Source organism: Schistocerca cancellata, chromosome 3 (genome assembly GCF_023864275.1).
Source record: "Schistocerca cancellata isolate TAMUIC-IGC-003103 chromosome 3, iqSchCanc2.1, whole genome shotgun sequence".
NCBI classification, from domain to species: domain Eukaryota; kingdom Metazoa; phylum Arthropoda; class Insecta; order Orthoptera; family Acrididae; genus Schistocerca; species Schistocerca cancellata.
In genome coordinates, this window is record NC_064628.1 from 450,999,602 (window position 1) to 451,287,959 (window position 288,358).

General features: G+C 42.3%; 1 protein-coding gene across 1 annotated transcript; it reads left to right on the forward strand.

The window, feature by feature from the left end:
* The first annotated feature begins 70,101 nt into the window (after window positions 1-70,101).
* LOC126176363 (regulating synaptic membrane exocytosis protein 2-like) lies at window positions 70,102-235,620 on the forward strand. The gene is made up of 11 exons (XM_049923518.1): window positions 70,102-70,272; window positions 118,094-118,278; window positions 123,492-123,655; window positions 129,718-129,906; window positions 131,259-131,486; window positions 134,359-134,364; window positions 142,776-142,934; window positions 150,628-150,792; window positions 223,464-223,584; window positions 228,536-228,705; window positions 235,319-235,620. Exons 1-11 carry the CDS (start codon window positions 70,102-70,104, stop codon window positions 235,618-235,620), a joined length of 1,860 nt encoding a protein of 619 aa, XP_049779475.1.
* Window positions 235,621-288,358: the final 52,738 nt, after the last annotated feature.

Below are 288,358 nucleotides of genomic sequence, written 5' to 3' on the forward strand. Positions count from 1 at the left end.
CAACAGATGGCGCTGCGGTCTGGGAACCTCTATAGTACGATATTTTCCACATATCCACCATGCGTAGCAATAATATGGCGTAGTCTCTGAATGAAATTACCCGAAACGTTTGACAACGTGTCTGGCGGAATGGCTTCACATGCAGATGAGATGTACTGCTTCAGCTGTTCAATTGTTTCTGGATTCTGGAGGTACACCTGGTCTTTCACGTGTCCCCACAGAAAGAAGTCACAGGGGCTCATGTCTGGCGAATAGGGAGGCCAATCCACGCCACCTCCTGTATGTTTCGGATAGCCCAAAGCAATCACACGATCATCGAAATATTCATTCAGGAAATTAAAGACGTCGGCCGTGCGATGTGGCCGGGCACCATCTTGCATAAACCACGAGGTGTTCGCAGTGTCGTCTAAGGCAGTTTGTACCGCCACAAATTCACGAAGAATGTCCAGATAGCGAGATGCAGTAATCGTTTCGGATCTGAAAAATGGGCCAATGATTCCTTTGGAAGAAATGGCGGCCCAGACCAGTACTTTTTGAGGATGCAGGGACGATGGGACTGCAACATGGGGCTTTTCGGTTCCCCATATGCGCCAGTTCTGTTTATTGACGAAGCCGTCCAGATAAAAATAAGCTTCGTCAGTAAACCAAATGCTGCCCACATGCATATCGCCGTCATCAATCCTGTGCACTATATCGTTAGCGAATGTCTCTCGTGCAGCAATGGTAGCGGCGCTGAGGGGTTGCCGCGTTTGAATTTTGTATGGATAGAGGTGTAAACTCTGGCGCATGAGACGATACGTGGACGTTGGCGTCATTTGGACCGCAGCTGCAACACGGCGAACGGAAACCCGAGGCCGCTGTTGGATCACCTGCTGCACTAGCTGCGCGTTGCCCTCTGTGGTTGCCGTATGTGGTCGCCCTACCTTTCCAGCACGTTCATCTGTCACGTTCCCAGTCCGTTGAAATTTTTCAAACAGATCCTTTATTGTATCGCTTTTCGGTCCTTTGGTTACATTAAACCTCCGTTGAAAACTTCGTTTTGTTGCAACAACACTGTGTTCTAGGCGGTGGAATTCCAACACCAGAAAAATCCTCTGTTCTAAGGAATAAACCATGTTGTCCACAGCACACTTGCACGTTGTGAACAGCACACACTTACAGCAGAAAGACGACGTACAGAATGGCGCACCCACAGACTGCGTTGTCTTCTATATCTTTCACATCACTTGCAGCGCCATCTGTTGTTGAAAATTGTAACTACTGTAATTTCGAAAGTTTGTCCGCCTGAAAATGTACTGTTGTCCCAAGCATATTGCAACAAAAGGTGTATTTCTATCGCTGCTCGTTTAGTTTTTATTGCCGTTTCAAATATACCGGTCATTTTTGAAACACCCTGTACATTTCCCCAGAATGAGCATACCTTTTGCCCATTTAACACCAAATGGTGGCTAGGGATGAGTGATCCTAACGACGTATGGCGACCGAATGACCACAAAGCCTAGATCTCCCTCCACAACTCCCTACTTTCAAAGAAACTCTATATCGTGGGGATGACTCGATGCTGTTGCCAATGCGACGAACAAAAATATCGTTTATTTCATGAAAACATCTGGGAACGCTGCAAAATCTTTCCTCTCTTGGCATACTAAACGCACCTTACCAAATAAGTGGTAGGTACTGAATGGTAGGTACTGAACTGGAGTAGTAGCTACCGATTAGTCGGTTTCTTTGGACCAATCACGGTGGCGAGGTGACTCAATTCGATTGGGTACATTTGGTGAATGTAACATCCCTTCCCACACTGGTTATGCAATGTCTTGTTGTCTCATCTTTAGATGTTCAGACCGAATAGGCAAAGTTTCGTGCTCAGTTATACTATGGGGATGGAAATGGTGGCACAGCGCCTTCTGCTCAGGGTTTGGAGAGCCACCGGTTTTGATGGGGAAAGCATGAGACAGGCCGCAACCTTATTTCTGCGAAAGCTGCCCAGCTCTAGCGGATCTTTGCCTCCTTACTTAATGAGATTCACTGACTGCCTCATGCCGACTAAGCGGACGCCAAGAGAGCATATTAGCAGTAAGAAAAATGCAAAGACTTCTTCCTCCTATCAAATGTTCCAAATACATTCTAGATAAAATTAGCCACTAAATGGTAGGAAAAATGAATCAGCATCATGTAGCGATAAGTGTCAGTCATGTCATAGTGTTAACAGGGTAACTTCTTCGAAATCAGTTCATACACATATTATACATTCTTAGTGCTGACGGAAGGTTATCCTTACGATATCATATCCTGGAATTCTACTCTTTGCTTCGGTCCCCAAGTGGTCTTCTTTACATAAGAGCCTTGAAATGTTTTAGATTCTCTTATGAACTCTATGTTCAGTTGACAGGTTCGGAGATTTTGTGCTATTTCTATTGTCAGATGGTACTTACCTTTATGTAATGTATTTTCCATGTTTATTATTGCTAAGAGATGAACAGATGTTGGTAGGAAGCCAGTTATTGTTGCCATTTAGCACCATCTGGGGAACACAAGTAGGGAAATTTCCTTCCTTCTTGTAACAAAGTTTTCAAACAGAACTGTGATCAGCATGCTCTTCTGTTTATTTTTTGTACTGTGCCTGACTATCTCAATTAAGACCCGTGTTACTACTCTATTCAAAGCTAGCATCATAATTAAATTTGAGTTTGATCTTCCTTATATCCTCTAACAGAATTCATCACGAAATTTGGTAGGAGATCTAATATCTGGTGTGTTCACATCAGAAAAGAATTAGCCCATCAGGTACATAGTTGTTCGCTGATACTTAAATTTCTGAATGAAAGTGGTACGTAAATAAAAAGCAACACATTTGATTCATAACTGGTGTGCGTCAGGTGGTCACCATACTGTTTTCCGTATGATTCTGAGTAGCTGTAATGTACTGCAGTGAAGTTTCTAAATTTCAGAAACATATTTAATTTCATAGTTCATGGTTCATGGTGTGGGTTCCTGTTGTCATGTCCTAGTTCATGAACCACAGGCAACGTATGAGTGGCCAAGTAAGTGGTCCTGACAGTCGGGATACCAGTTACTTTGGAATAAGGCTGGGCATCTCGGACGTATTCTGAGTCGTGGTCACCTTTGTACTCAGACGGCAAAGACTACCAAATCCACCGGTTAGTCCCTCAACCGTTAGGGGTAAAAGTCAATGGGACCCGGGGCAAGTAAGGCTAGCAACCTGCTTCCCTGGTACTTTAAATATGATGCTGGCAACAATCAGAGCAAAATGCCTCGGACGTTTGGAGGTGACGGAGTCCCACCTGTAATTGACGAACCAGGGACTCCTAAGATACGACTCGGCAAACGAATGGTAACGAGATGGGGAGCTATTAATATCAATGGGGGCTACTCTGGGAGGAAGGTAGAGCTGGCAGAAGCTGCAAGTAAGATGGGGTTGGACGTTTTAGCTGTTAGTGACTTTCGGGTAAGGGGAGAGAAAGAAGAGGAAGTGGGAGAATACAAGGTCTACCTGTCAGGAGTCAAAGCAGGAATAGCACCATGGGGTGTAGGGCTTCACATCAGGAAAAAAATGGAATCCAGCGTAGTTGCAATAAGGTATGTAAACGAACGACTGATGTGGATAGATTTGACAGTGTCTAGCAAGAAAATCAGGATTGCGTCAGTATATTCGCATTGTGAAGGGACAGATCAAGATAAGATGGATAGTTTTTACAACGATCTCAGTGATGTCGTTGTTAGAGTAAAGGACAAGGACAGTGTTCTGCTCATGGGTGATTTTAATGCCAGGATTGTAAATCGAACAGAAGGGTATGAAAAGGTTATGGGTAAATTTGGAGAGGATATGGAGGCCAACAGGAACGGGAAACAACTCTTGGATTTCTGTGCCAGTATGGGCTTAGTAATCACAAACTCCTTTTTTGAACATAAGAACATTCACCAGTATACTTGGGAAGGCAGGGGAACCAGATCTGTCATTGGCTAGAGGTATTCAGGGGATTCTTTGATGACACTGATCACTATTTAATCCGCAGTGAAATTGGCATTGTGAGGCCGAAAGTGCAGGAGGTCAGGTCCATATGTAGGAAGATAAGAGTGGAGAAACTTCAGGATCAGGAAATCAGGCACACGTACATAACAGCGATCTCAGAAAGGTACCAGTTAGTTGAATGTAGTCAATTACAGTCATTGGAAAAGTAATGGACAAGGTACAGGGACACAGTACTAGAAGTGGCTAAAGAATGTCTTGGAACAGTAGTGTGTAAAGGTAGGATGAAGCAAACAGCTAGGTGGAATGACACAGTCAAGGCAGCCTGTAAAAGGAAGAAGAAGGCGTATCAAAAATGGCTACATACTAGAACTCAGATAGACAGAGAAAGTTATGTTGAATAAAGAATCAAAGCCAAACAGATAATTGCAGCATCCAAGAAGAAATCTTGGGACGACTTTGGAAACAGGTTGTAGACTTTGGGTCAAGCTGCTGGAAAACCATTCTGGAGTGTAATTAGCAGTCTTCGAAACGGAGGTAAGAAGGAAATGACAAGTATTTTGGACAGGTCAGGGAAACGGATGGTGAATCCTGTTGATGCCTTGTGCAGATGGTGGGAATATTTTGAAGAGTTGCTCAATATAGGTAAAAATACGATCGGTAATGTTTCAGATTTCGATATACAATGGGATAGGAATGTTGATTGAAATAGGATCACATTTGAGGAAGTGGAGAAAATGGTCAATAGATTGCAGTGCAATAAAGCGGCTGGGATGGATGAAATTAAGTCGGAACTCATCAAATACAGTGGAATGTCAGGTCTTAAATGGCTACACAGGATAATTGAAATGGCATGGGTGTCGGGACAGGTTCCATCAGACTGGACGAAAGCAGTAATCACACCAATCTTTAAACATGAAAACAGAAAAGATTGTAACAACTACAGAGGTATCTTTTTAATCAGCATTGTGGGTAAAATATTGTTGAAAGGAAAGTGCGAGTATTAGCTGAGGACAAACTGGATGAAAATCAGTGTGGATTTAGGCCTCTTACAGGTTGTCACGACCAGATCTTTAGCCTACGGCAAATAATGGAGAAGTGTTACGAGTGGAACAGGGAATTGTATCTATGCTTTAGATCTAGAAAAGGCATATGACTGGGCTCCTTGGAGGAAGTTATTGTCTTTTCTACGAGATTATGGAATAGGAGGCAAACTTTTGCAAGCAATTAAAGGTCTTTACATAGATAGTCAAGCAGCAGTTAGAGTTGACTGTAAATTTAGTTCATGGTCCAGAGTAGTTTCAGGGGTAAGACAAGGCTGCAACCTGTCTCCACTGTTGATCGTATTACTTAGGGATCATGTGTTGAAAACAATAGAGTGGATGGGTGAGATTAAGATATGTGAACACAAAATAAGCAGTCTCGCATATGCGGATGACTTAGTTGTGATGGCAGATTCGATTGAAAGTTTGCAAAGTAATATTTCAGAGCTAGATCAGAAATGTAAGGACTATGGTTTGAAGATTAGCATCTCCAAAACGAAAGTAATGTCAGTGGGAAAGAAATATAAACGGATTGAATGCCAAATAGGAGGAACAAAGTTAGAACAGGTGGACGGTTTCAAGTACTTAGGATGCATATTCTCACAGGATGGCAACATAATGAAAGAACTGGAAGCGAGGTGTAGCAAAACTAATGTAGTGAGCGCTCAGCTACGATCTACTCTCTTCTGCAAGAAGGAAGTCAGTACCAAGACTAAGTTATCTGTGCACCGTTCAATCTTTCGACCAACTTTGTTGTATGGGAGCGAAAGCTGGGTGGATTCAGGTTACCTATCAATAAGCTTGAGGTTACGGATATGAAAGTAGCTAGGATGATTGCAGATACTAGTAGATGGGAACAATGGCAGGAGGGTGTCCACAATGAGGAAATCAAAGAAAAACTGGGAATGAACTCTATAGATGTAGTAGTCAGGGCGAACAGGCTTAGATTGTGGGGTCATGTTACATGCATGGGAGAAGCAAGGTTACCCAAGAGACTCATGGGTTCAGCAGTAGAGAGTAGGAGGAGTCGGGGTAGACCAAGGAGAAGGTACCTGGGTTCGGTTAAGAATGATTTTGAAGTAATAGGCTTAACATCAGAAGAGGCACCAATGTTAGCACCGAATAGGGGATCATGGAGGAATTTTATAAGGGGGACTATGCTCCAGACTGAACGCTGAAAGGCGTAATCAGTCTTAAATGATGATGATGATGATGATGATATTTAATTTGCAATAACTTTCTTGCAACAAATTAAGGAAGTAAAACTTTTAAAGACAAAGAAAGTACTTGCCTAGAGAGTAAATTAGCCTTCACACACAACAATACAACTTTCCCATGCAGCGTAAAGAGGACTTTAGTTTCAGATAGCGAATTATCTTATTCTACGATAACATTCTACTTTTACATCCATCCTCTGTAAGATGGTTGGTAGACTGTAGTTTTTACAGTTTCTTTTGTTACGAATTCTTCTTGCGAAAGTCTCGAGTGGATTGTTGGATTTATGTCTGTTTGTATGACCGAGTGAGTCAATATTCGTCTGTTTCTGACTATGACAATGTCTCTCAGTTCAGACTTTCCAGCAAGTCTCTATCAGTCTCCTGCTATTTCAGATTTACAAGGAACTAACATATTTTCGTTTCATGAACAAAACAAATTTTCTAACCTGAAGTTTACAATCTGTCGATTTCGAGCTACTCATACCGTCGCTAGAGTGTGACAGTGCTCCTCCGCCCCTAACCCCCGACCCTTCTGCTTGATGTCTTGGTGTGAGGGCAGACTCATCTGTAGTAGAGCTTCAGATCTAGAAAAGTTGGAAGGGGAAAGTGTGGTTGTAAGTTGGCGAAACCAATGGGTGTGAGTATGATACAACTATTGTGGAAACAGAGTGGATTGCCAAAGTCCAGCATTTAATGTACTATGGATTTTGAAAGCCAAATTTGCAAAGTAAATACAAAACTCCTATATCAGACAAAACCCCAAAGATTATTTTGGTATGTACACCTACATTAGATAACAGGAAAATCCCTGAAGATCATTTTGGTACATACTGTGTACATATTTCGTACATAAATAATAGGTGGTTGAGGGGCACTAATAAATTTTACGCAGGATTTCATCTATCCACACTTCTCCACTCCCCCCCTTCTTGGTAGTTAATGAGGTATATGAACAAAATGTATGCCCATGAACTGTAAATAAAGTTCATACTAAACGCAGCCCCTATGTATTTTACGTACTACCATTAGTAATGCTTTTATTCCTATAGCCTTAATGGCATACACTTATTTGCAGAAGATAACTACACTTACATCATTATGAATGTGCTATAATCATTGGACAAACCATTTCACAATACCCTGTTCAGAAGATAAGGGAAAACTGTCGTCCTCTATCCTGCACACAGACTGTTGTGGGAAGAACTTCCATAGAGGGAGCATGTTTCACAGCCCTTAAGAACTGCAGCCAGAAATGCTTATCAGTCGTAGCTGTATACTGTGAGTTCTGTTTTCTAAAAATCAGGATGAGAGCAAATGAGGACAACCGTGTTGTCGGGGCAGAGCAACCGATTGAGGGCTTACTACTTTCATAAAGTTAACAACACACCTACCTAGTCTTATCACCCTGTTGCTGCAGTGTGTTCTTACCAGAGTCAGAGGTAAAGTCACTTGTGGGAGATCTCCGTCTCCCTGGACAGTCTCGATCTCAAACCTGCTCTCTCCGAGTCTACACAGCCTAAGTGTCCTTCCGGTTTTCCCGAAATTGTGTCCGTCATCTTTCGTCTCGGCTGGTTAAGTCTCAAAATGCAACTATACATGGCCTGGCGGAAGTTCTTCGCGCAATTAAAATTTTTTTACACAAATCACTACAATTATCTCCTATACTTAAAAAAACAATATTTTTGTAATGTTTTCCATCCTCTTCTAACAGTTCTGTAAAACTATTCTCCTAGTCAACTGCATTACCACCACTTTCAATGTAAAAAGTGGGACACTGTACCTACATCTCATGCCATCTACCAAAGCAGTATCGTGCTCTCACCACTGGCTCGATTTCGCCCACCATGGATAAACAAAAGAAAAAAAAAAGAAAACAGCCTGCTCCATTGGCATCGGCTTGGCAGGCTACCAGCCATGTGATAATAAGTGAAACTCTGTGATGTTTTGGCTACTCCGTCTAAACATGTTAGTTACGGCGTGAGGCTATGCTTTTGTAAACACAGAGATGCCAACAGCGTTTCTCTCAAATCACTAACACGACTGGGAAAGTTTTTTCTTATTAGCCTGTGGGCACATGGTACGGCCCAGAAGTTAAGCTGAGAGAATGGGAGAAGGGGGGGGGGCGGCTTGCGTTTTAGCAACGCATCTCTGTGCATTGTCCTTCAACCCTGGCGATCCATGGCCCAGCTCCTGCCAGGTAGTTGCATGGCCGTCTACTACTCAGAGGCACAAGGCATCATTTTTGCGCACTCACCTGACTGTGAGTTTATTGCCCGGCTTGAAAGAACCCCTCCATCAATCGCTCTACAGAGACAGCTTCCAGTCTACCTCTACCCATCATTATTACAACATTACAACAAGCAGGAAATCCAATCATAATATAAAAGCAAAGAGTTAGTACTACCATTGAAATCACAGTCATATCCCTCGTTTGAATTCCAAGTGCAATCGTCGTGTTTAATTGTTATCTCTTATACAGATGAGACGTGGCTAGCTACAATGATTAGCCACCTCTCACGACTCCCTCCTCACAAATCAAATATTACACAGGAGCTTCCATGCTCGGAAATTGCTGATGTATCTCAAATGCCAAATTTCTTAAGGTCCTTGCCTCCTCATCATTCATTGGTATTATCTTCCTATACCAGAATGGTAGAGGATAGGAGAACACTTGTGTGGACCTCCCTTTTTATACAAACTTACGTATGATGCCGTAGACAAACTACTTGATATTGCGAGAGGATTTTGATCTCACAAATATCGATCACAAACTATCTAAATAACAAACGATACTAAATAAAAAACACTGCCAAGCTCTTCGATAAAAACACCCGCACCTTGATGGAAGGAAATATCCATTATTACAATACGTCCATATATTCCCTTTTCTCAAAATTACTGGTGGTTCCTGGTATCAGGATACCTACACCTGTTTCATCATCAATGCACAAAATTACATGGTCAAACACAAAGAGCACAATGTTGTTGTTGTTGCTGCTGCTACTGCTGCTGTGGTCTTCAGTCCTGAAGCTGGTATGATGCAGCTCTCCATGCTACTCTATCCTGTTCAAGCTTATTCGTCTCCAAGTATCTACTGCAACCGACATCCTTCTGAATTTGCTTCGTGTATTCCTCTCTTGGTCTCCCTCTACAACTTTTACTCTCCACGCTTCCTTCCAATACCAAACTGGTGATCAGTTGATGCCTCAGAACGTGTCCTACCAAGCGATCTCTTCTTCTAGTCCAGTTGTGCCACAAACTCCTCTTCTCCACAATTCTATTCAGTACCTCCTCATTACTTACATGATATACGCATCTAATCTTGAGCATTCTTCTGTAGCACCACATTTCGGAAGTTTCTATTTTCTTCTTGTCCAAACTATTTATCGTCCATGTTTCACTTCCATACATGGCTACACTCCATACTAATACTTTCAGAAAAGACGTCCTGGCACTTAAATCTATATTCGATGTTAACAAATTTCTCTCCTTCAGAAACTCTTTTCTTGCCACTGCCAATCTACATTTTATATCCTCTCTACTTCGACCATCATCAGCTACTTTGCTCCCCAAATAGCAAAACTCCTGTACTATTTTAAGTGTATCATTTCCTAATGTAATTCCCTCAGCATCACCTTATTTAATTCGACTACATTCCATTATCCTCGTTTTGCTTTTGTTGATGTTCATCTTACATCCTCCTTTCAAGACAATGTCCATTCCGTTCAACTGCTCTTCCAGGGCCGTTGCTGTCTCTGACAGAATTACAGTGTCATCGGCAAACCTCAAAGTTTTTATTTCTTCTCCTTGGATTTTTATTCCTACTCCGAATTTTTCTTTTGTTTCCATTACTGCTCGCTCAGTATACAGATTGAATAACATCAGGGATAGGCTGCAACCCTGTCTCACTCCCTTCCCGACCACTGCGTGGCTTTCATGCCTCTCGACTCTTATAACTGCCATCTGAGTACAAACTGTAAATAGCCTTTCGCTCCTTGTATTTGACCCCTGCCACCTTCAGAATTTGAAAAAGAGTATTCCAGTCAATACTGTCAAAAGCTTCCTCTATGCCTACAAATGTTAAAAACATAGTTTTGCCTCTCCTTAAACTATTCTCTAAGAGAAGTCGTAGGGTCAATATTGACTCGCGCGTTCCAACATTTCTACAGAATCGAAAGTGATCTTCCCTGAGGTCGGATTCTACCAGTTTTTCCATTCGTCTGTAAAGAATTCGTGTTAGGATTTTGCAGCCGTGGCATATTAAACTGATATTTCGGTAATTTTCACACCTGTTAGCACCAGCTTTCTTCGGGACTGGAATCATTATATTCTTCTTGCAGTCTTAGGGTATTTCGCCTGTCTCATACATCTTGCTCACTAGATGTTAGCGTCGTGTCAGGGCTGGCTCTCCCAAGGCTGTCAGTGTTTCTAATGGAATGTTGTCTACTCCTGGGGCCTTGTTTCGACTTAGGTATTTCAGTGCTCTGTCAAACTCTTCATGCAGTATCATATTTGGTATTTCAGTGCTGTGTCATAGTCATCATGCAGTATCATATCTCTCATTTCATCTTCATCTACGTCCTCTTCCATTTCCATAATATTGACCTCAAGTACGTCGCCCTGTATAGACCGTCTATATAATCTTTCCACCTTTCTGCTTTACCCTCTTTCCTTAGAACTGGTTTTCCATGTGAGCTCTTGATATTCATTCAAGTGGTTCTCTTTTCTCTAAATGTCTCTTTAACTTTCCTGTAGGCAGTGTCTACCTTATCCCTAGTGACATATGCCTCTGCATCCTTACATTTAGCCATCCCTGCTTAGCCATTCTGCACTTCCTGTCGATCTCGTTTTTGAACGTTTGTAGACATTTTTGCCTGCTTCATTTATTGCATTTTTACATTTTCTCCTTTCATCAATTAAATTAAATATCTCTCCTGTTACCCAATATTTTTACTAACGCTCGTCTTTTTACCAATTTTATTTTCTGCTGCCTTTACTATTTCATCACTCAAAGCTACCCATTCTTCTTCTACTGTATATCTTTCCCCCGTTCTTGTCAATCGTTTCGTAATGCTCTCTCTGAAACTCTCTACAACCTCTAGTTCTTTCAGTTTATCCAAGTCCCATCTCCTTAAATTCCCACCTTTCTGCAGTTTCTTCGGTTTTAATCTACTGTTCATAGCCAGTAGATTGTGGTCAGAGTCCACATCTTCGCCTTAAAATGTCTTACAATTTAAAACCTGGTTCCTAAATCTCTGTCTTACCATTATATAATCTATCTGAAACTTTCCAGTGTCTCCAAGCCTCTTCCACGTATACAACATCCTTTCGTGATTCTTGAAACAAGTGTTAGCTATCATTAAGTTATGCTCTGTGTAAAATTGGTTACTAAATCATGCTGTTGCACAAATCATCCTTTGTATACATTCAACTTCATCTTCATGCTTCTCAGGATAGTTTCCCTGCGTATGTACATATTCGTTAATTATTTCTTGTTCAAACAGAGTAGGGAAGATACCTTCACCCAACGGAAGTTACTCATCGTTATCAAATGGTTCAAATGGCTCTGAGCACTATGGGACTCAACGTCTTAGGTCATAAGTCCCCTAGAACTTAGAACTACTTAAACCTAACTAACCTAAGGACACCACACACACCCATGCCCGAGGCAGGATTCGAACCTGCGACCGTAGCAGTCCCGCGGTTCCGGACTGCAGCGCCAGAACCTCTAGACCACCGCGGCCGGCCAAATCGTTATCAAGCTTGGCCTTGCCCTTCTGCATGCTCGTCTCCATACTTCTTTCTCTTTGTGTTCCTATAATTCTTCTGCCATTTCCATGCTCTTTGTCGTACTATGCATGGTACACTGACCTCGTTTTTGCGAACATCTTAAAACACAAAATAACAAAACCAGATATCCTCTTACTTAATCTTATTGCTTTTTACCTTCACATTTCGATGTGGCCATTAATCGAGACAGTACACAAGCTTCTCCCACCTTGATAAGTTCTTTCTTCTCTCTATACTGTGGCTGCTACCACTTCTACCGACAAGTAACAAAAAAAATTATGTGTAAATTTATTTTACATAGACCCTTTATTATTACCAAGTTTGTTCCCTTGGTCAGATGCACATGTGTGCACATTCACTTATCAGTTACTCTATCGCTCCCATCTACTACTTTTAAGGCATAACAGTTGTTCCCTGTCGTCAACAATTACTAATGTGCTCCACATGCACTACAAAACTTCACCCTTTCTTCCTTCAATAGATATAAAGAATACTCTGGTACCGAGCGCCGCGGGTTTTGAATCCGCACCAGACGGCATGGAACACGATGACCACTAGAGGTCTCTGCAGCAGTCGCACCGTAAGCCGTGGCTGCACACGCTCAGGGACAAGAGTCTAACGTGAGGGCGCAACTGTGGAGTACGTGGTACCAGTGGCCAATAGCGACATACCCTGTTGTGTATTTAGGCGGCTGCCTCTCACTCATCGAGGCCCCTTCCAGCGCTCCCACACTCTTTCCCAAATCGCCCTCGCTGCCCATTCCATCTTCCATCTTACCACCTATGCCACATACTCCCACAACCAGGCCCACTTCACCTTCACCCCCCTCACCACCCTCGTCTAACTCTCCCCTCCCATGGTACAACAACCCTACCGTCTCCTGTACCACAACATTCGCTCCCTACCCACCCACAAACTCCTCTTCCTCCACACCCTCCGTCAGCACCGCGTGGATGCTTTCGTCCTAAATGAAACCCTCCTTCAACCCCGTATCTCCATCTCCACGGCTCCTTACACCCTTCACCGCACCGATAACCCGTACCCTCTGGCGAGTGGCGGAGTTGCTATAGGCCACCTCAAGCACCTCCCTGTCCGGCCCCAACCTCTCCTTAACAATCCTGCCGAGCATCTCACCCTCAGCCTCTTCTTCCCCACCCTTACCATCACCCGTGCCACCATTTATGTCCGCCCTCGCACCCCCATCCCATACGATTTCCTGGCCCACATTGACCGCACCTTCTCCACCTACGTGATTGCCGCCGACCTCAATATCCACAGCCGTGATCCTGCCGACCTCCAGCGGTGGCATCAGTTTCTCACCACCCTCCAGGGAGACCTCATTCCCCTGCCTCACCACACCCAACCTGAATCCAACACCACTCCTGATGTGGTCCTTGCCTCTCCCAACCTCCTTGGGCGCATCACCGCAGATGTCCTTGACCTCATTGGCAATGACCATGCTCCTGTTCTCCTCACTATCTCTAATGGTCGCCATCCCCACAACGCTCCTTGCCCTGACGTCCCTCCTAAACTTGTCCATGATTACTCCCATGCCAACTGGGATGCCTACCGGGACTCCATTCACACCCAGGTTGACGGCCACGACCTTCCCCTCCAATCTCCTGATGACATCTCTCGCACTGCTGCCTTCCTGCACCATAGCTTGTCTGACGCCGTCGCCACCCATATCCCCACCAAAGCCATCCACCCTCACCGCCCCGCCCTGCCTCCACAGGCCGTCCTTCTCCTTCGAGAGTCCCGCCGCCTCTACCGCTCTTTTCTCCGCACTCGTGACCGGGATACACTTACCCACCACCGGCAATTACAACGACACATCCGCAACCTGCTTACTGCGAAGAAACGCCGTGCCTGGCGCCAGACATGTACACAACTCAACACCACACTCCCCATAAACTCTTCCAAGTATTGGTCTGCTTTCCACCGCCTTACTGGGAACCGCCCCACCCCCCAGTACCCTCTCCTCCTTAATGACCGTCCCTTTCCTGACAACCTCAGTAAGGCCAACCACTTTGCCTCTCACCTCTCCAAAGTTTTTTCCATCCCAGATGATCCCCACTTTGATTATTCCCTCTTCCCTGACGTCATGGACCGTATGAATACCTCTGTTCCTCCCCTTGCTCCTAGCTTCCAGTACTTGGGCCACACACCACCATCTGAACTTAACACTCCCATCACTACACAGGACATCAGCCTCACACTCTGCACTAAATGCAACACTGCTCCCGGCCACGACTGCATTACCTACCGCCACCTCAAACACTGCCCTCCCTCCTTCCTTTCAATCCTTGCCACCCTCTACAATGTCATCCTTGCCACTGGCTTCTATCCCGACCGGTGGAAACCTCCCGTATCCTGATGTTCTCCAAACCCAACAAGCCTCCATCTGATGCCTCTTCCTATCGCCCTATCTGTCTCACATCGTTGTTCAGCAAGCTCTTGGAATCCATCCTTTCCCAGCGCATCCATCACCACCTCCGCCAAAACCACCTCCTCCCAAACACCCAACGTGGCTTTCGACCTTCCTTCTCTGCTGATGACCAACTCCTCTGCCTCACTCATCTCCTCTCCCTCCAGCTTAACTCCCGTCGCTCCGCCGTTTTTGTCTCTCTTGACCTCAAAAAGGCCTACGACCGTGTCTGAAATCCCGGTCTCCTGTTCAAACACCAAACCTACGCCCTTCCTATCAACTACATCCGTCTGATGGCCTCCTTCCTCTCCCACCGCCCCTCCTATATTACCATCCATAATTCCAATTCCCACACCTTCTACCCCTCTGCAGGTGTGCCCCAGGGCTCTGTCCTCTCCTCTCTCCTCTACCTCCTGTACACGGCAGATATGCCCCAACCCCCCCCCCTCCAGTACACCTCTTGCAATATGCTGATGACACTACATTCCTCGCCCTCGCTCCTACCCTCCAACGGTCCCAACGCCTTCTCCAGAATCACCTTGATCTTTTTGCTGCATGGTGTAACCAGTGGCTCCTGAAACTCAGTCCTTCCAAGACCCAGGCAATCATCGTAGGTCGTACCACTCGCTCCTTCCGGCTCCTGGATTTCTCCCTTACTGTCTGCGCCCGTCCTGTCCGCCTCACCCCCACCCCCACCTACCTTGGCCTCACCATTGACCGTCATCTCACCTGGATCCCTCATCTCCGCTCCATCCAATCCAAAGCCCACAACCGCCTCCCACGCCTCAAACTCCTCTCTGGCCAGACATGTGGGTTGCACCCCTCTACCATCCTCCACACCTACAAATCCTTAATCCGTCCCATCCTCTGTTATGCCAGTCCTGCCTGGATATCTGCCCCCCCCCCCAAATTCTATAATTCCCTCCAGATCCTTGAGCGTCATGCACTCCGCCTCGCCTTCCGTATATGCCTCCCGTCCCCCACGCAGATCCTCTATGATCTCATTCCTTTCCCCCATCTGCTCCTATTCCTCGAACATATCCTCATCCTCTACACCTCCCGCCGCCTTGAACCCCCTCACCCCCTGGTTGCTCCTGTCCTCTCCCATCGCCGCCCCCTGCCACATCTTCACTGTTGTGTCCCCCCTACCCTCCATCTCTACACCCTACATCTCGTTTCCCAAGGTGGTTTCCATCAACTCCCCCTCCCAGATGATGCCCTCTCTCCCTCCATTTATCCCTCCTATCAACTCTGATCCTCACTCCCCCTCCTTTCCTCTGTCCTTTTCCCAGGCTCCCTCTCCCCCCCTTCCATCCTCTTTCTTCCCCACCTCCCCTCTCTTTGCTCCCTTCTCTCCCCCGAGTCCTTTTACAATTCCCTCCTCTGCCTCCTCTCATTCCCTCTCGCGTCTGCCCTTCTCCCCCTTTATTAGTCCTCTCCCTCCTTGGTTCCCCCCCTTTTCGTTTTTTTCCTTCCTCCCTTCTTGTTCTTCCCCCTTCTCCAGGTCCCCCCCCCCCCCCCCCGCCAACTGCCTTTGGCTCAGCAGTGTCATCTTTGTGCCGCCACTTTCGTGCAGTGTTCTACATAGAGTGTTCTACAGTAAGTGTTTTACAGTGAGTGTTCCATGTTGTGTTTTTGGGAAGTGTTGTGAACGGCGATCATACTGTCGCTGGGTGTGCCTTTTATCTCTTGCGAACAGAAACCAGACTGTCGCCGTGTTTCTTTAATTGTGTGTGTACTATGTTACTTGCCTGATTCCTGCGTCTTTTATTAACGTTGCCAACCCCTTTTGCTTTCTGTTTTAACTTTCCGCATGTTTCCGCCATTTTACACTTGACGTCACCGTTTTATCGCCTGTTTTTCTTGTTTCTTTTCTTCTTCCGTTTTTTTTTAAATAAAAGTCTGTAGGCTGTAGAGCAGCGTACTAAGCTGCTGCCAGCCCGCCCCCTTCGGGGGCAATTGGAAATCAATAAAGGAAAAAAAAAAAAACTCATCGAGGCAGTCTGGTATCCGCGTTGAGTCAGTTGATATCTCGCCTACAGACATCGTGTTTACGTTTGTGTTCTTACTTCCTGTTTACGAGTGGTCCCCGTTGCGTAGTACTTTGTTGTTGATCTTGATGTCTTGCTCGGTTGTCCGTCGTCGTGCTTGTCCTTCCATTCCCGTTCGTCCGTCTTGCTTGTTCGCGGGCCGTTCCCGTTCGGTCCCGCCACATTTTCGTTAGCGGCAACCCAGCGACCGTTCCTGTCGCGGTTTCAACAAATACCACACAATATCTAGACAAGTATCATCCTAGACTTATGACCACAGCAGTTGAGTCCCATAGTGCTCAGAGCCATTTGAAGTATCATCCTATTGAACATCATATATCACGTTCTGACGCTCGCTCGGTGTGCACACATACAAAATCACCTACTACTCTCTTCACAACTGCCAAACAATCCAATTTTTCTGGAATTCATGTATATTGCTTTACATTCAAGTACTTCATATATTCTCATAATGTATCTTTGATCCTTCTTTTAGATCACCTTGCAGCATATCCACTTGGTTAAAATTCACCATTCTCATACAGTACTCCCACATTTACCATACATCCGAAGCTACACACCGTATTTGCAAGCTGGTCCTCTCTTTCCACATGTCAACATTTACTCTCACTTATATACGACACAATTCGCCTAACTGACTACTGTTTTCATTTTTACCTATCAAACCCTATGATTTCTTCTTATTTAGGACACCTTACTCCGTTCTTGCATCATTCTCTAAGAGGTTTAATATTTCTAACATGGTATTTTCCTCCATATTTGCCTGTCTTGAGTGACATGTTAGCATGAATAATATGTCAGATCTCTACAGTTCCATAACAAAGTGGGAAGAACCTATGACATATTGTTTTATGTCTGCTTGATAGCCTACATGACCATATCAAACTCTTCTCACCTACTTCACCACTCCAGATCATTGACTTCCTGTCCTTTCTTTCCTCTTTTCTACCATTGCTCTTATTTTCTTCATTCAATGCAGTCACTACTTTGTGTTGTGCTAATGGTGTCTGTTCAGGAACTCAATTTAACTGTGTAATCTTGTCTGCTGACAGCTTGTTCTTCAGTTCTGCCTGATAATCGGTGAGGAACACGTCCCAATATGCATGATGTTTACTGCAATATAATCAGCAGAGGCATCTCAATTCTCTCATGATCCTCTCAGTTGGATCTTACAGGAGATAGAAGCTGATATAAATATCGGACAAATCTTGTACTTCTTCAGAACTCCTTTAATACTTTTCAACTGGAGCTGAAGCCAATTATCAGAGAATCTTTTCCACTCACCCAAGCTGCTTCAGAAATACCTTCGGTAGAGCATTAGAAACCGTTCTGGTTGTTGCTTTTCGTTGTGGGACCAAGGTCATGTATTTTAAGGCTAGGTCTACCGTCACCAAAATATAATTATGTCTCCTCACAGCAAGGTAACCATCCCATTAAATCTGTTGCTGCTAGTTGTTTTAATCTGTTTAGTATGATGGGAAACAGTGGCACGTGGTTTGATGTCTATAGTGGATTTGATTTCTGGTATGGTCTGCTAACCAGTTGATACCTTTTTGATTCCTCTTCCCATACACTTGTTTGTAATTTCAAGTTACATTTCCTCAGCCTGTTATGGACGTGATTCACATGAGTGTACCATATTAGGTTAATTATCATTTCTTCTGGCAAGCATTGTAACCACTCACTCCCATCTAAGTGCTGTCGCTGAAATATTACTCCTTTCTTCACTAAGTAGAAATGTCATATGACTGACTGAACCTTGGCTTTCTACCTCCTTTTCATCTACTTTCACAATTGGGTTGTGGTCCTGTTCCTGCACAACATCTTTCAGACATGCCATAGCAAAACTCTCAAACGCTACCTGCTTCATATTATAGTACAGATTGTACTGCTGCTCTCCTAATTCTTCTTCCTTAGTCGCTATTAATCCTACTGGAGCATGAGATAATGCATCAGCCACAAAATTTATTACAACTGTGAACTGGATCTCTTGTAGGTATAGTACCAATCGAACAAACCTTGCACTTTTGCTGTCATTAAAAATTATAATGCCCTGTGATCTGAGAACACTCGTCTTCTTTCTATATCAAAACATCTAAGATTTTCTGAATTCCCACATAGTGGCGAGGCACTCCAATTCCGTCACTTAAGCACACAACTGGCAAAAGCTGTTATCTTCCGAATTGTCTCGCCTGCTTCTTCACTTTCTTGGAAGATAACCACACCCAAAGCTGCCTTTGTGCTGTCCACAATCATGAGAAAATCTTTGGACAGATGTGGTTGGGATAATATTGTCGCCACTACCATTGCCTTCTTCAGCGCTTGAAACATTTTCTGAGCGTCTGCCTCCAATATCTAACTCATCTTTTCCCCTGGCAGCTCACACAGTTTCAGCATGGCCACATCCTGAAGGTGCATGAAACAGTTATAGAAGTTTACTGTATTAGACCAGGGTGCCCCTGTAGTTGTTGCTTCATTCACAGAGTTCCATAAAATCACACCGCCTCTATCTTCTGTGGATCCAGAGAGAACCCACTAATATCTATTATGTGTCCTGAGAATTAGACTCTGGTAACAAAAAATTGCACTTTCTCAACGTTTGCTGTTACTCAGTTGTGTTTGAATGTTGCGAGCACATGCTTCATTGAATGATTATGGTCTTTGAATAATTATGGCCTTGCCATGAGTATCTAGCTATTAATATGTTGTCTACATAACTCATTATACAGTGACATAGTGAATCATCCAATGTGATGTCTAAGGCTCGATAAATTCGGCTGCTGATGTGTTAAGGCCGAAAGGGATTCGTCTAAACTGATAACAGTGACCAAAAGCTAAGAATGGAGTATATTGTTGACATAATGGTTCCAAATCCATTGGAAGTAACTGTTCCACAAGTTGAATGAACAAAAAACTCATATGCCGTGAAACTTATGCAGCAACTCCTATATTTTCTGGACAATCTGTCATAATTTTCAATTGCTGTATTAATTTGTTTGGCGTCCAATACAAAGCCAAGTGTACCATCCTTTTTGTCCACAACTCCCAAATGTTTCTTCTATGAGAATACCGCCAGTCCGATCAGTCCCTGGCGTAGCATTCTCTGTATTTTGCCAAATATTTGGTTCTTGAACGCCAGTAGGATTGCTCTGAATCTTACAAAAAATTTTGTATGAGGTTTCATTGTAAACTTATACTGGACCTACTTTAGGTGAAAACGCCTCCACATTGTGTTTTAGAGGGTTAACTAACTCTGCTTTGGAACATGGATCCACCTCCTGCATCAAATGCACCTTTTCTGTGATTTATCTGCTAATTTCGTCTTCTGTTTTCCAATGAGTGGGACAAAATTCTCTTCTCTATATTGTTGTCCTCTTCTATATGACACTACCTGCTCCTCACACTCCAAATACAATTTCAGGCAGTTGTATGGTAGCTGTTCTTGTACAGCTTGCTCTTCATAGCATATACGGATTTCTATGTCCTTCTGTAAAATTATCTGGCCTTTACCTAGGTCCATCACCAAATGATATGATTGCATAAAGTCCATTTCTGATATCACTGATATAGATAGATTGGTTACAATTAAGTAATTCCACTCCATGTTGTAGCCCTGACACGTAAACTCCACCTGTACATGGTATTGCTCTGTCCTGCTAACGGATCTTCATTTTTGTCTTGTGCAAACTTAGTACTGGCCAGTCATTTTCTTGTATACATCACTGAAATACATTACCTGATACTGTAGAAATTTGTCTACCGCTGTCCAGGATGGCTTCCAAACCTATTTTTCCTACTAGTATGTTAATATCAGGTGCAAATTTTGCGTCTGGCTTGTCTCTTTCTCCTCTAGTAGTACTTCTCGTAAATTTGCATGTGTGATGTAATTTATGCTTTCTGTTCAAAGTACATTCATGGATCTCGTATGTGCCCATAAAGTTCTCAAGTCAGCGCTGCGATGAGAGCCCTGCAACTGTGTTTCTGCCATGACTCAGGTCTTTGTAATTCAATAATTTGTACCACTTGTCACGGCTGTGTCTGATGATTCCTCTGCTGGCTATAATCCACATCCCTGTTGCTACTGAAGCCGTGTACTCATTCCTTTTTGACCATCCAGATTATTCTATTTTTCATGGTTCTGTTTATAAGGTCTGAATTGGTTTCTGTCATTGGGATGTGCATTATATTTCTCCTCTCGGGATCCGGGTACTGTGGTCCAGTAAGATTATGTCCCTGATCCGCTAGCTGATATGATCGGTCATCGCATAGACAAATAAAATTTCCTGCAGAGAATACATAAATTCATTTTTGTCATGAATGCAGCATTCTATCAGAATATGTTGGTAATGCCTCAGTAATCTTTCGAAACTAAACGGAATCATTTCTTCTGAACTATACGGTATAACCAACAATTCATTCCTTCCCATCATCTCATGGAAGAATTTTACCCAACTCCACAGTCCTGACCCTACGAAGACATGTCCCATAGTAATTTCATTCTTAATTCTCGCTTGATTATGTCTGGACGAGTAACTGGCCAAAATGGCCTCCTCAAAGTTGCGATATGCCCTGCATTTTAATACTTTCAGCTGCATCTTCGCAACACATCCTCCCCTGAATAAACTCCAAATGTATTCAAGTTTGTGTAACAGCATCGATGATGGTGGATTTAAATCGTCAACTATTCTATCCAAGATTTGAGGTTGCCCATGTTACCGCTCTCCTTGAACACATGGCACTTATGCACTGATATGTAATGTTTGTAGTCTAAAAGCTCGAGCCTCCCCAAGTAACTCTGCTCTGCATACACCGTTGTTTCCTCATGACTCTGATCCGTCTGATCTTTCCACACTTTTTTACTCTTCTATCTTGGCTGTCTTCATAATCAGTAACTCTTTTAAGTGGCACACAGTCATTGATATGCTCCATACTACTGCTTCCACCCATACCACACATCCCTCGTTCCTTAAGACCGTTGTACTGTTTCTCTACATGCTCTACTTGTTTCTGCTGTGTCTAGTTAGTAGCTTCTGTCTTCTCTTTGAATCCCAATGGGAACTGCACTTCCAGTCCATCATCTATTGGAACTGGAGGCAACATCTGATTCTTCACGCTCAATCATAATTTTTCTGTTCTCTATTCGCACACTATCCGTTGCCTTACACAACTGCAGCTTGAAATGTTCTTCAGCCTTGCCTACTCAGTATTCGCCGTAATGTCTCTCTTTCTTTTTCCTGGTCCTTTTTTTCTTTATTGGAGTAACCTTCTGATCTGTCATTGGAAGTTGCTCCAAAAGTTTCTCTATCTTACCTTCATGCTTCTTTATTAGCTCCTGCATTTTCTGATGCATTTTCCTATGCTGCTCATTAAGTTTCTTAGCCCTTGCTTCTTCCTGTTATTTTCTTTCCTTATCCCTTTGGTCTAGGTCTACTCCCAATTTATCTTGGGTTTACTCATTCATTGCTTCCATATTTCTTGGAATAAAAGTCATGATTCCCACTTGGTCAATTCGCTTTGCTCGTGTACCTTTCCTGATGAGATGTCTGGTACATTCAATTGAGCCTCCGTCATACTGTCTGCTCTCTCTTCCACACATTGACTATCTCTCGTATTTGGGAAGTAGACGTTGGTTTAAAATGCATCGCAATCCCTACCGTTACCAAGATGTTCGTAAATCAGGTGGTACACTACTCTTAATAATCAGTCTTCAGACACCCAACCTTCAGAAAATTCTGGTGTCGTGCAGCCACCTGTATCAAAAACATTATTTATCTCACTCAACATTTGATGCAGAATCATCCACTGGAAACATTCATAGAGCATATGGCTCACGACCAGTTCTACAAATCCCTCTAAAGTCACTTGAAAACCTTTAATTGATATCATAAAACAAGCTAAAAATATAAGCAACAAGGCATTGTTCTCAATTCGCCTGAACTCTGTTCCCAGTATGGCCATTGCTCATATTTGATTGAAGACGGAGAAAAGTTTCAATCTGACCTAATAATTTCTGCACCATAATACAATTCTCACTGGGATACAATATAAAAACAGATAATTATGCAGGCTATGATCGTCATTAACCACTGACTCTCCTAAATGCATTTTCACCTACTCACTACGATGTAAGCCTAACTATACATGTTAGAGAAAATCGCTGTCTAAATGGCCACACAGCCTGGAAATTCCACAAGTCGTTGTAATGTCTGTTCCGTGTCTGCATATGTGGATATAATCCCCCGTCTAATTCTCTAGTGTTGCCACAAAATTCCCTTAAATCAAGCATGGTACCATCTGATACAAAGTTGATCTTAAATATCGTGTCACCCGACATGTTTCTTAACATACACTTACCCACGCCAACATTTTCAGCAAGCTCTCCTTCCGATAGCATACAAACATATTATTCATCGTTAAAATCACTCCCCTCCAAAATATGGCAACGATGGTCACCGCCGTGATCAAATCGGCACATGGTGATACCACTACAAACTTGCTACCTAATACCATATCCAAAAAAATTTACTATTCACTTTTATTCTTCACTATCTAGAATTTTAGCTAAGCAAATCCTTGCTTGTCTATCCATATTATTTTCTGAAGTCGGACTACAATCGGAACGTAGTGTGTGATATCGAATCCTTAGCATAGACCCCGAAAATCTGAGAACCTACTTTCACCTTGATGATCTGACCAACAAACTTATGGAATCAGTTCGCTCCCCAGGAGCCAGTTCTGATTAATTAAGTTGTGCAGTGAAATTTAAAGAACACTATAAACTACGAGTCCCTGAGCATTGTATCTTGAATGGGTCTCAGTTAAGCTTGGATATGAGTTTCACTAACTTCAAAAAAAGTCAAGAAGTAAAATATGTTCATGATTTCTTCCATAACTGGCATGTTAAATATAGAAGGAATTAAACATTCATTATAAACATTTATGAATCAATTAATTCAAAGTTGATCAAATTAATGAATACAACAAACTATGGACAACGTTCTGAAGTGTACCAGAGAAGTAATTTGATTATGCTGATTTCCTATCAACGTTATCCATCTGCAAAACTAAACAAGCATGCAGTAATTGCAAGGCGACAGGATGAAAGCAAGTGAAAGCAAGCATGCTACTAGGACAGAGAAATCAATCTGGAGTTCACAACACCCATAAAGTTAACGAGTTAAAACGGCTATGCAGTCCTATCATGCTGTTGTTGCAGTATGTGCTTACTACAGTCACAGGTGAATGGTGTCAAACTGTAATGGCTTCACTAAAGGGGGCCCACCGTCTCTCGAGACAGCCTAGGTCTCAAGTCTGCTCCGTACCCATCTACAGAGGCAAAATGTCCTCTCATTCCTCCCTAGACTGAGTCCGTCTTGTTCTGCTTCAGCGGCTGAAACTCAACTATACTTCACCTATGTTTCTCGTGCGCCAGTTTTCTTTTTTTCGACCAATCATTAAATTTTTGTAATTCTTTTCCATCCTCCCTCTAGCGGCTCTGTAAAATTAATCTCCTAATCAGCTGCTCTACCATCCTCCAACCATTCTAAAAAGTGGGTCCCGGGACCCGAATCACATGTCGTATATCAGAGCAGGATCATGCTCTTTCCGCTGTCGCGTTTTCGGCACCATGGGAATCCAAAAAGTGAAAAAAGTTCTCTCTCTTGGTGTCGGCTTGTCTGGCCACTAGCCATGTAATAATAAGTGAAACTTGGTGATATTTTGAGTATTTTTTCGAAAGATGATATCTGTGGCAGGAGCCAATTTTTATGCAAACCCAGAGATGCTGAGAGCCCTTATCTGAAATCCCTCACATCACTGGGAAAGTTTTTCTCGTTAACCTTTGGACAAATGGTATCACCCGAAAATTAGATGGGGGGGGGAAAGTGGGGCTCCATTTTCACATCGTGGTGTCGTCTTTGTGTATTGTCCTCTGGCACTAGCAGTCCGTGACCCAGCCTGGTGGCTACACATCCGTCCACTACTCGGCAGCACATGGCCATGTGTTTTTTGTCCGGCTTGAAAGAACACCGCACTCTACGTCCCAATGAACGACCCCCGATGTGGCCTACCGCATTCTACGTTCCAACGAACGCCCCCTATGTGGCCAGCAACATCCCTCTAACACTTGTTCTCCCCAGGTGGCTTCCAACCCGCCTCTACACATTACTGTTATAATAAGCAGGAAATCCAATCAAAATATAAAAGTACAGTGCCACTGAAATCACTGTCATCCTCGTTTAATTTCCAAGTGCAGTTGTGGAGCTTACTTGTTATCAAAATGCCAGTTCGTCCCATGACGTCGTACACGAATGAGATGTGGTTAGCTGGAATGGTTAGCTACCCTCACAGTGTTGCTGACTCATAATAATGCAGTCTCAGTTTACAATATTCTGTATCGTTGTTAAGCGAGCTTACTGTCACTTAAGAGCCAGGCTAATACCACTTGGTAAATAAAATTAAAGTTCGGTTAGTTAATATTTCGCATATAGAAGTTAATAAATGAATAGAAAATTAAAAATTGCTCAAAATGGTGTGTCTCCAGAGCATGTTTTTAAGCGTAAATGTGCCGGCCGGAGTGGCCGTGCGGTTCTAGGCGCTACAGTCTGGAGCCGAGCGACCGCTGCGGTCGCAGGTTCGAATCCTGCCTCGGGCATGGATGTGTGTGATGTCCTTAGGTTAGTTAGGTTTAATTAGTTCTAAGTTCTAGGCGACTGATGACCTCAGAAGTTAAGTCGCGTAGTGCTCAGAGCCATTTTAAGCGTAAATATTACTTAGTACCATTTCACAAAACTATGTAACTCAAAGTGTAGCGTTTGAGGTTACTACGTATATATACTTAGCAGTCTATTTTTGCGGTGTAGAAAAAAGCTTAAGTGCTCTACGAATTTCGGAATAGAAGACCCTTCGACAAAAACTGTCTGTTGACGAAGAAAGCAGGTCAAAGGTGCTTAGTTCTGATGTATTACAGCGATTCAAACAATGTGGAAGAGAAGCGTTTGGATTATTTCTCTCCAGATAGACTCTGCATGAATGACCAATTAACGCCGCAGTTCTTTAAAGAATCGAACACCCAATTATAAAATAGCTTCAAACTTCTAATTCTTTACAAATGACTTAATGTGTTAAATATTTGACGTTGAGCTTGTAGGCGAAAAAAAGTTTAGAAAGGTTTGAAACTATATTTAAAGTTTGTTGGAAGTCGCTAAGTGCTCTCATTCTCAGATACTGTATGATTGTAGGGCGAGTTACACTGCCTCAAAACATATACACAGTTTCGTAATGTAATACTTATCGCACTATGTTAAACTTGCAACGTAAGACTATACTCCTAATGAGTGGGTTACGACAGCATCTAAAATTTTTAAATTCTGTCAGTAATCATATGAAATATTAAGAATTAGGTTTTTGTTGCTCTCGGGAAGTCATTAGATAGCCAACCTGCAGTTGGGTCTGGGTGCCATGAAATGATTAAGCGTTTAGTCATATACAGGGGTTGGACAAAATGTGGTTCTCCACGAGAAGTGCACGCTTGAATATAAATGCAGGTGCTAGCCATGCCTGTAGCTGGCGCTGTTGTACTCAGCCATGAACAGTACCTGTGCAACTGTACGTTGCAAGTGTGAGCCGTGGGCAGAAAAGTATTCTGCCTAGTTGTGAGTACATCATGTTGGAGCTAACTGAATTCGAGCATGGACAAATTGCGGGTACTTCCGTACTTCGTAGCCAAGGTAGCCGAAGTGTTTGGTGTTTCTAGGGGCAGCATGTCGAAGATTTACACCGCATACAGGAAAAGTGGAAAAAAGTCATCCGCTAAGTCGTAATGCAAACGAAAGTGTTACTTATTATTTGATTTACACGTCTAGTTCCGTAGGACAAAATTGAGGAGCAAACCTCCAATGACGTGGAACGTGTCAGTACATGAAGTTACAACATAAAAGTAATAACAGATAAAATAAAAAGTTTATTAAACCAAAAAAAGGCAAGCCATATGTTTAAGAAAACGCAATCAACAATTTAACACAGGAATCATCTTAATTTTTCAAGGAACTCCTCGACAGAGTGATCGTGACAGACCGTCACCGAAGAGGATTGTGACGTAAAATAGTCACTACAGAATGGAATGTCTCACTGGTAAAGCCTCTCAGCACGAAAACAACACGAATGGAGTTCCAGAAGCAGGAAACTGCAGGTCGAGCTGGAAATTCCAAACCCACAAATCAGCGATGCAAATGCCCTAACGAGAGGACTTGGTTCTGGAGCCCTGAAACTTTGACTTGGGACCATGGAAGACAGTCATTTTGTATGATGAGTCTCGTTTCAAACTGTTTCCAACTTCCGGCCGAGTTTACGTCTAGCGTATGCCGCACGATCCTCCGATGCAGACTGCTTGCTACCAAGAGTGAAACATAGTGGGAGATCGGTGATGATTTTGAAAGCTATATGTTTACTGTGGAAGGACCCGTTAAAGTCAAGGATTATGTGACCATTTTGGCTGATCAGGTCCATCCCCCGGTACAACATTTCTTCCCCAAGGGAGATGCTGTGTTCCAAAACGACAGAGCCCCTGTTCACACACCCCACATCATCCAGGACTTGTTTCCTGAGTACCAGGATAAATCGTCGCATCCCCTCCGGCCACCACAGTCACCAGATCTCAATATTATTGTGCGTCTGTCGTCTACTTTGGAGAGGGCGAATGGTCGGTATCCACCTCCCTCATAGTTTCCTCAACTTGCCATCATTTGGCAGGAAAAATGGTATAAGATTCCTTTGAAATACCATACAGGACTTGTATTTATCCACTCCGAGACAACTGTGAGCTGTTTTGAATGCCTAAGATTTTCCTACACAGTATTAGACGCGGTTATGTCCTGTATTTTTGGTGTTTCCACATTTGTGTCCTTCCCCTGTAGATACGGCGGAGACGAGAAAACGAATACTGAAAGAATTATGAGCAACTGAGGAGAGAGTAAGAGATTTAAAGGCGTAGAAATAAGTTACAATAAGCAAAATAGTGTTGGGAAAAAAGATAAAAAGAAAATGAAACCAAATTTTTCAAAATATTAGTTCACACATACAGATCTATCAGATTGACGAATTAAGAATTTCATTAACTCGGAATGTATTAGTGATGATGCTAATCTTTATCGTGGAGTATTTCGTAAGAGCGTATAATGTAGCGCCGAGTTAAAGACACTGGACAACCTTTCAATGGGAAACGACATTGAAATCAGTGTAATGTTATCATCTAGATTTTCCGTGGTGTCGCACAATTTCCTAAGAGATTTCATCTCTTAACGGTTGTTCAGTCGAGCTAGTGTAGCGTACCACCTCTGACTTTCAAACCTACCAGACATCGAACACTAAATGTCTTTCTTTTTTTTCAGTATGAAACATTTTATGCTAATTCACGCTTCAGTACTCCCTCTAAGCAGATCCTCAATATATACGTAGTACTGGAATAACCTGTAACAGTCCGATAATGACACAACTCAAATAGTGGCTGTACAAATGTTAAACTGCAATGCCCATTTCTTGTATGCCATCAGAAATTTCGACTGTAAAGTCACTGTTTTTGACTTCAGAAACCCTGATTGTAAAAGAAATTTTTATAAGTATCTCATCCGTTTTTCTAAAGTACTAAATAGTGATAAAGGTTTCCAAATAGATGTTGGAATAAACCTCGATGTTGATAAAAACATGAAAGGTAAGCAATAAAGAAAAGAAATACGACGTTCCTAGTGGTGAACATAGTTTATAAAGCGCTTCGGTAGCTCATTTTAATCGAGTTCACTTGCCTGCAGAATTTTTATTTATTCCATCGCGTGAACCCTGATCAGTTTACTCGTTCCTTTCTATCATTCCATAGGTAACATTGTTACATTAATGTTAAATTTTCCTTTGTACACTTACTACAGACGCGTGGTATACAAGAGCTTTATTAAAATTCATTAAAGAAGAAAACCTCCAGCTTTTACCACAAACGATCTTCACTAATAATGGATAAAATAACAAACTTCAATGACAATGTGTAACATAAACGCATTTCGATTTGGCTGAATACTACAGTCGTTATAATCCATACAAGCAATGCGCAACCTCTGTCAGTCGTTATATGCAGAAAGCAATAACGCTAGCAGCATTAATTTGGTAGCACTGATTTAAAAAAAAATAGAACGTGAAATTAGGCAAAATCGTGTTACCGAGTACCGTAGTCATTACGGCTGCCCTCTCAACAATACGATTCAGAATATTCCGAGAAAGTTAAACAAACAGTTCTAAATAAAACTCGACCTCAACTCATTTTTAGATCAAATGTAAAACAGAAGACCTAGCTGAAACAATACTAGAAAACACATAGACTATAGGGTTTACATATGATGCATCTGGGTGCAAAATCGTAGTAAGTGAACTTCAGTATGATAAGGAAGTCTACTAAAATTGAAACAATAATTTGTCCAGAATTTGATCATTTATTTTTATTATAAGAAGCAGGTCTGGGTGGGTTGAGGTTGAGGAGGGGGATGGAGGGTGAAGGGTGCTGGAGGATGGAGGATGGGGGCGGGGCACACACGGGTGATATGGGCTATAATTACTCGTTTGTTTTGACTCTACCATACACAAGTGATTGACCAAGAAATTTCAAAGAGTATTTCGCACGAATGTGTATCAGGAAGCTGTGCTATACAAAATGAACTATGTTTAGTAGTAATCGCAACTTTCCTTTTTTCGACAAATACTTGCAATTAAAAGAAATAATAAAATGTAAATTAAATTTATGAAACTAATTTTGGTACGCTTTTCTTGGTAGCTGTGTGCTGTGCTACAGAATGTATTACATTTTTCACTGAAACCAAGTACACTGTATGCAACTTTCCAGTGTCTATTTCTCAGACGCATCTTAAACTCCTCAAAGAACTTAAAAGTATGGGTATGGAATATGAATTATAATGACTATCTAATATTACCTCATCCTAATTAGAAGTTAAAAACGTTAACAACGTTTCTATTTGTTTCATAAATAACACAAAACCACCGATTGGAGCCTAGTTTATTGTGACTTACCATGAATTTCTACTTCTACAGCACAAGCTTTATACTGGTGCACGCTGTAAAGACAAAGACAACATCTGTTTTAAGATTTGTATTCCTCCTTAATATTTAACAGCAGCTACTCCTTCAACTTCACTTTAAGAGTTGATCTTGTTCTCTTTATGATTATAAATTCTAAAGTAAAATCCTTACTTCCCTTGGGCACAGCGAAACAAAGCAAAGCAACACATCCGCGCTTAACCTAGAAAAATTAATCGCAGCCATACTGCTACACATGACAGATAGGTCGCATGCGGTTCATCAGATTGCTTGGGGATTACGATCAGCAATTGATCGTTGGGTTTGCGCTTAGCACAGATATGTACAGTCTACGAACAGATCGCGCCACTTGGTCATGGATTTCTATATAACGTCGCTCGTGTTGAGGGCCCTTGACATTGTAAAAGTTCATCGCGTGGCATGATCAGATACCTCTGGAGTGGGCTGTTACATTAAGCTGAAATTGTCACGTGATCTGAGGACGATGCTTTTTATTTAGGGCAAGTCACGTTACGTCAAAACATCCCACAATGCATTTCAAATAGCAGCATTCACACAGATCGCCAACGGATCGTCGCGTCACATCACGTGATGTCAATGTTTCTCGGGAAGAGAGTTTTGACGGTATCGTCGGCTGCTTACATCGTAAGTTAACCTGTATTTGTCGCACTCGCTCGTGTTCCAAATGTGGATTTCGTGCTTTTGTGTCTTCGTAATCATTATGATATTGCTTTGTTTTCGTTGCAGACTGCAAATATTCCATGACGACTTGGATATTTTTTTTCATTCACTGTTCTGATAAAAGTGAAGTCAGACATCTGTAAGCAAAAAATTATTTACGTTTGACAATAACAGAACAAAGCTGACGCCCACAATGTATATCAATAAGAAAATAAGTGGACGAAGCAATTTCCATTTCATATCAATTTAACTGAGAAAGTCAGCTTTAATGACGGCGAAAACTATAGTTGTTCATGACGTTATTAGTTACGTAAGAAAAAACATAATGGACAAGGTGAACAGGAACCATTTATTACTTTGATGTTTTGAAATGTTGTTTCATTTCTCAGCATTTCACCAAACAAAACTGATAATAACATACATTATAAAGCTGCTTTGACCATTAATAACCTTTCTCGTTGTTAGTTTCTCAATTCCGATACTATATTCTGCCATTGGATCAGCAAAATGACGAGACATCACTTGGTGGACAAAGTGAGTACAAGCTGACGTGATGGTGCCGCGACTTGATGCCCGTTCATTTTGCTTATCAAAGCTGGTAGCCTAGTTTATTCCAGGTATCGGATGGAACTTCTTATGATGTCTACAAAACACTTATGCCAAATCCACAGAGCTTATGAAGGGACTCTGCCTGTGCTAACGATATGGCGACATTTAAAATTTGTAGACAATTTACAGACAATTCTACAACGTCCTGAGATCATATGACCATGGTAGCAATGTATGTTGACAACAGAAAATCAATTTCGGGCCCCTGAATGCTCACTCCAGAGATATTTCTACTCTATGGGTATAGTGTGTCCATCAGCAAAGCAGCATCAGTGCGCAGATTCTGCTTTCCTTTGTGCATAGTTAATAACGAACGTTGAACAACACTCGCTAATCTTCACAGTTGTTTAACAATTACAACGTTACTGTATTTTTATAATTGAATGTTATTGATGTTTTTGTGCTGACACTATTGATAAAATTAAGCAATCTGGTCAATGGAAAATTAAACAAACGTAAGTACAAAAGACATTTGTCAGCTTGGTTGTTCAAACATATTCTGGGTTTTTGAGCTAGATAAGTAATATTTAAATTTGTTCTAAAATGAAGTTATATTCTGAGATTAATTTGTATAGTATAATTTAACTTCACACCATTACTTTCCAGCTGAATAGTAAAAAATATGAACGCTGTCTGCTGCATTCCGTGAAGCACCATAAAATATGTGCTGTAGAAGGAGGTGTTCATTGAACTAAATGTTCTTTAATTTCGTGGCTTTCTAAACTTTACGCTAAATGAGTAAAGATAACACACATTGCAAGTAAGAGATAATATTTTGTATTTGCCAGTTTTCGTAAAAAAGTGACGAATCTGCATTTTGATTTGCTGTGGCACGGAGACCAAACGCTGAAATTGTTTTTGCGTTTTAAAGAATTAAACAAGCAGACTGGGAAGAATTAATGATAGTTTAACTATAGTAATGTTATGAAAAATGCATATAATAATTATAACTTTGTTTCCTGTAGTGAGAATTAGGCCTAGCGTTCCACTATCCACATAGTAGTTAGATTAATAAACATGGCACATCAGATAACAAAGATTGTTAAGAATGGATACTTCGAGTGTACTTCATCGTGACTTCCAAACTCTGGTTCTGAATTGTTTAACTTCGTGCTGGGTATGTTCTGGGTTTGGTCAGTGCGAATTTCAACTATAGAATAATACTGTGTGCAGTAACGTTGTAGCCCCTATTATTAATGTATGTGGTCCATTTCACAGATATGTAATTTGCAAATGTGGTGTTCCTGCGCACTCGTCCCTTATAGGGTGCCTAAAGGATGCCACTTTCTCGTATAGCTATACAACAATTCAACAAACATTAATGGTTTTTATTAGAATGGAGTAGATTGACAATACTTAACTTTTGTTTACAATGTCGTGTTGCAAGAAATAGGCGACATGCAAATACTCAATGTCTTTCACTATATACAATGCCCATGCAAGTAATGTTTATGGGTCACACGTGTTCATATGGCTCTTTTAGTGCTCTCTTCCAGTGCGGGTCTGCTAGTGTCCGTCTTCTACTGCCCGGCCGAGGCTGGGAGGAGCGGCGCTTATATTCTCTTCGACTAGAGGCCGCTCCTGTCGTGGCGCCGTCCTACTCAGCGTACTATTGGCTGACGTCGTCTCACACCCTTCTCTGATTTTGCGTTCTTCATCTTCGGGTCGGCGCTTGTCGTTACGCCGGAAGATGCCTCGCCCCCCCCCTTTCTTCCCCCCCAAAGCGACGTACCGTCATCGTGTAGGGAGTTCGACCGCGGCGGGCGACGCAGAAGTGTGAGTGCATCGCTGGACCGGTAGCTGTGGCTGCAGGGGACGTCAAGCTTCAAGTCGTACCCCACCATCCGGCCTTCCCTCTGGCGGAAACGTCCCCTGGGAAACGACCAGAGGGGTACGTGTCCACCTCCTGATGCCATGAACCAGGTGAAGAAGGCGTCGACTGCTGCGGTGTGGGCGGGTCCAGCTCCATTGGTAGAACGAGCAGAGGCGGAGAAGGCGAAGGCCCCGTCTCAATGGGGTCGTCCCGCAGTGCCGTAATGACACCCTCTGGCTGCTGCTGTGGTCGCGCTCTTCTCTTGATCCGAGAATCTGCGGGAAGAGACATTGAAAGACCATCGGTGCACATGACACTGGCGAAGCTGATTCTGATGACAGCGCTGCAAACCATCTGGACCTGAAATAAAGTACATTCAAGCGCCAAGTAGACGGACGATCTCGCCTCGCCTTATATACCCAGTCGAACTTGGCTGAAGTCACTCCATCCACCCAGTCTCATATAAGGTTGCTAGTTCCCGGCAGATGTAGAAATTTGATCGCTTGGTGCCAAAACAGCCGACACCACAGAAAATAACTGCACGACGTTCCGTGGCTTATTTCACGGAGAAGATTTTAGACGATGCGACGCTGTCAGTTTTGGGCAAAGGTCTTAATTTTGCACCTGCACCAAGTGCAGTACATCTTATAAGTTTCGTAAGTGGTATTGAACAAACTGTACGTCGCCTTCCTATGGATGCTGCTGAAGAAATAAGAAGGGAAACTGGTCGGGTTCTTCTGAAAGCTGTTCCCCAACGCAGTAATATAACCGCTGAAGAAAGTTCTGCACTATGGGACATTGGAGAAGATCCGGAAATAGTGGTGCTGAAGGCTGATAAAGGTAATTCTACCGTGTTGTTATCTCGTGGGTTGTATTTGGAGAAGGTGTATAGTCTACTTAGTGATACTATGTATAGGAGAATTTATCAAGACCCAACAGCACTTTTGAACTCTTCTTCTTCAGCTCTAGAGACCATCAAGCGGTTAAGACCACTTGGCAGCGTACCACCGAGACTGTATGGTCTTCCTAAAGTGCATTAAAAAGATCTGCCTTTACGGCCTATAGTGAGTAATATAGACGCACCCACATATGATTTAGCCAAACATCTAGCTTCTTTGCTGAGACAATTTGTTGGCAAATGTTCACATCATATACGGAACTCTGCTGATTTTATCAACAGACTGTGGGCTCTCCACTTTAGTAGTTCGGATCTTCTAGTGAGTTTTGATGTAGTTTCCCTTATCATAAAAGTTCCTCTTGCGGATTCCTTGATTCCAATTGTTCAACAGTTTGAATCGGACATCACTTCTTTGTTGCTACATGCTCTTTCCTCGACTTATTTAATGTTTAACCAGGAATATTTTGAACATTCTGACGGTGTCGCCATGGGCAGCCCTCTGTCTCCTCGGGTGGCTAAACTTTTTATGGAGGATTTTGAGGAGAGAGCACTTGAATCAGCGGCATGTAAACCAACTGTTTTTGGAGATACGTCGATGATACTTTCACAGTGTAGCCTCACGGAGAAGAAAAGTTAATGGAAATTTTTCATCATAACTCCATTCATGAGAATATTCGATTTACTATGGAACTAGAGAAAGATGGCTGCCTTCCATTCCTGGATATTTTGGTTAAACAGAAGAGTGACGGCTCGATGTGACATTCTGTTTATCGTAAACCCACTCACACTGATTTGTACTTGCATTCTTAAAGTTGCCATCATCCATCCCAGACCATGAGTGTACTTAAAACCCTTGTACACAGGGCACATACGGTGGCGGATGCAGACAATTTGCCTAAGGAACTTGTACATTTAAGGACGGTGTTCAGAGACAATGGACACTCGACCCGGCAAATTAACAGGACGTTCTCAATTAGAGCCAAGAACCGGGAAGTGGATAAAGAGGAGAACGCGCCAGCCAAGTCCCTAGCTTTTCTTCCCTTCGTTGGAAATATCTCCTTCAAGATAGCGAGAATTCTTAATAATTTTCAAGTGAAAATGGTTTTTCGTCCGCCTTCTAAGATTTTGGTTCAAATGGCTCTAAGCACTAATGGGACTTAACATCTGAGGTCATCAGTCTACGATTTCGGATTTGCTGGGATCGGTGAAGGACGATTTGTTACTGCGGAAGGAGGGAATTTACAAAACACCGTGTAAATGTGGTATGGCCTATATAGGACAGACAACGCGTACAGTGGAAGAGCATTGTACAGAACATCATCGTTGCACTCGCCTACTGCAACCTAGTTAAGTCGGCAGTTGCGGAACATTGTATTTTTCAAGGACAATCAATGGAGTACGACAAAATTTCGATTTTGGTCAAAGCAACAACTTTTTGGGACTCCATTATCAAAGAATCCGTGGAAATACGCATTCCGGGAAATCTAATGAACCGTGGCAGTGGTTACCAATTGAACAAAGCATGGAATCTCGTCATCTCCGAAATTTGCCCGAGACGAAGGCGCCAGAAGACTTCGATAGCTGCGGCCAGCGACAATACCGACGGCAGCTGAGTACTGCAGTTCCACCAGCGAGGGCGCTGCCGCTGGGCGGTGTGGCCCTTCTGCCTTCGCGACTGCAACGCATGCGCGGCAGTACTATCAGCGCATTATACAGGGTGAGTCACCTAACGTTACCGCTGGATATATTTCGTAAACCACATCAAATACTGACGAATCGATTCCACTGACCGAACGTGAGGAGAGGGGCTAGTGTAATTGGTTAATACAAACCATAAAAAAATGCACGGAAGTATGTTTTTTAACACAAACCTACGTTTTTTTTAAATGGAACCCCGTTACTTTTGTTAGCACATCTGAACATATAAACAAATACGTAATCAGTGCCGTTTGTTGAATTGTAAAATGTTAATTACATCCGGAGATATTGTAACCTAAAGTTGACGCTTGAGTACCACTCCTCCGCTGTTCGATCGTGTGTATCGGAGAGCACCGAATTACGTAGGGATCCAAAGGGAACGGTGATGGACCTTAGGTACAGAAGAGACTGGAACAGCACATTACGTCCACATGCTAACACCTTTTTATTAGTCTTTTTCACTGACGCACATGTACATTACCATGAGTGGTGAGGTTCACGTACACACGTGGTTTCCGTTTTCAATTACGGAGTGAAATAGAGTGTGTCCCGAAATGTCAGGCCAATAGATGTTCAATGTGGTGTCCATCATTTGCTGCACACAATTGCAATCTCTGGCGTAATGAATGTCGTACACGCCGCAGTACATTTGGTGTAATGTCACCGCAGGCTGCCACAATACTTTGTTTCATATCCTCTGGGGTTGTAGGCACATCACGGTACACATTCTCCTTTAACGTACCCCACAGAAAGAAGTCCAGAGGTGTAAGATCAGGAGAACGGGCTGGCCAATTTATGCGTCCTCCACGTCCTATGAAACGCCCGTCGAACGTGTACCTCACCCCTCATGGTAATGTACATGTGCGTCAGTGAAAAAGACCAATAAAAAGGTGTTAGCATGTGGACGTAATGTGCTGTTCCAGTCTCTTCTGTACCTAAGGTCCATCACCGTTCCCTTTGGATCCCTACGTAATTCGGTGCTCTCCGATACACACGATCGAACAGCGGAGGAGTGGTACTGAAGCGTCAACTTTAGGTTACAATATCTCCAAATGTAATTAACATTTTACAATTCAACAAACGGCACTGATTACGTATTTGTTTATATGTTCAGATGTGCTAACAAAAGTAACGGGGTTCCATTTAAAAAACGTAGGTTTGTGTTAAAAAACATACTTCCGTGCATTTTTTTATGGTTTGTATTAACCAATTACACTAGCCCCTCTCCTCAAGTTCGGTCTGTGGAATCGATTCGTCAGTATTTGATGTGGTTTACGAAATACATCCAGCGGTAATGTTAGGTGACTCACCCTGTATAAGACGGAGCGGAGAGCGTCTTCGTCAGTCGTCGTTTGGCTCACCTGAACATGGCTGACAGTTGTCCAGCCGAAATATCGTACAATGAGGGTTACGACGACGAAGGTTGAATATCTTCCTCCATCCACCACTAACAACTTCATCAAACTTCGGATCGTTAAAATTGACAAGTTCCTGCAATCACATTTTGTACTATACTGAAGAAAACAGATACGTAGTTCATGAGACGCGGTCTAGGGAAACCCAAAGCTTGTCAACAAAACGTGTCAATAACAAACAAAGCTGGCAATAATTCAACAGACAGTAAAATATTGCAGGATTGGCGCTTTAAGGAGGTTTTGGGGGTTTAGAAGAACTCCGCCGGAAATGACCTTGGTATGTGAGCTCGAAAAATCCTGAAAGACCATACTTCATGAGTTAAGGATTGCAATATTGTGTTTGTTCATCAGTGTGTTAGTAGCCTTCTCACTTTTCTCTGCACTTTCGCAACGATTGAAGGACATTGTATCACGTAAAATAAGCACGCAACACCGAGAGTCAGTGCAAACAAAACGAATCATTTGTTCAAAAGCGGCAGTCAAATGAAACAGAGACACGTCGAAAAAATTAATTAAACTGTTTATTATTTCAAAAGTAATCGTCACAGCTGTTAATACATTTATCCCACTGTGAGACAAGACAGTCAATGGCCAGTAGCCTACGGATCCCTGATAGTACACTGGTGTGCACCTCTTCCAAAGCAAATCGACGGCCACGAATGTCTTTCATCAGCGTTACAAAAATGTGGAAATCCCGTAGAGAAAGATCAGCATTGTATGGAGGACGTGTAAGGGCTTACCAGAGAAACTTCCGCAGCTTACTCTAAACAGTCTTGGCAACATGTGACGAATTTTGTACGCAGGTTGACTTGACAACGCTGCAGATGCCATGATACATTTTTGTTTTGTGAGAGGATTATTTTGCACTGTGAGCCCACTGATTTTGAGGAAGTAAGCAAAATAGAATAGGAAAAGAACAAAGGTCTCTAAGTTTGTACGTAAGTGCCAAATGCATGGAGATGCACTGAGTTGCAGCGTCGCTTTCCTTAGCATTATTCCAAAACTTCGCACATACGTCGGCTGACACTTTTCGGTAGCTTCTCACTACAATTGAGGAGTAAATTCAAAGTTTACGTACAGAATATAACCTGATGAAAGGCTAGCATTGACACTGTTTTTATTAGAAACTTGGAAACATCTGGGTTAGCGATAGTTCTGCTTATCAATATCTACTATGTCTCCGATAGTTTCTAATGTCTGCAGTGACATATGCGAAACACTGCAAATGTTTTACTGAAGTACCTGTATGGGATATAATGTCAATAAAATATGAATATTGAAGTTTGAGAAAACCCACTACATGTGTCATGGGCTACTTGATAAAATCTACTATATAGTTTGTTAGAGGGCAGATACTACGATTGTGGGTAAACTGCATTTATTTATCAACCAAAATCTCTGACATAGATTTAGATGCAACAGCCATGTAACTACAGTTATCGTGAACGTAAGCAACTGAAACGATGGTGTCTTTAATATATTTCAATTTTAGACAGCTTGATAGATATTTATGTGCATTTGTTTACTTTCAAGGAAATTTATTGCGTTTGCCTTGTTAATAAAAAGAAATACACTACTGGCCTATAAAATTGCTACACCACGAATATGATGTACTACAGACGCGAAATTTAACCAACAGGAAGAAAATGCTGTGATATGCAAATGATTAACTTTTCAGAGCATTCACACAAGGTTGGCGCCGGTGGCGACACCTACAATGTGCTGACATGAGGAAAGATTCTGACCGATTTCTCATACACAAGCAGCAGTTGACAGGCGTTACCTGGTGAAACGTTGTTGTGATGCCTCGTGTAAGGAGGAGAAATGCGTACCATCACGTTTCCGACTTGATAAAGGTCGGATTTTAGCCTATCGCGATTGCGGTTTATCGTATCGTGACATTGACACTCGCGTTGGTCGAGATCCAATGACTGTTAGAAGAATATGGAACCGGTGGGTTCAGGAGGGTAATACGGAACGCCGTGCTAGATCCCAACGGCCCCGTATCACTAGCAGTCGAGATGACAGGCATCTAATCTGCATGGTTGTAACGGATCGTGCAGCCACGTCTCGATCCCTGAGTCACCAGATGGGAGCATTTGCAAGACAACAACCGTCTGCACGAACAGTTCGACGACGTTTGCAGCAGCATGGACTATCAGCTCAGAGACCACGGCTGCTGTTACCCTTGACGCTGCATCACAGACAGGAGCGCCTGCGATGGTGTACTCAACGACGAGCCTGGGTGTACGAATGGCAAAACGTCATTTTTTCGGATGAATCCAGGTTCTGTTTACAGCATCACGATGGTCGCATCCGTGTTTGGCGACATAGCGGTGAATGCACATTGGAAGCGTATATTCGTCATCACCATACTGGCATATCACCTAGCGTGATGGTATAGGGTGCCATTGGTTACACGTCTCGATTATCTCTCGTTCGCATTGACGGCACATTGAACAGTGGACGTTACATTTCACATGTGTTACGACCCGTGGCTCTACCCTTCATTCGATCCCTGCGAAACCCTACATTTCAGCAGGATAATGCACGACCGCATGTTGCTGATCCTGAACGGGCCTTTCTGGATACAGAAAATGTTCGACTACTGCCCTGGTCAACACATTCTCCAGATCTCTCACCAATTGAAAACGTCTTGTCAATGGTGGCCGAGTAACTGGCTCGTCGCAGTACACCAGTCACTACTCTTGATGAACTGTGGTATCGTGTTGAAGCTGCACGGGCAGCTGTACCTGTAATTATATGTCAGTTCTAGTATAATATATTTGTCCAATGAATACCCGTTTATCATCTGCATTTCTTCTTGGTGCAGAAATTTTAATGGCCAGTAGTGTATAAAGTCTTATGGGCTCTGATCCCGCCTGATGCAAGCATCTAGTGAATTTATCGTCTTCTCACGTTCCCAGTTGGATCACTTGGTGTTTTTGCAATTTTCTGAGAATCACATTAATTTTTTTCGACTTTTTTTCTGTGGAACTCCTCGGTCCCGAAGCACCTATGAATTTTTATGTCTCCTCCTCAAGCCATTCCAGCAATCATGTAACTAATGTCAACAACAAAAGTAGAGAAGATAGCAAACGAAAGCTTTCTGTACTGCACCGAAACGGAGTGAACGCGAACTTGTTTTGATGGTTGGCTTAAAGACCAACACCACCGAATGCAAACCAAGAAGGCGGAATGCAGTTAGCTTGTGATAGCCTACCGTTTCCACTAGAGAGGATTCTTGTTTTATAATGACCTTTCGCTTGTGTAAACTCCGATGTGAACCAGGCTTACGTGAGGTAGTGCTCTCGAGCTGAGGTCGACTGTTACATTCCGCTGCTATTTGAATTCTTTATTGCAGCATTGTCAGAAAAATGGATGTTGAAATAGGAAGAGAAGTTAAATACTTTGTCACAGGAAAGACAACACCAGAGATATGTATTCTGACGAAAAAAAATCTCAACACCACAAAGGAGTTGTGCGAAATACACGAAAGTTGGTAGGTGTCTTTCTACATGTGAAAAATAATGTATATTCAGATTTTGCACCAGTTGTGTTAGAGTGGCGCCACTACGAGGTGCATTCAAGTCCTAAGGCCTCCGATTTTTTTTTCTAATTAACTACTCACCCGAAATCGATGAAACTGGCGTTACTTCTCGACGCAATCGCCCTGCAGACGTACACATTTTTCACAACGCTGACGCCATGATTCCATGGCAGTGGCGAAGGCTTCTTTAGGAGACTGTTTTGACCACTGGAAAATCGCTGAGGCAATAGCAACACGGCTGGTGAATGTGCGGCCACAGAGAGTGTCTTTCAGTGTTGGAAAAAGCCAAAAGTCACTAGGAGCCGGGTCAGGTGAGTAGGGAGCATGAGGAATCACGTCAAAGTTGTTATCACGAAGAAACTTTTGCGTAACGTTAGCTCGATGTGCGGGTGCGTTGTCTTGGTGAAACAGCTCACGCGCAGCCCTTCCCGGACCTTTTTGTTGCAGTGCAGGAAGGAATTTGTTCTTCAAAACATTTTCGTAGGATGCACCTATTACTGTAGTGCCCTTTGGAACGCAATGGGTACGGATTACGCCCTCACTGTCCCAGAACATGGAAACCATCATTTTTTCAGCACTGGCAGTTAACCGAAATTTTTTTGGTGGCGGTGAATCTGTGTGCTTCCATTGAGCTGACTGGCGCTTTGTTTCTGGATTGAAAAATGGCATCCATGTCTCATCCATTGTCACAACCGACGAAAAGAAAGTCCCATTCATGCTGTCGTTGCGCGTCAACATTGCTCGGCAACATACCACACGGGCAGCCATGTGGTCGTCCGTCAGCATTCGTGGCACCCACCTGGATGACACTTTTCGCATTTTCAGGTCGTCATGCAGGATTGTGTGCACAGAACCCACAGAAACGCCAACTCTGGAGGCGATTTGTTCAACAGTCATTCGGCGATCCCCCAAAACAATTCTCTCCACTTTCTCGATCATTCGTCAGACCGGCTTGTGCAAGCCCGAGCTTGTTTCGGTTTGTTGTCACACTGTCGCACCTACAAACGCACTTTCGACACATCCATAACTCCATCACCACATGTCTCATTCAACTGTCGATGAATTTCAATTGGTTTCACACCACGCAAGTTCAGAAAACGAATGATTGCACGCTGTTCAAGTAAGGAAAACGTCGCCATTGTAAGTATTTAAAACAGTTCTCATTCTCGCCGCTGACGGTAAAATTCCATCTGCCGTACGGTGCTGCCATCTCTGGGACGTATTGACAATGAACGCGGCCTCATTTTAAAACAATGCACATGTTTCTATCTCTTTCCAGTCCAGAGAAAAAAAATCGGATGCCTTAGAACTTGAATGCACCTCGTATAAGGATGCAAATCAGGCTTGCTTTAAACACACGCTGTAACGGTCGAGCGTTAGTTACATTTGACACTGGACGTGGTGAGTTGATGTTAGTCAAGAATTCCTTTCAGGCGACAAAGACGTCATTGTCAACAGCTCACTCAGTTTGAACGAGGTCTTTTAATAGGGCAACAAAAAGCTGGACGTTCCTTCTGCCATACTGCAGAAAGACTTGGCAGGGATGTAGCCACTGTAAATTATCGCCGGCAGGGGTAGTCACGAGAACGTACAGTCGCAAGACGACCAGGCTCCGGACGGTCACGGAGAGACTACCGAGAGGGAAAACCACCGTTCCGGCGTATAGCTCTGGCGATCGTACTGCATCTGCAGCAGCAATCTGAGCAGCAGTTGGCACCGCAGTGACACAACAAATTGTTGAAATCGGTTACTTCGATGACAGCTCCGAGCGGGACGCCTTATAGAGTGCATTCCATCGATTCCAAACCATAGCAATTTGTGAGTTCAGCGTTGCCAGCGAGAGCTCGTTGGAGAGGAAGGTGGAGGTCTGTTGTGTATGCTGATGAACGCAAATCCTTTCTCTGTGCCAGTGATGGCCGTGTATTGGGCCTGTTGAGAGCCTACAACCAGTCTTCTACGTGCTAGACTCACTGGCTCACCTGGAGTTACAACCTGTGGTTCGATTTCGTAAGACAGCAGGACCACCCTCGTGTTTGCCCCGCGCACCCTGACTGCCATTTCACATCAGTCTCGTGATTTGACCTGTTGTGTTGCCTTTCATGAACGTCATTCCACAAGTGTTTTCCAATGGGAAAAGGAGTGTCAACATGTTGGATTGACGTGTTTGATCACTAGATCTGTCCCCAATCGAGCACATATGGAAGATTATCGGGCAACTCCAGCGTCATCCGCAAGCAGTTTTACTGCCCTGTTTTGATCGATAGGTACAACAGGTATGGAAGTCCATCCCACAGACTGACATCTGTCACTTGTACAACACAATGCATACACGTTTGCATGCTTGCTTTCAACATTCTGGCGGTTACAGATTAGATGTTTTAGATTAGATGAATTATTCATTACATAGACCCATAAAAGAGGGTATCCTTCTGGGTTTGGAACATGTCAGATAAATACAGTACAAAAATGTAATCAGAAAAAGTTGATTTACATTAATTTTAATGATCCTCAGTCAATAAGCAGTAAAATTATGTACATGAATTAAAATTAAACTTCTAATATTTACAGGTTTAATACTTACATCTGCTTTCATTAAATCCATCATTGACACAGTAGCTAGTTACTTGGCTATTACAACCAAGTATTATCAAAAATTAAAGTAAATTAATCATTTCAATGATTCTCAGTTAGGAACAGTCAAATTATGTACAAGATTTAAAATTAAACTTCCACTATTTACAGACTTAAGACTTACATTTGCTTTCCATACATCCATCATTCACACAGTAGGCAGTTGCTTGGCTCTTACAACCAAGTATTGTCAAAAATTAAAGTATAATAAATTTTCATTAAACTGGTCTGCTGCTCTTGTTGAGAAATTCATGAACGGAATAGGAGTTGGCCACCAAAAATTCTTTTAAATTATGTTTAAATTGTGTCTTGTCTGAAACTAAACTCTTAATGGTTGCTGGTAACTTATGGAAAATATACGTTGCTGAATACTGGACTCCTTTCTGGGCAAGTGTAAGTGATTTTAAATCCTTGTGTATATTGTTCTTATTTCTAGTATTGATACTTTGTACTAAGCAGTTAGTTGGAAAAAGAGATATATTATTCACAACAAACTTCATTAAGGAATAAATATACTGAGAAGAAGTGGTTAGTATAACCAATTCTTTGAATTGGTTTAGACATGATGTTCTTGGATTTACGCTATATGTTACTCTTAGTATACGCTACTGTACTCTAAAAAAAATTTCTCGGTTTGTGGAGTTACCCCAAAGTATGATACCATATGACATAATGGAGTGAAAATATGCCAGTTTTTTATATTTATATCTCCTGTGCTTGACATCATTCGCATTGCATACACAGACTTGTTTAGGTGCTTTAGCAGTTCGTTAGTATGTCACTCCCAACTGAATTTATTATCAAATTGTAGACTGATGACCATAGCTGTTAAGTCCCATAGTGCTCAGAGCCATTTGAACCATTTTATTATCAAATTGTAATCCCAAAAATTTTACACTCTCAACTTCTCACATTTCCATGTCACCATATTTTATACACACACTAAAGGTAAATCTCTTGGATGTTCTGAACTGCATATAGTGAGTCTTTTCAAAGTTTAATAACAGTGAATTGGCTATGAATCACTTATTAATGTCAGTAAAAATTTTTATTAGCTGCTCTTTCTAAATTTATATTTGATTTTCTATTTTTTTAAATGTTTGTATCATCTGCAAATAAGACAAACTTGGCATCTGGTAATGTAACAGATGACAGTTCATTCATGTACACAATAACAAATAGTGGACCTAGTATGGAACCTTGGGGACCAACACATGTAATTTCTTCCCAGTCAGATGATGTCTGATTGCCTACTGCTGAAGTGTTACGTAATGACACACTTTGTTTCCTATTAGTAAGATATGACTGAAACCACTTTGCAGCACTGCCAGTGACGCCATAATATTTTAATTTACTTAAAAGAATGCTGTGATTCACACAGTCAAAAGCTTTTGACAGGTCACCAGCATTGTACCAGCATTTCACTTATGAAATGTCTTATCTCGCGCTTTCATTAACCTGTGATCTTGCAATGTTAATTTCTTAAATATCTGACCTAGACAAATGCATCCCCAAAATTTGATTACTCTACATTAATTATTTTTTGGAGTTGCGATAGTTTTCTGTCAGCGTATAAAGATCGTACTGCCACAACGAAGGCCTAGAGATAATTGTGTTCAGCAATCAACAAATAATTTGTGGGTCATTAACGAAGTGTGGATCGGGGGAGGGTTTAGGTGAGAGTAAAGCCGTTTTACGGTTTGTGGCTAAGGATTTTATGTATACGATCACTTTTCCATCTTTCCTATTCCAGTCACGAACGGTTCGCATAAAGAACGATTGTTGGTAAGTCACCGTGTTAGCTCAAATCTCTAAATTCACCTTCATGGTGTTCTCACGATCTATATTTTGGATGAAGCAATGTATTGGCTGACGCTTTTAGGAATGTACGCTCTGGGAATTTTAACAGTAAACCGCACCGCGATGCAAAACGCCTCTCATTCGGCATCTGCAACTGGAGTTGGGTGAGGACCTCCGTGACGCTTTCAAGCATACTAATTGACCCTGTAACGCGACGCGCTGCTCGTCTTTGGATCTTTTCGGGTTCCCCTATCAATCCTGTCTGGTATGGATTCCCGACTGACGAGCAATATCAGGTAACGGTTTTATAAGCTATCTCCTTACGGTGGACTACACTTCCTGAGGATTCTCCTAACGAATCTCCCTCTGCATCTGTTTTCCCCGCTATTAATTTTACGTGGTCGTTCTGCTGCAAACGCGTGTGCCTAAATGTGTTACAGATGTGGCTGCTTACAGTAATTGCTGTGCAATTCTTTAGCGATACAATAACAGGTCAGTAATTTAGTTCAGTATAGCGTGAGAAATGAAGAGAAGGCAGGGAGATATCGTAGGGTCCAGTAACCTTTCGATGTAGGCACTCCATTAAGTATGGATTTAATGTGTAGGTTTTCTGTTTCCAGTTTCCCATAATTAAACCTTGAATCAAAAATTTCAGTGATAGTGACTAAATCAGATTCCAATAGGAGTACTGAGATTAAGACAAAATATTAGAAGACAAAACTCTTGCGAGGTCAACCAGCTCAGAATTTTGTCGCTTGCTTACTCAAGTTGCCAGGAGGCGACGGAGAGCAGGGGCCAGAGGTAGCAGTAGCCCCCTCCTGCAATACTGGGTAAAGACTTTTTTTTCGGTTCAAAATTATCGCACACTTCTAGATACGATTTTCTGTGTTTGTACTACAGGAAAGATGTAACGCTGCTGAGTGCGACGGGATCTGTTGTTACTTTATTAGTAAAGTGTTTATTACACTGAAACGCCAAAGAAACTGGTATAGCCATGCGTATTCAAACGGTTCAAATGACTCTGAGCACTATGGGACTTAACATCCGAGGTCATCAGTCCCGTAAAACTTAGAACTACTTAAACCTAACTAACCTAAGGACAGCACACACATCCATTCCCGAGGCAGGATTCGAACCTGCGACCGTAGCGGCTCCAGACTGATGCGACTAGAACGCCTAAAACCGCGGCCGGCCATGCGTATTCAAATACAGATACATGTAAACAGACAGAATACGAAGTTGCTGTCTTCAACGCTCACATAAGACAACAAGTGTCTGGCACAGTTGTTAGATCGGTTACTGCCGCTTCAGATGCAAGTTATCAAAATTTAAGTGAGTTTGAACCTGATGTTATAGTCGGCGCACGAGCGATGGGACACGGCATCTCCGAGGTAGCCATGAAGTGTGGATTTTCGCGTACGACCATTTCACGAGTGTTCCGTGAATATCAGGAATCGGATAAAACATCAAATCCCCAACATCGCTGCGGCCGGAAAAAGATCGTGGAAGAACGGGACCACTGACGCCTGAAGAAAATCGTTCAACGTGACAGAAGTGCAACCCTTCAGTAAACTGCTTCACATTTCAGTGCTGGGCATCAACTCTGTCAGCGTGCGAAACATTCAACGAAGCATCACCGATTTGGAATTTCGGAGTCAAAGGCCCACTCAGATACCCTTGACGGCTGCACGAAACAAAGCTTTTCGCCTCGCCTGGGACTGTCAACACCGACATTGAACTGTTGATGACTGGAAAGATGTTGCCTGATCGGACGAGTCTCGTTTCAAATTGTATTGAGTGGATGCACGTGTACGGGTATGGAGACAACCTCATGAATCCATGGACCTTGCATGTCAGCAGGGGACCGTTCAAGCTGTTGGAGGCTCTATAATGGTGTTGGGCGTGTGTAGTTGTAGTGATATCGGAATCCTGATATGTCTAGATACGAATCTGACAGGTGACACGTACGTGAGCATCCTTCCTGATAACTTGCATCCATTCATGTTCATTTTGTATCCCAACGGACTTGGACAATTCCATCAGGACATTGAGACACACCACACGTCCAGATTTTCTACAGAGTGGCTCCATGAACACTCTTCTGAGTTTAAACACCTCCGCTGGCCACCAAACTCCCCAAACATGAACATTATTGAGCATACCTAGGATGCATTGCAACGTGATGTTCAGAAGAAATCTCCACCCCCCTCGTACTCTTACGGATTTATGGGCAATCCTGCAGGATTCATGGTGTCAGTTCCCTCCAGCTTTACTTCAGATATTTCATGTTGCGGCGCTTCTGCGCGCTCGCGGGTGCCCTACACAATTTCAGGCGGGTGTACTGGTTCCTTTCGCTCTCCAGTGTGTATTACTAGGGTTTCGTTCAACTCTCTAATGGGTAGACACAGCCGTTGAAATTCATGGTAAACTGAATTTGAATAAAACCGCCGGCAAGCAGTAATTTATGATTTATTCACGCGATCGGTTTCTCTGATTTAAAGCAGTATCTTCAGGTGATAACTACTGTCACATTGATTAGCAAACGAAGGCGGGGTTTCATTCAAGTTCAGTTTACCATAACCTGGGTTTGTTTGGTTGTTAGGCTACTCGAGGGTGACAGTACCGTTTCCTTTCCGGGACTGTGCTTTCGGTGCTGTCTGCTATCAAGGCAGATGTGAAGATTTACACACCATTGCCAGAAAGTCCCCAATACATTTTCTACACATTCTTCGTACAGCCCTTATCCAGCTGCAGAAAGTGATATTACCAGCGTCTATTCCTAGCGCAAAATAAATATCATTGCAGTATAAACGCTCAACATCCGTCCCAATTTCCGCAAGGACAACCGCTCCTGCTGCTGCAGAATTAATCGCAACAGTAGTTTACCAATTATCTGTGGCCAAAAAAGGCCCTTCATGACTTGCTGATAGAACATTCAGTTTCATAGTCACGAGCGATTGTAGTAGACTGCGAAAAACAAGGTTCTGAAATACCTTAGATACATGCATTGTAATTTCATTTACTGACCAAAATATGTCAATCGAATGGGGTAATTACCATTTTCTGTGCTAGGAAAGAGCAAAAAATGTACTTTTCATATACTGGTGAATTATGCTTACCTTTTAGGTATGGAAGTAATCTTCCTTAAAAAAATATTGTAGAGAAACTATCGATTGTTTGACACGCAATACGTTCAGTGTACTTCCTGTCAAATTTATTTCTAGGGTACCCGTTCTCAAACTTACCGAATCAGTTATATAGAAATGACAATTTTGAACTCTTTACGCCTCTTGGACAAATTTCTGCGACATCCATGCATGTTGCCCTGTATTGACATTGCAAGGGCTGGGAGAAATGGGGCCGGGGACCGCCTACACACACGTCCGCTTGACTGCTATTCATGTACGTAATTGGGAAGAATGTTGCTTTTAATTATAGGCCCTGCCGTACAAACGTAGCAGGCCCGGTACTACGCACATTCAACTTATTCATTAAAATCAATTAAGAAGACAACGTTAGTATTTATCTTTTAACGAAAGAGCTGAGGTGAAACTAACTCACTTGAAAAGCCAGCCAATGTTGCCTTTCTGTGCTAGTACTGACACCGGCTGAAAGCAATTTTTCCCAAGGGCATGCAGCTCTACTTTATGGTTAAATGATGATAGCACCCTCTTGGGTAAAATATTCAAGAGGTAAAATAGCGTCCCATTCGGATCTCCAGGAAGGGACTAATCAGGAGGACGTCACCAAGAAAAACTAAACTGTGAATCTACTTGGAATGTTAGATCCCTTGATCAGGTATGTAGGTTAGAAAATTTAAAAAGGGAAATGGATAGGTTGAAGTTAGATATAGTGGGAATTAGTGGAGTTCAGTGGCAGGATGAGCAGAACTTCTGGTCAGTTGAGTACAGGATTATAAATACAAATTCAAATTGGGGTAATTCAGGAGTTGGCCTAAAAATCAAGAAGAAAATAGAAATGGAATGAGCTACTGTGACAGCACACTGAACGCATTATCGTAGTCAAAATAGACTTGAAGCCAACACTTACCACAATAATACAAGTTTACATGCCAATGAATTTAATTGCGACGTGGGACTGGACCTCAATTGTAAGAAGAGGAAGAAATGAAAAAATAGTGAGTGAATTTGGGCTTCTGGGAAGGAATGAAAGAGGAAACCACCTGGTAGAATTTTGCACAGAAAATAATTCACCGATAACACTTGGTTTAAAAATCATGAGAGAAGATTGTATACATGGAAGAGACTTGCAGACAGCGGTAGGTTTCAGATTGGTTATATGAAGTAAGACAAAGATGTCGGAACCATATTTTAAACTATAAGACATTCCATGGCAGATGTGGACACTGGCCACAATTTATTGGTTATGAACCTTAGATTAAAACTGAAGAAAGGTAGGAAACTAAGATGGAACCTGGGTAAGTTGAAAGAACCAGAGGTTCTTGACAGTTTCAGAGAGAGCATTGGGCATTGACTGGCTGAAACAGGGGGAAGGAATACAATACAAGATGAATGGACAGTTTTGAGAGATGAGATAGTGAAGGTAGCAGCGGATCACGTGGGTTAAAAGACAAGGCCTAGAAGAAATCTTTGGATATAGCAAGAGATAATAAGTTTAATTCATAAAAGGAGAACATATAAAAATATAGCAAATGAAGCAGACAGAAGGGAATACAATCGTCTAAAAAATGATATTGACAGGAAATGCAAAATGGCTAAGGAGGAATGGCTAGAGGACAATGTAAGGACATAGAAGCTCACATCACTAAGGGAAAGATAGAAACAGCCTATAGGAAGCTTGATGAGATGTTTGGAGAAATGAAAAGTAGCTCTATGAATGTCAAGAATTCAGTTGAAAAACCAAAACTAAGCAAAGTAGGGAAAGCTGAAAGATGGAAGGCTTATATAGAAGGCTGTAAAAGGTAAATTTTCCTGAAATCAATATTATACAAAAAGAAGACAACGTAGATGAAGATAAGATGGGATATATGATACTGTGAGAAAAATTTGACACAGCACTGACAGACTTAATAGGTAACAAGACGACAGGAGTGGACGACATTCCTTCAGAATTACTCCTGAGAGCAATCCACGGTAAACCTGTTCCACCTTATGTGCGAGATGTGAGAGACTGGGGAAATAACCTCAGACTTCAATAAGGCGGTAATAATTCCAAAGAAAGCAGTTGCTGGCAGGTTTGAGTGTTGCCGAACTATCAGTTGAATGAGCCACAGTTTCAAAATACAAAATGTTAACCCTAGTTATTTACAGAAGAATGGAAAACTGGTACAAGCAGACGTCCGAGGAGGTCATTTTGGATTCCGGAGGAATATAGGATGAAGCTAGGCAATACAAGCCCTACGACTTATCTTAGAAAATAGATTAAGGGAAGGCAAACATACGTTTATAGTTTTTGTAGTTTTGGAGAAAGTTTTTGACACTATCTACTGGAATACACTCTGAAGTCTGAAGGTAGAATGGGTAAAATACATGCAGCGAGAGGTTATATACCAGACAGCAGATATAAGAGTCGAAGGGCATGAAAAAAAAAGCAGTGGTTGAGAAGGAAGTAAGTAATGTTATTCAATCTGCACATTGAGCAAGCATTAAGCAAAACTAAAGAAAAATTGGAAGAAGGTTTTAAAGCTCAGGAAGAAGAAATAAAAACTTCGAGGTTTGCTGATGACATTGTAATTCTGTCAGAGATAGCAAAGGCCTTGGAAGACCAGCTGACGGAAGGAACACTGTCTTGAAAGTAGGATATAAATGATCATCAAAAACAGCAAGACAGGTATGGAATATAGTCGAAATAAATCAGGTGAAGCTGAGAGGATTAGGTTACGAAAGGAGACAATAAAAGAAGTAAATGAGTTTCGCTATTTGGACAACAAAATAACTTACGATGGTCGAAGTAGAGAAGATACGAAATGTAGTCCGGCAATGACAAGAAAAGCGTTTCTGAAGAAGAAAAATTTATTAATATCGAATATCTCTTGTGGAACTGTTTGCCTGAACTGTAGCCTTGTATGGAAGTGAAACACAGTTCCGACAAGAAGAGCGTAAAGCTTTTGAAACGTAGTACCACAGAAGAATGCTAAAGATTAGATGGATAAAAATGTAACCACTGACGAGATACTGACTAGAAATGGGTAGAAATGAAATTTGTGGCATAACTTCATTAAAAGAAGGGATCGGTTGACAGGATACGTTCTGAGACATAGAGGAATCATCAACTTAGTATTGGAGGGAAGCGTGGGGGAAGGAGGGGGACGGAGGATTGTAGAGGCAGGCCAAGTGAAGAATACAGTAAGGAGGTTCAGATGGATTTAAGTTGCAGTAGTTACTTAGAGACGAAGAGGTTTGCACAAGATACAGTAGCGTGGAGAGCTGCAACAAACCAGTCTTCAGATTGAAGACCCCAAGAAAAATAAAAACAAAAACATTTATTTGTGTGAATAACGTACACAGAAATATGATTTTAACTCTATATTCATTGACCACAAGAAAACATAATTTTTACAATAACTCATACCAGTCACTCGTGTGTGGGACAGAAGGACACAGATAGTGAAATAATCGTTCCACGCTCAGTCGTCTAACGTAGTTTTCGGAGAAATGATTGATCTTATTGTATTATGAGAATAACTGAAACGTGCAAGAGAAGCAGGGACACAGTACAGGGATTGCTTTGGCTAGTAACTTGCTTATAAGCAAACAAGTGGTTGGATTTAAAAGGGACGCCAATTAAATGGCGTCAACATTACGCGTGAACGATCGGTAATGACATTATAATACTACTGTATGGTAATTCGGAAACAAGAGGAGGATAGTGGTGTACCTATCCAAAAGCCACGCGACATTCATAGGCCTAGCGAACAGCAAGTGTTTTTACCGGCAAAGAAACCTCGATACCGACTAAGAAATTATGCATGCATATAGAATAATATTTGAATATAGAATTTAAACAATTTAAGTATAAAATAACAATGAGGGGACCTGTTAATACCATGAGCTGTATGAAACCCCGCTTGGTTCCTCGTGTTTACAGTCACAAAGAAAAGTTGGTTTAGCTATAAACTTATATAGTAAATGTATTCGCAGTTGTATAAGGGATAGGCAACAATGAAAATTTGTTTTGGACTGGGACACGAACCCGGCTTGGCATCACTTATGACTAATGAAAACTGTATTCACCTTTGTGAAAGTCTGATCGCTCTGCAATCATCCTGTCGGACGGCAGAGCACAGAGCAATGGACTTTATGGATACAGATAAACATACAAATTGTAAAACTGAGTTGTGTGTTTCTTTACATTTGTTGCAGTAAGGCACGTTTATGGGACCTCTTGAGAAGGGCAATAGTTTGCTGCACTGTTGTTTTGGTCTGTTTGATCAGGTTCCACATATAGCGTTGAATACCTCTTCGAAGGATTTCTCCAATGCCACAGAAAAAAATTATATAGTTCGATAAAGACAATACAGTCGGTATCACTTCCAACAGCTGTAAACATTAAAATTTACTTGCCTACGTGTACATAAGAACGTCCGCATTGTTGCCCACTGTGACACAAAAGTAAAATTTCACCTAGCTCGCATGCCAGTTTGACAACAAAACGGTATTACAAGCAAATTTGCTAAGTTAACTGAAGAGCAGTTCAAACGTGGCAGGAATATCAAACGTATTAGTGCCTATATAAAATAAGCAGTGCAAGTCGTAAATGTATGTCGAGTGTGCATAATTCACTTACATAAAATCAGATAAACGCAACATGCTAGTCGTTATCCCCGAACAAGGACACAAGAGATTTTTAATAAGATAATAATGAAGTTACAAAACTTAAAAAATATGCAATTGATAAGTTTAATGCAATGATTAAAAGGACCCTAACAACGTGAAATGATCTTCTCAACGTAAGAGATTAGGGACTGTTTAGTAATGAACCCCAGAACTCCTACCCTTACGGGTGAAGCAAACTTCCACAAGAGTAAAGTTCCAGTTCGTTCAGTCATTAAGTACATTGACAGTCCCACGTATCTAATTAGCAAAAAATGAACAATGTGGTAAAAAGCCTATATAGTTTTAAGACAAATTACTCAGTTAAAAATTCTGTGGACATGACGAATGAAATAAAAAATATATGCATCCCCAGTCGAAGGAAGTTCATCTCATTTTATATTGTAAACTAATATTCTAATTTTCCCATGTTGGAAGTAATTACTATTATAAAAGATAATCTGCTTCATTAGTGAAGGAATAGCGTAACAGAGGTAGACGAAATTGTTGGCTTACAACAACTGATCTTATCATTTAACTACTTTTTTTAACTTTCAGGTGTCTCGACCACAGTTATTATTCCCAAAATCGTCTTACGCATTTCGACGTTCCGTCATTTTCAAAGACTATAAGATACAACACAATGTGTTATGTCAGTCTCAGAAAATCGTTGAATGGACACATTGTATCTCATAAACATTCTTGACCAAGAGACAAGTGCACTCGCCTCATGATTATGAATGTTGACAAGATACATATATCTATTGAATAATTTTCTGTGATGGCATACATTGTTTAGTATTTTATTTTACAGCCTTTAAAAATGACTGAATGTCGGAACGTATAAGGCGATGTTTCAAATAATAAAAAGTGTAGACAAGACATCTGCAAGTTACTCAAGTGCATCCAAATGCCAGCTTCATCTCATATCATTTACATGTAAATTGCAGGTAAGTACCGGTACTTGTTATTTAATGACGAGTTGTATTCTCAACCTGATGGGGTTACCATGGGCAACTGTGTAACAGGCACAATAGCAGATACTTTCGTAAATCACATTCAGAACTGATTTTTTTAATAAATGCACACACACACACACACACAGCAGAACAGATGATTTACTACAGAAGATATGTGAACGACACGAAGCTTATTCAACGAAAGCACAGCTCAAATCGACGTCATGTTGGCTGACCTAAACACTGTACATCCTAAGAAAAAATTTACAATGGAAGTAGAGCAGTAGTCCAGTGTTAATTCCCTTGACACGGCCATCACAAACAATAACACTAACTACTACTTCAGTATTTGTAGAAAACAGCAGACACGGTCATCCACAGCTCCTCATCCCACCCAGAATCACACAGGAAGGATAATTTTAAATTAATGATTGCAGGAAGAGATTACCAAGGTGTTGCTGATTCTGAAAGAAGCTATTGTTGCGGAGGGGTATGAAAGCAATATAATCGACCAACTGGACAAAAAGAAGAAACATGAGCACAAAAAGTTATATTCAGACATAGAAATTACTCCTTGCGGGGAATCTGAGAACAAAGGAAAACCAAAATATGCTGTACTCCCATACTATGGCAAAATATCTGACAGAATAGTTCGTTTGTTAGGAACTCGTTGGGCAAAATAATCCGCCAAGCCACAGAAAAAAATAATCCATTTATACAGTCGGGAGTTTATAAACTAAACTGTGGACAGATCATTTAACATGAGATTCGGGGAATACATTCTTCCTAATGATAGCAACACCTCATCATTAAAATCTCGCATGCATAGTAAGATTCATGTCACTAAAAATGTTAACGACGCTCTGCATACATTGCATAAAGTAGATAAAACAGGTGTCATGAATATTTTAGAAGGGAGCGAGATTTATAACCATTTTATTAAAAACCCAGGAAAGATTTAGACGAACAGACGGAGTTGAGAAATAGACGGTTTTTAGACAATTGTTTTATAACTTTGATAAAGTTACAATTTTATACTGTTTTCCCTTGTGCTTGACATCGCTCTTCCTATGTATAAAAGTGTAGAAGGTGTAACTTTGTATAATCGATCCTGCTGCCATAGGCGACTTTAGGCCAATTATGTGGACTTTCCTGACACGATTAGTGTGTTATTCCCAGACACTTCAGACAGTTTTATTTTATTATACTGTATACATATCTATATCCATTTTAATAATTTATTTGTTATCTCTACTACTGTTTTAAAAGATACCATTCGGCAGGATAACAAGCAGAGGTTGTTTGAAATGATTCCACTGGCTATGACAGTATCGCATGGAATCTCTCGTCGAGCCAGCAGAAGGGTTGGAAAACACACTCCTTTGTTTCATACGTGTATTGTAGCGATTTTATGACGGATCTATGTTCTTGTTTTTATTCTAGTTTGGAAGGCTCTTTGCTCAATAACACTTTTACACTCCTCCCCCCCCCCCCCTCCCCACGTTTCTATGTTGTAAGCATACTTCATTTACGAAATTTTTTGCACAACTTTTAGTTTAGGCATATGCAGTGTAGTGCTTGATCAAGCGTTTATTTCTTTTGTTTAAGTTATTTTCATATCTCTGACGACACAATCGTACAGTTAAATTCGTTGACATGTTTTCCATTTGATTTTTAGACGTTGACCATGTCCTGTGCAGTTTTATTTTAAATGTGAACTAGTGGATTTGGTGTGACTGACGATGTCACAGCGGGAAAAACCTGCATGAAGGTTGCATTTGATCATTTTACACGCGGAATTCACGTCCCTGTAGGTAATTGTAACGTCATTTGACGGTAATATCAAACGTAACTCAAATTATTACGTTTTTCATGTGCGATGTGCTAAGTAGTGATATATGTGCAGGTTGTGTCCGTTATCACAACGTTCATGAGTAACCTTTTTTAGAGGTCCCATTGTATGTGGCTTCCATCACACATAGGCTTGGGAAATAAGATAGTGATTACAGTTTTTCATTGTGATGGAGGTGTGTAAAAAATTCTTATATATATTATGACATTATTTATCTATTCTTGGAGCTACTAAAATTTTTGTCGTTTATTTTGCTCCCAGGTCACTTGAAAATGCCCAAGAGAGCTAAATTAGCTAACAGCGCAAAAGCATGAAATAAAGCATTTATTTCTAAAATAAAAAACAGTCTATGGAGGACAGGTATCCTTTCACCCTTAATTTTAATGCTGCTCCTGACCTTTCTTTTTATTTCCGTCACTGCTTCGTCATTGTATAAGTGGAACAGTAGGGTGGAAGACGGCACCCCTGTCTAACACGTTTTTTTGTTTTTTTTGTTTCTTTTTATCCAAGCACTTCTGTCCTAATCTTCCACTCATTTTTTGCTTGTTGGTTCTGCCACATTCTGTGTTTCCCTACAAGTTTACCCTAACTTATTCTCAAAATTTCGAACTTGTTGCAGCATTTTACATTGTCGGGCCCTTTCTGTACATCGACAAACACTACAAAGATTTCTTTATTAATTTTTTAAATATTTTTCTTCCGTTATCAAATCAATCTTCCATTATCAGCCTTTCCTAAAGTCAAACCGTTCGTCATGTAAGAGAATGTCCATTTTCTTTTCATTCTCCTCTACATTATCTCTGTCCTCTTCATATCAGCTCCATTTTAGTAACAGTATCTCCGCCACACTTACCTGCCGCCACAGGCGGTGGTGTTCCGGCCCACCATCTGAGTGACGTCATCAGGGACGACCTCTGTGAGTGGACAATGAGCGCTTCATCGCTCCTGGTGCCTTATCTCGTCGTCCTGCTCCAGTACGCCAATAATGGCATCACCTGCTGCTTTGTTGTCGTGCTTTACCGCATGAAGGGACGCCATGAAATTGACGTCCCACTTTAATACCATGTGCTCGGTTTCCCAGAGCCTCGTGTTAACTGTCAGTATCTATAAAACATTTGAGGCAATATAATTCTAAACTTAGATTGAGGAAACGGGGATAGTAGTCCATGTAAAGAAAATTATCTACATTTTTCAACAGGATGTCTACGACGAGTAGGTTTAAGTTTCTTTTAATTATTTGTATGCAGAGGAATTTCGTTTCAGTAATAAAATAATAGCAGACGCATAAATAAGATTTCATAGTATATAGGTGCAACAAGAACTAACAGGTGACACAAAAATAACAATATCCTAGAGAACTGATGCTTACCCTCTCATATAAGAATAACATCTCTGTACTCCAGATTGTAGGCGGAGGGAGGGGGATGGGCCGTGCCTATGCTCTCTTGACAGTTACACTTTTACATGGGAGAGATGATAAGAAGCGGAACAGGTAAGCGATTTTTTTTCCAACATTCCCAATCATCTTACTTACTGCATTATTCTGGCAAGATTCATGAATTGCCTCTAAGCTTCAGCCTTCGAGCACCATTCCTCTATTTTCCAAATGTTATATTCACTGTACTGACGCATTATTAAATGAACGTGAAAACAGTACAAGCATACTATTGAAAATGCTCTTACTGGATTTAACAGTCCTATTGTAAAAATGTAAGAGCTGAATGGATCATCATTAGTGAGGAATATACACTTCAAAGTGTACGACAAAAGAATGTTCACAACCAAGGAACAGGTCTGTAGCAAAGACAAATGGTTCAAATAGCTCTGAGCATTATGGGACTTAACTGTTGAGGTCATCAGTCCCCTAGAACTCAGAACTACTTAAACCTAACGAACCTAAGGACATCACACACATCCATGCCCGAGGCAGGATTCGAACATGCGACCGTAGCGGTCTCGCGGTTCCAGACTGAAGCTCCTAGAACCGGTCGGCCACTCTGGCCGGCTAGCAAAGACACAATGCGAACATGTGCCCAGCGAAGGCACTATTCTGAGCAAAGTATCGATGCTCCTCCCATTTCTTCACTGGACCCATTGTATATAAACTCCATACAATCACTGTTACATACCATTCCTAGGAGAAATAATTTCCTTTATTGGCACCTGAGAGGGAAAAAGGATAGTGAGGAGAAATCACGATATCGACATTATATCCAGAATGAATCATTCTCTCTGCAGTGGAGTGTATGACATGGCTACATTTCCTGACATACGAAACCTGTGCACCAGGTTGGGACTGGAACCTATATAGCACGAGTGTCACCTACACTAAGGTTGTTTTGAATCACCTCTACATTCTTGTTTTCCTCTTCATTTCAACATAAATGCGGCAACCACCATCACCGACGGCCTGCGATCCTTTCACTATGCCGTACCTCTAACTGCTACTCAGTAGAGACTCATGTCATTATAAGTGCCCGACCATTCAGCCTCTTCGTTTCATTATCTTTTTTGTTATACGTTTATTCTCATTGACTCTTTGTATGACGTTTGCTTCTTTTTGTATCAATTCTTTTGATCTCTAAGTTTCTTCTGTAAGGCCACATACCAAAGATATCTAATCGTTTCATTTCTGTCTTTCCTACTCTCCACGTATTGCACCCACACAGAATGGTGCTCCAAAATAGCTTCTCATGAATCTTTTTATGCTCTCGTGGTTTATAGTTTTGGATGTTAGTAGCTTTTTCTTTGTATTGAAAGCCGTTGTCTTTCTTGTGCCTTAGTTTTTAATCCACCCCTCTTCTGACATACCAAAATTAGTTCACACTTTCAAGAACCACTGGTTCCAAATTAACATTTAGACTCCAGCATTTGCACCTGCTGCACTCTCCCTTTGTCTTACTTTTCGTGTTGTTCATGGCTGTTACAGCTGTCAACTAGCACGCGTTCCATTCTACAAAGCACCCGATTTAATTCCTGTTCACTTTTGGAGACTACTGCCATCTCATTAGTCAATCGTATCATATAAATATTCTGTCTGTGTCAAACAACTCCCACAGCCAGGTAATCCTTTACTTCTCTCATTGCCTGTTTTATACAGGGTGAAGTTGCTAAATGGGGACAAACGTCAGGAAACGACCCCTAAGAGGATAATGAGCAAAATACGAGGGCTATTCGGAAAGTAAGTTCCCATCGGTCACTAAATGGAAACCACTATGAAAATGAAAAATATTTTATTTGCAATAGTTAGCTACACCTTACAGCTACCTTTCTACGTAGTCACCGCTCCGACTTAGACATTTCTTGCATCATTGTACTCACATTCCAATACCCTCGTGATAGATACACCCGCTTGTGCTTTCCGCCAATTCTCTACGCTCGTCTACGGCTCGTTGTCCATGCCAAAATGTTCTCTTCATTGCCTGAGGTTCATGTGAGCAGAGATAAAACCGAGGACGAGCCAGTTACGGTCTGTGTTAAGAATTATCAAACACTTCCCCCCGAAAACGACGCAGGAGCGTCTTCATAGCCCCTGCAGAGTGCGCCCGAGAATTGGCATGAAAAACGAAACGCATGACAGTTATGTTATGTGGGCTGCACATCATCAGGCGAAATCTCTCACCAGGCTCTCACGCCACGCGGGGGACACTATTTGCGAGGCATTTTTAAGTGCGTACTGTGCACTCCGATTTGAAAAGAGCGACGTGCCGATCGACGGGCACACTAGAGACACTACCCAGCACATCTGTGCAAAACTTCATCGGATTTTCATTGTGGTTTCCATTCCGTGATCGATCGGAATTTACTTTCCGAATAGCCCTCATAGGTCATCTCGGTGTATGGCCAGAAATGCGTATAGCAGCTTGGGAGACAAAATATCTTTGACATTGTAGGTTACCATAATTGAAAGCACACGCGAAAACTCAACAGGCAGATGGGAATGTCATGTCTGTGTTAGTGGTCTATTTCCACACTCAAGAGGGCATCAACTGCAGCAGTATTATGTAGTGACCACATTACCCTTCGTACAACTAAAGGCACATCTTCCAACAGGGGAGGCAGGGTCACCCCCAGAAAGTGCAGATATGCCTCGACAGTGATGCTTTACGAAAGGATGACTGGCCCTATGCCGTCAATAATCCTCGCCCATGTAATGAGGGTGAACTGGTGCCGATGGTCCACCGCCACCGTACCATGGGGTAGACCACAGGTGATTCTTGTGAAGGGTGACGATTCCGCCCCTTGTAAAAGTAGCCTGTTCTGTGAATGAATGTCAGAGATCCCAGCACAGTGGCGGCCTCTGGGACAAACCAGTAACAAAAGCGTCGTCACCGAGGCAATTCTGTAGGTAATAAGGCTTTTACATATTGTAAGTAACACGGATAGTGGCAGAGTTCCACACATTCGTATGGCTTATTCCATGGTAATGGGCCACCTGCCCTGTGCTGATATCTGAGTCACTGTCAAAGATCTTGTATCTTCACCTTCAAGTGAGTGTACCTTGCATGGAGCCCATTTCTGGCCAGATGCCCATATGATATTTTTTGCTTCTTATCTCAGGGATCCATTCCTGCAGTATGTCCCCATGTAGCAAAATCACTTTGTATACGGTGTGTTAACTGTAAGTCAGTCGATTGCCAGAGGGGGTTGCGAGGAGCGGAGGAAGCAAACCCAGCCTCCAAATAGGCCGCCATTGGGTGAGGAGCTGCATAGGGGGAACAAGCACTGCCTGCTTCCCTTAATGTGGACACATTAACCTGTGCTTCATGATTACGCGAAATCAGAAGTCAGGCACACGGGTAAAAATTAGTGAAACCGTAATCGTAATTCAAACTGTACTCGTCTTATGTATTTTCATGTTTAATAAACATCCTAACTGCAAGAGTTACGTACGCTTATCACAAGGAATGCAAACAGAGCAAAGTTCAAAACAGTAACACAACGGCTCTCTCACATAGTATTTGCAGCTAGGTAATGTTGGCTGTAACCAAAAAAATTACAACCGGCCGAAGACATATGACCTCTGGCGATTCCGGATCAGGGAGTTAAGCGCACAGCTTACAGTTAATACGTTGTATTAAGTAAATATTTATGATGACAATGAGCACCTTTGCCACACGTCCTTTCTTATTTTGGACTCTTGTATCATTCTGTCAGTGTTTACCGTTTCACACTACTTCCAAAAAGAATGTAGTTAACTTCCACCGCTGCCCCCCTTCCTACCCCCTCCACCGTCGATATCATATCTTTTAGTATTCCCTTATTTCTGCGCAAGCTGCCCAAACTAGCTAACCCTCCCTTGCTGCTGCATGTTGCACATGTGTGAAAGCTTATGTGACACTGTACGAAAGGTGCCTCTAGATATAGAAGCGTTCACTCACACGTGTGCTTTGAAGCAGTGAAGACGTCCGCAGTATACGCTACACACGCGATGAAATGATCTCGGGAAGGAAGAAAGCAGACTATGGCAGCTTGGTTCAAAGAACAAATGAGTATTTTAATTCAACAAACTGAACTGAAACCGTGTCTTTTGATGTCAGGATTAAAGATTACCACAACAGGATCAAATGTGTTATGGTATTGAACGAAATATGCTGTACGTTAGAAGATTGTGGGCTGCAGAAAATAGTGTACGAAATAAAAAAGAAAATAATAACTCTGTAATCACTGTACTGCCGAGGAAGATGTATCATTTTGACCTCGAATGGAAGTAATTCTCGCAGGCAGGATGTTTACGCACCAAACGTACAGCTGCCTGTGGCTTAGAGTCTTGGAGAAGCCGACAACTTCTCGGAGAAGTAATTGCTTTTCTCGTCACATTGTGCAGCTTTGCTAATTTCTCCTGCACGAAGTCCAGCTAGAATCGGTTATTATTCATTCTCAGTCACTTCCGAAAACTCCTCTAAGGGAAGTCATTTTCGAAAAAAATATAAAGCTTCTCCACTTCTCCCGTCCGCTCATCCAGTTATCATCAATAATGTTCATTTTCTTCTTTTTGTGTTGTCTACAGCCGTGGCATATAATATAGCGGCCGCAGAATGAGCCAGAATTGTTGCTTTCCTTACACCTCTCGATACCATGACAGTTGCACTCTGTGTGCGCAACAGTCAACTGCGCTCTGTGGCTCGGCTAACCGTACACGACTTTCCAATTCGCTTTGACCCTTAATAATTGTAGTCGTTGGTCCAGTGGATCATATTCAAAGTGTAAAAAAATCGCATCGGGAGCCATAGTTGCACCCCCCCCCCCCCAACCAACACCACCTCCCATCTTCAACTCTAAGTACCTCCCGGCAGAAAGCTGAAGACGGCGTTGTGTGAAGGGTGCGTTTCGCTTGCCGCTTCTAATGTCAGTGTCGGTGTACGCGAGGGTCCACTGGACACTCGACTATGTAGACACGTGATTTATTTGTTTTTTTTTTCATTTATTTAGTTTTGCCGTACTATTTCGGTCAAATCTGAATAGAGTTTCTGGAAAAAGATATGACATATTAGGGCAATGGCTGAACGATGAATTATGCAGCAATGAAGACGAAATTGGTGAATATACAATACCTCTAAGTTATCATCTTCCGACAACCAATTCAAAAAATGAGTTTTCGGACAATGACGAATAAGTGTGTGTTAACGAGTGATCATGACTGTACACTTGTGCGCAAATTGCAGGCTGGCCATAAGAATTACTAGTTCTAAACCACTGCACAGTTCCTGCATGTAACATGGCTTCAATTTGACCATTGTCAAAATTTTTATAGATGGAGATTTTAAATTGTTTCTTTGCTGCTTTCAAGAAACACAGTTTAAAATTTTGGAAAAATGTTTAGCTTTTTACCCTTGTTTAGTACTTTATTCGGACTGAATTATGTAAGACTAAATTAGATTAAAAATGAGAGGTTCTATCGTTGATTTTTCTAAATACTACTTTTGCTTACGTTCAACTTCAAAGTTTATACTAAAAATTTTAAAAGCACAGTTTCATTTTTTTACGATTTCCAAATAGATGGGTCCAGGGGACGGTTATAGAAGTGTTATTACTTTTCACGTTTAAAGTTAAGGGCTAAGAAGCGTGCAAATGGGCACAAAGAGTGGAAAAGTTTTTATATCATTTCACATTATCAAAAACTTTGGAGATGAGAGCTTGACGTGTTGAACGACATGGTGATAGCACGTGTCGTAAAAGCATTGCGCAAAAACACGAAGGTCCAGTATATAGTTCTCATGTGCGAGATTCATTCTGGATTTTTCCCTACTACCTATACGTAAATGGAACGTAATAGAAGGTAACGGAGTAAACGATTCATCACTATGGTGTGGTGAACGAAATTTGGAGTCGGATTACAAGCAGGAATACGGGCCGTCAGATAGTTTAGAATCTATGAGCTTAACATAATGAGCCGGCCGGAGTGGCCGAGCGGTCCTAGGCGCTTCAGTCTGGAACCGCGCGACAGCTGCGCTCGCAGCTTCGAATCCTGCCTCGGGTATGGATGTGTGTGATGTCCTTAGGTTAGTTAGGTTTAAGTAGTTCTAAGTTCTAGGGGACTGATGACCACAGCAGTTAAGTCCCATAGTGCTCAGAGCCATTTGAGCCATTTTTTTAACATAATGAGAAGAAAATGTCAGCAGGTGCATTGTTGGTAAAAACTCTTAACCACAATCCGGAACAAATCTTTAGAGAAGCAAACATATCTTTGGTTTCCTCCACATGTTTGAAACACGGAAACAACAAAATTAATTTCAATACGCAAGCTAGCGGTCGTTCGGTCTCGTTGTCTTCATTCTGAGAAAGTACTTCAGCATGGCAGTTACAATTACCTGACTTATTTCGTGGTTAATATCAACAAAAAGAGCGGTGGATTCCCTGAACAAGACAACAGCCGCTTTTGTTTCTCTGAACACAGAGTCTGTCATAAAAAGGGGGAATCCAGAATATAGCTGCAAAGCCGGATTGTGCCGCTGTTATTTTTAATATTTGCAAGCGACTTCTTACACAATACCAACTGAAAAAGTAATATCAAGCTCGTAGAGGCCGTTACTTTCCGAGAAATCGTGTAAGGAAACTGCTCTCTGCTATAGACAGACGCGGAGGACAGCACAATAAGATGTGGTATGTGCTGCTACATTTAAACTTAGTGAAAAAGCAATTTCCTGCTGTAAGCAATACTCTCTTCGTCGTACATTTTGCACGGAACTCAAAATTGCACTAGGTCTCCGTACAAGTTTTTTATTATAACAGTTGAATTCTCCTTCCCACCGAACATAAAGAACGGCTTGTAGAGTAATACAGAAACGTAAAACTATAAGGGTACAGTTATGAGTCAGCCTCAAGCTTCAACACAGCATAGTGGCGAGGCAAACAATAAAATTTCAAATGACATTTAGTCAAATTTGCAAACCAGATTTCTTAATAAACAAACTGTAAAACTCCAGGAATACACTTCGCAGTGTGTCAGCCAGAAAGAACTAGGTTAAACAAGGAAAATTAGCTGCAAAATATAGCTTGCACAAACTTAAGATATTTTATATGCATGAAGTGTGTGTAATATGAGAACGTATTGTATCGCCATATACTGAAAACAGAACATACAATAAATCATAAATATCCCAACTCCTTCCATATCAGAATTCGAGAAATTCACAATTGAAGCTGTCATCTGCCACACTTACGAGGCCGCGCGGGACTAGCCGAGCGGTCTAGGGCGCTGCAGTCATGGACTGTGCGGCTGGTCCCGGCTGACGTTCGAGTCCTCCCTCGGACATGGATGTGTTTGTTTGTCCAGAGGATAATTTAGGTTAAGCAGTGTGTAAGCTTAGGGACTGATGACCTTAGCAGTTAAGTCCCATAAGATTTCACACACATCTGAACATTTTGAACACTGACGAGGCGACAATCAACAACAGCATCCATAAGGCTTTCTCCTCTTCCTTTACGACATGATGTTCTTCATCCCGCTAGTGTTTGACAGTGACATCCTAAAGAGCTTCGTCTATTAATTGCGGTACGTCTGATTACTTGGCCGTTTCATTGTGTCTAACGATAGATCCTCTTCTGTGGCTCCAAATAAACTCTGTAGCCAGGGCCGGGATTTAAGGCCCAAGAGACACAAGCAGCCGAAAGGGTCGGCAAGCTGACAGAGCCGACACAGCGGCTACATCTGTAAGAGTTCTATACAGGGATTCTCACAGTTAGTAGCAGCCGGCTGGGGCACTGACACGGATGAAAGTGCAAGAGGGAAAAGGCGGGTGTGGGGGGTGCCAATGAGAAGTCACTTGTGTGCAAAAATGTTCTCGAACCTTTGAGTATCGTTCAAGTTACAATGGTAAGTTAGTAGCCTAAAAACAGTGTAACCTGTAGTACTGTCATTTCGTCAACAATGTACATGTCCACAACATAGACTTCAACGTGATCTTGCTATTAGAATCTAACTACAGTAGGACCGACATGGACACTGTTTTTCTATCGGTCACTCTATAAAGTCTTGCTTTCCCGATGACTATCGTGACTTGGAGTCCACCTAGACGTTACGGTGCGAAGCATTGTCCATCATTATAAAGATGGAGGGCTCCAATTTAGGATGAACGTCACTGCACCATTTTTTAAGACTTCGTAATTCAGGTCTTCATGACAGTCTCCAATTCCTTTACATTCAAAAATCAAATAGGCACCCTCCACAACACGAACGTTCCTAACTAATCTGTAGTAATCTCGTACCTTTCCCACTCATATTACTTCGCCCTGTAACAGGACTGCAAGAAAAGCAAGTAACTCTATTGCCAGTCCACAGTTTTACCTGTCTTTTCCTGCAGTAACCTAATTCTCAGGTTAATAAAAAACAGTTCTTTTTCCTGAATTCTTTAATGCGATGAAGTATAGCACCTCATCCAGGAAGAAATGTTTCCTCTCTTATTATGCTACTTTGTTTCCTATTTTCGTACTGAAAACAAGCATGTTGTCACTATTTCGATATTACTACACAGTTTAAAAGTCGGCAAGTTGTTATAGTCACTTACCACATGAAATACCTTATTTATTGTACCCGTTTCATTTCCGAAGATAAATGATTGCAACATCGATCACACTTTTTCACAAAATAATCAAATTTTCTAACAAACAAACACACACATACACATACACACACACACACACACACACACACACACACACACACACACACACACAGAAAGTGAAGTGTTGCGCCCCGTTTTTCATCTAGTACATTCGATGCAAAAATACCTGTAATCTCAGATGTTATTTCTACATCTACCGTATTGGCAGCGACTCATTTCTTCCTAAAAATTTCTCTAAAACAATGAGCACAAAAAAATTTCCAGTGTTTTTGAGGGTTTTCCCATTATTACGTTTCACTATGGAACACGTAACAGCCATTTTCATAGCACAGGCGAACGAGCATCAACTGGGGGTGGACAAAAATAGGAAACACTAAAAACACAACAAATTATCACGTCTAATACGTTGTAGGAGAACCATTGTCAATTGAAACAGCTTCCTGTCGTCTCGTAATGTACAAACAAAGGATTGGAAAAGGGCACAGGTCATCCCCGTTTTCAAGAAGGGACGTCGAACAGATGTGCAGAACTATAGACCTATATCTCTAACGTCTATCAATTGTTGAATTTTGGAACACATATTATGTTCGAGTATAATGACTTTTCTGGAGACTAGAAATCTACTCTGTAGGAATCAGCATGGGTTTCGAAAAAGACGATCGTGTGAAACCCAGCTCGCGCTATTCGTCCACGAGACTCAGAGGGCCATAGACACGGGTTCACAGGTAGATGCTGTGTTTCTTGACTTCCGCAAGGCGTTCGATACAGTTCCCCACAGTCGTTTAATGAACAAAGTAAGAGCATATGGACTATCAGACCAATTGTGTGATTGGATTGAAGAGTTCCTAGACAACAGAACGCAGCATGTCATTCTCAATGGAGAGAAGTCTTCCGAAGTAAGAGTGATTTCAGGTGTGCCGCAGGGGAGTGTCGTAGGACGGTTGCTATTCACAATATACATAAATGACCTCGTGGATGACTTTGGAAGTTCGCTGAGGCTTTTTGCGGATGATACTGTGGTATATCGAGAGGTTGTAACAATGGAAAATTGTACTGAAATGCAGGAGGATCTGCAGTGAATAGACGCATGGTGCAGGGAATGGCAATTGAATCTCAATGTAGACAAGTGTAATGTGCTGCGAATACATAGAAAGAAAGATCCCTTATCATTTAGCTACAATATAGCAGGTCAGCAACTGGAAGCAGTTAATTCCATAAATTATCTGGGAGTACTCATTAGGAGTGATTTAAAAAGGAATGATCATATAAAGTTGATCGTCGGTAAAGCAGATGCCAGACTGAGATTCATTGGTAGAATTCTAAGGAAATGCAATCCGAAAACAAAGGAAGTAGGTTACAGTACGCTTGTTCGACCACTACTTGAATACTGCTCAGCAGTGTGGGATCCGTACCAGATGGGATTGATAGAAGAGATAGAGAAGATCCAACGGAGAGAAGCGCGCTTCGTTACAGGATCATTTAGTAATCGCGAAAGCGTTACGGAGATGACAGATAAACTCCGGTGGAAGACTCTGCAGGAGAGACGCTCAGTAGCTCGGTACGGGCTTTTGTTGAAGTTTCGAGAACATACTTCCACCGAGGAGTCAAACAGGTTATTGCTCCTTCCTACGTATATCTCACGAAGAGACCATGAGGATGAAATCAGAGTGATTAGAGCCCACACAGAGGCATACCGACAATCCTTCTTTCCATAAACAATACGAGACTGGAATAGAAGGGAGAACCGATAGAGGTACTCAAGGTACCCTCCGCCACACACCTTCAGGTGGCTTGAGGAGTATGGATGTAAATGTAGATGTAGAACACAGGTCCTGTATTTCACTAAGTTCCGAAATAATATTCTCACAACTACACAAAATACAGTTCTGACCACGACTGAGTGTTGCAATGTATTGATGACATTTCGCAGATGACTTTCATGGTTAAATACGTCGCGCGACTTGCAGGCTTGGTTAACATCTGTATTTACATTCAAGTATGCATTTCTCTCAGTGTTTCTGTATTTTTCCAACCCCTATAAACATGGCATGAAAAGCGGAATCTGTAAAGCGACTATCCAGTAAGATTTTAAACACCTTCATTACTGTAGTTAGCACAAAATATTGAAGAGAATCGCCTTATTGTACTGTTAGCGCTAGAATAACAGAACATCTGATTATATTACGAGGGTGGAATGAAAAGTAAAGCCTCCAGCTTCGTTAATTGAGTTTGTATGGAATATTTTAATAAATCAAACGCAGAAATAATCCTTAGAATGTGATATATAATTGGTTCAAATGGCTCTGAGCACTATGGGACGTAACATCTGAGGTCATCAGTCCCCTAGAACTTAGAACTAATTAAACCTAACTAACCTAAGGACATCACATACATCCATGCTCGAGGCAGGATTCGAACCTGCGACCGTAGCAGTCGCGCGGTTCTGGACTGGAGCGCCTAGAACCACTCGGTCACCGCGTCCGGCTGATCTTTATTTACCAATATTCACTTTTCCACATAATCACCAGACAACTAGATACATTTCTGCCACCGATGAACAAGTTTTCTGAAGCCGTCATGGAAAAAGTCCATACTCTGTTTCCGCAACCACAGTCTCACAGTTCTCGCTTGAAGGATGCCGTACGGCGGTGAGATTCAGTCTCTGAAGTCGCACGTGAAGTGTGTGTTTGGCATTGTCATCCTGCAGGAAAACATTTCCCTTTTCCTTCCGGACCCTTGTCAGGCGTCGTTTCAGGTTTCGTAGCGTTGTGTTGTAATGCTCTGAATTGTTGTTCCACGATCAAGGAAATCAACATGGATAACACCTTCTGCGTCCCAGAACACTGTGGCCATGATTTTTCCAGCTGAGGGCTGCGTCTTGAATTTCTTTTTCTGGGGCGAGTCTTTGCGTCGATATTCCATGGAGTGACGTTTCGTCTCCGGGTCGTAATGGTGTACCTACGTTTCGTTTCCTGTCACAACTGAAACCTTCTTCCCCTTCTTTTCCTTCACATGTAGGGTCCAGGTAAATTTTAAATGTATGTCTATGACCATTAGAATGTACTTGAAATGGCTATTTGATCGTGAATAGTCTCACACATCTACAAGATCAGCCTGACATAAAACATCCAGCCTCGTATTACTACATGAAAGTGCAAAATTATTCTGCACATTAGCCTATGAACCTCGTCAAAACTGTCTCTATAATTACTCGATGATGCGGACGTAGGACCTGTATGCCCTGTGGCAGCTAATGCTGTAAATACAGTAGTTACTGATCTATCATTTCATTTGGTTCAATGTAATGTATGTACTCTAGAGGTAGACAGTTCAGTCTTTTATGCTGAACTTCAGCTCCTTTATCCAAGCTATGTGCAGCTGCTACTGCTGGTTTAATTATATTCTTGCATTTGACAATTTTTTATGCTTTCATTCGTCCTTCTGGGCTCCTGTGTGGATTGGTCAAGCGTAATATATATCATTCGCAGTATACTTCTTGAAATCTTAGATTTTTAAACCTTTAGCTGTACTGAATTAGGCATTCTTTCCAATTCCTCATCACCAACTCTTATTGCATTCTCAGTTAAACTTACTGGGTGTGTATCTAACGTTATGCCTCCATTCTGCTGACCCAATATGTTCTGTCTGTCTCTGCATTACTGTAACGATTAATGAAGTCAGCAATAGCCTTTACTCTATCGTCTTCCGCTTCTTTACTTCCACTTCATCTTTTCTGCTTCCTTCCATAGTGCTTGATAGCCCTTTGAGCCCATCAGTTATGGCTCAAATGTTTCTGAAGGATGTTGATCTCATTGAAACTGCACTAACTTTAACAGTTGCAACTTCCATTGAATAGCGTTCTACATGTCAATAACTTTATGCTTTTTCGACGACATGCTGCTGTATACCAAGAGGTTTTTGAGAGCTTACAACTTATACAAACTTTGAGACTACTGATGATGATGGTAGTCAAATGCCTTAATTATCGCCTTGATATATCCACATATATCTGTTATTTTTGTCTTGACTTCTTCTACATTGATATAGTTCACATTACTGTGATCTAACATTCAACACCTTGACATTTGTAGCAGCCATTTCGGCAAGACTTCCAGGTTCATTGATTTAGTGTTGATTGTCTCGATTTTTCTGTCAAATACATGTATGTAACTCATGCCCTCTAAACAAGTGTGCAATACACATGCAAATTTGCCCATGGTCTACAGTATACTATAAAGCCACGTTTCGATACGTGCCTTTTGTGCAGAATCCCATTAAAGTTTCGCCTCTGTCAGCCCTCTTCCAGTGTCCTAGTTTAATCTATAATGCCCCAGGCACACAATTGTTTCTGATAAAAGTGTGGCGTGCGGTGTGGTCACTTCAGATGCACTGCCTTGTCTTTTATTCTTGGCACCTGACGTGGTCTCCCTTGCAGTGGATAAAGCTCTGGAGCTAATGACATAGGCGTAACTGCTCTGAGTGAGTAAACTCGCCAGTGAGCCATGACACTTAAAATCTCCTTACTTAATTAACTAGACAACTTCTTTTCAAGCTCTAAACAGGCAACAATTTTTTAATCATGTCTGGTTTTAAATTTATCTAGCTGTCGTTCGGTTAAATCAGCTCTTATCTCAATGGTGCATAAGTCGGTATGCCAGAAATAACTGTGCTAGCCTCCCTTGGCTATTCAATCAGTTACTCTAACACTGTTTTCCGAACTCGGGCCATGCAGTGGATCCTCACAGCTGGCATCGACAGTGGTGTCGTCATTAGCAGCAGTGGCTATAGAGATGGTGATGGCAGAGATGAAGGTGCAAGTCCCACAGCTGGGCTACAAGCTGGCAAAGGCTATAATGTTGGCGACTGCGCTATCCCAGCAGTAGTGACATTGTGGATGGTTAGTTGCACGTACACACAGACGTTGTCTCATCGCAGGTAGTGGCACTTACTTCAGCAGAGACTGCCTGGAACCAGAGGAGAGAGGATGCACACCACATGTGTGTCTGGTCTCTCTTTTGCGCTCTTGCTGAGCCACATGCTGTGCTTCGCAATCTGTCCCTCTTGGCCTGCTTTGTTGTAGAAGTTAACGAATGTAAAGGAATTTCCCCATCCAAGGGAAGGCAGTCGAGAATACGGTCGCCACGAACTGAATGTGTCTAGCGTGAAAACAGATCCTGGCCAAGTGAAGCTAACAGTGACTTGAGGTGAATCGTTTCGCTATCATTGTGGGCAACTTGACAGAAGGTCTGCCTCACAGATTTGGAAATGACCGACATATTGTTGCTCCTGTCACGGTCGCCAAGCCCGTAGATATTGTGGTGGTTGAGGGTGGTGCCAAATTAGTTAAAGAATGGCTATTTCAAATGGATCAGTATATATTGTATGTTAAAGTAAGGTAAATGTGTGGTACTCTTGTTACTCCACCCAAAATTCTGCATTACTTGGCACACAGCCGACTTGCCGTAGGACGAGTAAAATAAAAAGGAAACTACAAGAAACAAATCATAACTTGTCCAGTCCACAGTGAGTAGTGCTTGGAGAACTGAGATGAACTCTCGGAGGCGAGAATGAGGATTCAAATGGTTCAAATGGCTCTGAGCACTATGAGACTTAACTTCTGTGGTCATCAGTCCCCTAGAACTTAGACCTACTTAAACCTAACTAACCTAAGGACATCACACACATCCATGCCCGAGGCAGGATTCGAACCTGCGACCGTAGCAGTCGTGCGGTTCCGGACTGAGCGCCTTAACCGCGAGACCACCGCGGCCGGCGAGAATGAGGAAAGAAGGTAGTTAGCCACGAGAAGTTACAGATATAAAGAGAGGGGGTAGCCTGGGGAAGCTTAATGCCTCAGCATCGCTGAATCGTGGTGTCTGCTGCTCACGGTGCAAGTAGCGTAACTCGTAATAACAACGATCGAAGTAGTCGCAAACATTTTGCCATGAAGCACACCAACTAAAACTGACTGATTCCGCACAACACAAGGCTGCTTCCAGAGTGATGAAAGCCAGCACACTATAGTAAACTGGCGGCAACTACTGAACCACAAACACTGACAATGTGATACCGATCAAGAACTGTAAAAGAATGGATCTGAGAAAGTTTTGAAACATGAAACAAATCTAAGTAAAATAAATGATTAGAACAGTAATGACTGTATAGATGTTTTAATTAGGTATGTTGAAAATATTCCAACAGCACAGTGCGTAGAGCTTATTTTCCGAAAATGGTGTTTCTAAAAGCAGCTTTATTACACAGGGATGTGTAATTTACGTTGTAACAAAAGTTTTCGGTTTTCAAAATTAATTAATCGTGCTGGGGTATTTTTAAAAATTTCAGTTTATTACAAAAGTTGATTATACAGTGTTTCAAGAACATTAATTACATACCAACTTTTCTATGATGAACATTTTTTATATATCATCGATTCAAAGATACTCCCTGTAAACCCAAAATGCAAAATTACCTTTAGGGTGTGTCTTGCCCCTGAAAAGTGGAATTGGGCACAAACAAAAAAATACGTATTGCACAATATTGCCCTGTCTACACTCCCGCTAACTTTCATCAAGATCGTTTTTGGCACCTGCGAATGTTCCCTTGTGAGTAAAAAAGATAGCTAGCCAACTTTACTTAGGTGGCAATGAATACAGTTCCTGCAGCTTCTGGCAGGAGGGTGTCTCGTCTTCCTGGCGTTCAAGTTGGGTAGCCTGTTCTGGTGCCAGATCAACGGACATGTTAGAAACTAGTGTTCCTCTGCAATGATGTGTCTGCAACCGAAATTCGAACGCAACGGTCCTGAACTTCTACCGATATTCGCGATCTTGTGGCTTTTCTAAATTAACTGATCAGTGAACGTGAAAATTAATCCAACCATTGTATTCGATAGTCCTCTGTTTGGGCAAGCCTTCGTCGCTTTCCAGTGGCAGCGAAAAACTGATTTTAATCCATAAAATTTTATTGACCTTTTAAATAATCAACCAATAGGCTCGTGATTACTATCGTCGAGGTCTCAGAAAAGTCTCAGGACTACACGTTACTAGTCTGCTGTTCATTAATCCGGACAACGACACAGATTTGTCGTAAGACCAACCTTCTTGGGATAACCATTTATATTTGCGAACGTATTACCCTTCTGGAAATGTGCTAGTATCTCGCGTGCTTCTTAGACACTGATCAATGGAGTAATTGAGTAACTTTCATGCTTCGTTTTCTACACAAAATTAAATAACTTCCAATGCTAATTTAAATTTACTCCATTCTTTGTGCTTTTGAAAGTGTCTCATTTTTGTGTTACGACACTTTATCGCCTGCTTGACCCCATAAAATACATTTTCTACCAAAAAACTGAATACTTCCTTTTCTTTCTACAGGCTCAACTTATTCTTTCTATCTACATTCTCGGTCGTTTGTGGGTAATACCAACATACGATTGATACTCATGACCATGCCGTGAACAATGTTCATGTTACATTTGGTGTTCAGTCTATTTCGCCTACCCATTTCTGCTGTTTAGCTATTACTCGAAATTCGTACGGCTTCGGTTACCATAATTTCTCTCCACTTTCATATGTTTTTCTTTCAATAAATAGTTAAGATATTTCTTCAGTCAGCGCAATTGATCTGAATTTGCAACTTTATATGTACAGCTTAATTTCCAGATCATTTTCTCTTTTCTATGAGTAACTTACTAATCCGGAAAAAGTAAAAAGTGCTCTCTATTCCTTCATCTCTGAGTAGTTCATGGTCATATTATGAGGTGAAGAGGCAGAGAAATAATGTGAGGACACTAAACAGGTAATTCAGTACGTAAAGGGAGATGGGGAAATGGAATGCAATTGCAGGGATAGGAGTAAAAGAGAAGATTATGGGGAAATTATGGACATGGTACCAGGAATGAACAGGAGAAAGACTAACTGAGTTTTGCAATAATACTCAGTTCAAGAATCACAAGAGGAGGCGGCACATTTGGAGAAGACCCAGAGTCAGAGTAGCTTCCAGCTAGATTACATCATGGTCGGACAGACATTTCGAAATCAGATACTGTATTGTAAGGTTTATTCACGTGCAGATGTAGACTCTGATTACAATTTAGTGATGCTGAAGAGAAAATGAAGTTTAAGAGAATCGACCAGAAGAGGCATTGTGGAAGGAAGTGGGACACTGAAGTGCTGTGGAACAGTGAGGCAGGTCTGAAGCTCGCTAAGGATTAGGGTAATGGGATAGTGAATACCAGAGTAGGCAGTTCAACTGAAAAGGAATGGACATCTCTAAAACGGGCAATCACAGACGTTTGACATACAAACGTAAGTACAAGGAAGATAACAGCGAAGAAACCTTGGATAAGAAAATAATACTCAAATTGATGGAAGGAAGAAGGAATACAAAACCCTTCAGGGAAAGAAAGGAAAGATGCAGTATAATTCTCTTAGAAATGAAATAAATAGGAAGTGCAGGGCAGCAAAGTAGAAATGTCTGTACGAAATATGTGAAGAAATCGAAAAAAGTCATAGTCGGGAGGACTGACTCAGCATATAGAAAAGCAAAAATAGCCTTGAGAGAAATTACAATTGAGGGTGGTAACATTAAGAGTGCAACGTGAATTCCACTTTTGAACCCAGTGGCAAGGACAGGTTGGTGGAAAGTTCGCACTTTAGTCCTGTATGAGGTGGAGGACTTGTCTGATAACGTGATAGAGGAAGAAATTCTAGTCGATAGGGGTGCTGTAGGGGATCCAGAATCAGAGTCAGAATTTAAGAGAGCTCTGGAAGACTTGAGATCAATTAAAACAGAATGTATGGATAATATTCAATGGGAATTTCTAAAATAATTGGGAAAAGTGGCAACCAAACGACTGTTCAAATTGTTTATAGAATCTATGAGACTGGCGACGCACCATCAGACTTTCGGGAAAACATCATTGACACAATTCTGAAGTGAGCAAGAGCTGATCAGTGTGAGAACTATCGTACGATCAGCTTAAGAGTTCATGTGTGCAAAATGCTGACAATAATAATATACTGAAGAATGGTAAAAGAAAATCGAGGATCTATTAGATAACGATCAGCTTGGCTTTATGAAAGGTTAAGGCACAAGTGAGGCGATTATGAGATAGTATAGGGTTTGTCGACCTTGAGAAGGCGATCGACAATGGGGGATAGTGCAATGTGTTCGCAGTTCTGAGAAAAGTACGAGTACACTATAGGGAAAGTCAGGTAATATGCAATATGCAAAAGAACCACGAGGGAACAATAAGACTGGAACACGAAGAAGTGATCAGATTAAAAATGGTGTGAGACAGGGATGCATTCTTTCGCCCCTATTATTCAATCTATACATCGAAGAAGCAATGATGGACGTAGAAGAAAGGTTCAAGAATGCGAATAAAATTCAGAGTGGAAAGTTATCAATGACGAGATTCGCTGATGCTATTGATATCCTCAATGAAAGTGAAGTAGAGTTATAGAAAGTGTTGAATAGAACGAACAGTCTAATGGGTACAAAACAGGGACTGAGAGTAAATCGAATTAAGAACAAATTAATGAGAAGAAGTGGAAATGAAAATAGCGAGAAATTGAAGATCATAATTGGTGATCGTGGGGTAGACGAAGTGAAGGAATTGCGGTACCTTTGAAGCAAAATTATTCATGACGGACGCAGCAGGAAGGACGTAAAAAACAGACTAGCACTGACAAAACGGAATTTTTGGCAAGGGAAGACTGCTAGTATCCGACAAAGATCTTAATATGAGGAAGAAATTTTGAGGTTATACATTTGGAGCACACCATTGTATCATAGTGTAACATGGACTGTGCGAAAACCGGAACAGAAGATAATCGAAGCTGCAGATCATTGTTGAAAATTAGATGAACTGATAAAATGAGGCATGAGTAGGTTCTCCACAGAATCGGCGAGGCAAGAAATATACGGAAACCACTGAAGTGAAGGAGGAACAGGATGATATGACATGAGTTATGACACCAGAGGGTAATGTCCATGGTACTAGAGAGACCTGTAATGGGTAAAATCTATAGGGAAAGGCAGAGGTTCAAATCCATGCCAGAAATAATTATAGAGAATGCAGGGTGTAAGTGTTTATTCGAGTTAGCGCAGGAGATGAATTCATGGCGATCCCTATCATACCAGTCAGAAGACTATTAAGGAAAAACAAGACAATCTATCATTACTTCAGTGTTTCCATACTTAGATTTTCTATATTCCCCATAGCCATATTGAAGCGTACTGCTACACTGCGACTAAATATGACTTGCAGTCTTGAACCTTTTTCTGTATTTTGCACCATTTCGGTGACACCGTCAAAAAACTCTTCCTGGAGCTCATGATTTCAACAACGCCTGAGAAAATAAAAAGAAATTTCGTAAGATAATGAAAATACATTTTAATGTTGCAGTGAGGGAAAAGTTTTTTCTTGCACTTCAGTTTTGAATAGATAGCAATAAAAATAGAGACTACTATGTGGTGAACAGCAAATGGGAGTAGCAAAGCATAACAGGTACTGTGCAATTAATTACGCCGAACAAGAAAAGCACGGGCAAATTTGAAGAAAGACTTGGCGTTCTGGTAAATTATTTTGCAAGCGAGACTTTCCTTTCAAAGTAAAACAAGAATAATTTAGACAGCCGCGCTAACTATTGCAGAAGCGCTTCCTCTTTGTAGACGAAATCATTATTTTCTAGTATAATGGGTTCGGGAAGCTAGAGACTTCATTTCTGCAGTTTCTTTTCACTACTTTTTTTTGAGAACACCACATAAAAGTATTTCGAGCAACCCTTTGCAGACTGAGCTAGTGTATGGTGTCTAATGACGGCATTGATAAATTTAAAAAGAAATTAAATACTTAAAAAACGCGTCAGGACGTTTAAATAAATCCGCGTTACCCTCACACACACACACACACACACACACACACACACACACACACAGTCAAGCACGCACTTATATGCGAACTAACGATTACTGAGAAACTTACAAGGGAGTAAGAAACCAGTACATTAGCATAAGATTTGTGTCAACGTTTCGTACAGGGTGTGATTTGCAAAATTTATAAAATTCGTCTGTCTGGAAAACTGACTTGAACTTAGAAATGTAGTTTTACATATTAAATTGAGACAGATACTTAAACATAACCGCAAGCGGTAAACGCTCACTTCAGGTGATTAGCCATGATTTTAGTCCATCATCTTGAATAAAAAGAACGCTACCGCTGCAGCTGTAGGGTAACTTTATTCGAAAACCATGTCCGATTTCACATCATCAGTCATGAAAGATTTTGTGCACAACTGCGTTGTAACTGCGGAAGTTAGTTTCGCAATATATCACATACGAATAATAAGCATATGATATTGGAGTAACAGTGAGTTAATTTCCCTCCTCATCGATATCTAGTGCGCTCAAATGATATCTATCAGTTTTGTTATGCGCTTATTTTTGAATTCATATTCTGAAATTTACTTTTATATGCTAATATATTCATGTATGCTCATTGCTTTTTCGTGTTTTCGTACTTCATGTTTACATAACGAAATGGAATTTTACATTTGCTGTTTCGTTTATTTAATCCCGAATTAATGTTTTCCGACTCGACAATTCGTACCGTACAGTCTTCAGCACTCTAGCGGTAAAACTCGTGGATATCACTGCCGAAACAGAGGTCCATTAACGATTTCCGGATTTTTTTTATCCTACCATCGCTCTTTCACGTTGCGCATCTGATCCGAACACTGTAACTCTTCTATATGAACCCTTTAATCTTTGATGTAATCCCGCAAGATTTATTCTTTTATCTCTTTAACCTAGTTTGGACTCAGTTAAGCTTTGCTATTGATTAAGAAAAGATTTCTACACTCATGGAAATTGAAATAAGAACACCGTGAATTCATTGTCCCAGGAAGGGGAAACTTTATTGACACATTCCTGGGGTCAGATACATCACATGATCACACTGACAGAACCACAGGCACATAGACACAGGCAACAGAGCATGCACAATGTCGGCACTAGTACAGTGTATATCCACCTTTCGCAGCAATGCAGGCTGCTATTCTCCCATGGAGACGATCGTAGAGATGCTGGATGTAGTCCTGTGGAACGGCTTGCCATGCCATTTCCACCTGGCGCCTCAGTTGGACCAGCGTTCGTGCTGGACGTGCAGACCGCGTGAGACGACGCTTCATCCAGTCCCAAACATGCTCAATGGGGGACAGATCCGGAGATCTTGCTGGCCAGGGTAGTTGACTTACACCTTCTAGAGCACGTTGGGTGGCACGGGATACATGCGGACGTGCATTGTCCTGTTGGAACAGCAAGTTCCCTTGCCGGTCTAGGAATGGTAGAACGATGGGTTCGATGACGGTTTGGATGTACCGTGCACTATTCAGTGTCCCCTCGACGATCACCAGTGGTGTACGGCCAGTGTAGGAGATCGCTCCCCACACCATGATGCCGGGTGTTGGCCCTGTGTGCCACGGTCGTATGCAGTCCTGATTGTGGCGCTCACCTGCACGGCGCCAAACACGCATACGACCATCATTGGCACCAAGGCAGAAGCGACTCTCATCGCTGAAGACGACACGTCTCCATTCGTCCCTCCATTCACGCCTGTCGCGACACCACTGGAGGCGGGCTGCACGATGTTGGGGCGTGAGCGGAAGACGGCCTAACGGTGTGCGGAACCGTAGCCCAGCTTCATGGAGACGGTTGCGAATGGTCCTCGCCGATACCCCAGGAGCAACAGTGTCCCTAATTTGCTGGGAAGTGGCGGTGCGGTCCCCTACGGCACTGCGTAGGATCTTACGGTCTTGGCGTGCATCCGTGCGTCGCTGCGGTCCGGTCCCAGGTCGACGGGCACGTGCACCTTCCGCCGACCACTGGCGACAACATCGATGTACTGTGGAGACCTCACGCCCCACGTGTTGAGCAATTCGGCGGTACGTCCACCCGGCCTCCCGCATGCCCACTATACGCCCTCGCTCAAAGTCCGTCAACTGCACATACGGTTCACGTCCACGCTGTCGCGGCATGCTACCAGTGTTAAAGACTGCGATGGAGCTCCGTATGCCACGGCAAACTGGCTGACACTGACGGCGGCGGTGCACAAATGCTGCGACGGCCAACACCGCGGTTCCTGGTGTGTCCGCTGTGCCGTGCGTGTGATCATTGCTTGTACAGCCCTCTCGCAATGTCCGGAGCAAGTATGGTGGGTCTGACACACCGGTGTCAATGTGTTCTTTTTTCCATTTCCAGGAGTGTATTTACTGATTTTAGTATTCTTAAAAGTGGTCCAATCCGTAAATTAAGACTACTTTTTGTATGAAAGAGCCAATAAGGGAGCCATGTAGCTGCATCGCAATGGAAATATGTGCGTATGTAGTTAATTAAAAAGTAGAAGCTGAAATGAACACTTTCCTTCACATCTACACTAACAAAACTCCGTCCGAACAGGCCTTGGAAGGCCCAACGGTACCGACAGGCCGCCGTGCCATCATCACCCACAGCCATCACTGGATGCGGATATGGAGGGGCATGTGGTCAACACACAGCTCTCGTGGCCGTATGTCAGTTTCCGAGACCGGAGCCGCTACTTCTCAATCAACTAAGCGCCTCAATTTGCCTCAAAAAGGCTGAGTGCACCCGCTTGCCAACAGCGCTCGGCATACCGGATGGTCACCCACCCAAGTGCTAGCCTAGCCCGACAGTGCTTGACTTCATTGACTTGACGGGAACCGGTGTTACCTCTGCGGCAAGGCCGTTGGCTCACACTTACACTAGTGTGGCAATTCATTAATACTACCAGCTTAATAGCATAATGGTCCTCATTTGGAACGCAATGTAACAGCGATTCTGTGTGAGATGTATTTGACAAATACTTGATAGATTTCTGGGTTAGATAGCAGCAGATGTCTACACACTTCCTCTATGTTTTGGGCCAGTGGACTGTGGGCGCGATGCTTATGTAGATAAGTTCCATCAGCTTCAGACCAGGCGAATTTGACAGCCAAGTTTTCAACATCAATTCACTGTCATGCTCCTCAAACCATTGTAGACCGATTCTGGACTTGCGCCATGGACGGTTGTCAACCTGAAAGTTGCCATCGCCTTTGGGAAAAACATCGTGCACGGAGGGACGCAGAAGGTCAGCGAAAAATTTTACGTAGTCCACAGCTGTCATGGTGCTTTCGGTTACTAATACAGATCCCATGGGATCCCAGGAAAATGTCCCCCCACAGCATAACACTGGCTCCACTGGCCAGAGTTCGTAGCACAGTGCATTAATGTGAGTCACCTGATCAGATGAAACATTTCCATTAATCCACAATCCTATCTCAGTTATCACTTGCCCACTGCAGTCATAGTTGACGATATCATCGGTTCAAATCGTTCAAATGGCTCTGAGCACTATGGGACTTAACATCTGAGGTCATCAGTCCCCTAGAACTTAGAACTACTTAAACCTAACTAACCTAAGGACATCACACACATCCATGCCCGAGTCCCGATTCGAACCTGCGACCGTAGCGGTCGCGCGGTTCCAGACTGAAGCGCCTAGAACCGCTCGGCCACAACGGCCGGCGATATCATCGGTTATCATGGGAACACGTAGGTGTGATATGCATCAGAGCCCCATATTCAAAAATTTGCACTGAATACTGTGCTATAAAACACTTTGGTCTGCACAAGCGATGTACTCTGTCATCAGATCTGCTACGGATCGCCATCTACGCTGTCATAGTGAAGGAACACAAGACAGCCGGCAACCTGTGTATCGACTCGACATGCTGTCCAGTGTAGTTATGCATGCCTATGCGTGTACACAGCAGTGCTATTCTGTGTAGAACATTACATAAACTCCATTATCTATGTGGGCTTTCTCGCTCTATTTTGAAGAAGCTATTCAGCTAAAAATTTGATTCTTTCGCATATCGTAGGTTTACATTTCAGTTTTGTGGTTAAGTGACTATTATTTCCTTATAGGAAATAGTCTGACAATATTTTGACTTTAAGTAACACACTGGATGAAATTCTAATAGTTTACAGTGAAAAATAGGTGTCATTGTCAGTTAACCATCAGTCTAATAAAAGCCCCGCCTTTCACAGGTTTAATTCATGCTCCAAACTAGTTGCATATGATGGTACAATTCAATTTTGGTCTATTTTCCGGAATTTCAGTAGGCGCCTGCTTTCTGTTTGCCACTTACATCTCAGGTACATGCTAAATGGAAGACTAAATCATAAGCAGCACATCGAAGCGGCTATGCCACATACACAAGTTTTGTTGTAGAGCTAGTAAGATCATATACGTCAATATCAGCCACTCTGAAGTGAATTGCCGAGGGTACTTTTTATTGCACTATCTATTGCACTGTATATATGTGTCACCACAGTGACGTATAGAGACAGCTGTGCATGGGGTATGACTTCCTGTCCTCTGGAAAGAATCGAATGGCGGCTGGCACTGCAATGCCACTAGGAACTCAGCGGCAGCAGCAGCAGCAGGCATGTGTGGCAGGTCAGCATGGCTTGCGGCACAAAGTCCTTTGAAGGAACTAGTGCTGGTGGTAGGTGCCAGGTGCAGCCCAGTCTCGAAATCACAGCTTCTGCTGGCAGTGTCATCTCACTGTCCAGAGTTGTTCTGGCGTCTTAGTGGTGCTGCTGATCCCCAGCAACAACAAGTGATCCCTACCTCAAAATTCAGATATATTTATATGCCACCGATGTGCGTTTGTTTCTGTAAAACCAAGCACATAGTCACGTTGCCAATAACAGGAGACTTGCCCTGGTGTGGCGACGTTATCCCACCTGGTCGCTCTGCGGTGCTGCTGCACTCAGCTATCTTTGCCTCACACACAGCTTCCATGTATGTTATATGTATGTTATTGTGACACACATGTAGGCACACTGGCATCTACCAGCTCGTGGATGCTAAGTAAAACTTCATGGTGGAATCCTCATAACTTGTTATCGCTTTTGCTAAAGACATAATTTTTACTTAAAGTCTGGGTAGGGATACTTTTTTTTTTTTTTTTTGAGTCATCAGTCTTCTGACTGGTTTGATGCAGCCTGCCACGAATTTCTCTCCTGTGCCAACCTTTCTATCTCGGAGCAGCATTTGCAGTCTGTGTCCTCAATTATTTGCTGAATGTATCACAATTTTCCTCTACAGCTCGCTCAATTACCATGGAAATTATTCACTGATGTCTTAACAGATGTCCTGTCACTCTATCTCTTCTTCTTGTCAGTGTTTTCGTTGTAATCCTATGCCCCTCATTCCTTACCTTATCAGTCTACCTAATTTCGATATTCATCTGTGTTACCACATCTCAAATGCTTCGATTCTCTTCTGTTCAGGTTTTCCCATAGTCAATGTGTCACTGCCGTACAGTGCTATACTCAAAACGTACATTCTCAGAAACTTCTTCCTCAAATTAAGAGCTGTTCTTGATACCAGTAGACTTCTACTCGCCAGGAATGCCCTTTTTACCAGGGCTAATCTGCTTTCTGTCTGTCATGGGTTACTTTGCTGCCTAGGTAGCAGAATTCCTTAACTTCATCTACTTCGTGACCACCAATTACGATGTTAAGTTTCTCGTTGTTCTCATTTCCGGTACTTCTCATTACTTTCGTCTTTCTTCGATTCATTCGCAATCCACATTCTGTACTCATTAGACTGTCCCTTCCATTCAACAGATCCTGTAATTCTCTTCACTTTCACTGTGAATATCAATTTTAATCTCACTCTTGAGTCTTTCTTCTATTTTCATCACTGCTTCTTCAACGTACAGATTGAACAGCAGGGTTGAAAGACTACATCCCTGTCGTACACTCTTTTCAATCCGTGCACTTCGTTTTGGTCTTTTACTATTATTGTTCCCTCACAGTTCTTGTACATATTGTATATTACCCGCCTTCCCTACAATTCACTCCTCTTTTTCTCAGGATTTAGAATACCTTGTACCATTTTACATTGTCGAAGTCTTTCTCCAAGTCGACAGATCCTATGGATATGTCTCGATTTTTCTTTTGTTTTGTTTCCATTATCAACCTCAATGTCAGACTACCCCTATCGGGCCTTCACCTTTCCTACATCCAAACTAATCATCGTCTAACAGGTCCTCAATTTTCTTTTACATTCTTCTGTATACTCCTCTTATGATCAGCTTGGATGCCTGAGCTGTTAGGCTAATTGTGAGATAATTTTCGCACTTGTTCGCTCTTGCAGTCTTAGAAATCATGGGGGTGATCTTTTTCCGAAAGTCTGATGGTATATCGCCAGTCTCATACATAGTAAGACCAACGTGAATAATCGTTTTGTTCCAGTTCCCCCTGATTTTAGAGATGCCGATTGCATGTTGTCTAACCCTTCTGCCTTATCTGATTTTAAGTCTTACAAAGCTCTTTTTAATTCTGATTTTAACACTGGATCCCCTATGCATCCCCTATCGCTTCCTGTTGCTTCTTCTATCATATCATTAAGCAAGTCCTCCCTCTCATAGAAACATCCAGTGCACTCCTTCCACTTATCCGCTCTCTCCTCTGTATTTAACAGTGGAACTTCCATTGCACTCTTAATGTTACCGCCCTTGCCTTTAATTTCCTCAAACATTATTTTGACTTTTCTATATGCTGAGTCAGTCTTTTCGACAATCATTTTTTTTCGATTTCTTCACATTTTCCACGTAGCCATTTGGAGCTAGTTTCTCTGCACTTTCTACTTATTTCGTTATTCCTCTATTTCTCTGAACACTTTTGTACTTACTTCTTTCGTCGATCAACTGAAGTATTTCTTCTGATACCCACGGTTTCTTTGCAGTTACCTCTCTTGTACCTACATTTTTCTTTCCAACTTCTGTGACTGCCAAAAGAGCCAAAAGAGAGACACAAATTTTAGGAGACATAAAACCATTGAAGATACTCAAAATATTAGGTGAAACTTGTTTGATTAAAAAGGAACAGAAAATTCATCTGCAAAAGACTAATGACAGCCAATATTATCTACACTGTATTCAGTGTTGAAAGAGCAGCCGAAGACGAACGTTTACAAATATTAACAATATCGAATCAAGTAGTTCATTTCGTGAAGTTACAGCCTTACACTTCCCTACGTTGTGGACTAGTTTCTAGTCTTCACGGCGGACGAATGTTTGCTGACCCATGACCGATTTGGTTTCGTAGGACTCACAGTTGCAAAAAGTGATTTACAATTTCCCTGAGTTTATTCCTCTAGATCTACTGTGATCTGTTGAAGCTGAGCTACCTCTAGTTTTTAAACAGGCTCAATGATCTTGGACATGCCTTAAGTTGTCCCTGGAAGCAGTGAGGACTAAATGCTACCCCATACCTCTGTTTTCGATGTTCGTATCGTGTTTCTCCCAACGTTACGTTCTTCAGACATTTTACAATGCCACGTTTCGTCAATATGTATTTCAGTGACTTACTGCGTCATGAGCACAGATGCTCCGCTAAATAACAAAAATAGCAACTCTGCTCATCACAATCGACGTGAACTTCTAGAATTTATAAAATTTGAAATTTCTAGTTACTTTTCTTGAAAAATTTAGAAAATCCACACTGGTAAAATTTGAAACTTCAAGCGGTGTTATTTAAAAAATTTAGAGCATCTGCAAACTCGTTTTATTTAAATGGAATTTTCAATTCGATAGCTTTGCTCAGTAAACAGTAGAGAAAAATATAGACCAAAATTTTATGAAACGTGGTAAACAGGAGAATGATGAAGACTGGATGGCTGGAATGGGTAATAAATGAAGCGGAAGGTCTCGTGTTCTGTCTGTTCAAACTGGTTTGGTACAGCTCTCCACGCTAGTATATATTGCGCAAGTTTCTTCACCTCTACGTAACTACTGCAACCTATACATATTTGAACCTGATCACTGTAGCCAAGTCTTGTTCTCCCTCTACCACTCCCTTACCCCCCCCTTACCACCCCCCCCCTCACACACACACACACTTCAATGCATCACCAAATTTACGATTTCTTTATGCCTCAGGAGGTGTCGTATCAATCGATTCTTTTTTTTTAGTCAAGTTGTGCCTTAAATTTATTTTCTTCGCAATACGTTTCGGTCCTCTTCATTAATTATCCGAAACACTCATGTAATCTTCAGCATTACTTTATAACATCATATTTTAAAATCTTCTTTCCTCCTCTTGTCTACATTGTTTAGTACCCACGTTTCACTTCTGCACTAGGCTGCGCTCCAGACAAACATCTTCAGAAAATACTTCCAAACACCTAAACTTATATTCGACGTTAATAAATTTCTCTTCTTCAAAAATTTTTCTTTCCATTGCCAATCTACATTTATAGCCTCTCTACTTCGACCATCACCAGCTATTTAAATCCCCAAACAGCAAAACTCATCCACTGCTTTTACCGTCTCATTTCATATTTTGATTTTCTCACTATAACCTCATTTAATTATACTACACTCCATTACACTTTTTTGCTGTTATGTTCATCTAACGTCCTCCTTTAAAGACACTGTCCATTACATGTAGCTGCTCTACTAAGTCCTTTGTCGTCTCTTACAGAACTAATAGTAGCCGTGAAACCTGACCGTTTTATTTCCTTTCCCTGAACTTCCATTAACCCTCCAAATTTCTCCTTGGTTTCCTTTACTGATTTCTCAATCTACAACTTGAATAACATCAGGGAGAAGCTATAACCCTGTCCCATTCGCTTCTCAGACCACAACTTCCTTTTCATGTTCTTCGGTTCTTATTACTGGAATCTGATGTATGTGGAAGTTGTAGATGAGCAGTCGCTCCCTGTACTTTACCGTAAATACTTTCATAGCTTCAAACAGTTTATCCCAGTCAAAACTATCAAAAGCTTTCTCTAAATGTACAAAATACTGTAAATATAGCTTTGGCTTTTTTTCTGTGCTCCACAATAATCCGTAGGGGCAATATTGTAGGTTCCCTCATTCCTCCCGAACGTAAGCTGATCTTTCCCAAAGTTGTCTTATACGAATATCTCCATACTTTGTAAATGTTAACTTAGTGGAAATGAATGTAATTGGGGAGAAAATACTTTAATGGCACAAACTGGCTGAAAGAGAGGATAGTTTCATGAGACACATCCCGATGCATGAAGGAACAATTACCGTGGGAGGTTGCGAGACTTAAAAATGGAGAGGGAGATCAAAACTTGAATACAGCAAGCAAGTTAACTGGGATGTAGAATGAAGTATTTATGCAGATGTGAAGATTCTTGGTCAGTACAGACTCGTGTAAACAGTTGTGTCAAACCAGTATTTCTATTGACGACTACAAGATAAGCCATGTGAAAATGACTCTTTCCGTCTTTTTCAGTCATATTATATCTGCCACATAGTCGAAACTATGACTTATTACGATTTTCGGAGATTATTTTGCTGTAAAATGTTAGCTACAGCTGTGACAACTACCATAATGAAAGTGACAACCATCCGGACGAATGCGGCCAACGGTATTTTTTTTCGCTGGCTGTGTCGTACCGCTCACTTTCTGGCTCGCCCTCGCGCAGCTTTTGTGTCGGCCACTTCGTCTCCAGGCGCGGCGCTGCATTCGCAGGACGACTGCCGCTGGCAGCTACTCCAGCGGTGAGGCGGAAGTGTGCGAGCAGCGCGCCATCCGGCTGTCGCCCGGAAGCGCCGGGAAATAACTCGCCTCACAAAGCCCGCGCGAATATCCGGCAGCAACACTCCTCCGGCTTGCTTGCATTGGAAAAGAGCTCAAATTCCTGAGTAACGATGACATAAATATCACAGTTTGTCACTTGCGTAGGAAAATTCTGCGTCTCAAAATTTCACCAACGAGCCAGAACATTATGACCACGTGTTTGAATGCATGTTGGTCCACATTTGGAACGAAATGAGGCATCGGTTCTGCGTAGCATGGATTCTATAAGTACTGGGTAGGTTTCCATGTATGTGGCAGTACATGTTTGCGCACAGATCACGCAGTGGTCGCCGGCCGCTGTGGCCGAGAGGTTCTAGGCGCTTCAGTCCGGAACCGCGGTGCTGCTAAAGTCACAGGTTCGAATCCTGCCTCGGGCATGGATGTGTGATGTCCTTATGTTAGGTTTAAGTATTCTAACTCTAGCGGACTGATGACCTCAGATGTTAAGTCCCATAGTGCTTGGCGCCATTTGAACGCAGTGGTCGTAAATAACGAACTGGCTATTTGCAAGCTCAGAGATGACACCAGATAGCGTCCCAGCTGTGATTCATGGAGTCCCGAACAGGCAAGTTTGGTGGCCCAGATATCAACGAGACAAGTCATCGTCATGCTGCACAAGCCATTCTAGCGCTATTCTAACCTTGTGACATGGACAGTTATCCTGTTGGAAAATGCTATCGCAGCCAGGGAAGACTGAAGTGTGAAGTGACGTAGATGTTCGCGTTGTCCACAGCTTTCCTGGTGTCATAGATTACCGCCACAATTCTCATGGAAGGCCAGGTGAAAGTCCCCCATAAAATAGTACTGGCGACAGCGCATTGCGCCTCCGTCGTACTATGTACATTTCGAGAAACGGCTCGCCTGGATGATGTATTCAGACACCACTATCGATCTAGTGTAACAAAGAACGTGATTCATTCGACCGGTTTCATGACCACTGCAATCGTCACTGATGATCCGGTGGCTCGACATGCGAACACGTAACGGATGTATGCAGTGGAAATCCATACTCAGGAATATGCGCTGAACGGTGTGCCCCAAAACACTTGTGGCTCCACCAGTGCCGTACTCTGCCGTCAGATCTGCCACAGATCACTACCATTCACGCTTTACGGAGTGCGCAAGCCTCCGACATCCCATTTTCTGCCCTGCGGCATTAACGCCCGGCACCTTCTCGCCTATTCGTGTTTTTACGCTCCTTCATCTTCTTTCCACAGATGCTCACGGCAGAAGCACGCGAACAACCGACCAGCTTCTCCGTTCCCGAGGTGATGATGATGATGTTTGGTTGGTGGGGCGCTCAACTGCGTGGTTATCAGCGCCCGTACAATTACCCAACCTTTGCTCAGTCCAATTTCGCCACTTTCCTGGATGATGATGAAATGATGAGGACAACACCCAGTCATCTCGAGGCAGGTGAAAATCCCTGACCCCGCCGGGAATCGAACCCGGGACCCCGTGCTCGGGAAGCGAGAACGCTACCGCGAGACCACGAGCGGCGGACGCCGTTCCCGAGGTGCTGGCTCCAGACAGCGGGTAGTAACAATCTGTCCTTTCTCGAAGTTCCTTACGTCAGTGGGTTTCCCCGTTTCGCTAGAATTATTCCCAACTTGTCTCTGCTCCTCTTGTAAGCTTTCCCTACAGCGTCAGGTGCCCACTACGCGACGAGGCATTACTTCGGCTCGCGGTGGGTAGTGGTCATAACACTTTGGCACATCAGTGTATGTCTGTAATGAAACGCGTAGAGCTACAAGAATTTCGAATCAAATTCATGTAACAACGTTAAGGCGCTCTCACTGCGACCTCATTTTTTCGATTGTGTGGGAGATTCGAAATATAAATGGCTCTGAGCACTATGGGACTTAACTGCTGAGGTCATCAGTCCCATAGAACTTAGAACTACTTAAACCTAACTAATCTAAGGACATCACACACATCCATACATTTGAACCTGCGACCGCAGCGGTCTTGCGGTTCCAGACTGTAGCGCCTAGAACCGCTCGGCCACCCCGGCCGGCTTCGAAATATAGTCGATACCTGTATTCTGAATAAGAACTGTTTTAGGGACTATCAAAAAGTTTCCGCTTCAAGGCGTCGCTGCAGCGCATATTCAACGTAGCGCGACTTCGATACGGGTGTGCAAGCACCGACATGTAAGCAAGGGATTAGTGTGGCGTCAGTGGGTTTCCCTGTTTCGCTAGAATTATTCCCAACTTGTCTCTGCTCCTCTTGTAAGCTTTCCCTATAGCGTCTGGCGCCCACAACACGACGAGGCATTACTTAATCTCGCGGTGGGTATTGGTTTTCCGACATGCGTACGTTGTATTCGAAAACGTGAAGTAAGACGACGTTATTATCAGATGGATCCAAACAGGATTAATATGTTGTTATTGTTTTCTTGGATACCGAAGGACAAACCCCGGTAGACATCCATCGGAGAATGTAGTCTGCTTACCGGGCAGCATATCTGTCGAAAATCATCGTTGCGGAATGGTGCGCCAAGTTCCGTGCTGGTCGCGATTCGACACAAGACGCCTGTCGATACTGAAGGTCTTTCTCATACAAGAGGAGGCACTCGAGCAACCAGTCATGGTACCTGATTAGCATACCGTTTCCAGACTTACGACATTCGAACGCAAGCTTTTTGCTCTACCCTTTTGTGACTTTACTTGCTTTCACAGTTGCTTAAATACTGACGTTAGCGCTGCCGCATATCTGAAGTTACTTGTCTACGTATCACGTGATTTTCCAAACATTCTGCCGTTAGAGAACACCCATCATACACTGAAAATTGTGCAATAATTGTGCAATTTGAATATGTTTATTGTCTAATGTATAAGATATTCTGGGGCCTGTGACTTGAAGAAGGAATACGCGTCTCCCAAAAAGATCCAGTCGATTTGAAAACACTCTGTCTTCTACACGAAAGACGAAAAAAAGTGAGAAGGGTTCTAGCTTACGCATCGAAACCTAAGGTTTACCTTGGCGTCACTTGTAAGTTGTATGTTCGTGTAGACACAGGTGGGGCTGCGGTAGCAGAGTTCTTCCTGGTGCAGCTGTCTCGCCCTGCCTCGCTCGTTCATGACCCACTGTACGTTGCACTGAGACGGCAAAAACAGAACAACAACAAGTGCCTTTCGTTTCACCAGGTGTAATTCAGTTACAGCTGTGCGGCTTTATTTCCGTCGGGAGTGTGGCGCTGCATCGCCTAGAGCGTAAAGGGCGTACTGATTTCGCATTGCATCACTGGCTACCTAGGACACTGATCTCAACGTATAAGAATTTTTCTTTTTTTTTTTTGTGAGGTTTATGAAAGACGCAGACAACAGGTATACCATACTGGATGTGTCCACTCGCACTGAAGTCCGCCATCTCGTACCAGTTACAACTAACCAACGATGGACTCCAGAACTATTGCAAGTGAAAATTCTCTCATTCTATATACTAATCATATGTCATAAGGCTTTGGCAAATATTTGGTTATCGAAACTGTATTTATATTCAGAAACTCATGGATTCACACCGGCGATTCACGACAAGATGGCCCTATAGAAAATCGTTGAGAATTTATTCAAAAGATGTATCCAAAAGGTTTATCCACTGAGTTTTCACTTGCAGAGAAGGTCAAATCTCGTACATTTGCGCTATTTTTTTCAAATTAATTTTCATACGCTCTTCTTTGGTTGTAAGTATCATTCCTTTACACTTTTATAACTCTCATCCATCTGGGCAACATTATCGATGAAATGAGTTGCTAGTCTAGCAAGATATGCAGGAGAGATTCTCCGAAGTTTGGAACGTGGGAGACAAGTACTTGCAGAAATAGTTCAGTGCTCGACTCCCGGACCGATATAGCGTCTTAATGTGCAAGGAAGTTTAGTAATATCACTCATTCCAGTGCAGAATAAAATATTCATTCTGGAATACTGTCAGTGTCGGCCCTGTGTGCATGGTTCCCTGTTTTCTAATTCTCGATCTGTTTTTTAAGATTCTTGAACTCACTGTAGCCTAGTTCCATGGATCTGTCATCTGGAAACTAATTGTCTCTAGTTTGGTTACAATTTCCAATCGTCGATATGGGAGCTGCTTTTTGTCCTTTTAATCTGTCGGAAGCAATGGAGAAGTTGCCTCCAGAAGTTTCCAAAAGAGTACTGAGACGGTTCATACCAACGCGGAACCATGGACAGTAATACTGTCTTCTAAAAATATTCCTCATCCGATCCTTTGGCTGTATTTTTATTTTCTTTCAAGGTATATTTTAGTTTTCAATGTCTCGTGAGAAATTTTGTTATAATTGGATGAACTCTCTTTCTGCCCCATCTTCTCAGTAGCTATGAATATGTTACGCTTTCAAAGTCCGTTTTGTAATCGACATAAGCTACGTAAAGATTTCCTCTGTTTCTCTTGCTCCGTTTCAGGACAGCAGAGTCAATAGTCAGTTATTCTTCACATCCTCTTCTGCTCTTTTTGTTATTCATCAAGTTTATTGCAGGTTGTGAAGTGAGGCTTAATATTCTTATCAGTTTTTAGGAATTTGGTAGGTAAGGAAATTACCTTTATTTTGATGAGCAGCTAGGGAATGTTCTTCGAATAATGAGATGTGTAGTACATGAACAGGAAAAGAAACACAGATTCTATGCACCAATTTTATTTAATCTGGAGACGTCCAAATTTGGTACGCCGCATTATTTGACGAATATTTTTTTTTTTATGTAGAGCCACAGATCATAAGAAAGGCGTCTTCGTTAGTCAATTGTCTTCGAACCAAATAATATCCCGGAAGTCTCCAAAATCTGCGGAATCGGGGATGTTTTTGTCAGAAAATTATTATTATTATCTTAAGGATTGGATGTGAATTATTATTATTATTTTCTTCATTGTCTTATTAATGAGTTTTTTTATATATTTCGAGCTTATTGGCTACTGCCATCTGCTTCTGCTTCAGAATGTCAAGAACGTTGTTGAAGATTTCTTTGTTGACTTCGTATTTGGTGCGTTTTATTTACATTTCCTCAGTGTACGTTTCACATTTGATTTTGTTAATGAAGAGTTCCCTTACAATCTTTCCGTTTCTTTTTCTGTCTGGATTATTTATTTTCTAGTTTTACGTTTTAGTCGAAGGAATAAATTTCTTACTTTAGCAAAAGCTATTTTTAACGTAAATATAATTTCTGTTTTTGTTTGTTCTACTGTCAGAATCAAAAGAGCGAATTAAAAATCAGACGATTAATTGAATAACAATTGCTTAAGTAACCAATTAATTATATTTAACGATGTTCATGTATAGTTGGAGATTTCCTTGAGTTTCTTCCATCAAGTCACGGTCTGAGCTCCAGCAGCAGAAGCCCAAAACGTACTGTTAGGAACAGCTGAAGATCTTCATAGTGGTCTAGGTAGTGAGTGAGAAATTGGTAATTATCCTATTTTATTTTGCCGTATGGTTTGATGGTTCAAATGACTCTGAGCACTATGGGACTCCACAGCTGAGGTCATCAGTCCCCTAGAACTTTGAACTACTTAAACCTAACTAACCTAAGGACATCACACACATCCATGCCCGAGGCAGGATTCGAACCTGCGACCGTAGCAGTCGCGCGGTTCCGGACTGAACCGCCTAGAATCCCTCAGCCACCTATAGTTTGATGGAGCACTTCAGTTTAAAACTGCTGGATTGATAATTTCGGGCATTTCTCGCTTGAATATGTACATCGTTCAAGTACAGATCAAAAACTTATGACCAGAGAATGTGCTACACACTGGATTCGTCTTCGGGAGAACGGGGGTTCAAAACCCGCCCAGCCATCCAGATTTAGGTGTCCCGTGGTTTCCATAAATCGCTTGCCGCAAATTGCTGCATGTTCCCTTGATAGGACGTGGCCGAATTTCTTCTCCATCCTTCCCCTTTACAAGATCAGCGCTGTACGGTGAAACATGATATTTTCTGCTTTGAAGGGATTTGCTGTGATGGTCAGCCAGACGTAATTCTTATGATAGACATTGTAGGTTGTTCTCACTATCGCTTTAGTTTTCCTGTTGGCCATGTCTTATTTCAGTGTGGAGTTATGATATTTGCATTACTTCATTTTCTGTGCATGTGCCTGGAGAAGATTCTTTACAATTTATATTTGGTCAGAAAGTATCTATTCCATTTGATTGACAACATGTTCTTTTTGATTGCAGAAAAAACAAAAATCTGTATTTTGGCCGCGATATTGGTTTCCGGTCGATTACTGTTACGGTCAGACATAAGGATGTATTCATATTTTTGCTCCGTATCATGGGGAATCGTGGTCTCCGGGGTTGGGTTGGGTTGTTTGGGGAAGGAGACCAGACAGCGAGGTCATCGGTCTCGTCGGATTGGGGAAGGATGGGTAAGGAAGTCGGCCATGCCCTTTCAAAGGACCCATCCCGGCTTTTGCCTGGAGCGATTTAGGGAAATCACGGATAACCTAAATCAGGATGGCCGGACGCGGGATTGAACCTCGTGCTCCCGAATGCGAGTCCAGTGGCTAACCACTGCACCACCCCGCTCGGTCGTGGTCTCCCTGGTGGATTAGTAGTAGCAAAGAAAGACACTTTTAGTTTACTTTCATTTAGTAAGAAGATGCTGTTGCTTAAAAAGTGACATCAGGCTGGAGGATTACCATCAAGTGCAGATTGCTCTACAGACTATCCCCGTTAAATGTTATGAAAGATCAAACTTCCTGGTGGATTCAAATTGTGTGCCGGACCGAGACTCGAACTCGGAACCTTTGCCTTTCCCGGGCACGTGCTCTACCGGCGGAGCTACCTACGGACGACACACGACCCGTCCTCACAGCTTCACTTCCGCCACTACCTCATCTCCTATCTTCCAAACTTTCACGTGAAAGGCAAAAGTCCCGAGTCGAGGCTCTGTCCGTCACACAGTTTTAATCCGCCAGGAAGTTTCATATCAGCGCACACCCCACTGCAGAGTGAAAATTTCATTCTGCTTATGAGACATGTCACGAATACAATAACAATTTTATAAAATTACCGTAATTTTCGACACAAGTAGAAAGTGATGTTTGGTCCATGGAAGAAGGACGCCGTACTACTACAGTAAGGCTACTTAACAATAGGAGGAGGAGGGAGGAGGATATTAGTGTTTAACGTCCCGTCGACAACGAGGTCATTAGAGACGGAGCGCAAGCTCGGGTGAGGAAAGGATGGGGAAGGAAATCGGCCGAGCCCTTTCAAAGGAACCATCCCGGCATTTGCCTGAAGCGATTTAGGGAAATCACGGAAAACCTAAATCAGGATGGCCGGAGACGGGATTGAACCGTCGTCCTCCCGAATGCGAGTCCAGTGTGCTAACCACTGCGCCACCTCGCTCGGTTTTAACAATAGGGCGTATGTGCAGTATAGACATTCATCTCCTGATAGCAACTGCATATACATTGGGTTTTGATATTTGTTTTCGTGTTTATTCCTCTAGAAACGCTGAGATGTGCTTGAGTTGGACTGACTCGTGAAGGCTGTGGCTTTTCACAACGCAGATATGTCTTGGGCATCTATATCATCTTTCAATTTGCCCATGAAAGCGACGTGGCACAGTATCCATTGTGCCAGATTCTAACTCTTTTAGCCTTATAGCCCCTGTCAGTCTTACTGTTCTTATCGTTTCTTTCATCGTTATGTTCATACTTTTGTGTTGTATTAGCTACGAATGTGTTATGATGTGCCCTATGAAACTGCGTCACTTAAACAGATTTTCAGTTGATTACAAATTAGTTAATTAACTAGATGTAAGTATGTATCACAACTAAATTACTTTTTCAGTATTTTGTCCACTAGCGTTGAGAACTTCACGACTGCATAGGAATACTGCATAACAAAGACAAAAAACTGCTGACAGGCCAGATATCATCCAATGAAGAATTTATTTAATAGATATTTAATTTTTTCGGAAAAGAATGTTAACATACTGGTGTAAATTTCTTCTGTCTTCGTACATGTACTTCCTACAATATTCTAAAAGAATAAAAACGGTGAATATTGTTTTAAAAAGTAACATGCAGTTATGCTTTCTTCCCGTGAGACCCACAACACCTTGATAAATATATGTTTGTACATTTTGCTGTACATTTCTTCTGTAGCTGTACAGCTACCTCCTACAACATTTTAAATAAATAAAAACGAGCAATATTTTATTAAACAACTTAACGATATGTGTTCTTCGCGTGAGCCCCGCAACATTACCATCTGTGTGAACAAGCTAGCAAAGGGTCCCGCTAAGACACCCCTTGTTTGGCAACGCCGTCGGTGACAGCCACGCGCCTCCGTTGAGCACTTTAAAAGTGTACCTGTCGGAAAATCCGACACCAATTTAGTCTCACGGCTGCTCTAGCGCCTAATGGTAGGCAGACCCGACGTAAGGGCCGCTGAAGGGGTTGCCTAGACCTCAGGCGGTAGAGCCGCTGTGGGACTGCATAGATGTCGAAGTTCGTGAGGGGTACATTTTTAAGATACTAAACAAAGGTACGTGGGTAGTACTAACGGTGTTGCCGATCTGGGAGTCTTAGAGCGACCGTTAGTCATTTTATTCAAGCATATGCTAATACAGCACCCACCCTCCCCCACGACAGGCCACTGGAGGGCTTGAAACACAACGCTGAAAAACATATAAAACTCCTTTGCTGTTTTTAACGGTCGTTAGTGTTTCTACCTTGTATACCAGACCAAAAATTGCGATCGCACTACACTACTGTCAATGGGGCTGCAGCCCCATGATGACTTTAGAATAGGGTTGAAAGGCCCAGAGGGTGGCAGCAATGTCGAACATTGTAATGTACGTCGTCCTATTGCTTATCGCACTACAAACTGTCGTTTTCGAAAGCGAAATGTGTGGAAATCAGTGCCCAAGGGAAGGGATGGACCACATATACCACTCCTGAGGCCTTTTTGTGTCGATTCTGTGCGTCTGAAGTGTTTCCCTCGGCTATTCATAAGAAAGCTGCGTGATTTCACAGATGGGTGTCGCGGTTCTGACCGCCATCGCAGAGGCTGTAAAAGAAGAGGTGAGTGTGGGCAAGAGGGGTGTAACGACCTTCCCATCGCATGTCTCGGCCGCGGTGGCATCGTGCGGAATTTTAGTGAAATTCAATGCCAATGCGACAACATTAACCCACCTTAAAGCTAACATGACCTTCTGAGCTGTGGCCTTTTTTCCGCATTTGTCGACACCTTGCTGTTTGAAGCGTCGTTGAACCAAGGGTGGCGCTACAGATCGCCACACGTTTGCACCATTACTAAGTAAGGTTGTAGGCACCTTTCAGACAGATTTCAAACTTAAGCGTTGCAATGGGAAACAATTACAGTATTTTGTTGTGAAGTGTATTATCTAGCAGAGCTGTAGTATTACTTGCTTCAAAACTGCCTATCAAAAGCGTAAATATTGGCGGCTGTATGTATCTTTATTTTTAAACGCATATTAATTAAACAATTGTTTCGAAACACATTTTCAATGTCTTCGAGGCAAGTCAGTGGTTGAACATCATGTAGTCCTGTCATCTGTCTAATGTTTCGCAGCCAGACGTCCTCTTTCTTCCATTTCCTCTTCTACATTGAATTTTTTCTCCAGTCTTCAGCTGCAAAAATGAGTATTTATCGGACATTTTTGTAAATCTAATTCTGAGCAGGTACTCCACATATCACAGTACCATGCATGGCAAAGGTTGAATTCATATTAGGTCCTACTGGACATGTAATGGAAAGGAAACAGAAGAATCTTCGATCGGAATTTGCCTTCTGATTAAGGGAAACCGTGTAGAACTAAACTTGAGTATCAGCTGGCATAAAGTATGGTTTAAAGAAGTATGAGTTGTTAGCCTGAAAGTACTTCGTCTGAATTCATAAACTTTGTAGGCTTCGACTACAGGAGCCAGTCTCAATACATTATCAATACATTCTCTCCCAGATGAAGGTAGTTTGTAATAGTTACGTCATCGTGGGATTATTTTAAATCATGACTCGATTACACATGCAAAATTGTTTTATTTTAATTGTGCAAATTACGGTATCTTCTGCTGGTTATATTTAATTGTGTTGTTGACGACTTATTTTAAGAAATGAGGTTTAGAACCATGAATTGTGGAATTACTTTATTGAAAACATGTATGATCACTGTTACATGTTTTCCTGCTCATGGTGCGCCTCCTACAAAGATTGTTTCAGGAAGAACAGTATATATTTTAGGAAATGGAAGTGTAGACCAGTTCGAATAAAACACTGCATGCAATATGTAAGCAATTTTTATTGGTTACAGAGATACAGCTAGCAGACTGTAACACAAATAAATATTCATAGAAAGTGTCAAAAGGGCTAAAAATTAGGTTCAAACATACTTTCGTAGTCTCTTGGTAAGTCACATTCTGGCGTCATTTAAGTGTTCTTTTATGAGAACGTCACCAGTCATAGTCCGAACGATCGGAATATCGTCCGGAGACCTGCGTGGCTACTTCTGCCGATCCATCTTTTAGGGAAATTTAGGTTCAAATGATGCATCACCTGACGACTGGCATCTCCAAGGGCCCTCTCTCGCAGGAAGAACATACCCACTCTTGAGCCACAGCAACCACTTCTAATGATGCTGGATGCTCGTTTTCAAGAAAATCTAGACAGTGAGGCCCAGTAATACGATGCAATTACACAACAGACCCAGTCAAATCATTGCCTCTCACAAAGTTACAGAATATGGTTCCGGAAAATGCGTGTTCCAAATGCACGAGGGCTTTCGTTAGACCATCGACATGAGCTAAGAGTGCCGTTGCTACCGTCGAGAGTGAAAGTGACTCATTCGGCTAACAGTACTTATGGTATTACTCGGCGAGACTATATTAAAACCTTCTAGAATATTTACTGTCCTTCCTAAAACGCACTGTATAGTCAATCATCGTTATAAGAAAACACGTTAAAAATGGGGTTAAACCAACATGCTAACTGGCTTTTAATTAGTCGGCCCATTTATCATGTGCTTATAGCTTTAACTGCTAGATTAAGATCTCTCTCGTCTCAAGCTGTAACTTTTAACACGTAGACTGTACTTAGTAGTGGTAAAATGTTAAAATTGATAGTCACATAAATAGATATTTTCTTTAAACGTTCCGGGATATGATCACTGTGCTGGTGACCTCGTTAGTAATCTATTTATCTCAGAAACTATAGAAGATGCTTGAATAATACGTGGCCATTACATGTTATACTTCGGCGCGAACTGCACTGCAGACCTTCGAAAGTATTTCAGTTCATTAACAAAGGCGAAAACGGACGCAGAACGATGCCTGTCGAGCTGATTCCTCCTAGTCGTCAATTTTGTGATAAGCGTGCCAAAAGTGCTACACACTCGTAGTTTCCAGTCTCACGCTGCTTTCCGAGTAATTCTACTGCCCTGCCTGCTGTAGGACAAAAAGCGCGACCGGGCAGGCAGCAGTGTCTGTGAGCAGGGAGCGGAAGCGGACCGCTTGCCAACTACTCCCACGGAGCGTGCAGCCGTGTCGGTCGTCGCTCTGCGTGCGGTGCGTGACGCTCCTGGTGCGTCAGAGCGCGCCGCCGGAACGACGACACGCCCTGTTCGCCGTCCGCTCCACACCTAATGGAAATCCCGTATGCAGGCAGCAAACCCACGTCTCCAAATTAAATACGCTCACGGGGTTTCGTAAGTCCCCACGGGCTCCTGAATGTAGAATATTAAAGCCAAACTCACACCAAAATATGTTAGCCTTTGGGGTTTCTGTACGCAGTTAAGTTAGTTTTTGAAAACTGGGTTCTACGCCTGACGTCACTAACAATCGCCATACACTTGGAAGGGTAGCAAGAAGTAACTGAATTTTACTCATTGCTCTTGTATGCACATAGCAGAAATAGGTCATGATTTATTTCTTAGCTCATTTGGGTGCATCGCTCCTTACACACAGAATACAGATAACGTTACTCATACTTGAGTTTTTCAGGTGCGCTGAAATGCTAATCATTTGCAAATAAACGCATTTAGTACACTTGGTGGCGTTTCGACGTCTGTCGCATGCCATCTTCACGGTGTTGCAGTTTCAACAGATGACAGTGTACACCAGGAGCAGCCAAGATTAAGGCTCACAGGCTGTGCGTTGGCACGAGTGCAAAAGCGTTCACCCTCGCTTCACCATATCCCCACGGCCAACACACACTGTTTGATCGCGAGGAGGGAAGAAGGGAAACTGCAAACGTTCCGCAATTCAGTGGCACTGCAGTCGCACTGCATACCACTTGGTCACATATTTCACATTCCTCAAAAATACAGGCCACAAAGAGCTAATTTCCAGTATCATTTAATTATTTTTGGCACGCTGGTGACATAATATCATTTTTATCTGGTACAAACTGTCAGCATTCGGACAGACACAGATCATTTCACATACTTTCGCATTCAAGTTGCCTTTTAATCATGACATTTATTTTCATAACTGAACAAAGATATTTTACACAAATATATCGATCGAAACATTGCAGCACTTTTGCAGCCTCAGTATGGAGACTTGGAAACTCTACCTGAGGAAAGCAACGCAGACGTCCTGGACAGTTTTAAAGCAAAAAATTTGTCATTACAACTGGAATTAACTTGTAGGTCACGCCCAGTTAGATCTGCACATGCACAGGGGCGCTTTCAACTGAAGCGGCAAATGGTCTCGAAAACAGCTCGGAAACAGAAAAAATGGTTCAAATGGCTCTGAGCACTATGGGACTTAACATCTATGATCATCAGTCCCCTAGAACTTAGAACTACTTAAACCTAACTAACCTAAGGACAGCACACAACACCCAGTCATCACGAGGCATCGGAAACAGAAGTAAGATTGACAATGTCTTCAAAATCTCTATAAAACTATCCTTGTAATTCTTTCAAGGGCACAACGAATTCTTCAGAGTTCGCGTTTACTTTAACGCCAATGAACTTAGGGGACTGGATTGTCGTTATCAGAATGTGTCCCTTCTAGAACGCGATTTTCTTTTTAAATGCGTCCGTCTCAAATCAGATAGGAGTTACCTTGCAATGTCTTACTGTGGGCAGCGTGCAGTCAGGCCCACTTAAAATGCAAAGTACGCCCTTCATTCTGGATGCTTTAATTTTCGTTCCTGAACTGTTTTTTCCTGCACAAATTCAGCAATAGACAGTTTTAAATCGAAAGAGTTTTGAATCGAAAAATCGTTCCGGGCATGCCCCTTGATTTGACCGAAGTACTTTGCAATAATATATGAAATCGCAATTCTCTTCATTCAATTCCGTTGACAATTATTGCAACTGACAATGCAATAATGCATGGCACTTCAGAAATTTTACTATTCGCACTCTCAATTTCTTCACGCCTGCAAATTAAGCACAGAGTGCTTTTTAATGTATAGAACAATGAATCCTTTCTGTCGATAACGGTAATTTTTTGCTCTTTCACTGTCAACTAAATCTTTAAATTCTTTCTGTATGGTGTTGTATTGTCGTTTCATAGCAAATATGCAGTACGTGTCGCGTATGCTAACTTAGAGTGCTAATCCCCCTCTTCTGTCATTCCTATTCATTTCAAAAGATTGCGGTAATAGATCACTGGACTGCCTTTTTTTTTTTGTGCAAACAATTACTGGACCTGTGAACGGCCTTCATACCACGAACAAATAGCGAAGGTTAAACAGCGCTGACAGCACGACAGACAGTTTCGCCGACCGAAAAATGCCGCACCGCAATGCTAAATGAAATGTCGCGCTGTTCCGTGTACTTCCAATAAGGACCGAGCAAAGCCAGTTGACAGCCCGGGCCCTGGCCAGCCAGCACACCCTGCACGCGTGGTGTTTGACACGCCGTGGCTGGCCCTGGTGCACACGGTGACACTCGATGATGCAGCGCAGTGATGCGGCCCTTCACTCGTATACGGGATGACAGGAATCCAAAATCCCATCCTATTCTGGTTTTCCGTGATTGCCTAAAGTCGCTTGACCCAAATGTCGAAATGGTTCGTTTGAAAAAGCATACGCGATACCCGACGGTTTGCCACACTGGGCGCCACTTATCACGGTATAAGTGTATATGTGTGTGTGTGTCCACTTTATCAGGGGATAGTTGTATATTTTTATTTTTATAATTATATTTTGTGATTTTGGTTGGGGTGGCTTTAAATATTGTGGGCTAGCATGAGACTTTTAATTAACTTATGCCGCGATAACACTCGTACGGACATCGGCTGCCCCGAAGTACATACGATATAATATTTTTTAAACACAACGCGCGACTCACCGCCTTCTAATAAATAGTTTGCGTGAGCGCTGCTATTTAGAAAATAAAATATTCGTATTATTACGCAAACTGCAATTATTAATGTGGGTCTCAGGGGCTACTGGTTGTTTATGTACCAAATTGCACAAAGATTAACTGAGATATTGCGGAGCTTATTGGGTGTAACGATTTTCAATATTTTTTGTTCATTATTTGCAAGACAAAACTGGAGACAATCTCGTCTGCCGTTAGGCGGCCAAAATGAAACATACTGAAGTCATTCAGTGCTGTGGATTTTTTAAAATGAAATTTATTACTACGCTTTTTAACTTTGAAATTCATGAAAGATCAAAATGGAGAAGTCTCTCGCATTTACATTAAATATTATGACATGAAATTATAATTAAATAATACAGTCAGCGTAATGGCCGACTAAATCCTGCTAGGGGAGATGAGCTCCCTGCACTACGAAGTTCTGTAAAAACTTGGTTAATGAGAATTAATGGTTGCGACCAAGAGAGGTGACAACTAAGTCAGTAATACACACTTTCTAATAACAATTTCTATTATATTTTGCAAAAATACAGAAAAACTTACATTCATTATTATCCTGCTCTTCAATGGCGGCCTACCTATTAATTATTATCCAGTTCTACAATGGCGGCCTACCTTTAGATGAAACAAAACAGGAGCACTTTCAATAAAGCAATAGTCTCTGATCATATTCATTTTCATTACACAGATAAAAAGAATGTTCTTCAAATGGTTCAAATGGCTCTGAGCACTATGGGAGTTAATACCTGTGGTCATCAGTCCCCTAGAACTTAGAACTACTTAAACCTAACTATCCTAAGGACATCACACACATCCATGGCCGAGGCAAGATTCGAATCTGCGACCGTAGCAGTCGCGCGGTTCCGGACTGAGCGCCTAGAACCGCTCGGCCACCGTGGCCGGCAAAAGAATGTTCTCTTTTTTTATATATATCACATCGCTGTTTGTGGTTTTTGGTGGTATTATTTAACTTTTTTAACCTTTGTTATACATCGCGCACACGTACACAGACTTGAAATAATTTATAATTCACACGTGACACAAGCAAACATCTTTTTTCCTTTTCTGCAAATGTCCATTTATGTGACGTACCGTCACACCGATTTCCTCCCCAAACACACCCTAATTCGATCTTGTGTTCGTGCGACGTAATCAGCCGCGAATGTTGAAGTCTAATCTTTCTTCATTTCATAATAGTGATAGCCCACTATTCTGATCAACACGTTCTGGGAAGAGGACAGAAATGAATTGCATTTTTTCTTTGAGTTATTCAAATCAAACCGATATATTGTGGTAATAAAATGCTATAGTGCCGCTGAAACCAAAAAGGTATCTATTTTCGTTAGTTCCCATATCCAAAGTTAATCTTTTTCCACTTCGTAGTTACGTCATTCCATTTACTTTTCAACTTTGTATTCAGTGCCCAGATAAACAATAGTACTTAGGTGTTAGTTGTAATGCTGTACAACGGAACTAAATAAGTGGAGGAGAGTATGTCGTAGTTTTATCGCTGCCCTGTCACGGATAAATATTGTATGCGTTTTCGTTCATCGCTGCAATAGGCTTTAGACTGCAGTGTTTGTAGTGTTTATTAAAATATATCCGAATTGAGAGTTGCATGTGCAATCTTGAGGTAGCCCCCAAAATTTTACTCAGAAATAATGTACTAGTAAATCATAAATTTAGGCAAAATAATTCTCACTCCCCAAATAAATAATTCCGAGCGAGATGTTGCAATGGTTAAGGCACTGATTTCGCATTCGACAGAAGTGGAATTCAATTACGCATCCAACCATCCGTAATGAGATTTTCTGTAGTTTTCCTAAATCAAATAAGGTTAATTCCGGGACAGTTCCTTAGAAATGGTACTAATGATTTATTACAACTTCCCTGCCCAATCCCAAATCGTTCCTGTATTCGATTGTCACCCGGCGATCAAGTACTAATCTTCCGAGCTTTACTTTTCGATAAATATTTGTTGTTTTTTTATATTCACGGATTATTCCGTCACTTATTGATAACAGCTTCATACTTAAGGTTGAAAAACAAACAAATTGTTTTTTGTTGTATTAGTATTTGTTTATGCAAGTTATATATTTTTAGTAATGTGTTTTGGATATGTCCTGTGTTTGATACATCCGTATTGAAAAATGTAATTTAATACTGGAATTTAACATGCTTGGTGCATAACAGAGTGATGAACGGTTGGTTCAATATTTCTCACCTAATGTCACGACCAAAGGTTGTATACGCGTTGAAAATATCTTTGTTTCCAATTTTGTGTTCCCTACACGATAGCGTCTCTTGTGGACGCAAGTCCGTCGTTTCTTAACGAAGCCTCAATAAGCCGAAAAGTCGGTTCGAAATAAACAAGAACTGGCAGAACAGAAATTCAGTTTTTTTTTCAACAGTAAATTTGTCGATTTCCTTCATTTATTGTTTTCCTCGGAGCAATCGCTCAAGAAAACGAGGTTTCAACCATTGACGAAATTAACATGGTGACATGAACCACTTCCAAAAATTTTCATTGGTGGGGCGGTTCTGAACATACATTGTTCATTCGTTCCTTTCACAAAAAGTTCTGATATTGTGAGGAGTCGTTTGAGCTGTTTTGCATACCCCCATTGTGCTGCAATTCCGATCTCCAGTGACCTACAAGGAAGGGATGGTCTCCATAACACCAAAAAGAATTTAAGATTAACTATCACGCAACGAAAATTTTTTTATTGAAGGAGAACAAATAGGAATGCCCCACTTAAGGATGAAAGTGCTGGCACCACACCACACAAGTATAAATTAATTAAGAGGCTCATCTCAGTACAAAAGAGACTACAATTACATTTGTTATTTAAAAACATCAAAGAAATGAATTACCCCATGAATTAAGTATGTAAACATTTAATAAGTGGCTGGCTCTGAGCACTATGGGACTTAACATCTATGGTCATCAGTCCCCTAGAACTTAGAACTACTTAAACCTAACTAACCTAAGGACATCACACAACACCCAGTCATCACGAGGCAGAGAAAATCCCTCACCCCGCCGGGAATCGAATCCGGGAACCCGGGCGCGGGAAGCGAGAACGCTACCACACGACCACGAGCTGCGGACATTTAATAAGTAGACAAAAGAATCGTAATCATGAAATATAGCCTTGGCACAGATGGGTGTACACATGAAAGCATAACATCAAACTATATCGTGGACAGCCCGCCCGGCTAGCCGCACGATCTAACGCGCTACTTCCCGAGCGGGAAGGCGTGCCAGTCCCTGGCACGAATCCGCCTGGCGGATTAATGTCGAGGTCCGGTGTGCCGGTCAGCCTGTGGATGGTTTTTAAGGCGGTTTTCCATCTAACTCGGCGAATGCAGGCTGGTTTCCCTTATTCCGCCTCAGTTACACTACGTCGGCGATTGCTGTGCAAACACTGTCTCCACATACTCGTGCACCATAATTACTCTACCACGAAAACATTTGAGGTACACTCGTCTGTTATGAGACGTTCCAGGAGGGGGGGAGGTCCACTGGGGACCGAGCCGCGGAATAACCCTGTGTTCGGGTGTGGGGTGGCGGTGGGGTGGGTGGACTGCTGTGGCCTGTTGTGGAGTTGTGAACCAACAGGGGCTGCGGCGGGATGAAGCCTATCCGTCGGTTCTAGGTTCCCGGTTTAATACACAAGACACAGTATCGTGGACACGATCAATGACTGTGAAAGTGGTTGGTAGTTTAAAGGCAAATGGTTCAAATGGCTCTGAGCACTATGGGACTTAACATCTGTGGTCATCAGTCCCCTAGAACTTAGAATTACTTAAACCTAACTAACCTAAGGACATCACACATATCCATGCCCGAGACAGGATTCGAACCTGCGACCGTAGCGGTCACGCGGTTCCAGACTGAAGCGCCTAGAACCGCACGGCCACACCGGCCGGCTAGTTTAAAGGAAGAATAGGGAAAATCAAGTACGAAAAGCAGTAAAATCGCCAAAGTGCATTATGGAAGCAACTAGTTGACTGCGAACATTAAAATTGCCAATAAAAACCTGATGTAATTTAAGTTGCCACACGTCCGCCTCTCTTCAGTGACTGCATTGCCGGATCGTTCTTACCACTCTTAATATGTTGTTAATGCGGACGACGACCGCAGTAACGGCTGGAAATTCTGAGTCCAGCTCCCCTCTGTACTCTGCCTTAAGATGGAGACATCCCTCTCTGCAATACCTTAGCCGCAGATCTCTACTCCTAGACCCCTCGACAGCAAGTATCTACTCTTAGCTGCCCCGGCAGCGAGTGTCCTATCATTTAACGCTCCGAAACTCAGCAGGTTCTGCCAGCGTACGAATCTCGCCGACCAGCTGCAGCAGACCTTCAGCAGAAGTTTGAACCAATAATAAAATTATAAATAAGTTTTACAAATTGCTGCTGTTCTCTTTGATTTTGTCTGGTTAACCAATGATGGCCTGATGCGGGAAGGAAGACAGAATATCTCCCTCTCTCCATGACAGATTGCTAAAGCAGGGCAATCAAAGGATTTTCACAAAGACACACACGGAGAAAAGGCACCTTCTATAGAAATAATTATTGTTAGCCGATCGTAGTCCCTGTTGCATGGATTTAAATGAACATTCTTTCGTGGCATAGCCGTAGAAAAACGATCGATCCCACACTTCCCGGTTATGAGTGCAACACCTGACTTCCGATGTTATCTTTCCAAAAAGGATTCCATCTAGTGTCTCGTACGATATAGTCTTATTGCGCGCAAGTCCCCACAACACGCCTGCTTTGCGCAGATGGGGCGTAGTGAATTCTTTGTCCTCTACCTTCCTGAGAGGGCTGCTTTCAGGAACGAACAAGTTTATGACTCTAAGGTCCTTTTAAGTTAACTTCTACATGTCTCAAGCCAGCTAGAAAGAGCTCGCAAGGCTGCAAAAAATTACTAGATCTCGCTCACCGTAATAAGAGGAAAGGAAGAGAAGAAGTAATTAGCTGTGCAGTTATTGGCAGTAGTGAATATCATCTGCAGTTGTCATGCAGCGATAAATGATTGACATATTGAGTGTTGTAATGTACATATAACAATATAAAGCTGGTCTTGTGATTGTTTGGGGATAAACTGTCATGTAACATTAGCTCCTCATCGTCTTCAAAATGGATGCTGATGAAATTGCGCTGAAATTAATCTGTAGCATCAAAGACATTTTTGCTGGGCTGCGGGCGTTATTCTTATTTTTTGCTTTACATGCTTATCAGCTGAGGAGTTTCAGGCCGTAGGTCGTGAAGATTAGCCTGGTGCCAAGATGACTAGGTGAAAATACACAAGTACACTTATTCACAAGTAGCTTGTCCGAGTAACTGATGGACTACTCCATCGTAGTTAATGGTCAGGGTAGCATAAAAGTTCAGGCCCCCAGCCCGTTGGTGACAACAATAAAAATATTCTGTGTCCATTATAATAAAGTTCACTAGCTTCCTGCTCTAATGTCTGACCGGTCTTCAGTTAGTGACCAACAGTGAAAGATTATGCCATTGACTCACAAAGAATCTGACGTTGTGGAGAGTGTCATTCTGTCACACAATTAACGAAGAAATACGACGTTTTCTTCAATTTCGTCACGACTGCGTCTGAATCAACCGACTTACAGTTAATTGGAAAACCAACCAAGAGCTCATAGCATGTCCTAGTGGGCAAAACAACAATGAGTTCACAGTCAGTTCCTTGTGCAGACGTCCCATACAGGTTCACTAATGATGCATGTTGATTTACTATCCTCCTGATAATTAATGCCGTAGATGTGGATTAGAAGTACTCAGCAGCTCTGATCCGTGATCAGATTGTCGTTGACATCACGGCTTCTCAAACCGGTCAGCAGACCATAATCTCCTGTGGCGGCGTCAGTCAGTGAGTGGTGTGGGGATGCCCATGGCTAGGAACCCGTCAGGCATGGGTACTCCGCTGGCCTGGATAGGCAGCGTGCACAGGTATACGCTCCCCGAAAGTAGGTTCCAGCCGGGGGGGGATAGAGGCTGGCGCCTCATCGGCAGGAATCACTCTTTGGAAGCCGCCTCTTCATCTCAGCAGTGTGTCAAGGTCTCATCGCTTCCACAGACAGAGGTCTCTGTAGTCAGGTGTCCGCCTCACTATTCTGTGCAGCTTGTATTAGTCATGTCAATCGCATTGCCCCTAAACAGCGTTAATGTTAGCCATAAGGAAGCAATATTGACGTAAGAGCTGTTACATGCAATATCCTTGTTTAATACAACTACTATTAACACATGTGCCGTCAAGATTTATGGCTAACTGACCTTAGGTAGTGAGTAGGCAACAGAGTGTTGTGGTCCTTTGGCTTTCAAGAAACTAAAAAGTAAATCCATAAGATAAACTCATTAATTTACAAATGTGCCTGGGTTCCAAGGACCCTAGAAAATGAAAATACTAAGCTCAGGCTACAGGGCCTCTTAACAAATGAACGTTAATTTAATAATTATCGTGTTAAGAACGCTTTTCAGATGATAAAGACGTATCACAATTCCTCATTTCTAATCACTGGAACACAGTCGACAAATTAGTACTTGTCAGCTGGTTAATAGTTAGTGGGCATGCCGTTAATATAGATCACATGCGACTCTGGTTATCATTTCTTGAGATGTCCACAGATGCTGAATGGAATCCTCTCTGCTGAGTGAAGCATTCACATTGTTTTGTTTATTGGCGCGCCTTACAGTTCACTACTGCGCCGGTAGCGTGTGCTAACATGCTCCTTTATGGCTATCAAGATGGGTTTTCTCCCCTCTTTCAGATACATCCTCCTCTTTACAATCCTCAAATCGTGAAAACAATTAGTCATTCTGCAGCTCAGATTACTATTCTGTCGAGCATAACATATGGCTGACAGCGTAAGAAAACACAAAACATTCTATCATGGTGTTCATTACAACAGCAAAATATTTACGTAGCCTAGTTTCCGTACCTGGATTTGTGATCTCACATTTCTTCTATTTTTAAGTTAGAATACTCCTCACCCAATCATTACATTCATGGGTGATATTTGTCTTGCTGTAAAATATTTTTAACATCACAGTAACGGACTTTTCCCGGATGACAGTCGCATTTCCTGTGAACAGTATATACAAAATTCGCAAACAAATCCTACGTCTTTGGTTGATCGGACTCAAATATCAGCACTTGACGTGGCTTGTTCTTAATATATCCTTTTCTGTATCACGCTCAGTGCCTCACACCACGACATACTTAAACAGAATTTTAAAAAATCCTCATAGGCTCGGTACTCCATCAGCCTTACGGCAAAACATAAGAGGCTCGGTGCTCAATCATTACCCACAATTACCGCTCAGTGCTTGTCGCTACTCGCATCTAATATCTAAAGTATAACTAGCAAATGACTCTTATAACGTAAACGTCTCCAACATTTCATCCAATGCTTTCATCATTTTCATCTTCCAGTACCATCTCAATGGTTTAAACCTTACCTGGACGGCGTCCAATGCAATTTATAACAGCTCCCCCAAACCTTTCTCTTATACACACGACTGCGGCTGCGAGACTGGTTATTTGTTCACTCACACGGCATATTCAATGAATTGCTTGAGACATGACGTGTGTCGCCAGCCTTTCGATTTGTGACTCCTGAGGGCTCAATCTCAACAACGTTATTGTGTATTATTTTTCTCATTCTGTATGGTCCACAATAGATGTAATGAATTTATGACTTGTAAATTTACTCCTGTGTGATATCCTTCTTTTCTTTATGATAATTTCATTGTCTTCAAGAAACCTGCTTCATCTCATAGCGCTGTGCGGGTTTCAAGACGTCTTATTATTCAATACAATTCATGCGGTTATCCTGTGCACACATGCATGTCCAAGTTCCTGTTACTCGTAATTAATCTTATCGTATTTCCAGTGCCTAAAACACCTCGTGCCTACTTAATTCGTGGAACTAATATAACTACAGTTTAAGTAAGACTTTCAATGTACAACTAAGGCTACTAGAGTTGAATTCCATCTCACGGCAAAGTCAGAGTCTTGGCCACTGTCTTCGCTCACCTCATATTTACCCCTTCGCCCTTTTCACGCAGATTCCTACGTAAATCTGGATCGCATGTTTATATGACATTGGCTGTCTCTCATCTGTAAACACCACGTCCTCCATAATTTCGCCTCTCGTCTGTTCGATATGGAGGCGCCCATGAACCATGAGGATTGTCCCTTTTCCATCTGTTGCCATTTTTGAGCGGTGTTTGCTTCTTTCTCCAGTTCACTATAGATGATCTGTGTGATGACCCTTAGTGTGTTTGCACAATGTGCACTGGTTCTCTACATCTACATCGATACTCTGCAAATCACACTTAAGTGCCTGGCAGAGAGTTCGTCGAACCACTTTCACAATAATTCTCTGTTATTCCATCTCCAACAGAGCCAGGAAAATCAGCTTGACGTTCATAACCAAGCTCGAAAAAGCAAATACAAAGATGGATCTGCATTTTTCATACCACGATCAGCGAACGTAATCCATTTCTGAATCCTGTTAAGTAATTTTGTTTTGCAGATCCATATTAACTCTTGGCCACCTGGTACCACTAACGTTGCTTCAACCCATGTAACAACGCCGAACCCGTAGAAGAAAGCAAAAGGCAGCAGAAGATGAAGTACCAATTAGCATATCTAGCTAGCTATTTAGTTATTCAACTGTTTCCAAACCAATCACACTTCGTTCCTTACCGGTGCCTTATGGTAGCATCATGTCATCTAGGAAAGCATTGTTTTCAAATGAGTTTCCTAACTAGGAATGATTTTTATATCCACGTTAAATCATTTTATGTCTTTCAAATAAATAGGATCGCACCACTAAACGACAACACGTCTTTCTATCCCCCAGTACGTGGGAATACAACGGCCAGAATCTTTCCTGTTGATTAATCATGTATCACAATAATATCTATACACCACAGCCATTGTAAAATTAGTTTCTGTCATAACAAAAGGCCCTGACCCAAATGTGATTGATATACGTAAATAGAATACCAGTGATCGTAGGTGGCTGTAACGATGCTCCCCCAAGCCCTAAATACAGAATCACTAATCGAGAGGGTGCCCTTCAAAAGCGCGCAGGTGCTATTAAGAAGTGCCAATATTTGAATCCCAGCCAACAGAGACGGGTCCCTAGGTAATTATTCGCGTTTACTTCCATACTTATGTAAACTCTGATAAAACTGTCTAAAGCCCTCGCTAAATAGGTTCATTTGTGGTAATCTCCGTGGGTTTTAAGGCTAGTGACTGCCCTTGTATATAGCCTCCAACGTATGAATACTCAGAAAATCTTCTGAGTCACAGGTTCTTGATGTGGCAGCGTTTATTCTCCTCATACACTGCACCCCAAGATAAACGAATAGAACAAGAGCCGAGGCAGGGGGGTGAGGGGTGGTGGGAGGTGAAAAATTTGTTATCTGAAAACTCTTTTTAAATAACAAAAACATTATTAACATCCTACATCTTTATTCCTCGTGTCTGCATATTTATTTCTCAGAATACCTGACGAAGAACACATTTCTCCCAAAGAGAGACCAATTTGTTGATACCGTCATTGTACAAGGTTTGGGTTTATTGCCAGTAGCACAACTCACTTGCAGCTCTTCATCGCTACCAAAGTGAAATTCTCGAAGATTTGGAAACAGATGAAAATCGAATGGGCCACGTGAAGACTTTATGGATGAAGATTGATGACAGTGAACCCAAGACGTCGGATCGTTGCAGAAGTCGCAGCGCCCGTCTGTGGTTTAACATTGCAATGGTGAAGGAGAGGGTACTCCAAGTACGAACGAGATCTTTCCGTCTCTTATAATAACGTTGTCGGCAGGACGTTAAAGACTGTTCTCTTCTTCCCTCCCTGACGAGCTCTTCGAACTCGAAACTCGATTACAGCCCGCTTTCTCACATACTGACGTAGCTACGTTACACACCGTCATGTTAATCGCTATAGTTCGTAGCCCTCTGGCGGTAAAGGGATGCAGATAGGTACACATGAGGGATAAAGATGTAGAATGCTAACAACGTGTTTTATTTAGGAAGCTTTATGAGTTCTCAAATCATTCGGAGACATTTCTTTTCAGTGCGTCCTCGTTAATGCCAAGGATACACTCTACATATAAATTTTACATTCAACGCTCCTAGCACCTCCCTCTGCTTGTCACCCCAGGCGGTTGCTGTTAACTGTGATACATCCAACACAGAAATCTTACAGGTGTGGCACCTTTGAGCTTGGTGCCTCAGATGGCTCTGAGCACTATGGGACTTAACATCTATGGTCATCAGTCCCCTAGAACTTAGAACTACTTAAACCTAACTAACCTAAGGACATCACACAACACCCAGTCATCACGAGGCAGAGAAAATCCCTCACCCCGCCGGGAATCGAACCCGGGAACCCGGGCGTGGGAAGCGAGAACGCTACCGCACGACCACGAGCTGCGTACGTGCCTCAGATGTCAGCCGGCGCCGATCACCAGCTGTAAACTACTCTAACAAAGTTTTCCACTACCTCAAAATCTGTGAATTTGTGTAAACTTTAGACTTTAAGATCGATGGGGTAGATGTTAGGTGTTAGCAGGGAATTAAAGAACAAGCTTCATGCAATTTTAAAAAATGTCGTGAAATAATCAGTAAAAAAAGATAGTCTATCAAAAAGTGCACATCTGTAAAACAAAAATCTGCTCACAAAGGTGCTCGAGACGTAGTTGCTCAAGCCTCTTGGACTCCACGATGGCGGTTTCCTGAGATAATCTGGTTTGTGAGGGGCTTTCCTTCATTGGTGTACTGCAAGTTTAAACCAATCTTGAGCATGCTCAACTAGGCTCATGCCAGCAAGTAAAACAGGCCAGTCACTTCGGATGCTTTTATCTCTTGCGAAACAAAGGACCACCATAAGTTCAGCGCGATTTACTCAAAACATGGTTCAAATAGCTCTGAGTACTATGGGACTTAACTTCTAAGGTCATCAGTCCCCTAGAACTTAGAACTACTTAAACCTAACTAACCTAAGGACATCACACACATCCATGCCCGAGGCAGAATTCGAACCTGCGACCGTAGCGGTCGCGCGGTTCCGGACTGTAGCGCCTAGAACCGCTCGGCCATCCCGGCCGGAGTGATTTACTCGCATATTATCATCTTGTAAGACGAATCCATTGTCCAAATGTTGAATATGGGGTTGCACTGTATGCTGGAGAATACTGTCCCAATACTGCATAGCGACGATATTCGCCCACACCCTTACATAATAGCACCCAAAAATTAACCAACCCACTACATTACAGTACCTACTGGAATCCATGCCAGAGCAGATAACTGGAATATGACCTCCACCAAATTCTTCTACAATGGTCGTCAGATGTCCAATAAGTCCTGCACTCATCAGTGAGGGGTTCCTTTCCAGGTATTCACTCGCTCATCTTCTTCATTCCAAATCATGCTGAGGGCAGGGTCTATATTGTTGTTCACATTGGATGCTAAGGGGCCAGATTGATCACGTGAAGACCATTGCTCGCTGAAACTTCCTGGCATATTAAAACTGTGTGCTGGACCGAGACCCGAACTCGGGACCTTTGCCTTTCATCGGCTATCCTCACAGCTTCACTATGGCCAGTACCTCGTCTCCTGCCTTCCAAACTTCACATAATCTCTCATGCAAAACTTTCAGAGTGAAAATTTCATTCTGAAAACATCCCCCAGACTGTGGCTAAGATATGTCTCTGGAATATCCTTTCTTCCAGGGGTACTAGTCTCACAAGGTTCGCAGCAGAATTTCTGTGAAGTTTGGAAGGAAGGACATGAGATATTGGCGGAAGTGAAGCTGTGAGGAGGAGTCGTGAGTCATATTAGGGTATCTCAGTCAGTAGATCACTTGCAAGCGAAAGACAAAGGTTTCGAGCTCGAGTCTCGGTCCAGAACACGTTTTTAATAAGCCAGGAATTTTCATATCAGCGCACACTCCGCTGCAGAGAGAAAGTTTAATTCTGGAATCGTTTGTTACTGCCTCAGCTGATAACTCTTCTTCTTGCCTTCGAAAGGGCAGCGGCCCAATTTGCAGGTTCCAGTCATCAGCTGATGCTGCTGTCTGTAGATGGGCACTATGGGATAGACCTTTAATACATTGTCTTCCATGGTAGCGGCTGTTTTTGTTAGAATGACTTCGTTGTGGTGTACAGTATTTCGACTGCTGACAACTGTTCTCGCCATCAAGTGGCAAAGTACACAAGGCCTAAGGTTGAGGTGACCTGTCAAGGCATGTATACACACTAACAGTGCACAATATAGACACAGCACACACTGATGAATCACACTGAGAATGCTGGCACTCTTATCGCCATTGCACAGGTATTAAAAGTATTGAGAAAGAGGTTTTCAGTACAAAAAAAAATCTGTTGTATGTATGTCCAAGATCTCGTCCAAAATCCCTGTGTAGATTTCAACCAGGGACTCATGAGTATCAGCACTCTGTGTTTTATAACGTTCTAGCTCCAATAGGAGTGGAGATGCAGGCAAAAATGTGTTTTTTCTAGTCTTCAACAACAGGCATGTTGTGTAGGAAAAGTATCAGCTTGCCAAATCAACCTCCCTTGCAGGGCTACCCTTGGGGGTAGCATCGGCATGCTTTATTGTAGGGGATACATTTGCCGATGGACATGGCTGGGGACAGGTGGAGATGGATAGAGAAATGGATAGCCAGAGTGAAGGGAAGGAGGAAATGAACAGAGAAAGGGGAGTAGGAGATTCAGGAGGCAGGTGAATAATGGGGAGAGTGGTGGAAGGAAGAAAGGTTGAGTTTAACATACTGTCAACATCGAGATCATTAGAGACAGAGCACAAACTTGGATTGTGTCAAGGATGGGGAAGGAAATTGGTCATTTCCTTTCAAAGGAACCATCCTAGCATTTGCCTGGGGAGATTTAAAGAAATCACAGGAAACCTTAATGTGGATGGCAGGACACAAATTTGAACCGCTCTCCACCCTAATGCAAGTGCAGTGTACTAGCTACTGCACCATCTCTCTTAGTGAGGGGTGGTGGGCAGGTGGAAAAGGCAGAGGGCAAGGTGGAGACGGAAAGAGACAGTAGGAGGAAGATATGGTCAGAGGTTGGGGGAGGAACGTTTGGTCAGAGAGAGGGGTTAGAAAAAATGGACAAAGAGGGAAGGAGGAGCAGATAAGAGGAGTAGGGAGGAGGAGATAGATAGATGTGGGAGGGTGAATCGACAGACAGACAGGAAGGAAGAGGTGGACACAGATAGGGGGAGGAGGAAGAGTGTCCAATATATGTGTCAAACACAAACGTGGGTGAAGGTGCAGGGAAAGGCTAGTAAACGTATACAAGTCGTGAGGATGGTGCAAAATTATTTTTGAACACCTTACCTCTTTCTGGGCTGAACACTAAAAGTGTCGAAAATAACGTGGAAATAGTAGTTCGTTATATCATTTAGCTTAATTTTATTTCCATTCCAGAGCTTCAGTATCAAGTGACTGTTATCATAGCCATTTCCCATATAAGAATACAGAAATCCCTCTCTGAAATCAGTTCCCATTCCTCCAGGATAAACTACACCTCTCAGTCACGCTCCACGCGTGCTCCATGCGACTGAGATCGAAAAATTTCACTCGTTCCACAATGACAGTCATATGCAGGATATCCCTACTGACACCCACTAAATGCTCTTTTGAAAGATAAACACCTGCGTTGAAGCCCCCCCCCCCCTCCCATATGGTCTAACACCACATGGCTGAGGATCTCCCCTACTGTAGGATAACCACTATCAACGGCAAGCTTTGTATGTTCCTTAGTAATAATGCCGCGCCAACGGCCTTGCCTCGTTGAGTACATTGGTTCTCGTCAGGTCACCAAAGTCAGGCAAAATCGTGCGTGGCCATTACCTGGATGGGAGACTGCCCAGGTACACTACGTGATGATGACTGTTCTCCCTTTGCCTTTACACAAAGGGCAAGAAGGGTGGTGGTCTGACCGTCAGACTGTGCCAAACCTCTTCGCAGTGTCTAATGAAGTAAGGGCAATTGCCAGTGTTGATAGTGATCTGTCCATCGTATGAGGACTTTAAGCTTGGCGGCCGCCTTGGTGTTACTCCAGAGAAGTAGGCTATGCGCTGACACCAGGTTTCATCCTATCCCTTTTCGTCACACCACACTACACACATCCGTTACGCTCACCTACACTTATCAGGTTCACCTAAAACACACAACTCACACACACCGCGAAGGAAAGGTACAATTCTGCCCCAAGGACAGAAAAACCTTGCCAATTAGGGATTGAACCTGTCCTTCGGGTCTCCCAACCAACAATGCCACACAACTTTACTTTTAATAATAACGCCATTTTATAACTAGTACTTCTCCGGCATTCGCCGTACAAAGCCGTAACGCTATTATGAAGTAAATAAAAGGCAGAAAAGGAATATTGACACACTCGTGGTCTCAGAAACAAAGAATATTATCCACAGAACAAAACTACGCCAGCCTGTGTCTAATATCATTTACTGAAAGAACTCATTACGTTATCTTCAACCAATCTCAGAATATTAAAGCATGAATGTTTCCGGTGATGCATCCTGTGTACATATAGAAAATTCTGGTATTTCTAACGCCGACAGCTGCTAATAAATATTTCTTTATTTGCAACCGTTTTCGCTCATCACATAATTTTCGGGTATTTTAAAGCTATACCTCAAGATGATGTGAAGATCAATGCCAGTAATGAATAAAGAATTATTTATCAGCCACTGTTTCTGTTTAAAACATAACGTTTTTCATATGTGAGCTGTAGAGGTCCACCTCCACAAAATACACTGGGGTGACAAAAGTCATGATATACCTTTTAATACCGTGTAGGATCTCCCTCTGCCCGGTGTTGTGCTGCAGCTCGACGAGGCATGCACTCAACAAGTCGTTAGGAGTCCCTCGGAGAATATTGAGCCACGCTGCCTCAATAGGCATCCATAATAGTGAAAGTGCTGCCGGTGCAGGATTTTATGCACGAACTGACCCCACGATTATGTCTCATAAATGATTGCTAGGATTCATGTCCGGGGATCTGGGTGGCCAAATCATTCGCTCGCATTATCCAGACTGTTCTTAAAACGAACGGCGGACAATTGTAGCCCGGTGACATGGCGCATTGTCTCTGATGAAATGAAGTCCATGAAAGGCTGCAATTGGTCTCCAAGCAGCCGAAAATTGCGATTTCCGGTCATAATCGGTCCAGTTGAACCAGAGGACCCAGTGCATTTCATGTAAACACAGCTCACATTATTATCGAGCCACCCCCAGCTTGCACAATACCTTCTTGACAATTTGGGTCCATGACTTCGTGAGCCCTGCGCCAAATTCGAATCCTGTCATCAGCTCTTATCAACAGAAAACGGGACTCATCTGATTACGACACGGTTTTCCGGTTTTCAAGGGTCCAACCGCGCCCAGGAGCGGCGCTGCAGGCGATATCCCGCTGTTTGCAAAGGCACTCGCGTCAGTCGTCTGCTGCCATAGCCCATTAACACCAAATTTCGCCGCACTGTCCTAGCGGATACGTTCGTCGTACGTCTAACATTGATATCTGCTGTTATTTCACGCAGTGTTGCTTGTCCTGTAGCACTGACAACTCTACGCTATCGCCGCTGCTCTGGTCGTTAGGCGAAGGCCATCGGTCACTACGTTGTCCGTAGTGCGAGGTAATGCCTGAAATTTGGTATTCCTGGCACACTGTTGATACTGAATTCCCTAACGACTGCCGAAATGGAATGTCCCATATTTCTAGATACAATTACTATTGTGCTTTCAGAGTCTGTTAATTCCCGTCGTGCAGCCATAATCACCTCGGCCACCTTTTCGCATGAATCGCCTGATTACAAACGACAGCTCCGCCAATACCACTGCCGTCTGTGTGTGTGCACTACTCGCCCTTAAAATTGCTACACCACGAAGATGACGTGCTACAGACGCGAAATTTAACCGGCAGGAAGAAGATGCTGTGATATGCAATTGATTAGCCTTTCAGACCATTCACACAAGGTTGGCGCCGGTGGGGACACTTCACCATGCTGACATGAGTCAAGTTTCCAACCGATTTCTCATACACAAATAGCAGTTGACCGGCGTTTCCTGGTGAAACGCTGTTGTGATGTCTCGTGTAAGGAGGAGAAATGCGTACCATCACGTTTCCGACTTTGATAAAGGTCGGATTGTAGCCTATCGCGATTGCGGTTTATCGTATCACGACATTGCTGCTTGCGTTGGTCGAGATCCAATGACTGTTAGCAGATAGGGAATCGGTGGGTACAGGAGGGTAATACGAATCGCCGTGCTGGATCCCAATGGCCTCGTATCACTAGCAGTCGAGATGACAGGCATCTTATCCACATGGCTGTAACGGATCGTGCAGCCACGTCTCGATCCATGAGTCAACAGATGAGGACGTTTGCAAGACAACAACCATATGCTCGAACAATTCAACGACGTTTGCAGCAGCATGGACTATCAGCTCGGAGACCATGGCTGCGGTTACCCTTGACGCTGCATCAGAGACAGGAACGCCTGCGATAGTGTACTCAACGACGAACCTGGGTGCACGAATGGCAAAACGTCATTTTTTTCGGATGAATCCAGGGTCTGTTTACAGCATCATGATGCTCGCATCCGTGTTTTGAGACATCGCGGTGAACGCACATTGGAAGCGTGTATTCGTCATCGCCATACTGGCATAACATCTGGTGTGATGGTACGGGGTGCCATTGGTTACACGTCTCGGTCACCTCTTGTTCGCATTGACGGCACTTTGAACAGTGGACGTTGCATTTCACTTGTGTTACGACTCGTGGGTCTACCCTTAATTTGATCCAGGCGAAACCCTACATTTCAGCAGGATAATGCACCACCGCATGTTGCAGGTCCTGTACGGGCCTTTCTGGATACTAAAAAGGTTCGACTGCTGCCCTGGCCAGCACATTCTCCAGATCTCTCACCAATTGAAAACGTCTGGTCAATGTTGGCCGAGCAACTGGCTGGTCGCAATACGCCAGTCAGTACTCTTGATGAAGTGTGTTATCGTGTTGAAGCTGCATGGGCAGCTGTACCTGTACACGCCATCCAAGCTCTGTTTGACTCAACGCCCAGGCGTATCACGGCCGTTATTACGGCTAGAGTTGGTTGTTCTGGGTACTGATTTCTCAGGATCTAGGCACTCTAATTGCGTTAAAATGTAATCACATGTCAGTTCTAGTATAAAATATTTGTCCAATGAATACCGGTTTATCATCTGCATATCTTCTTTGTGTAGCAATTTTAATGGCCAGTAGTGTACATGTCGCTGTCCCACGACTTTTGTCACCTCAGTGTATACCGAATGAAGTGAAGATTACCAGCTGCGCAACTAGTAAGCAAGACATGCATATTTCACACAATCGAACTGGATCATCTGTTACTTGCATGTGTTAATTTCACATAGAACTATTAGAACAAAAAATACTTTTTTTTTATCAGAGCCAACGATTTTTTTTCGTTTTCGTAGCTTTCCCCTAAACGAAAGAGTTGAGGCGGGTGTGCGCGTGCTGCAGGAGCAGATGGCGCGGGAGAAGCTGGTGGCGGCGGCGGCGGCGGTGGCCACGGCGGGCCCCGCTGGCGGGACGGCCGCCTCGCAGCCGTCGGCGCCGCAGCAGCCTCTGGCGCCCGTGTCGGGCCGCGTCCAGCTGCAGGTCTTCTACCACGACGAGCGCCGCGAGCTGGTCGTGTCCGTGCTCGCCGCAGACGACCTGCCCCCGCGCGACGACACCGGGTTCGGCACGCTGCCCGAGGCCTTCCTCAAGCTGCGCCTGCTGCCCGCCACGTGAGTACTCTCCACGCGCTCTGGCTACCCCCTCCCCCTCCCCCCCCCACCACCTCCTTCAGCCCCTATATTCATTATGAGCTCACGTGGAGAACACGACAAGTGCCATCACCTGATTTCCCAGGAACTTCACACGCTGGAAGAGGAGTCAAAATAAGCGAACACATGCCTCGGCTTATCGGTGAATACTCACTCGTTTCTGAAAAAACGGCGGTCAGAGTTTTCGAGGTATATTCCACGTACTTCATGCGCCTTTCACCGCGCGATGTTCTTAGACGAAATGGTGGCTCAGAGCTTTGTTGCCAGGACGACGAAAGCGGCAATCTCCTGTTGGATTCTCCTGTATCCCGATTCAAACTTCTTTCCCAGAACGCAGAACAATACGATTACGTGGCTTACCGAGCATTATGTCATTGCGTAATGGGGTGCGGGTGTGAACCGGACACTTCGGCAAATTGGCCATGCAAAGGCTGCCACGCTATCGTGAGCTCTTTGTGAATGTGTCGTACCTGGCATTTAATCGTCAAGGAGTAGGATGAAGTGCAGAATTCCTTTTCGGATGTTTCATCCTTATTACCTCGCTTTTGCTAACTTTAAAACAAATTTTAAAAAAACACAAAAAAGTAGTTGAGTTAACTGGTCCTCTTGGTATTTTCCTCATGGTCCCTTTTCAGGTTTATTGCTAGAGAATTATTTCTTTTCTGTGGCCCTGTTTGTCTTTTTTGTTTAATGAATAAAAATAAACAAAAATTGCTGTGGACCACGACTGGAAATGTTTTTTTTTTTTCGTTTAGTGACATAAACCACATAGAAGTAAGTCTGCTTTTGTTTCTTTCTTATTTGAAAAAAAAAACTGTTTAGCGTCTCGGCTTCTTAATTTTGCACCCCTTATTCGGAACCCGATAACAGTTTTTATTTACTTTTATTTTTAATGCTTTCATTTATCTACTCATGTCCGTGGAAGATTACTATACGATTGTCTCTTATCAAATTAGGGGATACAAGTGTATTATATTAATTGCGAAATTACAACTGAATTTCACAATAAGTGTCACAGATGTGTAACATAATATATGCGTTTCTATGGTATGTTAATGAGTTGCTATCTTTTTAAAATTTTCATATTGTGATATTTCATTCTCATATCAATTAATTCTCATATTTCACCCATATATTTATTCTCCAGGAAGATTTGGTGAATACCTTTGCATGATGCCGGTCGTAGAAAAACTGGAAACACTGATATTCCGAACACCACGAGCATCGTGCCAGGGCAGGTTTGCCACAGTGACATTTCTTCGTAAAAATCTCACTCGGGAAAGAAACATCATTAATATTCGTGATGATTCCGAGCGTTTGCAGTTATTTCGCGCCAAACCATGTATGACGGATCACTTTTCCGAAAACTGGTTCTTGCAGTTGATCATGAACCAAGATACACTGCAAGAACTTCACCAAAAACACTTTTCAAATAATTTTCTCATTTTTTAATTCATTCATCTGACATACAGTTAGTAGATGAATAAGGACAACGTTTTATCAGTATACACTGGAAAATTTTCGTGCAATAATGTTCTGCAGACATGGGTATACAAATGAAAACCAAAAATAAAAGTAATAATCGGGTTTCGAACACGGGGCGCAAAATTGAAAACGCCATGGTGCTGACCACTATGTACATAAAGTACCTGGAAAACACCTCGAAAACCGTGATCGTCGTTTGTTTCAGAAACGGTCGAGTATCTGAGAATAAGCCGAGACACGTGTATAGACTATCTTGTGGTGGGGCAACCACAGCTGTGAGTATTCATCTTGGGTATTAACAACCGCTTCAGCTGTATTTAGTCCTTTGTTACTGGATCACTACCGGTTTCGTGGCATTAGAAGTCACGTCTTCAGGTGAACATCTGTACGAAAATAAATCCAGAAGGAATAACCCTGAGACATACACTGGTATAGTAAATTATTTTAAGATTTTAAAAAAATTAAATATTAAAAACTTTTACATGAGGATATCAAAATGTTACTATTCACATGACTAAAGCATTACAGCGGAAGAACTCGGAATCTTTTTATCCGACACTCGTTGTCCGTCAAAACAAAACACCGCTAAAAGACGATGTGTCACAGAACAAAAACAGCCAAATTCCAATGTAGTAGATGGCTCCTACACAAAATGGTTCAAATGGCTCTGGGCACTATGGGACTTAACATCTGAGATCGTCAGTCCCCTAGATTTAGAACTACTTAAACCTAACTAACCTAAGGACATCACACACATCCATGTCCGAGGCAGGATTCGAATCTGCGACCGTAGCACCAGCGCGGTTCCAGGCTGAAGCGCCTAGAACCGCTTGGCCACAGCGGCCAGCGGTTCCTACACAAATGGTGAATGAAAACAGGAATATTGGGATAAAAAGTACAAAACCTTTTTTGAAAAACAGTCTGTAGAATATCAACGTGATAGTGACAGCTGACATTTTTCGTTAATAACGAAAGTTATGCTCAAACTAGAGCTTAAAAGAGGAACATCATGTGCGTATATCTGGGCAACGAAACATATGTGCCGGCAGAGTTCATTGAATAAACCTTAAAACTTTAATACATTAAATTTCTAAAAATTATTCTTTAGTAAAAATTCTTCAAATAATTCTTCACTTTGAATCCAAGACTGTAGTGAATTTTGATACTTATTAACAGTAGATAAAATTTAAGGAAATTTACAAAAACTTTAAAAACACACTTGCAACGAAGAGGTGGAAAACCTAAGATAACAAGACGGATGCATAGGAAGTAGGGAAGCAAGGTGAGGAAAATCGAAAAGCCGAGGAGTAAAAAAGAAGGACTGGGTGAAGAAAGTGTAGAATATTATGTCCACTCACTTAAGGCAATGGAAATTTGGCAAAATGCTACGATGTCTCAACTCCGTTTGTCCATTCAGGATTTGGTGTGGAAAACGACTAATGGATCTCATAATTTCTAACTCCTCCAGGACACTTCAAGTGTGGCCCTTAGTTATGGTGAGATCGGTGACGAAATGCCTCTGCTGACGAAGGTGGGTACTCAAGGCAGATTTTGAGCTAGAAACCCTAAGATGTTCTTCGAAGCTGGTGCTAAATCTCCTGCCTGTTTGTCCGATATACCGCATGGGGCAATCATTGCAAGTGATGCAATACACCCCGGTTGCATTATATTGTATTTGGAACAAGCGGAATGTTCTTGTGCCTATACTTTGTGCCAACGTTATTTGGAATGAAGAAAGCCGGTTCAATACTTTTAAATCTCAACTGTCTGCCGATCCTTTCGGAACTGTTGTCGACATATATAATTTTATGATACGTAATACCACCTGTCTTTCGACTACCGGAATAATATTTTTCTGTTGCCGAATTATAAATGCAATATAAGTTTAAATGACAAAAATATATTTTTGATACGATATAATTACAGTTTAATTTTTTTTTCTCTTTACTTGTACTGTGAAACATTGCCTCCTGCCAAATTTCATGATTGTGGGGCCCTGCAGCGTACGCTATATTTTTTAATGAGCGAGTTTACAACTATCAAAATATATGACATAAATGACTAAATATGTCATTATTTCCTTGGCTTAGAAGCTTAAACGTTTTACACTGCCTACGGACCATAGACCTTAGTAAGAGAGATAAATTTTAACTTTGCACGTCTGCCGGTTTTTGACAGGAAATGGCATTAACAGACAGACAGACAGATAAGAAATTATCAAAGGAATTTTCGATTGAAATAATTACAAATAAACAATTTTCGTATTTTTTTCTTTTACTTCTACCGTGAAACCCTGCTTCTTAGCAAATTTCGTGATTCTAGGTCAACGACGAATACCCTGTGGCGTGCTTGTGAGTATAAAAACTTTTTTGGTCTCATTGACTTAGAAGCTTAAACGTTTTACATAGTCAAGCTACCGTATGCCTTGGTACGTGAGATACGTTTCAACTTGATACGTCTACTTGTTCCTGAGAAAAAGGGGTCTTAACAGAGGGACATACAGACGGATAACAAAATGATTTTGTAAGCATTCTGTTTTAAAGGAATAAGGAACCCAAAATCTAACGGGAACACTGATTGTTCTGATCATACGTGGAGATGACTGAAATAAATAGGAGTCCTACCATTCATACGATCACAGATCTGTGTTCACAAAGGTAGTACTGAGTTAAATACCAATGATGAAATAACGCTACCATTTTGTATCACGTCAATTTTCTTGAAAACCGGAAAAGAAAAGATTCAAACAGTTTGAGAAGATGTGATATATAAATATGTTGAAAATTAGGTAGACATAAGAAATGAGGAGGTTCTCTGCATAATCGGCGAGAACAACATGTGGAAAACAATTAGAAGAAGAAGAGACAGAATAATACGATAAATATTAAGACATCAAGTAATAACTTTCATGGTACTTAAGGAACCTGTAGAGGGTAAAAACAATAGGGGAAGACAGAAATTCCAATATGTTTCGAAAATACTTGACGAAGTAGGTTGCGGGTGAGGCACAGCAGAGGAAATGTGGCTTGCAGCACCAAATGTCAGAGACTGTCGACACAAAGAAATATTACACTAGAGCGACGAACAAAGTATTAATGAACACAATTATAACTATTAGAGTAAAGCATTTTATATATGTTTCTATGAGAATCAGTCGCATTAATGTGACCACCGCCTAAGTTCGACGTCAACGTGCAATAACCACTCATAGACGGCAGGTGGCAGCACCACGTATGAATGCAGCCATTGTTTTACTTTGGTGCACATACGAAATGGAACGAGTATATGACCTTCATTACCATCTCACTAGCAATTAACAATCAGTCCCATGGTGAAGCCACTAATGCGATTGAAGATGTGAAACAAAGAAATTCACTCATTGATTACCGTGAATGTAGCTCTCGGAATATTTAGTGGATACAGTAAAGTGCTGTTGGCACAGGATGTTGTTTTATTTGTGCATTGTTATATGAATTAAAATCTTCGTACACAAGTCGTAAAGGGTTGAAAACCATTCATATTTTGGGAAATAGATAAGGCACGATATGTTCTCACACACATCTATCCGACTTCTGTAGAAGTTGTAAGCCGTTAAAATAAAACAACTATGCTGTGAGATCAAGAAACGTCGACCAACAATAGCAAATTTCCTCACCTCATCTGCGGATAAAACGGTATTTGATTTTCAGGAACGAGCAACACGTCGTCAAGTCGAGCGTGGCAGAGCCGACGCAAAACCCAATCTGGAACGCAACCTTCGACTTTCCCAACGTGCCGGGTGAGGACCTGATGGAGCGCAGTCTGGAGGTCACCCTCTGGGACTTCTGCCCCGACCGTGACAGCGTCTTCCTCGGTGAGTGCTGTGCTGCATTGCCGTCATATATGACTCTTTCGACATGTACCAACTTGTAGATGGAGTATTTTATAGTTGGCCAATTATAAAAAAAAGTTTCTCATTTTCCAATTTTCCATAGTCAGTATAGTGTTCTCACTGTCTTTGCAATAAAGAAATAACATTAAAACACACCGAGGAGTAAACACCAAAGCTGCTGTTGTATACATTCCCAGTTCGTTTTACACTTAGCTGCTCGTGTGACATACAAAGTTTTCGAGACTGATTCCACATAGTGTGGAGGTATTTTTGTGCTACTACATTGTAGGCGAATGCAGTCAGATAGCGCTACTTACCGAATCGTAGTTTTACAAACGGGATCGAGTTAACTATACGACGTAAAGCGTTGACTACGACGGATGACATGATCAACACAGCAGCTTTGACATAACAATTTTCCTGCGCGTTTAGAAACATAACATATCCCAGATTCCTGAAATGCTGAAAAATTCTGATTTATTTTTCATAGAATAATTAATGTGTCGCGCCTTTCTTTCACGGGTCCGCAGCTCGTGGTCTCGAGGTCACTTTTTCCATTTCCGAGCAAATTTCCAATTTCCGGGTTCGATTACCGGCGGAGTCAGGGGCTCTGAGCACTATGGGACTTAACATCTATGGTCATCAGTCCCCTAGAACTTAGGACTACTTAAACCTGGCTAACCTAATGACATCACACAACACCCAGTCATCACGAGGCAGAGAAAATCCCTGACCCCGCCGGGAATCGAACCCGGGAACCCGGGCGTGGGAAGCGCGCGGAGTCAGGGATTTTCACCTGCCTCGAGATGATTGGGTGTTTGTGTTGGACTCATCATTTCATCATCCTTCATGCAAGTGGGGAGACTGGAATGAACAAAGCTTGGGAATTTGTACGGGTGCTGATAACCTCGCAGTTGAGCTCCCCACAATCCAAACATCATCGTCATTTCTTACACGGAAAAAATTCAGTGTAACGATATAAATGACCCGTAATAGGAAATGGAAGTTGTGTTGGCTTAACAGACTTGTCTTTCTGAGTACCTTTGTTTCCGATTTTTTTTTTTGTTTTTTTTTTGTCATCAGTCTACTGACTGGTTTGATGCGGCCCGCCACGAATTCCTTTCGTGTGCTAACCTCTTCATCTCAGAGTAGCACTTGCAACCTACGTCCTCAATTATTTGCTTGACGTATTCCAATGTCCGTCTTCCTCTACAGTTTTTGCCCTCTACAGCTCCCTCTAGTACCATGGAAGTCATTCCCTCATGTCTTAGCAGATGTCCTATCATCCTGTCCCTTCTCCTTATCAGTGTTTTCCACATATTCCTTTCCTCTCCGATTCTGTGTAGAACCTCCTCATTCCTTACCTTATCAGTCCACCTAATTTTCAACATTCGTCTATAGCACCACATCTCAAATGCTTCGATTCTCTTCTGTTCCGGTTTTCCCACAGTCCATGTTTCACTACCATAAAATGCTGTACTCCAGACGTACATCCTCAGAAATTTCTTCCTCAAATTAAGGCCGGTATTTGATATTAGTAGACTTCTCTTGGCCAGAAATGCCTTTTTTGCCATAGCGAGTCTGCTTTTGATGTCCTCCTTGCTCCGTCCGTCATTGGTTATTTTACTGCCTAGGTAGCAGAACTCCTTAGCTTCATTGACTTCGTGACCATCAATCCTGATGTTAAGTTTCTCGCTGTTCTCATTTCTACTACTTCTCATTACCTTCGTCTTTCTCCGATTTACTCTCAAACCATGCTGTGTACTCATTAGACTGTTCATTCCGTTCAGCAGATAATTTAATTCTTCTTCACTTTCACTCAGGATAGCAATGTCATCAGCTAATCGTATCATTGATATCCTTTCACCTTGTATTTTAATTCCACTCCTGAACCTTTCTTTTATTTCCATCATTGCTTCCTCGATGTACAGATTGAAGAGTAGGGGCGAAAGGCTACAGCCTTGTCTTACACCCTTCTTAATACGAGCACTTCGTTCTTGATCGTCCACTCTTATTATTCCCTCTTGGTTGTTGTACATATTGTATATGACCCGTCTCTCCCTATAGCTTACCCCTACTTTTTTCAGAATCTCGAACAGCTTGCACCATTTTATATTGTCGAACGCTTTTTCCAGGTCGACAAATCCTATGAAAGTATCTTGATTTTTCTTTAGCCTTGCTTCCATTATTAGCCGTAACGTCAGAATTGCCTCTCTCGTCCCTTTACTTTTCCTAAAGCCAAACTGATCGTCACCTAGCGCATTCTCAATTTTGTTTTCCAGTCTTCTGTATATTATTCTTGTAAGCAGCTTCGATGCATGAGCTGTTAAGCTGACTGTGCGATAATTCTCGCACTTGCCACCTTTCCGATACGCACCGCATAACGAGGTGGTTGACTAGGATATGATAAGCCCGTCAAATTAATCGTGGCACTATAGCTTATTACATTTGAGGTATATAGTTTGAGTGAAGTTCTCGTTACGTTATGTATATCCCTCATTATTTTTCATTATTTTCTGTTTCGCTACAGTTCGTGAACCTTACGTATCTTCCCGGAGTCTCGAATTTGTTACGGTGGTTCAGCTTCATTGTGATAACGATTTAAGATAACAGGTTGAATCGTATAGCTTATCTTCCACTATAAATTTCGCATTTGATGTGGACAGGTGTACTGAAAAAAGACAGAACATACAACAGCCCGATAAACCACACTACGCCTAACACGTATTTTCGAACTCCGATGTGGACAAATTAATTATGAAGCATAATATGTAGTAAAGAGAGGAGTTATGATACCAAGTCGAGCCCCGATGACACATCAGCTGCGTCTAGTTGTGTTGGAATGCTTTTCACCTGTGAAAGTTGTTTTTATTTATTTATTTGTTGTTTCCATTCCCCGATTTGGGTGGAGGTCCGACTGACAATGCCCATGCTGCCACTCTTCAGTTTTTTAGGTAAACAATAAAAAAACATTAAAAACATTGGTCGGAATGACGAGATCAGACGTGCGGTATTGAAAACTGTAAAGGGTGATGGTACTATCGGCTCCTGGAAACACTTTTTAGATTAGGGATTTCGATGAAGATATGATTCGGTAAAAAGGTGATGTGAGAAGGGATTTAGAATGCCTATTGGAAAGAGTGAAACCAAGGTATGTTGGTGGTACCGGATTAATAGAAACGCAGTTATATAGTGAATGGGTGCATGGTGTCTTAATTTGGTGTGGTAGAAGACGATGGTTGTAGTTAATAGTATGGTTGGATCTGAGGAATAATTTTAGGGTCTATGATGGGATAGCGATTGAAATTAACTTAAATAATAACGTGGAATGTGAGAGATGTAAGGAAATCGGGCTGTGGTGAGACAAGCACAACGGCAGGCAGCGTCCTCAGGCATTGAGAACGTTCTAGGGTATCAGGATTCGATTTTGCAGGAAACATACCCTCAGAAAGGAATCCACATGTCTGACGAGGTATGGCAATTTCATCAGGTGATACTGCGTAATGGTGGGAAAGAGTAAAGGGAATGGAAACTTGGTAGGAGTACATGTCGTTCAAGGATTTGAAGGGACAGGTAGATTTTGAAACAAGTGGAAATCCTTGCAACACTTGCTTAGGTGATGTAGCGGTATATAAAAAAAAATAATAAAAATTTTTATTTGGTGGGTGATAATATTATTTAAAATTGTAATTTCCTGTTTCTGTTGTGGTACTTGATTTAAAGGGAAATGGTCATCATTAGCCTTGGGTTCCGATTTTGGCTAGCATGAGACTGTTAAGCAAACTCAGTACCACCACAAGCACTTACTTTGGATTTACTGAAGTGCGTACGTAACAATTTTTGAAACAGCGCGCTACTCAGCGCCTTCTAGGGTTAAGTTTGCGTGAGTGGCTGCTATTATTAATAAAAATCTACTATATTATACGGAACGTTGTAATAAAAATTAGTTCTCAGGGGCCTGATGGCGACTACTTCAATTTTGTACCAATTTTAAAACGACAATTAATACCCGAGAAATTTTTATTTTCATGAAAGGTAATAAATTACTTTAATTATTTTTCATTAGCAAGACACAGCTAAGGAGCTTCTCATCATCTGTCGTCAAGCGGCTAATCATAATTTTACCGGACTCAATGCAACGAAAATATTAATGATTTAAGTTTTAAATTAATTTTACTGACTTTAGAACACTGAATGAGAAAAACAGAGAACTCTCCTGCATTAACATTTACATTTAATAAATGATTTATTTAGAATAATTGTTTTGCCAGCGTAATGGCCGACCTAAGCTGCTAGAGAAATTGTGGTCCCCTCCGGTGCACACGCTAAAACAAAAAAATTACACAAAATATTGATTCATTCATATGAGAGGTGCGAGCTTTACAAAAGGTACATGTTATTACACGGAAATATTGTTTATAATCTGAATAGTTTTACGGAACTTACACACAATTATATCCAGCGTACAATGGCACCTATCATCTATACAAGAATCGAAGACACGAGAGTGATACAATTTCTTTGGTCTTTTTCGTTGACTAACACAGATAAAATAAGGAAGGTTCTGTATCATTATCTCGGTAAAAATAATTTCTTTTTGTTGCAAATTTTAAGATTCGTTGCACAAAACACAGCACACTTTAGCACTTCTGGCGTCATATGAGGAATTATTCATCAGAATACAAAAAATCTGTTTCTTTTTTTTTTAATAACTATACGTGGCGTTCCGTCACAGTGAGAATCGAACGTGTGCGTTTCTTGATGGTATACATCATAGTCAGAGAATTTATTTGGCATATTCGACTGGTTAAAAATTTCAGAAGTGTTAGTCTAGGGTGGCATTCTTCTGAACGGTTAGCGGGTGAGGGCTCCAAGTCAGCTATTAATCGAATGTTAGCCCAAAGGATTGTATGATTTTGACAAATTTCGCATTCGTGGGCTGTGAGGAAGATATCTCACGTAGAGAAAGCTCAGCCGGCCGCGGTGGTCTAGCGGTTCTAGGCGCTCAGTCCGGAACCGCGCGAGCCGGCCGGTGTGGCCGTGCGGTCTAGGCGCTTCAGTCTGGAACCGCGTGACCGCTCCGGTCGCAGGTTCGAATCCTGCCTCGGGCATGGATGTGTGTGATGTCCTTAGGTTAGTTAGGTTTAAGTAGTTCTAAGTTCTAGGGGACTGATGACCACAGATGTTAAATCCCATAGTGCTCAGGACCATTTGAACCATTTTTTGAAAGCTCAAGTGGTTTGCTCATGTATTTGCTGCCCGACTTTTTGCAAGACTGATGTGACTGTGTAAGACGTGACCTATGTCCTACGGACCATCTGACTAAGTCCCTCGAGTCAGTGGGAAGCGTATGCCTTTCTGGTCACCATAATCGTTAGTAAACCTGAGGGAGGAACGTGATAAGCCATCTCTTTGTGAATAGCGTAAGGTTTTTCAGTGTGTAATCGCATATTAACTGTTTGTGTGCCGCGTTTTTTGAGGAGGAGATTGAAGATAATGTCAGCGTATGCCTAAAGGAGCGTAATAAATTGCCTAAAACCGGCACTCAGACTGGATGGTGTACCGTAGCAATGGACGCTAATGCAGTGTGCGGATTGACTACCGGTCTGGTTCAAATAAGTGTCTGGTAAACTGGCTCTATGCTCATTAAACTAAACGATGAGCTCTAAACTGCTAATTTTAATATCACTGTGTATGAGTCTGTTTTTTCACTGTCTCTGATTCCGAAGAAAATGACGGTACAGTGTTTGCTAGGAAGTCTTTCGCGATGGAGTTCTCGGATAAAAAATTCTCGATTTATTGTGTCAAGTTCAGATAAAATGCTGAGCTTTCAGTTGTTTCCTTCATCACCATTGTCAGACTTAGCTGCTGACGACGACGACAGAGGCAGTCATACAGAGCTCGGGATTTTATCTGACTTACCAAGTAAACCGAGAACTTTTTACCCACGGTACAGTGAGGCACTCATCTGAGAGTAGATAGTTTGCTTCGGCGAGCTGCGAGCCTACAGGAGCAGTGACGGACGCATGGATTGTTGTCGACAGGCGAGTGCTCGGTGGAGCTGCAGAAGGCGTTCCTGGAGGACCGCCCGGTGTGGTACCGCCTGGAGGACCCCCGCAACCTGCGCGCCGCGGGCGGCAAATCGCCGCAGGTGTCGCCACGTGGGTCCCTGGCCGGCGAGCTGGCCCAGCGGCTGCTGCGCCGCACCGACTTCCAGCAGAGGTCCTTCTCTGGTCAGTGCACACCTCCCACATCTCACTTGCCAATATTTCCGCAATGTCTCTAGCAAATATAGATACTTTTCGTGTCTCGGATTTTTGCCTTTTCACAACCACTGGTCCAGGTTTTCTATAGAGTATCTGAATTTCATATTTTTAACTTCCTCTTACCTACTTTCAAAAATCAAGCGGATGCCATGAAATTTGGTGGAAGTGTTACTCCTCTACATGTTCATGCTTAAATGCGACGTGGGTCGCAACGTACTTACTCAGAATCTCATGCTCAGATCAGAGATAATACGGGATTTGAGAGTATCCGTTCCTTGGTATCCAAGCGGCTACGTACTGGAGCGTAACGGCGATGGAGCCAAGCTGAGATTGTTCAGGTCTCTGTGGTTGCAGACGTTGGCCTAAGGAGGTAGATACAACGATGGTAAGAAAATGAGACTCTGGCTTCGCTTACTCGTCCGCTTTTCATTGCTTCTTCAGGGGTTTGCAATTAACATCCATAAGAGCACAGAGACTGGTTTACAACTCAGTAAATGTAAAGCATAGGTAAAGCTTACTGGATTCTCCAGTCAATTACCAGAACAAATGATCACATCGGCCTATAACTTTATTACGAGTCGTGTATACACCAGCGTATGGTACTACAGACCAGTGGAAGTGGCAGATTCTATTGCTCTAATCAAACCCTTACTTCAACTACTCGTCACAGTGATATACATACATATAGTAAGTACATGTAGAAAAATTTACGTTGGAAACCAATAACCTTAGACCAGGGCTATAGACGGGCTTTACTAGTCCTTATTAAAGTACAAGCTAAAATGAATATAAAGCTTAATCACATAGTTTCTACTGTAGGCTGTTGATCATCTGAGACTTGTGAATCTGAAACTCTTCTGCTCGCTGGAATTCTTCTCGGTCTGGAACCCTGCCTTCCTCGATGTTTGAGGGCCTCTATACATGGCATATGTGACTATTTGCTTACAGATCGTACGCGACTGCGTCGCTTTTTGCCTTCAATTCGCAGTCACTGAACGTAAAATCAGCGGTTTCCCCGTGCGTATCACCTCTAAAAGGACTGACGAAAGCAGCAATGCTTGTATCTAATATTCATACTTGGATGAGCTTTCTTTTTTTCTGGTAATCCTGCGAGATACGGTCATCAAACGACATTTTTTCCTACCATTGGACGTGTTGTCGGAGACTTCGGTAGCATTTCCCGAGTGGTGTTATGCAGTAATTTTACAGCCTGTAGTTACCTACTGTTCTTTGCCTTGCCGTGTGTCTGTGGTGCTTACGTACATTGGCTACCTCTTACTGCTGTGACTGCGAGAGGCGGTGCGTGCGTGTGTTCGCAGATGACAAGGAGAGCGACGAGCGGTCCGGGGGCTCCCCCGAGCCGAGCCTGCTGCACCCGGACCACGCGTGGCTGCTGGGCTCGGCGTGCAGCTCGCGGCGCGGCTCCAGCCAGTCCGAGCAGCTCGAGGTCGAGACCTACCAGCTGGGCAGGGACTTCTCGCGCTCGCTGCCCGGCTCCAGGAGGTCGTCCTTCCAGTCGCAGCAGGGCGACGCAGCCAAGGGCAAGTGTTTGCAAAAAAAAAGAAAAAGTCATCTTGTCACGAGACAATTTGACTCTTTCCATTGACGCAATCATATAAATGTTTTATACTGTTAAGCGGTTTCGGCCGTAATTTACCATCGTCTCCAGTCTATTATTGTGACTAAGTGGAGGCATGTTAACCCTATCCCAGTTGCATGTTGTTTATGCAACAGGAAAAATTTTGTTTTCGGTATTTCACATAATTAGTGACCGAATTTAAAAATTTAAGATGCTGCCATAATCCGCTTATTAAAAGATGTAATCAAAATATAGTTTAGCACAATAAGACAAGTGTTACAGTTTGAAACTGTGTATGTATTATGAGGAAACATAATTCATGGCGCGCAGGTACCCCGAATACATTCACCCATTATTTGAGAAGGACAGCACTTAGTAGCTTCCAACAGACTATAAACATAAGTTCAAACAGTTACAAAACTGTGATTCTTCAGTTTCTCCCGGCGTATTTGTTGCTCGAACAGTCCATGGGTATACTGCCGGTTCATAGTGTCCAGCGGGCACAATATTTCGGCGATCAGACATGTCGCCATCGTCAGGTGCGCTGACGAACTGAGCTCCTGAGGGCGGGCGGCTGATTTGAGGCAGCGTTATAAGGGAGGCTATCGAAATTCGCACCAGGGAAGATCTTATCAACCGAGATTGCGGCTACAATCTCAGCAAGGCTTGGGACCCGGCACTGAATGTAATTAAGAAGACTCTCAGCAAGAAGTACGAACTGGCGACCAGGGCGGACGTAGCAAGCACATCGACGCTACGACAGATTCCGACGCCCACGTCTTCGCGACCGCCGGCATGCGGGAGCGGACGGCGAAGAGAGCGGCCCGCGGGGGGAGGGGATTTAAATCGGCCGCCCGCCCTCAGGAGCTCAGTTCGTCAGCGCACCTGACGATGGCGACATGTCTGATCGCCGAAATATTGTGCCCGTTGGACACTATGAATCGGAAGTATACCCGTGGACTGTTCGAGCATTTACAAAACTGTTTTCTCGTTAACACCTCCCAATCGCCCCTACCCCCACCCCCATCCCCATCAAAATAACCAGAAGTGTGAAGCTATTTTGTGCTTGGGAGTTCGATTCTTTAACGAATCGAAGGTTTACTGATCAGAAGAATTGGATCAGCACCAGAATGGCCTTCAAGTAACGCTTTTTTGTAATTTGTGCAGCACTGTGCCGGAGCTGATTATTTCGTCTGGTGCCTGCAGCCTCTCGCGCGCAGATGCCGAATTTGGAGCTTGAAAGATTAGCACCAGTCCACTCTACTCCACTGCTTGTTAGACAAAGCGTTACTTGGAACTAGGGGCGTAAACTCGGTAAAGAGGACGCAAGGCGAGTTCCTAACATGATGACGACATTCCCTCCTGTCCCCAACCCATTCTCAAGACAACAAAAAATCGCGCACACACCGTCTCTCACAGCACATATTTTCGAGAGATAAGTTGTCTTGCTTCGAGAATCGCCGCTTAAGGTTTTCAACATTTCTATTAATCTCTCTCTCTCTCTCTCTCTTCAGTTGCACAGTCCTGTGGCCGTACACACCGCGATTCTCCTATTCAGTTAACTGTTATCTGTGTAGAACGCAAGAATTTTTTTTTTTAAGTTTTCGATGGACATCGTCTTTTCGCCATTAAATGTATTGGAAAATAGATCATTGCTGACAATGGCGGAAAGACGAAGTCCTTCAAGAAATTCATTTTGAGTGTGTACTGCAAGCACCATAAGCTATTTTTTAAAATATTTTTAGCTTGGGAAAATGACAGTGAGCTTTTGCAACAGCTGTAGTTTCTCTTTGATACATCAGGACTGCTGTGAATATGTCAGGGTAGCTCCGTGTCAGATCTGCTTAGTCTTGCTCTCGCTGGTGAATTTTTTTAATTATTCGATGATTACTTTCCGCATGTTCTGCATCAGTAAACAACAAATCGTAACGTGGCGCTGTTCCAACCGATACAGGGATCCCTAGCACACCGTTCCTTAACACCAATTTAAGACGAACGATTAACGGGATTTATGAATGTGCTCGTCCTTAGTCACACAAAATCTGAAGACAACTGTGAAGTAATACAGTAATTGTCTGGTGGAATGTTAGCACTCAGAAGGCAAGCCGTCAACAAGTTCTATAAATCCGTGGCTGCAAAAACGCAGGAATTAAATCGATTGCATCTTCCTCCAGACGAACAGCCTAAATTATCACAAGCGCATACGTGTAATGAATATGCGTATTTTCCACAAGGCAGTTATATTCAGGGTAATATGATGTCGCAAACCAGTCATCTACAATGCTTCTCGCGGCTTGTCTGAAGCAGTCTATCTCGGAGAAGCTTATCTTTTAAAAATTCTCTAAATACAGGAAAAATCGGACTACTACAAATTATCCATTCATCTACGAAATTTCATGCCAAGTGCACTTCTGTATATGCACCTCTAGTTAATTTTGGACCACTGGAGTGTAGCACACTGGCGTCTTCAAACACTCTTTTTCCACGCACGTATCATAAGCAGTAAAAAGTTTTATGAGAATTTCTAACCAATAATATATAGATTTCATACATGAAGATCTACACTGAGGAAACAAAAATCGTAACACCAAGAAGGAGTTGTCAGACACAAACGAACATCGCTAGGCTCGTTTCTACTTCTGAAAAATGTATGTTCAAATTTCGTGACAGTCGAATGCAATTGGTGCTAGTAGCACCACTACAGGATGCATCTACATCTACATCTACATGATTATTCTGAAATTCACATTTAAGTGATTGGCAGAGGGCTCATCGAACGCCGAGTGGGATCAGCCGAGCGGTTTGAGGCGCTTCAGTCATGGACTGTGCGGCTGGTCCAGGCGGAGGTTCGAGTCCTCCCTCGGGCATGGGTGTGTGTGTTTGTCCTTAGGATAATTTAGGTTACGTAGTGTGTAAGCTTAGGGACTGATGACCTTAGCAGTTAAGTCCCATAATATTTCAGACAAATTTTTTGCTCATCGAACCACAATCATACTATCTCCCTACCATTCCACTCCCGAACAGCGCGCGGGAAAAACGAACACCTAAACCTTTCTGTTCGAGCTCTGATTTCTCTTATTTTATTTTGATGATCATTCCTACCTATGTAGGTTGGGCTCAACAAAATATTTTCGCATTCGGAAGAGAAAGTTGGTGACTGAAATTTCGTAAATAGATCTCGCCGCGACGAAAAAGTCTTTGCTTTAATGACTTCCATCCCAACTCGCGTATCATATCTGCCACACTCTCTCCTCTATTACGTGATAATACAAAACGAGCTGCCCTTTTTTGCAGCCTTTCGATGTCCTCCGTCAATCCCACCTGGTAAGAATCCCACACCGCGCAGCAATATTCTATCAGAGGACGAACGAATGTAGTGCAAGCTGTCTCTTTAGTGGCCTTGTTGCATCTTCTAAGTGTCCTGCCAATGAAACGCAACCTTTGGCTCGCCTTCCCCACGATATTATCTATGTGGTCTTTCCAACTGAAGTCGTTCGTAATTTTTACACTCAGGTACTTAGTTGAATTGACAACCTTGAGAACTGTACTATTTATCGAGTAATCGAATTCCAACGGATTTCTTTTGGAACTCATGTGGATCACCTCAGACTTTTCGTTATTTAGCTTCAACTGCCACCTGCCACACCATACAGCAATTTTTCTAAATCGCTTTGCAACTGATACTGTTCTTCGGATGACCTTACTAGGCGGTAAATTACAGCATCATCTGCGAACAACCTAAGAGAGCTGCTCAGATTGTCACCCAGGTCATTTATGTAGATCAGGAACAGCAGAGGTCCCAAGACGCTTCCCTGGGGAACACCTGATATCACTTCAGTTTTACTCGGTGATTTGCCGTCTATTACTACGAACTGCGACCTTCCTGACATGAAATCACGAATCGAGTCGCACAACTGAGACGATACCCCATAGACCCGCAGCTTGATTAGAAGTCGCTTGTGAGGAACGGTGTCAAAAGCTATTCGGAAATCTAGAAATACGGAATCAAATTGAGATCCCTGTCGATAGCGGCCATTACTTCGTGCGAATAAAGAGCTAGCTGCGTTGCACAAGAACGATGTTTTCTGAAACCATGCTGATTACGTATCAATAGATCGTTCCCTTCGAGGTGATTCATAATGTTTGAATACAATATATGCTCCAAAACTCTACTGCAAACCGACGTCAATGATATAGGTCTGTAGTTCGATGGATTACTCCTACTTCCCTTCCTAAACACTGGTGCGACCTGCGCAATTTTCCAATCTGTAGGTACAGATCTGTCGGTGAGCGAGCGGTTGTATATGATTGCTAAGTAAGGAGCTATTGTATTAGCGTAATCTGAAAGGAACCTAATCGGTATACAATCTGGACCTGAAGACTTGCCCGTATAAAGCGATTTTGAGTTGCTTCGCAACCCCTAAGGTATGTACTTCTAAGAAACTCATGCTAGCAGCTGTTCGTGTTGCAAATTCTGGAATATTCCATTCGTCTTCCCTGGTGAAGGAATTTCGGAAAACTGCGTTCAATAACTCCGCTTTAGCGGCACAGTCGTCGGTAACAGTACCATCGGCACTGCGCAGCGAAGGTATTGACTGCGTCTTGCCGCTTGTGTACTTTACATACGACCAGCATCTCTTCGGATTTTCTACCAAATTTCGAGACAATGTTTCGTTGTGGAACCTATTAAAGGCATCTCGCATTGAAGTCCGTGCCAAATTTCGCGCGTCTGTAAATTTTAGCCAACATTCGGGATTTCGCGTTCTTCTGAACTTCGCATGCTTTTTCCGTTGCCTCTGCAACAGCGTTCGGACCTGTCCAATCTATGAGGTGTGAATCTCTCAATTACTGTTGCTACTATATCTTTCAATTTGAGCCACATCTCGTCTACATTTGCATAGTCAGTTCGGAAGGAATGGAGACTGTCTGTTCGGAAGGCTTCTAGGACACTTTATCCGCTTTTTTAAATAAAATTATTTTGCGTTTGTTTCTGGTGGATTTGGAAGAAACGGTACTGAGCCTAGCTACAACGACCTTGCGATCACTAATCCCTGTATCTGTCATGATGCTCTCTATTAGCTCTGTATTGTTTGTGGCTAAGAGGTCAAGTGTGTTTTCGCAACCATTTACAGTTCGCGTGGGTTCATGGACTAACTGCTCGAAATAATTTTCGGAGAAAGCATTTAGGGCAATCTCGGAAGATGTTTTCTGCCTACCACCGGTTTTGAACAAGTATTTTTGCCAACATATCGAGGGAAGGTTGAAGTCCCCACCAACTATAACCGTATGAGTGGGGTATTTATTTGTTACGAGACTCAAATTTTCTCTGAACTGTTCAGCAACTACACTCCTGGAAATTGAAATAAGAACACCGTGAATTCATTGTCCCAGGAAGGGGAAACTTTATTGACACATTCCTGGGGTCAGATACATCACATGATCACACTGACAGAACCAAAGGCACATAGACACAGGCAACAGAGCATGCACAATGTCGGCACTAGTACAGTGTATATCCACCTTTCGCAGCAATGCAGGCTGCTATTCTCCCATGGAGACGATCGTAGAGATGCTGGATGTAGTCCTGTGGAACGGCTTGCCATGCCATTTCCACCTGGCGCCTCAGTTGGACCAGCGTTCGGCTGGACGTGCAGACCGCGTGAGACGACGCTTCATCCAGTCCCAAACATGCTCAATGGGGGACAGATCCGGAGATCTTGCTGGCCAGGGTAGTTGACTTACACCTTCTAGAGCACTTTGGGTGGCACGGGATACATGCGGACGTGCATTGTCCTGTTGGAACAGCAAGTTCCCTTGCCGGTCTAGGAATGGTAGAACGATGGGTTCGATGACGGTTTGGATGTACCGTGCACTATTCAGTGTCTCCTCGACGATCACCAGTGGTGTACGCCCAGTGTAGGAGATCGCTCCCCACACCATGATGCCGGGTGTTGGCCCTGTGTGCCTCGGTCGTATGCAGTCCTGATTGTGGCGCTCACCTGCACGGCGCCAAACACGCATACGACCATCATTGGCACCAAGACAGAAGCGACTCTCATCGCTGAAGACGACACGTCTCCATTCGTCCCTCCATTCACGCCTGTCGCGACACCACTGGAGGCGGGCTGCACGATGTTGGGGCGTGAGCAGAAGACGGCCTAACGGTGTGCGGGACCGTAGCCCAACTTCATGGAGACGGTTGCGAATGGTCCTCGCCGATACCCCAGGAGCAACAGTGTCCCTAATTTGCTGGGAAGTGGCGGTGCGGTCCCCTACGGCACTGCGTAGGATCCTATGGTCTTGGCGTGCATCCGTGCGTCGCTGCGGTCCGGTCCCAGGTCGACGGGCACGTGCACCTTCCGCCGACCACTGGCGACAACATCGATGTACTGTGGAGACCTCACGCCCCACGTGTTGAGCAATTCGGCGGTACGTCCACCCGGCCTCCCGCATGCCCACTATACGCCCTCGCTCAAAGTCCGTCAACTGCACATACGGTTCACGTCCACGCTGTCGCGGCATGCTACCAGTGTTAAAGACTGCGATGGAGCTCCGTATGCCACGGCAAACTGGCTGACACTGACGGCGGCGGTGCACAAATGCTGCGCAGCTAGCGCCATTCGACGGCCAACACCGCGGTTCCTGGTGTGTCCGCTGTGCCGTGCGTGTGATCATTGCTTGTACAGCCCTCTCGCAGTGTCCGGAGCAAGTATGGTGGGTCTGACACACCGGTGTCAATGTGTTCTTTTTTCCATTTCCAGGAGTGTATATCATCGGAGTCTGGGGGTCGGTAGAAGGAGCCAATTATTAACTTAGTTCGGCTGTTAAGTATAACCTCCACCCATACCAATTCGCACGGAGTATCTACTTCGACTTCACTACAAGATAAACCATTACTGACAGACACAAACACTCTACCACCAATTCTGCCTAATCTATCTGTCCTGAACACCGTCTGAGACTTCGTAAAAATTTCTTCAGAAATTATTTCAGGCTTTAGCCAGCTTTCTGTACCTGTAACGATTTCAGCTTCTGTGCTTTCTATTAGCGCTTGAAGCTCAGGGACTTTCCCAGCACAACTACAACAATTTACAACTACAGTTCCGACTGTTCCTTGATCCAAGCACGTCCTGCATTTGCCATGCACCCTTTGAGATTGCAGCCCACCCCGTACTTTCCCGAGGCCTTCTAACCTAAAAAACCGCCCAGTCCACGCCACACAGCCTCCGCTACCCGTGTAGCCGCCAGCTGAGTGTAGTGAACTCCTGACCTATTCAGCGGAACCCGAAACCCCACCACCCTATGGCGCAAGTCAAGGAATCTGCAGCCAACACGGTCGCAAAACCGTCTGAGCCTCTGATTCAGACCCTCCACCCGGCTCTGCACCAAAGGTCCGCAGTCGGTTCTGTCAACGATGCTGCAGATGGTGAGCTCTGCCTTCATCTCGTAAGCAAGACCGGCAGCCTTCACCAAATCAGATTGCCGCTGGAATCCAGAGAGAATTTCCTCAGATCCAAAGTGGCACACGACATTAGTGCCGACATGTGCCACCACCTGCAGCTGGCTGCACCCTGTGCTCTTCATGGCATCCGGAAGGACTCTTTCCACATCAGGAATGACTCCACCCGGGATGCACACGGAGTGCACACTGGATTTCTTCCCCTCCTTAGCCGCCATATCCCTAAGGGGCCCCCTTACGCGCCTAACATTGGAGCTCCTGAAACGTCCCCTTTGAACAATTTATACAAGACTGTGCTTAAACTGACACACAATATTTTTAGCGCAACGCAATCTGACTTTCAAAATTCCCTACAAAAGAATGGCCCTGACTAACATTAATCTATACCTTTCACAAATCACTTACCTCACAAAAATCTTCGTTGCTCGAACTACTGCAATACAGCGAGCGCCACTACTGCCAGCTAAATAAAAGATTCAAACTACGGAAGGCACTAACTACTGATAGGGATAGTTAGCAAATGAAAGATTTTAATAGAGAACAAACAATGTATTTACCTTAATAGTCATAATATATGATATCCAGTATTACAAATTTCAAAACTCCGCCATCTCTCTCTCCACATCCACCACTGCTGGCGGCTCACCTCCAACTGCGCAACGCTACGCGCTGTTCACATGCAGCTGCCGCTGCCCAACACTACAATGGCAGACAACAATGCAAACTAGCCACAGACTGCACACAGCACAGCCAGTGATTTTCATACCGAGCGCTACGTAACGTTGCCGATAAGAAAACATAAACAGCCTACTTACATAAAGAAAACATAAACAGCTTACACTCCCAACTACCAATAAGCCCACCCCCTGCGATTGCCCGGGCCTTGAAGGCTGAGAATCGTCCTCTGAAACAGGGCAGGCAGCTGCATCTGCTCAGCCAGAGAAGAGACAGTACCCGAAACCTGTTTCTCAGACGCACCGGGGAGGCTTTCTGATCAGCCTCTGGGGACGTCTTTCGCTGCCTACCACGCCTTGGAACGACCTCCCAATCAACCACAGGCGAAGGCTCAGCTCCACTGCGGGCAGCAACCGGGGCAACCACAGCGGCAGACCGATCTGGGGACAGACGGGACGAGGTTGCCATCCCCATTATACCCAAGTCCGGCTCACCACAGTGGTGCCCATTGGCAACAGCCTCAAGCTGCGCGACCGAAGTCAGCGTCGCCTGCAGCTGTGAGCGAAGGGATGCCAACTCAGCCCTCATCCGAACACAGCAATCACAGTCCCTGTCCATTCTAATCGATGTTGAACAACAGTTACTGAAACACGAGTCCGTGCCTAGATAACGCAAGAGAAACACGCAAAGAGTGTATGAACTAACCTGTACAAATGCCTAACGACTCCGCTACAATCTGCCTGAATTTACGATTACAGTAACTAAAACTCGAAATTACACCTCCTACACGAAACTATTTAACAAATAAGTGAGCTAGGAGTATAGGACTTGCTGCTGGCAGCTGCTTAACCAACGGCGGCAGGGAGCACACTGGCTGTGACCAACCGACACTGGCCATTCAAAACAAAAACAGAAGACAAACGACTACGCGAATTTACACTATTCAGGTACTAAAACGCGATGCTACAACTCTCAAATACTATAATACGCCCGAAATTTATGAATTAAACAATACAAGTATCAAAAAACAAGCAAAGAAATTAAGAATTAAACTATGTAACAAATAAGTGAGCTAGGAATATACGACTTGCTGCTGGCAGCTGCTTATCCAACGGCGGCAGGTTTGTTTTAAATACACGCTATAACAGTCTTGAACGTTATTTACCTTTGAGATTGGACGTCGTGAGTTGATGTTAGTCAAGAATGCCTTTAAGGCGACAAAAACGCTATTACCAACACCTCGCTGAGTTTGAATGAGGTCGTGCAATAAAACTGGGAGAAGTTGGATGTTTCTTCTGCGATATTGCACCCAAAGATCTGGCAGGAATGTAGCCACTGATGATTGCTGGCAGTCGTGGTCACGACAATGCGCGGTCGCAAGAAGATCTGACTCCGGACAGGGACGTGGCACTACAGAAAGCGAAGAGTATTACGTTCAGACTATGGATCTAGTGAATCGTATTGCGTCTGCAGCAGCAATATGAGCATCAGTTGGCACCACTGTGACGCATCGAACAGTTACAAAACGGTTAATTCAAAGACAGCTCCGAGACAGACGACCAGTAACGTGCATTCCACTGATGCCATACCCCCGCCGTTTGCTACTTCTTATGGGAGGGCAGGGTGTACGTCTGTTGCATTTTCTAATGAAAGCTGCTCTGCCTCTTTGTCAGTGGTGGTCGTGTACTGGTTAGAAAGAGGCCAGTCGAGAGACTGGAACCAACCTGACTGCTTGCTCGACACAATGAACCTGTGTATCTATCTGTGCATATGGTTAAAGAACTGTCTTCTAGTTTTAACCAGTACTTGGAGAAAGCTTTTGACAATGTTGACTGGAATACTCTCTTTCAAATTCTGAAAGTGGCAAGGGTAAAATACAGGGAGCGAAAGGCTATTTACAATTTGTACAGAAACCAGATGGCAGTTATAAAAGTCGAGGGGCATGAAATGGGAAGCAGTGGTTGGGAAGGGAGTGAGACAGGGTTGTAGTCTCTCCCCTATGCTATTCAAGCAGTAAAGGAAACAAAAGAAAAGTTCGGAGTAGGTATTAAAATCCGTGGAGAAGAAATAAAAACTTTGAGGTTCGCCGATGACATTGCAATTCTGTCAGAGACAGCAAAGGACTTGGAAGAGCAGTTGAACGGAATGGACAGTGTTTTGAAAGGATGATATAACATGAACATCAACAAAAGCAAAACGAGGATAATGGAAGGTAGTCGAATTAAGTCGGGTGATGCTGAGGGAATTAGCTTAGGAAATGAGACACTTAAAGTAGTAAAGAAGTTTTGCTATTTGGGGAGCAAAACAACTGATGATGGTCGAAGTAGAGAGGATATAAAATGTAGACTGGCAATGGCAAGGAAAGCGTTTCTGAAGAAGAGAAATTTGTTAACATCGAGTGTAGATTTAAGTGTCAGGAAGTCATTTCTGAAAGTATTTCTATGGAGTGTAGCCATGTATGGATGTGAAACATGGACGGTAAATAGTTTGGACAAGAAGAGAATAGAAGCTTTTGAAATGTGGTGCTACAGAAGAATGCTGAAGATTAGATGGGTAGATCACATAACTAATGAGGAAGTATTGAATAGAATTGGGGAGAAGAGGAGTTTGTGGCACAACTTAACTAGAAGAAGGGATCAGTTGGTAGAACATGTTCTGAGGCATCAAGGGATCACCAGCGTGGAGGGTAAAAATCGTAGAGGGAGACCAAGAGATGAATACACTAAGCAGATTCAGAAGGATGTTGGCTGCAGTGGGTACTGGGAGATGAAGAAGCTTGCACAGGATAGACTAGCATGGAGAGCTGCATCAAACCAGTCTCAGGAGTGAAGATCACAACAACAAAATCTGCTGCAAACGTATTGGACACATTCCTTTCCAGACATCCCCTATAGAACCTTTTCTTGTGTGACTATCGTAAATTGTAGCACATTTTATGAATAAACTGTGGAGTCTTTTTCCCTTCTAGACTATACACCTGTTGGGATACTTGAGGGATTGAAATAACTCCAGATAATGTTGTAATCAATCACCCTCCTTCGCAGCTAGTAGCCTGCGTGCTGAAATGCAGCTGTTTGCCTGTTGTGATGCGCAGTCTGTGGTAACCTGTGGTGACGTTTGCAGACCCGGACATCCCACCCGTTACGTACAACAAAGAGCGGCGCCGCAGCAGCTGCACGCGCCACATGCGCGACCCGGATGAGATCCTGCGGAGCCTCAAGGCCGTCAAGGGCGAGCTGGCGCTCGGACGCGCCATGAGCTTCAGCGAGAAGGCGCGACGCCGTAAGTACAGCAGGAACCTCGCCATTCTGCCCTCCCGCCTCAGGCGAGGCCGTTTCTAGCAGTTACGCAATTCGTCTTGCTTTGAGCATAATGAAACAATACAAATTTATTGGCATTTGTTCACAATCTTTTATTCCGTTTCACTTGAAACCAGATAACAAGACTCTTGTTTACTGATCAGTAGAAGTGTAGAAGCTTGCTAACATTTCACCTGCATTAAAAATGTGAAGTATAATATGAAAAAACATCAATGTTTGTGTCACAGACTAAGCAATGTAAAGGTGTTTTCAAGGCATGGCCCTATTGTAAGTGATATTTTCTGTCCTTCCTCTGACCTTTGAACTACCCAGCCAGTGGACTGCGAGCCACTATGCAACTACAGCTCTTCCATTTATACAAATACTTGGCAGAAATGAAACGCGTGATAAGAGACAGAAAAAAGTCCGAGAACTAAATGGGGAGCGAATCGAGAACGTTTGGAGCTGTGCTGTGACACTCCCGTACTTAGACATCGAGCCACGTGTATAATTCAGTTAATCTTTTAGTAATACATGATTTATGGATGCACAAGGTAACGCCAGGTAAAAATGCAAAGGCCTGGTACTTAACCACGAATTGGCCAAGCCCTCTGGCCATTCTCTGTGCATATGAAAAGAACTTATTTTCACTTCAAGTGTCCACCCCGGCCCCCAATTTCACAAACACACACACACACACACACTGCCATCCATTCCAACGACTACCCGAGAAGAGCCCATTCTCAGGTCGGAGGAAGACAACGGCATATCATGTCTGATAGTGCAATATGTAGTAAAGTATTTTAATGGATAGATCAAAGAATTATATTTTTGTTAATTTATTTTACAACTGCAGTGGCACTTGCCAAATAAACTGAACAAATGTATCTGTTATGTCGAACGTCTAATAGCCAGAAAAGATTACCTGCACACCGGCCTCACGTGCCACATGTACTCTCTGTCTCAAATTCTGCCTTAATTAAAGTTCCGTGATTTAAGAACACAAATGTGTCCACATATATTGGCAACATACTTAAGACTACAAGAAACTTTAATATAAAAAACATCAATCTCAAATTTACACCCAGATAAAAATGTTTCAGTTGATTCACAATTCCAGTTAAATGAAAATGTATCGGCTGCTCAGAATTACTATACTCACTGTGACATCAGTGCAGTATTTTCTGTCCACTGCACCAGTCACATTATAATATTATATTACTCACTAGCCGTAAATTGGTAAAATTATGCAAGCATGAATTTAGAGACGATATCTTCCATTACAAAAAAGTTACTGAAATTTAGCAGATAGTTCGAAAATATATATATTGGTCGTACCAACCCACACGTTTTGTTGAATGATAGCGTCAGAAATAGTATTGCCAGAAGAATTCCCTTTGTGCAGTGTTTTATAGTTCTGTGTATTTCTCATATTTACATGTTTACGATAGTGCCTAAAGGGACCATAAATGCTATCCAAGCAGGCCGTGACAAGAGTCTTTTCCATCTGTGAAACTGAGACTTTTATCTGAAGTTTAATCTAGCTATTCTCAAGCGAAATCGCGACGGCCAGACAACAGTCAATTTGGCCACACCACAATGTAAATCATCACCTACTGATACTTTCTGACAGTAGGGGAAAGTGTTGTCGCTTGAGGGTAGAGCATAAAGGAGCACACAGTGATTCCTGCTCGGTGTTTCAATCCAATGAACGACTTCAGAATCACATGAAGGAATGAGCTCCAAAGATTACCATAAGCGGTTTTCGGCATTGACAACAGTTTCTGTTGTTGTGAGACATGAGGTTGTGTTTCGTACGACATTTATAAATGTGTTCATTTCTACACATTGAAGTGCTGTATAACATATTGAAGATATTGTTAAATCTTCAGTTACAGAATTTTACTTTGAGTGAAATTCTGTATATTTATGAAACTAGTTATATCATAACGTGTAGATAGTTAAGCCATACTTTGCCGGTCTAATATGTGAAATTTACAAATTAACTGAGTTTCTTTAATGTCTTCTTGAAAACGAAAATTTTTGTTAGTTTCCAATAGCCTCTGCTCACAAATGTATTTATCTTGTTACTGTTTTTGATAATACATCCATTTCATTTAATTTCACATATTCATTTTTGCTTGGTATTAGAGTAACAATGTCACAGATAGTCTATTAAATAAAGTACTGATAAGGTTGTCTCGACTATAACACTTATAAATTTCAATTAAATATTTGATCCTAGGTACACGAACATGTTACACCTTGGAGCATTTTTTCACATTAGGAAAAACTTACTTTTCCAGAGAAATTTTTGTAATTTTAGGAAAGAAACTGCAGCACGAAAAGAGTGAATGCTGTAATTTAAAAATGAAATGATAAAATATATTAAACTTCTGTTATAGGCGAAAGTCTGAAAATTATTTCGAGTTATAATACTCTTATTATTTGCACAACTATTTCAACTTCCTCGTAAACAATACATCATTAAATCTCTCCGTTTTCACTGTGCGGAGACATTAATGTCCTTTCCCTGGTCTGCTCAGCATCGGTAACGCTGAATACTGAGTACTGTCTGTTGTTGTCTCCTTAATTGTTTTTTTTTCTACAGATTTTCTTCTTCAAAAATATGAAATTGTACTACGTATTTGCAGACCGGCAAGCTAAATTCACGTCTTTGCTGAAGCACTACCAGTGAGATAAATGACTTCTCCAACATTCTGCACAGAACCCAGCGTTCGTCCTGTTTGTTTCCTTTTCTACCTGCTTACACTATTTGGTTAAAAACTTTGTTTGAGGTACAACATAACCAGATCTCGTTGGAAACTAATTATTAATTTGACATAAAATATCGTTTAATTTATGTACGTTGCGATAGTATCAGAGCATCGATGACTTCCATCAGCGCAAGGTATGTAAGAAATTTTGAACGGCGTTCGGAAGAGTAAACTCTGTACCGTTACGAAGTACTGACTGCCTGCCAGTGCCATCCTGACGACACCGACAGTCACCTGGTAAATTCAGATGAGAGCATGAGAGTTTGCTGTCATCACCACCGTTCTAACTTTTTAAAAGAGGTTCTGAAGTGACGATAACACTCTATGAGTGACTCAATTTGTGTGAAAGCTATCTAAAAATTAAACGTCATTTACCAACTGCTTAAATGGAATATTATTACGACATTGCTATACATGAGGTCACACATAGATATTGAAATGTCACATCTACATACGTTTCGTTATTTGACTCTGTGTGATATAACCCACTGCATCCTATTAAAAACATTGTTTTCCACATCAGTACATGTCGCAAATGGTAAATAAGCAGCCCTCACCGGCTCTAACTTAAAACAGTGCTTTTTGGGAAGTAAAAACGCAATCCATAGTTAACACGACCACTCTGTACACAGAATAGATTCTTCTGAGAGGTACATCACATGATGATTGTGTAGAAAAACAGAGTCTTATAACTAGTATTTCCAAATGGTTACTGCTCTTATCTCTTTAATTGATGTTTTATTGCTGCTAAACATTCAGTTTCATTTCACACACATTCTAGATCACTGCCATAGCAATGAATGTCAGTCCTTTTGCTATACTAATTAAGTGCGGTTCCAAGTAAATTGCAACAGTACTTCTTTTTCACTAGGAAATAAGAGACAAGATATGACATGTAAAGTTTAGTAATTATCACTCCTGTAACAGTCGTAAGAAAAGGTTTTGTAATATATAAACATTTCCTCGTCTCGTATATTTACTGAATTCTGCTGCAGCTTTCTGAAGGCTACTTTCCAACAGTTCGTTATTGTCTGTGACTTCATCCAATGTAACGAAGGTATTGTATTTCTCTTTTGCTTGGAAGGTTAACGATGTTTTGGTTCATCTAATGTACCCCTCTATTGTATTATAAATGTCGCTGTAAATGTACTTAATAGCATGGCATTTACTTGTCTCTGTGTCACTTCTTGCGAGACTGCATCTTCTTGTTTCATTGTTCGGTGAAAACTGTGTTTCTTTTCTTTGTAAAATAGATTATGTGTAAGTTTTCAGCTGACATACGTAGCTGATATGTGTTTTCTACTAAGCATGTCACGATTTTTAAACAACATCTAGTACTGCTGAAGTCTGGTCTAATTTCAGAAATGTATTAGATTTTTTCTTAAGTGTTTTACTTTTGTCTTCCTAGACTCATGTTTGTTATTTACCATGCATACTTTTTGTGCTATGTAAACTTGTTACTTTTTGCATGTGTGTTCTACATGTGTATTTATATTTTGTACATATTTGTTGTGCCTTAGGTATGTCACTGGCTTGGCGTCCAAACGAATATCATAAATCAGAATTATAATTTATTCGTTGTGTTGTGGTAAATGACTTCATGCAATTTTTCATTTCAAAAATAGTTTAATGTTAATCTGATGTGAATGAACATACATGGATGACTTATGCAAGTAGGACACTAAGAAATACTTTTTGAAAAAGAGGAATGTTAATCTGAAAAAAAAATCATTATAAAGCCAAACCATGAGAAACGAACTTGCATGATAGGATTTCCTTCTTTTCTCGAAATGATATATTAATTTGCCTTTATGCCTCATAGCTTGATTCCGTGACACTGATTACTGATCATCCTGAACATTAAACGTAGATTAACAAGATTCCCTGTTTTCCATTAAAGCTTATACGCAGAATGTCCCAAAGCCATAGGATCAATATATGACAGCTGGTAATGGATGATGAACTGAGTATTTTGTCTTGCGGTAAGAGGTCTTGAACGAACAAAGTATGTGTCTGCACACACGACTGGTCATGTTTCATAACACGCAAATGCTTGCTGAATGGCCTTTTGCACAATACGCCAGTTGAAGAGCCCAAAAATCTAAACGAATGTATAGTAAAAAACCTGTAATAGACCTCATATTAGAAATTTATCGCTGTTGACAGAACCTTACGAGCAACTCTATCGCTCGATGGGGAGAGGAGTTGGGACAGCAATTACATCCGCGAAATAAACAACATTTTCTAGCAATGGTGCCTAATGCTTTTGAACTCAGTGAACAGTTCTGTCAGAGGATTACGTTGTAACGCATGTATTGAGACTGTCGGTCGGCATATTGATTTATTACGATGGAATGCAGTTGTTGCTACAAGATCTATATCAATAAAAACATAAACGTTTTCCAACAATTAGTACCGAACTTCAGTCAGTACGGGATCCTATATAACGTGTTTCATTTCAGTCGTTAAGGTATAACCAATTAACCCCCCCCCTCTCCCCACAAAAAAACTATGAATGAGCAAAGTTGTTAATTTTTCATCCCGGTTGTTTCACTGCTCAGGTGGTAATCACAGAGCAACTATCCATAACTGACGTACTAAAATTCATGTGATTTCTCACACATGGAATTCCTAGAATATTCAGGACTTATTGCTGCTCCTGGTACTGCTGTGCTTTGTCGACCTTGACGCTGACTCCACCAGGAGCACCTGTGAAGGTATTCAACGCAGCTCGCGACGAAACGTCAGGAACAGAGAAGTTTCATGGATCACGATCAACCAAACCGGAAAATTCACCAGCAACTAACATGACTGGTCGTGAAAGCCTTCATTGTACAATTCAGAAATTAATTTTGTGGTCATTCACAAGATGTTTGTGTGATGATGAGACAAACTTTCACCGATGATAGAAGAGGAGAAATATATCAATCTGAGATGGACAACCTTTATCCGCGAACGGCAGAGTCGAAAGTTACGAAGCGAAACGTGTTGTGGAGTAGATCTGCCAGTGAAACGCAAGAAATCGCGAATCGTTGTTTGTACGCTGTAATAAACATTGTACTACAGGTTAACCTCAGCAACGTGCAACGACAGTTTGCGGTGCGATATGCAACAAAACTACGTTCTTGACGACCTGCTGACACCTCTGGACGATTCTCTAAGGACATAGTGGGTCTGAAGGCCCATTGAATGCGATCTCATCCCCTTGGATGTGTAACGCGACTGCAGAGTTTGATCTGCTCTTCAGGGTGAAACCACTAGTAACCGTTCAAAACCATTCAGCGAAATTTGAACGTGGTCCGAAGAAGCAAAGAGTGTTTACACTTTTTGAGTCCTACTGTTGTGCACATTCCTGTGGCGCTATTATCAGGACTACACCATTAATACAGACACGAATAAAATGGGAAAGGTCTTTCTAAGACAGTCCGCCGCCCCCTCCCCCACCAATTTTGACAACACCGTCATAGCCACCTGCATTCGTTTCTTGAGCACTTTAAAACTGTACCTCTACAGAGACAATCCTTGACTTGTTCCTAGGGGCCTGTAGGCAGACAAATCCTTCAGAGCCCCTCAGATCCAACATGCCAGCAAACAGCTGCTAGAGTAGGTGCGCAGCGACGCTCGTCTAAGGGTGTGACAGGGGTTGCCTGGCCACAGGTGACGAGGAATCGGTCAAAGGTTGTCTCTGTAGAGGTTCCTTTTAAAGTGCTCAACAGCATGGGTGGCCCAAGGGATGTTGCTGAACTGTGGGGTCTCAGAGGAACTCTTTTCTTTTTTTAATCATACACATTGAAAGTCACACACCACACCACAGGAGGCCACAAAACAGGATGTCCGAAAAAGAGTAAACACAGTTCGTTGCTTCCGGTCACGTTTAAATTGCGCTGAATGGTTTTGAGCGATCCTTAGTAGTTCCGCCTTGTATAACAGAGCAAAAACTTCGGTCGCGCTTCACTCGAAAGGGATCAGATCACTTTCAGTGGGGTTGCAGTCCCACGACATCCTTAGAGAAGGGTTTAGTCATCGGGGGGCTGTGGGGGGGGGGGAGAGGGTAATGATTGTCGACGCTTGTGAAGAATGTCGTTCTGTTGCATATCGCGGTGCAAACCGTCTTTGTCGACTGTGAGATATGTGTAAATGAACACACCAATAGAAGGGATGGTTTCGTTGACGCCCTTTATGTGCCTCCTGAAGCTTTTTCTGAGCGGCGGCGTCCATAAGAAAACTACATGATTTCAACGTGTGGGTGACGTGGTTCTTACAAGGCGTCAATAGGAGGGGTGAGATGTGGGTAAGAGAGAGGGAGGTTGACGACCTTCTCGTCGTGCAACAGGGCCGTAGTGACGTTGAACAGATCTGTGGCGAAATTTGGTACCAATGTGACATCTTTTACACACCTTACAACTCACATGAATTTCTAACGTTAGATCTATTTTCGCATGTGTCGGCTCCTTGTTGTTTGAAGCGTAGCCGATCCCCAGGGTGACGTCGCAGGGCACCGCGCTTTGGCACGATTACAGTGGAGGGTTATAGACACGTTTGAGCCCAATTTCACAGTTGTACATCGCAGTGTGGCAAACTGACTGGCTTTCAAAAAAGTTACCCTCTAATTCTTTCGCGCAGCGTACATCTGCCAGTGACTCTCCATCCAAGATACACTGCCTCGTCCTTACCAACGAATTCTCAGTCTGGTACTAATCTCGTTTGACAGTCATTACAACCGTACTTTGTACAATAAATGTAGAGGTGGTACTGAGGCAACTGATTTTCGGAAGTCAAGAAATACTGCGTCTAACTGCCTGCGCTTTTAACGCAAAGGATTGAAATCCGTGGTCGGCTAACCCAGTGACATACTTAAGGTGGCATTCAGTGCGTGTGGTATAACTCGCTTTTACATAGCGTACGTAGAGTGTGTAGAGGTGGTCGCCAAGTCCGTAGGGATGCCGGCGAGTGGTAAGGCGAGAGTGTTTCTGCCGCCAGGGTGCAGCGTGGACAACGCCTCGTTGTCTAGGCCGCGCGGCGAGCACGCCAGGGCGCAGCTGTACCAGAGGAGCCAGCTCGTCAGTAAGTGCCTCGGCCCTCCACAGCTGCCAGCTTGGCTACACTACACCACAGCCGCGCGCTCCACCGGCAGGACTCTGCCTCGGCGCGATCCAGCCGAAAGCTCTGTCCTACACCGTTTTAACATACGCAGATGGGTAGACTGAAAAGAAGCGCTTAACTGCCTACATTCGAGAATTTCTCTTCTTGGCTTCGTCGTCCAGTAATCTCCAAGGGTGTTAAAAGTTACTACCACGGCTGAGAGAGGGAATAAAAGAAAACACATATTGTCAGCATAGAGATTTCTTAACCTCGGTACCCCAAACGAGACGAACAGCTATTACAGTCCGATTTAAATTAGTTAACACTCGGCATCAAGTAGGCTGAACAGCTCTCGCCAGTAGTGCATCAATGGGATCCCTGTGTTGTATGCTCCAACCTTATTGTCACTTCCGCTGCGCAAATAATTGTGCCCGCAGCCCTCACTCAGCTCAAGTAGGAGATCAGTGTAATAGATGGTTTAGGGCGCCTTATTGGCCTGTGGAAGCACTCGAAACAACACTGAATGTTTGTTTATAAGCTCCAAGTTTTAATGAGTGAACTTATTAAAAAAATTTATCCTTGTAAGGTTTCGTCCCGCATCACCCAGCCTTTTCCATGAACGGGAAGATTTCAGTTAGTTTACTTCATGGTCTGATAGAGATTCTCAATTCAGGTAGTGGATTGCAAGGTGTACGCAGGAGCAGATACAGACTCAAATCACAATGTACACTATGTGATCAAAAGTACCCGGACGCCTGGCTGAAAATGATCTAAAAGTTCGTGATGCCCTCCATCGGTAATGCTGGAATTCAAAATGGTGTTGGCCCACCGTTAGCCTTGATGACAGCTTCCACTCTCGCATTCATACGTTCAATCAGGTGCTGGAAAGTTTCTTGGAGAATGGCAGCCAATTCTTCACAGAGTGCTGCACTGAGGAGAGATATCGATGTCGCTCGGTGAGGACTGGCGCGAAGTCGGCGTTTAAAAACATCCCAAAGGTGTTCTATAGGATTCAGGTCAGGACTCTGTGCAGGCCAGTCCATTACAGCGATGTTATTGTCGTGTAACCACTCCGCCACAGGCCGTGCATTAGGAACAGGTGCTCGATAGTGTTGAAAGATGCAATCATCATCTGTCCGCAGCTCGTGGTCGTGCGATAGCGTTCTCGCTTCCTGCGCCCGGGTTCCCGGGTTCGATTCCCGGCGGGGTCAGGGATTTTCTCTGCCTCGTGATGACTGGGTGTTGTGTGACGTCCTTAAGTTAGTTAGGTTTAAGTAGTTCTAAGTTCTAGGGGACTGATGACCATCGATGTTAAATCCCATAGTGCTCAGAGCCATTTGAACCACTTTTTTTTTTTTTTTTTTTTTTGCAGTCACCATCTCAGAATTGCTCTTCGGCAGTGGGAAGCAAGAAGGTGCTTAAAACATCAATGTAGGCCCGTGCTGTGATAGCGCCACGCACAACAAGAAAAGGTGCATGCCCCTCCACGAAAAACACGACCACACCCTAATACCACCGCCTCCGAATTTTACTGTTGGCACTATACACGCTGGCAGATGACATTCACCGGGCATTCGCCATGCCCACACCCTGCCGTCGGATCGCCACGTTGTGTACCGTGATTCGTCACTCCACACAACTTTTTTCCACTGTTCAGTCGTCCAATTTTTAAGCTCCTTACTCCAAGCGAGGCGTCGTTTGGCATTTACCGCTGTGATGTGTGGCTTATGAGCAGTCGCTCGACGATGTAATCCAAGTTTGCTCACGTCTCGCGTAACTGTCATAGTACTTGCAGTGGACCCTGATGCAGTTTGGAATTCCTGTGTGACGGTCTGGATAGATGTCTACCTATTACACATTGCGATCCTCTTCAACTGTCGGTGGTCTCTGTCAGTCAACAGACGAGGTCGGCCTGTACGCTTTTATGCTGTATGTGTCATTTCATGTTTCCATTTCACTATCACATCGGATACAGTGGACCTAGGGATCTTTAGGAGCGTGGAAATCCCGTGTACAGACGTATGACACTAGTGACACCCAATCACCCCACCATGTTCGAAGTCCGTGAGTTCCGCGGAGCGCCCCATTCTGCTCTCTCACGATGGCTAATGACTACTGAGATCGCTGATATGGAGTACCTTGCAGTAGGTGGCAGCGTAATGCACCTAACATGAAAAACGTATGTTTTTGGGGGTGTCCGGATACTCTTGATCACATAGTGTAGTAGTGATGAAGAGTAGGCTGAAGTTTACGAGATTAGTCAGGAAGAATCAATATGCAAAGAAGGAGGATACGGAAGTAGCTAAGGCTACAGATATAGAAATGAGGAATGACTCAGTAGGCAGTACAGTTGAAGAGGAATGCATATCTCTCTAAGGGGAATCGCAGAAGTTGGGAAGAAAATCATAGACAGAAAGAAAGTAACTGCTAAGAAACCGTGGGCAACAGAAGAAATACTACAACTGATCGATGAAAGAAGTACAAAAATGTTCATGGAAATTCAGGAATACAGAAATACAAGTCGATGAGGAATGAAACAAATAGGAAGTGCAGGGAAGTTAAAACGAAATGGCTGCATGAAAAATGTGAAGAAATCGAGAAATAAATGATCGTCGAAAGGATTGACTCAGCGTATAGGAAAGTCAAAGCAACCTTCGGCGACATATAAAGCAAGGGTGTTAACATTACGAGTGCAACGGTAATTCCACAGTTAAATGCAGAGGAGAGAGCAGTTGCGTGGAAAGAGTACACTGAAGGCCTCTACGAGGGGGAAGATATGTCTTACATGACAGAAGAAGAAACAGGAGTCGATTTCGAAGAGGTAGTGGATCCAGTATTAGAATTTAAGAGAGCTTTGGAGGACTTAAGATCAGACAAGGCAGAAGGGATAGATACCATTCCATCAGAATTTCTAAAATCTTTGGGGGAAGTACCAACAAAACGACTATTCACGTTGGTGTGTAGAATGATGAGTCTGGCAACATACCGTCTGACGCTCGGAAAAATATCGCACAACCTACTTAACAGCTCATGCATACAAGTTGCTGAATAGAAAAATATACAGAAGAATGGAAAAGAAAATTGAGGATGTGCTACATGACCGTCAGTTTGGCTTTAGGAAAGGCAAAGACACCTGAGTGGCAATTCTGACTTTGCGGTGGATAACAGAAGCAAGAGTAAACAAAGATCAAGACATGTTCATAGGATTTATCGACCTTGAAAAAGCGTTCGACAATGTAAAATGGTCCAAATGTTCGAAATTCCAAGAAAAATACGGGTAAGCTATAGGGATAGGCGGGTAATATACAATATATACAAGAGCCAAGGGAGAATAACAAGAGTGGTCGACCAAGAACGAAATGCTCGGAGTAAAAAGTGTGTAAAACAGGGATGTAGTCTACTGTTCAATCAGTACATCTAAGAAGCAATGATGGAAGTAAAAGAGAGTCTCAGGAGTGGAATTAAAATTCAAGGTGAAAGAATATCAATGATACGATTCGCTGATGACATTGTTATCCTGAGTGAAAGTGAAGAATTACATGACCTTCTGAATGGAGTGGACAGTCTAATGAGTAAAGAATATGGATTGAGAGTAAATCGAAGAAAGACGAAAGTAATGAGATGTAGCAGAAATGAGAACAGCGAGAAACTTAAAATCAGGACTGATGGTCACGAAGTAGATGAAATTAAGGAATTCTGCTACCTACGACGGAGCAAGGAGGACATCAAAAGCAGACTAGCACTGGTTAAGAGGGCATTTCTGGCCAAGAGAAGTCTACTGGTATCAAAAATAGGCCTTAATTTGAGGAAGAAATTTCTGAGAATATACGTTTGGAGCACAGCATTGTACAGTAGTGAAACATGGACTATAGAAAAACCGGAACAGAAGAGAATCCAAGCATATGAGATGTGGTGCTACAGGCGAATGTTAAAAATTAGGTGCACTAATAATGTAAGGATAAGGAGGTTCAATGCAGGAAAGAAATATGCGAAAAAACTGACAAGAAGAAGGGTCAGGATGATAGGACATCTGTTAAGACATGAGGGAATGACTTCCATGGTACTAGAGGGAGCTATAGAGGACAAAAGTTCTAGAGGAAGACAGTGATTGGGATGCATCCATCAGATAACTGAGAACGTAGGTTGCAAGTGCTACTCTGAGATGAAGAGGTTGGGACAGGGGAGGAATTCGCGGAGGGCCACATCAAACCAGTCAGAAGACTGATGACTCAAAAAATAAAGTTTTCGACCTCTTTAACCCGATAATGTATTATAAACATTCTTCATTCTTATGTTCCTTTTATCTGACTTACATATCTGATAATAGCAGGAGCCGTAACAACGTTATAAATAAATTAATATACTAAGGAATCTAGACGGTTTCATCCACAGAATATCCATAACGATAGCAGATTCATTCAGAAAATATATTTTCTTTATTAACATAAATCTGGTCCCAATTAAAATTAAAGACAGATTTTTTACACGATTAGAGATACCGTGGAGATCTGTACCGTAAATTTCAGTTTTTTTATGTAGAAGGCAGATTTTAAAGTGGTTTTCTGTCTGCGCTAATAGCGAAGCGCAGTGGCGGTTTCCAGCAGACAGCAGTACTTGTCGCGATGACTTCGCAACTTTGTACTTTAAACGTCAGATGTCAACTAATTTAAATCACACTGTAGTGCAGAGAATCTAATGCTTCTTCCGCCTAAAGGGAACAATGTCAACGAATTCCTTCAATTACCGTCACTTTGCAAAACGACTTTTTCGGCTGTTAACCGTGTGGGGTGATCGGCTCTATGAGAATTAGAAGCGTTTGTTCTTTTAATCTCTTAATGGTAAATTAATAAGGTATTTCCTAAGCCGAAGTTCAAAGTTAGATATGATACTCAAGAGTTGTCTAGTGACGAGGATTTCCTCCAAATGTCTGTTGAATGAAGATTTATGTCTGACTATTCTGGCCTCCACAGTTATTAATATGGCTAATCCAAACTCCAACTACGGAGTTATGGAGGTTGACACGGGTATTTTCTAAGAATTTTGGTATACGGGACTCTTAGTCTATGGCTGGTCGTTACGAACTGCATTTCGTTTGAGTTCTGTAATCATTTATCATTGTATGTGTACTGCAAGGAAAATATCTACACAATATAGCAAATGCTGACGGTATGCACCGTATCTTATCAGCAAAACGGACTTGTTCAATTCACTCGCGATACTTGACGACTAGACTAGACGAAGGTAATGCCGACATTGCTGTTCACTCTCAGCCTTGCATTCAGTACTACTCGTTTTGCAAGCGCGCCTGCTGGATCTGTATGTAACGTAATGTTCGTCACAATTCCTGACAGTCCGACTCCCGTGATGCAGAGGCTCCCACAACCTTTAGTCCTCACTACGTCTGTGTGCGCTACGGAAACGCTATTAAGTGGTTAACTGGAGTAAAATCTTCAATTAAAAGTGGCCGTAATGCTAAGTTGTGATTGCAGGATCAAACTAAAATCAATATTTGTCACAACTTTGATAACTACTAAATCGAAGAGGCGATCCGGTTAAGAGATTTATTAAGTAAGAACAAACACAAAATTCGGGTCACCACGCTTAAGAAGGGGTCTTCGTCGGTCATTAGTGCAAGACTAAATAGGAGTACATTACTACAAAATTAAACTTGAAAAAACTGGGAATTATGACATGAAACTGCAGATGAGGAGGCAAGACCATGGTCGAATTTAAACAAAAGCTCAAGTGCCTTAACTTCTCTCGTACGTGATAACTGCTGACGGAACAATAAGTGAGTACTTGATCCTAAACCGTTTTAGGAATATCAAAAGTAAGTTTATCAGTACAGGCTCGTTTTCTGTTTTCACCTACAGACATTTTTCTGCTGACTGAACCCCATATTAACTACACAGAAATTTAACTATCTCTCTCGACCGACATTCGATGCTTCGCATAGAGTGGCGTCCTTACCATGGCTGAATCTGCGGCAGCGGCAGAAGACGTCATATTGCGACTGCGAGTTGCGCCCGTGGCTGGTCAGCAAGGAATATATTGAAGACGCTTGCTAATGATGACCTCCACACACCGTTGGCGCTGTCGGATGAAATCAGCAGTTCTGCCCTTCAAAAACGGCTATCTGCGCCTCTAAACTTCGTAAGCTATTTCTCACCGAAAATTCTGTCGTGTAAAGGATCGCGTGAACTTTAACTGTTCGCGCCAAGTGTTGATTTTTATAAGTCTGAATCAAAGGAGTAGTCCGAAACAAAAACGCTCGTGACTTTAAAACGCCTAAGTGCGACGATGCGACCCTCCAGTAAGGTCCTCGCACAGATGGCGAAAACACACGGTGGCCCCCTCTTTCCACGGTCGTTACTTTTCTGTCCTTGTGCCAGTCCTCGCTGGACAGCCCACTTAGGAAGGGCTCACATCAGCTCTGCATTTCTTCCAGCAGTAGGGAGCCAGGTTGGTGAGTAAGGCGCTGGATCAAATAAACTGAAAAAGTTTTAGTTAGTTTATTTGACAACAATATCAAACATGAAAAAAACAAGTAGTGTTAGCTCTATTAATACTTCAGTGGGACTCTTTAAAAAAAAGTTATTTGCAACCAATTTACTTTTCCGGTAAATACTCTTAATAATGAGGTCACAAGCAATCAAATATGAAAAAATAATTGCAATTTTCTTTTATTCATCAGTCTTCTGACTGCTTTGATGCGGCCAGTCACGAATTCCTGCCCAGCACTAACCTCTTCATTTTCTTCATTTCAAGAGCGGCACTTGCACCTTACGTACACAATCTTTCATTGGATGTATTCCAACCTTCCCTTACGTTTTTACCTTCTATAGCTCCCTCAGTAAAATTGAGGTTAATCCCTGATATCTTAACACAAATCCTATCATCCTGCCCCTTCTTCTTGTCAGTGTTTTCCATATATTTCTTCCTCGTTGGTTCTACGAAGAAACTCCTCATTTCTTATCAGTCCACCCAGTTCTCAACGTCCTTTCGTAGAACCACAGCTCAAACGCTTCGATTCTCTTCATGTCCAGTTACCGACAATCCTTGATTCAGTATAGTACTGTGCTCCTAACATACATTCTCAGAAATTTCTTCCTCAAACGAGCCCATGTTTTGTACTAGTAAACTTCTCCTGGCCAAGAATGCCCTCTTTGTCTCTGCTCCTCTCTTGTTCCATATCCTCCTTGCTTCCTTTGTCACATGTTATTTTACTTCTAAGGTTATAATACTACCTCACGTAGTCTATTTCGTGATCACTAATTCTGATAAATTTCTAATTATTCTCATTTCCGTTACTCCTCGTTTCTTACACTTCCTTTGTTTATTTTCAATCCGTAGTGTACGCTCATTAGGCTGATCTCTCCATTCAACAGATCCTATAATTCTTCTTCACTTTCCGTATAGCAGTTCCTTCACTTTCACTACCATCGGTGAATCTTATCATTGATATCCTTTCACCTCGAATTTTAATTCCCCTCTTTAACTTCTTTTATTTCCTTCATTGCCTCTTCCATCTATAGATTGAACTGTAGGGGTAAAAGACCCCTGTCTTATACCCTTTTTAATCCCAGCATTTTGTTCTTTATCTCCCACTCTTATTGTTCCCTCTGGGTTCTTGTAGGTATTGTACATTACCCGTCGTTCGCTACAGCGTACCCCTATTTTTCTTAGAATTTCGAACGTTTTGCACCAGTTTACATTGTCGAACGGTTTTTCCAGTTCGACAATCCAACGAACATGTTTTGATTTTTCTTCACTCTTCCTTTCATTATCAACCGTAACGTCAGAAGTGGTTGTCTAATGTCTTTACCCTTTACTTCTCCTAAAGCCAAACTGGTCGTTATCCACTACGTCCTCAATTTTCTTTTCCATTCTTCTTTATATTATTCTTGTCAGCAACTTGGATGCATGAGCTGTTAAGCTGACTGTACGATAATTCTCGTACTTACTGGCTCTTTCTACCTTCGAAATTGTGTGAATGATATTTTTCCCAAAGTCTGATGGTATGTCGTCAGTCTCATAGATTCTACACACCAACTCCCCCCCCCCCTTCCCCCCGCCATCCCTGATTTTAGAAATTCCAGTGGAATTATGTCTATCTCTTCTGCCTCATTTGATGTCAAGTCTTCCAGAGCAATTTTTGCCTTTGCTGCCCAGGACTCCCTACATATTTCATTCCTATGGGATTTATATTGCTGCAGTCCTGTCTTTTCCTGAACATTTTTGTATTTCCTTCTTTCGTCGATCAGTTGGAGTACTTCAATTGTTATCCAATGTGTCTTTGCCTTTACCTTCCTTGTAGCTAGCTTTGACTGTCCAACATATGTGACTGCCATTTTTAGATATGATCACTCTTCTTCAACTGAATTGCCTGCTGAGATTTTCCTTATTACGGTATCCACATCCCTAGAGAATTTCATACGCCTTTCATCATTCCTCAGTACTTCAGTACCCCACTACCTTCCACATTGATTCTTCCTCACGATTCTCTTAAACTTCAGTCTACTCTTCATCTTTACTAAATTGTGATCTGAGTATATATCTGCTCCTGGGTACACCTTACTTTCCAATACCTGATTTCTGAATCTCTGCCTGACCATGATGTAAGCCAGCTGCAATGTTCCCGTGTCTCCAGTTTCTTTTCTAAGTATGCCACCTCCTGTTGTGATATGTAACAGAATATTCACTATTACCATCTGCAGTTTATTGCAGAACTCAGTTACGATCTCTCCTCTCTCGTTCTTACTGCCGCGCCCATATTCGCCCATAACTCTTTCTTTTATTTCTTCACGTACAAACGCGTTCCAATCCCCCATAATTCTTAGATTTTAATTTCCCTTTACATACTGAATTAGCAGTTCGATATCCTCATACACTTTCTCTTTGTCTTCATCTTCTGCTTGCAGCGTCAGCATGTATATCTGAACTATTGTTGTCGGCGCTGGTTCGCTCTCGAATGATGAGAACAACCCTATCACTTAACAATTCACTGTAGCTCACCCTCTGCCCTATATTACTGTTTATAACAAATCCTTCTCCTGTTATACCATTTTTTTCTGCTATTGATGTTATCCTAAATTCGTATCACCAGAAATCCTTATCTTCTTTCCAGTTCACTTCACTGAACCTCACTATATCTCGACTGAATCTTTGTATTTCTCTTTTCAGATTACCTAGCTTTCCTACCACGCTCAAACTTCTGGCATTCCTAGTTCCGAGTCGTAGAATGTTATCCCGTCGTTGGGTACTTCATCACTTTCTCATGGCCACCTCCCCCTTGGCAGTCGCCTCGCAGGGATCCGAATGGGAAACTATAAGGAATCTTTGCAATTATTAGCTGCCTTAAAATGCATTATAATAAAGAAAACACAGTAATTAACTTAGTCCCTTCGTGGCGACCAGTGGTAAAATGCAATTTTAAAACAGTTACAATTAGTAGGTTGCCTTGATTAGCATCAAGATAAGCAAAATTTTTAAACAACAGCTCCTGGTAAATAGCCCTGACTGCTATCAGATTAAATTACAAAAACAAAGAACATCACACGTTAACTATCCGCCTCAGGTGGCCAACTCCGCTTCAAATGAGTTACCGAAACTGAGAAAACAGCTTTTGAACAGAAACGAGGCCCTCCACTGAGCTACCATTTAAGAAGTCTTAAAAATGGTAATATGCATCATCTACAGAAAGTCTGTTCATTGCAATCAACGGACTTCCAATGTCAGAGTGGAGTTTACAGACTGGTTCCTGCAGCAATGTGCAGAAAACCACAGTTTTCCTGGATCTGTGTTGTTTACGGACGAGATCATTTTTATAAGGGAGGTCGTGTTCAACAATACGGATAGTGGTGTGTGAATCCTATTTATTCAAGTTCGCTGTCAATGTACGGGGTAGTACGGTCAAATGTTATGTGATTTTACCTTATGTAAACTGAACGTAATCGTGTACAAAACATCACACGCCGTCCTATAGTGCCTAGAAGACATGCCGCTGAGAATTTGTTAGCGTAGGTGGTTTCAGCATAACAGCATGTCGCAACATTTTGCTTTCGTCATTAGAAACCACGTTGATCTAAATGTTTGGAATGCCTTGGATTGGCCACAGTGGTCCTGTTCCTTGGGTATCTCGATCATCAGATATGACATCAAAAGACGTCTTCTTTTGAGAGCATGTGAAAAGCCTAGTTGACGAGCCTCTAGTCAATAAGCACACGTTCCTGGTTTCTAGGGTTGTCGCACCTGCGGATGTAGTACACCAAACTCCTATGAGTATGGATCGTGAAAGACACTGAATAGTGCGTCACTGTACGCTCTGCTGTGATCATGGTAATCGACATTCTGAGCAATACACCGTACTGCACACTGACACACCAAACTGAACACACTGAACTAAATTTGAACTTGTTTCGTCTGAGATTTGTTGCATTACTCCGTGCTTTGTGATGTATGTTTTGATGATTGCATTTTAGAGCGCTTTGGAGGCATTTTCACAGACACAAATGTAACTAGGGTCACAAACTGATATATTTTAATAAAATTATAATTTTCCGAGCCACCACAAACCACAGGTCCCTTATACCAAAATACTTAGAAAAAATCGCTGAACAACCTCAGAAATTTTGTCGATAAAATTCAATCACTCTGTATTTACGACAGGTATTCTGTTTAAAGCCCACCTGTGTAGCTAAGTGGTCAGCGTATCTGATTCCTATACGGAAGACCCGGATTCAATTCCCGGTAATATGAGGAATTTTTCCTCGGTAGGGAAGACTGGAACTGTACGGTCAGCTTCCTGATGTCAATTTAGGACCTATTTGTGCGATAAGTAGCTGCTCCAAGGTATGGGAAACTCATAATGGCTGGGTGAGCGCTATGTTAGTCCAGAGCGCCTCTATATCGCATCTGACTGACGACATTGGCATCGGATGGCACGGTGGCCGGTTGGTACTGACTAGTCCGTCGGTGTAAGTCTGCGGAACTGGTCCACTCTGTTTAAAACGCTATGGATGGTGGTGCTACACTTTTTTATGTATTTCCTCTACTGTTGGCTCATCACGTCGATTTTGTTATCGCACTAGGTCATTCACTTTCCGACTGATACGTACATTAATATTGTGTCGAAAATTGTGTTCCAATAATCGTTTCCATTCTTTAGTTTGCCATTTATAAAGAAGCCTCCTAACACAATAATTGTGAATATTAAAATGTCTCCCTACTCATATGATAACAGTGACAACATCCTTCTCTGGTGAATTGTTATCGATCGAATTTGTTAGCAACTTCTCATCATTTAGAGACAGAGAGCAACTTTTACTTCACTTATTAAAAACGACACCCGCCCAAGAATGCACATTTTATAGCAGTTCTCTTCATGTCTGTGGCTGAAGACTCCACTCTCAGCTACAGCAATATTACTTCGCCATAAACCAATTACTTTTGTGATATAATCCTCAAGGTTACTCAAAAAGAAAATCTTCCATCCTATCTTCAGAACAATAAATAGCCTCGTAATTGATTAGTTCCTGCAAGGTTGCCTTTTTTTTATAAAACCAACAATAGTTACTCCATAAAATTTTGTCTTCTTCCAGCAGTGTAGCCCTTCTGAAAACAGTAGAATTTTCCGACGTGATTAACCAACGCTGTAGCGCTGAATGAATCTTACTGAAATCCAAATCTAGTACATACCCAAGATGCTGAGGGCTATGTTTTCGTTTTTATCAGGTATAAAATTGAAATAATAGAAGCTGAACAAGTAATTAGACCTGCATGACCAGTCGACGAAGCTCTTTGATTCTCTGATTATCGTTTTCATTTAACTGTTACAGCCCCTTTCGTGAGACATTGTTAGGTGTTTTGTTTTTACGTAGACAAATTCCTGGCGCTAAGACGTAGGGTGGCAACTTTCAACAGCAGTGTGCTGCCACGCCATAGATCCATGCCGCTAGAGAGAGCCGGTCCTCCGTTTCTGAGTTTTCCCTATCCATAATAGAAGCAATGTCTGATAGCTACCTTCTGTCGGACATGTACCTTTACACGACTGTAAACTGTGCATTATACGTATCCGCAAATAGAGTGCGTAACGCAACATTAATATTTATCTGAATGATATACAGGGGTGTCAACCACTCTCCAACTCCTAACAGTAACGACTGAAGCCAAGTAGTTAAATGATATATTCAGCCTGACAAAACGCATTTTGAGAAGCCATAGCGCCTTAGTTTTCACAGAACACACTTCTGTGTTGATAAAATTTTGTTCCTGTCCTTTTCCTCGATCTTCGGACTTTTATCAACAGATCACAAAGATGTTGAAAGATTTCTTGTTCCCAATTGTTTTAAATGCCATGTACAATTGGACCTTTGAAGAGAAGGTAAGATATTTTATTATTGTTTCATACGTTTTATTGGAATGATATATTCTGCTAGCTGTTTAAATATGTTGTTGAGATGTCTGACTGTTGTCTATAATACTATTCTGCATGATATCGTCAAACTTAACTGTTTTTTCTAAATTTCTTGTACAAGAAGTTACAAGTGAATCATTGTAAATATTATTATTTAGAATGAATGGTGTATAACTAATGAAAACTTGGCATGATTCAACATATTTATTTTGAAATTGTTGTCTTCTTCATATACGTAGAGGTTGTGTTAAGTTACTCTAGAACATAGTTTACTTGCCTCTCTACGCCATTTCATATTAAGGCTCCTGTTTCCTCGATGACGATTGCAACGAAATTTCTCGGGATGTGAACTGTACAATACCACTGATCATTTGCTACGTGTACATCAGCTGCCTTCTTGCCATTTTGCCAAAGAACGGTAAGAGACGATGCTCTGACTTTGACTTTATGTCAGTAGCTAAATCTTTACGCAGAAATATTATGGGATCTGTAAAAATTTTAAGTTTCCAAATAATTCATCTTTCTTGTCACCAAGCGCGAGCTTCGATCATTGGATCCAGTTCTCCTTCATACTGACATTCCTTGCCTACTGTAGCAGCTATGAAAAATGTTACTCGACTCAGTTCGAACAGCGCTTGAAATATTAACTAATGAAGTACCAATTGGCTCCTGATTCAATAATAAGTTTATCCTTCCAATGACAAACATTTGCAAGAAGGTATGAATATCCGCATACACAACCCCGTAACCAGTTTACCATGCTTATGGAAATATATGGCAGCCATGTTTATGAGATGAATTACCTTACGCTATTTGTGTCCAACGAATGTTTGGTACAGAAAACCTCTAGAAATTTCAGTGTAAATCGTCGAAAATTACTTACTGAGAACTGGCGAATTTGGAAAATGTTACTGACTTTACTGTTGTAAGCATGCATAGCTAGTTTCATACCCTGAGTAAATGTATCTTTCATTCGGCATGCTGAGGTTCTTGACATGATAATGATGCACCTTATTAGTGAACTATCTCTTACATCTGTATGTTATAATTAAGAAGATAAGCAGATCAGGCCACGGAAAACAGTTTTCAAGAATTTTTACAAAAATTTTTGGATTTTTGTATGAATAATACACAACCGTTCCTTGTAAACTGTAAAAATGCGATGGATCATATACACATAACAAATAAAGAGATATTCTAAGATTTATGACTTGGAGCATCCCTCGTTAAATTAAGATTTTTTTGAATCATAGGCTATTTAATGTGTGGAAACAGAAATTTTTTGTCTTTATTGCACCATGAATGTCTGACAACTGAAAAATATTTAGACACTCGGCAGTAGCTGTTGCCAAATGACGTAAAAGCGATTAAAAGCTGTGGTAATGAATTTTAGTAATTTCATTTCATGATCATTTGACCGGTGTTCAGTGCACCTAAGCTATGCCTACAGGCTACAGACGTTTTATGTTTTACCCAGATTTTAAAAACACCTAGTTAAATTTTAAAAGCAAGTACTTGTCACTCCTCCACTCAGTTATGGATTTAGTCACAACACACATATGTTTGATTGTAAGACTTTTAATTGAAACATTGCTTTTGATGTCTTTAAATTAACTGAGAATCCTTCTATCAACATAGCAGACTGTTCTTGATTTTTTTTAAATATGCTGTGACAGCAGATAACATTGTTCTTAATTGACTACTTAGGATATTGCTTAGTAAAATAAAGTACTTAAAACAATTAACTAATAACTGACTGATGTATTGTACGGAATCACAACAAGCATTAATTAGTATCCTTATTCTATACTGACCTCACTTCCGGAATTTAGTTTACTATGTTGTCTTCTCATGTACACGCCCTCTTCTTGGCGAAAAAGATTTTGTCGTTATTCTCTTACATTGCAGCAATAACAAAATATTCCAAACATCACCCAGCTACACACTCACCTCGTGGTTTCTCTTTTCCTTTTTCCTTCTCTTCCTCTCTCTCCTTTTACTTAACCAGTACCAAAACAAGTAACATATTAATATTTGTTTCTTCCATAGGTCATAACGACAGACTGGTAAACACACAGTAGTTCCGAAACCCATTGTTTCCTGTACTGCTAAGAAAATTCATTGGCAGCAATGAAGTAGGCTATAACAGTGTAAACCACTTGCCGCTTTTTGTACACATCTCCTCTGTCCTTGAACTTGTTGTTGTGGTCTTCAGTCCTGAGGCTGGTTTGAAGCAGCTCTCCATGCTACTCTATCCTGTGCAAGCTTCTTCGTCTCCCAGTACCTACTGCAACCTACACCCTTCTGAATCTGCTTTGTGTATTTATCTCTTGGTCTCCCTCTACGATTTTTACCCTCCACGCTGTCCTCCAATGCTAAATTTTTGATCTCTTGATGCCTCAGAACATGTCCTAACAACCGGTCCCTTCTTCTTGTCAAGTTATGCCACAAACTCCTCTTTTCCCCAATTCTATTCAATACCTCCACATTAGTTATGTGATCTACCCATATAATCTTCAGCATTCTTCTGTAGCACCACATTTCGAAAGCTTCTATTCTCTTCTTGTCCAAACTATTTATCGTCCATGTTTCACTTCCATACATGGCTACGCTCCATACAAATACTTCAAGAAACGACTTCCTGACACTTAAATCTATGCTCGCTGTTAACAAATTTCTCATCTTCAGAAACGCTTTCCTTGCCATTGCCAGTCTACATTTTATATCCTCTCTACTTCGACCATCATCAGTTATTGTGTTCCCCAAATAGAAAAACTCCTTTACTACTTTAAGTGTCTCATTTCCTAATCTAAGTCCCTCAGCATTACCCGACTTAATTCGACTACATTCCATTATCCTCGTTTTGCTTTTGTTGATGTTTATCATATATCTTCCTTTTAAGACATTGTCCATTCCGTTCAACTGCTCTTCCAAGTCCTTTGCTGTCATTACAATGTCATCGGCGAACCTCAAAGCTTTTATTTCTCCTCCATGGATTTTAATACCTCCTCCGAATTTTTCTTTTGTTTCCTTTACTGCTTGCTCAATATACAGATTGAATAACATCGGGGAGAGGCTACAACCCTGTCTCAGTCCCTTCCCAACCGCTGCTTCCCTTTCATGCCCGTCGACTCTTATAACTGCCATCTAGTCTCTGTACAAATTGTAAATAGCCTTTCGCTCCCTGTATTTTACCCCTTCCACCTTTAGAATTTGAAAGAGAATATTCCAGTCAACATTGTCAAAAGCTTTCTCTAAGTCTACATATGCTAGAAACGTAGGTTTCCCTTCCCTTTATCTTTAACTTAGCTCCTCGTAATTCAATACTGTACTGTACTGGTACAATGTTTGAAACAAATTCTGCACAGTATGTATAAATTCCTATTTCTATCATTGAAGGCACATTCGTGCTTTAAATTACTCTCGGAAGCTGAAAATCTTTCCTCGCAGTTTAACCGTTACGACAGAAAGGGGCTCTCTCTCTTTCTCTCTCTCTCTCTCTCTCTCTCTCTCTCTCTCTCTGTCTCTCTCTCTCTCTCTCTCTCTCAGTTGTCCTCTAGTTGCCATCAGAACACCGTTGTCCAAGTGAATGAACTTAAGAACTTGTATTCACATGTACCAACTGAAAACAAAGTATGGGAACTAACTCTGTTGTTACTGCAATGGCACATGTTTTCTCGATAATTCTGCGAAAAATTTATTTCTGTAAAACAAATATTGTACAAAATTCTAAAAGATTAAGTAAATAACCTTACTTTGGTGGTAACATGAGTCAAATGTTCAGTTATGTTCGGACGAACTATGTTGTAAATATACAAAATAGTTATTACGCTGTAAATAACTACAGAACCTAGCATGCTTGTATATTACCCTGCCCTTGCACCATATGTCTAAGTCCGCAAGAAGAAATTTCTAGCACCGTTAGTCTTTTACAAACCAAATTATTTCTTTATGATGCCTAATTTTGCGTAAAGATACCGCTAATGGTATGGTTTTTTACAGTTTAGTAGTTTCAAGAATTACAGTTAACTTCCGATTTCACATTTTTTTGCGAACGCATGAGCCGTAAAGACCTGATCTGCTTTCCTTCGACTTTCTATATTTTCTTTATCTCAAGGGCAAGCGCACACGCATACGAGTCAGCTAGCATTCGTGCCCCTGGCGATTATACGTCAAGTAATACGCGCAGTACTGCATGACTCGATCACAAGATCAAGATCGTTATGAAATACCACTTGTTGCAATCTTGATGCATTCTGTTATCCGGCTGGTGGTTCAGGTCCCAAACCCAGAAGACGATATATGCCACCCGAAATAAATATTTGTGATTGTCTCTGAATACAGCCACAGGCAGTCATTATTTACTTCCGAGGATTTTTTTCTTTTTTTTTTAATTTGGTGCTCACAGTTCCGATCTACTAAATAGATTCATATTTTAGCTTCAGTGACGTTGTAATCCCCCTCGCGAATAAGTTGCCCAGTATTTGATATATCTGGTGACTCTGTTTTAGTGGGCTCGAAAATATCTTCTAGATTTTACGCTGTCATTTTTAATACAAACGTATATCCAAAACGCCTAGAACATGAACTGCATCTCTGAGTCGTAGATTATGTGGAAAAAGTGACTGTGTGTTTAGCTGATGGGACCATGAGTGTACTGTTCATAATAATTAAAATATATGTACTGAGTTGTTTCATGAAATGACTGCGCGGTTTAAGGAAGTGCAAATATTGAATGGCTCCAGAGCTTTACAACTGATTTACTCCTCGTGAGCACATGATGCCGAAATAAAAATAATTACTCTCTCTTGCAAGGGACTTCAGTAACTGACGCTCGTCGATTTCCTTCATACCTGTCAGATTTGAAGTCCAGCGCCCGCAATAAAGCATTTATAGTTTTCTGACACAGACACCGGTAACTAAGTGTCAGTCCGTTCCCGGTCGCCGTAGTGTGCAATGGTTCGCGGTGGCCTTCCGAAAGGAGCGGCCATGATTACAACGAGCTCTCGCATCGCTGCCTTCCTTGATGTAGCTTCGTAATTGCCAGTACAGTGAAAATGTCTTTTTCACAAACAGCTACGTCGAGGTTTTGCCTTTTAGAGGAATAGTGTTCGTCTAGCTCTGCTCTCCGTTTGTAACTGACTGGTAGATGAAATAAAATTGAATTATGCTGAATCGGCGTTCGAAAGGTTAACGTTACAAAAACTGTATTTATGTGGTGTATCAGTGTTAGAGTTTGTGAAAGAATAGTACAACATACGAGTAGTACGGGTAAATTTAAGCACTGTGATGGTTTAGGTTAAGAATCTGTCACAGTTTATAATTTACCCTATGATTTCCATCTGATAAAACTCGAGACAGTTTTTGATTTATGGCACTGCCTACGATGTTGGCGGGATATGTGTTTAGATAACTGAATGTGTAGTAAACTAAATGGATTCAGGATAGTCAGAGTGGATTTACGGAAGTATTGTTATGGCTATCGAATTGTATTAATGTAAAAAGTGGCATGACTGTGAGGAAAGGAAAGAAACTTAATTAAGTATAATATTTAAGATATAGCACAAGACATCAGAAAATGGACAGTGTTCTGTATGAAGTCAGACTAATTGAGAGCCTGCTAATGAAGCGGTGGTGCTGCAATAGCTACGCGAGGTCAACAACCTCGGCAACCATACGGCCAGAATGTTTGAGAACCTTCTAGAACCTTCCTGAAGCATCTCTAGGAAGATCTTCGGAAGAGCCACGGAAAATATCTCTACAGGAAAAACCTCGCACAAAAATCCCTGAAAAATCAGTATACGCGGCGTGTTGGAAAAGTAGCGAGACCGACAACGCTGCGAGCGATCTGGGAACGATGTATTGTTCTACTTGTGTAGACCGGGGTGTTCATCCCTTCCAGATGCTCAGTCCGAGTTTCAGCTTCGTACAGCCCTCATGTTTAAGAGCTCCATCAGTGAAGTTGTGTTTTTGTTGTGTGTTACAAAAATGGAACAGCGGAATTTAGAGCAACGTTATGCCATCAGTGTAGTGTCCTGCGGTCGGTAGGAAAGAACTAACAATCAAATTTGAACACATTTTATTATAACTAAAACGCCTTCTTGGCGTGCACTTATGTCCAAAAGCAAGAACAAGAAGCACAAAAATTATTGTGGTGGCAAAAATCAGATAAGAGTACAAGACAATGAAAAGAAAATAAAAACGAAAATACTACTCTACACAATTGCAAAGATACAACGTTCTACTGAATGCTAGGGAGAGTGTCTACTATGCTAGAGCCGGCGTAGGTATTTGCCGCAGCTGTCCTAGCAGTAGGTACACACTGGCTGTCTGACTCTGCTGGCGTGCTTATAACGCCAATGCGGCGGAGTGCTACACGTAGTCACATTAGTTCGAATTAGTGGATTACTGTCACATGGCTTTTCACGAAATAATTCCGTGTTTATGCAGAAAGTCTTCTGCAGACAGAAGCGAAAAAACACAACGACTAGAATAGAACATACTATCGCGTCTGTAGTTTCCTGCGAGCGGATGAGGATGGGAGCTACACGCTAAATCCAGTAATGATGTGGCTCGTCCAACTCGAAGCCTTGGTGCTGGAAAACAAGCCGGAAATTCTTTGCAGGTAAGGGAACTCGGTGGGATAAAGGATGTATACTTCTGATAAAATAATTGAGACGAAACACGAGGTACGATAAGACAACTGTCGAACCCTAAGAGGCACATACACATTGAATGTAAGTTGTGCACTCTTGCATGTAACCTGTGCAGCTAAGTGCCACGAGAAACTAAGTCCCGCGCCGAGGGCAGAGTAACACTGATGCAGCGTCTGAGACAACTGTCGAAGGCATATCCGAACAACACCAGCGGCCCTGCTTATATAGGCTCGTCTGATGCATCCACCGCGATCACGCGCGTCTCCCGTGTCCTGTCGTCCTTCCAGAACATTCTGCCGTAGCTGGGCATGTAGCTCCAGCGTCCCTTGCTATAAAACGCAGCCTCTCCTGCTTCCCAGTGCCCTCTCTGACGTTAGGTTGCTATCCTACAGGTTCATCTTATGCAATCTTATGCATTTCTAATCACATCCGCGACCCATTCGCGACAATACTATAGAAATTCAGCAATAAATTCATGGAGAGGAAATGACTTACACCAATGATCAAGAACTAAGTGAATCGTCAATAAATATGGAAAAGTAGGGGAAAATTACGGAAACTACGAGCGGGGAAACAAATGATTAACAGGCGAGTAAGTAACGACGAAATTGGAGCAAACAAACAAGACGTTGTAATTCAGTCTGAGGACTGTGAAATGAGACAGCTCCTTGTGACTAGTGATGCAGGAAACAACACATGACAGAACCGAATAGGTAGGATTCATCGGTTGCTACCAGAGAAAGATCCAGAAGCAGACAACGAACAGCGTCATTGCGATAACAAGGAAAGACTCTGAGGAAGGATACTGACATTTCAGTGGTACAAAAAGAAACGTGAGGCTGAAAACAAAGACAAAGTGGACATACTAGTAAAGTTCTCCCAGTACAAAAATAAGACGACGTGGAACAGATAAAAGCCATTAAGGAATACGGATCCTGGGTAGCTCGACCTCCAGACTCATCAGGAGGTCTTTCATTTTTTAATCAATCCCAAAATAAGATGGAATTTAATGGAACAGACCTATAGCATTGTAAAAATAAATGTTAATAAGGAAACAAGTAAATTAAAAATGTCATCACTTGCTGATTTTCGTGATTACTATGCCTTTGACTAAGCACTCTTACAAAAAGATTGTACAGTGGAAATCCAGGTGACGGTCTACGAATCGTATTTGAATATCTCCAGGAATGGTTGTAGCACAACAGGTATACTTGTGAGAGAAGGAATTCCGTTTTCTGAAGTACGGGGGCTACTCGAAAAGTAGGGTCCGATCGGGCGTGAAATGGAAACCACAGTGGAAATCTGATAAAGCTTTGCACAGATGTTGGGTAGTGTCTCTGACAAGCCTATCGATCGCCTCATATCGCTGTTCTTAGTTCCCAGTGCACAATGAGCACGGAAAGATACCTAGAAAATAGTGTCTCGCGGCAAGTATAAGGGCCTAGTGAGAGATTTCGTCTGATGTCATGCATCCCACATGACGTACTGTTGTGAGCATATTTCTTCATGCCTATTCCCGGCCACACTCTGCAGGGATAATAAAGATGCTGTTGCAGTGTTTCGGATGCAAAGTGATCACCCACAATACAGCCCGCAACTGGCTCTCCCTACGTTTCATCTCTGCTCACATGAACCGCTGGCTATGAAGGCAACATTTTAGCGCTGGCTATGAGCTGCAGACCAGGGTAGAGAATTGGCAGCAAGTACAGGCGGTTGCCTTCTGTGACGAGGGTATTGGAAAGCTGGTACAACGCTATGACAGATGTCTACGTCAGAGCGGTGATCGGCGACTACGTAGAGAAGCAGCTGGAAGCTGTAGCTAACTCTTTCATGTAAAACATTTTCGATTTTCACAGCGGTTACTATTGGCGATCGATCGTACCTTACTTTACGAATAGCCCTTGTAGAACAGTTGGATTCACGTCGTGGAATATCAGGACTCCTTTTTGACCACTAATAATGAATGCATATGCCCACTATGGGTTAGGTAATAAAAACAGAGATAGTAAAATTTACTATGACGGAAGTAGTATCCCTGTTGCGTAAGACCCTACAGAAAATTATCTTAAGCTTTGATTTCAACTGCTTATTAAATGTTGTGATCAACATCAAAATTATCTTAAGCTTTGATTTCAACTACTCATTAAATGTTACTGTACTTCCGCAGAACTAAAGACACTTATTACAACCCTTGGTTTCCATGACACCTGGAACCCAATAAAAGCATCACCGCTGATTTACACCTATGTGACGAATGCAACAGCTATTATAACGGATAGAATTTATGAAACAAATCAGTTAAAAACCAATGTAATTAATTCTAAAATAGCTCCTCTCGTCTTCTCTGACTATTTCTGTCATGTGACGAGACGTTACCGAAGAAAATCAAACGCACAAGAGAAATATGGAAGTTGAATGTCATTTGGATAGAGGATTAGAATGAAAATTTAATAGTGTAGAGTCGGCCTGTACAAAATAAGTGCAGAAATATCCTAATGCTTTGGAATGATGGATAAAACTGAAAAAGCCAAAGATTATTAAAGTTTTCACATACGTTTCAAGCTACAAAATAAGGGATTACTAAGACACCTTTATCCTCTAGTGCTCACGTCTCCGTGCATTACATGGCAGACGTATAGACCTAGTGTGTGATAAACAAAGTATTAACAAGGTTAAACCTAAAAATTTTACCTATTAGATGGCAATAGCTGGATGGTCTGAAAGTAAGAGCTAAATAATAAACAAATCGAGCAAGAACAAACATCTTTGTACCAACCTCTAAGACACAACAAAAGGAGAAATCAACAGACAGTAAAGGAAATACAAATGGAGAAAGGTTCACAAATTGTTTCAAAACCCTTGTGGACAGGACGTTACCGATAATAAAGGAGGTCATAATCTGTTGAGACATAGAACAAACAAACAAACTAGGCGTAGATGATAATCGATCACTATGCAGCCTCTTCACTGAGAACGAGATTCTCGAAACGCCAAGAGAAGTAGCGAAAGGAAAGTCAGAAATAGCTTGTTACTAATGTCATGAAATGTATTTGAACAAACGATGCTATTCCGCGAGATTTAAAGGAAGACTAATCATGTAAATCCTAAAAGAGAGGAAGGCAAAAGAATTATCTAAGTTCAGATCCATCTCCCTTTCTAACTCTGATTATAAGGTACTAAATAGGGCACTGAAGTTTAGACTAGAACAAGTGATAAAGAAAACCATATCAACCAGACAGTCACTTGTCCGTACAAATATATGATACAGGCTGTAACATTATGAAACTTGATATGGAGAACGTACTCAACTAAGGAGAGTGCTGCCATATTATCAGTTGAATTCTTGAAACCCTTTGACAAAATGAGTCCCAAGTGCCTTTATAGTGTAATGTCCGCAAAAGGATGTAGTCAAGAAATCATAAACGTTTTTAAAAAATATACAGTAAGCTATATAAGAGAATTTTGATAAATAGTCAAACGATGGATGGATTTAACAAACATAAATCAATCCATTAAACAAGGATGCAGTAGAACACTAAGTTTGAATATTATGTATCTTTGGTGCTGATTTTACATGTAAAAATTATGCAGATGACGCATAGATAGTAATAAAGGATCAAATGGATCTGATGAAAGTTAAGAAAATTCTCCATAATTATAGCGCGGTATCAGGCACTAAAGTTATTATCCACGAAACTAAGATTCTTATCCTAGGGAAGAGTATAAGACTAACCAAAAGCCGTGGATTTCAGGAGACAGAGACCCATAAAATATTAGATGTAGTCATGTGTCATCTGAAACTAATAGGAAAAATATGTTAGGAGTTCCTAGAGGAAAACTGAAGCAAAATGCATACAGAGACATCTCGTTACAACAAAGGAAAGGTCCTTAACAAATACATTTTGGCTACAATATGTTATGTGGCACGGATACTACCCATACCAGAACAAATTGCAGATAGGACTAAACCTGGGATAGGTTGGTTTATTGGACCGCATAATTTCTTCAAGTTTAAAAAGCCAATTCCAGCTTTATCGAAGAGTGAAGCAGGATTAGGACTTCTGGATCATTAACTGGCGACGTGACGCCGTACTTTTGTATAGATCGCGGAAGGAAGCAACACCGTTACAGAAAGGTCTAACAGCTGCGATGCTAAAACGGATGCGACCTTAAAGCCTAAATCCGCCAGAGAATAATTCTCACATCAGTCACGTCCTGGACTGCGTTATACCATAACACATTACTTGTAAAACAGTTATATAATGGATCAAATAAGACACATCATTAAAGTTGAGGCTGTGTTTAAAAAGATGCTCGATAAATCCTAAGTCAGCATGATGCAAATGTGGACAAGAATTGAACCTGCCTTCATGACTGGAAAAAACTCAAGACATATATAGATAACGAAAATTTTAAAACCAAAGAATAAACGTTATGCTCCAACAAAACAAAATGCTATACTGTGGTTACCGGGCCGGGCGGAGTGGCCGAGTGGTTCTAGGCGCTACAGTCTGGAACCGCGCGACCGCTACGGTCGCAGGTTCGAATCCTGCCTCGGGCATGGATGTGTGTGATGTCCTTAGGTTAGTTAGATTTAAGTAGTTCTAAGTTCTAGGGGACTGATGACCTCAGAAGTTAAGTCCCATAGTGCTCAGAGCCATTTGAGCCATTTGTAGTTAGCGGGGAACTTTGTCCATCACATCATAAGTGAATGCGACAAAGCACTGGAGAATTTTGTAACATGTCGACATATCAAAGGCACTTGGAAGTTATCCTACAATAAGAGAAATTTACTACAGTAAAACTGTTTCGAGGCTGCAAAGATTAGCACTTTTCCTTCAGATTTATTTTTTATTACGTTGCATTTCATTGTTGACTTTTTTAATCAAGAAGAAGCACTTAATTTTCTTTTACATCTTTTAATTTCTTTTTCATGAAAAAGATCATCACATCTTACATGTGAATATAAAATTTTAAGTTCTAACATTACGTCAAGAACACTATGTCAAGAATGGCAGCCGACGACAGTCTGGAAAGAAGGAACTTAGATATGGGACAGGGATTTAAAAAAAAGTGCATTGCCTAATAGTCTTCAGATCCTGAAGTTGTTGGTTGAATCTCCCTAGCAACAATTTTCTTGTTGCATTTATGTAAATTCCGTATTCATTAATAAATGGAAACTGAAATGTTAGTTAACAAATGGTTCAAATGGCTCTGAGCACTATGGGACTTAACATCTGAGGTCATCGGTCCCCTAGAACTTAGAACTACTTAAACCTAACTAACCTAAGGACATCACACACATCCATGCCTGAGGCAGGATTCGAACCTGCGACCGTAGCGGTCGCGCGGTTCCAGACTGAAGCGCCTAGAGCCGCTCGGCCATTCCGGCCAGCTTGTTAGTTAACATATACTGAACATTAAATGTTTAGAAAAATAAATATTTTTACTTTTGTTATTCATAGTGAATCATAATCTGGTACAAAAACACGTAACATGAAATAGAAAATAAAATACATTCCTATTTTTTGAGAGTGAACAGTATTATTAATTTAAAAATGTTATTCATTTAAGAATAAGTAATTTCGAATGACTATATCAAATTTTAATCCGTATTGCATGATCAGTAATTGAAAATAGGAATATATTATTATTAAAATATACCGTACTTCAATATTTGCTAATTAATATTGCCATTTGGTAATAAATTTGTAATTTAAATATAAGTAGAAAAAATTGCTGCTAAAAAGAATCGAACCAGCCACTTCGTGATTTCAAAAACTTACAGGTTACACTACGCACACCACTACCAGGATCTGTGTTACTAACATCACAAGGAGAGCTCCTAATCTTTAAATTCAATTTTTTGAGAGATATATATACTCCTGGAAATTGAAATAAGAACACCGTGAATTCATTGTCCCAGGAAGGGGAAACTTTATTGACACATTCCTGGGGTCAGATACATCACATGATCACACTGACAGAACCACAGGCACATAGACACAGGCAACAGAGCATGCACAATGTCGGCACTAGTACAGTGTATATCCACCTTTCGCAGCAATGCAGGCTGCTATTCTCCCATGGAGACGATCGTAGAGATGCTGGATGTAGTCCTGTGGAACGGCTTGCCATGCCATTTCCACCTGGCGCCTCAGTTGGACCAGCGTTCGTGCTGGACGTGCAGACCGCGTGAGACGACGCTTCATCCAGTCCCAAACATGCTCAATGGGGGACAGATCCGGAGATCTTGCTGGCCAGGGTAGTTGACTTACACCTTCTAGAGCACGTTGGGTGGCACGGGATACATGCGGACGTGCATTGTCCTGTTGGAACAGCAAGTTCCCTTGCCGGTCTAGGAATGGTAGAACGATGGGTTCGATGACGGTTTGGATGTACCGTGCACTATTTCAGTGTCCCCTCGACGATCACCAGTGGTGTACGGCCAGTGTAGGAGATCGCTCCCCACACCATGATGCCGGGTGTTGGCCCTGTGTGCCTCGGTCGTATGCAGTCCTGATTGTGGCGCTCACCTGCACGGCGCCAAACACGCATACGACCATCATTGGCACCAAGGCAGAAGCGACTCTCATCGCTGAAGACGACACGTCTCCATTCGTCCCTCCATTCACGCCTGTCGCGACACCACTGGAGGCGGACTGCACGATGTTGGGGCGTGAGCGGAAGACGGCCTAACGGTGTGCGGGACCGTAGCCCAGCTTCATGGAGACGGTTGCGAATGGTCCTCGCCGATACCCCAGGAGCAACAGTGTCCCTAATTTGCTGGGAAGTGGCGGTGCGGTCCCCTACGGCACTGCGTAGGATCCTACGGTCTTGGCGTGCATCCGTGCGTCGCTGCGGTCCGGTCCCAGGTCGACGGGCACGTGCACCTTCCGCCGACCACTGGCGACAACATCGATGTACTGTGGAGACCTCACGCCCCACGTGTTGAGCAATTTGGCGGTACGTCCACCCGGCCTCCCGCATGCCCAATATACGCCCTCGCTCAAAGTCCGTCAACTGCACATACGGTTCACGTCCACGCTATCGCGGCATCCTACGTGTTAAAGACTGCGATGGAGCTCCGTATGCCACGGCAAACTGGCTGACACTGACGGCGGCGGTGCACAAATGCTGCGCAGCTAGCGCCATTCGACGGCCAACACCGCGGTTCCTGGTGTGTCCGCTGTGCCGTGCGTGTGATCATTGCTTGTATAGCCCTCTCGCAGTGTCCGGAGCAAGTATGGTGGGTCTGACACACCGGTGTCAATGTGTTCTTTTTTCCATTTCCAGGAGTGTATGTTTGCGTTGGACTGCTTAAGAAAACTGATGTCAGGACTCTGACCTTCAAATCCTACAAGTATGAAGAAATCAAAGGTCCCATTGTTAGCAGGAAAACTGAATTCGAAGGCAGTGTATCAAATGGAATATTTGACGTTGCATGTATCAATGCATCCACTTAACACTTTAAGAATATCACTATAAAATCTCAATAATATGTTATCTATGTTACTTGTTCGTGGCATCAGGGTTGACTGTGGCACCAGGATTTGTACTAGTATTAGGGTGAGTGGAACAGTTTCGAGAAGCCAAGGAAGAGAAAAGAAATTAGCCAGTGCTCGGAACTTACCCCGTAGATTACAAAGGAAACTGATTACAACACATTAGTTAATTGATCAACAATAGATCAGCAGTAGTACCAAACAATGGAAACAAAAACGGAGTTTGACTGTTCGGATAGCCTTTCCAATCTTCTATAAACGAGTAAATGTGACCAGCTTTTTTGAACATGGCAAATTAAGCATTCCCAACGAGAAAATTTCGTTGCTACCAAGAGCGACAACTATGAATGAAATATGGTGGAAGACATTTACCGAGAACCAAGCGATGTACGTTGCGTTAAGAAAGAGTGAGGTTGCTTCTTTCTCTCGTGAATGAACGAACGTTTTACACAACTGTTTGCGTAAGAGAATGAAGAGAGCCCTTTGCTAAATGCTGAAATTGCCGATCACAATGTTGTCCTAACCATTTTAAATGAAACTAAAATGTCTATGTGAAAGTTTATTGTCTGAATCAGAAGGCATGGGCTACAGCTACATCCTGGAGAAGAAAATAACAGTGGCAGTAGCCGAGTAGTGGAGGTCTGAGCTCAAAGAAGGAGAAATCAACTCTGTCATCTAGCGAATCATGACTGTCAGGGATTATCACACAGTATTTAACGAAAAATGCGAAAGAATGTTTTAACAGCATATCAGTACCAACATAAAAGAAACAAGGAGAAAAAAATCTATCTCTTTGACCTAAAGGAATTTGTAAGTCATCAGGTTTAGGGTGTGGTACCGATATCAGCAGAATTCTACTTCTTTATCTTCAGCAATATATGTTACATGTTATCCTATCTCTTCCTTTTCTCAAATGAGAGCAGAGCACTAGTTAAAAAACAACTATCGTTAGAAAGGACGTCTAATACACTGCTAGCTATTAAAACTGCAACGCCAGGAAGGACAGCAAATAAGGAAATTGTATTTACACTGACGCGACAAAAAATGTGGGATGCATTCTAATATGCTGTCGGACATCCTTTTGCCTGGGTAGAACAGCAACTGGACGTAGCATGGGTTGAATAAGTCGTTGGAAATCCCCTGCAGTAATACTGAACCATGCTCCCTCTATAACCATCCAAAATTGCGAATGTGTAAGCGGTGTAGGATTTTGTGAACGATCTGACCTCTCGATTATGTCACATATATGTTCGATGGGATTCATGTCGGGCGATCTGGGTGGCCAAATCATTCACTCGAACTGTCCAGAATATTCTTCAAACCAAATGCGACCTGGTAACAATTCCATCGTCATTTGGGAACATGACATCTATGAATGGCTGAAAATGGCCTCCAAATAGCCCAAAATAAGCATTTCGAGACAATTGGGCCAGGAGACCCATTACATTCCACGTAAACACAGCCCACACTTTCATGGAGCCACAACCAGCTTTCACAGTGCCTTTTTGTCAACTTGGGTTCATGGCTTCGTGGGGTCTGGGCCACACACGAACTGTACCGTCTGCTCTTACCAACTGAAATTGGGACTCATCAGCCAGGCCACCGTTTTCCATTCGTCTAGAGTTCAACTGATATGGCCATGAGCCCAGGAGAGACGCCGCAGGTGATGTCCTGCTGTTAGCAAACGCACTCGCGTCAGTCGTCTGTAGCAATAGCCTATTAACGACACGTTTCAACTCACTGTCCTGACAGATACGTTCGTCGTGCGGCCCACACTGATATATGTGATTATTTCAAGCAGTGTTGCTTGTCTGTTAGCACCGTCAATTCTATGCAAACACCGCTGCTCTCGGTCGCCAAGTGAAGGCCGTCGGCCACTGCGTTACCCGTGGTGACAGGTAATGCCTGAACTTTGGTATTCTCGGCACACTGTTGACACTTTGGATCTCGGAATATTGAATTCCATAACGGTTTCCGAAATGGACTGTCCCATACGCCTAGCTCCAACTACCATTCCGCGTTCACAGTCTGTTAACCTTTTTACATGAATTGCCTTAATATCAATGATAGCTCCGCCAATAGACGGGCCTTTTACACCTTGTGTACACGATATTACCGCCATCTGTATATGTGCATATCGATGTCGCAGTGGATAGTGCATTTACAGTGCAGTAGGAAAAATTCTTGATCAAATTTGTGTGATTTTGGGGGTGTACATGGCACATTATAAGACACACTTGCCACGTATGGCAGCAACGATGGCTCTAATCATGCTGGACACATAATCAAGCTGAGCTTGGATAGCGGTTACAGGTCGTCATTCCATGTTTCTTCACCTCTTTACCAGATTTCATCAACCTTAGAAGATAAAGAGTTATTCCATTCTGTCAGCAACCTATAACCAGCCCTTTCCAACGGATGTGTCGAACGCCTCCTGAATCACGATAGGTCAGATCAACAGGGACAACGCTCACTCTTGCGTTGTCTTTTTGGAAGACGTCAAAGTAGGGGAACAGCCATCGGCCTGTCGAAATATAAGGCCTGCTGTCCTGCTTTCCACATCACAGATGATCATGTTGTGTACCTGGTGTCACCAGCCCCCTCCCCCGCTCCCGTCCCTCCTCCGACTGTATCATACCGTTAAGAATGTCATCTGGAAATGTCCGTTCTCTTTGGAGCGTCCATGGAAGAATGTGTCTGTCGTCATGATAACTAAGATACCTCAATGAGGCTGTTCGAGAATTATACTTTCATATACAGAGACGTCGCAACGCTAAGAAAATTAAAGTGAAATGCTAGGAGCCATGCAGAGAATCCTCGCGTGGTGCAGGGACCGGCAGTTGATCCTCAATATAAACAGGCGTAATATTCTGGACATAAATATGCAGAAAGACTCATTATTGTATGATTAAACGATTTCAATATTGCAGTGACTCTGTTATTCCAAATTACGATGAAATATTCGTTCGGACATGTGCATGTCTGAAGGAACAGATCCTGCGGCGACTACAACAGTTGTGAAATACCGTATTTTGTGTACTTTCAATTAAAATATCTCTCCTGTATGGAAATATACATAAAGGATGTACGAGTACAGGTTGTTGATTCGTGGTTGTTGACTCATGGAAGTTCGAGTCTGGCCGTGAGTCGTGCTCGGGTAGCCTAGCGGTAAGGCGATCGCCCCCGATATGCGGAAAAACCGGGTTCGAGTCAAAGTCCGGCAAAAATTTTCACTGTCGTCTTTCCATTCTACAGCTGATGGTTATCCATATTTGCTACTGCGAACACATTTCATCATTCCATGAGTACACGATTTCAGTACAATCACTGGAAGCAGTCCAGCCATACAATATCTGCAATTATGCGTAAAGTGCGATTTAAAATGTAATGGCCACATAGAATAATTCGCCGGTGTGGCAAGGGCTAGACTCATATTCATTAGAACAATGCTCAGTGAGTGTAGTCCACACACCAAGGACATAGCTTATAAGATCCTTGCTCAACCAGAACTTGAATATTCTCCGTCAATCTAGGATCCGTATCTCATAGAACAGATAAACAGAGAAGATCCAAAGAAGAGCAGCACTCCTCATTTAGTAAGTGCGAAAGCATCACGGAGATGCTCAGCCAACTGCAGCAGCAGACACTGCAAGACAGGCGTTTGGCATCACGATTGGTTTACTGTTGAACTTCCGAGAGCGTTCGTTCCTGGAAGAGTCAACCAATTTAATGCTTCCTCCTACCTATATTCGCAAAAAGATTATGAAGGTAAAACTAGAAAGATTCGAATTCACGTGTAGGCTTACTAACAATCATTGTTCCCGCGAACCATTCGTGATTGCAACAGGAAAGGCGAAAAGTATCAAAAGTTCATAAAGTACCCTTCGCCAAGCACCATAAGGTGGCTTGAAGAGCACTTATATAGATCACAGTGAAAGTTTCACTCTGCGGTGGAATGTGCAGTGATATGAAACTTCGAGCAGATTAAAACTGTGTCCTGGACCCAGCCTCGAACTCGGGATCTTCGCCTTTCGTGGGCAACTACTCTACCGATCTTTCTTCTTTTTTTTCTAAGCGATACTGAATCGGTTGGAGCTCAGGGGGCAAAGAGGGCAGGGGTCGAAACCCGAGGCCTGGCCAAAGTGTCCCCGTCATCACCACCGAGCGTGTGGAGCACAGGAAAGTGGGAAACACAGGAATCGACAGAAATGGAAGGCGCTATTGTTGTTTATTTATTTGCATTTTGTTTTTGTATTACTCACTATTATTATAACATTATGTGGAACATACATCAGCGACAGAGAAAAAAATGTAAATTCTGGGTAAAGAAAAAGGATATAAAATCGACGCAATCTACGACTCGCTGTCCCATCCTCGGAGGTCGGAGATAGAATCGATCATAGATGGATTAAACTTAGAAACCGCAAGGTGTGGGGAAGTGTAGGTGCCCTCAGCTCCAGGCACCCCCCAACTCAGTGGAGGTATAACAAAGATCCCTCGAAGATAGCAAATAATGTTCGGAAACGTGGCATTTTTTCGAGAACTGCATGGGCTGTTCGTAAATAGATCCAGAAGTCGAGGCGGGATTTAGGTCCCTCATGAAAGAGATAAGCGACCGCCCACCCCTTGACTCATGTAATGGCATGATATCTGGCGGCGAGAAAATGTTTGTCCTTCGGGTACAGAAACATTTGCGGTTCGATTGTGTCTGGTAGCACTCGGAGACAGCAAGCAATGGTTTGCTGCACGATGCGCCAGACATCTTCTGAAGAGGCGCACGTCAGATGACCATCGTCATCAGTGTCGAGTTGCTGGCAAAGGAGACAAAAAGTGGAATTTGACAAACCAATGTTGTACAGTGGCTGTTTCGTGGCAAATTTCCTGTAGACTATGTGACACCACACTGTCCAAACATCCGTAGGGAGGAAGGGCTGGTGGACGGTAGTCCACACTATGGGCCCTGGCTGGAGGGATGTTTGGTTTCCATCACATTCCGGGGAACACGGCGCAATAATAGGCTTGAAATCCTTATTTCTGGGTAGGTGCGTATCTGGGACCAAAAAGGTCGAAATGTGAGACAAATGAGGCACGATGTGGCCGACAGACACTGGTGGTGAAATGGAAGCAGGCAGGAGGACTTCAAGCAATCTGCGTGTTAGAGATGTGTCCTGTCCAGTCCACTGTCCTCTTTTGGTTCTCATATAAAAGGCTGCAGCTCGCATAGGGACACTTACGAGCCCGAGGCTACCATCCTGTGGGGGCAAGGGTAAGTATCTCATAAAGGACGTTAAACTTGGAACCAGCCTTGAGATAATAGTCAAAGGCCGTCTGAAGATAGCGCCCAATTGCCGTCGGCAGTAGGAGAACTTGCGCGATGTGGACCAATTTTGATGCCAGATAACGATTAAGAAACTCAACGCGTTGAAGTGTGTCCTGGCGGCACAGGATATTCTGGCGGACTTCCTTGCGAATGACGTGTAACAGTCGACGAAAATTCGTTGCCGCTGTGAGTGAGACCTGAGGGTAAAGGTAATGCTCAGTACCGAAACGTCCGCACGAGAGGCAGGGGTGCCACTTCACCTTCCTCGAGGCCTCGTCCAATGTACAGTCGTGCTCAAAAGTATCCGAACGACCCGAACTGCATTTCGCCTGATTCACATGCAACCGGCATAACGCGGCTGTCTAGCAGGTCCTCTAATCACTCCTTGGTACAGTCGTTTGACTATTGAAAATGGTGCCAACATGTCACCACTAGAAAACACTGCTCTGTATCGCAGTAACTCAAGACGTAAAGTAATATTACGATGCTACAAACATCAGGGAACACCTTATCTCAGATAAGACTGTCCTTAAGGCTTGTAAGCTCACATTTATTACAGTAAATGACATACCTGAAATGTTAGCACTCTCATTATTACGTCAGATAGGTAATGCGCGTAGTAAGTTCGTCGTATTCATGATTTCCTCTTCAAAGTAACATACAGTACTTATTATTTAACACAAAATGACATTAAAAATTTAAGTTATTCACGAGCAGGAAATTGAGAATATGTATGAACTTCAAATGACACGGCGAACCGTGCTCAAGAGGTATGCAAATGTGGCATTTCATAAATATAGTAATGTATTTCTAGGAACCCAAACTTTCTTGTCAGCAGCGGAAATAGGCGTTACATGTTGTGCAGCATTGTAAGCTTTTCACCATTGCACTATGAGTCGAAAGTATTTTCTTGCGCTTTCCTTATCGATGTTTGATCTGACTGCTTGTAGCTCTTTCATAGAACTGGTAAAAACGTTGAAGCCAGTGAGACTGAAACTGCGAACCACAACAGACGCTTTTTCACAGAACAGCACTTTACCACATAGCTGGCGAAGAGGTATGTCTTAGCTTCCTCTTACGAGGCCAATGGTGGCTAAAACTCATAAACTGCTATTTAAAGGACGAGATTAGTTGCGATTTCCACCTGCAACAACTTTCCTGGGCTGAAAACCGTAAGTTAACAATCTTTTGTTACACCTCAAGCGATAATAACTGAGATTATTCAATGGAAATGACAGGTAAAATCCAGTGAACTTTGAGGCTTTATTCCGTGCACCCAAGGAAGTAACTCGTCGATCACAGAGTTGCCAAACATACCCTGCCTTGTAGAATGAAGGCTTTCACGACCGGTTGACAAGGCTGTTTATATACTTTCCGGGATGCGAGGTCGTGGTCCAAGAACTTTTCTGCTCCTTACGTTTCGTCCAGGACTGCGCTGGACTTCCTCAGAGACTCAACGGAGCAGCGCCTCTGAGGAAGTCCAGCGCAGTCCTGGACGAAACGTAAGGAGCAGAAAAGTTCTTGGACCACGACCTCGCATCCCGGAAAGTATATAAACAGCCATACCCTGCCTTGTTGCCAAATCTCAGTTACAGTACCAGCAGGAAGAAGACGAGCCTATGTGATCGGGCTGGGAAGTGACCATAGCTGGTGTCTCCAAGTCGCAGCTCCTACGGCCTGGAATACGTAATGCGTCTGATTCGCATTTCTATAACTAGGTTTAGGGACTGGAGCGTAGTTACTAAAAATACTCAGAATTGACTGCAAACTAAGCATCATAAATCAGTAACTCTCATAATTGTTTTTATATTTCTTTCGCAAGTGTACTCAAAACTAAGAAACTCTTTCACAGGCGTTTTCGTGCCTCACCTATAGTCGAGCACAACAAACCAACAAACAAATAAAAATAAAGTATGTGTGTGTATGAGTGTGTGTGTGTGTGTGTGGCTGAGAGACAGAGAGAGAGAGAGAGAGAGAGAGAGAGAGAGGGAGAGAGAGAGAGAAATAAAAAAGAATGAGAGTGAGAGAGAGTGTGTGTAAAAACTTGTTGTATAGAAATTGACTCATGGTATGTAAAGAAATCTTTCATTTAAAATGACACATTCCATATCATTACGAAGTGGCGTATTCATGATCTATGGAACAAGAATTAATCTAATCTAATCTAATCACATCAAATTGATGACTAGCCATGAAGAGTCATGAATTACCGAAATTTTTGCCAATACCGGTAACCAAATCTAAACTTGAAAATAAAAGACGACAATTTTTGTAATACACTGGGACTCCTATCAACACCCTTCCGTCCCTGTTAGCTAACCACGAAAGATGTCTGATATACCTCCATTCTGAAGTAACAAAGTGTGCATGCAATTAAAGATGAAGTGCATGATGTGAAGTCCTGTGACGGCGATACAAACCCAACAAGTAATCGGATTGTTAACTAAGCAAAATCAAATATTACGAATCGGTTTTTCTTACGAGCTGCTAGGTGTCTGAATCCAAAATAAGGATACAAACTTTTGTGCCTAAGCGACAGTCGAACTGCACACCTACCGTGCATCCACGAATATAGCTTAAGTATCAGTTGCTTACTCACCAACAGTAAGATGTGTGCGTGGTTGACCAGAAATAACGACACCTATTGCAATTGTTGGCAACACATCAACAGGCATTAAAAATGCACGTTAATTTTCACTAACAGGTGGGTGTGCACTTCATAGGGCTTGAAATGAAATTATGAATATTTTTGTACTGGATCCTTTGGAGGAGACCTGGAGAAGATTGCAGTCTTGGGAAAAGGAACGAAATGATTGAACTATACTGTTCTGAGAGATTCAGATCCTCGAAAGAGGAGATACGAATTCGAATCGCAGTCCAGCACCAAATTTTTCAACGTCTCTTGTTCACACAAGTACAAGTAAAATAAGAGACCTGTTCCTTCAAATGGCTATCGGTTCATCAAATAAAATAAAATTTTCAAATGTAAGTAAGTTTACTGGTGACTGTATTTCTGTTGACCATGACTTCCGCTATGTCATTTCCCAACGTAAACCGGTTCTGCCCAGTTGGTAATGAAGGAACGTGATGTTTAATGTGGATTATGGATTATAACGTCTTTCTCTTGAGGTTACCAGAGGTAAAATAAATCTGTTTCTGCCTCTTAAAAGTAAATTCCTGAACCCACGCAGTGCACCTGTGGTAATTCGTTCCACCTGACCATTGTGGCCACATTTCCCAGCCTCAAGAGTGTGCTGAAACGGATGATGTGCTTAGCTTACAAAATTAGTCACGGTGGAAAAAATGCGAGTCTATTAAATGGTTAAGTAGAAGCAAGCTTCTGACGCGGAGATTATGCTATTCTCATGTCAGCAGGATGTAAAGACTCTTCTAGGCATCATAGGCTCGAAGTAAAGCTATTTTGAATTTTCACAAATTGAGCAAATTTCTTAGTTCGAGAAAATCCACTGTGAAGTGTGAAGTTACCGGATAATTCGATTATTACCGTCATTATTACTATCATTTTATTCATACCGCTGCTGGAACACACGTCCTTGAACATCATTTAATGCCTTTTCGTCAATATAGAAGTAGTTTCCCAAGAACAGGTTCTTTCCCTGTCTACGGAATCTTTTTCATGTTAACATCAATCATCAACAATTACTCGTAGATTGCATTAAAACTAAAGTAATTGATGAAGACGATACTTGATAACAAAAACGCGCTGCCTTTCTTCATTTACTTGGCCTAGAAATGGCTATCGAGTACTACTAAACCAAAAGGCAAGAGATCTTACTGTCTTCCGATATACGTCGCTGTCAGTTCTTCCATACGATTTGGTCGACATGACCTGTTTCAAGTTGTGTATGACAGACAATGTTTTAGAAAATCAATTGTTTTCCTTTGAAATAAGCAGAAAGATTTTCACTCTAAGTTATCCAAGTACAAAATTTTCGCAGTATTAGTTAATTTCGGCTGTTAGTGCAATGGTGAAAAACTTACAATGCTGCACAACAGGTAACGCCTCTTTCCGCTGCTGACAAGAAAGTTTGGGTTTCTAGAAATACGTAACTATATTTATGAAATGCCACATTTGCATACCTCTTGAGTATGACACAGCATACCAATTAAACACAGGCCCAATCAAAATGTAAGTGAGTAGTATTTTACTAATTCTTGCTTGTGTACAGATACTCAGTTTTATTAAAACAGACTTTCGTCGTAAGGTTATCGTGGGTAGTTTTATTTCATTTCTTATAATACAGTGCACAATTCTCGTAAGGTTTCCTTTAGTGTTGTTGAAACAATAGTAAACATGAGAGCGAAATTAATCATCAACGATATATGCGAATTCCCTGATGTTATCTATAACAGTCTGATGATGCACATGCAGTTTATCGATTACATGCATGTAGAAAACTTGTTCTGAGTTAAAGCTGTCAAACAATGTTTGAAGAAGAATAAAATGCCACTACCACACGACAGCTAATGTAGAAAATACTTTTCTGACGTATTTGGGCACGATGCTCTCCCCATACATAATACAAAAGCTTCGAGATGCATCTGCTGCCTCGCTGTCTATTAAACCTGAAAAGAACAAAATGTCACAGAAGTTAGCCCTTTTTCCACATGCGACTATTTTGTGTTGAGAAGTGAAGGGAATTATGTTCAAAGTTCCATTAGATTGGTAACTTCAGTAGACAGCAGAATTGCGTTTTTTAAAAAAAAATAGCAGTAAATGTATTCGAACTCGCGACATCTTATCTATGGTGCACAACACTTACCATTACGCTACTAGCTGACACATAGCTACAACAGCTCCAGAGCTGAACAACAAGTCCTCCAGAACTTCTGCATAGCACAGAGCTGCGAGATAATGCAAATAGCGGGGTCTAGACTTCTGAGAGAAACAGTTACAGCTTTTCTGTTGCGCTGCATGACGTTTTTTACAAACAGATAGCGCAATAGACTAGCTAAAGTGGAAAGGAAGACTTCCTATTTAAATTTCTGCATCCTACACTGTTGGCAGTTCTGTGTAGGTGGCAGTTACGTGATTTTATTTCGGTGATTACAAAATAGAGCCGAATGTATGCACTGGGTAGCCAAGGCAGCTAGTTCAAGGTGATTCGGTCAACCAAGTAAATGAATTTACTGAACATGCTGCAATTTACTACAGGGAGCCTGTGTGTCAGAATTCTCATTCCGTGTGGCGCAATGGCGTTACGATAGAAAAATGAGTCACGGAAAAGAGGGTTTGGTGGTCTGTTGGACTGATTGTAATTTATTATACCTATGGTCTGGGTTCGATTCCCACTTCTGTCAATGATTTTAGGTAGGGAGAGAAAGATTCCATTCTCTTCTGACTACACCAAGTGAAGAAGATATAATGGCAGTGTGGTCTGAAATTCAAATTAAAGATGATATTCCTTCTCTGCCAAGTAGACGTTAGGTTGAACCACAATAAAGTCTGGAGTGGCGACATGTAGAAACTCCATCACCAGTAACCTTTCTTATATTAGTTATTTATTTCTAGTGACGAAACAAACGCTATGTAGGGTCACAGGACACTTATTTTATCTTTTATCTGAGCTTCTGTATGTCGATTAAATTGGTTCTGAACTGAGAATGCAAGTCAGACCGCCCTTAACGCGGAATTTGATCCCTTCGTGTCAATACAGCTCGGCTACAATTTGTTGTTTGTTCAAAACTGCAGAATCCTCAACATCTTCACATATTACGCGTGAATGGGTTCGAATCCTGGCCCGGCACTAAAGATTTCATTATGTATTATCAAGCTCTAGCATGAGAACACCTATCTGCTGGTGGATAATAATTTTGATTTTAAATGTTTTTTCATTCGTTGTCAGCACCAACGATATCTGACGTTTTTGACTCCCAGTGGGACACAGAACTATTTGCGAGATCACTGTAAGTTCAAGATGTTATTCCGAGTTGCTGGTGGAGAAAAATTCGGTAGCTGACGTCCCTTTGGGTGTAGTCAAGAACGATATGAGCGGGGCTCTATTCCCAGTGAGCAGTGAACTCTTCGTCATATTATTTCTAGTTCAAACATGCTCACATGTCGCTGCTGGTGCAACAAACCCGTATTTAACGTTCGTTTTCTCTAGAATATAACAGCGATAGGTGCTGGGTTGGAGTCCTGGGAAGGAAAAAATTAATGTTTCGTCTCGTCATTTCAGTTAAAACATCTAGCTACTGCCAAGGAAATCCGATATGTCACAGTTGGTTGTATTTCGATATCAATCCGATTAGGTTCTGAGTTCGAATCCCTGTCCAACACAAAGCTTTACCTCACGACATTTCAAGTAAGTTACTTGTGAAGAAGCAATATTTAACATCTCTCGTAGATCGTTAACAGGGACAAGAGATGCTGGGGAGGAATTCGCGTCCGTTAAAAATGTTTGCGTTATGAAATTTAAAGTTGATATTTGCTAACTGATACTGTCTAAAATCGAGGTATATCACTCTCTGTATGCCTAATCAGGAATGACTGTTAGTTTGCGTCAGTCTCGAAATCTTTACTTAGTTTGCCTGACCTGGGTTTGAATCCATATGCAGAACGAGACTGTTCGTCGTGTCACTTGAAGTTCATACGTATTCTCAACTAGCTGCTCGTGGATAACTTAAATTTTTAATGTCATTTTGTGTTAAATAATAAGTACTGTATGTTACTTTGAAGAGGAAATCATGAATACGACGAACTTACTACGTGCATTACCTACCTGACGTAATAATGAGAGTGCTAACATTTCAGGTATGTCATTTATTGTAATAAATGTGAGCTTACAAGCCTTAAGGACACCTTATCTGAGATAAGGTGTTCCCTGATATTTGTAGCATCGTGATATTACTTTACGTCTTGAGTTACTGCGATACAGAGCAGTGTTTTCTAGTGGTGACTTGTTGGAACCATTTTCAATAGTCAAACGACTGTACCAAGGAGCGATTAGAGGACCTGCTAGACAGCTGCGTTATGCCGGTTGCATGTGAATCAGGCGAAATGCAATTCAGGTAGTTCGGATACTTTTGAGTATGACTGTACATCGCGGGCGACGAGCTAGCCAACCACGGCAAACGACTGCTTCTCAGAACTTTACTTCCTCCAGTACCTCGTCTCCTATTTTCGAATCTTCGCAGGAGAGTTTCTGTGAAGTTTGTAAGGTAGAAAACGAGGTACTGGCGGAAGTAAAGCTGTGACGGTGGGTTGTGAGTCGTGGGTAGCTTAGTCGGTGGAGAACTTGCCCTTGAAAAGCAAAGGTTCTGAGTTCGAATCTCGGTTTGGTACAGAGTTTTAATCTGCCGGGAAGTTCCATTTTGTAGAAATAAACATAGATGCCGTACTCAGAAGCGGGACACGACTGAAAAGACAACGCTGTGACAGTCCTATCTCTCATGTTGTCACTTGGCGCGCCATTGCCTGCGCGCCTCTCTCACCTGCAGCTTAAGACAAGTCGCAATAACGGTCCCTGTGCTGACGTTCGGTGGGGTTTCAGACGTTGCCGAGCTATCCATATGGTTACTTGTTTTGGAAACAAGCCCATTTTCTGACTCAAGGTTTGTGATTTAGCTGTACGATCCGGCGCGATAGAGAGGACAATATCTCCACTCTCGGGCGCTGTTGACAGGGCCGGCCTTAGCTATCCAGGTGCCCCGGGCGAGTCGTCCAGTTGGCGCCCTTTATTGTATAAATAGCGAACCTGGCAGTGCTTTGCAACACGGTATTTGACTGTTTTCTAGAAATCGTCTTAAGTGGTTAATGGCGTCATCTTATGATCATAACATGGTTTTTTCCATCGTAAATTTGAGTATTTTATTTTTTTAAATGGAAATGAAATCCAAATAATCTGAAAGCCCGCTAAGACGCTCCATGTGAGTCTTGTGTAGCCTGTGACGTCAGTCCAGCATGCTGCTGTCGCTGCCGTAACAGCCAGTATAGCAGTGATATATTGTTCCCATTCACGTTTTGGGAAATAGTCTAAAAATATTGCCTAGTACTGCACTGTACATCTACAAAAACTCCAGAAAATTGTTTTTGCGTGTTCCAAACAAAGAAAAGATGCGTAAAATGTGGTTGAAACAGGCTCGTATATCCCAAATATTTCTTTTCTTTTCTGAAGCACCCCTGTACTAAAGCGAACAAAACAAAACAAAAATTAATCAAATTGGTCAAGCCATTTCTTTGTTTTGGTGAGACTAACACACAACAATTGATTTTTATATATAGGAGGTAATATGTATAACGAAAAAACACTAATTTTGAATTGGGTACCATATTTTTATAGAATTTAATATAACTGTAAGCCATAAACCTATATTTTCTGTCAGTCATCTGAACACAAAACATATTACGCCTAATGAAAAACAATTATAAACAACTAAAATTTTACTTTTCTCGCTTTTCTGTCGGCAAAGTCTCTGATCAGATTAGCAAAGTCCAGGTTTTCTGCAACTTCATTTTCAATGGACAGTGAGGCCAAACTGGTTAGTCTTGTTTGAGATATTGTAGACCGCAAGTACGTTTTTATCAACTTCAGTTTGGAAAAACTGCGATCGCCGCTTGCGACAGTCACTGGTATTGTTAGCAAAATACGTAACGTTATCCAGATGTTGGGATATAACTCTTGAAGATTATGCTTTTTTATGAAGTTTAAGGCTTCAATAGGCGTTGCCTGGCTGTCTTCGAGATAGTGTTGCAGGCCTAAAATTTCGTCGCACAGCAAATTTCTATCAATATCTGACTTCATGTTGACAGTTAACTTTAGAACAGCATTGTATTAGTTCTTCTTTATTTTGAATTTTTTTAATGTCAAACAAGAAACTCCACGTCGCAGAAAATTCTTGCATCTGTTCAAATCTTTCTTTCATGGATATGTGCACGGTGTCCAACAGTGCATTGAAAAACTCTACTTTAAACTTCTTTTTTGGGTCAGTTATTTGATCATCAACAGCCTCTTTACCCGGCCTGCGTTTAATACGTCTTAATCGCATTTGTGGTTTAAATAATGGCGGCGTATCAAGATCCTAAGCCAGTTCAGTTGCTGCTACAATAGCTTGTTCGAAACCTGTTTGTCTATATGTTTCCAAATAAGAGCAACATAATATTTTAGTTTCGCGAAATGTGTGATTGTAAATTGTAATTTTTTTATTTTTTTTTTTTTTTTTACATGCGTTTAGTATGTGGCGCCCCTTGGGCCCCGGCGCCCTGGGCGACCGCCCGGGTCGCCCCACCCTGAAGCCGGCGCTGGCTGTTGATGTGGAGTTGTTGAGATCCATCATAGCTATGTGTACAGCCCCGCAGAAACCATCAATTCCATATTCTTATGAGGCTATGATCCTGCAGGTGTCAAATTCCAACACATGATAGTTGATATTTCCCTTTCTTACTTGAGGCATAACATAATCTTCTCACCAACAAACAGCGTTTGAACGCGATTTCTGAATGAGAAATACGCTGCATAATCTTTTCTTGCATGCATCATGGCGTCATTTTATGTGCTTAGTGTGGTTACGCTAAAATACTGATCATTTGCCTATCCAAGCATGTAGTACATTCACGGTAATTGACCTCTGTTACATGCAGACTTCACGGTGTTGCAGTTTTAATGGCTAGGAGTGTGTATGCTCTACACTGTGGCATGATACAGCAACCAGTGGTAACAGAATGAAACGGCAAACAGATTTTTTTTTATTTTATTGATCCTCCTAAGACGCGTTTCGCCTTATACATACTATCTTCATATTGGCCTACGAGGGCAAATAACCGAAAATAACCTTTCATATAAATGGTATGCCCCGATTTAGCAAAAGTGGACTAGTAAGAAAAATAAAACAACTCACTGGCAAAATATGGTGTAAACACATAGGCTGGCGCTGATACAAATATCCCAGCAGGAAACGGGTGGGATCAGAATTTGAGAAAAACATTGTGTGATATCCTGTAAAATAAGAGTAAAATATATCCTGCGAGACTAAGCCGGTTATTGGTTTTTGAATACTTCTTGGTTTTCCTCGAGGTGACGTGTTTTTAGGACACCAAAACACCACCTTTAAAAAAAACTGACAAAGGCAACTACCTGCTTGGGTTCTCACGTGTTTTAGATGTGGTTTCCCGTATATTTAACATCTTCTATATCAGTAAGTTCTTTCACATATTTTTAAATTTTGCTTGAGTATATTTTGGGCTTTCAGTGTGTTAGACTGTTTACTGGCTTCTGAGCATTTTATGGGACACTATCCAATATATTTAAGTCTTATCGGACACGGCACAATGTTTTTTTTTCTTTTTCTTTTCAAATTCTGAACACAGCAGTTTCCTGTTGGGATATTTTTATGCGCGGCATCCTATGTGGTTAACACCATATTTTGTCAGTAAGTCGTTTTATTCTTTCTTGCTAGTCCAGTTCTAATAACTCGGGGTCATGACATTTATATGAAAGGTTGTACTTTTTTTCTTCGAAGACCAATCTGAAGATGCGTCACTGAAGGCTAAATAAAATAAAAAATCGAGTTCCGAAATGAAGACTGTTTGTTCTTACACAATAATTTAACATTTCATTATCAATGTAGTTATTGCTAGTGCAACCGCTGTGTCGTAAGTGTTTGCTACAGAAACGAGCAGTAGGTGGGCTGATAAGGTAAGGAACGAGGAGTGTCTCCCCAGAATCGGCAAGGAAAGGAATATATGGAAAATATTGACAAGAAGAAGGGATAGGATGTTAGGACATCTGTTAAGACATCAGGGAATGATTTCCATGGCACTAGAGAGAGCTGTAGAGGGTGAAAACTGTAGAGAAAGACAGACACTTGAATAATTCCAGCAAATAATTGAGGAGGTGGCTTGCAAAAGCTTTCCTGGGAGGAAGAGGTTTCCCGTATATTTAACATCTTCTATATCAGTAAGGAGAGGCATTCGCAGTGCGGTAGATCACACCAGCCAGAAGATTAATGACTAAAAAAAAATATGCTAAGCGATAGATATGGGTGGAATATTCGGAATATTGTTCCGCATTCGGAATTTTCAGTGCTTAGAAGAGTTGCCGGTGGGTGCACATGTTTGGGGCTCCAACGAACGTTCAGTACTGCCCGTCGCGCGATCGCCACGTTTGATCGGCCGCTGAAAAACAAAAATGGAAAAGGGCGTCCGACTGCCCGACAGTGGTGTTCGTTTGGGTGGGAGGGGTGGTTGCTACCGGCTAGCAATCCTTCTGTTAGCGGGTGAAGTGACGCGAGAGAGGCGGCGAGTTTAGCGCCTGCCTGTAGTCTCCAGCCAAGTGCAAAGCCGTGTGACGCGGCGCGAGGAGTGGAAAATGCCCGGCCGACGCGTATGTGCGTGCGCGCGCCCGGCCGCCCGGCCGCCGAGCACGTGCTGGAGCTGGCAGCGTGCGTGTGTGTCCAGCGCCGCCCACGCTGTTCGAGGAGCCGGCCGATGCATGCGAGGCCGCTAGCGCGGGCCCCGCCGCCCGCCTGCGCTCGCCACTGGCCTGACGCAAGGCCCTCCGCAAAGGTAAGGCAAGGAGGGAGCTCCCCTGCTCGCATCTCACCGCCACCGGCACCGCCACAGCAGGAGCACTCCACCGCCGCCTGTACACCTGCTCGAGCATTGCAAACAACTACGCTTCACGAGCAACCTTCATTTGCTGTCATTTATTTTCATCACTATTGTCACTGAGATAAAGTCTTTAGAAAATTTCCAACATCTGTGGAGGATATCAGATTACCAGACTGCGGGATGTCTCATTTTTCTTCACCACGTCAAATAACTTCTTGTCCTGAAACAAAATAAAAATCCGGTCGGTCAAAAAGGACATTACAACCTTGGAATGCTGCAGAAATTTATTGAGAAAACTTATCAAACAAACTCACCTTTCATATGAATGTGTGGTGTCTGTTCTTTCAGACATGTCCGAAAGAGCCGACAGCACTTATTCATATTACATCAAAAAAAGTTTTGCATCACTTCGGTTCCGAGAGTTCCGGAACCTTACAAAAAACTGGAATAGAGATTAACATAAACATCATTTCCGTCCTTTTTATTGCTCATGAAACACACACACACTGCATGTTGTACCACCATACAGTGAGACCTTCAGTGGTCCAGATTGCTGTACACACCGGTACCTCTAATACCCAATAGCACGTCCTCTTGCATTGATGCATGCCTGTATTTGCCGTGGCATACTATCCAGAAGTTCATCAAGGCACTGTTGGTCCAGATTGTCCCACTCCTCAACGACGATTCGGTGTAGATCCCTCAGAGTGGCTCGTAGGTCGCATTGTCCATAAACAGCCCTTTTCAATCTATCACAGGCATGTTTGATAGGGTTCATGTCTGGAGAACATGCCGGCTACTCTAATAGAGTGAAGTCGTTATTCTGAAGGAAGTCATTCACAAGATATGCACGATGGGGATGCGAATTGTCGTCCATGAAGACGAATGCCACGCCAATGTGCTATCGGTATGGTTGCAATATCGGTCGGAGGATGGAATTCACTTTCCGTACAGCCGTTACGGCGCCTTCCATGACCACCAGCGGCGAACGTCGACCCCACATAGTGCCACCACAAAATAGCAGGGAACCTCCACCTTGCTGCACTCTCTGGGTAGTGTGTCTAAGGCGTTCAACCTGACCGAGTTACCTCCAAACACGGCTCCGACTATTGTTTGGTTGAAGGCACGTGCAATGCTCATCTCTGAAGATAACATGATGCCAGTCCTGTACGGTCCATTCGCCATGTTGCTGGGCCCATCTGTGCTGACCTGCATAGTGCCGTGGTTGCAAAGATGGAACTCGCCTTGGAGGTCAGGACTGAAGTTGCGCATCATGCAGCCTATCGCGCACAGTTTGAGTCGTCACACGACGTCCTGTGGCTGCACAAAAAGAATTATTCAAAATGGTGGCGTTGCTGTCAGGGTTCCGCCGAGCCATAATTCGTAGGTAGCGGTCCACTGCAGTAGTAGCCCTTAGGCGGCCTGAGCGAGGCATGTCATCGACAGTTCCTGTCTCTCTATATCTCCTCCATGACCGAACAACGTCATTTTGGTTCACTCCAAGAAGCCTGGACACTTCCCTTGTCGAGAGCCCTTCCTGACACAAAGTAACATTGCGGACGCGATCGAACGGCGATATTGACCGTCTACTCATGGTTGATCTACAGACAACACGAGCCGTGTACCTCTTTCCTGGTGCAATGACTGGAGCTGATCGGCTGTCGGACCCCCTCGTCTAACAGGCGCTGTTCATGCATGGTTGTTCACATCTTTGGGCGAGTTTAGTGAGATCTCTGAACAGTCAAAGGGACTGTGACTGTGATATAACATCCACAGCCAACATCTATCGTCAGGAGTTCTGGGAACTGGGATGATTCAAAACTTATTTTGATGCTTGTATAATTGATTAGCCTAGTTGGGCAATGGATTCACCTTCTTCATTGCAGATGCACAAATACATCCGACCGTCTGTGGGAATCTCAGAGTAGTGAACATGGAGGAAATGGACAGGAACTGCGAGTAGGTGGCGCTCGATTGAAATGTATGTGAATATGCTGTGAGGGGTGCCGAGATAGTCCGCACAGTAGAGATAACGCTGTGTCCCGGATGATGCAGTGGTTAACGCACCTACCTAGTAAGCAGGAGATCCCAGTTTGAAGCCTGATCCGATACACAGTTTCACTCGTCGCCGGTGAGTCCACCTCATTTCCCGCTGGGCCGGCCGCTGTGGCCGAGGGGTTCTAGGCGCTTCAGTCCGACACCGTGCTGCTGCTCCGGTCGCAGGTTCGAATCCTGCCTCGAGCATGGATGTGTGTGATGTCCTTTGGTTAGTTAGGTTTAAGTAGTTCTAAGGTTTTGGGACTGATGACCTCAGATGTTAAGTCCCATAGTGCTTAGAGCCATTTGAACCATTTCCCGATGCAGCTGACAGCAGTGGTCCTCTTCCTTTCTTACCTCCCCATCTTTAATTTACATATAAATACCAACTCCGATTCAAGTAGTGTATAAGTATGTCATTCCGCCACCAGGGGCGCCAGCTTAGAGCACAACTAAAATGGCTACTTTCACTGGTACGGCGCATGCTCACTGTGTGTTTTAGGTTCGTGAAACGAACTGTGCAACAACTTTTCGCTGTAAATTACGCACCGAATACGCTAAAGAACCTCCAAGCAGGCCTAAAATTTACTTTGACATAAGAAGTTTGTTGAGACGGGTTGTTCACTGAGGCATGGTAAATGACCAGATCGCCCGCGTGTTGACGATTGCGTCGAACGGGTTATGCAGAGTTTTACCCACAGTCCACAGAAATCAACGCTGTGTGTGTCCCACAAGACTGACATTGCACAATGCGCCTGTTGGCGAGTACTATGTAGATGTTTATACTTGAAACCACACAGACTCACAATGGCACAGCATATTCGTGGTGCAAATAAGGTTGCTCGTGGGAAATTCAGTGCAAAAATGTTGCATCGGATAGAAAACGATGAAACATTCCTGAACACAGTAATCCTCAGTGATGAGTCAACATTTCATATCAGCCGCATGGTGAACACCCACACTGCAGAATATGGAGCAGCGGAAATCCACATGCAACTCTGGAACATGTTCGTGACTGCCTCATAGTTAATGTATTTTGTGCCCTTAGGAAACTGAAAGTGCACAACCTTTCCTCTTCATAGAGAAAACTGTCACTAGTATTGTGTATCTGGATATTCTTGAAAACTTTTTAGTTCCACATATCGATGAATGTGACAGAGTTGGGATGGCTTACTACTAGCAAGATGGTGCACCACCTCATTTCATCCATGGAAGTTCGAGGTTTCCTCGATAATCGCTTCCCAGGTCGATGGACTGGCAGTGAAGAGCCAATCGCCTGGCCACGTCGCTCCCCAGACTTGACACCACTGGATTTTTTCTCTAGGCTTTCATTAAGGACCATGTGTATGTTCCTCCCCTAACAAACAATTTAACAGACTTGCAAAATGGAATCTAAACCGCCATTGCACAAGTTACGCCCGATTTCTTGTAACGAGTTTGATAACAAACTGATTACCGGTGGGATGCTTGCTGCATCATAAATGGTAGTCACATCGAAATAAAATGACACTTGACACTTTTATGTGGAACTTGATGTTGTTTGCTACAAAATGACACCTCTACCGATTCTGTAAGTTACCTCAATAAATTTCTGTATCATTCCAAAGTTGTAAAGTCATTTTCGCCTGTCCCATTTTGCATGTACAAGTGCTAATCGCTTATTAAGTTTCAGTCGGTTGCGTAATGGAAACCACAGTGGAAATCCAATTTTTTTTTATTTTCAATATCTTACACCTTCTAGCTACTTCTCTACATAGTCGCCGCTCCGTCTTAGACACCTGTCGTAGCGTTGGACCAACTTTCCAGTACCCTCGTGATTGAAGGCTTGCCGCCAATTCTCAGTGCTGGTCTGCAGCTCCTTGTCTGTGTCAAAATGGCTAATAGTTCATGTGAGTAGAGATTAAACTCACAAAGAGACAATTCTAGACTGTGATCAAACACTTCCCAACGAATACACTGCAAGAGCGTCTTTATTGCCCCTGTATGAGAGGCCGAGAACTGTAATGAAGAAGGAAATGTATGACACTTACATTAAGTGGGCTGATTGAAATCAGGTGAAACCTTTCAACAGGAAGTCATACTTGGTGGGAGACACTATTTTCTAGGCATTCTTACGTTCCCATTGTGCGCTTTGATCGGAAAATAGTGACGCAATGATAGACGTGCTTGCTAGAGACACTGCCCAACACTTCTGTGCAAAGATTCACAGGATTGTAACTGTGGTTTCCATTTAGCTCCGGATAGGAACTTAATAAACGAGTAGCCCTCGTAGAAAGTCCATTTACGGGATTTGATGAGTGATTTTGCGATTAGCCCAACCCCATCCCTCCCCCCCCCCCCCCCTCCTATCAGAATATGTGACATAAATGATCTTATCTTTCGATTACCTTGAATTAGAAGCTTAAATTTTTTACACCGCCGATGGACTGTAGATCTTAGTATTTGTCAGCAATTTCAACTTGACGTCTCTTCCCGTACCTTAGAGAAAGGGGTCGGACAGGCAACAATGATCATATAATGGTTCCTGTTTAACAGATTAAGGTCGGAAGCTAAAATGTATCAGGCTAATGTCGTTTAACTAATACGTGTACATTAACAAGCAAGACTGCCTTTGTTGTATCTTTGTTCGTTACGAAAATATGAGCAGCAATACGTCTTTTTTTTGCCGGCCGGTGTAGCCGTGCGGTTCTAGGCGCTTCAGTCTGGAACCGCGTAGCCGCTACGGTGGCAGGTTCGAATCCTGCCTTGGACATGGATGTGCGTGATGTCCTTAGTTAGGTTTAAGTAGTTCTAAGTTCTAGGGGACTAATGACCAGAGATGTTAAGCCCCATAGTGCTCAGAGCCATTTGAATACGTCTTCTTTAAATAGCACTCTGTATTTTTTTTTATTTCGGTAATCCACCCCCTCAATATCTGTGTAAAAACCTATCACGTAAACGCAACATTCAATCTGGTAAGTAACAGAAACGAGCATCTTTCATAATGTTTTGTAGAGCTGCGCACAAAAATGGGTAGAATATTGAAATGGTCCTCAAAGTGACGACCAAGGACAGTGATACAATGGACCACGCGTTGGATGAAACAATTCATTTTTGCTTCCAGCGTCGTCTGCCAAAGTGAATTACAAGTATGTACGACATGTTCCGGCATGTTCTCTAGACTTATGGGAATATGCATTCCCAAAGATAACAGCCCAGTCAAGCCAGGAGACGTAGCCGACCAATCCACAGTACCTCCATGACCAGGCCATGTGGTAGGATACCTTCGGTTCAGAACACAGTGGGGTACGCTAGGGGTTAGGTGCTTGACATCCATCGCATTTTTGCCACATAAGCGTTCTGGTTTTTAGCAGTTCTTCATCCAGAAGACGAGGAAGAATTCATGTGAGAAAGTTGACATATGGCCTGTCATTTAATTTATCATTGATGAAATAATGCCCAATAATTTTGGTGCCTACAAGGTGTTATATGATTCTTCAAGCAAAATAGTGGCAAGTTCAGTTAATTATGATGGAATTCGATAGCGATCACGCAGAATTCTCTTCAAAGTAGACCACAAAAGCTCAATAATATTGAGATCTGGTGACTGCAGTGGCCAGGAGAAATGCGACAATTCATCCGTGCTCACAAAACCAGTCCTGGACGACGCAAGCTGTGGAGCAGATGCCCTGTCGTCTTGCAACACAGCATTATCATTGGGGACAAACATTTTAGCATGGGATGGACCTGATAATCCTTGGCAGTACTTACTGCGACCTTGCAGAGTGACCATGGAGTTCATGGAATGCCATGTCCCACCCTGTATTACTCTTGGGACGTAAACTCGGCCAGGAGTTGAAAACAGTGTCAAACAAGCTCGTCCGACCATTGACTTTCTTTCAGGGATCCACAGGCCAGGTTTTATGACCTCGGCATCACGTTTTCCTGTTACGGGCATTTGCGTCACTGATACACTGGTTTTGGGATTCCATCTCGCCCTGCAATTTCCTTCGTGGTGTTTCGATACTGACAGGGTGCTATTTAGAAAAGAGCTATTGCTGTTCAAATCAACACAACGAACAAAATTGAAAGAAAGGCAATCATGCTCGCAGCTAAACAATATTCGCTTGATGTATCTTTTACTTTGCTCCTGGACAAAAAGGTATTTGGAGCAGTTAAGATAAAAGGGACTACTCGTATACTAGTTCCGGAAAATTTTGAAAAAATTTATATACTCTCTTTCTCTTTCGAAAATCCGCAGTCAGTAGTTGAACAACAAATTTCACTGTCCATCTAGACTGCTTATGTTGCTACCGTTACGATCAGTTTCAATCCGATCTATCTTGATACATAATATTTGCTACGATACCAACGTTTCAATTTCTACAAATAAGCGTGCTATGTCACAGAACAATACATCGGCCAGGACTTACTATTAGCAATATGCATACTGCTTCGCGGTAAGCTTATTGCTCATAGAAATTGACGGACTACTCTTGTACAGTACGACGGCGCCGAAATTAGTTGTAACTTTAAAAATACATGGTGAGCTCGCAGTCCACAAATAAAATTCAGGAGGTTGTTCAAGGAAATTTTCGAGAGTATCTCGTTTTAAGAGACAAGTGATTCCGTCGAATCTTTACAGAGTAAAAATGTAGTTATGACTCATTCCGTTTCTTACACCAGTTACCTTCGTTCGTATGAAAACACCTTTGAAATAATGAAAGAGCCTGTAATATTCAGTCACCGAAACATACGACACAAAACGACGAGTAATAACATAGGAACGCAAAGCGACTGTGATCTGGTTGCCATCGCTGCGGGAACAGTTCAGTATAGCGCCGTTGTGACTTTCTTCTATTGTGCGCAGTGAAAAGGTGCGCAAGGTGCATCGTCCGTAATATTTCCAAGTATTACTCTTAACGAACAACTAAATCAGCCGTAAAAACTATCCCGAGACAGAACTGCTGGATGTGATCTTGACGGCGAAGAGTAAAGTGGCCATTACTGTCGAGTACGGTGAGTGAACGGAACAGGTTTCTTCCGAAACAAGGTATAGCGCAGACCGTGTTCTGAACTAATTTTCAGTGCAGTAGAGATACAACGCTAAATGCAATGAAATCAAACGAAATTCCACTGCACAGCATGTGGTCCTTATGCCAAAATACTCAGATAATGTCCATGAACATTCGAAATGTTGTCGGCCGAGTTCCGGTTCAACGTCCAAGTGCAGTCTTGGTTGACAATAAAATTTCTTGTGGGAAAAACTGTCTATGCCGAATATACTCATACACTGATGTCTCGATGACAGTTCTAAGCTGAGGGTGAAAGATTTTAAAACAGCTCGTACACTAAATAATTTGCAACGACATTCTTTCTCCCCTGCTATTTATTCCTTCAGATATAAACTAGTGAGTCATTCAGAGGTACACGGATCTCAGATCTCTGTCCTTTGAGATAGAGATCGAACTGCGTTTTAAGAAAAGATGGTTACTATTTCTACCTACTCTCTAGGACACGTCGAGCAACTCAGCGACTATACTCTGATACATGCTCTGAAAGACACAGAGACACGCAACCGACCTAATTAATTATGTTTGGAGCAATATTGTGTCAACTTCCCTACCACCGAAGAAGGGCTCCGGGAAGTTTTCTTTGTTGTCAGGAAAATGATGGAACTGGCAGGACACTACAAAATATATCGGAAACCAGGAGCCTCGCCCTCTCCATCTAAACTGCGAATTAAATTGGAAAAAAGGTTACACATCAGAAAGTTGACAGTGATACTTAAAAAGAAAATCCTTGACATTAACCATTTTCATACACAATGATTGCTTATACACAGAAGGGCCATTTTTTTGTCTCAGCAATAAATTAGGTATCAAACCTTCAGTTCTGCGGATACACATGTGTAAGTCCCTACTTCGATGCGAACGCCACTGAACCATTCCCAGCTCACTCCGTTTTGACCTAATTATGCCTAATAAGTTGACCAGTTGGGTAAGGTATAAAAACTACAAACAATCGTTAGTCATCACATGAGACTCAATGGCGTTCTTCGAACACATCCTCGAGATTACCTTTTTTAACAGATAGAAAAACGTCTAAATAGACAATGATGATGTTAGCATTGCGTAACATGACAACAGATTTTCTTGTTAGTTTTTTCAACTTCCGCCACGTCAAGCAATGCATATATATTGCAATGTTTAATCCGTATGGGAAGCTCTTGAAAGCATCACAATATCATCCCATGAGCCGTGTTTGATCATGTCTCATGTTTCGAATGTGATTTTTCTCCTGTTAGTCATAGCTTCTTTTTTTACATCGTCTTTCATGAAGTTGTGCCCTAGTGTATCACTTTTTTTCCGTGGTAACATTAAATACAGGTACTGTACGTTGCTGCTTCTTGTTTGAAGTAGAGAAAACTTCCAGTTATATGGTGAACGGATGTTTGTGTAATGAATTATTTACTTTCTGTGAGAAATCTGTGCCTTTTTCCTAGCTTCAAAATATCTCGATAACATTAAATTACCATACGCTTCATTTCAGCACCAAATTTATTAAGTAAGAATCTGAATTAATTGCGTTTTACAAAGTAATGCTATTGACGTGCCCTGAAACTTAAATTGTTTTCCGACGTCCATGTAATCTCACATACAGCAGGTAAGCTACTCATTTAATCTGTACTTCATCTCACCGTTCGTTTCTCTTGACAGTCTCAGCACATTTTTCATAACGCATGAAGATATCTTCGCTCAATTTTTAACATTTTCATACAGCAACATTTTTTACTACCCGCTCCTGCAGTGCTTCCTCCTCCATTTCATACTCGCAGCAGCTATCGTAGGAAACATTCTTTGCTAATTTTAAAGGTAATAAAAACGTAACGTTAGCCACATCTTCTTTTATGGAGATATAAGACACGCTAGAAAGAGGATTACACTTTTTTTTGCTTCAGAATTATTGCTCATGAAAGTAAGTCTGTGACAATTTTTTTGAAGATTTTTAAATGACAAAAGGCAGTCTTTAACATTAAAAGGGACATATATTAACTGTAAACTTCGAAAACAGTGTAACACAGACTGCAGAAGATGGTATTTTCCTAAGAATGTTTCGGTGACGCAGGTGCTCAAAAAGCTACGTGTGTAAAGAGGAAAAGCTTTTTTAGGTATAAATTACTAAACTTTGATCTAAAGGCAAAATGGGAAGAAGTACAAACTAGAACAAATGCATGATTCTTTCTCGAGTATATCATTATGACTTGCAAGCAGCTTCCTTTGGCACAACCTTGAGATGTGTTGTTTCTACGCCTATAACATTCTAAAGTGTCATGCACATGCTTTACAGATTTTCAAAATCCCCCCTTCTCGAATATCCTATCGCAGTGTCGGAATTTGCTGAATAAACACTAATATTTCAGGATTCTTATTTACGCTATATAAATAGAAACAGATGAAATAGGCAATATGTCTACGATGTGTCTGAACAGCCAAGTAAAAACTGAATTAAACTCTTAATACATTTTTTTTATTTAATACATAATCACCTGTAGAACACAGTGACCACTTACAACGCCATACAATCCTTAAAAAACTCAATTGCAGATGAAATCCTTGAGTTTCATTACATGATTAAGTGATGTAGCCATTACAGCGAGTATCACATGCGCAGTAGAAACGGAACGGGGCTGGGGACGTAACTTACATCCAAGCAACATCTTACAAGTTGCGTCATATAGATTCCCTTAAAGAAGAACAATTTCAGGTTAAGTTACAATGGCCTCAAGAAAGTCCATCTCCGTTTCACTTATAGTTAACATGAAAACTCCAAGTCTCATATATCATAAGTTTAGGTGCAAATACGAGGGTCTAGTACTGTAGGGGATTGCTGAATGAGAAAACTTACTGCATATATAAATGCTGCGCAAGTGAATAATATCTAACAATATACATAAAAATCTCCGCAAGTCCCCATTTGCACCGTACATTGTAATATTACGTCAACCACGCAAGGGGATTCAATCATTCCCCGAAACATCTTTTGAGATCAGACTGGTGTTCGTTGGATCCAAAATATCTGTTATTTCATCAGCATTCCACATGTTTCGGCATCCTTCTTTGATGCCGAAGCTATGATTCAAGGCCTCTACAAGAGGAAAGGACTGTCAGTTGACGTGAGAAAGGAAAGAATGGTAGTGGATACGGAAGACATAGGGAATTCAGTATCTGAGTCAAAGTTTTGATGAAATAAGGCGGAAAGCATAGATAACATTACTTCAGAATTCCTACGTAGGTGGCACAAGTGGCACCCATAGTGATATTCATGTTGACTTTTATAATAGTCTGGAGACATACCACCAAATTTTCCGAAAAACATCATCCACACAATCCAGACGATAACAAGGACAAACAAGGGCGTGAGTTATCTCACAATCAATCTAACATCTTATTTATGAAAGTTACTGACAAGAATAATGCAGAGAACAACGGAAACCTAATCTGAAGATAAGTTAGATGGCGATCGTCTTGGGTTTAGGAAAGATAACGGCAGCCGGGAGGTAGTTCTGACGTTGTACTTGATCATCGAAGTACGGCTTGAGAAATATCAAGACACGTTCGTAAGATTTGCCGCCCTAGAGGAAGCATTCGACGACATAAAACAGGGAAAATATTATAAATTGTCAGGAAAGTAGCAGTAAGCTATTAAGAAAGACGGGTAATATACAATATGTACAAGAGCCGAGAGGGAACAATAAGATTAGAGGACCGAGAACAATGTGCTCAGATTAAAAAAAGAGTTCAATGTATACACTGAAGTAGCAATGACAGAAATAAAATAAATGTTCGGGAGTGAGATTGGAAGTCAGCGTAAAAGGATATGATTCTCTGATGACACTGTTGTTCTCCGTGAAAGAGTGGAAAAATTCCAGGATCTGTTGAATGAAATGAACAGTCTAAAGAGCATACTATACGGACTGGGAATAAACCGAAGAGACAAATGTAATAAGGAGCAACAGAAATGAGATTATGGATAAACTTAATTTTAAAATTGCGAACAACGAAGTAGACGGCCAGAAGAAAATTTGCTGCCTTGGAAGTAAAATTACTTGAGACGGACGAAGCAAGGAGGCTATAAGAATTAGACTATCTCAGGGAAAGTGGGCATTCCTACCAAAAATAAGTCTACATGCATCAAAGAAAGAATATGGAAGAAATTTCTGAGAATATGCATTTGAAGTAAAGCAATGTATGGATGTGAATATGGACTGTGGGAGAACAGTAAAGGAAGATAAGCGAGGCGTTGGAGATATTGTCGTACAGATTAATTTTGAAAATTAGGTAGCCTGATAAGATAAGAAATCCTCAGAATTGGCGAAGAAAAATATTAGGTCTACAACTTTGCTTTCGCCGTTTTGCAATAGACGGCAGTAGCGGCAAGTGGGGTTCAGGTGGTTGGTCATAGGTGTAATACAATTAGCTTAGGCATCTGTAAACATAATACCATAAAAATATTAGTCGACTTGTGATTGCATCATTAGGTTATTCTCGGTTAAGTGCGTCAACTTACGTACCCATTCTCACCATTTGCGGGAAGTTTTAATTTTCTGCTTTAACATGAAGAAATCTGCGGCTGTGGCTCTTAAAATTCTGGGTAAGACCAATGGTGAGGGAACTATTAGTAGAAGAACGTACAGAAAATGTTTTCAGCGCCATAAGAACGGTGATTTTGATGTCGAAAACCGGCATGGCGGTGGAAGGCAGAACGTTTTCGTAGCTACTGAAACAGACGAAAACAGTCACAGGACATCATTATCGAAAGCAACTGGTGCGTTCGAGCCCGGCACTGAAACACAAACGGCCACAATACAGCGATAGACACGTAAAGGTAATTTTGCAGCAGGTCAGTGCTCGACGCCATGTCGCAAAACACGTCAAAACATACATGGAATCGTTGAAATGAGAAGTCCTATCCCTCCCGCCGTATTCTCCATACGTTGTACTCTCCCTGACTACCACCTTTTTCGATCAGTGGCATACAGTCTGGCTGACCAGCACTTCCGATCATATGAACAACTGCAAGATTGAATCGATTCATGGATCCCCACAAAAGACGCCCAGTTCTTCCGCCACGGTATTCGTATGCTGTCAGAAAGATGAGAGAATGTAGTGGCCAGTGATGGGCAATACTATGAATCATAATTTTTTGTACGTTTTTCACAATAAAGCCCCGAACTTCGAGAAAAAACGGCAGAAGTAATTTTGTAGACCTAGTACGTTGGGAAAAAACTGAATAGAAGGACTGGATTATAAGGCATGTGTTAAGATGTCAAGAAATAACATTGGTGGTGTTTGAGGGAGCTGTAGAGGAAAGAAACTGTTGCGGAAGGGGGGTATTGGAATACATCCGACAAACAGCTGAGGACGTTAGGTGCGAGTTCTGCTCTGAGATGAGGCACAGGAGAAAACTCATGGGGAAAAAAATACTGCTACGAAGGCTTACGCGAATTGGAGTATGTCCCAAATGATGCTTACGCATCAGAAGACTTCCCTACTGTTGAATATTGCTTCCACGTCACTAAGTCACTGACGTTCTTCTAATTTTGACCGCAGTCGTAAGATGCAGAACATACTTTTCTTATTAGTGTCCACGCCTTCCTGTTAGTGTGTGAGATGTTCAGATTAGATGACAAATCAAACTACCGTTGTATCCTTCTTCCACTTAGTTGCTCTGGTATTCGTTTCCTGTCATTTGTATGAATTATTTTTTGATATACCTATAGCCAGCTGAATCAGCCAACGCTTTGTCTTACTCTCCTTGATATGTATCGTATAGCTGCATCCGTAATAGCTCCCACAAATCTTTTTTAATGTTCTGTTGTTCCTCGCAATTTACTATCCACTTTTCCGGTGCAGCTTCCCTCATGCTCTTCCGCTGTCACATCTAATGACAGGAAGCCGTCCAAACTTGCTTGTATAACTTAGAGAAAATATCTTAGTGTCACTGAGGAAGAACTAAGTACTTTCCTCCTAGAAAAATGTAAGGATTTGGACCGCTTGGCAGTTTAGCTTCGATGTCATTTTCCTCTGTCGGTCCCATTCTTCCTAGTTCGCTGGCTGCTGACTACACGCTACTATACTACATGACGACAGTTAAAATGAAGTAAGTAAATGCAGACGGCGAATCACTTGGGACAATGATATCGTATAGCTTACAATGTAAGACAAACTTAGACTCCTTAACTCTTTCTTGACGACTTCTTCGTCATTTATCTTTTAAAACAGAGCTTCTTAAAATCAGTAACGTCTTTCTTTGAGTCTTTGGTATGGTCTTGCTCATATGGAACAAAATTTCATATGATTTTGTACCTTTAGAGATGCTCCCTAATTTTCGTCAGTGTTTTCATTATTTAAATGTGTATTATAACTTTGACGATGAACTGTCATTAGTTAATTCAGTTAAAAAACAATGTTACTTGATACGTTATCAGTGTTGATTTCTAAAATATGACTACTGCTTACGGTAGTAATTTTGGTTTGCTTTGAAAAGAACCGTTACAAGCATTTCTGGTTGCTCTGTTGCTTTGGATCAGTGACAGCTCTTGTGTTCAGTACGGTGCAGACGTAAAGCGGTCCGGAGTTTGAGATCCGCTGTCCACGCAACAGCATCTTGCAAGTTGAGTCGTACGCTTCACATTAGGCAATTTGTCAAGACACTTGAACGCTAATAACCAGTATTTTCAATAATACACAGACAATACAGATAATTTAGTGCAGCTGAAATACTGGGCGTTACTAGGTGCTTATTTAATGGGGTATGCCAATACTCAGCTGCATACAACCCTCAATAAAATACCGAAGGTATTTTCCTTCAATTAAAAATAAATTTTATTAGCATGTATGACAGAATGGTCCAGGTGCTGAGAATTATATAGCTTCGAATATTAAGCTTTGCGGGTACAAATTCCTTCCTCTGTTTCTCTAAGATATTACCGTTATGGAACCTTAACAGCTTGGGCGCAGATTTTTGTTGTGTTGAACTTTTCAGAAAGCTACTGTTGAAATTTATATGCACCCATGCTTGTGTCTTGACTGAAAAATCACCGGTTTTATAGTAGATTAACTCAGCTGCAAGGATATGTAAGCTTCACTGTTGTATTCTGTTGCACTGTTGTGAGAGTTGGCACAAAAGATGCATGTCAGCACTGCATTTACACATATGTGAAGGTAAGCATCGAATACGTAGTACTTTTGTATCGCTACAACGACTGATGTTTCTTCAGACACGAACACAGTGTGTTGCCTCTTGAACGTAGTTTAATTTGTATTCTAGACCAGTTTCTGCTATGAACTGCATCGGAGCTCACACGCATCAGAACACGAAGCAGACATTCTGTGATGAACAATTGCATTGGCATGGCTTGTCGCGAAAGCAACTTTTGTACACGATTTCATTGCCTGGTACAACATACCACTTCCGTCTCCAGTATCAATGTTACCCAATAAAAGCGGCAGTAATTTTGAAAAAGCACCACTATCTCACAATCAATTCGCGAAAGCAGTTGTCAAATCTAAATTTTTAACTTTCATAGGTGTCAGTGTTTATAGCGTATGTTGCGTTCCTCGATGTGGTTGTCATAGACGTGGACGCACCAATCTAATTTTTAAGTAGTAAACATATTTAACAAAAAATAACTAACATTCCAATGAAATAATAGTGATCCTTTCTTTAAAAGCTTACTTCAGATTTCTGTAACTCTGCATGATATCTTCCCACTTGCAGCCTGCATTCTGTCATACACTCTCTCTGTAAATCTTCCTTCAAATCATCTTCCTTGTATTCTTTACAAAAGTAGATGCAAGAAATGAAAGGCTGTATTCTACAAATAATTCATTTAGCCATTATCTTGTGCTCGCGATGCTAAATTCTACAATAATCAACCTGCTGAACATCAGCCGAAAGCAGGAAATTTCGAAATAAGGATAGTACAATAGACACATAATATGTGGTTTCAACGAATGGTTTTCAGTCTTGTATTGCGAATAACTTCCATTCCTATAACATGAACATTGTTTGGTAGATTATATCTTATTGATTTTTTTTTCCTTTTCTTGTATTGTATTGTAGAAACTGGCCGTGCTGAACTGTACTGCGTCTACAGCTCTAGTGTATGCAATTTTGTTTTGCAAGGAAATTATGGCAGAAGATATGCTCTGAATTTAAATTTGTCTATAAAATTAGCGTATGCATATCTTTCTTTTGCAAGACGAATAACTGCAAGATATTTTAATTGTATTTTTCACATTTCTTTTTTCTCTTCACTTGCCTTCTTGTAATATAATTATTTTTCTTCTTTCCTACACCTTCTGTATCAACAGCGGACAAAGTGTAGCACGTTACCATGGTAAGCTCTTTCTCTCTCTCTGTGTAAGACTTTCCTTACTGTATCTTTCCCATCTGCTTTTCTGTCTGTCTTTCTGTGTGTGCCTGTCTGCCTTCTCTCCTTCTGTCTGTCTCCCTGTTTCCTTAAATATGTCCTTCCTTCTTGGCCTCTGTTTGTGCTCGGTCACCCGCCCTTCCCGTTATCAACTGCGTAGCCAGCATGTACGCCCAACTTTTAATTGGTTAGCAGCGCAACAACTAAGTTGAGTGCCCGCCATAAAACTCTGGTAAAGACCGTCTTGCGAATTTTTAGCTCAATTAATTTTTACCTGAATTAATTAAAGCGCTCTTCACACAAAATATTCTGAATTACTTTATCATCATTCTTCCTTAAAAATCGGGTAAATTAAGTATAAGAATGTAATGTTTGAGGTAAAATATTTAAATTTGATTCCTATTTTGGTCTGTCTGTAGTCTTTATTTTCGAATAGATCGGACTTTGTGGTGGTATATTTGTCCCAGGCATATAACTGTTTTCCAAATAAGAGTTGGGTTTGCATTTTCGTTTTTTAATTTTTGTACATAATTCATTAAATATAATATAAATCATTCTATGTATAATTACTTTTATAAATAATTTCTGCATGATTTTCTTGACTTTTTACAGTAAACATAAAGCATTCATAAGAAATGGATATCAGTTTTGAAAATACCTGCATCAATTTCAAGAAAGCTGTTCCTGTCTCTTTTCATTTAAATGTCTTGTTACGTCAATAGAACTAGCTGATTATTGAAAACGAACAATTCATATCTAAATGCTTGAAAGGAATCCCAACCATTCTGAAAACAACATTTTCATTAGAGATAATACGTGAGAATTCTGTGAGATATTGGATTTACAAATGATGCAAAGTACATGTTCTAGAATCGATTTCTTCTTGGGAGGTTAGTAAGCTCCGGGAATGTAAATTCGTATTTGAGTATCAGCAATTTGTACACTTCAACAGTGAAGCATCAGATCAAATAGTTTATCTGCTTGCAACTATCATTATGGCATGAATCTGTAACTATAGCGTGAATCATTATACAGCTCAGCTCGTGCTAAACGTGATCCTGATCAACAGTGTCGTGGTAAGTCAGTGTCATTGTCTGTTCAATTAGAAACATTTATTTTTAAGTCGTTAAGGATGTGTCATGCTTCCAGTACTTTAATCGAACGTTGATACTAGAAAAATTGAATACTCAAATGAATGACTCTCACTGCCAAGCCTAAGGATGTGTTTTGCCATAAGCGCTCCCAAAATTTCATTTGCACCGACGATAATTAATGAACAAAACGAGTGTACATTGGATTCTCACTGCTAAAACTGTGTTCCAGTTTGTCCAAAAAAGGCAGAACTGTCACTTGGAACCTACTCAATAATTAATCGAAGTATAGCTCAGTAACTGGCTACATATTTTCGTGACAAGTGACGATGAAATCTCCTGGCTGTTCTTTACAAGGTACTGCGCAAGCGCAAGTTGACCTTTTCTGTCAAATCGGCATTCGTTTTTCACATGAATCTCACAAAGTAAGTGAATCCTCTCGTGTAACATACTGGTAATGGCACTAAATTATGTAGAAAGATTCTGATGGAAAGTTAATTGTAGTAGGGTCCGTCGCCGAGGATATAATTTATTTAACATGGACCATACTTAATAAAATACAAAGACCTGAGGCCAGTTCTGCACTTGATTCCTCCTTCATGTCCTCCATTTCAAAAGTTGAGGATAATCTCTTACAGTTTGAGACCAAACACGATAGGCCTATGACGTTTGTGTTGATTATAACCTAACTACGAGTATACTACTTGGCACTAAAAGTTCTCGGGTTTTCCTTGTTTTCTGTCCAAATAACAGCGTATATTTAATGTAAAGAACAACAACACAGAAACGGTACAATGAAGACTTAGTAGGCGCAACCCGGGTACGTTGTAGGACATGGCCGTCAGTAAAAGAATCATACATCAATTGTAATCTTCAGAATGGGCTGAGACTTTGTCGTAAAGAAATATAAGAGACACACTACCGCGGCTAGTAACTTTCACAAGACGGTCTAAGATTAATCCAAACTTAGACCGGCAACGAAGCACGGTTACATGAACAATGGACAGTAAGATTAAGCAAGAGACGTAGATTTCATGATGTGATGATGGTTATGATGTTGGTCAGTCGTGGCCTGCGTTGACAGTGGAGTCTGTCATTCACCGAGCACAGTCTGGTAATACACCCCAGGACAAGGCAACGCTGTCGGAATCGTCATTGTGATGGTCGTGTTTAGTTATACCACACAGTTTTGTTAACATTTATTATTTTCAGAACAGATAGAGAAGAGTGAAGATGGAATCGTAGTAAATGGAGACAAACATTGAAAGTGAGAATGGAAGGACTGACATAATGAACAGGAAGTTTTGCAGAGAAATTTCGCAACGATACTGTACGCCATTTTCCAAAATGCTGTCCGACGAAAATTTCGTTTGGAGGCTGCTAGTAAACAATTTTATCTTATCGTAAGGAATTAGATACTTGCATATATGTACTCTAATAATTGTCCACCTCTGCAGCTGAGTCGCTTTTTTTTCATTTTCTTTACGTAGACGGCAAGGTATCTCAGTGTGTCAGTGTGTTCGGTCAGACAGTTAGCTGCCCTCTGTAATTAAAAGACCTGAGTGAATGGATCAAGTATGAACTTGAACGGGTGCCATGGGACGTCCGTTCCGACCATACGCAACGAACAATTACAAACAAAATGAGATGAAAAAAATTGGTCAGCGAGGATGACTACATTGCAGGAGACCCGGGTTCGATTCCAGCTACTGCTAAGCGTTTTCCCTTGGTTTCAGGACTGGTAAGGGTGCACTCATCTTCTTGAGGCCAACTACGCAGCTACTCGAGCAGTTAACAGCAGTTCCAAGTTCAAGGAATGTAATGTACAGATGCTCCTGCATACTGCATCTGATGAAGCCATTGGCAGATGATGACATGGCGGTAGTAGGGCCCCATTGGCGCGTCTAGGGAACTCTTTTTCTTTTTATTTACTTAGTGATTAGACAGATAAATCCACTCCAGTTAGTCGCGAACGGAAAACACTCCATGCATCATGAACTAAGGTGTCTGTATCTTAGTCCAACAAAACTGGGCCCTCCACCACGGTATTTAAGACTTCAGTGCTCGAAAGTATGTAGATACCAGCACTAAGAGGTCATCCTTAACAAACAACATAAAGCTAGGCCGTGCGGAAACAGGCAAGTGTAGGGAGATTCAGATTATCTGTTAACCTCACAGTATTTCCTGAACGGTTTATAATATTCCAGAGGCACGCGCCATATCTCTGTAGCTGACATGTGTGTTCTGACCAACAGGTACCATAACATCTTTTTCGTTCGGTCTGCTCATTGAAGACTTGTTCCTATTTTCTTCATAGTACTCCAAAAGCAATTTCTTGCACCGTCGTTGAACTTCCATTCTTGTTTGGAATCGACGTTGCACTCTTCTCTTTCCTTCTGTCCTTCTGTATTCTTTGTATCTGAAGTAGCGTATGTAGCCTGTCTTGGTTTATGGAAGACATTAATTTGTTCAGACCAATCAGCGATCAACACAAGTGGACGAACAAACAGAATTAAAGCTACATTTCCTCTACGGCAGAAATTGAGAAAGAAGGAGTTGCCACATTCATCAGGAACTGTCATAAATTTAAGAACATAGACATTCATAAATTTTGTTTAGAACAGCATATGGAAGCATGTGCAACAGAAGCAGAATTTTACAAAAAGTCCTTCATAATATTAAGTGTATATCGAGCATCTGCAGGTAAGTTTAATCTGTTCGTAAACCACCTTGAAGCTGTACTAGCCCATTTAACAACCAAAAACAAAGAAATAGTGGTTGCTGGTGATTTCAATGTAGATTTCCTTAACGACTCTCTCAATAAGAACTTATTTCAGTTAGTAACACTATCATTCAAATTAATTCCCGCTGTGAAGTTCCCCTCTAGGGTAGCCAATTGCTCACAAACAGCCATTAATAATGTCTTAATGGAAAAGTCCAATGAACAAAATTATATTACAAAACCAGTAGTCAATGGCCACTCAGACAATGACATGAAGTTCCTTCTGTTAAATGTTAATACTGAAAAGGATATAAAATCTGTTAAATCTGAGCTCAAGAGGGTAATCAATAAGCCAAAAATTGATTATTTTAGGACAGTCCTCAGAGACATTCATTGGAACGATACTTACAGTGCTCAAGGCGTGAACGAAAAATGTAACACTTTTGCTAATAAAGTGCTTACCTTATTTGAACACTGTTTTCCCCTAAAACTAACCAAGGTTAGAGCAAATTCTACAAAGAAGCCATGGGTTACTCAAGGAATAGGGGTATCTTGTAAAACAAAAACGAAACTGTATTTTCAATCAGAAACAGTTCTGATGTTGATGCTATAGCACATTACAAGAAATACGGCAAAATATTAAAGATTGTAATATAGACATCAAAGCACATATATTACAAGGAAAAGATAGTCATATCAGATAACAAAATAAAGACAATATGGGATATTGTGAAGGAGTAGACTGGTAGAACCAGGCATGAAGAGGGACAAATAGCATTAAGAGTAAATGATACATTGGTGACAAATGTGTGTAGTGTTGCAGAACTTTTTAACAAACATTTTATAACTGTTACTGAAAAGATGGGGTTGTCAGGTTCTGTAGATGATGCTATGGAATACCGCAGACCAGACATTTCAAGTAACTTCCATAATATGAATTTGACCCTCACTACCCCAGCAGAAATAATTTCCATCATACTATCTTTAAAATCAAAAATATCTAGTGGGTATGATGAATATCAACAAAGTTAATTAAAGAGTGTGATTCTTAGTTAAGTAACATATTAAGCTATCTGCGTAACAAGTCGTTTATCAGTGGAATATTTCCTGAATAGTTGAAATATGTTGAAGTTAAGCCACTGTTTAAGAAGGGAGATAAAGAAATGCCATCAAATTTCCGTCCAATTTCACTTTTGCCAGCATTCTCAAAAATTTTAGAAAAAGTAATGCACAATCGGCTTTATAACCATCTTATTTCAGATAACATACTGTCAAAGTCGCAGTTCGGATTTCTAAAGGGTTCTGATACTAAGAAGACTATCTACACTTACAGTGGAAATGTGCTTAATTAATTAAACAAAAAATTGCAGGCAACTGGTATATTTTGTGATCAGTCAAAGGCATTTGACTGTGTAAATCACAATATCCTTTTAAGTAAATTAGAATATTATGGTGTAACAGGAAATGCTGGAAAATGGTCCAAATCTTATATCTCTGATAGGAAACAAAGGGTGTTGTTAGGAAAGAGACATGTATTAAGCTACCAGGCATCATCCAACTGAGAACTAATAAATTACATGTGGGGTCCAACAAGGTTCCATTTTAGGGCTCTTACTTTTTCTTGTGTATATCAATGACTATATCAATGACCTTTCATCAGTAACATTACCAGATGCCAAGTTCGTTTTATTTGGCGATGATACAAACATTGCAATAAATAGCAAATCAAGTGTAGTCTTAGAAAGATTGGCTAATAAAATATTTGTGGACATTAATCACTAGTTCCTAGGCAATTCTTTGTCACTAAACTTTGAAAAAACACACTACATGCAGTTCAGAACTTGTAAGGGGTGTCCCACGAGTGTATGCCTAACATACAATGACAATCAGAAAGAAGAAGTGGACAGTGTTAAATTCTTGGGATTACAGCTTGATAATAAATTCAACTGGGAGAAGCACAACACTGAACTGCTGAAGCGTCTTAACTGATCTCTATTTGCAATGCGAATTGTGTCAGACACAGGGGATATAAAATGAAAAAGCTGGCATACTATGCTTACTTTCAGTCCATAATGTCATATGGGATTACTTTTTGGGGTAATTCATCAAGCCAAGCTAAAGTTTCCTGGGCGCAAAAACGTGCAGTGAGAGTTATATGTGGTGTGAACTCAAGAACATCCTGCAGAAGCCTGTTTAGGGAACTAGGGATACCAGCTACTGCTTCCAAATATATTTATTCCTTAATTAAATTTGTGATTAAAAATATATCACTTTTTCAAACCAACAGCTCAATACATGGAATCAATACTAAAAATAAGAATAATCTTCACAAGGATTTAAAATCACTTACTCTTGTACAAACGGTGTGCATTATTCGGGAACACACATTTTCAATAACTTGCCAGCAGCCATAAAAAGCTTAACAACCTATGAAATTCAGTTTAAGAGAAGACTTCGGCACAATTTCCGTGCGGTAATGTGTTCATTGTAAATAAGTGTGTGTGTGTGTGTGTGTGTGTGTGTGTGTGTGTGTGTAAGTACAATCTAACTTCCGCACCATTTCAGTGCAGTAATGTGTTCATTGTAAATAAGTATTATAGTAGTACTATTACATGTTTATTACCTCATAAATAAAAAAAACTTTTTTCATATTAAATTCAGTGCATTAGTGTTTGTAAAATGATTCTTTCATAAATTGTTCATTAAAAAGAGTGACGCACATTCCACTTGGGACCTGTGGAGGGTACATTAGCTTATTTGTCTCAGTTGTAGATATTTGTCATGTGTTATTGTTTTTCTGACATATTCTACGTCCTGGAGGACCTCCTCACTACGGATCAATTGGAATGAAAGTGAATCTAATCTAATCTAATCTACGGCGCTTTTATACCGGTATCGCGGTGGTGCAGCGCTCTTTTTCCTCCTTTACCGAAGTGATATAGTTTCATAATGGGATATGAAATCACGAACTTGAGCACAAAGTAACAATCGGTTTCGTGTTCAAAACACATAAACTCTGCATTCTGAAAATTGTTATTACTTCGAAACTAGTACTTAGAATTAAGATATTAGCAACAGAAATTACTGTAGTTACACTTGTAAAAGTTGATATCGACATCTCCGTAATTATTACAGCTATGAACTGAGACTATACGTCGTTTAGTGAGAGCTTTCTCACGATCCATCTAACCAGAATATAACTCTTCTGAGTGACTCTGTATGAAGTTTAGTAAATAATTTTATTCTTGCTTGCAGAAGTGCAGATTTTTAACATATATTAGAAATTAGAGACTTCCAGAATGATATGAGTCTACAAAAGTAAAGGCTAAACATTAGCAGAGGAAATTTTACTGCCGCACTGGCATTATTCCTCTGACGACATTAATAGACAAAGTGTAATTATTCGGATTTATCCACCTCATTAACTCAGCCATTTTAATTCTGAGCTTTGGAATTTTTATGGTGACGAGAAATGAATGGGAAACAAAATAAAAACGCACAGCTTTCCGCAGAGTCATACAAGATAATGCGATTCGTGACCATCAGGCAAACTAACTTTAATTGATATACAGAGTTTGGATTACTGAATACTTTCTGATCTATCGAAATAAAGGTTTTGTTGTTTTATTATTTTTTCATATATTTTTCGCCCTACCCCTTTTTATTTCGTTGTGTTTCGGTAGAATGAATGCTGGTGTTTTATGTGGGTACACCAGACACACCTAGAACAGAGGACTCTTTGTTGCCACAATCGTTTCTATATTAATGCAATTCGTTGGTTAACCTGCACGATTGTTCTATATATAGTGCCTGAAAATTCTGTGCATGTTTCATTTAGTTAAAATCTGTTATGCAACTGACAGAGTTTTCTACAAAACTTAATGATAAAAAAGTTGCATTTTTATTCTTGTATATAACTCACTTATCTACTGTTACTATTTCAGAAATTCACTAGAGCTTCATTATGACAACAGATTATTACATCGCGGTGAAGATTTTCACAGTTAATGAAGTATATTAATTATTATAACAATCCACAAGTCAGACATAAGACCATAATGTAAATCTCCGATGAATAATAATGAAGTTTTTGACAACACAATTGGGGCCAATCAGATATTCGCTGTAAGAAGTCAGGAAGTCTGTGGCGCTACCAGATGAAGAAAACTATACTCTCGTAGTCTGTCGCAGAGAGCGAGACATGAGCTCCGTAAAACAGTTGGCTGGACTCACTATTTGCTGGAAATGAGTTGTGGGAGTATAGTGATGTTTACACAATATTTCATGTATGTTAAAGATCAATTCAAGATGACTCCAAATACCTTAGAGCAGCATCGTGTCCCATACTGCACAATGGATTTAAATCTCATACAATTACTGCTAATCTCGTCAACTGGCGGGTCGTGAAAATTTCGAAGATTGCCGGTCCTGAGAAGTGACGATGTACAGTTTCTTCCAGTTTGAATTTGAAACGATGTACATTGACGGGCTCGATCCGTCTTCACTGTTTAGCGAGAGGAATGCAGTTTCTAAAATGGGCCGTTTGAGGTATGAAGTTAAACTGCTGGAGGGCGGCAGCTGTTCGTTCAGACCGTATAGAAACGGAGGACACGGTCGCGATGTCTTACGGTCGACGAAATGTTGCGTGAATTGGAGCAATAATTTGTTGAAAATGGCAGTGAGGATGACGACATCGACGATTCACATGACGATTCTAACTCTGTGCAGGAAAAAGTGTGTCAAATTTCAAGTGAGTATCTCTCGTTTTGACTGCGTAATGCGTTAGTTTAAACATTGCGTTCTTTCCTGATGTTCCCTCATTTTCTGAACCATAAACCATACTTTTCACTTGCTGTAGGTCAACATGAATAGGCTGCAAGAAAATACACTGCATAGCAGTGCAGCGAGTGAGAAATAACCATGTGCAAGAAACCTTGCTAAAAAATTGTCCTATGTGAAAGGAACGTTTAACAATTTATAAGCGTAATCCAGAAGAAGCACAGCAAGTTTCAGGCTTTCATAAAACGTTATTATCGGAGTTAGATGTTGGCTTGTGTTCTTAGTAAAAATATATTGAAAAATGATAAAAATGTACGGGATTCTAAGGAACGGCAAGGCTTACTTAGCCGGCAGTCAAAGTGTTAATCAATTAATAATCTTCTTACGCAAATAACACAACAACGCTTCGGCATCGAGTTACAGTGTCACAACTTCGGAGTAGCTGAGGACAGTAGTAACGAAACAGAAGAGTCGCACAAAGTGTTCTGAATGGTGCTGACTTTTAACGATCAATACTTGCGGACCAGCGGCCAATTTATTGCGCCCGTGCTACATTGCTTCTCCATTGGGGGCTCATAGTGTATTAATTTATGTAGGTTACCAGTTAATAATAAGATCGGTACATACACTACTGGCCGTTAAAATTGCTACACAACGAAGATGACGTGCTACTGACGCGAAATTTAACCGGCAGGAAGAAGATGCTGTGATATGCAAATGATTAGGTTTTCAGAGCATTCACACAAGGTTGGTGCCGGTGGCGACACCTACAACGTGCTGACATGAGGAAAGTTTCCAACCGATTTCTCATACACAAACAGCAGGTGACCGGCGTTGCCTGGTGAAACGTTGTTGTGATGCCTCGTGTAAAGAGGAGAAATGCGTACCATCACGTTTCCGACTCTGATAAAGGTCGGATTGTAGCCTATCACGATTGCGGTTTATCGTATCGCAACATTGCTGCTCGCGTTGGTCGAGATCCAATGACTGCTAGCAGAAAGTGGAATCGGTGGTTTCAGGAGGGTAATACGGAACGCCGTGCTGGATCCCAACGGCCTCGTATCACTAACAGTAGACATGACAGGCATCTTATTCGCATGGCTGTAACGGATCGTGCAGCCACGTCTCGATCCCTGAGTCAACAGATGGGGACGTTTGAAACACAACAACCATCTGCACGAACAGTTCGACGACCTCTGCAGTAGCATGGACTGTCAGCTCGAAGACCATGGCTGAGGTTACCTTTGACGCTGCATCACTGACAGGAGCGCCTGCGATGGTGTACTCAACGACGAACCTGGGTGCACGAATGGCAAAACGTAATTTTTCGGATGAATCCAGGTTCTGTTTACAGCATCGTGATGGTCGCATCCGTTTTTGGCGACATGGCGGTGAACGCACATTGGAAGCGTGTATTCGTCATCGCCATACTGGCGTATCACCCGGCGTGATGGTATGGGGTGCCATTGGTTACACATCTCGGTCACCTCTTGTTCGCATTGACGGCACTTTGAACAGTGGACGTTACATTTCAGATGTGTTACGACCCGTCGCTCCACCCTTCATTCGATCCCTGCGAAACCCCACATTTCAGCAGGATAATGCATGACCGCATGCTGCAGGTCGCGTACGGGCCTTTCTGGATACATAAAATGTTCGACTGATGCCCTGGCCAGCGCATTCTCCAAATCTTGCACCAATTGAAAACGTCTGGTCAATGGTGGTCGAGCAACTGGCTCGTCACAATACGCCAGTCACTTCTCTTGATGAACTGTGGTATCGTGTTGAAGCTGCATGGGCAGCTGTACCTGTACACGCCATCCAAGCTCTGTTTGACTCAATGCCCTGGCGTATCAAGGCCGTTATTACGGCCAGAGGTGGTTGTCTGGGTACTGATGTCTCAGGATCTATGCACCCAAATTGCGTGAAAATGTAATCACATGTCAGTTCTAGTATAATATGTTTGTCCGATGAATACTCGTTTATCATCTGCATTTATACTTTATGTATCAATTTTAATGGCCAGTAGCGTATGCGACCCGATGTGCCGCCTCCCTATGTCAGAACTAGCTCTTTAGAAAAAATTTTTGACGACCACTGGCCTAGAGTAAAGCTCTAATTGGCCTCTCTCTCACAGCACATGGTCAAAGATTTTGTCGCGCGGGGCAGCCGCACGGTCTTGGGGGCGCCTTACCTCAGATCGCGCAGCTCCCCTCGTCGGAGGTTCGAGTCCTCCCCCGGCCATGGGTGTGTCTTTTGTCCTTGGTTTAAGTTGGATTAGGCAGTGTGTAAGCTTAGGGACCAACGGCCTCAGAAGTTTGGTCCCAAAAGACCTTACCACAAATTTGCAATTTCCTCGAAGTTTTCAAGTACAAAATACTGCTTATGATGGAAATTCTAATAAAGATTTATACGTTTCTATTGTTCCAACATAACTTTTACTTAAAAATCACTTTCAGTAGACAATAATAAAATAAGTCAGTGGCGCAAGCCGAGAGCCAGTCTGTTTGCCTGTCTGTAGGCCATCGCCCGGGAATAGCTGGCTGAATGGAATGGGGCCATCCTCGAGGGACTGCAACTAGGAAAAATCCCAGCATCTACCCAGCTTTCAACCTGAGTCTGGTGCTCTACCCGCTAGGCCATCACGGCCACGCATTGTAAAACAGCATACCGAAGTATCTCAGCATTGTTTCTTAAGTTTTCGTGAAATAGTCGGGACGAGATGTTTAGAAATAGAGACTCAATGTTATTCTCAGCGCATTCGATAAAATAGTTTTATGCTTACTGGCATTCAGATCAAATTTTAGTTGCTGAACAAAAAATTAACTGACGCATGTATTAGATACAAAATGATTTTCAACAACGGAAATATAAGGGTGTAACAAAATGATACCGATAAAATTGACAGTGTAGTAGAACGTGTCTTGGGCAACAACAAAAATGTGTGTGAAATCTTACGGGACTTAACTGCTAAGGTCATCAGTCCATAAACTTACACACTACTTAACCCAAATTATCCTAAGGACAAACACACACACCCATGCCCGAGGGAGGACTCGAACCTCCGCCGGGACCAGCCACACAGTGCATGACTGCAGCATCTTAAACCGCTCGGCTAATCCCACGTTGCAGTCTTGGGCAACAAATTGAGGGTAGGAATCTATATTTGGAAATGTCATCCAATGAAACTGCAGAGCGCAAAGTTACAGGAATCAACACCTACCGCAAGCCCACCACTTCTGTAAAGCAAACCTGCGTTTGTACACTGAAGCGACTGCACATCGCAGTCGCCTCTGTGATACGCGCAGCATGGACGGGTTCGCTCTGAATTATGTCAAGCTCATTGGGAGAAGTTTCGTTTGTGTTACGCAAACGTATAAACGTTGTCTGCCGAGGTGGTGGACCAGCGGATTTCGATGCTCTGTACCTTCGTCGGATGACTTCTTTCGGACATGGTTTTTCCTTTAACTTTTTGCAAGACACTCTCTACAATACCTCGAAGTTGTCGGTATCCTTTCGTTATATCCTGCATACGTCGGATGTCTCCAGCGACGCCCACTGGATACGCAGTGCGCCGTTTTATTTGTCGCCACAGCCGGCCAGTGTGGCCGAGTGGTTCTAGGCGCTTTAGTCTGGAACCGCGCGACCGCTACGGTCGCAGGTTCGAATCCTGCCTCGGGCATGGATGTGTGTGATGTCCTTAGGTTAGTTAGGTTTAAGTAGTTCTAAGTACTAGGGGACTGATGACCTCAATTGTTAAGTGCCATAGTGCTCAGAGCCATTTGAACCATTTGTCGCCACAAACAATATGATTTCTAAAATGAAATGTTATGTACAGGGTAATACTGAATTAGACTAGCTCAATGTTGGATTTCATGGTATCTATTAACAAGGAAGTCAAAACACAGCTACAGTAATGTACAATTTCATCAGCGACTGAGTAGCGTTGCTGTCGAGACGGTGCAAGTCAGGTGTGGTAAAGGCATTTTTGCAGATCAGATCCAATGTGATAACTTTAGTGGGTATGTTTCAGTACTGTGTTTGTATGGTTGGTATCGATCAGTTGATAATAACATCACTATCGAAATATCGGTAAAAATTTGAGTGCATGTCTTTCTTTCCCAATATCATTACCTATTTCGAGGACAACCCAAGCACACTGTTTGCAGATGATGCTGTCGTTTGCCATCTATCAATATTATCAGAAAATCAAAACTAATTACAAACTGATTTACACAAAATATTTGCATAGTGCGAATCGTGTCGATTGACTGACCCTGAATACCAAAAAATGTGAGGTCCTCCACATCAGCACTAAAAAATCCATTACGTATGATTATACTATCACACATATTTATATTAGATATATATAGTTGCGATCAACCTAAATAGTTATCATAATACAGAAAATGTTTCACGAAAAGCGGACAAAAGACTGCATTTTATAGGCGGAACGTTTACAAGACGCAACAAATCTGCTAAAAAGACATTCTGCGCTACACTTTTCCACCCTCGCTAGAGTGCTGCCACGTAGTATGAGATCCTTACCAGATAGGATTGACGGGGGGCACCGGATAATTTCAGATGAAGGCAGTTCGTTTTCTGTTATCGTGAAGTAGGGGAGACATTGTCACGGATATCAGAAGCAATATGAGATGAAAATCGTTAAAGCAGAGGCACTTTTTGCTGCAGTGAGATCTTTTCAGGAAATTTAAAGCACCAACTTTCTCCTCTTAATGCCGAAATATTATGTTTACTCCCACGTACACATGGGGAGATGATGGTCGTAATAAAATAAAAGAAGTCGGAGCTCGCAAGGAAATATTTAGGTCTTCAGTTTTACCACGTGCTATTTGAGATTGTTGTACATAAATAGTCCAAAAGTAGTTGTATGAACCGAGAGCCAAACACTTAACTGTGATGTTTCCAGAAAGAAATTTTCACTTTGCAGCTAAGTCTCGGCCCGACTTACAGTTCTGACCCGCCAGGAAGGTTCATTTACATGTGAACTGCAGTGTAATCATGTGGATGTAGACTTAAGTCTACTTCCGATTTGAGTTAAGGATGGCTGATGATCCACCAGACTTAGGCTTGGCAGTGCTGAGAGTATGTTGCCCGCAGTGTGACGTGGACACGTTGCAGACGTTGGTGTGTGTGCCGTTGTAGGGGGCAGCAGGCGGGAGTCGATGGTGGTGGGCGAGCTGCCGGCGTCGCTGCCCCAGGCGTCTGCGGGCAGCCCCTCGGACGAGGAGGACCGCTGGGGGTGAGTCGCTGCTGCCGCCTGTCCGCCCAGCTGCTGGGTTTGCACAACAGCTCGGCATGTTCAGGAGCAAGCGTGTCAATGTGTGCCCACACGCGCTTTTGTATATATACCGGGTGATCAAAAAGTCAGTATAAATTTGAAAACTGAATAAATCACGGAATAGTGTAGATAGAGAGGTACAAATTGACACACATGCTTGGAATGACATGGGGTTTTATTAGAACCAAAAAAATACAAAAGTTCAAAAAATGTCCCACAGATGGCGCTTCATCTGATCAGAATAGCAATAATTAGCATAACAAAGTAAGACAAAGCAAAGATGATGTTCTTTACAGGAAATGCTCAATATGTCCACCATCATTCCTCAACAATAGCTGTAGTCGAGGAATAATGTTGTGAACAGCACTGTAAAGCATTTCCGGAGTTATGGTGAGGCATTGGCGTCGGATGTTGTCTTTCAGCATCCCTAGAGATGTCGGTCGATCACGATACATTTGCGACTTCAGGTAACCCCAAAGCCAATAATTGCACGGACTGAGGTGTGGAGAACTGGGAGGCCAGGCATGACGAAAGTGGCTGCTGAGCACACGATCATCCCCAAACGACGAGTGCAAGAGATCTTTCACGCGTCTAGCAATATGGGGTTCTAATAAAACCCCATGTCATTCCAAGCATGTTAGTCAATTTTTACCTCTCTATCTACATTATTCCATGGTTTACTAACTTTTCAAATTTATACTGACTTTTTGATCACCCGGTATATATATATATATATATATATATATATATATGTGTGTGTGTGTGTGTGTGTGTGTGTGTGTGTGTGTGTGTGTAGCGCGCGCGATTTGCATGTCAGCAATACAAGTAGGAATCATGAAGTTTAAAATGTAATATCGAAAAAATAAAGTTACATAATTTATTTTTTGTTTGCTTGCAGGGACACATTTGCAGTCTTGGTATTATTCGAGAAACTTAACCTTAGATCCAATCGTACCAGGAACGACACGCTCACGTGACTAGGTAGAGTCACGTTACAGTTCAGAGTAGTGCCAGCTCGCAGTTTATGCCACGTAAAGTGACTGCAGAGATACGGGCTCCGCAGGCAAACACGATGGCTCTTACCACCATACGAGTTACTGACAGCGCTAAGGAAATGGCGATGGAGAATGCAAGCAAAATGTTGTGGAAAGATGTACACGATGTTGAACAGAGTGGGATTCAAGTAGTTACGCCAGAGAAGAAGGCATAAATGGCACACAAATAATTTCCTGTCGACGATACTAATAAAGTTTGTATTAGACAGCAATTTCTGCAATATTATGAAAAATACAAATAAATACCTACTAAAGAGGGCTGGAGGTGTGGCCTTCTGCTCTCCTAGCACTGTCAGCCATGAAACAAGATAAGCCTGTATCCGTGAATAATAAATGTATATTCTGATAAAAATGTCTTACTAGCGTCTCCGGACTTTCGACAGATCGTCACTGTCGGCAGGACTGCCAGGATTGCTTGAAGCTGAGCCGCAATAAGGATCTGTCGAAATCCCAGAGGGGCTACTAAGAAATTTTTAACGGAATATTCATTTGTTATTCACGGATACACACTTACCTTGTTTCACGGCTGACAGTGCCAGGCGAGCAGAAGGACGATAGCTACACTGGTATGTGCTGACCTCTGTGTGACTCGCAGTCTCGGCTGCTGAGGCGACGGTGAGCACGACGCACTGGGCAGCTACGTCACAGGAGTCTGCTGACAGAACACAGTGTGGACATTGCCTGGTAGCCAGCAGCTGGGCTAACTGGTTACCAGGGTGCTCTCGTTCACGTCGAACATCGTGTCCCACGAGAGGTATCCAGCAGCTGTGCACAAAGTGGCCATAGTTATCAACAGTTACGTCACGGCCTCTCAACGAGAGAACACCCAGCGACGTCCGTGTTTGTTCATAGATGCAGGCAGGTCGGAGGGCAGGGGGTGTGGGGGGTAGGGGCGGGCGGCAGCTACTACACCTCCCTGTGATGATGGCAGTTTGGCAACTCACCAGGTACCGTCAGCTAGGGCTCCACAGGAATAGTGGTAGGATAAACCCAAGTCTTCTCATCAGCAACCCTTGGCAACCAATTTCTTCAGGGCGGGCCGGCTGTTGCATGGTAACCGAAAACTTCTAGACAGACCGTGGATAGAGTGTCACAGGTCCCACCTCAGGCTTGGTTAGCTGCAAACTGAGAATGAATGACATCCATGACAAGAATGGCAAGAGTGACTGAATGTGGCCCAGTTTTCTAGACCTGCACTGCGCCACAGTGTCACAACTTTTCTCTTCAGGCTTTCAGATTAGCTATTTCTGCAGCGTTGTTAGATGAAAGTCACTCTTATATAGGACTTACGTGTTGTTACTTGCATACAACTTGCATGTTGTTACTTCAGTGCGTGTGGTGATACAGTAACAATCATTGTGAGATCACCCTGCCGCATCAACATCTAGGTCAGCCAGCTTAGATTGTTGGTATACAATATCAATGTTCTTTCTCATTGTCATTCTACTATAAATATTGCGTATTACCCTTCTCTGCCTTCAGCTCTGGTGCTGGTGCTGGTCAGATAACATTTTAAAAGTTTTTCACACCAGCTTGGAATATCATTCTGTGCACAACAAAACTTTGCAAAAATTTCATAGCTTTTGTTACAGTGAACTAGACTGCAGTTTTAAAAAAAAGAGACAGAAAAAAAATCTGTCTGTGGGATTTTAAAAGGTGAAATATAAAAAACATAGTTTCAAAAAAAATTCCAAATTATGTTTTTACGGTAACTTGGTTACAACCTCCTGAGCTCAGGGGTTGTAATATGTCAGAACGCCACAGAGCTGCGGTTTTTGAGAGAGGGATGACTCATGCCGAAGCGTGCAGAGGAACACAGAGAAGTGTATCATTGACTTTATTACACTGAAGATACACAGAGGGCCTTCTACTGAACTCGGCGATGGCGCCGTACACCGTGCTAATGCCGGAATCTGCTGCGTCGGCGCCCCGTCGCCCAGCCTTGCGTACTTAGCGCTCCTATTCACGTCACAGCTACGTAGCCGCCGCGTGCGTTAGCCGCGCCCGATAGCTCGGAACATAGCTGACTGTTCCTCAAGCGCGACTCGTGGATTCTATGTAGAGCGCCGACGCGAAGCAGCCGACCGCCATAATTGTAGTGAGTCTTACCAGCTCCGGCCATCCGCCCAGGCAGCTCGTTCAGTTCCCGCAGACAGCTCTGCACCCGGGAGGCCGCGAGTTCGCGCTCCGGCCCCATCCCTGTGGACGACAGCTTGCAGTCCGCCGGACGATGTCACTCAGAGAGCACAGGCTAGCAGCCCTCTCGCTCCTAGCGCCGGCGTAGCTCCAAGGTGTGACGCGCCCCGCCACAGCAATGACACGTCCGTGCAGCGGAGATTGGAGGCAGCTTCAGGGGGCGGTTGGCAACCGATATCCATCACCTAAAGGTCGTCGTGGTTGGCCTGCAACTTAAATAATCGTCATTCTCTTCAGCTCTAGACCCATATAGAATGGCGACACGACTGCCGACTTTGAGTCTCTGGACTCTTATTTACACGTCATTTCCCTACGCCTCTGACGTAGTGGGACAAGTGGAGTGCTCTTTGATAATTAAAACGTCAGCATTCCTCAGCCAGTTTCAGCCATTACACACAGCGTATGGGTTTTTCACAGCACGTCGGTGCCCTGTGATGACCTGATTACTTCACATTTGTATACAGAACCCACAAGGCCGTGCTTCTAGACTGCGAGCAGTGTCGTAAACCTGCCTCGCAGACTCGTTTGCAAAATATCAACACTGCCCGCGCCTGCCATCCGACGTGACAATCAGTCCCTTAACTACTGCCGTCCAGCCATAACTGAGCGAGAACTTGCGAGAATTCCCCAAATCCACGCCTGTACTTATTCGTGGCGCAGCAACATACAGCATCAGAGATGAAGGGGTCAGTCGTTTGTTCAAAAACATTATACTGTGAATAACTGTTGTCAGTGTGATGCTGTGGTAGGAGTACAGTCAAGCAAAAGTGTCGATCAGTGTGTAACAGTTGTGCACTGGCGTATAGAGGTGTAACGCGTGACAGTGCTCCACTTGTATGTACCGCGGTGTCCACCAGTGAAATTTCCGAAGTCGTTCAGTGATATCTGCTATTTTTGGACAAGGGTTCCGTAGTCTCTGGTGGCTCTATTTCTGTCTCCATTTACATTTGTACCTCTATTGTACTGAAAATGTCTGCACAATAGTGCAAATATCGACGGTCTGCACTTATGATTTTTCTAGAAAATAGTTTCTCCATTCATTCACGATACCTGTTATTGACAACAGTAAAGCGCACTTTACTCTTCGCCCTCAAGCTTGCGTCCAGTACCACGATTCTGTGACCAGTCTGTTTTCCGTGTGAGTTGCACCTTAATGGTGATACACAGCTGTGTGGGTAGGTTTACTGACGAAGAGTTGGCCAGTATGCAAGTAGTGTATGGATTCGCTGAATGAATTAGAAGAGTGGTACAACGACGCTATGCTGAGTTTTTCCCACAGTGTCGGCAACCACATCACAGTCCGTCTGCACCTGAGGGTTTTGCTCATTTTGCGTTGCTGTGAACGGTGATTGTATATCACAGGTTTTTCCTACTTGTGTGAAGATCGTTTCACGGAAATGGAGATAATCGCTGTAAAAAATCTAATACGTCATAATTACGTTATCACTCTGTAATGAGCCAGTAGAAACCATCGATCCTTTATACCAAATACTTAGAAAATATAACTGAGCAAGCTTCGTAATTTTATAGTGGAGTTTGTGTTTGCTCTTTAAAACATACGTACTCTAGCTTGGAAATCATCTTCCAGGAATTTGGCCACACATTATGTTCAACTACTTGAAATGTTCCGCCACTGGAACCTGTGACCCACTTGTTGGCAGCGTGGTGGACCTGCAGCTGGGCCCCGGGCAGATCCAGCCGCGCGGCTACCGCCTCACGTCGGCGCGCTACGGCGAGGTCTACCTGGGCCTGCTGATGACCAAGGGCCAGCTCGAGGTCGAGGTGGTCAGCGCCCGCAACTTCTGCAGCGAGGACCGCGAGAACCCACCAGGTAAGCCACACTGCACCAGGTTCCGTAGCTTCCAGTACCACGGCAATTCATCACACGCTGCAGTTCTACTGTGCGGACTTAAATTTGTTGTCATTTGACAGCGAGCAGGCTAGTCTCTTCCCGCCAGCAGTACACCAATGGTAGTATGACATTTTCGGCTCTTTTTGTATTGCTACTTTCACTTCAAAAAGCTTTTGTAGGCTATAAAAGTTTGAAGGCCATTTTCAATCACCAGCGCTGTGGGCTACCTGCAGACAGTATCTTGTGAAGGTAACGTCGCGATTTGGAACTTAAAATTCAGATACCCACTAATTTAAATCGCAGTGTAGTAGCTGTAAACAGCGTCTGTTGACCCGTATTCTACACCACTTACCAGTTGCGTGGATTTCTCTGATATAAAATCGCTAAGTAAAATATGAATTCAATATGCAAAGTTCTTAATAACTATGGAACCTTAGGTCATCCTCACCATCATTTACCTTCCAGGACCATATCATCTACCAGGATTTGTTCCATGAGGTACTTCGTTACTATGTGTTAATTTTTGTCTCAAGGTGTCAGAATGCGATACGTGCTAAAGGTACCCTTCCTTCGTCTATCCTCTGTCTAGATTGCAGCCACTGTCACTTATTTGCTGATATTTGGTTTAACATTGGCTTAACAAGTAGTTATACCCTTACATCATTGTTCGTGGTGTCATCCAAGGGATTACATGTTTTGAGAGCACTTATAAATTTTATTTCTGCTTCATGTTTCCAAACAATACAGTACAGTCGTATCTCTCACAGTTCTATAAAATTTCTTTTCCTTTCGAGTCTTTGCCTGTCTGGCTTTTTGTCCGCTCAGTAATATTAATTTTCTGTTGATACCACTGCCTCTTTCATCCCAAATGTTTGAAATGTGTGACTTCTTCGAGTGGCTTATTATACTTTAACATGTTTGTTGTTTCTGATAATTTCTCCTAATGTCATTAATTTCAGTTTTTCTACTAACATTCTTAACTTACAACTATAACGTCTTGCATAGTTCGTGTATAAACCATTTTACTTTTCTTCTATTTCCTATTCATCAACAAATTAGTTCTTTTTTCTTAACCTATGACCTTATTTTAATTTCCTAAATACTTTGCACATAACCAGTGAGGAGTCGCACTTACAGGGCACTGGGCATGCATTCAAGAGTACAGCGGCAGTTCGTCACTATTTGGTAATCTAGATTTACCTTTTCTGTGATTTTCACCAATCGCTTAATTAGAATGACAGAATGTTTCCTTTTCAATTGCTCGACCGATTTGCTTGCCGATCTTTTGCCAGTCGGGGCCTGTGCACGTTATCTTGTGATGTACGAGCCAATGCGTGGTCCTCGGGTTCGATGGGTTGAAACTGGCAGCATCCACGACACTTCTCGGAGCATCTCAAAAGATATGGCGGTAGTCTACTGTCGACAAGCAGCTAGCAGCTGAAAGCTCTTCACCTAGTTCCAATCCGTTTTCAGGCGCCTGAAGGAGCTGTTAGCTATGACGAACAAGCTGTCTTTTTTTTTGTGGATGATTTGAGTTAGAGTTCCATTCTGTCAACGAACAAAATTGGTTTATGTAACCTCACGGAAGTGGAGAAAGTATCTGCGCTAGCAGAACAGAAATGCGGAAAACACGAGTCCGAAAACAATTTATTGGACTCAAAAGAACGACAGACTCGATCCCATCTGCGGATCGTCACAAATATACAATAACAAATAATAATAGAAAAGACCCGACTCTTCACGGGGAGAGATCACGATCAAACAATTCTATAATGTCAAGATGTTCGTCGACAGTACAAAGTCCATCTGTAAGAGATCAGCCAGCTAGAAGGCAGCTCGGTTTACTTCCAAGTGGTGCGTCGAACTGCCCTTTGCCGGCAGTCGCCTTATGAAGCCCGTTTGCCGGATGTATCTGCCGGAAGTATTTGCGATCACGTGCCTGGCGTAGCAAAGTAATTCCTGGGCTAGCTGCGACCTCTGGTGAAGCTGTTCTGCAGGCTCCGCGAACGGGTAGCGATCCCTGGCGGCTGTTGGTGGAGACCTGGTCTTGTGTTGTGTTGTGGTCGCCGGTAAATATTTGTGTTGACAACACAGACGACTTAGGTTTTTCTGGTGAATTAACGCCCTGGGGCGCAGGTACCTCGTGTTGGTTGGACGTTTAGTGCGATGCCGATGCAGTAGGCGCTAGGATGTTTGAAGTGGGTGGCCACAGCATACTATTAGCCATTACAATTGCAGCACCATAAAAAATAGCAAGTATCGAGTTACTAAACCTACTATGTGTATTTACTATAATAAGAAGAATAAGTGCTTAAAGTTTTATGTGATCTGGGGCTATGCATGTGCCACATTTAGCTCATGGAACTGCCACATCTGGCAGCAACAGTGACTCTAATCGGGCTGACGTCTAGACGGCTGAGCTTGGATAAAAGATACATGTACGTAGTTCCATCTGTTCCAACTCTGGTACAGAGTTCATCAATTACTGCAATGGGTAGGAAATGGTGAAACGTCAATCTCTCGGTTATTCATGATCAGATGTTTTCAGTGAGTGACGGATCGATGGAAAGTTCTGTCTGGGGCAACAGTCGAACACGCTCCGTATCTAAGCAGTTGAGGATATAACAGGAAACATGTGGTACTGCGTAATCTTGCCGAAAGATAAGGTCACAGAGCTCTTGAAGATAGGGCTCAGCCTGGAGTGTAACATGTGTTATACAAACTGCTGACCATACAAATCGGAACTAATTGTGTTGTGCACCCGATAGGACCTGTACCATCATGTAAGATTCTAGCCCGTTATGACTATGATGAATGCAGTCTGGCAACATTCGTTTTCCTCGGAGGATTCGTACCAGGACTCATCTGAAAAGTTGATGAAGTGTCTCTTCTGTGACCAGTAATGTCGTTGGACGCCTCTCTCAGCTGCCGCACCACGGAAAGCAGCATCAATTTACTGCCTTCATGCTGACAGTATGTAGTGTCCCAGTCTTTGTCGCAATGTCTGTGTAGATACTTGTCCGCTGCATCTGATTATTTGAATATTGAAGGATTCCGCTCTAAAAAATCATTTGCCGAAGCCATATGCTTCGAAAATAACACTTTCAAAGTTCTGTGGTGGGTCGACTTTCGCCTTATAACAGTTACTTTTCGTAGCGGCGAGCTACCTATTGCGAAATTATAGTATTCATCACTGTCTACCAGCCCTTAATGGTAAATCGCCTGAAGTTCCATGACTGTTAAGTGAAATTTTTAGTTTCCCACTTGAGTTCCCTAACTGTCTCCTTAACACTCCTGTATTGAGCCAACCCACCAGTAACAAATCTAGCAGCCTATCTCTGAATTGTCGACCATTTGCCTTCCATGCTACCGTCCTTACCTGCTGGCTCCATTTCACATCGATCTGAGACGTTACGCTTAGATATTTAATCGACGTGAGTGTGTTCTGCAATCTAACATTATACGATTGTTTTCTCCTACTCACCTGCTTTAACTTACATTTTTCTACATTTACAGCTAGCTGCCAAGCATCACCCCAACTAGAAATGTTTTCTAAGTTATCTTACATCCTTCTTCAGTCACCCAACGACGACGCCTCCCAAACACCACAGCGTCATCCGCAAACAGCCACAGACTGCTACTTACCCTGTCCGTCAGATCGTTTATATAAAAATTGAATAAGACTGGTCCCATCACATTTCCCTGAGCCACACCTCACGATAGCCTATCCTCTGATAAACATTCGCCGTCAAGGACAACGTACTGGATTCTGTTATTTAAGGGGGGAATAACATTAGGAGGCTGTTTGACACTGATTTTTCATGATTTTTTTTTTTTTGTGGGAAGAATTAATTAGAATTTAATAAAATTTTGACATTTCATTCATATTTCGAACAGTTTTTGTGAATTTTTTAATAATTTCAGATAACAATAATGAAGTTACGCTGTGATGTCCGTTGAAGATTGAGAGTATAGTTCTCCAATTGTGTGCAGTGTAGCCATTCCGATTTTCATCTGAAATCAGAAAGGTTTTGATTTTACATTAGTAACTTATTTTCCAAGAATATAAACCTCAATGCAGGTGAAAATAATGAAGATTAAAAATTTTGCAGGCGTTGGAACAATTTACTTCGATTTTCACGATTTTTTCCTCTAATTATGCGAAGAAAAATACACTTAGAATCATATCATCTCACAAGTTGGTTCACATAATTCGTTATTTTATAAAGAATCATACTATCAATTTTCATAATTATCTGTTCTATACTTTTTAAGATAGGCTGCACGCAAATGTGATAAAAGTTATTTTGAGATAAACGCGTTTGAAAAATAAATTCTCGGAAACTAGAAATTCAAGGAAGTTAACAATAATGTAAAATGCTTACCGACTAATCTGCGATTCCAGCACCATATATTAATCCTTCCTTTTTCCTCATAGGGTTCGTTTTGCGCTTGCAGCAGTGCTTTCGAAGATTTTCATTCCGTGGAAATCATATGATAGTATGTCGCCATAACTGCACTCGAGCCTGTACCCTATGTGTACTCGGGTTTATGTTCATAAAATCTAAACGAATGCGAATTTCGCTTTGCAACTTTGGCAGCATATTCTTGGATAGTTAAGCTAACGATTTATGCAATAAAAAAGTGGGTTTTTTTGAACCTCATAATGTGGTTTCCCCTCTTAAGAAGTGTTGCAGCCACTCACATATCTGGGAACCTGTTCTGTGTGCTCGTACCTAATCGTTGGCCCGACCGGCTAGCCGCGCGGTCTGAAGCCGTTGGCACACGGACCGTGCTGCCGAACGTTAACTTTGAGCGTGCTGCTGAACGATCAGGAATGATGCGACTTGTGCACATGGTACGTGGACCCCAACGTGGTATACGCGATCGCAACGCACTCTAGTGACAGTTGAGGGATGTTTCTAGTTCGTTAATCACACTGTTTACTCAACGGGCGCGCGTAAAATTCCCACGTTAGCTCTATTAAAATGCACATTTCTTCCATCGTCCACGAAAAGGAAAGTACCGTGTCCAATCAATAAGGACACAGGCATATAAAAGTTCCATTAGAAACACTGCGTTACAAATTTGGAATATTTCTCCGCATAAGATAAACATTTTTGCAGCATTCCCACATTTTAGTAAAACCCCAAGGTCAGTCTTACTTGATCACTGTTCCTACCCAGTAGCAGAATCTTCGCAACATGTGAATTACGAAGCGTAAAAGAAGAAGGAGCAAAATATCTCTATACAAGTAGCGTAAGCTGTCCTTTAGATTAAGTCAATCGAACAAACTCACCCCTCAAAAAAAGGTGAACTTGTGTTTACATAACATCAAATATTATAGTCTATACTTACATTAAACTAATAATAAAGTATCAGAACCTAATAAAAACGCGAATGTTAGGAAAAAAACATTTTGTTGTGTCAGGACGCGAACCACCGCACCTACAAAATTACCCAGTGATAGACGGTGCCGCTACTCATTACGCTAAACCAACATCACACTTTTTTCATCTAATCATAGTGTCTTACCTCTCGCTAAGAACCTTAATCGTAGATATTTTACTAACTGAAATTTAATTATAACACATTGTACTAAGAACAATGCGTTTTGGGTGGATCTTCAGTGTGTCGCTGCCTTCAAATAGCCTACTCTCATTATAAGCAAGTTACAGTAATTCTCTTGCCACGAATATGATGTTTCTCATTATTTTACTGGAACGAATCGCACAGGTAGCAAAGGGTTTTGCAGTGATTCTCAATTTGCTGGTGCTCGGAACGGCATATATACATATAGGCTTGAAATGAGTGCCAATAAGGCGTCTCACAGCTCTGTACTGAATGGAGACGGGATGCCTGTGACGTAGATAGCGTTGTGCCATGTCATTGGTCAACGCTCCGACGCACGCTCAGAATATCTGACATGCCAGATATTGCTCTGCACGTTCGGAAGGACTCCCGATCGTGCTATTCCATGCTGTGACGTCAGAAACTCGGCACGCTCAACGCTCAACGTTCGGATGCACGGTCCGTGTGCCGACGGCTTAACGCGCTGCTTCCCCAGTGGGAAGGCGTACCGGTTCTCGGCACGAATCCGCCCAGCGGATGAGTGCCGAGATCCGGTGTGCCGGCCAGCCTCTAGATGGTTTTTAAGGTGGTTTTCCATCTGCCTCGGCGAATGCGGGCTGGTTCCCCTTATTCCGCCTCAGTTACACTACGTCGGCGTTTGCCGCATAAACACTGTCTCCACGTACGCATACACCATAGTTACTCTGCCACGCAAACATTTGGGGTTACACTCGTCTGGTATGAGACGTTCCCGGGGGGTCCTCAGGGGGCCGAACCGCACAATAACCCTGGGTTCGGTGTGGGGCGGCGTGGGGTGAGTGGACTGCTGTGACCTGTTGTGGGGTTGTGAACCACTGAGGGCTACGGCGGGCCGAAGCCTCCCCGTCGTTTCTAGATCCCCGGTTCAATACACGCTATACACCTAATCGTTGCTGCATGCCGTCTTCGGGGTTTTGTAGTCTTGATGACTAGCAGAGCAAATAAAAACTAGGAAGTAAGTGTGTGTGTTGTGCTTCCGCAGACACCTACGTGAAGACGTACCTGCGGGACGGCGAGCGGTGGCTGCAGAAGCGCAAGACGCGCGTGGTGCGGCACAGCCTGGAGCCGCAGTTCCGGCAGACGCTGCGCTACAGCGCGTGCGACGTGCTGGGCCGCGCGTTGCTCGTCATGCTGTGGGAGCGCCAGCCCGGCTTCGAGCACAACGTGGGCCGCGGCGGCGCCGAGGTGGCGCTCGACAAGCTCACGCTGACGCAGCCCACGCACGCCTGGTACCCGCTCTTCCCGCTGCACTCGCTCGGCTCTGACTCCAACGACTCCCCATGACCGCACTACCTGCAGTCCGCCCGCCCGCGCCGGCTTCCACCGATCCAGCCGCTCGCTCACCGACTTCGACAGCTGTCGACACTCGGCGCGATCGCGAACGCTGCCCGTGCCGACGTCCGCGTCCTACGGCTGCTACTTCGCTCCGGTAACAACTCGGTCCTCACTCCGCGTGCTGTGGAACATCCCTGCCAAAGATCGTCTGAAGCAAAAGTAGATCATCAGCTGGTTCCGTTTTCAAGTCTGACCCTCGGGGCAGTTGGTGAAACTAGCACTGCATCGCAGACCGGCTCGCAGGGCTACACGTTCTGGGGCAAGCGAAGCTGGCCGTCACCTTTTACTGAGACCAGTAGCGCATTTGACCAGTTGACACCAGGAAATGTGTACATCAAGAAGGCCGCCTTTACAGCATTTAACCCTTTCTGCGTCGCGGTGGGGGAAGGTCTAAGTCGGTTAGGTTGGGCTCGTTAGAAGGTCGCCACAGAGTAAACCATACTTGCTATCGATGGTCACTGGTGGTAAACAAACTTCTCTATTCCTTCGTCTGCCAAATGAGCCTGAATTACCAATTTTTTCCAAAGATGTAACGATAAGGTTATTTTCCCTACCCTCCCACCATTGAACTGACGAACTTACTATCACGTCACCGCTTCTTTACGACTCAGGTTTATATCCAGGATATAATCGACCATTGGGGATACAGCAAGTGCAATAGTTTTGACAGCTGGTAATAATCCCCTTAAATATGCCGCATTGCTACTACTGTAAGTTTAATAAGCAGACTAGACCCAGATTGTGCATAAATCCCTCTGGCCCACTGGTTTATGTAGATCACAGACAAAGAAAGGGATTGCGTCCATCTTTGGAATATCGCACACTGATTCATACTGGGTCTTTTCTTCTGCTTCACAGCATTACTTTTCGACATCCCAGACGTAAGCAAAAAGATCGTCAGGGAACACGCGTAGTATTTGCATTTTAAAGGGTTCCTGATGTGAATCTCGAATTATCAGAAGTTCTGTTGGCCTCAGTCTAATAAGAGAGAAATAGACCACTTCCACATTATCCAGTGTAATACTTCCTAATGCATCGAAAAATTATATGGCGAAAGAAAAACATTGCTACATTACATCGCTAAGAACAACATCGTAGTTCTTCAGGAGGGTTTATGGTTTATTGAACGTGTTATGTAACATAAATTCAGCAACGACAAAACCATATGGAGAATTGAAGCTATGTACATTCTGGGATTAAGCGTAATGAGTGAAACTCGTTATCGTTGTGATGTACCATGTGTTCATCGACCGTCGATGCATTTCTACGGCACAATTTTGCTGACAATTACCCCGCACATTTGGTTGAAACACAAATACTGAACCCGAGGTTTCCGATTATTCCAGTTCTGTTACCGACGGCATGTGATGTTTCATGCAATCATCTGTGGTACCTTATTTTCGCAAAACAAAACCGAGTCTTACGGCTGACATGATACTTTCTAACTGAATTTTTTTGCTTTGTAATTTTAATACCAAACCGTATTCCCTACCAGCTAACAATCTCAAAAACAGTTGCATACAACCAATGATCTGCCATGATTCGCAATATCCTTAGACGAAAATTTAAGCTTAGGTTTATGTAACGCATAATTAATTTCAGTACAGTCCAGCTTTTGCATACAATGGTCTCCAGTAACCTACCAGTCTTACTGTGCACAAAACCAAGAATTTTGAGTTTTTTCTATATTTTATGGTCCGACAACAGTAGACCACAACAGCTCTCTCGTTACAAATATTTAGTTTGATGCGATACGTCACGAATTCCTCTCTTGTACCAACCTCTTCATGTCAGAGTTGTACTTGCACCCTTCATCCAATTATTTATTCGGTGTATTCCAATTTCTGTCTTTCCCTACGGTTTTTACCCCCTGCTAGTCCCTCTAGTGCCAACGTGTTAGTCTCTACCATATTATTTTTTAATATCCATTTTTCTTCACGGTGTTTTCCATCTCTTCTACCCAGTTTTGCCGCTGTCTGTAATTCACTACCACACACTGCTGTGCTCCAAACGTACATTCTCAGAAATTTCTTTCTCACACTAACGCCTATGTTTTATAATAGTAGACTTCTCCTGGCCAAGAAAGCCCTTTTTCTTATGTCCTCCTTGCCTCTATCATCACGTTTTGTTTCCAAGGTTGCAGAGCTCCTTCACTCTATCTGATTCGTGGCCACTAATTCTGATGTTAAGTTTATCACTATTCTCATTTCTGCTCCTTTTCATTGCTTTCGTCTCTCTTCGATTTACTCTTAATCCATATTGTGTAATTAGACTACTCATTCCATTCAGCACATCCTGTAATTCTTCATCACTTTCACTGAATTCATACTCTTTCACTCTGAATTTTAATCCTACTTCCGAACCTCTGTTTTATTTCTGTCATTGCTTTCTGTTCCCTCTTGGTCCTTGTACATATTGTGTATTATCCGTCTTTCTCTGTAGCACACAACTATTTTTCTCAAAGTTTCGAACACTTTCCATAATTTTACATTGTCGAATGCTTTTTTCTAGGTTAACAAATCCTATGAACGTGTGCCGAGTTTTCTTAAGTTTTACTTTCATTATCAAGAGCAGCGTCAAAACTGCAAGCAGCTTGGATGCATAAGCTGTTAAGCTGACTATGCGATAATTCTGGCACTTATGTATAGCTGTCTTCGGAGTCATGGATGATATTTTCGTCGAAATCTCATGGTATGACTCCAGTCTCATAGATTCTTCAGACCAGTTTGAACAGTCTTTTGGTTGCCGCTTCCCTCCAATAATAGTAGAAATTTTGAAGGGATGTTGTCTATCCCTTCGCCTTATTTGATCTCAAGTCCTCCAAAGGTCTGTTAAACCTTGACTCTCGACTTCAATTTCTTCTTCTGTCATTTCATCAGACAGATTCTTCCTTTCGCAGAATACTCTTTCTACCTGTCCACTTGTGTGCTTTTAATATTGGAACTCTCATTGCACTTATAATGTTGTCGCCCTTGCTTTTAATTTCGCCGGAAGTTGTGTTGGCTTTTCTATGTACTGGACCTGTCCTTAGGAGAACCATTTCTTTTTAGATTTTCTAACAGATTTCCTGCAGCCATTTCGCATTGGTTTCCCGGCACTTTCTATTTATTTCAGTTGCAAGTGCCTTACACTGCTGTATCGCTGTCATTCCTCGAAAATTTTTGTACTTTCTTGTTTCGTCGATCAGGTGAACTGTTTCTTCTGTTACCAAAGGTCTATTCGTGGCTATTTTCCTTGCACCTATATCTGCTCATCTTTTGTACTTGCTTGTTTTTTCCGAGATTTCCAATTCTCTTCAACTGAACACCCATCTGTGGTACTCATTATCACAATATCTGCAACCTTCGAGAACATCAAACACGCCTCATCATTCCTCAGTATTACAGTATCCCATTTCTTTCCAAATTACCTCTCGCACAGGATGATCTTGAACTTCAAATGTTCTAAATTCTGATCTGAGCCTATGTTTTCTCCGGGGTGTGAAAAAAAATGCGCTATCTAATTTCTGAATCTCCGTCTCACCATGACGTAATGCATCTGAAATGCTCTCGTGTCTCTGGCCCTTTTCCATGTATACCACCTCCTCTTGTGATTCTTGAACAATGTATTCGCTATTACTAGCTGAAATTTACTGCAGAACCCATTTACCCTTTCTCCTGTGTCATTCCTACTACCATGTCCATATTCTCCTCTAATTGTTTCTTCTATTCCTTCCTACTATCGCGCTCCAATCCCCCAAGATCATTCGATTATTACCTCCCGTTAAATACTAAATTATGTTTAAAATCTAGTAAGTGCAAAAGAGCGGTCAGTAAACAACTTATCGTCTCTTTCGCGGTAAACGTCTCCCGCGGTAAACATTAGAACAAGTGTATTCTTTAAGTTATTAGCCGCTTTAAGACGACAACAGCAAATTTGCTGGTATTTTGGGATATCCGGCAAAAAATTTGCCAAAATTTAACGAATCAAAATATAGTATACATACTGTTGACACAGAAAAAAATTTTATGTAAATAGTTTACTTTTAATTTCGAACGAAATTCAGTACTAGACAACGAAGGTGAATGACGAACTAACCTCTGCACTCACAAGCAGACACACTAGGTAACACATTGTTCAACGAATGATATTTGATGATACATGCGACAACACAGAAAATCGCTTTTGTGCAAAGGTTTCTCTCCTTACCTAATTATTGCTTTTTAAAGTAATAATGGAGGACGATTTTCATCGTAGTGGTCAGCAGCTGAGGTACGTTGCAAACAGATCCAAAAAAAAATCCACGACTTTCATTTTTTTCGCTCCCCAGTACACTCTTTTGAGAAACGTTTTAAGCAGAGTCTGTGACTTTGTACATTTATCAAAGTTATTTTCGACTAGTAGTTCATATGGAGGGTTTTGTTCCTGACATAAAAGCACAGCACAAGAACTGCATAATAAGCGTGCTAAAATCAGATTGCATTTGTTACTTGCCCTCTGTTTGTAGCGTCAGTGAGTAACAATGGATTTAATCCCTAATATGTACTTGCACTGAGTGCTCATGATCCCATTTCATATCCAAACCCTCCACTCACTGCATGATGTGGCAGATGTTGTTTCCGGTGCAGCATTCGCTGCTGCAAAAAGAGTTCCAAAACAACTTGTATCACTGCCCTAGTCTTACTGGGTTGACGTTGACGTAGCGAGGCGTATAGACGCCCAGATAATAAAAAGCTTTTCCATAGTCTCTTCAAAATGCACAAGACCAAAAGCCAGTGTGATCGTATGAATACTACAAAATGCTTCTTTCAGACGATGTTTTGACGCTGAGTGAAGTCAGATTACGAGTAAAGTTAAAAAGAAAGATATCCTTTTGCACTCGTAAATGTGAACCAATGAAAGTTAACATATATCTGTTGTGTAATGGTTGAACCTATGCTTATGTGTGCTTACTAGTGTTAAAGCTAAAGTAGAAGCTTCATGTTTTGTGAAGTGTGAACGGTAATAACACTACCGCTACTGTAGAGCAATCGTGAATGGAAGAGTTCTTTGTATTCTTTATTCTTTAATGTGCACTGGCACATTATTATAATGCACTACCAGGAAACTAAATACTTTTACTATCCTCAGAAAGTCTAGATAAAATATATATGTATGTACATCAATAGATGTAGGCTAATTACAGCACGATAACGTGCTGGAGTCACTGTAGTTTAACACCAAATTGTTTAGTGTTATTTATGCCTGACGAAGATTCAGGTAGCCCTTAACCTATTACTGTCTTGCTAGTTGCGTGTAATGAATCATATTAAAGTAGTTACTAATATTTACAACAAAAACCTGAATAACTTGTTTTTTTCTTAGAAACTAGCAAGAAAATTTTAGTCATAAAAGTAAATAATTAAATAAATCAGAGAAAGAGCTGCTGGAGGAATTACATAATTCTACCGCAAGAACTAAGAGAAACTGCATTTTCATTTAAATCATCAAATAAAATTTGTTTAATTTTCTGCAAACTGTCAGCTATAATCCTTTCAATTAAATTGGCAATTTCATTTACCGTTTAAGCGAAAAAACGTTACATTACAAACTGACTTATGTTTTGTAACTTAAAAAAGGGATTTCTCACAAACACCAAGTATTATGACTGCTTTCAAATAAAATGTGATTTGAAGAGGTGCTATGTTAAAATGGGTTCATGTGTTGTTAGATGTACAAATATAAAAATGTATATAAATATTTTTAACGAAAATAATAATATGTTCCTTAGATTTTATTATGTAGTTGAGAGAAGAAACCATCTGTAACAACACCACTAACATTAATATGTGAAGTCTGCGAACTAAGAACACCAAATATGAAACAATGAACGTCTGTGACCTACATAAGCAAATAACTAAGATTTTTCCAAGGCTAAATGCGTTTAGTGTGAACCAACTCTGGCTAAAGTGCGTGCACATTTAATTCCGTTCACAACTGAGATTTATATTTACAACAGTCACATGGAATGCTACACCCATGCTAAGACAAGTTGCTAAGGTTACTGATACAAGGATGTCTTCTATAAAAATCAAATTAAACATAACATTTCAACAACCCGGCTACGTCATTATCCTCGTCTATTTTGGTTAAACGTCATTGTGCCATACATGTAAAATAATACAATATTTTATGCACAAAATTTCGTGGGGATGTGTTTCAGCTTCTAGTTTCTACTGATTTGCAGAAGTAATTTTAAAGAACATTGTTACTCAGTCTAGCTTAGTGAACAACTTGTGAAATTAGCCTTCAGAAACCAAACAGTAAGTTTTGAGTGCTGATAACGTTCTAATGCTAACTGCCACGTATGTCCTCCACGTAACTGGTTTTGTTTTAGCAGGGAAACCAAAGTAGTTTAATTGTTGGACACAGACCTTCCTTTCACCGCCGCAGTACTTGCACAGACCTATCGGCTATCTTGCAACTGATCTCATTCTAAATGCTCTTTTCTGAGCGGTTCCAGGCGGCGTCCGATCGGAAGCGCCGCAACCCGGGCCAGGCTGCCGCACTGACGACGCAGATATTGACGGAGCGCATAGCGCCGTTGGTCACGTTCCCCGTCTCTACCCGAAACACTGTCTTTCTGGCCTAATGACTTCGTCCGCGCGATCACAATCAGACAGACCGGCTGGAGAATGTGATATAGGTCCCTTCTCGTATCCAAGAAACAATTTTTCTATTTTCATGGCTAGTTTTCTAAACTCTTATTTTCTTTCTAGCTTGTATATTGGCCTAATATATTATAGTTCAATTAAAATAATAAAGAAGTACTTAGCCAGAGAAAAACTGTAATAAAGCATGTCCTCGTAGAGGAGACTTCAGAGACTCAAGATTCCACCCGACACAGACAATCATGTTGTTTATAATTGTGTATAAATATCATCGAAGTTAAGTGCTTAACATTAAGGATATGATGCCGGCATAATGTGTCAGTTTCATTCTGATTAACAGAAACGTTAATGGATGGTGTCTAGTAGTACAGTTTCTAGTAATTGATAACAATAACGTTAAATTAGGTAAGTATCGAACGAGTCGCAGTGGTGTAATTGTTTCATAAAATAAAACGCAATCCACAAAACACAAGCAACTCTTTGGCTATATTACTTATCAATATCGCAAAAATTATATACTTCTCATAAAATTTGTGTACCGGCAGCCTCCTGATAAACAGAAAATAACTTGCTCAGACCACTGCATAATGAAAGTAAATAACGAGATCATATAGACATCATTCCCTTGTTAGATACAGTAATAGGTCATAGCATAAACCACAGATTTCTAAAACTTATGCTGTTGATAAAGTACTTGAGCTCTTGTGAACGACGTTTGACTGTAAAAAATATTTATACTTGTTTACTAGTCTATTTACCAACATTACGGTTTCGCCATACGAAGTACTTTTTCAGATTTGATTATTTTACATGAAAATTATTTTGGGTAGGTAGAAATGATTCTTATCAGTTTTCCTTTTTCATATCGCACAAAATTTTTGGTCGAGTCTGTATATCGATACTTCCTGATCTAAACTGCAGCGTGTCCTGGGAAATGACACGTTACTCACTTTAAAGAAATACCACAAACTATGCATTTCCATGACTTCCCAGAGAAGAAGTGTAGAATATACTGCTACTTAACTGCAATCACTACGCTGGGACAACTTATTGGGATTCTGGCATCATATCCTAATGTTACGCGGCGAACATTGTGAGGCCTGTCAACAGGCAAAATAAATGGTTGTATATATATAGAAAGAGAGACATATATTTTTTTTAGATCCAGAATTGTAACACAAAATATCTATAGCACATAAGTAGCACAGACTTGATGCAGAATATTCTTTTGAACATTTGAAATTATTTTGCTGCGTTATGAGAGATTAAATCAGTCAAATAAAGTTTTTCGCATCCTCGCTGTCTCGTGCTGGAGGAATAAACATAACTTAATGTTTTTGTTTCCTGTTTGACAGGGATGAAGTTCTGTCAAATTAGGTGTGGTCGCTCCTTTTTTATTTTTTCATTCCGAATAAATATTTATCTTCTGCACCAAACACACGCGGGTGATGTGGGAATCTTTTATGCATTCACTCTTCGCACATAATACGATGCAGCTTCAAACAAGTTATGCATTTCTTTTTTTCCCGTAATTTTTTTCCACTGAACTTGCATACAATAGTGATGCATTAACCTGTGCTAATTTTGTGCATATAATGCAGTATATTCTGAAATTGTGAAGAACAAGACATGTGTCTTAATTCGCTCTACCATATCACAATTATATAGATATATAAATTTGTGATTCGAAAAATAAAAGATTAGTGGAGCGACAGAAACATCTAGTTTAAATGTAACGAAAATTTAAATAATTATAATAATTGTATAACTTGTTGTTTTAGGTGATTGATGTTTCTTTTTTGTAATTCCATGTCCGTTTCAAACGTAGAATTTAGTATCTGTCTAAAGATTTCCTCTCTTAGGAAAAATTTATGTACAGTTTGATTCATAACAGTTAAGGAATATAATTGTACATGTAAATATAACTCACATTTAACACACAATATATAGCTAACTATTTCACAAATTATCGTTGTGTTGACCTTACTTACAGTATGCCCTAACAAGATAACTTACCGTCACGCATTCTGAAGGTCTGAAATTCACCAAATGAATCTCTAAATTATTCTCAAATACTTGTAAGGTTACATCTTTTTCATTGTACCTACAGTAGCATAGCTCATGTTTCTTAGGAGAAATACGGAAATACTTTATTCCATCTTAATGATATATATATATATATATATGAAACATGTACTGTTTAAAATATTTTTATGTTCATCTACTATTGACAGTGAATATGTAGATGTAAGTCCCGTGAAATCGTAGTTGATCAGTACTATATAAATAGTTTAGATTTACGTAATGAGCTCTACCTTCAAAACGAAATTACAGAGGGAGAAACTTCAACGCACAACCTCCCCATGACAATCTCCCAGACAATAACTCTTGAAGCGAAACATGCGATGCTACTACCTCACATTTAAAGAAGCTTTTGACTCTGACTTTGTCTTCCTCCTTCACATTTTACAAGCAAAAGTCCAAAACTAATATTCCGAATATCAACCAGAATACTCCACGATGTAAAATCTCCCTATCGAGGTAACTACTGCAGTAAACGCTTGTAACCATTTCAAATTGTGTCCCGAGCCAGGCCATGCGTCTGCATTTCATTGACAATGCTCTGAAGAACGGGTACGACCTGAAGACTAGCTGTAACTTTGAGTCGGTCAAGGGTAAGTTCTCAGCTGACTCAGTTGTACAAAATTGGACTTTGACAGTCAGTTGTCCAGGCTCGAATCCCGGCATTACAGACAATTTTGGCGTATCACTGAAGTTGATAATATACTTAAAATTGAACTTGTTTTGGGATAAATTTATGTATTAGTAAGAAAAATTTGTGTGTTAATAAATTTCCATCATGCTTTATTATGCACCAAAATCTGAGAGGAAATACTTATCGAAATTATTTATTAAATTTCAAAGTCGAAGACTACGTATTCGAGCTGAATCTATTTTAAACTATAACACTTTTTCACACATAGTGCAGACTTCAATCTTTTCATCTGTAGAGTAATGAAAAGTTTTGTGTTTCTAACCTGAGACCACGCTTCTACTTTGAAAAATACTTTACACGCTGATGCATAAAATGTGAAAGAATCATTCCCACACTGGAAACTTGCACCCCTTAACACATAAATGAAGTAGGTACAGCGAACATTATTCTCGTCGAAGAGTACCGCTATACTTGTGTCAGCTGATCCGCTTTGGTCGAGATGGCAGTCAACCACTTCTCGCCTAGCTTCTCAACCCATTCTGATGCACGAGGACAAATGACACAACGGTAGTAGCATCTCATGGCTCGTCTCATCCATTCTGTAGTGTCCATTACACCGCCCCTACTGTGACTAGCGGAAATGTAAAATGGTTCCACATGGAAGTCCTGTGGTAATTCGAAAAAAATTCAAAAATATATAACGATAACATAAATAAATAAATATATATATATATATTTGTTAGTTATTTACATCTGGGATATTTTCTTTTCAGATTGATTAATTTCCCAGTACTTATACGAATGTATGGGAAAGCTATAAACGCTTACGATATTTATGTGAATATGTACATTCCAGTACTCTAAATGGTAAAAATAAAGTCATCAGACACTTATGTTGACGTCGGCTTCTCTTTGTGTCCACACTATTAGTTCATCAATTGTATCTAAGTTTTCTATTACATAAGTAAAAAGTATTATAGTAAAGAACATTTGTTAAGACGTATAACAGAATATTGGTTAAGACGTATAACTTCTCAAAGTTGCAGAAATATGCATTTCTGTGGCGGCCGTAAGTGCTTGAATTACTCAAGTCTTTTCACTCAGTCATTTTACTTTTACGCGCAGCTCAAGTGAAAGAAAGCAAGAACAGCAGCCATTTTCTGGTGTTATGTCCGCCTCACACCGATTTTCAACACAGTCTTACCGACATCATCTTAATTACATTTAATTTAGCCCTTTCTCGCGTGTCATATCACTAAAGTGGTGACTTCTTTTCATGTACAACATGATACTGGATGTGTCTGAAAAATCTGTCGTTAAACCACAAAGCTGAATTACTAAATCATGTGCAGTTTCCTGACGATACCATTAAACGTAAGTACATTACCCTTTGACTTAATGTGTACCATTTATCTTAATCATTTATTCTCGTTTTTAAGCCTGTTTTGCAATTCTAAAATACTTAATCGAATTGTCAATACCTAACCATTTGTAGAAAACGCTTAAAGGCTGCTAAAACGTACAACAGACTCCATAAAAATAAATTCGACAATACTGAGACAGTCTTATAGTGTACGTGTAAGGATGATATTTAGATTTCTTCCTCTTGCTATTTACTGACCTTACAGATCTTGCGCCCAAATTTCGGCCTGAGGTACAATCCATACAAGCGGTTTCCTCATCCGAGGCCTATCCCCGGAAAATCCTATCATCGCAGTCTTTGAGGGCAATAAGATAACCGTATTTTCACAGCCAAGAGGGGTAGGGGGCAGACGCGACAGGGAGTGGGGTAGGCAGACGAGGGGAATAGAAAGGGACTTGGGGGGGGGGAGAAGGGAGGGAGGGAGAGGTTTAGTGGGGAGAAAACAGGACGGAAGGGGGGAAGAGGGAGCCCAGGGAAAGGTCAGAGGAAAGGAGGGGGAGGGAGGATCAGAGTTGATAGGAAGGATAAATGGAGGGAGAGAGGGCATCGTCCGGGAGGGGGAGCTGATGGAAGCCACCTTGGGAAAGGAGATGTAGTGTGTAGAGATGGAGGGTAGGGGGGACACAACGGTGAAGACGTGGCTGGGGGCGGGGATGAGATCCTCTTCCTTTAGTCGAAACTAATGTATTCAAAATTGAGGAATAATTTTCCGAGTAATAGTTAGTCTTCCTTCCGGGCTCCGAATCCGTGTGTAGGCTTCTCGTTCTCCTCAGAAGTAAGTTGGGTTACATATTACGCCATTAATAGTTTGAATCCTTACATTAATCCAGTTCCTAACTTAAAGGTAGCTACTGTTAAGCATCTATATTTCTACTCGCGCATGCGCGTGACCATCAGCGGTGCTCGGTACACAGCTGCTCACCGCGATTAGTTCCGGCGCAGCTCTCGCGGCCTACCAACCTCCTCCGCGCAGTGGGGCCTGCTGTTTCTCTTCATCTAAGTAATATACACTACTGGCCACTAAAATTGTTACACCAAGAAGAAATGCAGATGATAAACGGGTATTCATTGGACAAATATATTATACTAGAAATGACATGTGATTACATTTTAAGGCAATTTGGGTGCATAGATCCTGAGAAATCGGTACCCCGAACAACAACCTGGGTATTGAGTCAAACAGAGCTTGGATGGCGTGTACAGGTACAGCTACCCATGCAGCTTCAACATGATACCACAGTTCATCAAGAGTAGTGACTGGCGTATTGTGACGAGTCAGTTGCTCTGCCACCATTGACCAGACGTTTTCAGTTGGTGAGAGACCTGGAGAATGTGCTGTCCAGGGCAGCAGTAGAACATTTTCTGTATTCAGAAAGGCCCGTACAGGACCTACAACATGCGGTCGTGCATTATCCTGCTGAAATGTAGGGTTTCTCAGGGATCGAATTAAGGGTAGAGCCATTGGTCGTAACACATCTGAAATGTAACGTCCACTGTTCAAACTGCCGTCAATGCGAACAACAGGTGACCGAGACGTGTAACCAATGGAAACCCATAGCATCACGCCGGGTGATACGCTAGTATGGCGATGACGAATACACGCTTCCAATGTGCGTTCACCGCCATGTCGCCAGAGACGGATGGGACCATCACGATGCTGTAAACAGAACCTGGATTCATCCGAAAAAATTACGTTTTGCCATTCGTGAACCCAGGTTCGTCTTTGAGTACACCATCGCAGGCGCTCCTGTCTGTGATGCAGCGTCACGGGTAACCGCAGCCATGGTCTCCGAGCTGATAGTCCATGCTGCTGCAACGTCGTCGAACTGTTTGTGCAGATGGTTGTTGTGTTTCAAACGTCCCCATCTCTTGACTCAGGGATCGAGACGTGGCTGCACGATCCGTTACAGCCATGCGGATAAGATGTCTGTCATCTCGACCGCTAGTGATACGAGGTCGTTGGGATCCAGCATGGCATTCCGTATTACCCTCCTGAACCCACCGATTCCATATTCTGCTAACAGAGTCATTGGATCTCGAACAACGCGAGCAGCAATGTCGCGATACGATAAATCGCAATCGCGATGAGCTACAATCTGACCTTTACCAAAGTCGGAAACGTGATGGTACGCATTTCTCCTCCTTACACGAGGCATCACAACAACGTTTCACCAGGCAACGCCGGTCAACTGCTGTTTATGTATGAGAAATCGGTTGGAAACTTTCCTCATGTCAGCACGTTGTAGGCGTCGCCACCGGCGCCAACCTTGTGTGAGTGCTCTGAAAAGCTAATCATTTGCATATCACAGCATCTTCTTCCTGTCGGTTAAATGTCGCGTCTGTAGCACGTCATCTTCGTGGTGTAGAAATTTTAATGGCCAGTAGTGTAGATTTATGACTGGGTACGACGGTGCTATAGTTTTATACTTGGCATGGCCGAGTTTTGGCATGCAATAGTTTAGTGTCAATAGGTTCTGAAGAAGGCCAAATCATTTTGGCTGAAACCTAGGTAAAGATTGGTTTCTATTTGCAACTGAGGCTGACGTGTTATATGTTTAATTATCACAGTTGCTGACGGGGCTGCACGATGTTAAAAATTCTTTGCATCTAAGTTGTCTATACCAATGCACAATGCTCTGCTTCGTTTCCATGATTCATTATGAATGCACGCTGTAATTTTGTAACATCTCGCTGACTCTAACACATAAAAACTGTTTTCTTGTTTTGTTGCCATTTTGGTATGGCACTGCATTCGTGCCGCCAACTGGTGGGCGCAATTCATGCATCAATCATATTTGTAGATGTAATATTTTGAAAAATAAAGAACATTGGAAATGAATGAATCATTCGTATTTCAGTTGGTATTTGTAAAAGTCAAGGCTACGTTTAACCCAAAATGTTCGCATTTATCTTTATCATTTTTGCTTCTCCTCTCCACTTTTATTATCCTTAAACGAACTTGTATGTAAGTATATGTGCAATACACTTGTTAATTCTAATTTTTTTCCCTCGTAGCTTCACTGTGCCACTACGAGTACGCTGAAGTACCGCTAATTATCTTCCCTTGCATCCTTCTTAAATCGGTGTGTCAAGTGACTGTGAGCTGTATTGTTTGGTTGGTTGTCGGTGAGAATATTTCTATTGTCGTGAGTTTGCGGTTTTGCGATCGATTACCTGAAAGAAAAGTGTATCTCTAAAAAGTTTTGTTTTAAACTTGAGTAAAAAATTGCAGGAACGCAAAGAAATGACGAAGCAAGCTCTTAGAGACGCCGCTTTAAGGCTGAAATAAACATACAACCGGTGTAAATGTTTCAGAAAAGACCCGGCTAATGGTGAGGACCGTTCCCGTTGGTCGTCGGCTTGTGTCACACAGAAATGATTCAGGAAGTGAGTACCGCAAAAACATCATGAGAATAAATTCATCTCAACGTATGCTGTCAGAAGAACTGAACATGAGGAGCATTACGGCGAAGTTTGCGCCACTGCTGCTACAAAGCGTTCTGAAGCAACAACGCTCGAAAGTTTGCAGGAAACCTAATCAGCCGCTTCAACCGTATCAAACCCATCTTTCATTTCTGTCGCGATATTGTAGGATGTCTGGGGGAGGACACGGAAAGAAAAAACCACAGCAGTGTCGCACGAACGACCAGGTACCTCCATGAGAATGGACGACCGAAAATGGTCTAAATTATTCAGGTATTTTCGATTAAAAACGAGATGGTACTTGTCCCCCACTCGCCATCTGACCAGTCACTACTTGGTGTTATTTCGAGACGAATATTTGATACATGGTAAAAGACAATCGGAATAGCAGAGGATGCTAAACACCCTAACAAGGACAGACTTCCACAATGCATTTCATATGTGACTAAAACGGTGTGATCGGTGTATTTTCACCCAAGGGGTCTACTTCGAAAGGAATAGAATAAGATCTAGTTTAGGCGCAATATTATTAGTTAATATATTTCTGGAATCTCGTGAACGACCTCGTATTTTGGTTTATAGAATTATTGTATCAGTCAACCGAAATTACAGATTTCATTGGACAGAGACACTATTTCTATATTAGTTGCAAATTCCTTTCCCATGAATGCCAGGTTCGTCGAATAATTTAATCTGTAATGACTAATTAACAGTCTTCTAAAGATATGTAGCTCCATAGATTTCAGATTTGTGTCAGCTTCGTCGCCATCATAGTGCAGTTCAGTGTGTGCTCTCTTCGTCGTACTAGGAATGGCACCCAGCTTCACACAGTGTATAAAATAGTCACGTTAATTGCTCGTCACCACTCACAATCTGATATAATTTACTTATTCGCCCCAACTTTCTTACATTTCTGTATATTATCACGTCGAAATCACGATCAAGTCCAAATCCGGAAGAAAAGTCGTCAATGAAGTACAACAATTTGCACTGAAAGTGCCTTTATTATGATACCAACGAACAGCACTGAACCCCTGGATGGAAAGTGCATTGTTCCGTCTCCTGAAGATACAGCGACTCGCTGTTTCACAGGTAATCACTCAAACCGATTACAGTTCCGTACATATAGATCTTGTCAGGGGTCCACTTTATGGTACCACAGGAGGATACTCTTCACTATGATGAACGCTAAAGGTAACCTCTCCGGTTGAAACTTCGCGGTTGTCGAGAAGGTCTTCAGTTTCCTCAAACAACAAGCCTGCATCGTCGATATGCACCTGAGGACTGTAGTAGAGCTTACGTATGGAGGATATGGACGAGGTCTCTACACTTCGTGATGAAGGATCTAATCTTTCACTTCGTATGCGACGTCCGGCAAGCTACAAAGTAAACGATAAGGCCCAAAGTAGCGCTTAAGTAACTGTTTTCTATAGTCGTACCTTCCGCAGAGGCGTAAAAATCCACATCAGGTCTCCTAGGCTGTACCTCACCAATCGGTGCCTGGCGTTATAGCACTCTCGACCTTTCTTCTGGGCGCCCAGAGTTCATATGCGAACCAGCCATCTTGCTTCTTCGATCCTGTTGCCGAGGTGTTCCGTGTAATGATTGTGAGTGTCGTCCTGTTGAAAAGAAACAGTCTGTTCATTGTCGTTACGACCTTGCGAACATACAGCAGTAAGAATGGTGTGAATCATGCAGTGTTTCGCTTCGCTGTATTGTATCTGAACGTCATGGTAGACAGTATTGTATCCGAATTCCTCTTCAACATCAATGTATGTCAAGAGCGTATCTGCCAAAGTCATATTAAAGTGTTCTGTGATACCATTAGTATGTGAATGGTGGCAGTTCCCTTCATGTGGGTGACGTTGCAGGGTGAAATTACCTCTGATATTAGTTTCGACTGGAGAACTGTTTCGCGATTAGACATAATCATAAGGGATGTTCGGTCCTTCACAATGATGTCTTCTACAAGAACCGAGCAACTTCCAGAGATACATCGGTTGGCACAGCTTTGATAACAGTGTATTGGGTGTGGTCGATTCCAGAGGTGGAATTGGTACCAAATACTCAAGAGGTAATTGCAGCACGTGCTTCAGTCGCTAACATTCCATACACTGGTTCATAAAGTATCTGACAGATTGTTAGAGACCTGGTCAGTGATAGTAGCATCCAGTTCTGTCTAGAATCTTCACGAATCCCTCATAACCAGGTGTTGGAGAGTCGTAGCAATACTTCAAGACAGCTGGCCATAAACGAATTGTGATGACAATCAACCTTTTCTGCCCTTTTATTTACAGTTCTCCTTATATCACGTTCCACTTAATAATCGGAATTCTCTTTTGGCGGTTCCTCCTCCTTCACGACCTCTTTGATTTTCAGCAGTGCTAGATCATCCCTTAGTTCAGTAGCAGCCATTTACTCACACCAGTGTGGCACTGTACTCCTGTAGCCTTAGCACCACTCTTATCAATCGACCTGACAGATCCTTCAGACTATTCAGCCAGTGTAGAAAATGTAGTTCGTCAAAACAGCAAATGGGTTGCCAAATAAATATTGCCAGTATTTGCTGATCACGTCATCAATGTGCCGAGAAGTCGGAAAATCGGAGTTACTCTTATCTCTGGATTGGGGCAGACCCGATCGTCATCAGCTAGGCGCACCAAGATTTTTTTTTATTTCGTGAATGATGAATATCGCCTTTCTCGAATTTAGGCAGAGACCTGCAGTCTGAAAGCACTTCAACACAATATAAGGCGCGTAGATATTCTTCAAATGTCTTCAGGATAACGACAGTGTCATCCAAATAGCAAAGACAGATCATTAATTTAAGGTGTCGTAACAGGTTATCTATCACACACTCGAATGGCCTGGAGCGTTATGTTTCCAAATGACATTGCTTTGAACCCACAGAGGCCATCAGAAATTATTAAGACAGCTTTTTCAAGGTTAGCTTCGACATCTTCAATTATCCAGCTGCGTCCCTTCATGTCCGTAATTAAAGAAACTTTTGCTCCTTTCAAACAGTTTAGGCTGTCATCAATATGCGGCCATCGATAGACATCTTTTTCGTGATTTTGTTCACTCATTTGTAGTCGACGCAGTACCATCCTTCTTCTTCATAAGAACCACTGGAGAAGACCAAAGACTCTCTGAAGGTTCAATGACATTACCTTGCAACATCCTCTCCACTTCCTCTCAAATTATGCGTTGTTCAGCCAGTGACTTCCTATACGGACACTGGCTAATTGCTGGATGATTACCACTGTTGATATGGTGTTTTACAGTAAGCCACTTGGTCTTTTTTTTTCGCCCCTCCAGATTCTAAAACATCCGAAAACTGGCGCAGTACGGCCCACACTCGCCGACGTTGTTCCTCGGTCAGGCCAGATCATATTGACACATCGATAATACTTTCCTCCGCTGCTTTGTCGGTAGTGGTAGCGGAGCACAACACTTTGTTGATGGCACTTAGCTGTCTGTCCTGTACTGGTTTAACTGTTACTACACTTATACCTTTAGGGATAAGTTGTGGCTACTCGTGACAATTAGATAATTTCTGATCTATTGTTTCCTTTGACCTCCTGCAATGCAGTGCTTGAGATCATCACTGGTGAGTCTCAATAGCTCTTTGCTATCGAGAAAAGTTTTACAGTTTAACAGGGCATCTATTGCCGACTTTAGTTTCTCTCACTGACTATGGCGGAACAACAATGTCTTCAATGCAAACAACAATAGCCCAGAGAAATCTTCGTAACTTCCACTTGTGGAATAGCTTCATCAGTCAGGATCTCTGACCTTCCACAGTCTATAACTACTTGTGCTGCCTGCAACAAAAACATCGTGACTACATTCTGGCTCAAATGGTTCAAATGGCTCTGAGCACTATGGGACTCAACATCTGAGGTCATCAGTCCCCTAGAACTTAGAAGTACTTAAACGTAACTAACCTAAGGACATCACACATAGCCATGCCCGAGGCAGGATTCGAACCTGCGACTGTAGCGGTTTCGCAGTTCCAGACTGAAGCCCCTAGAACCGCTCGGCCAGTGCGGCCGGCACTACATTCTGTTAAAACGATAAATTCTAAGGGCTATGTTCTGCCATTGATAGTTATTCTTGCGAAATATATTCCTATAGGCTGGGTCTATGTCCCATTTGCGACTTTCAGTCCAATCGCTTTCATATCACAGAAAACAGTGTTCTTCAGCTGGTGACAGTAAGCATTCGACAGTACAGGAACAGAAGTCTTTGAGTCGTCTAGTGCTCAGAAAGGTTTGTTGTCGATGACATCGTCGATGAGATTTTCTAAAATCTTGGCAACTGTCGTCCTTGGGGATTGTCGTCTTGCAGGGTATCTGTCTGGTGGGCACGTCTGTGGGCACATCTAATGAATTTCTCAGTTACACCACTGTGAAATTAAACGCAATATAAATGACAAAGTTTGACCCTGAACAAAAAAACTGAAGTTGACGCAATGTATTATATTGTAAGATAACTCCTGTTATTTCCTATATAAATGAGTTAGTTTAATAAGGGAGCAAATGAGTACTGTGTACTAGATTAAAAGATGGCATTCAAAATAATGACAGATTTACTACCAGTAAGATGAATGACATTGGACAAGGATTATCATACACAATATTGATTACATTTAAGCTTCTGTTGAATAAAATTAGTTTTGTACTGATCAATGGTTGAAAAAATTGGTGAGAGAGTGTCAAAATAGTCTGACAAATTTTAATTATGGATAAAGTGATTTCACTCTAATGAGTTCGTTTGACAGTGATTGTGAACTCCCGAACTGCAAGCTACCACACTGTGGCCAAACTGAACAGTGACAGATACTGGAAGAGCAGTCTGTGGATGGCGCAAATTCACCTTAAAGGTGCCTAATGTGCTACGAGATGCTTACCACACAACTATAGTGGTCTGCAAGGAGGAGATCAGTGCGTCACTGCGTCAATTCGAACAGTGGATCTACATCTCCTCCACGGTCCTCTCTCCAAAGAAAAACCTGAATACATCATCAGACTTATCTCCCAACCAAGGGTCGAATCTATGATCCATCTCGCCTTGTGGCCAAAGCCTGAATCTGCGATCTGTCTCAACTTGTAGCCACTTTCCAAAAAACTCTACTCCATATCCCTTCACAGACACAGCCTGAATACTCTTCTCCATCGCTCTACCGTTATTTCTGAAAAACACTCCACTCGGAATATGCTCCAAAAGCTAAAATCACCAATCGAAAATTGCAGTGCTTTCAAGCGTCAACTGCATAATTCTGTGAATTCAGTATGGTCTCCCTCCACAAGATGGGCAAAATTCACTCCTCCAATCCTATCACATCTTATGACACTCAACAGGTGCTCACCATTACGTTTCCTAACGTCACTGTTAGCGTCCAAATCAAGGCAATGTTTTCTCATCCATGCAGAAAGCAGTGTGGCTTGGATGACTCAAAAGATGCAACAGGGGAATCTGATGAAATTACGAAAATTGATAGAAAATACTTAAAACTGATTAAAATACGACAAATGTGGGTGCATGAGGGTTCTTACATGCCTGCCTAGGTGTATGAAAATCATCCCATTCCTCGACTGGTGCTGTTCACAACTGATTGTCCATACTAGCAGCCCTCTGTGAGTTTAATTCCTGCAGAGCACCCCCTTGTTTCACATGCAGTCATGCAGTTATGCACTGTAAGCCATAAAAACGAAGACACAGTGTTCAATGATTAGGCAGTCATGTTGACCACCACCTAGAATACTGAAACAGTGATCATATACCTGCGATATGCACCATCAGTATGAGGAATCGAAGCTCTGCGTCTCTTCAAAAACAGAACACTGAGATATCTGCTACCCCATCACCGTGGAAGATGAGATTAAATTTAGGCGTCATCACCTTCAGATAGCGGTTTGGAAGTGCTCTACAATGCCTCGAACTCTTCCAGCTTTCATATATTGAAATGTCTTCCACAGTTTTGTCAATAACAAACACCACCTCTGTCTTTTACTTTAACCATCCTGTGTGTTGTGGGAGCAGCTTAATTTACACCATGTAGTATCCAGCGGTCTGTGAGAGCTAATGGATCGAAACGTTTTAATGCCAGTTTAGCACTTGACGCAGACCTCAAAATCATGGTAGAAAAACAAAATGTGTATGAACCTGTAGTCTTACACTGCTTGCATGTGTTACAACAGAAAAAAATATCAAACTGCTTATGAAAGAACAACACAAAAAACCTCTCTAGTGATTGACAGCCTATGAGATATGGTCCTCCTACAGCATGAGCGATAAAACTTCGCGCAGGCCTGTGCAAGCGACTCTGATCACTGCCCACCTGCTCCAGTGGATCAGTATGTGTATATTTAACATGCTCAGTGTCAACATGCAGACGGTAATTGTTTCCCATATATCAGAAGAGAGAGACGCAGTAACATCTTATCGAATTCTTTACCAGGTGACGTTAATGAAGTTTTTATAGTTTGTAATTTTACTCTGTTGGTTGTTATAAAAATAACGAAGAGAGGGAGAGGGAGAGACTGTACTGTCAGCGAAATCTCTGATACCATCACACTTTCGTATTCCTAATGTAGTAATCATAGGGATTTGATAAAGAAGAGCAACCTTCATAAACGGTCATTTGAGATTGATGAATTATAGGTGTTATTGTTGTTGTTGTTGTTGTTGATGTGGGCTTCAGTCCAAAGACTGGTTTTATGCAGCTATCCATGCTACTTTATCCTGTGCAAGCTACTTCATTTCCATGTAGTTACTTCAACCTACATTCTCCTCAATCTGCTTACTGTATTTACCTCTTGGTCTCCCTCTATGTACGATTTGTACGCCTCCCCTCCCCCTCGCCTCCCTCCAGTACTAAACAGGTGATCCATTGACGCCTCAGAATGTGTCCTACCAACTGATCCCTTCTTTTACTCAGGTTGCACCACACATTTCTCTTCTTCCCATTTCTACTCAGTATCTCCTCATTAGTTATATAATATACTCATCTAATCTTCAGATTCTTCTGTAGCACCACATCCCAAAAACTGTTATCGTCCATGTTATATTTCCATACATGGCTACACTCCATACAAATACTTTCAGAAAGGACTTCCTGAAACTTAATTCTACATGCTGTTCTTGCCATCGCCAGTCTAGATTTTATATTCTCTCTATTTCGGCCATTATCACGTATTTTATTGCGCAAATAGCAAAGCTCATCTGCCAGTTTAAGTGCCTCGTTTACCAATCCGGTTCCCTTACCATCACAGGATTAAATTTGGCTACATTTCAATATCCTTGTTTTGGTTTTGTTATATCCTCCTTCAAGACAATGTCCTTTCCACGCAACTGACCTTCCAGGTCCTATGCTGTCTCTGACGGAATTACAGTGTCATCCCAAAACCTCAAAGTTTTTATTTCTTCTCCCTGATTGTTAATTAATATTCCAAATTTTTCCTTGGTTTTCTTTACTGATTGTTCGACGTACATATTGAATAACATTAAACTACAAACATCTCTCACTTCCTTTTCAACCACTGCCTCCCTTTTGTGCCAGTCGACTCTTATAACTGCCATCTGGTTTCTGTACAAATTGTAAATAGCCTTTTGCTCCCTGTATGTTACCCCTACCACCTTTAGAATTTGAAAGAGAGTATTCCAGTCAACACTGTCAAAAGCTTTCTCTAAATCTACAAATGCTGTAGATTTGCCTTTCCTTAACCTAACTTCTATCAGAAGTCGTAGGGTAAGCATTGCCTCGCATATTCCTATATTCCTCTGGAATCCACTCGTGCTGGCGAAACGTCAGAAAAATCATTAGATGAACGTCGGCCGAAGAACCCGAGACAGAAGCCAATAGGCAGTTTGTCAGTTTCCCCTTGCTTTCAGCCGTTCATAGTACCAGCAAAGCAAGGTTGTTCTGGTTGATGTTTCAAGGCCAGATCAGTCAATCATCCAGACTGTTCCCCTGACACTTCTATAAAGGCTGCTGCACATTTGTCTGGTCTCTCAACAGGTACCATCCGTTGTGGCTGCACCTACAGTATGGCTATCTTTATTTCTGAAACATGCAAGCCTCCCCACCAACGGCAATGTCCAAGGCTGAATATCTTTGTGTAGTCCGCACGTACTCTGCAGGATTGTGAATTTCCTCCCAAACTTTACTGTGCTATTTTTCTCGTTGTAATAGTCTTCCACCTAGTCAGTGGTAGGTGGAGGACTAGACAGCCTACTAAGTAATGGGCACTATTGTCAGAAAATGTCGGGATTTCGATAGAATTAGCAGGGTCCTGTGACTTATTGGGAAACCTGCCTTATTCGTGGAAATCATGTGAATTTACATGCTATACAGGGTGTTACAAAAAGGTACATCCAAAACTTTCAGGAAACATTCCTCACACACAAAGAAAGAAAATATGTTATGTGGACATGTGTCCGGAAACGCTTACTTTCCATGTTAGAGCTCATTTTATTACTTCTCTTCAAATTACATTAATCATGGAATGGAAACACACAGCAACAGAACGTACCAGCGTGACTTCAAACACTTTGTTACAGAAAATGTTCAAAATGTCCTCCGTTAGCGAGGATACATGCATCCACCCTCCGTCGCATGGAATCCCTGATGCGCTGATGCAGCCCTGGAGAATGGCGTATTGTATCACAGCCGTCCACAATACGAGCACGTAAGCACGTAGAGTCTCTACATTTGGTTCTGGGGTTGCATAGACAAGAGCTTTCAAATGCCCCCATAAATGAAAGTCAAGAGGGTTGAGGTCAGGAGAGCGTGGAGGCCATGGAATTGGTCCGCCTCTACCAACCCATCAGTCACCGAATCTGCTGTTGAGAAGCGTACGAACACTTCGACTGAAATGTGCAGGAGCTCCAGCGTGCATGAACCACATGTTGTGTCATACTTGTAAAGGCACATGTTCTAGCAGCACAGGTAGAGTATCCCGTATGAAATCATGGCGGTGAATCGAGGAAGTACAGTACATATTGACGAAACTAAAATGAGCTCTAACATGGAAATTAAGCGTTTCCGGACACATGTCCACATAACATCTTTTCTTTATTTGTGTGTGAGGAATGTTTCCTGAAAGTTTGGCCGTACCTTTTTGTAACACCCTGCATATCGAAGCCTGGAAGATTCATGAGGATATGGCAAGTAAGCAACACTTGGATAAAAGAAGAGTTGGCAGGTGAGCTCTGTACTGCTTCTTCTAAGTGTTGTGGGCAAATTTATTACAACCTCTCATACTCGTCAAGCGAAGTGACTGCAATGAGATAATTAGGAGGTAATATGAAGACTTCTGGCGAGAGACAGTCATCAGTAGAAGTTCCGCCTTTTGTTTCGTCGATAAATAAGAGACAACATTCTTCTGGGAGTTTTGTGTTCCTATAAACGGATGGTGTGGTATCTCAATAGGTATATTAAATTTACATTTACACCTACATCTTACTTCGCAAGCCATCGTACGGTGAGTGGCGGAAGATACTCTGTACCAATATTAGTCATTCCCTTTCCCATTCCACTCACAAATAGAGCAAGGGAAAAAGACTGTCTATATGTCTCCTTATGAGCGCTAATTTCTCGTATCTTATCTTCATGGTCCTTATCCGAAATGTGTTCTCAGTAACATGGTAAGTTCTATATGCGATGACATCACGGTCCACAAAGCTCTCCAGGCCGGCTACATTTGGAACTCCAGAACCACCTCGTACTATAGCAACAGTTAACCATCCGTTGCCATGTGTGAAGGAATCGTTGATGTCAATGCTGAAGTTGAGTCGGCATCCACAGAAGACTGCTGGTCCATCCAGTAGAGAGTGTGCTGCGACAGACTTTATAGTATTCTTTTTCTTATCTGCTGCAGAAGTTGTCATTTCGACGTCTTCAATTGTTTTATATATTGTCTGTCTTGAACGTCGACGATATCTTCTGTAATAAGGCATGGTGGCAGCGTTCAATGCAGTTGCCTGTGCAGCAGCAGCAGCGCGAATGAGCTGCTGAGCAGCGCTCGCTCGCTTATGTAGACGCGCGATAGCGCGTGACCTTGATTCGGACTTAGAATATTTCAGAGTGCCAGCGGCGCGTTATCCCGGACGGGCGCACTAGCAGAACTAGGTGCCGCCCGTCCGCTGTTTGTCAGTCTTAGCCGCTGGCGCGCTGCCACGATGCCGACGTGCAAGACAGACAATATATAAGACAATTGAAGACGTGGAGATGACAACATCAGCTGCAGACAAGAAAAAGAATACTATAAAGTCTGTCTCAGCACACTCTCTACTGGATGGACCAGCAGTCTTCTGTGGATGCCGACTGAATTTCAGCATTGACATCAATGATTCCTTCACACATGGCAATGGATGGCTAACCGTCGCTATTGTACGAGGTGGTTCTGGAGTACCAAATGTATCCTGCCTGGAGAGTTTTGTTGATCGTGATGTAATTGCTTATAGAACCTATCATGTTACTGAAAATGCTAATAAAGACTTTGGCAAATCTACCTATATGTCACCCTCTCCTTTTACCTTATATACTCGTAATAGACGGAAGTTATCTTGTAATGAAACTGTATTTATCCTTCTACGGTCAGCTTCAAATATCGGTTGTCAGAAGTGTTCCCCCCCAGGGATTTCCATTTGAGCTACCTGTAATCCGACTGCTATAAAAAAGTAGTATACATGCAAAGTGACTCTCATGATCAAGTTAATTAATTAGCTTATCAATTTTCTATCAATGACTTGCCGCCAGATGGGTAGAAACGAGGGTTAGAGTACCTCAGGTATGATTCTGGAGTTGGACCGGTAACCAGGAGTTTTTTCGCTGCGACGGTATCTTTTAACAAAATATCCATCTCCCACTACACAGGAGAGATGACCATCGTGATAAAATCAGCTCTATTACCTAATTTATAAAGTGATGCGCAGTATAAACCTGATTTTTAAAACTTCTCTGTGCTCTTACGTAAAGAGACTTCGTATGTAGCGGAGCATTTGGTTACTTTAAGGGAGTTCGCAAGTGAGGAAGCATCCTTTGACGAAGGTAGATATTAGCACTTCGCCATGAGCCAAAAATTGGTTTAATATTCTAGTCCTGTGAGGCAGGACTGATTACAACACATTTTTTTAAGTGATGAGAGAATACTTAGAGGAAATGTTGTCTATGCCATAATGTTACAGAAGTTTCACAACAAGTAAAAATACTTTAGCGATGTGAAAATGCACGTATGTCTCTATTTCTTATGTCTTCGAAAACAACTCGTATAAAAGGGAGAAATCTACATTTCGCGTGAGAAATTCGAGGTGTGTAGTGAACCCATCTTGGGTTGGGTAAAGTGGATATTTTAAAGTGAAGGGAGTTTATACTGGGATGGAATTGCAATAAGAGCCATATGTCCAAGCCACACCTGTAGTGCGCTGCGGCCGGTGGCAAGAGTGGGCAAGAGTCTTCAGTCAACTGGAAGTCGCGGACTAGCTTAGCCTGTGGGAGCTCTTGCCCACGGCCTTGGGGAGAAGTATCGGCGGCAGCGCTCTCTGGCTGACCGTCTAGCCCATTCACCAGTATGCTAGGTGAGCGGCGACAGCAGCGGATGTGTGTGTTGCTTGAGAAGATTTAATATGATGGGTGTTTGCGCTGGACGATTATTCCCCCATGTCAACTGATCGGTTGACTACCTTGTGACACTCTTTCCGACATCTGAGCGTTCGGTGAGAGGACAATTCCCCTCTACCTATGGTATCGAAATTGCGACAGCTCTCACTTTGTACCCAGCATTAGAAAATAAGAACACAATATTGTGAGGAGAAATGAAAATCTCGATCTGTGTCTTAGAAGATGTTGGTTCACACACGCAAACAGGAAGTAGCCTCTTGATGAAACATGGACGGGAAACGAGTCTGGAATTTCCTGATCAACAGAATGCCGCCAGTTGATGCTTCGTTTCGTGCTGAGAGATCAAAGGAGGTTAACATCTGGTCTGTTGTAACTGGTATTTAGTATCGCAATCTCTAATTAGGACATTGGGTGGTATATGATCGTTGTGGCCGCGTCTAGACGACAGACACATGCCCAGTAGATCCCAAATGGTGGCTACTATACAGCACTTCATTCCATTCCTCGGTGATTACATTTATTACATCATGGGAAATGGTGGTGGGGCTGCAGGCGTGACTCTACCGAATTGGGGGAGCCCTGTCACTATCAAACTGATTAAATAAAGAATATGTATCAATATTTTATTGATATTGATTTGAATTTAGTGTCATGAGATACTTCCTCTCCAACACAAACTTAGTTTTTCTCCTTCCAATTTTTTTTCTGGGAGATGTGGGGAGAGAGGGGGCGAGTTGTAGCATGGTGGAAGTCCTCTGGTGGTGGCATTGTGCAGTAGCCTAGTCGATCCCTGCATGTCAAGGTGAGCACACACATGAAAATCTTCGAACAAGATATCACCTCTAATCTGCAGTGGTGCAATTAGATAATTAGGATATGTAGTTGCTGGACAAGATAATACTTGCACCTTCCAGTCTAACAGTTCAGCACAGATTCAGGGTTTCCCAATTTAATTACTTATTTTGATGTATTTCACAAGACCTACATCTTCCAAACAGCAAAGAAAGATGAGCTTTTCATGCTAAATAAAAGAGAGATTCAACCCCTGCTAACTGAATTTTATAAATAAACAATATATTATACATCCTCTGTAATGTAGTTGAATTTCCTGTCATGGGATCCTTCCGGTCCACCAGCTCAGCGATTTTTCCCACCATTTTTTCTGAGAGGAATGGGAAGGGACAGGGTTTATGGGTGGGATGCTTCTCATGATGTCATTGTGCGCTAGCTCTGCGAGTCCCTGCCTGTCATGGTGAGCACACACACAAATATATTCCAAAAAGACAACGCCTCCCATCTGCCATAGTGTAATTACGTAATTACGACATGTAGATGCTGGACAGAGTAATACTTGTACCTTCCACACCAACAGCTCTGCTCCAACTGAGCGATTTCCCCACCACTTTTTTCTGGGTGGGGAGGTGGGAAGTGAGGAGCAGAGAGAACGACTGGTGAATTTCCAAACAGTGGGAGGGGTAATGATTTGATTAATTTTTGATTAATTTAGTTAATTAGTCAATTAATTTGATATCAAAAGTGTGCACATATTGGTGAGGGTAATGGGGGAACGTTGGAGATTTCCCACAGTGGTGAGGGAGGAGGAAGGAGAAGGAGGGGTGGGGTATTCTCAGAAGGATGGATTATCCCTTAGGGATTCATAAATTCGTTAACAGATTAATGGGTTAAGGGGAGGGATTGCATGAAGAACCACGTAACAGAACGATTGGTTAGGGACATAAACCAATCAGATGTCACAATGTAATTATTTTGCATATCAATTTGATGTCAAAAATGTCCCAGATTTGTCTTTGCTCGACTACTATATTTTTGCAACCTATGCCTGGCGAACTTCTCTTCACCTACCAGCAGCTGTAACTGTCCAACAAAACATAAGCTCAGCCCTGTCATGTCAAATTATTACATGCAAATTACCATCCAACCACTTCAGCTCTCTTTAATAAACATCATATCGATCACATTGCTTTCCTTACCGATGTAAATGCCTTAATTGTATGTGTTTGCTTGACTGAATAAATAAAGTAAAATAAAAATATGAGTAAAAAGGTCTTGCCACATTTAACAAGCCTTCACTTGCAGTAAGTTTTTGCATGGGTCATGTTGCACTCAAATCATGGTGGTGTAGCATGGATGAGAAAAAGTTTGTATTTGATAATAATTTATACACCAGTTAAACTGAATAAATTTGAAAAGACAAAGGGACTACTTTGACAATTTCAAGATAAATGAGACAAAATAAATCAACACCCAACACACAAATATTGTCAGGGAGCCCAACAGGTACTGCTTAATACAGGACTGAAGGCCATGCTAGATGTTGCTGACATTTTTTGTATATGATGTTATGGTCTTGGTAAGCAAATCACACAGGCAATTAAATAATTGAAACATAAATAGAACATGTCCTGCATGACAATACCCTACCTTTCTACCTCTTCTACTGAGGCCAGAGCAGAAATATCCTAATACAATTCAAAATATACTAATGACTGCCTGAATCTCCATAGAATATCTCCTCCCTGATTGCAAACGAAGTAACAAGAATTTGAATTTACTGAAAGTCCAAACATTTGACAAACCCACTCTCATCGACATACACACAAGACAAATGTAGTAAAACGTGTGTGATTAATGCTATATGACATCTGTAAGAATAAACCAAAGTGAACAAACTTTCAAATACACACTGTAAATCAAGGTACATGGAAAAATGTAACATACCAACAAATGCCAACATAATTATATGAGAAACTTGTGTGGAATGTAACACGTGCAAACAATAAAACTAAGTGAGCAGGTGTACATGTACAAATGATAAATTGCTTTATTTGAAAGAAATCAATCATACAGATAAATGCAGACAAACAGTTGTATATGAAACATGTGTGAGTATAAATGGTAACACCGAATGAAACATCTGAACTGTATAACGACAGCTTTAAGTAATGGCATATTTGTTAAACAATTATTATCCACAATTATTAACAATACATAAGAACAACAAAAGGTGTTTCATAGCTGTGGACACATATGAACAAAATGAATACAAAGAAATCATGTGTCAGATGTGGCCATCAAATATAAGTCTAAGGAAAGTGTAAAATGTAAGAAATCAAAATATAAGAACAACATGTAACAACAAAAATAGAAAGTAATATAAATAATTTGCCACAAGTAAAACTTTGAAATTACACTCGATGGTATGTATGGGGTAAAACAACAAGACCTACTGATCATAGCACTGAGAAAGCATCACATGTCTTCACAACGATTACCACCCTACTTCACACCACATGTCACTTTCACTTAAACAAAGTGGTGAATTGGAGCAGAAGTTCTTAGGCGGGTGTATTGTTCAGGGCTCATGGACTGTGGCAAGGACCAGCTCAAATAGTATCTCTGGGTACAGGACAGCTGCGGGCAAAGCTGGACATCATCCTTTCCTATCAATGGTAGCACGGAGTAGAGAGTTTGGCTCTCATCAATGTGCTGGCAGGACAGCATCCTGGAGTTGCACTTAGGACCATCTGAGTAATTCTTTGGTAGCAACCCATATAAAAAGCGGTTCTTGAAGTTGAACTTATTGTTTCTGAGTAGCTTACAAGATTGGTTGTATGGTATTCATGGCTCTATGATAAGCAAAGTGCATACAAAAGTGGAATAGCACAACAATAGCCATTTGGTAGTTGGTCAGTCCTGATCAATCCTGTTTTCTAACGTCGTTTGGTAACAGTCTGGATGAATGGATGAGTCGCAAGAATTCAATTGTCAAGAAAGTTTTAGTGTGGATTGAGAAAAATCACTACGGAAAAACGTCGCTGTCATGGGTCTTGGTGAAGTGTGTTAAACAGACGTTAATTCTTTCAGGAACCCTTCAGACGTAGTCAAGCCCAAATGGCAGTGCTTTACGTTTGCGCCACCCAAGGCGCCATGCTGTCTGCTACCTCTACTGTCTTCCAACACTGAGTCATCCCTCTGAGTCGCCTGCAGTTATTCATGTCCTCCCTCACTTGGACCGCTCAGGTAGGTAAAGCTACATGAATCAGAAGTTCTACTGCTCCAAAAGCTGCTAGCAGCTGCCAAGAATGTTGTTCAGCTGCCAACCATTAGCTGGGTCGCCTCCTTTACCCAATGCCCAGTTGCTGAAACGCTGCCCAGCTGCGCCACACACACACAGAAACAATTAAGAAAAACTTTAAAATAAAAATTACAAATTTAAGCCTACATAAACAGGTATCGTGTGCTCCTAGCCACACCAATGTATTGATAGGGACTACAACTCATAATGATAAAAATGTGGTCTCATAACTTCGAATAACGCATACTCATGACTTCTGTAAGGCTGGATTACCCTCGTGACGACACCTTCACTTTGTCTGGGATATGCCCTGGCTTAAAATAGTTGTGATAAAAATAGTAAACGTATTTTCAGTATTATCGTCCATACACCGACTGCTTCCTGAAACTCATAGTTGTGTGTTGACGATACTGTAAAGACTCTCTAAAGTACAAAAAAAATTATGTCTGTGTTCAGGTCTCCACTGGTTTTGGCATACTAATAAGGAAAACTTATGTCGTTCCCAGAGTGTGATCTGCTGCTGCATGATGAGTTGCCATTCAGATTGACTCACACTGTCTATGTCATCAATTAATACTCCTTGGAAAAGAAACCAACTGTCTCACACATTACTGCCACGACTGGCATTCACAAGAAGTAGTCAATGAAATGGTCCCTACAGTGCACTAGCGTGCACGAGGCTCAATAGCTGACATCATGTCAGACACACGGTCATGCCATGGATACAGTATAAGCACCAGTGATAACACATATCGGACAATCACAGCAACACAACTGAACATCAATGACACTAACTACAAGTGAATATATGAATAAGTCTATGAAGTGAAAACGACCTGTACATTCCGAATTTCGAGTAGGATGACAAAATATCCTGATTCTATTATAAATATGGAATGATAGAAGACAGGGAGAACGTCTCCGCATAACCTTCTCACTAAGTTTTATTAAAGAAATTGCTGTGTTGAGTCTGTATTAGATCTTCTTATTTTCTTTCTCCAAGGAGTAGAATCGACAAGCAACCAATGAGATTTACATTAGTCTCAGATTCTTTCCAGTTGAATGACACCACAATAATCGTTGCAAACCTGAGATGATAAGAGTTATTAGATAAAGTGTACAATGTACTAAGACTAAAATTCCTGTACAACAACAATTTACACCTAAATAAAGTAATCCTATCCTAATTGAATCCAAACCATCCATCTGTTAATCATGCTGTGGGTTTCCATTATAATTTTCGACTGACGGATTCAGGCCTACTGATGCCTCCTGTCCAGTCTCTCCAGTTTCATTTGAAACGACCATTGTTACTGCCCCCATGGAAATTATTCCATTGTTTCTTCTGTCGGATGTTGGTACTTCTGCTTGCAGTCGTTCAGAACCATGTCCTCCTGATGATCCATTTCTATCATTAGTTCTCCAGTTATTGTTCCTATTTGATGGCTTGTACATGTTTTCATCATGATTCCTCCTCGTCTTTCTAATGTGCTGTGTTTCATAGGCGAACTCCAGGTCTCAGCAACGCTTTTGAATGCTTCCGTATCATCTCCACACCTTCGTGTTGAAAGTTGAATGATATCTTCATGTAGCAGAAATGTAATTTTTCGCTTGTGCTACAGGGCTCGTCCAGAGAATGATTGTTTATGACCAGTGATTCAAGGAGTTTTACACAGCTTCTGCATCCCGATGATTCCAGGTCCTGATACATCATAATTTCTTTTTCTGTTGGGTCCTGAGTCATATGTGACCAATAGCTGGTGAGCTAAGCTTCTCTGAATTTTTTGTATGTTCTGTAGTTGGCCAAATACCTCATATTTTCTTGGCTATCAAGCGTCCATATCTTCACAGATATATTCCAGTTTCTACCTTAATGGCCAAGAAGGGGACAGCAACCTATCAAACTGTGTAAGCCAAGATTTAAGGTGCAATTTATTAACAATGTCTCCATAGTTCTGAAATTTCTCAACGGTGACAGAATGCTTATGGACGAATCCCATATAATTACTTTTACTCGTTCTTTCCCTCGCATCCGGTACACATATTTCTTCCATATAGTGGCTGACCTCGTTACGCAAGTGGCTGCTACATCTTCCCACACTATCTTCGTCACTAATTTGTGATACACATCTCCTGAATGGCACACAGTTGTGCAATGGTTTGGACTCCGAGTCAGGGCTCACGACTAGTGGTGCACTCACTTGTGGGGTTGCTGCAACAGCTCATTGACATACTGATGATTCAACTGCATGCACCAGTCACACTACATCTGAATGAAATCCACTCTCATTCACTACGTGTTCCATTCATTTCAAACGATCGCAGTCCTCTTTCGGTTTCTACGTACACCTCCTTTCCTTATGTGATCCCACGTCTCTTTGACATCTTTCATAATTTTGGCTTGTATACTAATCTTCCTGAAATACTGTCACACGTCCCTGTTGCCGTTTTGAATGATCTATTCTCTGCGAATTTTTCGATAATTCCTCCTGGGTTTCTTGTACTATTTTCTTGTCCTGTGGTGTGGCCAGCATTTTCGTCGTTACACTTACAGCACTTTTTGTTTGCTTAGGATGTTTCTTCGTTACTAGTGCCTCTTTCCTTGTTCCTAATGCCTCAGTCCTAGCTACTCTCATGTCTTTCTCTATGTTATTTACTAGATATTTTGACTCGACAGCCATCTTCTGAATTTTCTTCACGTTGTTTTTGATGTCTCCTGCATTTTTCTTCAATTCTGTCTCGAATTCCTTACTTTACTTCCGCGTTATCTTTAATTTTTTGCGTTCTCTCTTATTCCTTTTGCCTCCTCTCTTCCGTCTGCTTTAAGGATTCTAAGACTGTGTCCATCTGCATATTCTTCCCTTTCACTAATTCTCTCTTAGAAACGTTTGAATTCAATATGCTACGTCCATTTGGCAGCGAAACTGGCCTATCACTATTTCTGACTGAAGCATTTCTGATTGTGACTTCCTCCATGCTGGTAATTAACTCACTGTCATCAAATTCACCATTCAATTCCTCACAATCTGACACTGCCTTCTCCATATTGTCACCGTTTCTGTCTGACACTTTCATACGAAAATCAGTCAGTCCGTCATCAGACACGCCTACCTCCCTATTTTTAGCCTGGTCCATACTGAAATTTCTGTTTATCATGCTCTATCCATGTTTTACTTTCGTTATCACTCACATGATCCTCTAATGTATAATTATTAAAATGGAATGAGCTGCGTACTATTCTTGCAAAATCTTCACTATTAGCACACATATAACACAAGAAATAACCCCTACCAAAAATGAGCAACGTGTTATCGACGCTGTAAACATCAACAGGCGTGTAGAGACCAAACACCAACAAGAATGCACGCGCACACACACACACACACACACATTCAGGTGAGGAAGAAACAGACAGATCAGTGAGATCACTCCAACGACTAAAATTACCACAAATCTAAATGTTCATAATCCTGTAACGTATAACTGACTGGTAATTAAACTGAAAAGTATCTGACTGCATATCTAATCTATATAAATAACAATCCTGCCAGTCATTGACTTATACAAGATATTAGTTCAACAACATTGGAGTGACTGTGCCACAAAAATATTCCAAAAAATTCTTAATTCTGGGGGGGAACGGCGTTGTATACGAAGTATCCTTCCGGTGGGTGGGTCTGTGGGTACGTTTAATGAATTTTTTCATCAGAATATTGTACGACATAGAACCACTCATGAGTTACACCACTGTAAAATTAAATGCGACGAAATGTCTGTACTCAGATGACAAATTTTGGCCCTTGCAGTGAAACTAAAATTGGCATAATGTATTATATTTCAGGATAACTCCTGCTATTTCCCATGTAAAAATTTATTAAATGAGCAATTGTGTAATGAAATAGTAGATGGCGTTCAAAATAACGACAGATTTACTGCCAAAAACGTGCGTCAAAATGGACATGGACTGACATAAACACCATTGATTGCATTAAGGCTCCTATTGAATGTACAGACGTATAGTTAACAAAGTTGGGGAGGGGCAGTAACTTATCTTTGACTCCAACTTTAATGTCGGATAACGCGATTTGACTGTGACTATTTCGTTGGACAGAGCTGCAACTACGCCTACACATTGCTAAGGTGTCTAATGGGGCAGAATGCTCATCATACACCTATAGTGGACTGCAAGGTGGAGATCAGTGCACCGCTGTGTCGACTCAAACGGTGGGCTTCCGATTCCTGCTTTCGTCGAGAATCCACGTCTATCTCTCCCAACAAAAACCTGAATGTTCGTTCAGATTTGATAATGAGCGAGACCTGAATCTATTATCCGTCTCAACTTGTGGAAAAAGCTAGAATCTGCGATCCGTCTCAACTTGTAGCCACAACCCAACAAAAATTTACTCTGTCCTCCTTCGCAGCCACAGCCTGAATACTTTTCTCCATAACTCTACTATTACTTCCAAAAATCATTCCACGTGGAGTACACTTGAGTAGATAAAATCACAGTCAACATTGGTAGCTCTTTCATGAGCTAATCTCATAATTCTCTGCAGTCATCACAGTCTCCTACCAGAAGATGGGCAAAATCCGCTCCTCCAATCCTGACATAGAACAGGCACTCACCAGTACAGCTGGCATCGCGATCAAGACGCTGCTTTCTCACGTGCACGGAAAGCACCACAGCTTCTGTGTCTATGTGACGCAAAAAACGCAAAAGCTACCCTGACGATTTGTGCCAGGCGTACTGCCACACCAGCTCATTTCAGTCACCAATGTGAAATGTTTTCGCGAGCCTAACAGATACTGATCTCGCAGGAAGGTCCACAGGAAACATCAGCTCGACTCCTGTGGAATTGGAAGATTGCACTCTCCTTAACAGAGAACAATTATCTGGGCACCGGTCCGTCGCAACTCGACGAAAAAGTTGCAAAAAGTTCTTCCGCAAGTGCTTCAGACAATGTAGTGTGCCCCGTTAAGAGATCTCCTCTGCCTATGGCTAGGGGAAACCCTGTGGCTCAGGCGGGTCCACCACAGAGCTTGCCCCCAGGAGCTCAGCATTCCTTTGCTGAGTACGGGCTTGGCGACCCCGGGGTCCTGAGCTGGGGACTGGTCAGCGCCGCCAGTCTCCTGTCGCCGTAACCCCCGGACATGCTTCAGCGACCACCGTATGGTGCGGCGGTGGAATGTTGTGTGCTGCTGGGAATGGTAATCTTGGTTTGACCGCCTGGATTGCGAGGAAGGCCAACTTCTATAAAAACCCCTCAATCTTACGGTGTGCTCCGTGCCTATGAGATGCATGGCTGTTGGGGTGGAACAGTCGCAAGTGGGCAACCTCTGGGGCACCTGCCGCACCCCAGTTGTATACGGCTTACTCAGGCACGCGGGGCTCTGTCTGAGCGGACCTTTAGTTCCCTAGCTGCTCGTGGGACCGCAATGGACCCTTCGACCTCTACATTTCCCCCTACCAGTGGATTGGGTGGGCCACTGGCAGGAAAACACACCCCATCGAAAAAGCGACTTGGTGCAGTGAGTTCTCCAGCGCCTGGTGTTGCTAGAGATTTATCAGACTGTCGTAACAGAGCACATGCTGATAATCAGAATGAGTTTTTGATTATTAAACTGAAGGAGGGTAGCTTTGAGAGGGTTTCTCACTTTTACATTCACAACGGTCTTGAGGGAATTGCAGGAACACTGAAACCTGTGAAGCGACTGCACAATGGGACTCTGTTAGTTGAGACTTCTAGTTCTCGTCAAGTCGCTTCTCTTTGGAAAGCAACCTGTCTCGGAGAGTACACTATCGAGACCGAGCTCCACTCCACTCTGAACTATAGTAAAGGTGTTGTGACATGTAGGGACTTGGTGGATATCCCCAGAGACGAGTTAAAATCTGAGTGGGCTGACGAAGGTATTGTTGACGTGCAGCATATTATGAAACGAGTCGATGGGGACCTAGTCAAAACCGACTCGTTTATTCTCATGTTCAGTTGCCCGAGACTCCCAGTGCATGTTAAAGCGGGGTTCTTACGTTTGCCAGTATGGCCATATTTCCCCACCCCAATGCGCTGTTTTAAATGTCAGCGCTTTGGGCATACTACATTGGGGTGCAATGGGATAGCCACTTGTGGTAAATGTGGTCAGCCTGCCCATGAAGGAGCTGATTGTTCATCGCCTGTGAAGTGCGTAAATTGTTCTGGGAGTCACCCTGTCTGGAGCCGAGTCTGCCCCATCTATCTCGAAGAACGGAAGATACAGGAGATTAAAACATGTAAGCGCATCCCCTATGGTGAGGCCAAGAAGCTCTTTAAGGCCATGCAACCTCCTGTGTTTACAAAATCTCTCGCTTCCGCTCTGAAAAAACCGATCCAAATGGCCACTGTTGCTACGCAAACGGAGGTTGCTAGTGTTAGCACTAATACCTGCGTTTGCCAGTGCACTTGTGCTGCTGCGGTTGTTTTGCAACCTGCGGCTCCGCCTGCAACGTCGGACAAGGCTGTGGTTGCTGACATTGGGGTACTTCCTGCCTCTCCCAATATGGTGCCTTCTGCCCAGACGAGTAAAGCTCCAACTGTTGACAAGGCTCTGCATTCTAAGCCTCCCAAGAAAAAGACGCCGAGGGTGAAGGTTTTGCCAACTGAGGAGACTAGTCAGGGTCGGTCCGATGACGAGGCCATCGCACTGTCTGACATCTCCCGTGGGTCGTCATCGGAGCTGATGGACATTGATGTCGGCTGGGGGCGATCTTCTCGCCCCAGCAATAAATACCCGGCCAGTATGGGCTCTCCTCCAAAGCACAGAGGCAGGGTGAAAATTCAGCCAGCCTGATCACTGGCTCCCATATTACAGTGGAACCTGAATGGGTTCAGAACGCATGTGGCCGAATTACAACTCCTTGTACGAGAGTGCCCTTTGTGCTTATGTCTCCAAGATACACATTTTCGGGCCACTGATGCTCCTTCTTTGCGGGGCTATACCGTATATCGAAAAGACGATCTGACGGGGGAAAGGGCAAAGGGTGGTGTTGCAGTTTTTGTCCGTGACATGCACCCCTCATCTGAGCTCCCTCTCGTTACAGACTTGCAAGCAGTTGCAGTTGACCTTCTTGTGGGTCGGAGGCTCACAGTCTGTTCAGTTTACTTACCACCTCAGGATGCGATAGACTCTGAGGCTCTCACAGACCTTATTAGCCAACTCCCCCGCCCATTTCTTCTTCTGGGGGACTTCAGTGCTCATAATGTCTTATGGGGCTCTCCGACTACTTGCCCCAGGGCTCGCATTCTGGAAAGCCTCATGATGTGCATCCTCAACTCTGGTGCTCCCACTCATTTCTGTACTGCTTCTGGGTCGTCATCGGCTATTGACCTTTCCTTTTGCTCTCCAGCACTCGCGGATTCTGCTCTGTGGGAGGTTGTTGCTGACCTCCATTCTAGTGACCACTTCCACCTTTGGATTCGCCTCCTGGATGAGGCTGTGGCATTTCCAGTGTCACCTCTACAGAGCTGACTTGACACTTTTCAGCCAACTGGCTGTTTTGGAACACCGTGCCAGCGTCCACGAATGGGTAGACCATGTTACAGCCGGGATCTCCCATGCTCCTGAATTGTCAATCCCACGGTCATCAGGTCATCCCAAGAGGCGTCCTGTCCCTTGGTGGACCACTGAGTGCCTCTCAGCCATCCGAGCCCGCCGTGCAGCTCTGCGCCGCTTCAAGTGCCGTCTCTCAGCTGAAAATTTTGCGGCCTTTCGGGGGCAAGGGCCAAAGCGCGGCGAGTGATTAAAGAGAGCAAACGACGGTCATGGCAATCGTTCTTGAGCTCCATCTCCCGCTCCACTAGTTCTACGAAAGTATGGGAAGCCATCAGGAGGATTTCCGGGAAACTCAGCCAACTACCTGTCACGGCATTGCTGCATCAGGGATGTCTCCTCACGGCGCCGAGAGACATTGCCCAGACACTGGCCCTGCATTTTGCGGAATCTACCGCCACTATTAACTGTGATCCAGATTTCTGCCGTTACCGCACTGCCATCGAGAGGGGTCACTTGGTCTTCCGGTCTCCAAATTCTGAACCCTACAACTGCCCCTTCACAATGTGGGAACTGGATTCGGCGCTGTTTGTGGCTCATGATACTGCGCCTGGTCATGATCAAATCCGGTACAGCATGCTGCAGCACTTGTTGCTGCCATCCAAGGAAGTTCTCCGGAATTGTTTTAATATGATATGGTTACCCGGCATGTACCCTGACTCGTGGAGGGAGGCGATTTTGATTCCCCTCCTCAAACCGGGGAAGGACCGAACGCATCCCAGTAGTTATCGAAGTACTGCTTTGACGAGCTGTGTCGGGAAGACGTTGGAACGCATGGTCAACCGTCGCCTGGTTTGGCTGCTCGAGACAAGACAGCTCCTTAGCCCCTCTCAGTGTGGCTTTCGGAGATGTCGTTCAACTATAGACAACTTGATCCTGCTTCAGGCGGCCATCCAGCAGGCCTTCCTACGTAACCAGCATTGTCTAGGTGTATTCTTTGACATTAATAAGGCGTATGACACTACTTGGCGCCGCCTTATCCTCAATCAACTCCATGAGTGGGCTTTCGTGGCCGTCTCCCCATCTTCATTCGGTCCTTTCTTTCCCACCGCCTCTTTCGATATCGGGTTGGTAATGTGCTATCTGATTTGTACGTGCAGGAGAATGGTGTTCCTCAGGGAAGCGTTTTAAGTGTCACCCTCTTTGCCGTCGCCATTAACAGTATCACGTCCACTATCCGGAGTCCTGCCCAATGCTCCTTGTTTGTGGACGATTTTGCTGTTTTCTGTTCTTCCTCCAGTCTTGTCACTGCTAGTCAGCAGTTGCAGCTTACGATAAAGCGATTAGAGGCATGGACTGCGAAGACGGGTTTTACCTTTTATGCAGACAAATGTTTGTGTGTTCATTTTAATCGTTCTCGACGTCTTTTTGCCTCCCCTGAATTGCGTCTGAGGGACACCGTTCTTCCTTTTAGAGACACTGTGAGTTTCCTGGGCCTCACTTTTGATTCCAAGTTGTCGTGGTTGCCTCACCTTAAAGACCTCAAGGTGCGGGCCCTGAAGGCACTGAATATTTTGAAGTGTCTGAGCCATCAGTCCTGGGGAGCAGATCGGGCGCGTCTGCTGCAGTTTTATAGGGCTTTCGTCCGATCGCGTCTTGACTATGGTTGCACCGTGTATGGGTCAGCAAGGCCTTCGTATCTGAAGATTCTTGACGCAATACACCAAGAGGGTATCAGGCTGGCCACTGGTGCCTTCCGTACCAGTCCCATCTCCAGCCTGTGTGCTGAAGCAGGGGAAGCGCCGCTCGCCATCCGGCGGAATCTCCTCATGGTGCGACGGGTGTGTCAATTCCTTGCCTGTCCTACCTCCCCTGCGTAACCTACCGTTGCCCGACCGCCTATGGACTCTTTTCCAGTCGTCCCAGGGCAACGAGACCATTTGGGATTGGTGCCAAGCATTTGCTTGAGTCCCTTGGTGTGGAGCGTGTGGCCCCCCAACGACAAGGTTTTACTCGCCTGCTTCCCTGGTTGCTCCAGAGGCCCAACGTCCTTTTCGACTTGTCGGAGTACCGGAGGAGCTGCACTCCTGCGTTTGTTTTTACCTCCTTATTTTATGATATTTTAAACCAGCATCCCGACCATGTACCAGTATTTACGGATGGCTCTAAACAGGGGGACTCTGTTGGTTGTGCTGTTGTTTTCCCTGATCGAGTCGTCAAGTTACAGCTTCCTGCGGCTTTTACCATCTTTGATGCCGAATTGTTTGCGATCTTGCGGGCATTGGAGCAGATGAGATGTGTTCCCAGTCTTAAGTTCCTCATCTGTTCTGACTCCCTGAGTGCCCTTCAGACCATGCAACACTTATACCCAGCGGATACGGTTGTCCAGAACATCCATGATGCCCTACTCCACCTGCAACGGCAGGGGAAGGAGGTTAGGAGGTTTCTTTCTGCTGGGTGCCGGGACATGTGGGTATTAGGGGAAACGAACTGGCGGATGTGGCTGCCAAAGATGCATGTTCCCTCCCTCACGTTGTTGAATGTGCCGTCCCCCTCCATGCTGTTACCTCCCTCCTGCGTTTTCGTGTTATGCGTCAGTGGGAAGAGGGGTGGCCGGCAGTCGGTGAAAATAAGCTGCGTCTGGTCGAGGCCACCACGCGGCCATGGCGTACGTCCTACCAGTCATGCAGGCGGGATGAGGTTCTCCTCACTCGCCTCCGCATTGGGCACAGTCCCTTAACGCATGGTTTTTTACTCTGGCGGGAGGAACCCCCCCCCCCCCGATTTGCAGTGCTTGTGGCGTCCAGATTACTGTCCGCCACATTTTACTTGACTGTCTTTTATTCTCTGACCAGAGGGCGGTGGTTTCTTTGCCACCGGATTTGCCCTCTATTTTGCAAGATGACGCAACGACTGTGGTCAAGGTCTTACGGTTTTGTGTCCTGTCCAATTTGTTGCCTCGGATTTTAGGGAGAGGGTTTTAATGTGCTGCTGGGTGACAGGCTCACCCAGGTTTTAGGTAAGAGGTCCGCCAGTCACGATTACCTTGTTTCCCTTCGGTTTCTGTTCTCTTTTCCTTGTGTTTCGTTTCCTTTTTAGTGTGTTCCTTCTCCTCTTGTTTTGCCTCCGTATGTGAGGATTTGGAACTGCGTCAGGTCTGTGTTATTTAGCCGTTCTCCTTGTTCGCTGTTCGTCTTAGTCCCTTCACTGCTTGTGTTCCTTTTTTTATGCGTTTGGGCGCTGATGACCACGCTGTTTAGCGCCCGTAAACCTCAAACATACACACACACACACACACACACACACACACCACAGAGCTTCCCGCTGCTTGAAAGCAGCGACCCGAGGCCCCCAGACCTGACCGATATGTTTCTGCGTCCCTCCACAGTCTTCAAACTAGCACCAATAAAACGGCTATTCTGCCACCAGCTATTCCTGGCGAGCTCCTCTTCGCCCGGCAGCAGCCGTAACTCTGTCACCTCTAAGTACTCCATGAAAATCAGCTACCAATGAATTCATTACCCAGCCACTGTCAACCCCTTTAATAAACATCCCACAGCGATCACAGTGCCTTTCGTACTCAATGTAAGTGCCCTAACTGGATGTGTTCGCATGGATGAATAAATGATATGCAAGGAAGTCGAGCCCAAAGGGCTTGCCGTCTTTCAACCTGTCGTGGCTTTGCCTTCATAAACGGTTGCCTCGCTTAATTCTACACAACTGGCCCACTAGGCGGCCGGTTGGTCCCTCTGTACATCGATGTACAGCTTCGTCCCACAGGTCGATTATAAATGTCTGCAGTTATCTTGCGTGAATAGGACTGTTGTGATGGTTGACGTCTTGCGGCGTAGTATTCATCGAACATTCGTCTTTCTTCTCTGCAGTATCGAACAACTTTTATAGTGCGTCCACAGTAGAAAGAAACCGTCGTACTGTCCCCTGTCCTCCAAATGTCTGTTCATCTGAGCGGAGAAGGAGGAATTTACTAGTCGAAAGAGTTGGTTGTACCTGAGTTGGTCAGATTCTGGGTTATTGTTCGATAGCTGCGGCGAAAATACGACGCCACCGAATCCATTTTTCAAGGCAACGTCCCACTGCTGGCTGAGATTGGTGCTTAAGACCGACACATGTCTTCTTTGACATTCTCTATTACCTCCTGACTTATGGGGTCGGCATTCACGTGTACTATCTCTTGTGTACTAGGTGCGACATTTCTGGTTGCCATGAACTGTTCTATTTCTTCTCTCACTACCTGGTGTATGAGAGAGACGATGTCATTGTGCCCTTCCAAAACTGCCATAGGAACGATATTCAGTTATTTTCAGTGCATTTTCTGGAGGCGTGACACGAATCGGTGGGTTCTCCTGTTGCTGTGACATTCTTGATCTTGCTGAGACTCCTTTCATCAAATGTGAGATTTTGTCAGATTTTATCAAAATGGGTTCAAAATTTTGCCTATGGTCAAAACATTCAGTACTTTCGGTTGGGTATTTCTCCATAACAGTGGGCCTTGTTCTTCATATGTTAACCCGCTTATCAGACTGTAATCAAATGTTTCTTGAAGTTTGTCCTGAAATTTGTCCCAGCTTATGAACTTCTCTTCTACTTGTCGATCAACGTCTGGGGTTTGCCGTCCAAGAAAAGTACCTGTTTCCCAAGCACGTGATGTTGTCCCACCTGTTGTATTTGGCGACGTTACAAACATAAGAAGTTTCGAAAACCTTCCAGAAACGATAGATGCTAAGTAAGAAATATTTTCTTGTGATGGGATTTGAACTGGCAAACCGAAGCACGCGATCCTGTGACGTTACGAGCTACGCCACAAGGCATGCAGCACAGATAGCGGCAATATAAAAGCGCATTGCCCTGATTATGCCTTACGAAAATTTACAACGAAAACATTATTTTACCATTGTAGGGAAACATTAGAAAGTTAGCTGCTCGTATATGGTAACGTACAGCGCCCTAGACTGCGACACAGAAATCTGAGTCAGACAAATACCAAATCAGCGGATTAACGATAGTGTTTGGTGCACTGGCCAGTTTGAGTGTGTTTTTCAGCGGTTTCCCACACTCGCTCGTTTAAGCAAATTCTGGGCTGGTCGCCAACTTCCACGTCAGGAAATCCGATAGAAGTTAAAATACGTACGATCACACATACAACTTTGTTTACACAGTTCACAAACAAGTGGATTACACGACTTCAGTTCCCTTTGGTAAGTGACAACTATGGTGATAGGAAGTTAAATAAAAAAGAGTTTCCCAAATCCAGCATGCAGCGTACCCTGTACTAGATGGAATTAACGCTCAGTAAAAGAAGAAGAAGAGAAATGTAAAAAGATTATTTAAACTCCTTAAAAATAATATTAATCTTTATCTTGCGTATTGCTTAGGTATTTTATGACACCAAAGTCAGATTAACTTTAAATCTTTTGTTGTAATGGTCGACCCCTCGCAGTGACAAATGCATGCGACTTGCAGCATTCCGATTTAGCAGTGTAATCTCAGTTTCGCTCCTTAGTTCCTTGCATTTGTATTCTAGGTTTTAATTTCTCTAGGCACTCCTACATCTATACTCAATTAATACATGAGCTTTAAATATTCTGTCATACAATTAAGCTTTTCTGCTTTACCATTCGGTAGCTATGAGACAAACATTAAATACCGTATCATATAGCAAAACTAATACAAAATTTAAAATAACTTATATTTCTGAACAAGCTAAAGCAAATACAAGCAGTTTATCTTTATTGTTTGGATTTTCATGTGCAGCTGCCAGTCGAAGGACATTATTTTTTCCCGTTTAGTAGGTTTACAAAATTACTTTGAATCTGACATTTATTGTTTTAGGAAAGCTAATTAGCTGCTTTGCGATCATTTCCAACATTTTGTTAGTCATATTGCGATTACTCGTTGTGCCCACTAGAAAGGAAGAAGTGATGCAGGAAACAAATAGTTCAAGATTTATGGTAACGAGACGGGAGCCCCAACGTAGCTTCCACGTTTCATATTTGTTTGAGTCAGTTTCGTTATACTGGGGATAAAACATTATTGCCAAACAGCAGCTAATGGCAAGGCGTAAGAAGCTTTTATATCCCACTCGCCTCACACTTACAGTTGATAAACACTATGCGTACTAATAAGCAGGAAAATGCTGCTTGAAAATTTGTCTATTACGTAATACAACGGTTCTGAATTTACCTTGTGATTAAAGTCAATTGGAAGAAAATGATGTTAACTATGGAACAAATGTTGACAACGATATATGTTTATCAAATTTCTCCCACTCCGTTAGGCCGTCTTATTGTGACATACTCTTTACGAAGTTGGATATGGCTGATTGATTTAAAGAACAATGACCGTACATAGTCATGATGACGGTGTATAAAATACGGAACGAACGTAGACGATGGTGTATGTAGATCAGAGATTGTATTACAGGTACCTCTGTTATTACAAACGTTATTCCGCATTCACATTCGTTGGCTTTGTTATCCAGCAATCCAATGTTCCAGCGGGAGGTACTTGCAGAAGTTGACGCAGGAAAAGTTTCCCTTTCAGAGAAAGAGTGTTGCACCAATAAAAACTTAAAGAGCGATATATTATTGCCAAACAGCAGCTAATGGCAAGGCGTAAGAAGCATGTATATCCCACTCGCATCACCACAGTGTGAAGTTTGTCAACCCGCTTGCTTTGAAATTAGTATTAAATTATATGATATTTGATAGAGTGTAGGTTCAATAACACAATAATGAATGAGATAAATGGCAAGTGTGCAAATCTGGATTTGGGAGTAGGTGACGCTCTTATTATCCAACTATTTGATTAATGTGCCTTATACGTCAACAATTAAGTGCTACAAGAATATGCTGTAACTGGCACGGAGGTGGTGAGACAGGATCATTAAAATGGTGAAACTGAACGAGTAAACGACAATGAACCTTACCGCATGAAAAATGATTAGTGCTGCAAGTGATGTATGACATGGTATTTAAAATTTATAAATTATTTCCAAGTCACATATAAGTCAAGATTACTCCAGCTTTAACGACATACCAACAAAAGTTCTCTCACACACAAAATACCTCGAAATTACGGTTACCTACTCTTCAACACTGCATCCTAAAAATCCGCCCCTACTCCTGTCTTCTCGTTCAACATGTATGTTCAACACATCAACTGCTTTCGTTTAGATTTGTTACCAAGTAAGCTGAGGGAAGCGTTAAGAACGTACGCCGCACACCAACGACGTTTAAACCAGGCCACTTCGTACTTGCAGCGCGTAGAAGCAGCCTGCCCGCTACACGCGCACCAGCTCTTCAGGCGTAATATCTTCAACCAGCTGTAGCTCTCTCAAGATAAACATTCTGGCTAATTCAGTCTTCCTTAAATGTATTACACCTATACTTTCTTGCACACACAATTCACTCACACTACAGCTCATTCACCCAATCCACCAAGTATTTCATTTGTTTTTGGAACTATCTTCACAAAGGATTCCGTGCACTAACCTCTCTGATAGGATATTTACATGAAAAACTACCTCATATTGCAGGTTGTTATAATTTGTGTTGGAAGATTCAGAGGGACTATTAACATTTGCAGCTCAGAAAAAATTTGATTGAACCGCATAAAGAGGGATTAAGTGGAAACTGTAATATCAGTCGTAGCCTTTGACCAAAAAGTATGTTTCGAATTGTAGCTATATGCTATATGACATCTCAGTAAGAGAAACGCTAATCCGTAAGAAAACAATCGACTATCACAAAAACAGCTCTAACAGCGCTACACGTAGAACGAACTAAAAGAAAAATATTTATGCACTTTATCTATTCATCTCAAGCGGAGACTGCGATAAGCTGTTGTTAACGTACGTATTTATCAGGAGTACCCAAACGGTTATCACAAAAATACTTTAACTAATTATCAGAGAGAAAATTATTTGAATACTGTTAAAAATCTTCATCACATCTAATTTTTCTTCACTTCTAATTTCTGAAAAACAAATTCCTAGCTCATATCGCAAAATAAACTTTTACAATGAAGCTCAAGTGAAGAGAAGGATACCTATATTTGACTACAACATGAATCTTGCACATATTTCTCATTAATCAAATGGCCGACTGTCATATACGGTGGAGAGGGAAGAGGGGAGAGTCATAGTGCGAAAAGTCGTGCACGGTTCGCTATTCTGATAGCAAATTCTAATTCGTGTGTCTCCAAATACGACCTTTCGAAATCATGATATAGATACTATAACAATACTATAACTCGAATGATTATTACAGAATATTTAGTAGTAGTAGTTACCAATAGCAGCTGACTATCTCCGTACATAATAAATTATTGCTAAATATGAAACTATTTAAACAAATAACAAAACGAAACAGAAATCAGTAAAGAAACTGCACAAAACAAAAAGAGTAATTAATGAAAATGTGGGAACGATATGAATAAATTTACATTATCTGCCTACCCAACTGAAACCGACCTTTTCTCCTCTTCTCCTCCCCCTCCACCTCCTCCCCCCCCCCCCCCTGCAAAAGAAAAGAGAGAAAGAGAGAATTAAATCCTTAACCTCCACAGGTATTTTTTTACACTAACGCTACAACCTCATTTAACATACTTCATCAGTTGTCAGCAAAAAATAAAAACTAAAAAAAAACACAGTTTTACCCACTACACCACATTTTAAAATAAATAAAGAACTTAACTGTCATTCTTTTTTAAATTCTAATTCACATTGATCTTATGACAAGCTTTTCGTTCAGACACTTTCATTTAAACGGGATTTCAGTCCCATACATTAAAAATTTTTTACTTGACCCCCTCCGTGTATTCTATTGGTACTTGCCCTCGTGTTCAAAAATGGTTCAAATGGCTCTGGGCACTGTGGGACTTAGCATCTGTGGTCATCAGTCCTCTAGAACTTAGAACTACTTAAACCTAACTAACCTAAGGACATCACACACATCCATGCCCGAGGCAGGATTCTAACCTGCGACCGTAGCGGTCGCGGTTCCAGTCTGAAGCGCCTAGAACCGCACGCCCACAACGGCCGGCTGCCCTCGTGTCTTTGTTTCTAGATTCGATACAGATGTTCAACGTTTAATATAGTCAACATCTAGTGGTCAAGAAGTTAGCGGCGCCCTGTGTTCCATTTAATGCTGGATCGCGCAGTTTCTTCGCACGGGTACTGAGCATTTGTGATGTCCTGAGCATTTCATCTCACCTTCATCGAATGGCAAGTCGCCGAAGTGGCGCCAGATAGAAAGGCTTGCACCTTTCAGCCGAACTACCCCAGACTGGGTCTTCCCGCAAGTAATGCCTTTCGACCATTGGTAGTTTTGTGAATCACTCTTACTACAGTACCTGTAGATGGGTGCGACCTTCGCTTACTTCCAGCCACAGTTACGGTTTTTTGTTCGAGGAATCTACGGGATATTATGGTTAAAAGTGGCTAACTCAGCAGCAAGTTCTGTAAGGAACACTATTGGGATTCGATCCAGCACCGGAGCTTTATACACGTTTAACGATCTCAGCTGTTTTCAAACGTTACTGGCACTAATATTGTTTCACTCTTCGCAGTGCTGTGAGAATTAAATTGGGAAAATACTCCTGGATTTTGTTTTGCTACTCTAAATTTTAGCTCCGACACTCACCTGTGAATGCCTGGATACTACACTCCTGGAAATTGAAATAAGAACACCGTGAATTCATTGTCCCAGGAAGGGGAAACTTTATTGACACATTCCTGGGGTCAGATACATCACATGATCACACTGACAGAACCACAGGCACATAGACACAGGCAACAGAGCATGCACAATGTCGGCACTAGTACAGTGTATATCCACCTTTCGCAGCAATGCAGGCTGCTATTCTCCCATGGAGACGATCGTAGAGATGCTGGATGTAGTCCTGTGGAACGGCTTGCCATGCCATTTCCACCTGGCGCCTCAGTTGGACCAGCGTTCGTGCTGGACGTGCACACCGCGTGAGACGACGCTTCATCCAGTCCCAAACATGCTCAATGGGGGACAGATCCGGAGATCTTGCTGGCCAGGGTAGTTGACTTACACCTTCTAGAGCACGTTGGGTGGCACGGGATACATGCGGACGTGCATTGTCCTGTTGGAACAGCAAGTCCCCTTGCCGGTCTAGGAATGGTAGAACGATGGGTTCGATGACGGTTTGGATGTACCGTGCACTATTCAGTGTCCCCTCGACGATCACCAGTGGTGTACGGCCAGTGTAGGAGATCGCTCCCCACACCATGATGCCGGGTGTTGGCCCTGTGTGCCTCGGTCGTATACAGTCCTGATTGTGGCGCTCACCTGCAAGGCGCCAAACACGCATACGACCATCATTGGCACCAAGGCAGAAGCGACTCTCATCGTTGAAGACGACACGTCTCCATTCGTCCCTCCATTCACGCCTGTCGCGACACCACTGGAGGCGGGCTGCACGATGTTGGGGCGTGAGCGGAAGACGGCCTAACGGTGTGCGGGACCGTAGCCCAGCTTCATGGAGACGGTTGCGAATGGTCCTCGCCGATACCCCAGGAGCAACAGTGTCCCTAATTTGCTGGGAAGTGGCGGTGCGGTCCCCTACGGCACTGCGTAGGATCCTACGGTCTTGGCGTGCATCCGTGCGTCGCTGCGGTCCGGTCCCAGGTCGACGGGCACGTGCACCTTCCGCCGACCACTGGCGACAACATCGATGTACTGTGGAGACCTCACGCCCCACGTGTTGAGCAATTCGGCGGTGCGTCCACCCGGCCTCCCGCATGCCCACTATACGCCCTCGCTCAAAGTCCGTCAACTGCACATACGGTTCACGTCCACGCTGTCGCGGCATGCTACCAGTGTTAAAAACTGCGATGGACCTCCGTATGCCACGTCAAACTGGCTGACACTGACGGCGGCGGTGCACAAATGCTGCGCAGCTAGCGCCATTCGACGGCCAACACCGCGGTTCCTGGTGTGTCCGCTGTGCCGTGCGTGTGATCATTGCTTGTACAGCCCTCTCGCAGTGTCCGGAGCAAGTATGGTGGGTCTGACACACCGGTGTCAATGTGTTCTTTTTTCCATTTCCAGGAGTGTAACTTTGGTACCAGCAACACGTAAGATCGAAATCTTTTGGGCTTTGCGACCGATCTTTCGATAATATTTTGCTGCAGTAGTACTTGTAGGCTTCACGACAAAAGAGTTTCGTCAGCATCATTGCGTCTATAATACTACGCTTTGTTTTGCTTTTACAAGAGCTCTCCTCCACTGCTAGCTGGGTTGTTGTCCTTTCCTTACAAAATTTTCTCCAACTTGGGAACTTTCCAGTGATTCCTTAGAGGTAAGAGGTAATGTCTTTTGCTAAGCAGTAGTTTCAGTTTCCTTAGAAATGTCTTTATGTACGTAAATATCTATCACGTGCACAGTCAACTATCCTCTTAAACATGATTCACTATTCTCCTACACGCTCCTCTCCAGAGTTAAATATTTCAAGTTATTTATTGAGTTACGACACTACTGCCTCTTTATCTAGTTTGCGTAGCGTATAAATCCTTCTACTTGTTTTAGTTGCCCTTTGAACTTTGGTAATCGTTGTTGCTGCAACTGCCTCACGGTCAGTGATACCAGTTTCAGTGTGGACATCCTCAAATAGCTCATGTTCAATATATTTCTGTCATGAATGAGCTTCCGAAAAATGTGTTCCCAGAAGAAGTCTTTTAGTAACATCACATCCACCGCTTAGAAAACTATAATTTTGTCGAGTGTTGGATAATTAGTGTGTTCTCCGGATTATGCCAATATGATTGGGGAACTTAGCTAGTGGAGAAGGTTTGAAACCAGGAAACCACATCCCGAAGGTAAAGGAGGTGCTGTAGACCGTTAACCAGGACGGTACCGCTTGTTGATGGAAGATGCCATTGAGCAGTTGGAACCTTTCCATCAAGTAGTGTGGATGCAGCGTCGGTTATTGTGCGACCTGATGTTTGATAGATATATGAAAACGTTTTCTTTTTGTGTCCTTAGGGTTAGTTTAAAGTAATTTCACAGTAATACCCCAAAGCAGAATCCTAAGCTACTTTTAGAAACACAGTTCTAGTCACCCATGTCTTTATATTACCTGTGACAGCAGCCACATTACTCACGTGTGGCTGGCGTAAATGTTGGTCCTCACTTAAAAACCGCAGTATTCCATGAGGAGTGCAGATGCATTTTCTCTGTTCCACATATCTCCTGTGTAGCAGCACCACCGTTTAGGACAGGGAAAGTCAGTTTTGTGCGATATTCGGAGCACGAGTTACAGCCAGGTGTGGGCTGGATTGCAGTAAATTACGCATACCAGCAGTTGCGAAGGCAAATAGAGGCCACAGGGCGTAGAACTGCTGGCGAGGGCGCACACAGCAGTTTCCATGGCGCAAATCACAGGCAGACGAGGGCCACTGGCCAACCTAAGTGTTATGCGTATGTGACACGAAGCGGCGCCCTTGGAAAAATAGAGGCGCACAGCCGAGTATAAATAGGTGCCATTTTCTAACGAGATTCACTGAAATGTGGCAGCTCTCCTGGACGGCAGCACATGTTGCACCATCGGGCTACGTGCGGCAACAGATGGGGCGCCAGCATCCCAGTCCACAGTGGGTCACTGGTTCGACCCTCTGGACCCTCTGAGGCCGATGAGGGGTCCACAGCGAGCTGGCGGCGGGCCAGTCTTGAGCTCGCTACAGCAGGCAGTCGTCTCAGCTCCCGACACACGCCGGAGACTTCCCGAGGCGAGGGCCGCAGATTCGGACACCGGATAGCGGTCGCTTGTTCGTCGCCGCGATCTCAGCCACGCTGGCGAGAAGGACGCAACTGGCCGACCGCAGATCACACAGAGCAGTGCTGAGTTGGCTGCTGGCGCAACCATCCTGACATCATCGGAACTCAGCGGGCCGGCCAAGGCTGGCATGACACAGCATTGTGTTGCGCAGGCCCCTGCGGTGCTTCCTCAGCACTGCGGGGCCTGACGCAGACTGAGGTGAGCGGAGCACTGAAATAGAAGCAAATAAATCATTTGGAAAGCTCGTACGAGTTTTAATACGGCCCCTCCAGGCACCCATCCACTACATTTGGTGTTTTCCCACTACATATCTCCTAACATTAAGAAGAGAACCATCACACAGGGACTCAAAGCTGCAAGCACCAGCCTCGTCACTGGATGCCATACCATGATCAGTTGAACAAATCGCTTGACAGAAGTGCTGTCAAGAAGATGCTGTCGATTTTTTCTGGAGCTGCGTATTGGCTATTGTGCAGGGCTGGTAAAATCAAAGGTCTTCAGAAAAAGAAAATTCCACCCATCAAACGATCCAACTATTTATCAGATTCCTGTGACGCTCATCTTGTGGACAGCAATAATGACCTTTGGAGATAAAGGTTCTTTCAAGACACTTGCGAAAATGTGAGTGTTAATGTGTCATGTGCCAAACATGGATACATTTAGTCTGGTCATGGGCAGAAGGAGCCATTTAATTTCGCCATTTCTATAAATAATTTTGGATTTATTGTTCATTTAAAAGACTTAAATAAACAAGCTATTCCTTGTAGAGTAGTCTATTGTTTTGTAATATTCTACAAAGCTTGAATAAAGTATTCAAAAGATTTTTGTAAGATTTTTGGTAGTGCCCACATTTGAACCAATTTCAGTGTTATTTTACAAGCTTTTTGTAAATTTTCAATTTCGAATACATATAACTGTCATTAATCACTATTTTGTCTCCCAAAAATTAATAACCTCCTTAAAATTCTCAGTGAAGTTTAAAAAGTGTAGAATTTTACCTCTAAGTCAAAAACAGTGAGGGTGCCCATACTTACATCTTTCCTCTAGTAGCAAACTGACGTTTTCTGTGAAGTTTGTGGTCACATCTAGAGGTATGCATTGTGATTTGTAGACAGATCAAAATACACGTTTATACTCTACTTGATACTGATTCTTGCCAAAACAATTTCGCAAGCAGCTCCAGTTTCATCTCGATGGAGTAGAAATCTCATCCACAGTGAGAAACACACAACATCCCTATACCATTACCTTATCCTTTCGATATACATATAAATTTTTCTCGAAAATCACAATGCTATCAATTTCGAGTTTAGCCAGCTTTAAACAAAACTGCGTGTGTATCCCACACATGGTCACCTGCATTGGGAGCTGCCTCTGAAGTGTAGTGCACACATGACCCATTAAGGGGCACCCTATAATTCTCAACCAATCGCTGGAACGATCCAAGTATCATCTCGGAGTATAGACGACAAGCATTGTTTGTTCCAACGTGTGCCACAGTCTGCACTTCGCTATCTCCTCTTTCGTCAATGGCTGCCGGAATAGCTCCTTCACCATGTTGAATGAGGCCCCCAGGCATCCATACAGTGAGCACACCGTCTTTTCATGGCACAAATGAGATGAGAGATCATTGTGCATGGAAACCTTAAATCTCGGTGGGCAGCGCTACGTGAAACAGGAACCAAAAGACGATGTATGCAAGAAGACTACTATCACACCATAAACAACTAGCACAAGTACACAACCAAAGATCAGCAGCGTCAGGCGTTTTTTTATACTAACAGATGGTGAGCGAGTAGCGCTAACTCTATCCCTCTGTTGTCTGACCACGGAAAGAACAGGATACCAAGTAGAATTTAAGCAAATATCTCCCTCTCTATTTAAAAGATTACTTGGTAATTAAAAATCAACTGTTTTATTTACAACACTGCCCCAGTAACTAGAAGAGCACTCAAAATCTCTGTATTGATATATTCCATCGGACAAACCGGTACCAAGGCAACTTTCGGTGCTGAGACAATATTCTTCACTAGCACATTTGCTCGGCTGTTATAAACGCTTGTGATACGTAGCTCTACACATCGGACCTCCATGGCCCTGATGGTCTGACCGACATATGACTTACCACGAGATCAGGGGATACAGTAGACACCCACCTTATGCAAACCGAGATCATCCTTTACAGATCCTAATCATGGAGCAGAAATTGAATTCACACCATGATTCCTCAGAATATCACTAGTCCTGTTGGAAATACTACCTGGGTAAGGAAAGTAAGTTACAGATTTAGACATGACCTCATAACGCTCATTTTTCACTTTTAGTTGAACACATACAGCATATTCGTCAGATCTCCCACCCATTGAAAACTTATGGTCATGAAGTCTTTAAATGACACCCACCACTCTTTATGGACTCTTCATAG

Coding starts and splice junctions, on each gene's coding strand:
- LOC126176363 (XM_049923518.1), top strand. CDS start 70,102: ATGCAGTGGATCCTCACAGCTGGCATCGACAGTGGTGTCGTCATTAGC. Junction 142,935..150,627: donor CAGCGAGAAGGCGCGACGCC/GTAAGTACAGCA, acceptor GCTTTTACATAG/CGTACGTAGAGTGTGTAGAG. Junction 228,706..235,318: donor GGACCGCGAGAACCCACCAG/GTAAGCCACACT, acceptor GTGCTTCCGCAG/ACACCTACGTGAAGACGTAC.